General features: G+C 44.3%; 2 protein-coding genes and 1 long non-coding RNA gene across 4 annotated transcripts; all 3 read right to left on the bottom strand.

Annotated features, from left to right (window-relative positions):
• Positions 1-60,286: 60,286 nt before the first annotated feature.
• On the bottom strand, positions 60,287-165,506 carry DISP2 (dispatched RND transporter family member 2). Of its 2 annotated transcripts, XM_082275405.1 has the most exons (8): positions 165,240-165,506; positions 120,498-120,941; positions 112,634-112,663; positions 111,828-111,951; positions 107,442-107,557; positions 91,124-91,248; positions 82,413-82,510; positions 60,287-63,935 (listed from the first exon to the last, which is right to left on the bottom strand). In XM_082275405.1, the coding sequence occupies exons 1-8, from the start codon at positions 165,311-165,313 to the stop codon at positions 60,558-60,560; spliced, it is 4,389 nt and encodes a 1,462-aa protein (XP_082131531.1). In that variant the 5' UTR covers positions 165,314-165,506; the 3' UTR covers positions 60,287-60,557. The 2 variants fall into 2 exon arrangements, with proteins under 2 accessions (XP_082131531.1, XP_082131532.1); XM_082275406.1 differs by lacking the exon at positions 112,634-112,663.
• A 19,955-nt stretch (positions 165,507-185,461) lies between these two features.
• LOC309569192 (uncharacterized protein) lies at positions 185,462-187,506 on the bottom strand (the record flags this gene model as incomplete). Its single annotated transcript, XM_082274950.1, has 3 exons — positions 185,462-186,225; positions 186,572-186,595; positions 187,492-187,506. The coding sequence occupies 3 exons, from the start codon at positions 187,504-187,506 to the stop codon at positions 185,560-185,562; spliced, it is 705 nt and encodes a 234-aa protein (XP_082131076.1). The 3' UTR covers positions 185,462-185,559.
• A 232-nt stretch (positions 187,507-187,738) lies between these two features.
• On the bottom strand, positions 187,739-192,085 carry LOC309569330. Its single transcript, XR_014226060.1, has 3 exons — positions 191,975-192,085; positions 188,112-188,171; positions 187,739-187,911 (listed from the first exon to the last, which is right to left on the bottom strand). It is a non-coding gene; the product is annotated as an uncharacterized lncRNA (long non-coding RNA).
• Between the last annotated feature and the right edge of the window lie 66,193 nt (positions 192,086-258,278).

The following is a 258,278-nucleotide window of genomic DNA, read 5'->3' on the forward strand; positions in this document are numbered from 1 at the left end:
GGGTGGTACAGCCCGACAAATACAACAGCAGGGATCATTTTTGCACAATGCCATTATACAGAGCATTGCAGGCAATATATTTACAACCCCCCTGCTGTATTTACAGCTTAAGGGGAACGGTTACTGGTGCAGTAAAACCAAGTCTTAAATTGTATTTCCACTTTGCAGCCAAATTGGGACAACATCTACTTTATATTTGTTACATTGCATGAAGTAAAAAGTGGGGGTTTTACACTTCAGCATATTTTATGCATCAAAACATTTGTGTACCTGAGGTATTAGGAGACAGCTGCAAAATTTGTGTCTCCTATAGTGACATCCAAGGCCAGCAATTGGAACTGCAGCCCACAACAGGGAACAGAGTAACCTGACACGCCTGGAAGTGTGCTAATTGTTACCACTTGCTGACCCAGTCTGACATTTGTTGCTTACAAGTTAAAATAACATTTTTTTATGCCAGAAAATACTTAGAACCCCCCAAACAGAATGAACACACGCACCATAACAGTAGAATATCAGCAAAAAGTAAAATTTAGTAATTCAATTCAAAAAGTGAAACTCATTTTATATAGACATTACACAGAGTGATATATTTCAAGCATTTCTTTCATTTAAATGTTGAAGATTATGGCTTACAGCTAGTGAAAACCCAAAATGTAATATCTCAGAAAATTAGAATATTACATAGGACCAATTTAAAAAAAAATGGATTTTTGACTTACCGTAAAATCGCTTTCTCTGAAGTTCATTGACAGATGCAACTTCATATCTTAACAATTGGGTTATGCTTCTTCCTTCAGGAATAGGACACTAGGCAGGAAAAAGCTTTAACCATGCCTATGGGGCAATCCCTGCAGGCATAACCCCACACACTCTGCTACAGCCCATATTTTCGTTGCAAGCAGTGTTTAGAAGACAAAAACTCCATTCCACTCATAATTAGAGGGGCGGGTGCTGCGTCTGTCAATGAGCTTCAGAGAAAAAGATTTTAAGGCAAGTCAAAAATCCAGTTCTCTATCGTTCATTGACAGACGCAGCTTCATATCTTAACCTTTGGGACGTTCCAAAGCAGAATTTACATGAGGGGTAGGAAAACAACACAGAGAAAGAACGCAATTCCCCAAAGGCTAAACTCAGCCAACCAGGTAACATGGAGCTCAACCAGGAACAACTGGAGCTCACCTAGAAAAAGCAAACATACACCCTCAAAGAGAAAAAAAAGTTCTCTTTTAACACAGCCAATCCTTTTCGAGCTCCTTCGATAAGGACAAAAAGAGTGATTTCCTGAAAGATTCAGTAGCCGCCAGGTAAACTCGAATTGCCTGAACCACACCCAAAGAATGCAAAGCAAATTCCTTGGGATGCTTGGGCTTAGGACAGAGTGAAGGCAGCACAATGTCTTCATTCAAATGGAAATCAGAAACCAACTTCGGAAGAAACGATTGATTAGGTCGAAGTGCTACCCTTATCCCTGTGGACCACTAGATAAGGCGAACGGCAAAACAACGTCGCCAGTTCAGACACCTTGCAGAAAAAAGTGATAGCCACTAAAAATTCAATGTTCTGAGATAATATAAGTAGGGGAATCTCCCTAATTTTCTCAAAAGGAGGTTTTTGAAGAACCGATAACGGGGATGACCTTGGAGGCACTACACAACGCACTGAATAAAAGTGCGAATGAGGGCATGCGTAGCTAAAGGACATTGGAAGAACACAGACAAAGCCGACACTTGGCCTTTGATAGTGGCCAAAGCCAAACACTGTTCACCCTCTTCTTGAAGGAAAAAGTCAAAACCCTAGGCTATCGAAAACAAGCGAGGGTGAACTTTCAACAAGTCACACCATGAAATTTACGATTTCCACGTACGATGATAGAGCTTCGTGGAGGTAGACTTCCTGGCCTTCAACATTGTAGGAATCACAGAGTCAGAAAGACCTCTATCCTTCAATACCTGGCTTTCAACAGCCACGTCGTTAAAGCCAGCGACTTTAAAGCAGGATGGGAGATTGGACCTTGAAACAACGAATCTTCCCTGAGAGGGAGTCTCCAAGGAGCATCTGCAACCAACCTTACCAGGTCTGCGTGCCAAGACCGGCGAGGCCAGTCTGGGGCCACTAGAATGACCTCTATTCTGCGCAGCAGATTCAGCAGGAGTTTCAGCGGAGGGACTGCATAGACCAGCCGATACAGACCCCAAGGAGCCACCAGAGCGTCTGTGGCATTGGCCAGAGGATTCCTTGACCTGGCCACAAACCTCTGAACCTTCTTGTTAAGTCGAGAAGCAAACAGGTCGACATTGGGTGCCCCTCACCGCACACACAGGAGATGAAACCTCTGGGAGCAGGGACCACTCCCCCCAGATCAAACACCTGATGACTCAGGTAATCCACCTGCCAGTTCTCCACCCATGCCATTTGCACAGCAGAAAGAGCTGGGACAAACTTTTCCACTCAATCCAGAATCTCGGCCACCTCCCAGGCCGCCAAGACACTCTTGGTGCCCCCTTGATTAGGGATGCACCGAAATTTCGGCCACCGAAATTTTCGGACGAAAATGGGCCAATCTCATTTCGACCGAAAATGGGTTAAAATGCCAAAATTAATGGCCGCTTGAGGAAGGAGGAGGGCATAGCGCAGGTTTGAAAAGACGCGCCTCTGGCTGGCCGCCCGCCTCCCTGTGATGTCCCTACTACTGCGATCTCTGCATTAATGAACTAACAGACCGAGCGGGAGGGCGGGGGGAGCGGCCGCTAATAGATATAACTATGTGAGCTTCACTTCACTTCATTTCCCTGTCAGCGGCACGATGTCCATGAATGAACTGACACTCCGGGCGGGAGGGCGGGGGGAGCGGCCGCTTATAACTATAACTATGTGAGCCTTCACTTGAAAAAATGAAGTGAAGCTCACATAGCTATATCTATTAGCGGCCGCTCGCCCGCCCTCCCGCCCGGTATGTCACTTCATTCATGGACAGATCATAGTAGTAGTGACATCACCGGGAGGCGGGCGGCCGGCCAGAGGCGCGTCTTTTGAATAATGGACACCGGAGGAGCTGAGTGAGTAGGAGAGGGACGCTGAGGCTGATGCGGGGGGGGGGGGGGGGGGGTGATAGCTGAGGCAGCTTACCATTGGTATTAGTATTATGCAGCATGAGGGGGTTAATGTATTGTCACTGTTGGTCACTGCTGCATTAGTGACCGACCAGTGGCAGTTAATTAACCCCTTTGTGCTGCATTAGTGCAACCAGTATTAGTGCAACCAGTGTTAATTAACACCAATACTGGTTGCACTAATGCAGCACAAAGGGGTTGATTAACTGCCACTGGTCGGTCACTAATGCAGCAGTGACCAGCAGTGACAATACATTAACCCCCTCATGCTGCATAATACTAATACCATTGGTAATTAAATTAACCTCTTGCCAACCCGTCACAGTACATATACTGTGACAGGGTGGCAGCGACAGGTGTATGTCGCTGCCTGTTTTTGGTGTATGCCCCTGTTCTATCTAATTTTAAATTATTTGGGGGAAAAGGTCATTTTCGGTTTTCGGCCAAGGGCATCCTGCATTTTCGGTTGCGGCCCAAAAGTTTAATTTCGGTGCATCCCTACCCTTGATGATTGATGTACGCCACGGCCGTGGCATTGTCCGATTGAATCCAGATCGGGGACCCTTGCAGACGAGCCGTCCACTGACTCAGGCAAAGCTTTATCGCTCTGAGCTCCAAGATATTCATGGGCAGCTTGAAATCTTCCATCGTCCAGGATCCCTGGGCGCAGAGTTTCCCCAGCACTCCTGGGTGAAATTTTGTCCTGGACTCCATTTACACTAAATTTCAAGAGACGTAGTGTCACTTTAAAAAAGCTGCAAAAACACGGTTGCACCGCTGCATTGGCAGTATAGCAAGTCCCAGCCTAACACAGTCTGTTAGCAGTGTGCGTAAGGAAACCCACAAGAGACCTTAAAAAAACGTTATCAAACCGATCAGGAGGCTTGCAGGAACGATTTGTACAGCAGAAAGAACGATCTGACACAGGAAGTGAAAGCACCTGGGTCATGCCTAGAGTGTCTGCCTATGCTGTCCAGCATCATGGACCACAAGAAAATGGCCACCCCATGCATTCCTATGGGGAAGATTTAGAAAATAGCCGCCCATAAATTACAATGAGGGATTCTGACATTAATGAAGGGCAAATCTACAGCAAAATGGCAGCCCCCGCAGCGCACCATGCGGTCTCCAGGACCCCCGGGGGAGGAGCAAACAAACGGTCTGACTATTCCATGCAGGACCGCCAGAGAATTGGGGGGGGGGGGCGCTTACTCACCATACCATGGAATCAGGTGGGCGCCACTCCAAAGAGACTAGCTTCCACCAGGGATGGGGGTGCTGTTAGCCAAGGGGTATGCTGTGACTCAGGGCGTTCCAGGTCGTTTACTTCCCAGCGAGATGGTCCACTCGCGGGCTCTGTCGTGGCGTGGACTAGTGCTGGACTATAACCTGCTCACACTCGATGGCCAGGCTGGGAGAACTTACGGATCTAGACTATCCAGTCCGAAACCCAGCAGGCTGTTGCTTGTAGTTCTCCAGGAACTCGACTCAGAATAAAATTACAAAAAAAGGTTCCCATAAAATAACGGCTAAGACCGAAGTCGCAGCAGGGAACTAGGTCCTACTCCTAAACTAGGTAGAAACAAACTGAGGGCTGTAACAGAGTGTGTGGGGTTATGCCTGCAGGGACAGACCCATTGGCATGGTGAAAGCTTTTTCCTGCCTAGTGTCCTATTCCTGAAGGGAGGAGCATAACCCAATGGTTAAGAAGATATGAAGCTGCGTCTGTCAATCAACAATAGAGAAAAAAAATGTAATACATAAAATGTTGGCTTACTGAAAAGTATGTCCATGTACAGTATAGTATGCACTCAATAATTTGAGTGAGGTTGGGGCTCCTTTTTGCATGAATTACTGCATCAACGTGGCGTGTCATGGAGGCGATCAGCCTGCGGCACTGCTGAGGTTTTGTCGAAGACAAGGTTGCTCTGATACCAGCCTTCAGCTCATCTGCATTGTTGGGTCTGAAGTCTCATCTTCCTCTTAATACCCCACAGATTCTCTATGGCAGGCATCACTGAATGGCAGACTGCGGGCCAATGGCGGACCGCGTGGTCCCGTCATTTAGGAGCCTTTTCTTCCCCTGCCGTAGCTCTGTAATCCTCACAGAGCCAACAGTGGGAGGCGGGAACGTTCTGGATGGAGGAGAGAGCTGCCTAAGTTTATGAAGCAGGTGACTGGCTGCTACGATGAAGGGCAGTCCTAGCAGCCAAACACTATCTTGCAACACTCGCCTCCATCCAGACAGCACACCATGTCTCCCTCTGATCTGTGTAAGGTAGGACAGTGAGGGGGATAAAGTTAAAGGGCTAAGGACTGAATGTGTGGGGGGGGGGGGGGGGGGGGGTATGCCGAGGATTGCAGTGTTGAGGCTGAGGACATCAAACAGGGGGGAGCTGAGGACTGGAATGTAGAGGGTGGGGAGCTGAGGATTTAAATTTGTGGTGGGAGCTGAGAACTGGAATGTGAGGAAGCTGAAGACTGGAATGTAAAGGTGAGAGCTGAGGACTGAGATCTGGGGGGGGGGGGGGGGGGTAAACTAATGTGGGCGGATGGTGTAAATAGGGGCAGAGGAGATTACGGCTAATGGGGGTTGATGTCAAGGAAGTGAGAACACTACTGTGAAAGGGGTGGAGGGGGATGATGTAAAGGGGGAGCTGTGAACAGGTGCCAAGTCCTACTGGAAAATGAAACCAGCATCTCCATAAAGCTGGTCAGCAGAGGGAAGCATGAAGTGCTCCAAAATTTCCTGCTAGAGGGCTGCGCTGACTTTGGACTTGATAAAACACAGTGGACCAACACCATCAGATGACATGGCTCCCCAAATCTTCACTGACTGTGGAAACATCACACTGGATCTCATGCGACTTGGAATTTGTGCTTCTCCACTCTTCCTCCAGACTCTGGGACCTTAATTTCCAAATAAAATGCAAAATGTTCCACAGTCCCTATACCCCAAACATGTAAACCATCACGTGACAAAGAAAAGGAAAAGTTCACCTTTAAAAAAACAGGTTTCACCCATATTTAGGGTGTACAATGCTCCTATGTAGCAACCTTCCACCGCCAGGGATACCCACTTCGTGAGTATGGTCGCGCGGGGCTCTATCCACATAGCCCCCCATCATTCATTTACAGTTTCCTGTGAATAAATTAGACTACAAGCACCGACAGCCACTTGTAGTTTTAATGAACTGCGAAGGCACTGGTGATCGCTCTCGTAGTTCATTGATCTTCCTGTCATTCAGTAACTGACTGCCCATATCAGAGGTACGGGCAGACAGCTTGCTGAGAGTCTGCAGGATCCTGGAAGTGGCTGCCGTCAAAGCCAGCGACTGTAAAGCAGGATGGAAAAATCGGTCCTTAGGACAGAAGATCCTCCCTGAGAGGAAGATTCCAAGGGACGTCGGCAACCAGCCGCACCAGATTGGCAAACCAAGCCCAGAGAGGCCAGTCCGGAGCTACCAAGATGATCGAAATCCCTTCTGGCTTGATCCTGCAAGTCTGGGCAGAAGCTTAAGAGAAGGGAAGGCGTAAATCAGCCGATACTGACCCCACTGGGCCATCAGTGCACCTATGGAGTCTGCCAGAGGATCCCTGGACCAAGCCACAAACCTCTGCACCTTTCTGTTGAGCCGAGACGCCAACAGATCCACCTTGAGAGTGCCCCACCAAACATGATAAAACACCTGGTGGGGGCTCCTGTTTTTTCGAGGTCCTGCCTCTTCTTCACAGCCTATGAAGAAGAGGCAGAACCTCGAAACACGTCAGACAGTTTGTGGACTTTTTATCCATGATGTGATACTGTGGGCACTACAGCCACTCCAATGTGATATGCCTGTATCAAGCATTTGTTTGGGAGTACTTTTCTTATATAAAATAAAATATATTTTAATCAAGGATAATGCACTAGGCCGATGCGCCGTCTCTCCATTTCTTGTTTCCAGTTGCACGTGTGTCACTTACCTGGGGAAGAGACGGCACCAGGATACAGTATGGAGAAGAAGGCAAGCTGGTGGAGGCAGTGTGATGCTTTGGGCTATGTTCTGCTGGGAAACTTGGATCCCGCCATTTACGTGGATGTTACTGTATTCCCCAATGGCTGTGGCCTCTTTTAGCAGAATAATGTACCCTGTCACACTGCAAAAATGGTCCAGGATTGGCTTTGGGAATACATTAAGTTTGAGGCCTTGACTTAGCCTCCACATTCTCCAGATCTCAATCCAATTGAGCATCTGTGGGATGTGCTCCATGAAACCCCACCTCACAACTTATAGGACTTAAAAAATTTACGAGATTGATGACAGCTTGGTGCCATATACCCAAACATATCTTCAGAAGTCTAGTGGTGTTCATAACTTGATGGGTTTGGTGGCAAAAAGAGGGCCTACCCAAGATTAGGTGGGTGGTCATCAAGTTATTCCCGATCGATGTATATGGGAGCCATCTACCTGCCAAAGGCTGGATTTGGGCACCTCTGCTGTAGTTCACCAACACTTCTAATGCCTCGTACACAAGCAACGATTATCGGCCGACCGATCAGCCGACTTTTGTCCAGTCTTGTTTTGTTGGTTGAAATGTGCTCTAGACTGCACACGAATTTTCTCGGCCAACAAAAACCAACTTCAGAAGTGATGTCATGTGCTGGTTTACTTTCCGTGTGTTTTTTCTTCACTGAGCATGCCCAGTCTTGCTCATTAGATTTTTGTCTGCCGAAATCTGTACTGACTGACGAAAAATCGGCCGTTGTGGTGACGGCCAACAAAAATTTTATAGCATTCACACCAGATTTTATTTGGCCGAAAAGTCGCAGTCGGTTGTCAAAAGCATCATACTAACAAGCTGAAAATCGGCCGATCGGACGTTGGCCGAAAATTCACGGCCAACAATCGTTGCATGTGTACGAGGCATACGTCTCATCTCCACCCCACCCCCTGACTGACATTGAAGGCTAAGCATCACACTGATGATTTAAAAGTGTAAATAAAGACAATTTTTTTTATTTTCAATAGAGGGGAGACGTATTCGAACACCTGTCAGGTTTATATTGCCATCTGTACCCCTTTAGGCAGAGTTTCCTTCTCTATTTCTGCTGTTTACAGCTATCATCGAAAGTAAAAGAAAATCCCAGATTTTGGGTTGTCACCAGAACACCAATAGAGGGGAAATCTTTCAGTGGGGATACTAGTTCTGGTGACACCAGGATTTCCTCACTTTGGGGGCCTTTCCCCTCAATTGCTGTTGTGACTATGGGACAAGAAGTAAGGGGTAATTTCTATTGGACACAGACGACAAAAAAAAAAAAACTGACAGGATATATAACTCTACCTTACACAACCCAGAATACCCCCTACCCCCCCCCAAAAAAAAACCCAACTAAGACAAAACCGTTTTTGTTTTGGGTGGAGTGGAGAGGGATTAGAACCCCTGTCAGTTTTTATTGCGGTCTTTGCCCCCGTTAGGGAGATTAACCCTCTCAAATTGTCCTGTTTACCATTATAATTAAAAGTGAAAGAAAATTCCAAATTTTGGGTTGACCGCAGAAAAGTAATAGAGGGGACATTTTCCAATGGGGACACTAGTTCTGGTGACCTGGAGGTCCCCAAGGAATTGCCTTAAAGTGATTGAAAAGTCTTTTTTTTTTTCTATTTAAATAATAACTATGTAATACTTCCCTGCTGTGTGTGGCGATTTTGCCAAGGGCAGCCAATATCCTCTTCTTGGGTCCCTGGCTGGAACTCCGGGCCCCTCCCTTCTACTGAGTGCCTCCACAGCAAGCAGCTTACTATGGGGGCACCCAAGCTGAGCTGCAGCTCCGTGTATCCATTTAGACATGGAGCCGTGGTTCAGCCCTCCCCCTCTCTCTCCTGATAGGTTGAGTTTGACTGACAGTGGGAGCCAATGGCGTCGCTGTGTCTTAGCCAATCAGGGAGCCTCAGAGTCTTGGACGACCGAGGTACTCGTGGACAGCGCTTGATAAAGAGAGGGCTCAGGTAAGTATTAGGGGGACTGCTGCTGCACACAGAAGGCTTTTTATCTTAATGCATAAAGATGAAAAACCTTCTGACTTTACAACCACTTCAATTTGCAGGGATTTCCAGTGTTCTATCAGAATACCGCTACCTATCAGATTCTGCAACCGGAAGTGACGTTCAGACGAGAAAACTTTCTGCGCTCCAACATGGCCGCTATGCATTCCAATAGCTTTCCTAATGTGACAGTACACGAAGCAGCGGTGGACATTTTCTTACACCCACACAAGTCTTGAATTTTACATTTAGTTTAGTAGTAAACTCACCTTATAGACTGAATAACAGTATTGAATATCTAATATTATTGTATTCTAGTAAATCTAGCGAGAAACCTGCAGGTTGAAGGTGGCGACGGCCATCTTGGTACACCCTGCACTGCTCAGCAACAAACTGATTATAGAATATATATTCACTCGGTCGCAGTGAAATAGTCGATTTCAGTCTATAAGATGAGTTTAGTGCTAAATAAATGTAAAAATTTAAGATTTGCATGAGTATAAGTATATGTACGCCACTGCTTCGTGTTCTGTCACATTATGAAACCTATTGGAACGCATAGCGACCATGTTAGAACGCATGCGCAGTAAGTTGTTCTCGTCAGAGCGTCACTTCCAGTTGAAGAATATGATAGATAGCGCTATTCTGGTCACTTCCTGTTTGGCTATGGGACAGGAAGTGAAATTTCTGCAATGAAACACAGATAGTGAAAAAAAGAAAATCTTACAGGGGTTATAACTAGGGATTGACCGATTATCGGCAAAGCCAATATTGAAGGCCTATCTGCACTTTCCCCGATATATCGGAATCGGCCCCTGAGGTTACCAATATTTCGGGTAAAGCACTGTACCGGTGTAACGTTAGAAAACCATACCCCGTGAAAAATCCATACCCACATCACTTCCTGTCAGGAACAGCTGAGCAGCGTAGCAGTGTGCATGCTCACATCCCCGTCATACGTCATTGAACAGCAGAGGAGCTGACAAGTGTGCATGCTCGGAGGGTATGGATTTATCACGGTAGTGTGTGTAACGTTCCACTTGCGGCGGTTACATTAAAAGAGCTCGGCTGCAACATGGGTCATCTCCGCTCCTATCCCTGTCACTTCCCTGATCTTGGCTAGTAAATGTAAAAGCGGCGGCGGGTGTATGAAATGTAAATGACGGAGATCTCGGCTCCATGATCCGCTTTTACATTTACTAGCCGAGATCAGGGAAGTGAGAGAGATAGGAGCAGAGATGACTCATGTTGCAGCCCAGCTGTTTTAATGTAACCGCCGCAAGTGTAACGTTACACAAACTACCGTGATAAATCCATACCCTCAGTAGGTGCACCGGAAGTGACGAGGGTATGGTTTCTTCACGGGTATGGTTTTTTTTCACGGAACACCGGAGTGATGCCTGCAGCTAGAGGCATCACCCCGGTACCGGCGTCCATAGCCGACGGTCTTGTAATGACAACCGATGCAGCTGAGAAGCCGCTTGGCTGTCATTACAAGGAGCGGGAGGGGACGTTACCCCCACCCCCCTCCCGCCACCTTCCCGGGCAGCCTACCTGCACAGCCGCCGAAGACCTGATCAAAGCCGCATTCAGCTCTGATCGGGTCTCCATGTACCCGGAAGTGACCTTCATGACATCACTTCCAGGTACTGGCGCCAAATTCAAAAAAATGACAGCATTCAAAACAGCCAAACTTGGCGTTTTAAATGCTTTTAAGTGCAGGAGGGGTTAGGGGTCTTTTAGACCCCCAGATACCTCCACAAAAAACATTTTTTTTAAATGTCCGAAAATATCGGGCGATATCGATATGCAATGACCAAAATATTGGTATCGGCAATAAAAAAATGATATCAGTCAATCACTGGTGATAACCCTCCATTGCTCAATCCAAAATGGGAATGGCCTATAGCTCTACTTTAACCTCTCTGACACTCTGCTCTCTCCTTCTCCCAGCATTTAAGTGAATAGCACATAAGGTGACTGTCTACTTGAGCTGCTTCTCCTGGACATTTTTTTTATATCTATGTATGACAAGTGAGCTGTGTGCGGTGACAGAGGGAGACTTCAGGTGCGTCCACCCCAACCTGCATGGTGAAATGCTCCGCTTATCCTTGTCAGTCAGGTCTCTGCAGAACAGTATGGGGAGAATTGTACTTCTGAGCTGTGACATGCAATGTCCCGGGGGAAATGCTGCAAATCTTCAGCCATAAACACTGTGAGGTGAACGGGACAGAGAGGAAACATGAAAGCTGGAAACCTCTAGTCAGTTTCAGAATATACTCCACCTGCACTCCTAGGATATAATGGGACATGTAAAATGACCATAATGTCACCTCAGCCTGGCGCTTACACAAGTACAGTGTAACCCGGAGCCATGGCTGTTTATGAGGACACGTCTCTGTCTGCAATGATACTTGGTAATAATACACATTACCTGAACACACCAGCGGCCACTTCCCTTACTCCGCGGCTGTTTTCAAACCTGCATGACGTCACTTCCGAATGCTAGGGCTGTGTATGAGGGGGCCGCCATTTTCTTGTAGCTTGGACTCCAGGACAATGGCGGCGCACAGGCGCGGAATGCTGATATTAGAGTAGGGGCGGTGCAACATACGTGATGAAGCAGAATGGGAAGCAGGGTTGGAGCGCAATGAAAAAGCACTGTAATTGTATAATATTGTTTACCACAAATACAGTGCTGTCCCTGTATAGGCAGGGAGCAAAGTTGTGGTTGTATGGAGGTAGTAAAAATAAAAAAATAATAAAAGTAGTAAAATAGTAATGCTGTAGGCTATTTTCGCCCTTCTAGAACTGCATGAACAACTTTCACAACTGGTATTCCTTCATCCTGCCCTGCTCCTAGGATGTGTCAGCCATTGATGCTCGCCTTCACCAACACAACTGCGTGTCCTTACTCCAATTCAAAACCCCATCCAGGCACTCTTTCATCCCTGAAACGAAAGAGGGAAAAGAAACCCAAAGGCATACTTGCCAACTGTCCCTTTTTTCCAGGGACAGTCCCTGGAAATAGGAGCCTGTCCCAGGTAATTTATATTGTCCCTGGAAGCGCCGTTAATCGGGCTGCCCATAAATGTTACGCAGAAGTAGTGCAGCTGAATAGGAGAATTATTCCAACTCTGCTACTTTGGCCTTAAATTTGAAATTCCCTTTTTAATTTCCTGTAATTCTCTCTATTTTGAGTAGACTCGATAATGTGATAAGTAGGCGGAGATTAATTATGCACAGTGGGCGGAGCCTCAGGGAAGTAAGTGTGGTAAGTAATTGATAGCTGTGCTGTAAAGTGTCCCTGGAAATTTTTTTTAAATGTTGGCAACTATGCCCAAAGGGGATCTATAGTGGAGGAAGGGAATCAGGCAGACTGCAGTAAACCCATGTAAAACAAATGTTGGTACAGGGAACCAATGCGCTACCAAATTTGTGGCGGTGAAAAAGGGAAGCGGACTAAAGAGTGAATGACCAGATGACCCTAATAGACAGCAGCCATTCCTTATAGTGTCTCCACATATAAATCAATAAGAAAAAAATGATGGATAGGCGCTATCCCAAAGGGGTATGTAGCACTGATATTAGTGGAGAACAAAAGGTGCTAAAAATTATATATAAATATATAGGAATCTTGATATAACAACACAACAAATAAATAAATCACAATGACGTGTCACATCTATAGTAAAGTGCACATACAGTAAACCCGCCTCAATCACGGGGGTTACATCCCGGACCCACCCGCGAAAAGTGAAAATCTGCGAAATAGAAAAACCCTATTAAAATACACTGTAGGCATGTTTTTTTAACTGTCACTGTACATTTAAAAGCATTTTAAGGTCTTTAAACACACTTTTAAAACAATAGAAACTCATTTAAACACATAAAAGATACTGAGAGACAGAGCAAGAGCTATGGAAAACACAAAAATAATTAATTTTCAATGATTTAATTAGTAAAATAACATTACAGAAAAAAACGTAATATACCGGGACCGCAAAAACTGAACCGCGATAGAGAGCGGGGGTTTACTGTAGTATTGTGAAACAATAAATAAAGAGCAAAAGTCCATAAATGTGAATCATGTTGAGTGAATAAAAATTAATATATAACATGCACAGCAAATATGTTTTCCAAAAGGAAAAAAATATAATGATCAAAATAAAATATATATATAAATCAGTGCTAGAAGATACACAGAAAATAACAAATATTCAAATGATATGTGCATAAAATCAGTAAATAATCAGCAAATCCTAATAATATCATTAAGTGTCCATAGTGCACAGAGTGTGTCAATTCCCAAGAAAAATAAAAACATTTCCAGTGAAAGGAACTGCAATAAAAAATATATAAAAAAAGTGACAAGTGGCTATTGTCCAATCCAAAGTGAAAAATATTCAGAGCATGGATGAGTGGGTGTCTGCCATGGGAAAGATGAGGGGAAATCCCAAAGAAACCAACAAAACTGTGAACACCAAATGTGTGCAATGGCCGCTCACCTTAAAGCGGAGTTCCACCCTAAAAAAACTTTTTTGCACCGTCCGCTTGCTTTAAAAAATATGAAAAAATTTCACTTACCTTGTTTTTTATGAAAATATACTTACCTTCCTTCCTCTTCCTCCCTGTGCGGACACTTGGCACGACGTCATTTCCTGCTTGCATTGACTCCTGGGAGATGAGCGTCATCGATCCCAGGAGTCAATGCGCCTGCAGCAGAGTCACTCGTCACTTCCAGTGCAGGCGCATCATTCCCCGCTGAACAGCTTCTGGGCATGCCCAGAAGCTGTTCAGGGATGACGCCCCTGCACCGGAAGTGACGAGTAGGGCCGGTGCACGGCATTCTGGGACTCCGACGTCACTGAAGAGGAGACGAAGAGGGATGCTCTGGCTTCAGCTGCCCACACCTGAGATGGCAGCGCTGGGCAAGACATTTTCAAGGTAAGTATTTCTTCTTACAGGTAAGTGAAACAGGGGACAGTTCGGAGGCTATCGTTGCTTAAATGCACTAGCCCTGACTGTCCTAGGGGTATTTTTAGGTAAAAAACATTTTTTAGGGTGGAACTCCACTTTAATAACAAGGTAATGATCTCAATCTGATAGGGCTTGAGGTTATGTTAGACCTTCCCAGAGATGACCAATAGATCAATCACGGAACAGATAGCTTCAAAGCAGGTGAATGGATCCTCCCCAACAACTCTCCGCTCATGTAATGATAATAAACGGCTGCATAGTGTAGTAGGGTAACATCAAAGGTTTATTAAAAAATAGTAACTCACATTTAAAATCACAGCATTCAGTTCAAACAGGTGACCGCGGGGTAAACAGTAGGGCTGCGCATCTTCACTTACCTCACGATTCAATTTGATTACGATTATTAGGGTCACGATTCTATACGATTCGATTCCGCGATGCATCACGATGCATCACGATTACTGCCCAATGCCCATGCCCAGCCCACTGCCCAATGGTTTTCAAAACTTTATAAAAAACAAACAAACAATCAAGCAGTCACAAATTAAAGAATCATTTTTATTTTCATTTGTTTTTAAAGGACACTTCCCTGGACCCTGGCATGGCCTGCATGCCCTGCATAGTGCACTGCAGACATATAGCAGGTCTCCTCAGGGATGTGATAAATACATGGCGGTGTGTGGAGGTCTCCTCAGGAATATCCAGGATGTGATATATACATGGCGGTATATGGGGGTCTCCTCAGGGATGTGATATATACATGGCGGTGTGGAGGTCTCCTCAGGGATATCCAGGATGTGATATATACATGGCGGTATATGGGGGTCTCCTCAGGGATGTGATATATACATGGCGGTGTATGGGGGTCTCTTCAGGGATGTGATCTATACATGGCGGTGTATGGGGATCTCCTCAGGGATGTGATGTATACATGGCGGTGTGTGGAGGTCTCCTCAGGGATATCCAGGATGTGATATATACATGGCGGTATATGGGGGTCTCCTCAGGGATGTGATATATACATGGCGGTGTATGGGGGTCTCCTCAGGGATGTGATATATACATGGCGGTGTGTGGAGGTCTCCTCAGGGATATCCAGGATGTGATATATACATGGCGGTATATGGGGGTCTCCTCAGGGATGTGATATATACATGGCGGTGTATGGGGGTCTCTTCAGGGATGTGATCTATACATGGCGGTGTATGGGGATCTCCTCAGGGATGTGATATATACATGGTGGTGTTACACTTTTATGTTTCTGTTTCTCAAATAAATGATTTTGTTGCTTTTACCAAACCGGCTAGCTGTCATATTTTATATATATATATATATATATATATATATATATATATATATATTAATCAGCTGTTTGGAATGAGGAAGTTAAGGCCTCTATAATTTGTCCAAAGGAAGTCTATGGATTGCTGCCTCCTGACGCCGTGTGGGCTGGGGAGAGGAGGACAGTCAGATGTGTGCCTCCCGACGCTGTGAGAGCCTGGGAGAAGGATTGCTGCCTCCTGACGCCATGTGGTAGCGGAGGACAATCAGATGGGTGCCCCCTGAAGCTGTGTAAGCATAGGAGGGAAAGACCTCCTGAAGCGATGTGCGCTGAGGAGGGTAAAAAGTGTGAAGACTTCTCAAGGTGAGAAAATGAACTATTTCTATGTGGAAGAAATAAATGAACTGTTTGCTATGTGAAGAGACAAGAAAAGGGACATGTTCAATGTGAAGAGGAAAAGGGACATGTTCAATGTGAAGAGGAAAAGGGACATGTTCAATGTGAAGAGGACTATTGTGTGTCTGCTTTAGGATCAGCAAAGTTTGCCCAACAGTAGGTTGGAGACAGACTCTTTTGGTAGGTTCCTGTATGTGAGAAGGTAGCTGCCCACAGTGGCAAGGATTTATTTTGTGTTTTATTGTTATTTTGATGTTTTTGAGGCTTGCACTTGTGTGAAGTAAATATGCAAGAATAAACCAAACTGCAACCACTTCTCGGCTATCTCCCTGTGTAACAAACCCCCCCAAGGGGTCATCCATACCCGCCACTGAGCTAATCTCCCACATATGGTGGAGGTATGCATTGGGCAGAAGCAGAGATCCCTGCAAAGAAGTGCATATGTTCTATGAACTTTGTCTGGTGCATGAGATTGCACACTCTGTGTGTGCAGGAGAGAAGATCCTGAAAGAGAGGAAAAACTACTTGTTTTAAAGAGACAGTGGTCTCAAAATTTTTGATGGACTTTGTTGTGTCTGGTGCATGAGACTGCACGAACTGTGTCTGCAGGAAAGGAGATCCTGCAAGAGAGAGAAAAGCTACTGGCTTTAAAGAGACAGTGGTCTCAACATTTTTTGCTGGACTGTGGAAAAATTTATTGTGGAGTTATTGAAGATGGGGCGATCAAAGCGCCTGAAAGATGCAAAGCTAGCTGAAATGAGAGACCGGATTCTATGGATGGAGGGGATGTTACCGCCTGAATGAGCCCCATCCATGCCTGGACAGAGTCTGCTAAAGAGAAAGGTTGTTGTCCCTAGCAACACTGCTGCAAATGAAACAGTTATGGAGACGCAGTGTTCTCAGATGAAAAGTAAACCCAAAATGGGGGAGATGCTGAAACAGCGGAGCTTTGTAGCTCAACAAAAGGCTCACCAAGAGAGCATGGCAGGCTGGAAGCAGAGACGCCAACAGCCAATGGAGGCCAACGGTTTGGAGGAAACCGAGTATGTGTGCAGGGCTGAGCTGGATGCCTTGCAATGGAAAATGAAAGAAAAGGAACATGCCCTGGAGTTGCTTAGGATGGAGCATAGAAACTTGCAGGCTCAGGTGTTACAGTGGGAAGAATCCACTGCTCTTCTTTTTTCCGAGTTACAAAAACGTAGAGAGACTATAATGGAGAAAGATACCATCCTTATGGAGAAGGAAATTGAAGTTAAGACTTTGCAGGAGCAAAGTATGGGTGAAATGTTGGAGTTGCGTAATCAGCTGGAAAAAAGTCTTCAGTCTTTGGAAGCTACCAAAATAGACCTGCAGGGGGCGCAGGAACAGAATGTCGCTTTGAAAACGACATTGTCTCTCAGCTACAAGGAGAAAAATGAGAGAGAGGCTAAATTACTGAGTACTGTGTATGAGCTCACCACTTTGAGCAATGTGGTAGATGAATTACGTACTGACTGTGAAAGTTGGAAAGATGAAGCCCAACGTGTCCAGCAGCAGCTAAAGAAGAAAGAAGCCTGTGTGGCAGAATTACAGTCTCATTCCCAGAAACTAGCCAATGAGGTGAAGGCTCTTATGCAGGGAAAAGGAGATTCTGAACACAAGAGAAAAAAAGTAGAGGCACAGCTGCAGGAATCGCAAGTCAAAGTGTCAGAAGGTGACCGATTGTGTGCTAAGCTGTCAGAGAAGGCAAACCGACTTCAGGTTGAGTTGGACAATGTCACAAATCAGCTTTCTCAAGCAGACAGCAAATCTAGAGAAATTGCCAAAGATTTCTCTATCTTGGAATCGCAGCTGCAAGACACGCAGGAACTCTTACAGAAAGAGAGGTGTCAAAGGCTGAGTTTTAGCACAAAACTAAAACAAATGGAAGTTGAGAAAAATGGCTTCCTGGAACAATTAAAAGAGGAGGAGGAAGCAAAGAGAAACCTATCAGAGCAAGTCGCAACACTGCAAGCTCAGATAGCGGATATGAAAAAACGCATGGAAGAAAGCGTTGGTTCATTAGAAAATGTTGAAAATGTGAAAAAGAAGTTTGATCAGATGCTTGGTGAGGAGAAGACTGTGTCTGCAAAATATGCAGAAGAACGTGACCGTGCAGAAACGGAGGCGCGTGATAAAGAGAGCAAAGCCCTGTTCTTGGCTCGCTCCTTGGAGGAAGCTCTAGAGCAGGGATTCCCAAACTACGGCCCTCCAGGTGTTCAGGAACTACAATTCCCATCATGCCTAGCCATGTATGTGAATGTCAGAGTTTTACAATGCCTTATGGGATATGTAGTTCTGCAACAGCTGCAGGGCCGTAGTTTGAGAATCCCTGCTCTAGAGTGTAAGGTTGAACTAGAAAGAGTTAACAAACAGATGTGTACAGAAATGGAAGATTTGGTCAGCTCCAAGGATGATGTTGTGAAAAGCGTTCAGGAGCTAGAAAAGTCTAAGCGAGCCTTAGAACAGCAAGAAGAAGAGATGAAGATTCAGTTGCAGGAACTTGAAGAGGAATTACAGGCAACAGAGGATCTGTCCCAAAGAGGGGATAGTGTGCCTGATGCAGTTTATAAAAGGATCAGTGTTTTGGGGTCTGTCCTGAGTGAGCATCAGAAATTTGATGAAATGTTGTTTGAATCACCCCTATGGAATAAACAGTTCCTTCAAAAACTTCAAGCACTGGAAAATGTATCATTAGAACTTCAGCAAACAAAAGAGCTAGGTAAGGGGGCGTGTCCTGGCCATGGAGGAGTGAGGACGCACGCTGTCTCAGCTCCGCACCCGCCGCAGCCTTTTCATTAGATCCCGCCAGTCTCCTGCCTCCTTACCGGCTCCTGCAATGTCCACCAGACTCCGGACTGCCTCCCAACCGCCGCGACCGGATCGTTCCAAGCCGGGCCGCATACCGGCCTTCTTCCCGGAGGTCTGCGGCCGAGATCCACAGCCGTCCAAGATGGCGGCGGCGCAGGCCTCACCGCGTCCTGCAGCCAGCCCTTCATGGAGTGCGGACACCGGGCTCTCTCCGCAAAGATCAGTGCATACCCTGATCCCTCCTGCCACCCCCTGCCTCTCGGAGTCCCAGAAGGGGGGCCCCGATCTTACAGACACCCTGGGCGATGGAGACCTGAGGAGACACATTTGGGCCCTACCCACCAAGGCAGACCTGGACAGATTTATCTCCAGGGTTGAGACTGCCTTTAAAACCTCAATACCGGCCCATAGTACATATACGTCCTGAGTTTAAAGCTAAATACCGGTGTTATGGCAGCCATAACCCTGGTATTTTTTTAAACTGCAGGCGATGGGCTTTCCGATAAGGGTGGTCCCAGCGGCGGATTCGCTGCGAGATCAACCTCCGGGATGGCGGAAGCGGTGCCCCCCCCCTCCCGCCGCGTCCCGGTCCTTTTCCCCGCTTACCGGACCTGCCGGCAGCGGGGAAAACGATCGGGTCCCGGATCCTCACAGACAGGATGTCGAGTGAGGGCAAGCTTGCCCTCACTCGACTCTATTGTCTTGGAGGGCCGGAGCGACGGCAAACGTCGTTGCCGAGCAACCGGCTTAAAGGTCCTATTTTTTTTTTTTGTCATTTTTTTTTTTTCCTTTCCAACTTTATTAGTGTACTTGTGAGATCTGAGGACTTTTTGACCCCAGATCTCACAAAAAAGAGGTCCTGTCGTGCCTTTTTGTATTACAAGTAATGTTTACATTCCTTGTATTAGAAATAAAAATGATCAATTTTTTTTTTAAAAAAAAACGGTGTAAAAATAAAAAATAATAAATAAAATAAATAGTAAAAAAAAAAAAAAAATTAAAGCGTCCTGTCCCCGTTAGCTCGCGCGCAGAAGCGAACGCACACGGAAACCCTGCCCACATATGTAAACGGTGTTCAAACCACACATGTGAGGTATCGCCGCGATCGTTAGAGCGAGAGCAATAATTTGAGCTCTAGACCTCCTCTGTAACTCTAAGATGGCAACCTGTAGAAATTTTTAAAGTGTCGCCTATGGGGATTTTTAAGTACCAAATTCGTCGCCATTCCGTGAGCGTGCGCAATTTTGAAGCGTGACATGTTGGGTATCTATTTACTCGGCGTAACATTATCTTTCACATTATGGAAAAAAATTGGGCTAACTTTACTGGATTCTTATTTTTTAATTCAAAAAAGTGATTTTTTTCCAAAAAAATTGCGTTTGGAAGACCGCTGCGCAAATACGGTGTGATAAAAAATATTACAATAATCTCCATTTTTTTCTCTAGGGTCTCTGCTAAAAAAATATATATAATGTTTGGGGGTTCTAAGTAGTTTTCTAGCAAAAACAACTGATTTTAGCTTATAAACACCAAATGTCAAAAATAGGCCTAGTAGGCAAGTGGTTAAGGAGGACATTGCTCAGCTAAAGGTGGACACTTCTCACTTAGGATCCCGTGTGGAGTCTGTAGAACAGCGCTTGGATGAAACTCTCCCTGTCATTTCCCAGCTGCAGGCACGCTGTGTGGGACAAGATCAGAAAATTGAGGCCCTGCTCTCCCAACTTGATGACTTTGAAAACCGCAGTCGCCGGGGGAATATCAGGATTCGGGGCCTCCCTGAGGCCATGGCCCCTAGGGATATTGTCCCCACACTGACGAACATATTCAGAGAGATTCTGGGCCTCCCTGCCACTGCCCCTATCGAAATAGACAGGGCACACAGGGCCCTGCGGCCTCCTTCACAAGATGCTGACAACCCACGTGACATCATCTGTAAGCTCCATAAATACACCATCAAGGACAATATTATGCGGAAGATGAGAAATAAGCCTTTTTTTTACTTTGATGGCGCTTGCCTTTACTTTTATCAGGATTTGTAACGCCGCACCCTTATGCAACGCAGGGCTCTTCGTCCTTTGCTCGAGTCACTTCAAGCTGCAGGCCTCACCTACCGCTGGGGCTTCCCCATTTACCTCCAAGCTACTAAAGGCGATATCTCGGCTACCCTACGCACCAAAGACGATCTCCCTGGGTTCCTATCAGCTTTGGGCCTGGGTCCTGTGGACTTTCCGGACTGGAGGACGCTGCCCGAAGTGTCGTCCATCTGGCTACCTCAGCCCTGGCAACCGGCTCCCCGTCAGCAACGCAGACGTAACCGCCCTCGCCATGCGGAGGGACCCGGTGTGGCCTTCTCTCCTCCTGGATCCTAGTTGCCCATGACTCTGGTTCTGCTTATGCCCTGTTGAATGAGTAGTGGGGCTCCTGCTTGGGACTCTGAACTGTGCCGTATGACCTCCCAGTGTTCTTGCCTTTGCCCGGATGTCCGCAGGCTCCTTCCGAGGGGGGGGGGGTGGGGAGGAGGGTTTTTTTTTTCTCCCCTTAGCCCCTTTCTCCCACTGGGGACTAGTTGGACGGGTGCGGGTTGTGTCCCCTGCTTCCTGTTGGTCCCTACCCTGGTTCTGAGAGCGTCTTCCCCTTGGTGGTCGGCCTACGTTCCCCCAGTAGGTTACCCTCCGTGGACTTAGTCCCCTATATGCGAGGCCGCTGCCCAGTGTGCCTCTCCATCTGGGGTGGCAAACTCGGCCCGGCTTTTAGTTCCCTCCCCTATTGGGGTCAAGGTGGTTGCCCGGTCTCTCGGTCAACCTCCATTTTTGGGTTTTCTTTTTGTGTTTTTTTCTTATTTTATTGACTGTGGTATTATTGTCATGCATGCTGTATTTTTTCTCACCCTCTTTTCTTTGTTCTTTTCCTCCTTTGTGCCTGCACATCCGGAAGCCGGTCCTCCTCATCTCTCCACATCGTCCCCGCTGCCTCCTTGCTGGCCCATCGCGACCCTGGTCTCGAGATGTTATCACTTAAGGTAATGTCGTACAATGTGCAGGGCCTGTGTTCCCCGCACAAACGCAACAGATTGTGATGGGAACTGAAGAAGCTCGGGGCGCAGGTGGTTCTCCTACAAGAGACCCACTTCACCCCCCGCTCCCTCCCAAAGCTCCCCACGCACCTCTATAGTCAATGGTATCATAGCCTATCCCCTGTTAGCAAATCCCGAGGTACGGCTATTGCATCCACCGGGCCTGTCCTTTTCAGCCTGTCGACCACGTGGTTGACCCCCAGGGACGCTATGTGTTCCTTAAGGGAACGCTCCAGGGCAAAATGAGTACGTTGGCCTCACTCTACGCTCCCAATACGGGGCAACTCTCCTTTTTAGATGCCACTCTTGCACGTTTAGCGGACTTTAGGGAGGGGTCCCTGGTAGTAGGGGGTGATTTTATCGTCTGCTTTGATCCCCTCCTGGACACTTCCCATGGCAGATCCTCCCACTCCTTCGCTTTCCTCAAACATTACCGCAAGACCCTCCTATCTCTTCGCTTGGTGGATTCCAGGCGGATTCTCCACCCCAACGGACAAGGATTTTAGTTACTATTCCTCCTTACACGATGTCTATACACGTATAGATGTCATTTATGTTGATCAACTTTCCTTGGAGTGCCTGCGGAGATCGTCGATTGGCAACATCACGATCTCTGATCACGCACCGGTCCTGATGGAACTTGCCTTGCCTGCTAGCACCCATAGGTCCTGGACGTGGCGGTTGAATGAAAATCTGTTGGATGACTCGCAGGTTGTCTCTAAAGTTTCGGAGGTCTTGCGGTGCTATTTTGTTGAGAATGGGTCGGATGGTCTGCCTGAGGGGGTGGTGTGGGAGGGCCATAAAGCGGTTGTCCGGGGGGAATTGATTTCCTTGGGCGCCAAACTTAAGAAGGAACGGCGGGCGGACTTTGCTAGAGTCCTGGCCTCCCTTCAACAGGCCGAGCTTTCTCATAAACAAACTGGTGAACCTGATGCCTTGACCCACCTGACGGAGCTACGGGTGCTCTTTTCCCGCCTCTTGGACCGCGGCGTCCGGGCTCGTCTTCGCCCTGTCTCACATAAGTTCTACGAGCATGGCAACAAATGTGGGCGGATGCTGGCCCAGGCGCTGCGTAGACAACAGGCCAGACTTTGCGTGCCTAAAATGCGGACCCCCTCGGGTGGACTGGTATACAAGCCCTCTGACATAGCGGACTGTTTCCGGACTTACTATGCTGACCTCTATGACCTGTCCAGCCGGGACTCCTCTGCCGCTCGCCGCGCTAAGACTGATGCGATCCAGAACTACCTTTCAGATCATGCCTTTCCCTCCTTAACTGCAGAACAGCACTCCGCTCTGGAGGCTCCGATCACTGCGATCGAGCTGGAAAATACTATCCTCTCCCTGCCTAACGGCAAGAGCCCGGGCCCCGATGGCTACACAAAAGCTTACTACAAAACATTTCTCCCGTTACTGCAAGGGCCGATGTGCAAGTATTTTAATTCCCTGGCCACAGGTGGATCGATCCCCTTTGAGGCGTTGTTGGCGCATATTACGGTGCTCCCTAAGGAGGGCAAGGACCCTACCTCCCTGCAGAGCTACCGCCCCATTTCACTACTAAATACCGACGTGAAGATACTCGCTAAAATCCTGGCCAACCGCATGTGTCACGCTGAGCGCTCCGGGTCCTGCAGCGTCCCCGGAGCACTCGAGGCGTGCTGCTGGTAGCGGCACTCCGGTCACCTTCCCCGACCGTGAGCACCGCTCCCCCGCACCTCACATACAGTCGGTCCGTGCGGCGGGACGTTCCCGCCCGCGGACTCCACTCACCTCCCGCTCGACTCCCGCCCTGGCTTCCACCCGGCATGCGCGGCCCCTCTCTCTAGGGCGCGCGTGCGCCGCTGTTCTGAAATTTAAAGGGCCAGTGCACCACTAATTGGTGCCTGACCCAATCAGCCCAAAACATATAAAAACCCACTTCCCCTTCTTGTCCTTGCCGGATCTTGTTGCCTTTTGTGCCTTGAGAAAGCGTTTGGTGTATTTTCCCTGCCTGTGTATCAGACCTTCTGCCGTTGCCCCTGACTACGAACCGTTGCCGCCTGCCTTGACCTTCTGCTTCGTCTGACCCTGCCTTTGCCTTGTCCTTCTGTACCACGTCTGAATCAGCTGTCTGTGAGGTTGAGCCGTTACCGGAGGATACGACCTGGTTGCTAATGCCGCAGCAAGTCCATCCCGCCTTGCGGCGGGCTCTGGTGAAAACCAGTAGTAACTTAGAACCGGTCCTCTAGTACGGTCCACGCCAATCCCTCACTGACACAGAGGATCCACCTCCAGTGCAGTCACCTGCCGCCAGTCCGGACCCTGACAGCATGAAATTTTTAATGCCCCAACTCATCTGGTAGGGAGGGCAGAGATAATGCCATCCGGGCTGTGCATTTGATCCACTGGGTGTCACGGAACCATGAACCAGACGTACAACAACAGATAAGTGAAAATAAGAAAGCTTTATTGAAAAACAAGCTATAAAGCAAAAGTCCAAACGGATGGCGAAACCGATGCAGAGTCTTTGCGAAGCCAGGGGTCAGGAGCCAGCAGGGTAGTCAGACGAAGCCAGGATCAGGAACCAGCAGGGTAGTCAGACGAAGCCAGGATCAGGAACCAGCAGGGTAGTCAGACGAAGCCAGGAACAGGAACCAGAAGTAGCAGCAGTCTTAGTAGCATGTGAACACAGGAGGACCAAGCAGGGAACTGAAGCCACAGACCTCCTATATATATGAGCTAGGTATCCAGCTCCTCCCAGTGGGAAGGAGGAGCCGCAGGGTGGGAGGCTACAAGAAACCCAGAAACCAAGATGGCCGCCAGCACATGTCAAACGAAGGAGAACAGCAAGAAGGTAAGACCATGACAGTACCTCCCCCTCAAGGGCCCCTCCTCCGCGGAGTAAAGAACGGTTTCTGAGGGAAGCGTGCGTGGAAGGCTCGGAGCAAGGCAGGAGCATGGACATCTGCGGAGGGAACCCAGGAACGCTCCTCTGGACCATAACCACGCCAATGAACCAAAAACTGCACCCGACCGCGGACCAGGCGTGAGTCCAGGATATTGCTCACCTCATACTCCTCACGATTGCCCACTCGGACCGGACGAGGCCGAGGAACCGAGGAAGTGAAACGATTACACACCAGAGGCTTCAACAGGGAGACATGAAACACGTTGGAGATCCGCATGCCAGGAGGAAGCGCAAGGGCATAGGCTACCGGGTTTACCCTGCGAAGCACTCGGAAGGGACCAACAAAGCGAGGCGCCAGCTTGGGAGTGGGCACTCGAAGGTTGAGGTTGCGGGTGGACAACCATACACGGTCTCCGGCCTGGTAGGAAGGAGCAGGCGCTCGTCTGCGATCAGCCTGGAGTCTCTGGCGCCGCGCAGAGACCTCAAGGGACTTCTGGATCTGTACCCAAGAAGCACGTAGGACGGAAAGGTGATCCTCCACAGCCGGAATATCCTGGGGAGAGAATACCTCCGGTAACACAGCAGGTTGGAACCCATAGTTGGCCATGAAGGGAGACGTCCCAGAGGAAGAGTTCACCGCCGTGTTCCTGGCAAACTCAGCCCAAGGCAGGAGGTCAACCCAATTGTCTTGGTGATCGGAGACATAGCAACGAAGGAATTGCTCCAAGGCCTGATTGGAACGTTCTGCGGCCCCATTGGACTGAGGGTGGTAGGCCGAGGAGAAGGAGAGATGAATCCCCAACTGGGAGCAAAAGGCGCGCCAGAACCTGGACACAAACTGACTCCCCCGATCCGACACAATCTCCTTGGGCAAACCGTGCAACCGGAAGACCTCCCTGGCAAAAATCGTGGCCAACTCCTGTGCAGAGGGTAACTTCTTGAGAGGAACACAGTGACACATTTTGGAAAACCGATCCACAATCATGAGAATGACCGTATGGCCTCGGGATGCAGGGAGGTCCACAATGAAATCCATCCCCAGGTGTGACCATGGGCGCTCCCCGGTGGCTAAGGGTTGCAGAAGGCCCAACGGAAGGTGCCGAGGGGACTTACTCTGGGCACAAACGGAGCATGCCGCTACATATGCGGCGATGTCGGAACGTAGGGAAGGCCACCAGAACAGACGTGAAACAGCCCAGGACAGCTGATTCTTTCCAGGATGCCCCGCGGTCTTGGAGTTATGGTAGGTTCGCAACAACCGAGTGCGCAACTCCTCAGGCACAAAACATCTGCCGTTGGGTCTCCCAGAGGGAGCACCAGATTGAGCCGCCAAAATCTGCTCACCCAGGGGAGAGGTCAGGCTGGTGCGAATGGCAGCCAGGATCTGATTCGGAGGTATGACCGAAGTCGGAATCGACTCCTCCCTGGACAGGTCGGAGTACTGCCGTGATAAGGCATCAGCCCTGATGTTCTTGGAACCGGGTAGGTAGGAGACCACGTAATTAAAACGTGACAAGAACAGAGCCCATCTGGCCTGACGTGGTGTCAATCTCTTGGCCTCAGAGAGGTAGGTCAGATTCTTGTGATCCGTCAGGATGAGGACCGGAACCACCGAACCCTCGAGCAAGTGCCTCCATTCTTTAAGAGCCTGCACGATGGCCAATAACTCCCTGTCACCAATCTGGTAGTTGCACTCCGCGGAAGACAGTTTCCGGGAGTAAAACCCACAAGGAAGCAGAGGACCCTCTGGTGTTCTACGCTGAGACAGAAGGGCGCCTACTCCCGTCTCAGACGCGTCCACCTCGAGGACAAAGGGCAACCCAGGGTTGGGATGCGACAGAATCGGAGCCGACACAAAGGCGGACTTTAGAGCCTCAAAAGCTCGGATGGCCTCGGGCGGCCAGACCTGGGAATTACTGCCCTTCCTGGTCAGATCCGTGAGAGGCTTGGCTAGCATGGAAAAGTCCCTGATGAACTTCCGATAATAATTGGCGAAGCCCAAAAAGCGCTGCAGGGAGCGAAGACCACTGGGCTGGGGCCACTGTAAGACAGCCGAAACCTTCTCAGGATCCATGGAGAACCCCTCAGCGGAAATGATGTAACCTAAGAAGGTTACCTGGGATCGGTGAAATTCGCATTTCTCAAGCTTACCGAACAGCTTGTTCTCTCGTAACCGTTGCAACACTCGTTTGACATCCAGAATGTGGGTCTCCATGGACTCAGAATATACCAAGATGTCATCCAGGTAGACCACCACACACTGCTGCAACAGGTCACGGAAAACATCGTTGATGAATTCCTGAAAGACTGCGGGCGCATTGCACAGCCCAAAGGGCATAACCAAGGATTCATAATGACCGGTCCTGGTGTTAAACGCGGTCTTCCACTCATCGCCCGCCTTGATCCTTACGAGGTTATATGCCGCCCTCAGGTCGAGTTTGGTAAAGACCGTGGCCCCTTTAAGGCGATCGAACAGCTCGGAAATCAAGGGTATCGGGTAAGCGTTCTTGATCGTGATGCGATTGAGACCCCTGTAATCGATGCAAGGCCTCAACTCACCGCCCTTCTTTTTCACAAAGAAAAATCCAGCCCCTGCCGGGGACGAGGATTTGCGAATGTGTCCACGAGAAAGCGCCTCCCTCACGTACTCCTCCATGGCCTCATTCTCCGCTACCGACAGTGGATAGACTTTGCCACGAGGAGGAACGGCACCAGATTGTAACTCGATGGCACAATCGTATGGGCGGTGCGGAGGTAGGGCAACCGCGCGCACCTTATCGAATACATCCCGGTACTCCTCGTATTCAGGGGGCAACAGAGAGTCCGAGGAAGTACACAGCAACTTGACAGGCCCATGGATGCAACTAGCCCCACACTGCGGTGACCACGAGAGGATCTCGGCCGATCTCCAATCGAAAATCGGATTATGCTCCTGGAGCCAGGGGTACCCCAAGACCACCGAGTAGTGTGGAGACGAAATAACCTGGAAGCAGACCGACTCTCTGTGGACGACACCAATGGCTAACCCCACTGGAAGGGTCTCATGAGTCACGTGTGGCGGCAGAAGGGGTCTGCCGTCTATCGCCTCAAGAGCCAGAGGAGAACCTCGAGCCTGCAGAGGAATGGAATTGGCGGCAGCGAACACACTATCAATGAACAAACCACCAGCACCAGAGTCCACCAACGCCTGGGTCGTCACCGAGCCCCCGACCCAGGAAAGGACAACAGTGATCAGTGGTTTGTCAACACGGGAAACCGGGGACGAGGAGACTCCACCCAAGATCTGCCCCCGACAGGATCTCAGGTGCGAGCGTCTCCCTGGACGGTTCGGACATGCCAACCGAAAATGCCCACCGAGACCACAGTACATGCATCGGCCCTCGCGTCTCCGGAGTACCCTCTCCCCCTCGGACAGGCGAGCAAACCCCAGCTGCATGGGTTCACCCCCAGACAAGTCATCCCCAGGAGGCGTGGGAGGAGAGGGAGGCACGGGTGGGACAACAAAGGTAGGCGCCAATCTGTTAGGAGGCCTCCGCAGACTCTCCTTAAAGGAAGGTCTCTCCCTGAGTCTGGTGTCAATCAAAAACAGGAAAGAAATAAGAGACTCGAGCTCCACTGGTAGGTCCTTAGCTGCAACCTCATCCTTCAAGGCATCCGAGAGACCATGAGAGAAAGCAGCGACCAGAGTCTCATTATTCCAGCCCACCTCTGCTGCCAGGGTACGAAACTCAATGGCGTATTCAGCTACGGATCGTGAACCCTGTCTGATGGACATAAGGAGCTTCGCAGCAGAGGCAGCACGAGCCGGCACATCGAATACCTTCCGAAGAGAAGCAACAAAACCGGAAAACTCGGCAACCACCGGATTGTTGTTCTCCCATAAAGGGCTGGCCCAGGCCAAGGCCTTGTCCGAGAGCAGCGAGATTAAGAAGCCCACCTTTGATCTCTCAGTAGGAAAGGCATGTGGCAGCAACTCGAAATAAATGCCCACCTGGTTAAGGAAACCTCGGCACTGAGTTGGCTCTCCCCCAAAGCGCTGTGGAAGGGGGGCAGAACCGGACATACCCCGAAACACCGCAGGCGCAACAACAGGTGTCGGGGTAGACTCTGGCGCAACAACCGGAGCGGCAGTAGGAGCGGACCCAGGAGCGACAACCGACCCATCGGCAACGGGAGCGAAATGAACCGTGCGTTCAAGCAGGGTTTGCAACGCCACGGCGAACTGACCCAACAGGTGATCCTGCTGATCAAGTCTGGCAACCAGCGTGGGTAGTGAGGATGGCCCTGCACCGTCAGAATTCGTGGCCTGTGGTACCGTGCGTTCAAGCAGAGTTTGCAACACCACGGCGAACCGACCCAACAGGTGATCCTGCTGATCAAGTCTGGCAACCAGCGTGGGTAGCGAGGATGGCCCTGTACCGTCAGAATTCATGGCTTGGTCCTAATGTCACGGAACCATGAACCAGACGTACAACAACAGATAAGTGAAAATAAGAAAGCTTTATTGAAAAACAAGCTATAAAGCAAAAGTCCAAACGGATGGCGAAACCGATGCAGAGTCTTTGCGAAGCCAGGGGTCAGGAGCCAGCAGGGTAGTCAGACGAAGCCAGGATCAGGAACCAGCAGGGTAGTCAGACGAAGCCAGGATCAGGAACCAGCAGGGTAGTCAGACGAAGCCAGGAACAGGAACCAGAAGTAGCAGCAGTCTTAGTAGCATGTGAACACAGGAGGACCAAGCAGGGAACTGAAGCCACAGACCTCCTATATATATGAGCTAGGTATCCAGCTCCTCCCAGTGGGAAGGAGGAGCCGCAGGGTGGGAGGCTACAAGAAACCCAGAAACCAAGATGGCCGCCAGCACATGTCAAACGAAGGAGAACAGCAAGAAGGTAAGACCATGACACTGGGCCAATTCACACCCTGAATCCCCGCCCTACCTGATCCTCTCGACCGACGCCGAAAAGGCGTTCGATCGGGTGGACTGGCATTATATGCAAGTGGTGTTGGGGTCCCTGGGCCTCGGTTTTCATATGATGGCTTGGATTCTGGCGCTTTACGCGGGCCCTAGGGCCAGGGTTCGCGTCGATGGCTGCTTATCAGCGCACTTCCCGATCAGGAACGGTACCAGGCAGGGGTGCCCCCTTTCGCCCCTTCTTTTTGCCCTTGTTCTGGAACCTTTCCTAAGCAAGGTTCAGGTGAATGGCGATATTAGGGGTGTGACGGTAGGCAACATGGAGCACAAGCTCTCGGCCTACGCTGACGATGTGTTATTCCACCTCACTGACCCCTTGCTCTCGCTGCCGGTCCTGATGTGGGAACTGGAACGCTCTGGCGTTGTTTCCAACTTTAAAATAAACCTCACCAAATCGGAGATCCTACCGGTGTCCGTTCCCTCATCCCTCTCCGGGTCCCTTAGGGCTGCCTTTACCTTTACGTGGACCACCACGTCTCTGAAGTACCTTGGCATCCAACTTACCAACAGTTTCGACACGCTCTACGCCCAGAACTACCCCCGACTGCTATCTAACATTAAACAGGACTTCCTTCATTGGACTAAGACGGCTTTTACTTGGCTGGGGAGGGTTAATATTGTTAAAATGACTGTCCTCCCTCGGGTGCTGTTTTACTTGCAAATGCTGACCATCCCCCTGCCCAGCGGTTTCTTCACCCAGCTGGACGGCATGCTTATTGATTTTGTTTGGAACGCGAAGCGTCCCCGCCTAGCACTGACTACCCTGAAACGCCCGAAAAATCTGGGTGGCCTTGGCCTGCCAGATGTGCGTCGCTATTATAGGGCAATTGTTCTTCAACGTATCCTGAACTGGCGCTTCCATACCCACTCCAAGCTTTAGGTTTCCTTAGAAAAGTGTATGGCGGGTAGGAACCTGTCCTATGCTCCCTGGCTGTCCCGGGAGTACAGGGGGCTGTCGGCTTATACGTCTCCTCTGATGACCCAGGTCCTGGATACCGGGGATCGCATCAACAAGCTGTTGGACCTGGCGCCCCCTGTTTCCCTGCTGGCGCCCCTGGGAGGTTTCCTCTGGTTTCCTCCGGGTGAGCAGATGTCGTTCTTTGACCCCTGGGTGGATGATGGGAACGCTAGTTGTGGTAAGCTGTTGGAGGGGGGCAGACTGTTGCCTTACGAGAGGCTGGGGGGCCGTCATGGTGGTTCCCCACTAAATTTCTGGAAATACCGCCAACTGCATCATTTCTTCCGGGTTCACGGCCCCTCGATTCGCCCTCCTGCCTCTCTCAAACCCTTTGAACGTTTGTTCATTCAAGACAAAGCTGCCCCGCGTCTTGTATCAGAAATGTACCAACTACTGGGGGAGGCAACTCCTGCTTCCAGGCCCGGATTTCTCCGGGCGTGGGAGCGGGACTTGGGCCAGGAATTCTCTGAGGCACGGTTGGCTCATCTCTACCAGCTTACACACTCAAGCTCCATAGATTCTAAAATGCAAGAGACGAATTAAAAAATAATGACTCGATGGTACAGGGTCCCTGCCGACCTTCATCGCATTTTTCCATCTGTTCCTGCTACTTGCTGGAGGGGATGTGGTGGCAGCGGTACTCTCCTCCATATTTGGTGGGAGTGCCTGGTCATTGCCCCCTTTTGGCGGGACATCCGAGATCAGATTGAAGCCATCTTGGACGTTGAGGTTCCCTTCGACCCCCTCCACTTCTTGCTGCACGTTCCATGCCTGCCGCTTGGCCGATACCGGCGCAGTATACTGCCCCATCTCCTCAATGCTGCCAGGAGATTGGTCCCTGTGTACTGGAAGAGGCCGCAGGTGGCGGGCGGCTCGGAGTGGAGGCGGGTGGTAGACGGCATCAGAGATGCGGAAGAATGGCTTGCTAAATGCAGGGGGACCGGAGACCGCAATGCTGAGAAGTGGAGACCCTGGCTGGATCATGTTGGTGAACCGGCCCTTGTACCCTCCAGCCTAGATAGAGCCCTATTAGTGCTTGCCGACCCGTCCTTAGCGGACTTGGCTGGCCCCTCGCCCCCGGCCCGGCCCCTGGGTCCAGTCCCCTCCTCCCCTTAGGTTACAGCTGGGCGCTGCTCGCCGCCAGCAGCTGGAGAGCGGTAACTGGGACGTGTGGTGGAGATGGGTGTGCCCTGGATGACAGCAGGTACGTTACTCTCTTCCCCCTTTTTTTTCCCTACTGTCCCCCCTCTTTGTTCTTTCCTATTTCTGTTATTCTTCCCCTCTCGTTTTGTTTCACTCACTGACTGTGTGATGCCGACTGCTTGTGTTGTATGTGCCCTGCGACAAGCATGCTGCCGGTGTCGTGTCCGTTGACCCACTGGGTCGTGGATGCTCTGTCTGATATCAGTACTGGGTACTATGGTGTGCCGTATACCTAACCCCCCCTCCCCGCTGCCCGGCTTGGGTGGTGGGTCGAGCGGTGGGACTGTCCTCTGCTGGGGAGATTCCCCGGAGAGCGGTCTGTTGGAGGCCTTTTTTTTGGCCCCCCTCTCTCTGGGCAAGTCCCGCCGGAGGCCCCCGATGGGGTGCTGTTCCTATTCTTGATTTTTCTCTCCTTATCGCACGCCTGGCAGCCTGAGCGCTCCATTTTTGTGTTCACCACTGACGCCTGGTGGCATGCCTCTCGCCCCTGGGCTATGGTTCACCAGCCCTTGTTGCTTAATGAAGTCTACGGAGCTACTATACCTTTGGATGCTTGGGATTGCTGTTCCCCACATGCAACACTTGTCACCTTGCCTATTGGTTAATTCGCTGTTTTTGCTATGCGTTTTCTTCTTGTAATGTGTGTTTTCGTCATAAGTTGAAAATAAAGATTGTTTAAAAAAAAAAAAAGAGCTAGGTAAGAAATGTGATGATTTCTCAGTTCAGGCTGAAAACCCAGTGGAGAAAACTAAAGCAAGTGATATAAAGCTTGGAGAAAAAAGCAAACACCACCTAGTGGAGAAAACTAAGGCTGTTTGTGAAAACGTGAAGCAAATGAATAAGTGCCTTTCAGGGAATATTTCCAAAATGGAACTGGTGAAAGACAGGTGGCAGAAGTTTGAGCGTGATCTTGAGATACATTCCATGTGGAGTTCAGATAAAGAAAAGGAGCTACAAGGGAAAAGTAATGCAATAGCGGAGAGTGCATTGAAGAAACCTGTAATAGACTGTGTTGTTGCCTTTGACCCATATGTTGGTGGAAGGAAAGTTGATGATGTCGCTGGAAAAATGAACAGGGGTCACTTTGAAGAAATGTGTGACAGCCTGTTGTCGCAAATGGAAGGCCTTCTGCACAGCATCTTAGAGCAAGCCAAGCTCAAGAAGGCATTTCTTGGAACAAAGCCAAGTGAAGCAGAGGTTCTCAAAGTTTTGTGGAAATCATTTATTGATTGCAGAGAGAGGCGGCTCAAGAATGTTAAAGACTTTAAGACTAGCACAATTGAGTTGCCTATGGATCACGGTCCTCCTTGGTGGATAGGACAGACGGTTATGCAGGACAAACTTGAGAAGGAGCGAAATGATGCCAAAAATGCAGTTGAGGAATGTGTATATGAGATGAGGGACAAGGTGTCTGACATTTATGAGAAATCTGTCAATGAAGATGACAGAAACAGTTTCATCCTGAAGCTTGAAGATACTAAGAGGCGTATCAGTGAGAGTCAAGAGAAGTGCCTGACACATGCGTGCCTGGAAAACTGTGTCCCAACCCTAGGGTTGAAACAAGAGGGGGGGGGTATGTGACAGGAAATCAGGTAAATCTGTGGATGTAGTCACAGACAGAAGATACATTTCCACCTGGTTTAGAAAATTCACCAATTACTATAGGGTGTCGGGTGCAAAGGCAGCAGGAAGGTGTAAAGAAGTTGAAAACCATTCAGCTGTTCGGAATGAGGAAGTTAAGGCCTCTATAATTTGTCCAAAGGAAGTCTATGGATTGCTGCCTCCTGACGCCGTGTGGGCTGGGGAGAGGATGACAGTCAGATGTGTGCCTCCCGACGCTGTGAGAGCCTGGGAGAAGGATTGCTGCCTCCTGACGCCGTGTGGGTAGCGGAGGACAATCAGATGGGTGCCCCCTGAAGCTGTGTGAGCATAGGAGGGGAAGACCTCCTGAAGGGATGTGCACTGAGGAGGGTAAAAGGTGTGAAGACTTCTCAAGGTGAGAAAATTAACTATTTCTATGTGGAAAAAATACATGAACTGTTTGCTATGTGAAGAGACAAGAAAAGGGACATGTTCAATATGAAGAGGAAAAGGGACATGTTCAATGGACATTTGTTGTGTGAAGAAAAAACATGGACTATTGAGTGTCTGCTGTAGGGTCAGCAAAGTTTGCCCAACAGTAGGTTGGAGACAGACTCTTTAGGTAGGTTCCTGTATGTGAGAAGGTAGCCGCCCACAGTGGCAAGGATTTATTTTGTATTTTATTTTTATTTTGATGTTTTTGAGGCTTGCACTTGTGTGAAGTAAATATGCAAGAATAAACCAAACTGTTGTTTGCAACCACTTCTCGGCTATCTCCCTGTGTAACAAACCCCCCCGAGGGGTCATCCATACCCGCCAGTGAGCTAATCTCCCACAATATATATATGTTAGTGATTGACCGATATCGGTTTTTCGTTGCCGAAACCGATATTTTGGCCAATGCATATCGGTATTGGCCGATATTTTTGTACATGTAAAGTTTTGCAAAATAAACACAAATTTCGACACAAATCTGTTACTGAACATGTAAAACTTTATTTATTAACAATTTTAACATTAAGGGCTCGTTCTTCACACCTTAACTGCATGAGAACTGATAGGAAAACTTCAATTGCAGGGACATTTAGTTTCACATCATTCTGATTGTGCATGCCATTAATGCATAATAACCTGCTGCAGTAGTGCAATCACTCACTGCAATCATTTTAAATCACTTCTGCAGTGCAGTCAGTGCAAAACTGCTAGAAAAAAAGCTAGGCAACATAACAGCTACAGAGTGGATTGGACTGGAGTCAGTGGACTACCTCTGCAGTATGGCACTCACTGCAACTACTGCAGTCAGTGCTAAACTGCTAGAAAAAAGCTAGGCAACAGCTACACAGTGGACTGGAGTCAGTGGACTACCTCTGCAGTATGGCACTCACTACAACTACTGCAGTCAGTGCAAAACTGCTAGAAAAAAAGCTAGGCAACACAACAGCTACACAGTGGATTGGACTGGAGTCAGTGGACTACCTCTGCAGTATGGCACTCGCTGCAACTACTGCAGTCAGTGCTAAACTGCTAGAAAAAGCTAGGCAACAGCTACACAGTGGATTGGAGTCAGTGGACTACCTTTGCAGTATGGCACTCACTGCAACTACTGCAGTCAGTGTTAAACTGCTAGAAAAAAGCAACAGCTACACAATGGATTGGAGTCAGTGCCAGTGGACTACCTCTGCAGTAGGGCACTCACTGCAACCACTGCAGTCAGTGCAAAACTGCTAGAAAAAAAGCTAGGCAACAGCAGGACAGTGGATTGGAGTTGGACTGGAGTCAGTGGACTACTGCTGCAGTAGTGCACTCACTGCAATGATTTACTGCAGTCAGTGCAAAACTGCTAGAAAAAAAGCTAGGCAACAGCTACACAGTGGATTGGACTGGAGTCAGTGGACTACCTCTGCAGTAGGGCACTCACTGCAACTACTGCAGTCGGTGCAAAACTGCTAGAAAAAAAGCTAGACGACAGTAGGACATTGGATTGGAGTTTGACTGGAGTCAGTGGACTACTGCTGCAGTAGTGCACTCACTGCAATGATTTTCTGCAGTCAGTGCAATACTGCTAGAAAAAAAGCTAGGCAACAGCTACACAGTGGATTTGAGTGGACACTACTCTTTTCAATACTCCCAGTTAAGTAGAACAATATTATACTGCAGGAAGCACAACATTTCAGCATGTCCAATTCCATGGTCACCTGTTAAAGGGCTTCTGTTTTGTTCATAAACATGCTCAGGAGTAGAGGAGGACGGAGGAGCAGAGAGAGGTATCTTCTAGCATGGGACGCAAGTCTCTTGTAGCGTGCCTCATTTTTTTTCCACCACTGAAGAGGATCACTTCTTCTGTCAATTTCTGGTTCCTGCAAATAGAGATGAAGTTCATCATCCAGGCTCATTATTGCAGATTCAGGAGAAATTGAATCCTCAGCACGAGGCCCCAATAAAACCCTGAAAATGTCCTGATTAATTTCACCACGATAAAGAAGATTCTCTTCTGTTCGTTGACATATTTTTGGACATTTTTCTGTTTTTGCTGCATGCTGCTCTTTCATATTGTCAAAATAGTGATCTGGACTTGTCTTTTTGGCAGGAACCTCCTGCACCTCCTGTTGAATATCTTCTGTCAGCCATTGTTTTGCCTTTGCCAATACATCATCAGAAGAGAAAGCATTGTTCTTGTATGGCCACCGAGTTGGAGGGGCTTTTAAACTAGGAGACGGGGGGGAGGGCTCAGAAATAGAATCAGTCAGGAGGGAGCAGAGGACTGAAGGCAGTTGTAGGGTCAATAGCGACAGTAGGTCAACAACATCAATTGGCGGGTCTGTGCGGGAGAACAGCAGACCAAACAGAAATAAACAAAACCGCCAATCACGTTTAACTTCCGTAAAACTAAGAGGGGTATATGCTAATGCCAGGAGCCTAGCTAATAAGATGGATGAGTTGGACATGTTAGTACATGAGGAGGACATAGACCTTGTGGGAATAACGGAGACTTGGTTCGACCCCTCACATGACTGGCTGGCCAATATCCAAGGGTATTCGGTGTACAGGAAGGACAGGGTTGGTAAAAGAGGGGGAGGGGTATGTCTCTATGTCAAGAACAATATAAAGGTGCTAGAAAGGAGTGACATTACGGATGGGATGAGCATGGATTTAGAATCTGTGTGAGTTGAACTCGATAGGGAAGAAGATAAGGGAAAAGTAGTTGTGGGGGTTTGCTATAGGCCACCTAACCAAGGGGAGGAGGTAGAGCTGGAATTTTTAGCACTAATAGGTAAAGCGGCAAAACTAGGATCAGTCATCATATTGGGGGACTTCAATTATCCCGACATTGACTGGGAAGAGGGGACTGCACACTCGCATAAGGCCCGGCTATTCACGGAAACCTTACAGGATAACTACATGTCGCAGTTGGTGGATTCCCCTACTAGAGAGAATGCTATCCTGGATCTATTGATCACTAATGACCCAGACATAATCTCGGAGGTAGGAGTCCAGGACAACCTGGGCTCTAGCGATCACAGGATGATCACATTTAGTATAAATAACAATATAAAAAGGCAAGTGGGGAACATAAGAACCCTAAACTTCAGAAGGGCAGACTTTCCAAAATTGTACTCATTGATGGAAAGGGTAAACTGGGACCAAACCCTGGGATCACTGACCACAGAGGAAAAATGGGAATGCTTTAGAACAATATTAAGCAAAGGCATCTTGCAGTGCATTCCTATGGGGAATAAATTTAGAAGAGACAAAGCCAAACCTGGCTGGCTAAACCGTAGCGTTAAAAAACTTATTAGGGGAAAAAAATTGGCCTTCAAGAAATATAAATCAGAGGGCACCGTATCGGCCTTCCAGCAATACAAGGAGGAAAATAAGAAGTGTAAACACGAAATCAAGATGGCTAAAATCAACTTTGAGAGACAAATAGCGGAGGATAGTAAAAAAAACCCAAAGAAATTCTTTAAATATATCAACAGCAAAAAAACTAGGGCAGAGCATATTGCACACATAATTAGCGATGATGGGAGGATGGTTACAGAGGACACTGAAAAAGCAACCGTGCTGAATTCTTTTTTCTCGTCAGTCTTTACGCAGGAAAAGGAAGGGTACACTGACCATGACTGTATGGTTAGTAGTAATACACAGGACTTGCCACTATGGCTAACAGAGGGGGAAATCAGGGAAAGACTGGATAAACTTAACACAAACAAATCACCAGGCCCGGATGGCGTACATCCGAGAGTACTCAAGGAACTCAGTATGGTTATATCTAGACCACTGTTCCTGATCTTTGCTGACAGTATTAGGACAGGAGATGTACCAGGGGATTGGAGGAAGGCTAACGTGATTCCGATATTCAAAAAGGGCCAGAGACATATCCCGGGAAAATATAGGCCTGTCAGTCTGACATCAATAATATGTAAACTTTTGGAGGGGATGATAAGGGACTATATCGTAGAGTATGCTAAAGACAACAACATCATCAGTAGTAACCAGCACGGGTTTACAAATGGGCGATCTTGTCAAACCAATCTCTTAGCATTCTACGAGGAAGTGAGCTGTGAGCTAGATAGGGGGAGACCAGTGGATGTGGTGTACTTGGATTTCGCTAAGGCGTTTGATACAGTTCCCCACAAGCGCTTAATTTATAAAATAAGGTCTGCAGGTATCGACAGCAGGGTTTGCTCTTGGATACGGAATTGGCTAAAAGGCCGTGTCCAAAGGGTAGTAATAAACAGCGCATACTCAGACTGGTCTGAGGTAGTAAGCGGGGTGCCCCAGGGCTCAGTCCTGGGACCAACCTTGTTCAATTTATTCATAAACAGCATTGAGGACGGGATCAGTAGTTCGTTATCAGTTTTTGCAGATGACACAAAATTGGCCAGGGCAATAACTGCACAGCATGAAGCAGATATCCTACAGAATGACCTGGACAAAATTACGGAGTGGGCAACGGCATGGCAAATGAGGTTTAATGTGGAGAAGTGTAAGGTTTTGCACTTGGGGACCAAAAACATAAAAACACAATACACGTTAGGAGGGGAACCCTTGGGGGAATCAAAAATGGAGAAGGATCTGGGAGTCTTAGTTGATGATAGATTAGGCAACAGCATGCAATGCCAAGCGGCAGCTTCCAAAGCCAACAGAATATTAGCATGCATAAAGAAAGGGATGTATTCCAGAGATAAGACTATAATCCTTCCACTTTATAAAACTCTGGTCCGACCGCATCTGGAGTATTCTGTCCAGTTCTGGTCGCCAGTCCTCAGGAGGGATGTGTTGGAGCTGGAGAAAGTCCAGAGAAGGGCAACTAAACTGATTAGGGGGTTGGAGGACCTTACCTATGAAGAGCGGCTGCAATCGCTCGATTTATTTTCCCTGGAGAAAAGACGTCTGAGAGGGGACATGATAGCAATTTATAAATATCTTAATGGGGATCTCAGCTTAGAAGAAAAGCTGTTCATTCGAAGGAATTGCATGAGGACTCGAGGACATACAATGCGATTAGAGGAGAAGCGTTTTAACCTCAGGCAACGTGGGGGGTTCTTTACTGTTAGGGCTACAAGATTGTGGAATTGTCTACCACAAGAGGTGGTTTCTGCGGGTAGTATGGTGACTTTCAAAAGACTCTTAGACTTACATCTCAAGGATCAGGAGATTGAGGGCTATGTTAGATGATTACAGTCACACACACCTACACAGGTTGAACTGGATGGACTATTGTCTTTATTCAACCTCACCTACTATGTAACTATGTAACTATGTATTGGTGATTCAAATGACTTGCAAGCACAACATTTTTAATCTGTTCATGCTTCTCAAAACATATATCAATCAAAGCTCTTTGGCTTGACAGACCATCATTTGAAAGTTGGAGGGTGTTGTGTGCCATGACACTGAGGTATGACATATCATCAAGCAGCCTCATCATTCCTTTCCACAGGTTTACTCCACTGTCTCGAAGTAGCACAAGCACCACTCTGTCTTTGTTGATTCCCCAATCTTCAAGCATGCCTAGAAACATTTCTGTACTGTTCTCAGTGTGGGATCCTTCCATCACTTTTGTATCCAACACCAATTGCCTTTTTGTCCATCCGCTGTCAATGAAGTGGCATGTAAAAATCATTGGTGACTCTGTTTGTCCTGACCAGCAGTCAGTCGTTAATGAGAGTGAGTTGTCAGCATTCTCTGGTTGCAGCAAAGCCTTTACTTTGTCAACAACCTTTTGGTGAATCTTTCTCAGCATTTCTGTTCGATAACAGTTCTCACTCTTCAGTGTGTACCTTGGCTCAAGTATGGACATCAACTGCTTAAATCCTAAGTCAGACACCATTATAAATGGCTTGTTATCAGTGACAATCATCTCTGTGATTACTGTCCAGGAGTTGGGATCTTCTATCTGAATCTAGACTGTGACACATGTTTTTTTTTCAGAGACATATCTGTTATTATTGCCTGGGATTATGGAGGAGGTTTTTCAAAATCACATTGATATTCATTTTGTTTTTTCTGTGCTGCATGATATAATTCAATATGATGAACTCTTAGATGGGCCCAAAGATTGGACGTATTTTTGTTTTTTGCAGTTACTGATTCCATGCTTATGTTGTTTGTACATGTGTTGCATACTGCTGCTTTTCCTGGAGAAGGTTGAGACGAGAAATAGTCCCAGACCCCACTTTTACTTTTTCTCTCCTCATCCATATCCATTTCAATTTGAAAAACAAAAAAAAAAATTAAAGAAATGGCTTGCTGAAGGACAGGCCCCCTATGCTATGTCCAACCATCTCCTTTGGGATAGGTTAATGAAAACTCATGGATTCAAGTCCCCCCACACCCCCTTGGCTCCGATAGCGGACGATCCTGACTTAACCCCTGGTCTCCAATCCCAAGCCTTTGCCTGTTGGACCAATAAAGGTCTTCTCCACATTGCTGATTGTTGTGATCATGGGGGTATTCTGTCTAGGGCTTACCTACAGGAGAAATATCAGCTTTCTAACTCTAAATTTTACAGCTATGTACAGCTTACACACTATCTACGCTCCCTACAGTCCACCTTTGATCTTACTACATCTACTCGGATGGAATATCTCTGCCGGTCCTATGATAAGCATTCTGGGCACATCTCGCAAATATATGGTATTCTCACCTCCTCTTCCATCAAATTGTCCTATATGCAAAATGGGAACAGGACCTTCACTCCACTTATGAACTCGAAGACTGGTTTCAGATGGCCCAGAATGCCTCTAAATCCTATGTCAACACCTCATTAATTGAGGCTAACTTTAAGGTTATAATGCGCTGGTATATGGTGCAGACGCGGATAGCTGTGTATGCTCAGGGGGCTCCGGTGACATGTTTTCGGGGTTGTGGCCAGAGGGGCGCAGTTCTATACATATGGTGGTCCTGCGCCAAGGTAAAGAGGTTTTGGATCAGGGTGCATAACTTTATTTACTCTCTCACTCAGGTCAACTTGACCAAATCCCCCGAACAGGCTTGCTTGGACATTCTTCGGTGCCGGTGCCTCGTAGGGCCAGGAAATTGGTGGCATTTATCTTTACAGCAGCCAGATTGGCGGTAGCAAGAACATGGAGGTCCCTGACCGTTCCGTTTGATCTTGTTAAACACATGTTAAACTGGATCATGCTTAATGAACACCTTTCGGCCAACCTTTTGGATAGGCGCCCCCAATTTGATAGCACCTGGGAACCCTGGATCCAAAATCTATCGGCTTCTTTGTAAACTTGAGCTTGCACGAGCCCCCTCAGCTTAGTCAGTTTAACCAACTCACCCTGCACTTGCCCACTCTTGGACTGGTACCTCTCCGTCTTCCTCTTACTTCTTTCCTTTGCTTTTTCTCCTTTTCTTTTCTCCCCTGTCTATCCTCTCTTTTCCTTGTTCCTTTTAGTCGTCTTTGTGGTCTAGCTGATGATACGGCTATAATTTTCAGCGACCTTGGTGGTGTCGCCCGCCCTCTTGCCCCACGGGCCTAGGATGTTTGAGGCTGGGTGGGGGGTTTACCATGTACACCTTTCCAGGGCACCCGGACGGCTGCCTTTGTGGGGCTGCCGGGTGCACTGGACTCTCAGGTTGCTACCTGTGATGGGAACAGTTATTCCAATGGTTGGTTGCTTGGCAAACGTAATGTATCCCCATTTTCATATGTCTGCCTCATGTGCTTTCTTTGTTTCACAGACCAAACAGATTTGCCATTTTCACTTTGTACCTGATTTCTTTGGTTCTGATGGTGATTGTTTCACTTGTCATGAAAACTCAATAAAAATGATTGCAAATAATTTTTTGTGGGTTGGTGGCTGATGCCTGGCAGTGTTGGTTGCTTGCTGGCACCCTGTTGTGGGTTGATGGCTGACGCCTGGCAGTGTGGGTTGCTTGCTGGCACCCTGTTGTGGGTTGGTGGCTAACTCCTGGCAGTGTGGGTTGCTTGCTGGCACCCTGTTGTGGGTTGGTGGCTGACGCCTGGCAGTGTGGGTTGCTTGCTGTCACCCTGTTGTGGGTAGGTGGCTGATCCCTGGCAGTGTGGGTTGCTTGCTTATATATATATTATTGTATATATCAGTCACAGGGTATTTTCAGCCAGGTGCACAAAGTTCCACTAAGTGCTTCACAAAGTGATCAGGCAGATAGTGTATTTTTGTGTTTTTTATTTGTTTTGTAGAACTGAGATAAGGATTGGGAAAAGCCTTGGGATACCCAGACCTAACAAACTTGAAGGAGGATACTATCTAGCAAATGGTTAACTGTGGTAGAAAAGGGTCTTTTGTACAGAAAATGGCAAACAGTTCAGCACGTGGGGCTCCCATTATGGCCAGAAGGTCTGAAAGTCCCTCTAGTAAAAAGGGGCACAATGGCAACAGTCTCTTTCCCGTGTCTCCTCTCAGGCCTACTCACTGTGTCTGTGTAACGTTCATGCGTTTTTGTTTGCGGATGGATTTACAGCTGCAGAATTATTACACTCAGTAGCCTTGTAGAGAATGTGTTGAACAACATATCCAACTCTCAGGACTTCATCACCGTGTACAGCCTGTTATATACTATATATATATTAAATAGATGTTTAATGGAGGGATAGAGTATATAAGGATATATAGATGAGAGACAGGCTATTGTATGGTGAGTACTAGAAGTAGTATAGGAGAGTTGCAGGTGATGGTAAGCAGATAGGTTCTGATGTCAAGTATAGTGCAGATGGTAAGAGGACACAGATGGAGTATACTTCAGACAGAGTAACCTAGTGCAAGGATAGTTCAAGGTAGTCCCAAGAGCTAACAGTCTTATGCAGATGATAGTGAATAGATAGATACAGATAGTCTTGGTAATTGCAGTAGATGACAGTAGGAGATTGGTTAGTAAGAATCCCCTGTGGGGTACTTATCACTTAGATAGGTTAGGAAATACAATGTCCAGAGGAGAGGGGTGATCCCGTAGCGGGATACGGATCACCAGCGAGGTTTCCGGCTTAGTTCAGAAAGGAAGGTATGTCAGCAGCTCCGACTTCTCAGGCGTAGGTGCGATGAACATGTGGGTTTGAACGAGCGATGAGTGAGAGCAAACCGGCGATTGAAATAGCCGCTCATAGCGGCGCTCGGCAGTGATGTCATCCGGTCTTAAAGGTGTATGCGTCCTTTGTATATACAAGATGGGACGCAAAGAGAGGAGAAATATAGGAACAAGGGTACCATAGGTACCGGAACATTACAGTACCCCCCCCCCTTAAGGCCGGCTCCGGAAGGCCTCTAGAACTGTTTTTTCCGGATATTTCGAGTGGAAATTGCGAATCAGTCTAGGGGCATGGATATCGGAGGTATCCAGCCAGGTGTCATCTTGGGGCCCATAATTCTTCCATCGTACAAGATACTGGAGTCTTCTTCTATTGAAACGGGAATCCAAAATTTCTTTTATCTCAAATTCTTCTCCACCCTCCACTTGTACAGGAGGTGGAGGTGAGATAGTAGGCCTTATTCCTTGGTTAGGAACATGGGGCTTCAGTAGAGACACATGGAAGACAGGATGTATCTTGAGGTCTACTGGCAATGTGAGTTGTACTGCAGCTTTTCCAATAAGCTTCTCTATTGGAAAAGGTCCTAGAAATAGAGGTCCAAGTTTTTTACTAGGGATCTTTAGTCTTAGATTTTTTGTAGAAAGCCAAACAAGATCCCCAATGGCATATTGGGGAGAGGGTTTCCTACGGAGGTCGTAGTATTTTTTTTGTTGGCTATGAGCATGAGATATTGTATTGTTGAGTAATCCCAGAGAATCCTTTATCTGGGCAAGATAATCAGATGCTACTGGATTACTTGATGGTAAGATACGTGGAGGAAGGAGTGTGGGATGAAACCCATAATTCAGGTAAAACGGACTTTGCTTAGTAGTGCTATGAGTAGCGTTGTTATAGGCGAATTTCGCCAGTGGGAGGAGATCTGCCCAATCGTCCTGTAGATACGAAGTATAGCAATGCAGGTACTGTTCAATGCACTGGTTAACTCTCTCTGTCTGTCCGTTGGTCTGAGGGTGGTAGGCAGAAGTAAGGTTACGCTCTATTCGCAGTATCTGACATAGAGCTAGCCAAAATTTTGAGATGAATTGTGAACCACGGTCAGACAGCAGTGTTTTTGGAATACCATGTAACTTAAAGACATGTTTCACAAGTAATTCTGCTGTTTGTTTGGATGAAGGTAGTTTTCGGATAGGGGTGAAATGTGCCATCTTGGTCAGATGGTCCACTGATACCAAGATGGTGTTGAATCCTTTGGAAGGTGGTAGTTTCACTATGAAATCCAAGGATACCACTTCCCACGGAACCTGGGGTATCGGTAAACTACAAAGTAATCCTGATGGTTTCGTGTTGTCAATTTTAGACCTTGCACAGATATCACAAGATGAAACAAACTTTTTTACGGTTGTCTTCATGTCTGGCCACCAAAATTGCCTAGTGAGTAGATTGAGAGTTTTAGTCATACCCATATGTCCTGCCATAGGTACATCATGCGACAATTCTAAGATCTTGGTTCGCATAGTAGGGGGTATGTATAATTTATCGTTGTAGTAGAGGAAGCCTTCTGCGTCAGTAGTTAGTTGTGGTGGAGGTGAATCCAACCCTATGCTGTGCAAAATCTCCTCCTTCAGTGAGCGAACGACTCCGATAATACGTTCAAGTGGTATTATAGGAACTGAGGGAACCTCAGTGCAATCTTTCTCGGCTAGTCGCGAGAGTGCATCCGCTTTTTTATTTTTGTCTGCGGGCGTGTAAGTTACTAAAAAATTAAATCTCAGAAAGAATAACGACCACCGTACCTGCCGGTGGGAAAGAGTTCTATTAGTCTGAAGGTATTGGAGGTTTTTGTGATCAGTATATATCAGAATTGGCAATTGAGTGCCCTCAAGTAGATGTCTCCAATTCTCTAATGCCAGTTTTATGGCTAATAACTCCTTCTCACCTACTGGGTAGTTCACCTCGGGGCTACTTAATGACTTTGAAAAGAAAGCAACTGGGTGAAGAGGTGAGGTGTTTGTTGGTCGTTGTGAGAGAACTGCTCCTACTGCCATATTAGACGCATCTACCTCCAAGATGTATTGAAGGGATGGGTCTGGATGGCATAGTATGGGGGCAGTAGTAAAGCTTGATTTCAGCAGAGAGAATGCTCCATTTGCTTCCTTTGACCAATTAAATGGTCTCTTCGTGCTTGTAAGTTGTGTGAGAGGTTTCACAATCGCAGAGAAGTTTTTAATGAATTTCCTATAGTAATTAGAGAATCCTAGGAACCTTTGTAATGCTTTGCGAGTGGTTGGCACAGGCCAATCCAGAATGCAGGATATTTTGCTCATGTCCATTTTGATTCCACTTTTAGATATAATATATCCTAGGAATAGTACCTCCCAGGGGCGTAACTACAGGGGTTGCAGGGGTTGCAATCGCTACCGGGCCCCATGCTCCAGGGGGCCCGGTAGCAAACCAGTGGGTGAACTTCCAGCATTGCAAAGGTCACACTTGCGACCGGACCCTGGCATTGCACCACTGTGGGGAGGCCCCAAGATTGCAGGAAGTGGGCCCACAAGATTGCAGGAAGGGGGCCCACTGCAGAACTTGTGAAAGAATCTTGCTGTGGGACCGTAATAAAAGGCCATGCAACGAGTGTAAAGAGCCCCAGGGTTAGTGGGAAGAGCCCCGGGCTTGAAGGTAAGGGCCCCGGCCAGGGGTCTGGGGGGCCCTTCATGGTTTCTTGCATCAGGGCCCTGAAGGTTCTAGTTACGCCTCTGGTACCTCCTCTTTATGAAAGAGACATTTCTTTGATTTAACATATAAGTTATGTGCAAGTAGTCTTGACAACACAAGTCTCACATGTTTTATGTGCTCAGGTAAGGAATGAGAATAGATAAGTATATCGTCCAAATATACTACCACACAAACATCAAGCAAGTCTCGGAATATCTTGTTTATAAAACGTTGGAAGGCTGCGGGGGCATTACATAGCCCAAATGGCATTACAAGGTACTCAAACAGTCCTTATCTGGTTCTGAATGCTGTCTTCCATTCATCCCCTTTACGGATTCAAATTAAATTGTATGCCCCTTTTAGGTCCAATTTTGAAAAGAAAGAAGCCCCACGCACCTGTTCGATAAGTTCAGGAATAAGAGGTAAAGGATAACGATCCTTTATTGTGATGGCATTTAATTGTCTGAAATCAATGATAGGCCTAAGGCTAGAGTCCTTATTGCGGACAAAGAAAAGCCCAGCAGCAGTGGAGGAAGTAGAAGGTCGGATGAATCCTTTTGCCAAGTTTTCATCCGGATACTCTTTAAGGTGAGAGAGTTCATCCTGTGAGAGAGGATATACATGTCCGTAAGGCAACTTGCTATTAGGGAGCAGATCGATACAAAAATCATAGTCCCTGTGAGGAGGTAACATTTGAGCGTTTTTCTCGAGGAAAACCTCCGATAAATCTTGATAACACTTAGGAATAATGTCATCTGGCAGTACAGACAGGATCCTATCATGTGTGGGGAGGTTACACGTCGTCTTGCAATAGTGAGAAGAGAAGGCTAACGTTCTTGTTTTCCAATCGATGATTGGTTGATGTATGTGTAACCAGGGAAGTCCCAAAATGATTGGAAAATGTGGCAAAGTTAATACATCAAAGGTGGTGGTCTCCACATGAGACTCGTCAGCAGTTACAAGAAGTGCCTGTGTCTGACTGGTGATAGGACCAGAGGATAAAGGTGTACCGTTAATAAAACTAACGGAGACAGGTTTGGGTTTTGAAACAATAGGTATTTTATTAAGGGAGACAAAACAAATGTCAATGTAGTTTCCACAAGATCCTGTGTCAATCATAGCCTTGGTGGTGATCCTAGTTTGGTCCCACTGCAATGTTAATTGAACAAAAAGATAAGGATTAGGAAAGGAAGTTGTGAGTCCCCCTAGCAAGACATTTGAACACTCACCCTCTTTTCTGCGGACAAGAGGACAGTCGTTTACCAGATGATTCGGGGATGCGCAGTACATGCAAAGATGTTCGGTTTTCCTCCTGGCACGTTCAGAAAGGGTCAGAGGTGGACGTATCATTCCTACTTCCATAGGAGTAGGGTCAGCAGGCAACATCCGAGAAGGACTGGAAAATGGTGAGCCCATCTTCTCAGCCTTTCTTTCTCATAGTCGTCTGTCAATATTGATACTGGTCTGGATCAGTCCCTCTAGAGTGCCAGGTAAATCCGCTCGGGCGAGCTCGTCTTTAACGGCCTCAGATAGGCCGAGTCTAAACTGCGTTCGCAAAGATGTGTCGTTCCACCCTGAATCAGGGGACCATCTTTTAAAATTAGCCACGAAATCTTCAACAGGTCTCCTTCCTTGTTTTAGGGCCCGTAACTGGGTGTCAGCGGTACTCTGCTTGTTGGGGTCTTCATATAAAGTAGCAAGTTGTGCTAGAAATAAGGGATAAGAATTAAGGAGTGGATCATCCTTTTCAAAGAGAGCATCTGCCCAGGCCCGGGGTTCACCCGTTAAATAGGAGATGATGGTACAAACCTTAATTTGGTCAGTGTTGTAGGTTAGAGGTTTTAACAAAAAAGCAATTGACATGCGTTTTTAAATTCACGGAATTTGCTCCGATCACCAGAAAACACTATAGGAGGGTTTATCTTAGGCTCACGGGGCTGAGCAGCAGGAGGCTGTGTGAGACGGCCAAGCTGCTGTCTCAAGGTTTGATTGTCATTTTTTACCTCTGTAAGTGCATGGATCAATGCATCTACTTGTTGTTTTAATTGTAGTACACGAGTGGATAATTCTGCTGAATCCATATTTTTTTAAAGGCTCGTTCAATCTGTAACGTTCATGCGTTTTTGTTTGCGGATGGATTTAGAGCTGCAGAATTATTACACTCAGTAGCCTTGTAGAGAATGTGTTGAACAACATATCCAACTCTCAGGACTTCATCACCGTGTACAGCCTGTTATATACTATATATATATTAAATAGATGTTTAATGGAGGGATAGAGTATATAAGGATATATAGATGAGAGACAGGCTATTGTATGGTGAGTACTAGAAGTAGTATAGGAGAGTTGCAGGTGATGGTAAGCAGATAGGTTCTGATGTCAAGTATAGTGCAGATGGTAAGAGGACACAGATGGAGTATACTTCAGACAGAGTAACCTAGTGCAAGGATAGTTCAAGGTAGTCCCAAGAGCTAACAGTCTTATGCAGATGATAGTGAATAGATAGATACAGATAGTCTTGGTAATTGCAGTAGATGACAGTAGGAGATTGGTTAGTAAGAATCCCCTGCGGGGTACTTATCACTTAGATAGGTTAGGAAATACAATGTCCAGAGGAGAGGGGTGATCCCGTAGCGGGATACGGATCACCAGCGAGGTTTCCGGCTTAGTTCAGCAAGGAAGGTATGTCAGCAGCTCCGACTTCTCAGGCGTAGGTGCGATGAACATGTGGGTTTGAACGAGCGATGAGTGAGAGCAAACCGGCGATTGAAATAGCCGCTCATAGCGGCGCTCGGCAGTGATGTCATCCGGTCTTAAAGGTGTATGCGTCCTTTGTATATACAAGATGGGACGCAAAGAGAGGAGAAATATAGGAACAAGGGTACCATAGGTACCGGAACATTACAGTCTGGCTCTGAATGCCTGCTTTTAAGCTGACACTGCACCAAGAGCCTCCTGGTAAGATCCTCCTTGAACATTGCCTGGTTGTTCCTTCGACTTAGAGGTGATCCTTCAGCTCCTTGGTGAGCCAGAATCATCCAGGACTTGTTACAGCCTTTTACAGCCTTCACCAGGCAAAGGACCCTGCTGCTCTCTGCTCCTGCTCCTATATACCCCTCTCAGCCCCCTGCTGATCACTCTCCCAACCAGAAATTGTCTGTGGCTGTATACAGGACCAACTCAGACTCTACCCACTCCATCCAAAAGGTTCCAGTGATTTTTGAAAAGACAGGGGGAGAACGGCAAATCTGTAGCTGCAAAGTCCAGAGCAGACCAAAATAATCATTGAGCTCCACTTGCTACAGCAGAGCCCCAAATTTACTAAATTTACCTATGAACAACCTATACTAGCACCTTACTAGGATGGCGCTACATGGTGTATGTGCTTAGACAGTTAGCAATCCATTTGTCTATTTACACATGAAAAGGCAAGTCATCAAGTTTGATAGAGTTGGCAGACTGTTCCTAAGCTAATTCTAGGCAAACTGGTAATGGTAATGACAAAAATGGTAATTGGCCAAATGGGCAATTGTTTACTGTTTTAGGCAGGAAAGGTTGTAAACACCTTAGTGATTTAAGTTTTTTTTTCCAGGATGAGTTTGCATCGTATACACTCCTGTCTGCATATTAACCACTTTAGCCCCAGCCCTATTTCGGACACTTTTTGTTCACAAGTTAAAACCAGTATTTTTTCCTAGAAAACTACTTAGAACCCCCAAACATTATATATATTTTTTTAGCAAAGACTCTGGAGAATAAAATGTCGGTCATTGCAAAATTTTTTGTCACGCGGTATTTGCGCAGCGGTCTTTAAAACGCCATTTTTTTGGAAAAAATTTGAAAAATCACATTTCACTGCATTTAAAAAATACTAAACAGTAAAGTTAGCCCATTTTTTTTGTATATTGTGAAAGATGATGTCACGCCGAGTAAATAGATACCAAACATGTTACGGTTTAAAATTGCGCCCCCCCGTGGGATGGCGACAAACTACGGTCAATAGAGATCTCAATCTGCGACGCTTTAAATTTATTTAACGGTTACCAGTTTAGAGTTAGTGTGTAGCTCTTTTTTTTTAATTATTGCCCACGCTCTGGTGATTGCGGCGATACCTCACATGTGTGGTTTGAACAGCGATTTCATTTGCGGCTCGACTTGCGTATACGGTTTTTTTTGTGCGCGAGCTAACGGTGACGGGGACGGCTAAATTTTTTTTTTTTTTTTTTCCCTATTTATTTTTTCTTTTTTTTTAAACTTTATTACAGGTTTTTAAAAAAAAAAAAAAAATCTGATCACTTTTATTGCTGTCACAAGCAATGTAAACATCCCTGGTGACAGCAATATGTCGTGACAGGTACACTTTATGGAGGGATCGAGGGTCTAAAAGACCCTAGACCCCTCCACTACACTTCCCTGTATGCAAAACGCCGAAAACGGCATTTTTGCATACAGCCGTTTTTCAAATCTGCCGCCTTTTGCAGCACAGTAACCCGGAAGTGACGTCATGGACGCCGCCTCCGGGTTACGTCATCGGAGACCCGATCGATGCCGTTTCCGGCATTCATCGGGACTCCATCCAGCCGGCGGACGTGCCGGCTGGGCGCTCGGGGCTCCCGGTGGGACGGTAGCCCCGAGCAAAGCCGCGGAAGGCGGCGGGAGGGGGGGACGTCCCCTCCCGCCCCCCCGGGTAACGATCGAGCGGCTCCCGAGCCGCATCGATCGTTACCGACGGAAAGCCGACCGTCGGCTTCAAACAACGGTACCGGGATGATGCCTCTAGCTAGAGGCATCATCCCGGTATAACCACTCAAAGTCAGCCGACGTAGAGGTTACGTGACTGGTAGTAAAGTGGTTAACACTAATAATTACAATAATAAACATTATTCATCATCCATATATTTACAACAGTAGGTGGCAACTTAACATATTCACATTAGCTGAATTAAAACAAGATTTCATTACTTTCCCAAGTAAACCATTCCAAATGGAAATACAGGGACTATATTTATCATGGTGTATGGGTACTAGGTGCACATACCTTACAGTTTAGGAAAATGGTTTGAAAGGGTTTCTACAGTAGTGTCTTTCCAGCACCTGGCTGTTCCTTTTCAGGTATGTAACCACTTTACACCAATGCTGGTTCTTTCATTAACCGCTCGCCGACCGCCTCACATATGAGTATAGCGGTAGAGTGGCTCTCCTGTGCCGGATCACGTACCTAGTACATGATTCGGCACTTCCAGGTCGGGGGCCAGCAGGTGCGGCCGTGGCTGTACTGTGACAAGACACAGCACAAGCCAATCAGCAGGTACTGGCCAATGGATGTCTGCTGGCACCCGCTGATCAGCAAGGAGAGACATAGATCAGAGCTCTGCCTGTGTAAACAAGGCAGAGCTCTGTTGTCAGCAGGAAGGTTATGGATTTTTTTCCCTGCAAAACAGAGCAGGGGATAAAATCCACCACACCCTTAGTAAAAACAGCACATAGTAAACACATAAACCCTGGTCAGGCACACATTTAACCCTTTGATCGCCCTAGATGTTTATCCCCTTCCCAGCAAGTGTCATTAGTACAGTGCATATTTTCAAGCGCTAATCATTATATTAGTGTCACTGGTTCCCACAAAGTGTAATTAATGTAAGATTGTCTGCCGCAATATTGCAGTCCCTCTATAAGCCGCTAATCGCCACCATTACTAGTATAAAAAAAAAAATTACAGTATATATAACTTAGTTTGTAGACGCTATAACTTTTGCGCAAACCAATCAATATATACTTATTGGGAATTTGTTTTACCAAAAACCTGTACAATTGTGAAGAAATTTGATTTTTTTAATTTTTTTATTGGATATGTTTTCAAGCAGAAAGTAAAAAATATATTTTTATTTTCAAAACTGTCGGTCTTTTTTTGTTTACATCCCAAAAAATACAAAAGCCCAGTGGTGAGCACAAAAAACCAAAAGAAAGTTCTATTTGTGGGGGGAAAAAGATATACAGTATCATGTACAGTGTTGCATGTCTGCGCAATTGTCAGTTAAAGTAACGCAGTGCCAAAAAGCAAAAAATGGCCTGGTCATGAACGGGGGTACAGTAAATCTTCCTGAGAACAAAGGGTTAATCCAATGACATATTTTTCCTCCAACAAGCTCCATTGATAAGGCATATATTTTTGCTTCCCCTGACGATGATGCCAAGGCCTTCCTCCAATTTATCAATAATTCCAGGGTATTTTTCCCACACACTATACAGCAACCTCAAAACATTCCTCCCCACACAGACCATTGATGTCAGGGCATTTTTCCCTCAATGCCCTTCAATGCCAGGGCCTTTTTTTCTCCCTCTGACCAGCATGGCTTCAAGGGGTTGTAAAGTTCTCTAAAATGACTGAGATGGGATAAACTCATAGCAATCCAAAAACACTTGTTTGGTGTCTCAACAGTTCCTGGTTGTTAGGTTGTTCCCAATGGTTTAAATCAATTCTTCATTAGGTAGACTCCTGCACATTTTGCTGAAAATGTTTTGGTCCAAAAAAGAAGTTAGCGTTGCCAGAGTTGTTACATAGTTACATAGTAGGTGAGGTTGAATAAAGACAATAGTCCATCCAGTTCAACCTGTGTAGGTGTGTGTGGCTGTAATCATCTCACATACCCCTGAATGTTCTGATCCTTGAGATGTAAGTCTAAGAGTCTTTTGAAAGCCACCATACTACCCGCAGAAACCACCTCTTGTGGTAGAGAATTCCACAATCTTGTAGCCCTAACAGTAAAGAACCCCCCACGTTGCCTGAGGTTAAAACGCTTCTCCTCTAATCGCATTGTATGCCCTCGAGTCCTCATGCAATCCCTTCGAATGAACAGCTTTTTTTCTAAGCTGGGATCCCCATTAAGATATTTATAAATTGCTATCATGTCCCCCCTCAGACGTCTCTTCTCCAGGGAGAATAAATCGAGCGATTGTAGACGCTCTTCATAGTCAAGGTCCTCCAATCCCCTAATTAGTTTAGTTGCCCTTCTCTGGACTCTCTCCAGCTCCAACACATCCCTCCTGAGGACTGGCGACCAGAACTGGACAGAATACTCCAGATGCGGTCGGACCAGAGTTTTATAAAGTGGAAGGATTATAGTCTTATCTCTGGAATACATCCCTTTCTTTATGCATGCCAATATTCTGCTGGCTTTGGCAGCTGCCGCTTGACATTGCATGCTGTTGCCTAATCTATCATCAACCAAGACTCCCAGATCCTTCTCCATTTTTGATTCCCCCAAGGGTTCCCCTCCTAACGTGTATTGTGCTTTTATGTTTTTAGTCCCCAAGTGCAAAACCTTACACTTCTCCACGTTAAACCTCATTTGCCATGTCGTTGCCCACTCTGTAATTTTGTCCAGGTCATTCTGTAGGATATCTGCTTCATGCTGTGCAGTTATTGCTCTGGCCAATTTTGTGTCATCTGCAAAAACTGATATCGAACTACTGATCCCGACCTCAATGTTGTTTATGAATAAATTGAACAAGGTTGGTCCCAGGACTGAGCCCTGGGGCACCCCGCTTACTACCTCAGACCAGTCTGAGTATGCGCTGTTTATTACCACTCTTTGGACACGCCCTTTAAGCCAATTCCGTATCCAAGAGCAAACCCTGCTGTCGATACCTGCAGATCTTATTTTATAAATTAAGCGCTTGTGGGGAACTGTATCAAACGCCTTAGCGAAATCCAAGTACACCACATCCACTGGTGATGACTTTGTGACTTTGTAAATACAATGTAAAAATAAAACATGTAGCGCCCGACCCTGTCGGGGCGGCTGTGAATAAACCAGGTCTCTCTTACCTCTTCAGAGGGTGCTAGGCCCAGATACTAGTTTCAAAGCACACTAACAAAAACAGACTTAGTCTAGGGCATGGCTTTTTTTAGTTTTATTGCTGTATTTGAACAGGAGAGAGGGGTGACGGTGCAGGATATTCCAAAACACAAGCAGGTACAGGAGACCAGATTCTCAAGCAAAAATGCTTCAGCAGCAGCCTTAAATATTGTTGGAGGTAGAGTGGACTCTCTAAAAGCAGTCACAGTCCTTGCAGCTACCGTTGGCATCTAACCTCCAAAGCACAGACACACCTGAAGCTCCAGGCAAAGGTCCTACCCACAATTTCCAGAGACAGCTTTCCAACCACCTTCCCTACGACACTTCTCAGTGAAAAGGGTCCTTATCCAGTCCAGCTTCATGAGATAGTGTCCTCCAGCAGATTTTCCTTTAGGCCTTCAGCCAAACACATGCTGAGGCCTAATAGCAACAGATCTTCCAAAGCACAGGCTGCTTCCCAGGGGCAGAGCCCCAAGAGAAGGCTCTCTGAACAGCCCCTACCAAACATTAATCTTCTCAATAGACCACCTTCTGTGCAGCCCCTGAAAGGGATTGGCAGAGGTAAGATAAAAATACATAACCCAGTGGCTGGCCCTCCTATTCTAACTCTGGAAGCTTCTTCCAAAATCAGACAGGAGCAAACAACCACCTGATTTATGGATTGCTCTTTTCAGAAGTGAAAAATTAATTGCTGCTCAACTGAGTAGAGCAGAACCAAAAACAAAATGTATCCAGCCTAGCGCAGGGCACTACAAATATTTTAAATCAACTTGTTAGTGGACTCAAATGCATTTTTTTTAGCCTTTCAAATTAATGAAAGCAATGATGTCAGTGGTTTAGCAATGTTTTCATGCTATTCCTCAGGTTTTTTTTTTTGGATATCTGCATGATGGTTGAAGTAAATTAGTCTGTGACAAAATGAAATCAACTACTTACAGTATCTTTTGGAAAAAAAGGATACTATTTTCTCAACTTAGGATCTATGTATGATCCCGACAGAAAGCGTTGCATATGTGCGGATGGTCACAAGTTCTTACAAGAATAAAACATATGTTGCCCACACTTATCGTATCAGGAGTTCGTGTATTCCACAAATACGTTTTTTTGCAATTTTTAAAACTGCAGTGAAATCTTTGTTTTATATTGAAGCCTCAAGAAAGCAACTAGCCAAAGAACATTGGACAAACTGTAGAGATTTATTGATTTTATGTCTTCTGACAATGTACAGTGCATAGCATACCTCTGTTATATTTGGAAAATAGTGAATACACTGAATTTACCTTTTCAACGTAAGCACACCACACTGCAAATGATAGCGCCTTTGCATTGAAGGAAAAAAAAATGACTGTTTGGAAAAACAGAGGTGATGCCAGTATTTTTAAAAACTCTAGATACTTTGGCCACTTTGGCCTCCAGACTGTCCCCTTAACTTAACACAGAAATTGAACACTGTAGGTGAATAGCTAACCCTTTCTCAAAGCCACAAAATATGTCAAGTTTAAAATATCCTGCAACACTTTCATACTGTTTCTCTGTCTTTGTTATGGTTCGATGTTAGTTTTTTGACAATACCACTTTTTTCAAAAAAACAACTTCACCGATCAGTTCTGAGTAGATATGGTGGTAGTAGGCTTATGTGGTTTCTTGAGTTTAGAGCTCTTTCTTGGCCCAATGGTTCTCCCAATGTTCATAGAGGCTAGAGATGAGCTTGGGTGTCCAATCAATTCATCTCTATCAAAACTTACACTTTTCAGTAAGTCTTAGTCTAATCAGCTGAGGGCTGTGCAATTCCTTGCCCCATAGCAAACATAAACAAAGCGGTGGGATGCTGGTGATGTCAGTGCCCCTATATGGATGTCTTGGATAGAACACATGCCGCTATTTAGTCAATAACATTGAGTAGAAGAGGAAATTCAAAAACAGAAATGAGTTCAAATGACACCCAAGTTCATCCTTAGTAGAGATCTCTGCTGCTCTGCCTTAGTGATAGAGATTTCCAGCACAATTGTGCAGGAATGAGGAAGAATGAGGAAGGTGCATGAGGGCCAAAGCAAACTGCAAGGCAATTGATTGTTTTTAAAGCTACCTAATTTGAAGTTATTTCATGGTCCCCATCTATGAGACTTTTTTCTAATCTGAAGCGGTCTCATAGTTCCCAGCTTTGAGAGCTAAGCTGTGCTATCTTTACCTCTGCTTAATGTGCTGAGCGTTTTGTAGTATCCCATATCCCAATCTCTCTCCTGTGTGCAATTGTTCTGGCAATAAAATACAAAAATTACAACCCCTACACTATTTATTTGGAGCCTGAGTAAATGGACTTGAGTGCTTGAGTGACTGGCGGCATCTGCACTGTTTGGGAAGGAACTAATAAATTAGGTGGTCCCTTGATGTTTGATGTTGAACGTTACATTGATGTTTCAGGAGGGGGTGATGATGTCCTAGTAAAGAGAAATTATTATTGTTATGAAGCAAAAAAGTCTAACCCAGCTGACTAAGCTGTTTTTTTTTAAAGAAAACCTTTTATGAGCAAAACAAGGGACCGCTGCCATAGATTTCCAACTTACTTGTGACAATGCTAGCTGAGTGGCAATTTTGTTGACCCTTTACCTTTTAATACATTGAGCATTTGGAGTTTACTGAAGGTGAGGAGCATGTTCACTTTGCAAAGAATACCCAATTATGTACAAGGAGAAGTTAAAAAACAGACCAGGGATATTAAGGATCTGGATATTTGTTCTGGTCAGTGATTCAAATATTAAAGAAAGAGGTCCAACATTATAGCTAGGCATCTAGCTTTTCCAGAAGGAGACCATATCAGTGACAACCTGCTTTTTTCTCCTTATGGCAGGCTTACTGTAAGTGCACTTTCTATGGTACAGTGACATCATGGACATTGAGATGAATGATATATGGGGGAATTGTTCACGATAATAACATTGGGATATTAGAAGCGAATAAACCAGGCACACAGGTTACACTCGACAGATTATCAACAGATTAGTGATGCCAGACTTAAGTATATCTTTCATTTATCATGGGAAGCACTTTCAATAAATGCATTTAAGCCAAACAACACAAGGTTTTCCTACACTGCATACTGAAATATAATTTATTTCTAGATTGCAATGCACAAAAAAACAAGTGATCTTTTTTTTCTGGTTTAATATTACACAAGTACACAAAATAATTGTTCAATTATGAATAAAGTCATATATACAGAATACACTAGCAATACATTTGGTATGGAAATATTCATCAATTATTTTAGCGAAGATTGCATATCTAGCTCAATACGATATAAATTTGTGCGTAGACTTTTGTTGGTTCACTATAAATGTAGATGGTATTTATCAAAACATTTTTATTTTCTGATTCTAGGCCATGTTGCACTAATGTGTGGCCTTTAAACACTGAGAATACATATGCTTGTAAAAAAACCTAAAAATATCCGGATTACTATGCCTTTTATGGTCGCTGCTGGGTAACGCAGTCTCTGTGTTGAGGAAAGGTTTAGCTCCAAAAAAAGTACCTCTCTCAGCATCCAGTGGCCTCTCCATGTTGGCCTGGGATATCCTGCTATCACTTTAACTTATCTTTAGAATGTGAAGGGTAGGTAATAGGATAGGCCTGTTTTTTCATATGTCATACCTTTTTTATTAGAGTTTTTATGCAGCATTCTGTCAAAGTCTGGCAAAGTACAGCCCTGGGAGTTATGATTTATATTTGACTGACTATTATAAATACAGGAAAATATCTGACATAGCCCGATGCAGCATTTATACTTTATGAATAGGACAGAAAAGATTTGTTTTAAAGTTTGCTCATTTTCACTGAAAGATTTTGATGGGAAAAGATGGAAGATGAGCTGAGACCTAACCTCAATAAAAAATGTTAACATTTAAATAGAAAAATACCCTGTTCTTCTTACTGGCTTCCTACATTGGTAGATCTAGGTTCCCTCTAGGATGCTACTTGTTGGACCTCCTCCATAGTAATCTCATTTTTCCTTCACCTGTTACCTTGATATGATACATGTAATTATGTTTTCTGCTGATAACCAACTTGTCTATAAACAGAATCCTTAACTTCCTATATGTCACAGTTAAACCTTTTTAACATCACATTGCACTGTTGTTTTACTTAAACTTTTGAGAATCTAAAAATCATTAAATACATTGAAGAAGAAAAAAATGTAATACTTTGTACGCAATTAGGTAAATCATTGCTTTCTGTTGAATACATAATAGTTTTTTGTAACACTTACAGATACCTGTAAGCAAAATTTACAAAAAACAAGAAAGCACATTTTCTTATCAAATTTTTTTTTTTTTAGGATGATCATTCATGGCCAAATTAAGGATCGCATCATGTATAATTCTCCTAAGGGATGATATTTAATGCTTATGACCAACATGAAAATGTCTGTTCGATACGGACAATCATTTTTTACATTAAAAAATGAATAGTAGTTCACTTCTAAACATCAACCATTTCATAAGCAAATGCGAATTGTCTTTGTGAAAGCCTCGTTTAGCCTAAAGCCACTTTGTCTCTAAAATTAAAACAAAAAACAAAGATGTACCTGCAATAAATCTGTAATATCTACATAAATAAATACCTACATCTCCTGCTGCCTGTGCTACTGAACACTGCAGTCTCCTCAGTCTTCTGAGTTCAGAAATGTTTCTCTGCAATGTTCAGTGGCACGGGCAGTGAGGGAGGTAAACATGTAATAGGTTCTTTACAGATGCAGCTATTATTAAGTTTTTCAGTTTTTGCAACGTATCCTTTTTTAAGTACACCTGTCAGGAGAGAAATATGTGGGTTGCTACTGCTGGCCTCCCCTTCTGAAAAAGAGGGCAAAGTTTCTTTCTATATTAATCGATTGTGGTCTTCAGTCTCCCTTTGTCTAATAACAGTGATTATCAGTCTCCTGTAGTATATCAATTTGGAGAAGAAATTTTGGGTATAACTGAGGCTACATTTCTAATCCGCACTATAAACAAGAATATATATCTATATATAGATATATATATATATATCTATATATATATCTATATATATATATCTATATATATATATATATATAGATATATATATATATATATATATATACAGTGCTTTAAGTGGGCCGGTATGCACTGGTACTCAGTACCACCACTTCCAAATATGGTTCTCGAGCATACCGCCACCTCTCTGTGCGCCTTAGCATACCAGTACACTCATTTTGGACATCTGCACACTCAATTGTTGCCCCCCCCCCAAGAATATTTCCCACTCCAGAGCCAGGCCAGTCACCACCAGTGAGTCCCCCTGCTCCGGAGTCCCAGGCCAGGGGGGGGGGGTGCTCTGTGGGGACCCTGATGTGGGGTAGGGGGGCGACAAAATTTATAGACTATAATAGAGTACAGGCACCTCTTTTGGGCCACTTAAAGCACTGTATATATAGATATAGATATAGGATATATATATATATATATATATATATACACACACACACACACACAGTATATATAGATGTGGAAATATAGCCTCTGATATTTTAAAGATAAATTCAACCAACACTGATAATGTAGTATTGTGCATGCTGTCCTAATGTGAATTTTCAGTGCTGATGTTCATATTTGGGTAAGAGTGAAATTCTCCCTGAACATTGCGTATCTGATTCAGGAATGTTTGAACTGAACAACTGCAATGTTTGTGGTAAAATGCAACAGGCTACTCCATAATGCTTTGAGCCTCCTCAGCAGCCAATCCACAGCAGGCAGACTTGGCGCCAGGTAGCAGTCATCCCTGGGGGGGTTGCACCAGCTTCAAGGTTCTTCTGCCCCAGAGCTGAACCCTTATTTTTGGGAAGACCCCTCTACGGGCATTCTGCCATGCTCTTGGATCCAAACTAAAAGGGCAAAATAGCTCTTTACATCTTACCACTTGAGAAGGAAGACAAAATGCATCACTATGAGGAGGTTCTTCTAAGGTGCTTGCACAAAGCCTTTCCCTTGGCAGCCTCTGCCACCTGTATCAGCTCTGCTAGCCAATACGAATGAGCAGGCAACAGCAGAACCACCACCTGCACATGACATCTAAGAGTGGCATTGCAAATTTTCTTCAGACAGCAGCAGGCCTGGCCCTATGTAGCCCTCACAGGCATGTCATGTCCAATGTGGTCAAGAAGTATGTTGGCTCCAATACGAATACCAACATCCATCCTCTAAGATGAATCAGTAGCAGGGGCTTGCAGGCCATGCATTAGGGGTGCTGGCCTGCCTTGCTACATGTGTCCTAACAGAAAAGGTGTTCAGCAGAGCTGGAGGGGTGATGACCGACAGATTCATCCACCTGTCCACAAGCAATGGCGAGTACCTGAATTTTATAAAAATTAACCTGGCTTGGATCCCTCTTCCCTTCCAACCCTCTGGTAACTTCCACTGATTAGGTGATGCATGCAGATGTGTGTCTTTGTGTCTATGGCTGAGCATATACTGTGTAGTGATTCTGTATCAGCATGTACAGCATTAAAGGACCCCACAAAAATGTCAATTTAGGATTTGCATCTTTTCCATTTTGTACATTGTGTTTTTTTTTAAAACAGTAGCAAATTCCTCGGACATGTGGTGGGCACTTCATGTCATTATTTTACATTTGGCTGCAGTAGTTTCCCTCCAGAGGCCAGAAATAAACTCTAGAATTTTTCCTAAATGACTTCAATGTGACTCGGATTTGATATCTGCAATATCCCAAACGTTTTGACCTGTTTGGCCAAACTACCCATGAACTGACCAAAGGCATAATCAAGCAACATTAATAATGAAGACAGTGAATAAAGTCTATGATTTTAAATGTCTGCTACTGGCCTCCCTAATTTTGCCACTAAATAGCATTGCAAGAATCAGAATGAGCTGTTTTAACAGTTGTAGAGGACAGATTTTGTAAGCTTTACAGTCAGTGATCTCAACCTCCTATTTTCAGCGTTGATGAGTTACTCTGTAACTTCAATATGAAAGACCTGCCAAACCAGCTAGCAAACACTGTGGAAAAATAAAATCAGGTGGTGCTTTTGTAGACATCACATGGGGTTCCAACATAAACCATAATTCACTATTCAAATTAGACAATAAAAATAAAGAAATGATTTTGCAGTTCTTTTGTTAAATAAAGACATTTCAGCTGATATAGCCAGAGCTGTGTTCACTCGATCTCTTAATCCAAATGTCTGGCATGTCTGGTTTGCTGTTTGGGAGTACAACAGGGTGATCATCATCTTGATTTGACTGTATTTTCCATAACATATTGGTCTGCTTGCTAGATGTAGGTGGATCAAAAACTGTTTCCCTTAAAGCCAGTCTTAGAGTTTCTCTTTTCCCATTTAAATTCCCCCTCCCATCATGATAGGGGGAATCAGGAACATCCAGAAAATCTGGTGAGCATCTTGCTGACTCCAACTTAGTGTTCTGATCAATATCACTTAGACACGTTTCATTTGAGTCAAGAGCATCAAATGAGCTACCTATAGAGCAGAGGCATCTAGAATATTCATACATACGGATTTTTTTTTCCGGGGAATAATGGATTGGACTGTCATCTTTAGGGCTTTGCAAGCTGTTGGATTGAGCCTGTGTGTTGTGTACATGAACATGGTCCACCACAGATCCATTCCACGTCTTACTGTTCATTCTCTGACAAATGCATTGTCTACAGGATTCTTCTGGCTTCTCCTTCTCATTTTCAAAATTTCTGTAGGGAGACGACGTCTGCAGAGCGGAGCAATGGCTAAAAACTTTGTGGCTGGTAGTGTTATCATGGATTTCTTGAGCTTCTGCTTGAATATGATGTGCTCCTGTTCTAGCACACTTGTTGTCTGATAACTGCATATCCTCAGACAAAATAGAAGGCCGTTTAGAAAGCCTACTAGTAGTAGTGCTGTTGTCAAAACTGTCACTAAGGTGTCTGGCTAAAGGCTGTAGCTCATATTGTTCATTTTCTGTGTTGGTTTCTGGAACTTTTCTTAGCCTGTTCTGTTTTTCATTTCCACTGCATGTAAATGTGCCATTTGGCTTTGGGTTATCTGGATATTCTTTTATTATGTTGGCGCAAGGCCATAATATCTGTCCACAGTTTTTCTCAGGGCCAAAAAAACAGCATATAGACTGGAAAAAGAAGCTGGCAAAGCCACAGCTGATGCATTTAATCATCATGATAAATATACCAAGTTTTCTGTATGCCAATACAGTTGCTGGCAACATTATTACTCCTGCAGAAAACATAGTAGAGGCTCCCATTGCAGTGGCACAACTCATTTGTTTGAGGGAAAATGCCACGCGGCTAAGACGGTCAGAATGCGGGCACAGGTGATATGAAATGCAGTAGTTTACTGTGAAGTCAACAGACAGGCCCACTGCAGCTGACACAAATAAAGATTCTACAACATTTAACTGCCATTCCAATAGAACCAAGAGACCAACTGTAACCAAAACTGAGCCTCCAATAGAGGCAACTGAAAATAAGCTGAGTAAGACATTCCAAGTCGTTAGCAGCAAAACTACAAATGAAATGGCAATGGAGAAGCCAGTTATCATCATGATCTCAGTACTTAGCGTATGCTGGAGGTTAAAAAGAGAAAGTTTGCTAGTAAACCAACCATTTTGAAGACCTGGTGGTGCATTCTTTATTTCATTGGTTAGCCATTTGTTCAAAGTATTATAAAAAGTCTTAGTCTTGCTGTAATTGAAGCTATAGTGATATGTAGTTTGAAATTCTAAAACCAAGGCAGTCAAGTTTCCATCGGCATTAAATCTGGGTCCAATATCATAAGACTCAGGTCCATCTCCTCCTTGTTCTCTAACCATCATTTTAATGCAGTGGAGAAGCAAATCGCTTGCATAAGGAAATGAGAATTGATTACAGCATAGATTGTGGTTTTGGTCACTCTGTGAACATTGCCGACTTTCCATCCAACGGTGAAAATCTTCCATGAAGCAAATGTTTGGCTTTTTCTCCTGATCAGAGTAATAAAAACTTTGGTTTCTCACTTTATTACAAAGTTCAAGAAGCCATCGCTGGTCATCAGCATTGCGGATAGTAAAAGTAGCATCTGCTACAAGTGTTCCATTTACTTTAGGATTGAGGTGGTCTCCATTATCCACAGGTTTAATGCCCCATATAAGTCTGATTGGCATATGTTGTCCTTCTCCATATTCCTGATGTTCAAACATGAACTGGTGGCAGTATTCAGCATCATATCTTTCAAAGGGATGACTCAACCGAAATAACTGAACTGATGAAAGATCTGAAGATGGCAGTCTTAGTTTGGGGCTTATACAGGCAATATAAACACCACCTCCTGCAAGAGCAGCAAACCAACAGATCCAGATGTAACGGAATTTTATCACCCCGCAAGGTAGGAGCTTCTCAAAGAGGAGCTTTGATGTTTCAGACAAAGTACTTTGTAAACCCCCTAACTTTTGGTAAAAAGACAGAAATAACTTTTTATGGCCATTGCTGTTCCAGTAATCGTCTGATTTATAGGTACAATTGACCTTAATATACCTCTCATATAGTACCATGGTAGCAGGCAGCCAGGTTATCATAAATGCCATGTTGACTAATACTGAGGTTCCCATGTATATAGAAAAGCATCGAACAGAGGTAATGCTGCTCAAGTAGCTGCCAAAGAAAGCAGCTCCAGTAGTCAAAGAAGATACTAACATAAGATAACCAAAATGATGCATAGTTTGCTTCACCCACTGCAGCGTGCCAGCTGCAGAGTGTTGTATTTTGCTGAGGTTCCATAGGTCAAAGAACACAAAGGTATGGTTGGCACAGATACTGCTGAGGATGATAACTGCTATCAAGTTAACAAAAGGAAAGAAAGTTATTCTAAAGACCAGCTTGTACAAAAAGAATGAAATCATCAGTGAACCAATAACAGACATCATAACCATAAAAGTAATAAAAAAAGAACGTAGATAAAAACACATACTTAGAAAAATACCTAATATGCCTAGGACTGGATACACAGTATCCAAAACAAGATAGTGGTGAAACAGTTTTTGCTTTAACCCCAAGTCCATTCCAGTGATAGCTGTGTAATTATCAAAAAGCTCATACGACTCCAAATTGTCCACATAAATATTCATCATTTCTGGCCCTTTCTTAGCTGGTAAAAACAGCAAGCTGTACTTCAGAGATGGGACTTGATAGTCTGTGGTCTGGGGGCTCAAAAAGTCTCTATCAACTAGAAAATGAAGCAGCTGATATACCGCAGTAGATCGTGTACACTTTTCAGGCACTTTGGCACATTGGGAATGCTTCTCCCTCTCCGATCTTGATCCTATGCACATCGGAGTAAGAGCACCTCGGTGGTAGTCTGGAGCACAGGAACGAAGAAGAACTAGTGTGTGGAAGATGTCACTCTGCGTGATTTCCATGCAAGAAGATCGATTGTACAGAACTGATATGTAGTTCCCAAGTGACCAACTGGGACAACATTCCTTATTGTTATTACGTTCACATAGCTCCGAGAAACTAGGGTGTGAGCGAATCTGCAAAAGAAAACAAGGAATTAGAAACATGTCTTAATGAATATCCACTATCTAACTCTATTCTGGTTTCTACATTATATTTTTCACATAATTATATACAATTATATATAGTATTGGGTGGCCATACAAAGCCTGATGTGTGATAGCATCAACCAGTTTTACCCGCCCTATACCACAGGCTTTATCACAGGGTGGGTGAAACGTGTTGACATGTGACATCATCATGTCCGGGCTCAGTTTATTTCAATCATGCTGCCAGACCGCCTCCACTGTAGCAGGGAATGACACACCAGAAATCGGAGGCTGATCACTAGCTGCAGTGAAGCCAGGTAATAGGGCTTATATACTTGGACTCCTCACCTGACAAGTACTTCAGGTGGTGCGGTGAGAGTATCCCTCTAAAACCCCTCTGGAAAGGGGATGTTGTTTGCAAGTGGCTGAGAGTCTGGATAGCTTGATTTTTATGACCACTTTGTCCTGTTTTAATGGGTGAGCAGTGGTATTTTTTTTAGTAATTTTTTGTACTATTATTAAATGTATTAAGTGACAGTACAACAGCATAACTGGGAGACAGGGACAAAACATTTTCACTGTATACAGGGAAGCACAGTACCTCAACAAGCACACTGATGGCAGGACAAGCAGGTATTTTTTTTTAATGACCGTTGAAAACTATTTTTAAAATTATATTAACTTACTGCATATGACATTTTAGTAATTAAGTTTACATATATTATAAGTGAAAATATGGCTATGTATAGTAGATCTACCTTAAAGGGCAAGGAAAAGCACCTCCATTTTTCGTAAGCGCACAGATTAAAATGCTTTTGAATAGACACTGTTACTCTAAAGCTGGATACGCACTATACAATTTTCCATAGACTTTTTTCTTTAGATTTACCAAAACCATATAATATGAGGTCAAACCTAAACACTTTAAATTTGAATGCAATCAGGCAGGCCTTTCTACTACATAGTTGAAGGTAAATCTAAAGGAAATCAAACAACAAAAGTTGTATAGTGTGTATCGAGCTCCATTCTTGAACTTTTTAAACCAATTGAGTTCAACATCACTTCAGTTCAATTTATACTAGTAAACTGAGCACTGATTAGGAACTGACTGATTAGCACCACAAAACCCCTTTCATATATAATATGACTTAAAAAAAAAATCGGATTCTTAGCCCTTGGTGTTGCACTTCTGCTCTCCTAAAACTCTTTTGTCGCTTTTCCACTGCATGGAACCAAACGGTTCGGCTCGCTTTTGTGCTTTTCCACTGCTGGTACCGCATGGTATGGTGTAGGAACGGTTCGGTACGGTACGGCGGTGCTTTTCCACTGCATGGAACCGAACGGTACAGCTCTCAAAAACAGTAGCACCTCGATTGTGGTTCCAAGAGGTACCATACCCGGTACCATATCCCACAATCCTTTGCATGCAGTCACTACTAGCCACTGATTGGTCAGAGAATCGTTGTTATCCCACCCACATCCCACCCACTTAACTTTAGTACTACTTTAGTGGAAAAGTAAACCATACCGTACCGTACCGAACCGTTCCAACACCGTACCGTGCGGTACCAGCAGTGGAAAAGCAAACCGGGCCAAGCAGGGCCAAGCAGGGCCGAGCCGGTACTTGCAGTGGAAAAGTGCCATTTGATTTTGTCCAATGTACCTCTCAGAGATCCACTGCAAAAGTAAACCCACTTTAGATCCAGCACTTCCATCACTGTCTGGATACAATGACATTACTCCTCTTTTCCCAACTGACTATTTTTTATTGGTTCAGAATATCCATTTGAAGAAAACAAAAAATCATTTCAGTCAATTGGGTAATAGGGATGAAGAAACGGAAAGAAAAAGTAGGTAAAGTGGATTTTACAGAGATTCATATTTGCTATCTAGGCATTGCTAGAGAGCTGCTACATGAGGAAGGGAGCAAAATGAAGCTTACAACAGCCTCTAAGCACCGGCACATTGTTTGATAGGATAGAAAGAGGAATCCAGCTGATAAATGAGTATGAGGGGCACTAAAACACTAAAACAGTAGGAGTCAATCGGTGTGCTGCATGCAAATGTGCTGACAAGGAACAGTGACTGGAGAGAGCAGTGTAAGCAGCGAGAAGACCTTTTTACTGGGTGGATGCCTAAATCAGCAGTGGAATAGAGTTGTCAAGGCTGTACTGCTTAACTGCAGTAGTAAAAAGCCTGGTCACCAGCCTGGCAGTGATGTTTGGCAGAGCTGTATAAATATCAAGGCTGGGTGGAAAGAAATTGAAGTTCTTTGCCAAGTAAACAGCTGCTTTATGTGTTATATACTTGTGTTTAGACATTTGCCTGGAATTCAGCAAATTACATTTTGTTTGTGATCTGTGCAAGTTTAAATCTGATGAATTGTACAATACAATATTCATTAGATATACCAACAACATGTAGTACAAGGACCTGCCTAATTGGATACAAATTGATTCAATAGCTTAGGTAGGTCCTCATATTACAAAGTTTTGGTAAATTTGATCTTACAAAGATTGTATGGTCAGATTGTAATGTATGATGACCATATGCACTAGTGGGAACAAAATCAAAGTAAATACTGTATATAGTACTTCAACACTTTAGTATCCAAATCCTACATTTTTTTAAATGATAGCTTTGAGGTAATTAGCAGAACTAAATACACCAATTGAATTGCTTCCCAAAAGAAAGCCCATGTTAGAAATTCCTTAAAGTAGAAGTGTGAGCGAAAACTAACTAAGCTTAAAATGGCTCCCACCTCCTTGTAACACCTATACTAACAAGACTCTAGAAGGAAGATGCTTATACTTACCTATTTTCAGAGCGCTCTGATCTGGTCATGTGATTGACTCCCAGCGGTCAGCTTCAGGGGAGAGGAGGGGCAGCCAACAATGATTGCCCTATAGTAAGCATTTGAGTGATGTTACTACCCAGGCATTCCATCCATTATCGATGTTCTTTCCTCTTCCCTGAAGCCGTTCCCTGGAGGGATTACATGACCAGAATGGAGCAGCCTGAGAATAGGTAAGTTAATGCATCTTCCTTTTACAGGGTAGTTATTATAGGAGTTAGAAGGTGGGAACATAGTTCTAGCCCAGACTTCTACATTATTCACACATACCAATGTGGTTTTCTGCAGTTTTCTCATTTACATTTTGACAACTGGTGCATGAACAGTGTAAGCTAATTTCAAGGAATGACACTTTGTTGGTTGTGGGGAGGTGCACCGTGGTGCTGCGGCAGTAAACACTCAGAACTGTATTGTAATTGAAGTTAAAACCAGCACAACTACTCAGCAGGAAGTGAACCCGACCAGGGGCACATACAGAATGTTGCACTGGAAAGAGTAGCAGCAGATTTGGGATGCACTGACAGCGTCTGTCGTGAAGGATAGAATGCGGTCTGGCCGGTCTGTGCCCAAGCACGAAGGCTTCCAGGAAGGATAACTGTCTCTGCTCTTTCCCTACTTCTTTCCTACCTCTCTCTACCACTAATACTGTCTCTGACAGACAAGTGACCTGTCCCTATACTACCCCACACATGAAATGCACGCCAAGCCTGGGAGCCAAAGTTTTAAAAAGACTCTGCATGACCCAAAATGGTCGCCAGAGTCACATGGGGCAGCAGCATCCAATCAGAATGCTCTGCAATGCCGCTGTGGTTGAGCTCCACCTTCAGTGGAGAAAGTAGACAGAAAGTAAACTTTGACAGATGCTGTCCTCAGCATCGCAACACAGTAAAGAACAACATGAGAACTGCAATGAATATAGTTAAGGCACAACAGGAAAAAGTTCAAACAACATAATCAGGGTACTTTGAATGGAGCTGCCCACAGTTAGACTGCAAGGAGAGGTGATCAGCAGTGTCGTAAGTAATTATCTTTTAGTTGTGACTCAGGGAGGACAGGTGAATGGGGGTCGACCGGGCCCTCCATACCCATTTCACCTGGGCCCAAGACTGATTCCTCAGACATGTCTGAGCAGTCTGTTGTGCTCCCAAGAGTTTTTGGACTGTCTGTAGTCACTATACTAGAGCTTTCTACTTCTGAGTCCGTAGGGGACAAAGGTTCAAGCAAGAGAGGAGGCAGGTACCATTCAACAGGAACCTCCTGCACTGGTGGGACAATCACAGGTTCAAGTACTTCTCTATCTCCATGTGGTTTGGTTGAACAGTCTCTTCTTACACACACAGGATCTCAGCATGTTGGAGTGGAGACGTCTGTTGATGGGACTGGGTCCCTCTGAGACTACATCATATACTGGAGTTGGAGGTAAGGGCTGGTGGTAGATGGTGGTATGCAGTTTCCAAATTTCACTGAGGTAACATAGCTCAGACTTATTCACTGACTCAAAGTTTGGGTGCTGGTCCCAGAGTATATGTTACAAAAACAATTTAGCCATGGTTTAAAAAGTTCATGGACACCAGCTCATAGGGCTCCGAGGTGGTGATGGTCATGGTTGTGGTCCTTTCAGGAGGGGCTATAGGCACAGAGCACTCCCGGCAAGCCAATCTGTCAGCCGCAGGTAGAAGTACCTCCTTACCAAGGACTTGGTTCTGTTAGTTACGAAGTGGCCACTAGCAGTATGTAGCACTTGGCTGAGCCTCCGACATACAGTGACGAGGCACTACGTACAGGTCTGCTAGGGTGGCATTGTTGGGGAATGAAATTGGGGTTGTCCCCAGGTAAATGAGCTGCACCAGGACCTTACCCCTGTGGACTTTGGATAAATTGCGAGCAACTAGCCACTCTCCTGGTGCCACTGAGTCCTTGTGGGTTCCACCATTGCAGTGAACCCCTGAAGCATCCTGTGAGCCCCGATTGGAAGAGACCAGACTACCTCTTGGCGCGTGCCAGGAGTAATACTTGTTTGGGAGGCTTGTGGACAACCCCTTGCTATCATCTCAAACCAATCTGCCCATTCTCCTCCGGCCTCTGACGTCAACAAGGCATTTTTGCCCACACAACTGCAGCTCACTGGATATTTTCTCTTTTTGGACCATTCTCTGTAAACCCTAGAGATGGTTGCGCCTGAAAATCCCAGTAGATCAGCAGTGTTTGAAATATTCAGACCAGCCCATCTGGCACCAACAACCATGCCACGTTCAAAGTTACCAAAATCCCCTTTCCTCCTCATCTCGGTTTGAACTTCAGCAAGCCATCTTCGCCATGTCTAGATGCCTAAAGGCATTGAGTTGCTGCCATGCGATTAGTTGATTAGCAATTTGTGTTTCCAAGCAATTGAACAAGTGTACCTAATAAAGTGGATAGTGAGTGTATTTTTGCTGCAATATTGAGCTTCAATTAAGAGATTTCTCCCACAGTCCTTTTTCTGCTGCTAGATATCCTCAAAACTACTTCTTCTGTGAGCAGGTTGTCCTGGGTCTGTCCCAGTCTGTTACTGGACAGTGAAAGGAGAAGCAGCACAGTGATAAGGTCATATCTTTGTCACTCAACTTTCTCCTCCTATCAGCATGCTCTTGTTAGCACATGAACTGATTGGCTCCTTGTCAGTGACATACCAACGGGGAGGGCAGGGGGGCAGTGCGCCCCGAGTGCCACACATTGGGAGGGAGATCTGGCATGTCTGTCCCAGGCACCTTCATTCCGGGACAATGCAGTGTCCCGGAATGCAACTGGCCCTATCAGCTATATTGCCTGATTCCCTAACTGGTTGCTTGCCACCTGCTGCCAGGCGTCTAGCAACCAGTGACGTCAGGCACACAGACAGACATAGAGCGAGGCCGAGACCTCAGCATTCACAGCGGAGGAGGATTTAACTTCCTCCTCCGCGCCGAATGTTTAGGTCCACCCACCTCCTCCTTTTCTCTGGTCCAGTGGCATGCTCTCAGGGAGGGAGTGCTGAAGCTGCAGGTAATTGGGTTGTGTGACCATCTTCTTCTGCTGAAGGTGTTGAGATTGCTGCCCGTGCCCAACTTCTCCTCCCCGCCCGAGTCCTGACTAAGAGACCTGAGAGTGAGAGAGGACATGATCGTCCTCATCACAGGGTGGGGGGGTGGGGCGTCGTCACATGCCTACCTCCTCTCCACATTTAATGCAGGTTAATAGCTTGTTTTGTGTCAGTGATTTAGAGTAGTTTAAGCATTGAGCTTACCATGACAGCCAGGCTACTAGCACTTTCAAAAGAAGGTCAGCGTTGACAGGCTTGGTATTTCAATGGTGCGTGGTCAATAGGCAGGTGTCTCTTCATGTACTCCAGATTGTAAGCTCTTGTGGTCATGTCCCTGTTCGCCCCTTTACATAGGCCAGATATGTCCATGCAAAATCTCTCTGCAGATCCCCACTGAGCAGACGGATGACAGGTCCGGGTCCGCTCTGTATAGCTGAGTGAATACGGACCTGTTATCTCCCTGCTCAGCGGGGGATCAGCGACTCGCTCTCCTCTATGGGGCGGTTGTCAGATTGTCATCCAACCAGAAAGACAGAATGGCAAACGTAATGCCATCCATCTGTATTCAGAAAATTTTGTTGGATGAGATGTCCGGCGGGTGTCAGTAGACTGGACACATGTTCGCTGACATCCACCGCCTCATAGAGGACAATGGGTGACCCGATCAGCACCGCCTTAAAACAGACAGGCAGACCGATCGGGTCCGCTGGTGTGAAAGGGGCCTTCTTCTTCATTGTTTATTATATTGTTAACTCTTGTTTTTCTATTCCAGACTTTTTCAACCAGGGAGCCCAGGCACCCTGGGGTGCCTTGAGGTTTCTTCAGAGGTGCCTTTGCAAAATGCCCAAAAATTAGGCTGCCTTTTTTTTTTTAACAGAAAAATTAGGCTGCCTTTTAGTTACACTTAGTCACAGGTTTTCATTGTGCACCATTACAACCTTCATGCTGTCAGCACCTAATGACACACGGCATCTGGTGGCAGGCGATGGTGGCAAGTGACAAGCTGCATCTGGTGGCAGGCAATGGTGGCACACTGCATCTGTTGGCAGGCGATGGTGGCACGCTCCTTCTGGTGGCAGGCGACAGGGGCACGCTGCATCTGGTGCGGGCGACAGGGGCACGCTGCATCTGGTGGCAGGCGACAGGGGCATGCTGCATCTGGTGGCAAGTGACAAGCTTAGGGTTCCCACTGATTCTGCATTATGGGGAGTTAAATTATTTCATGATATATTACAATGTAGTAATAGAAATAATGTTATGATTTGATCCTCCTGACACCAAATCAAGCATGGTGTCGAGATAATTAGAGTGCTAACACCAGCCAATAGCCCAACAAATCACCTGCCGCTAAATTCCACGCCTACAGGGGGGTTACCAGATATAGGATTTGCCCCAGGTGTCAAATGCTCTAGGTACGCCTCTGCTTCTTGTACTTCTGTCTCTCATTCCAGCCCTACTGTACAGCAGGGCCGGACTGAGAATACAATTCAGCCCTGGAAATAATTTCATACCAGCCCCATAGCATTATTATACCAGCCCAACAGCATAACGCCATTATTTTCTTGTTCATAATAGGGAAAACCATGCATTTTAAAGCACATTTGAAGAGTGTATTATGTATAGATAAGACAGACATGAAAGCACATAGGGCTTTATAAATATAAGAGCAAACTTCTTTCCAGGCTCTCTCTCAGAGACTGCAGACACGATAAAAGACAAGAGATGGTCAGAATCTACAGACATGTTACAGGAGCTCGTTAGAGGCTGCGGACATGGTACAGGAGCTTGTCAGAGGCTACAGACATGTTACAGGAGCTGAACAGTGGCTGCGGACACAGTACAGGAGATGTAAGAGACCACGGACAGGATACAGGAGATGGTCAGAGGTTGCAGACATGGTACAGGAGATGATCAGAGGTTGTGGACATGGTACAGGAGATGATCAGAGGTTGCAGACATGGTACAGGAGATGTCATGGGCTGCGGACATGGTACAGGAGAGGTCATGGGCTGCTGACATGTAACAGGAGATGTCATGGGCTGCAGACATGGTACAGGAGATGTCATGGGCTGCTGACATGTAACAGGAGATGATCAGAGGTTGCAGACATGGTACAGGAGATGTCATGGGCTGCTGACATGTAACAGGATATGATCAGAGGTTGCAGACATGGTACAGGAGATGTCATGGGCTGCGGACATGTAACAGGAGATGTCATGGGCTGCGGACACAGTACAGGAGATGTAAGAGACCACGGACAGGATACAAGAGATGGTCAGAGGTTGCAGACATGATACAGGAGATGTCATGGGCTGCGGACATGGTACAGGAGAGGTCATGGGCTGCTGACATGTAACAGGAGATGGCATGGACTGCAGACATGGTACAGGAGATGTCATGGGCTGCTGACATGTAACAGGAGATGATCAGAGGTTGCAGACATGGTACAGGAGATGTCATGGGCTGCTGACATGTAACAGGATATGATCAGAGGTTGCAGACATGGTACAGGAGATGTCATGGGCTGCGGACATGTAACAGGAGATGTCATGGGCTGCGGACACAGTACAGGAGATGTAAGAGACCACGGACAGGATACAAGAGATGGTCAGAGGTTGCAGACATGATACAGGAGATGTCATGGGCTGCGGACATGGTACAGGAGAGGTCATGGGCTGCTGACATGTAACAGGAGATGTTATGGACTGCAGACATGGTACAGGAGATGTCATGGGCTGCTTACATGTAACAGGATATGATCAGAGGTTGCAGACATGGTACAGGAGATGTCATGGGCTGCGGACATGTAACAGGAGATGTCATGGGCTGCGGACATGTAACAGGAGATGTCATGGGCTGCGGACATGTAACAGGAGATGCAGGGGCTGCGGACATGTAAAAGGAGATGCAGGGGCTGTGGACATGTAACAGGAGATGCAGTGGCTGTGGACATGTAACAGGAGATGCAGGGGCTGCGGACATGGTACAGGAGATGCAGGGGCTGCGGACATGGTACAGGAGATGCAGGGGCTGCAGACATGGTACAGGAGATGCAGGGGCTGCGGACAGGGTACAGGAGATGCAGGGGCTGTGGACATGTAACAGGAGATGCAGGGGCTTTGGACATGTAACAGGAGATGCAGGGGCTGCGGGCATGTAACAGGAGATGCAGGGGCTGCGGACATGGTACAGGAGATGCAGGGGCTGCAGACATGGTACAGAAGATGCAGGGGCTGCGGATATGGTACAGGAGATGCAGGGGCTGCGGACATGTTACAGGAGATGCAGGGGCTGCGGACATGGTACAGGAGATGCAGGGGCTGCGGACATGTTACAGGAGATGCAGGGGCTGCGGACATGGTACAGGAGATGCAGGGGCTGCGGACATGGTACAGAAGATGCAGGGGCTGTGGACATGTAACAGGAGATGCAGGGGCTTTGGACATGTAACAGGAGATGCAGGGGCTGCGGACATGGTACAGGAGATGCAGGGGCTGCGGACATGTTACAGGAGATGCAGGGGCTGCGGGCATGATACAGGAGGTGATCAGAGGTTGCGGACATGGTACAGGTGCCTGAGGAGGAGAGGGGGGCAACTAGAAGATGTTACACCCTGAATATTGGGGGAGCTACACTCAGATTGAAATTCAGCTGTTCCCTGCTGAACTAGAGAAATCTCAATGTATGAGTAGCCAGCTTTACCTTATTCCTTGCTCTTGTAGGCTTCCTCCAGTGCTGTAACTTGTCCCCTTCAGCTTCTATGTAGAGTACTGGCTGTGGTTACACTCCAGCCTCCCAATCATCCTATACAGCAGGGGTCTTCAAACGATGGCCCTCCAGTTGTGTAGGAACTACAATTTCCATCATGCCTTGTCATGTCTGTGAATGTCAGAGTTTTGCAATGCCTCATGGGATGTGCAGTTCCGCAACAGCTGGAGGGCCGTAGTTTGAGGATCCCTGCTATACAGGGTTAATGTCCCTGTATTATATGTGATGATGTCAGGACTCTGTGTGGAGGAAGAGAGCACTGGAGCTGGCAGCAACATGGAATGAGGTAAAAGAGGCTTTTCTCCCCCTCCCCCTCCCCACACCTACACTGCAAGGGTGCACTTTTTTTTATACTTTCCTATAGTTGGCTCTGTTATGCAATTACATTCAGTGCTGTTTATACTTCGATTTTTCTAATAGGTTAGGAATATGCTTATACTTCTGAGGTGATACATAGATGTATTCCATATACATACTATAACTTATTATATAAGATGTGTGTGGAATACACCTCAGATGTCCCAGTATATGCCTAATCTGTTCAAGAAAGTCTCTCTCTCTCTCTCTGTCTGTCTCAGTAAACCTGCAATGTAAGGTGCAGGGCAGGTTTACATACAGCATAGTAGAGGGTGGAAGGCAGAGAAGGTCAGGACTCACAGGGAGAAGATGAAGGCTGCCATCCATCTGTCTTCTCAGATCTTCACTCAGGGAGAGAGAGATATGTGCTGGGCAGGAAGCAATGATCGCGACTGCTGTCTGTGTAACTTCTTCTAGCTCCGCCCACCTGTACTGGAGCTCCGTGAAAGCCCCGACTCAGCCAGCTGACAAAAAGAGGCGTGGCTGCACTGCAAAAGCATATCATTACACCAGACAGCAGTTCTAATGAAGTGGGCGGCACCCGGCCGGCGGCCGCTGCTCTTGTGAGAAGAAAAAAAAAACATCCCACAGCAGCTCCGGCCCTGCTGTACAGAGACTGCAAGAGGCTGATACCAGGTTCAATTTTAGGCACTTTCACTGCTTTCCTTTTAAAAATACATTTAACGATGTCCAGTATTTATTATTACAGGGCTGCATTCATTTGTATCTTTCATATCTGCATAGAGTTCAGTTTTAAAATACTCTGTACACTTATTGGAAAGGCAATTCCTGCTCTCACACTCCAGTGCTCTGTGCTGGTTTAGGTGAGTACCAGCCACACCCTTATTACAAGCATTATCATATAGAATGCATGCGGAAAGTATTCACAGCGCTTCACTTTTTCCACATTTTGTTATGTTACAGACTTTTTCCAAAATGGATTAAATTCATTACTTTACTTTCCTCAAAATTCTATAAACAATTCCCTATATTAACAACGTGAAAGAAGTTTGCTAAAATCTTTGCAAATTTATTAAAAATAAAAAATGAAAGAAATCCCATGTACATAAGTATTTACAGCTTTCGCCATGATACTCAAAATTGAGCTCAGGTGCATCCTGTTTCCACTGATCATCCTTGAGATGTTTATACAACTTGACTGAAGTCCACCTGTGGTAAATTTAGTTGATTGGACATGGTTTGGAAAGGCACACACCTGTCCATATAAGGTGCCACAGTTAACAGTGCATGTCAGAGCACAAACCAAGCAATGAAGTCCAAGGAACTGTCTGTAGACCTCTGAGACAGGATTATATTGAGGCACAGATCTGGGGAAGGGTACAGAGAAATGCCTACAGCATTGAAGGTCCCAATGAGCAAAGTGGCCTCCATCACCCATAAATGGAGGAAGTTTGGAACCACCGGGACTCTTCCTAGAGCAGCCGCCCTGCCAAACTGAGCGATCTGGGGAGAAGGACCTTAGTTAGGGAGGTGACCAAAAACCTGATGGTCACTCTGACTGAGCTCCAGTGTTTCTCTGTAGAGAGAGGAAAACCTTTCAGAAGGACAACTATCTCTGCAGCACTCCACTAATCAGGCCTGTATAGTAGAGTGACCAGACGGAAGCCACTTAGTAAAAGGTACATGACAGCCGTCTGAAGTTTGCCAAAAGGCATCTGAAGGCAAAAGGCACACCATTCTCTGGTCTGATGAAACAAAGATTGAACTCTTTGGCCAGAATGGCAAGCATCATGTCTGGAGTAAACCAGGCACGCTAATCACCTGGTCAATACCATCCCTACAGTGAAGCATGATGGTGGCAGCATCATGGTGTGGTGATTTTTTTCAGCGGCAGGAACTGGGAGACTAGTCAGGACTGAGGAAAAAGTGAATGCAACACTGTACAGGGACATCCTTGATGAAAACCTGCTCCAGAGCGCTCTGGACCTCAGACTGGGGTGAAGGTTTGTCTTCCAACAGGACAACAACCCTAAGCACACAGCCAAGGTAACAAAGGAGGAAAAAGGAAAAAGCCACGTGGAGTATCTAGAGAGCTGCCAACATCCCAATAGCAACCAGATACATGCAACCGAAACCCCCCTGGGACCTTACAGACAGTGTAATAAAGTTTAAAAAGCTAACGCCAAATTGTATTTGTATACAATAATAAAAATAGACAACAGTCCATAAAACAAATACATACATAAATATGAATGCCAATATTTCATGTGAGGAGTACCCTAGACTGGAAAATACGACCTACAATAGCTGCCCATATTTAGTAGACTAACTAAGGGGATCTAACAGTCCAACCCGACATGTTTCAGAGTGATTCCTTCTTCTGGGGATTTTGGAGTACAGAGAAATCTATGCGGTAATACATGACAATTAGCATAAGTCATCTGTAATGTACAGTGTGATATATTTGGTGTGTAAAGCATCATAATACATACTGCTTGCATTTGCATATAATCAAAAAGACATGCCTTCAAATTGAGCTGGAGTGACACATATTCCAGTTTGCCGGAAGGATTACAGGTGCCCATGTCAAAAATATGCTACCGCACGGATCAACCCAAGGAGTCAAAGCCAAGTTGCCAGAGGCAACCACAAAATCAGGAGGGAGAGGTGAAGGGCTTGAAAATAGTGGAGTCTTCAGATAAAAATGTCAAAAACAGATGTAAAAAAATAACGAAGTTATGAGTTTATAATGTGCTATAGAAGAGGTAAGCAGTGTAGTTCTAGTGGTCACATAAAAATAGAGTACAAAAAGAGTACAAAGCGGTAAAAAAATAATAAATAATAAAGTATGTAGAACTAACTACTGAAGTAATGAAAAACGTCCTCACTGAATCCATGTCCACTCCAGTCCCAAATGGAAGAGATCACCAAATGGGGCTGGGTTGTATATATTGGTAAAAAAGGGATCAAATCATTATCACCTCTGATGTGGTGCAGGTGAAAATGAAAGCACCCGCCTCCCGATAATGTGGGCTTAGGACCCATGTAGAAGCCCCGGCTCAATTAGCCCACAGATGCGGGCGAGCATGGGCTTGGGTGGGTCCCCCCGACCCATTGACACGTGGCGACACCCCACCCAACTGCGGAATGACGTCACACTGCGCTGCGCCGCCAACATGTTGCCAGGCAACGCTCTCGGCTGGGAAGCTGTGGGTGTGTGCGGGGAGTGACAACGCATGCGCAACAACCCTGCTGCCTGGAATAAGGCACCGTCCAGAACAGGACAGCCCTTACATGTCGGGCGGAGCACATACTGGGCGGGCACCAGGCAAAACCCCCAGCGGTCAGGAAAGTGCACTGCAGCTCCAGCTGTTACAAAGGATAGGCATGTAAACAACAATATACGGTAGATTACATTGATGATAGATATACATAGTATAATGCAAATGGATGGACATTTCCAAATTAAATACGCAGACTAGGCCACATAATAATCTGTCTCCCAATGAAGTGAAGGCTTTGCAGTCTCTGTCAAACAACCAGACCATCACTATCAAGTCCTCTGACAAAAGGAGGCAGTGTGGTGGTTATGGACAACAAATTCTACATCAATATGTGCTAAAAAATTTTATCAAACACCGAATGGTATCGAGTGATACCCAAGTTTTTTGCAGACTCCTTCATCCAGAATCTGTACCTACTATCAGATCAAGCGTACTACAATAACATCATACCCAAAGATAAATGGGAAAATAGTCGAACACCCTTTCCCCGCATTGCCACCTTCTATGCAATTCCAAAAATTCACAAAGACTCCACACACCCCCCGAGTAGACCTACTGTTTCTGGTAGGGGCAGCCTGACTGAAAATCTCAGTCAAATGGTCGATAACCATCTTAGACCATTTGTAGCTGGTCTACCCTCCTATGTGAGGGATACTATAAAGCTATTGCAGATTCTGGAGGGAACCCATGTTGATGGCAACACCTTTTTGGTCACCATCGATGTGGAGGCCCTCTATAGCTCTATACCCAGTGACCAAGGCCTGGCAGCTGTCCGTCACATTCTGTCACAAAGGGGCCTACACGAACAACCTCTTAATGAATTCATAGTGACATCCCTGGATTTTATTCTTAAACATAACGCATTTTCTTTCCAAGGCTCCCATTACAAGGGGTGGCTATGGGGACCCGTTGTACCCCCTCCTATGCCAACCTGTACCTGGGGGAATGGAAGCGCACTTTACTTATGGATGAAAACTTGGCCCATTTCACCGATTGCATCCTAGGATGGCATAATTACATTGATGACATCTTCGTTTTGTGGCAGGGCCCCTTTTAGACCCTGTCAGAATTTATTACCAGCATCAATGCCAAGTAAGGGCTGTCCCAATCTGGATGGCTCCTTATTCCAGGCAGCAGGGGTTGTTGCGCGTGCGCTTGTCACTCCCCACACACACCAATGGTTTCCCAGCCGAGGGCGTTGTCTGGCAACATGTCGGCAGCGCTGCGTGACGCCATTCTGCCATTGGGCGGGGTGCCGTCATGCGTCATCGAGTAGGAGGGCCCACCCAAGTCCGTGCTCGCCCGCATCTGTGGGCTAATTGAGCCGCGTGTTTACATGAGTCCTAAGCCCACATTATCAGGAGCCGGGTGCTTTTATTTTCACCTGTACCACATCAGAGGTGATAATGATTTGATCCCCTTTTTACCAATATATACAACCCAGCCCTATTTGGTGATCTCTTCCATTTGGGACTGGACATGGATTCAGTGAGGACGTTTTTCATGACTTCAGTAGTGCACAGGTCAGTTCTACAAACTTTAACCTCCCTGGCGGTAATCTCGAGTGTGGCTCAGGGTTAATTTTCAGTACCAAAAGCGGTAACCCCAAGCCACACTCGGGATTACCCTGTAGTGAAACTTACCTTGTCCCTATGATCCCCCGATGTCCTCCGGCAGATGCCGGTGTTCTATCATTCCAACATGGGCACTATGCGCTCCAATAGTTTTCATAATGTAACAGAACACAAAGCAGCAGCAAATATGTTCTTACAACCAAGCAACTCTTAAATTTCAGTCTTATTTATGCAGTAAACTCACCTTTTATACTGAAATAGACTATTTTACTACGACCAAGTGAAATAGTCTATTTCACTATAAAATCAGTTTTTCGCTGAGCAGTGTGGGCTGTACCAAGATGGATGTCGCCACCTTCTACCCGCAGGTTACTTGCTATATTTACTATATCACAATAATAATAGAAATGTAATACTGTTATTCAGTCTATAAGGTCAGTTTACTGGTAAAATAAATCTAAAATTCAAGACTTGCTGGGTGTAAGAAGATGTCCGCAGCTGCTTCGTGTTCTGTCACATTAGGAAAGCTATTGGAACGCATAGCGGCCATGTTGGAACGCATGGCGCATGCGCAGTAAGTTTTTCTTTCCGAACGCCACTTCCGGTTTCAGAATCTGATAGGTACCGGTATTTTGATAGAACGCTGGCATCTGTCTTCCGGGTTCCCTTCCCTGCGAGCGCCGTGACGAAGGGGGGCAGAACTGGGCGGAAAATTTAAAAAAAGTACACAAAACATGAGATGATACATTGTATCAAACCATTTCACCTCAGTTTTGTCCCTAGTGCTTTGTCCAGTGCCCTGTCTGCACTTTTCCTGTTTTATTCCTTTTATTTGTATTAATAATTTTTTATTAATACTGTAATTTATTAATTTCATTTATTAATCATGTTTATTCACTTTCACTGTTTTGTTCCTAAGAATTACAGAAGAACAGATTTCCATGCAAAACAATGTACCACTTTGACATTCAAAAATACTGACATAATCAGACCGCCAGGGAGGTTAAATGACTTTATTTATTGATGGGTTTACCTTTTTGCAAAATCCCCCAGTATTTTAAACCGCTTTGTACTCTTTTTTTTTTTTTACTCTATTTTATCTGACCACTAGATCTACACTCCTCACCTCTTCTATAGCACATTATAACCTCATAAGTTTTTGATTTTTTTAACATCTGTTTTTGACATTTTTATCTGAAGAATCTCCTATTTTGAAGCCCTTCACCTCTCCCTCCTGATTTTGTGGTTGCCTCTGGCAACTTGGCCTTGACCCCTTGACAGATGACTTAAGGCCCGTACACACGTACCGATCGTCGGCATACAAACGTCGGTGGACGAAGGATCTGCCGATTGTACGCGTGTTAGTATGGTGCCTCCGACAGATGTCTGCGCACAATCCGCGGACAAAAGTCTTTCGTGCAAACATGAAAATATTTGTATGCCGACACCAGAACGGACGATTGTTCGCCTGTCAGTACACAATTCGGCCGACAGACCGCAGATTTGCAAGACTGGGCATGCTCAGAAAATAGAAAACACAGGGAAAGTTAACCATTACATGACATCACTTCTGCAGTCGGCGGACAAAATTCTTGTGCTGTCCTTGTGCTGTCTTTGCACTTTTCAGCAGACACCGACATACCGGGGAGAAAAGAGGAACATTTGTATGCCGACCATCGGTACGTGTGTACGGGGCTTTATGCTAATTGTCATGTATTACCTCATAGATTTCTCTGTACCCCAAAATCCTCAGAAGAAGGAATCACTCCGAAATATGTCGGGTAGGACTGCAAGATCCCCTTAGATAGTTTACTAAATATGGGCAGCTATGCTTCAACAAAGTATTGAGCAAAGGCTGTGAATACTTATGTACATGGGATTTTTTCCCTTTTTATTTTGAATAAATTTGCAAATATTTCATGTTGTCATTATAGGGTATTGTTTGTAGAATTTTGAGGAAAATAATGAATTTAATCCATTTTGGAATAAAGCTATAGCATAACAAAATGTGGAAAAAGTGAAGCGCTGTGAATACTTTCCATATGCACTGTAGATCTGTAACGTCAATGTGAGGATGCAGTACAGAGGAGGTGCATCTAACCAGCAGTGGTGGTGAGGGGGGTGGGATCAGTGGCAGCGGTGGGGAATGGTGGGATCAGTGGCAGTGGTGGTGAGGGGGTGGGATTAATGGCAGCAGTGATGGTGGTGAGGAGGGTGGGGTCAGTGGCAGCAGTGGTGTTGGTGTGGAGGATGGGATCAGTGGCAGCAGTGGTGGTGAAGGGGGTGGGATCAGTGGCAGCAGTTGTGATGAAGGGGGTGGGATCAGTGGCAGCCATGGTGGTGATGAAGGGGGGTGAGATCAGTGGCAGCGGTGGTGGTGAAGAGGGTGCGATCAGTGGCAGCGGTGGTGAGGGGGGTGGGATAAGGGGCAGCAGTGATGAGGGAAGGGAGGTGGGATTAGTGGCAGTGGTGGTGGTGAAGGGGGGGCTGGGATTAGTGACAGCAGTGGTTGAGAGGGGGGTGGGATTAGTGACAGCGGAGGTGGTGAGGGGCAACGGTGGTGGTGAGGGGGGTGGGATAAGTGGCAGCGGTGGTGGTAAGGGGGGTGGGATTAGTGGCAGTAATGATGGTGAGGGGGTGGTGATCAGTAGCAGTAATGGTGGTGAGGGGGGTGGGGATCAGTGGTAGTGGGGGGTGGGATTAGTGGCAGCAGTGGTGGTGAGGGGGTGGGATTAGTGGCAGTGGTGATGGTGGGGGGGTGGGATTAGTGGCAGCGGTGGTGGTGGGAGGGTAGGATTAGTGGAAGCGGTGGTGGTTAAGGGGGGTGGGATCAGTGGCAGTGGTGGTGGTGAGAGGGGGTGGGATCAGTGTCAGCCGTGATGGTGAGGGGGGTGGGGATCAATGGTGGTGGTGAGGGGGGTTGGAATTAGTGACATCGGTGGTGGTGAGGGGGGTGGGATCAATGGCAGTGGTGGTGTCATCCTCCCACCCACCCTCACTACCACAGATGTCATTCCTATCTGTTGTAGATGTGATAGGGGGAATAGGGATGAGATATGTGGTGGTGGGTGGGATCCGTTGGAGGCAGAGGTGGTGGAGGTTGGGATCAGTTGCACTAGCAATTTGTCACTTACTTTGTCAGTCAGTCGATTCCCCCTCAGCATTCACGACACGTGTCTCCAGGGATGCCTCTGTATCATGGGGTCTCCTTGCAGAGGGAAGAGCTCCTCCCCCTTAACACTATTGGTGTCAACTGGTCAGCTGACATTTTTTTTTCTGTGTCCACCTCCCTACACGGCTTCTCTCTCTCTGTGCAGAGGAAAGGCAGGGCTCCAGATCCTGGAGGCTCCAGTGCTCAACTCAGCCTCCCCTCAATGGCCAACCGCACCCCCACGCAGCCCCTCACAGTAGCACAGCCAGAAAGGACGGGCCCCCTCACAGTGGAAGAACTCCAGGGCCCAGTTGCAATGGCGACTACTGCGACCCTGGTAGTTCCGCCACTGGGAAAGACTATGAAAAAGGGGGCTATTAGTACAATGTCTTTCTATCCGAATATCTGCTTCTGTGACTACATTTGGGCTTTGAATGTCAAGATTATGTTGTACTGACCTTTTCTTTCTCTATGCGGCACATAGATTGAATTGCTTGCAGGTTCCACAAGCTGCCTGCTGTTTTTGACATGAATACAAGTTGTGAGTAGGACTTTGCTAGAAAATAGATAATAAGTTTGTGAGTAAGGCAGAAGTAGAGTACACATTTACCATCAGGGAAAAACATATGGAGAAATATAGCATATAGGAAATGGTAAGACGGTAGCTTCATAAAAAACATTTACTTCTAGATGACAGTAGAATTCCACATAATGTTTTATCAGCTGATTGCTGCTGTAGCATAGACTGAGCATCTGTGCACTTTGTATATTTGTATGACAGGATGCTGTCAAGTTTAGAAAACCTATGATCAAAGATGCAGCTGCCTAGCAACATAAAATAGGCATGTATTATTTGACCTGTACAAATAATTATTTCTAGCTTTGAGAAGTAGCAGCTAGGTGCAAAATGTGGGCAATGGAGGTTATTAGGACAGTTAGTGAGGAAAAATGTGCCTGATGAGGACACAGACAGCAATAAAAACACATACAAACAAACAAAGACATAGATTCACACCTTTTTAGGCTTTTGGCAGGATTTAAGATTTAATGCAATGTTTTCTGGCATGCATGTACTGTAAAGTATACTCAATATGTATACAGAGTATGCTTAGATCAGCTGGTGACCAAAGGAAAATTCAAAACGACAGATTGCAAAAAGATAGTAGGACAAACCCCAACAAATTCTTCAAATATATTAATAGTAAAAAGGTCTGAGCATGTAGGCCCTTTACAAAATAATCAGGAGTGGGTGACTGGGGACAAAGAGAAGGCAAATTTATGAAATACTTTCTTCAGCTCTGTGTATACAAAGGAGCATGGGGGAGCTCATGACCATGAGGACGGTATTGACACAGCCCCAAATGATCCACAATGGCTCAAAAGTGATATGGTCCAGAAATATTTAGACAGAATAAGGGTGGATAAAGCGCCTGGACCAGATGGCATCCACCCACGCATCCTAAAAGTATTGAGCGCTGTAATTTCAAAGCATTTGTTTCTAATTTTTAGGGACTCGTTAACCACTTAAGCCCCGGAAGATTTTACCCCCTTCCTGACCAGGGCCTATTTTGCGATTCGGCACTGCGTGACTTTAACGGACAATTGCGCGGTCGTGCGACGCTCTACCTAAACAAATTTGGCGTCCTTTTTTCCCACAAACAGAGCTTTCTTTTGGTGGTATTTGATCACCTGTGCGATTTTTTTGATCATGCGCTATAAACAAAAAAAGAGCGTCAATTTTGCAAAAATAACAATATTTTTCAAATTTTTTTATATGAAATTCCCCCCAAAAAAAAGTAAAAATCAAAATTTTTTAACATTTTCAGCCAATTTGTTTTATGCTACAAATGTTTGGTAAAAAAAAAAAAATCGCAAAAAGCGTATTTTGATTGGTTTGCGCAAAAGTTATCGCATTTACTAACAAAGGGAAAGATTTTTGTCATTTTTGTTGTTTTTTTTTTATAACGCGTAATGGCGGCGATCTGCGATTTTTTTTGCGGTACTGCGACATTGCGGCGGACAGATCGGACCCTTGACTGACATTTTTGACACTTTTGGGGTTACCAGTGACATTTCTACAGTAATCAGTGCTATACATATGCACTGTTACTGTAAAATTACACTGGCAGTGAAGGGGTTAACTTTTTTTTAGAGGGAGGGCTTATGTGTGTCCCTAGGGGCGTGATTCTAACTGTGATTGGCTGTGGCTTGAGGTGTAGGAACAGTGATCAACGGTCCTACATAGTAGAACCGTATGATCACTATTCCTACACAAGGGAGAATGACAGGCGGCTTGTTTACATCAGCCGCCTGCCTTTCTCCCTCTGCACCGACGATCGCCGAGTGACCAGGTCCGCCGGTCACACGCGCAGGGGGGTCCGTGACCGTGCGGGAGCGCGCCTCCGGGGGCGCGCGCTCGCTCCCTAGACTCTCACAGGCTAGCGACGTAGTACTACGTCGCTCTGCCTGTGAGGGGCTGACTGCCGACGTAAATAGTCGTGTGGCAGTCGGCAAGTGGTTAAGGACTGGAATAGTACCACTGGATTGGTGTAGGGCCAATGTGGTGCCTATATTTAAAAAGGGATCAAAGTCTTTGCCAAGTAACTATAGACCTGTTAGTTTAATCGGGAAGATACTGGAGAGTTTAATAAAAGACCACATAGATGATTTCTTGCTGGAAAAAAAAAACATTTTAAGCAACAGACAGCATGGATTAATGAAAGACAGAAGTTGTCAAACAAACCTGATTTCTTTTTATGAGGAGATAAGTAAAACCTTGGACAGAGGGGTGGCTGTGGACGTGGTATACTTGGATTTTGCAAAAGCATTTGACACAGTTCACCACACATGGCTAATGTGTAAGGTAAAGTCTAGAGACTTGGAAAGATCCATTTGTAAATGGATAGAAAACTGGTTAAAATATAACATTCAGAGAGTAGTGGTTAATGATTCTTACTCTGAATGGTCTAAGGTTATTAGAGGTGTACCCCAAGGTTCAGTGTTGGGACCCTTACTTTTTAATATCTTTATAAATTATATAGGGTCTGGGATTAAAAGTAACATTTCAGTCTTTGCAGATGACACCAAGCTTTAGAGTGGAATAACTTCTTTACACAATGTCTCCAATTTACAAGCCAACCTCAATGCACTGTTTAATTGGGAAACTATGTGGCAAATGAGGTTTAATGTTGATAAATGTAAAGTTATGCACTTGGGAGCTAAGAATATGCATGCATCATACATGCTGGGGGGTAGAACTGGGGGAAACCATAGTGGAGAAGGATTTGGTGGTTTTGGTAGATCATACAGGGAGTGCAGAATTATTAGGCAAATGAGTATTTTGACCACATCATCCTCTTTATGCATGTTGTCTTACTCCAAGCTGTATAGGCTCGAAAGCCTACTACCAATTAAGCATATTAGGTGATGTGCATCTCTGTAATGAGAAGGGGTGTGGTCTAATGACATCAACACCCTATATCAGGTGTGCATAATTATTAGGCAACTTCCTTTCCTTGGGCAAAATGGGTCAAAAGAAGGACTTTACAGGCTCAGAAAAGTCAAAAATAGTGAGATATCTTGCAGAGGGATGCAGCACTCTTAAAATTGCAAAGCTTCTGAAGCGTGATCATCGAACAATCAAGCATTTCATTCAAAATAGTCAACAGGGTTGCAAGAAGCGTGTGGAAAAACCAAGGCGCAAAATAACAGCCCATGAACTGAGAAAAGTCAAGCGTGCAGCTGCCAAGATGCCACTTGCCACCAGTTTGGCCATATTTCAGAGCTGCAACATCACTGGAATGCCCAAAAGCACAAGGTGTGCAATACTCAGAGACATGGCCAAGGTAAGAAAGGCTGAAAGACGACCACCACTGAACAAGACACACAAGCTGAAACGTCAAGACTGGGCCAAGAAATATCTCAAGACTGATTTTTCAAAGGTTTTATGGACTGATGAAATGAGAGTGAGTCTTGATGGGCCAGATGGATGGGCCCGTGGCTGGATTGGTAAGGGGCAGAGAGCTCCAGTCCGACTCAGACGCCAGCAAGGTGGAGGTGGAGTACTGGTTTGGGCTGGTATCATCAAAGATGAGCTTGTGGGGCCTTTTCGGGTTGAGGATGGAGTCAAGCTCAACTCCCAGTCCTACTGCCAGTTTCTGGAAGACACCTTCTTCAAGCAATGGTACAGGAAGAAGTCTGCATCCTTCAAGAAAAACATGATTTTCATGCAGGACAATGCTCCATCACACGCGTCCAAATACTCCACAGCGTGGCTGGCAAGAAAGGGTATAAAAGAAGAAAAGCTAATGACATGGCCTCCTTGTTCACCTGATCTGAACCCCATTGAGAACCTGTGGTCCATCATCAAATGTGAGATTTACAAGAAGGGAAAACAGTACACCTCTCTGAACAGTGTCTGGGAGGCTGTGGTTGCTGCTGCACGCAATGTTGATGGTGAACAGATCAAAACACTGACAGAATCCATGGATGGCAGGCTTTTGAGTGTCCTTGCAAAGAAAGGTGGCTATATTGGTCACTGATTTGTTTTTGTTTTGTTTTTGAATGTCAGAAATGTATATTTGTGAATGTTGAGATGTTACATAGTTACATAGTAGGTGAGGTTGAATAAAGACAATAGTCCATCCAGTTCAACCTGTGTAGGTGTGTGTGGCTGTACTCATCTCACATACCCCTAAATGTTCTGATCCTTGAGATGTAAGTCTAAGAGTCTTTTGAAAGCCACCATACTACCCGCAGAAACCACCTCTTGTGGTAGAGAATTCCACAATCTTGTAGCCCTAACAGTAAAGAACCCCCCACGTTGCCTGTGGTTAAAACGCTTCTCCTCTAATCGCATTGTATGCCCTCGAGTCCTCATGCAATCCCTTCGAATGAACAGCTTTTTTTCTAAGCTGGGATCCCCATTAAGATATTTATAAATTGCTATCATGTCCCCCCTCAGACGTCTCTTCTCCAGGGAGAATAAATCGAGCGATTGTAGACGCTCTTCATAGTCAAGGTCCTCCAATCCCCCAATTAGTTTAGTTGCCCTTCTCTGGACTCTCTCCAGCTCCAACACATCCCTCCTGAGGACTGGCGACCAGAACTGGACAGAATACTCCAGATGCGGTCGGACCAGAGTTTTATAAAGTGGAAGGATTATAGTCTTATCTCTGGAATACATCCCTTTCTTTATGCATGCTAATATTCTGCTGGCTTTGGCAGCTGCCGCTTGACATTGCATGCTGTTGCCTAATCTATCATGTTATATATATGTTATATATGTTATATTGGTTTCACTGGTAAAAAAAATAATTGAAATGGGTATACTGTATCTTTGATTTTTGTTAAGTTGCCTAATAATTATGCACAGTAATAGTCACCTGCACACACAGATATCCCCCTAAAATAGCTAAAACTAAAAACAAACTAAAAACTACTTCCAAAAATAGTCAGCTTTGATATTAATGAGTTTTTTGGGTTCATTGAGAACATGGTTGTTGTTCAATAATAAAATTAATCCTCAAAAATACTCATTTGCCTAATAATTCTGCACTCCCTGTAAGCTTAACCACTTCTGAACTGGAAGATTTTCCCCCTTAAAGACCAGCCTGGAACACTGGGCTAGTTTGCATGGCTAAAATCCACATTTACCTTGCTAAGAATTTTCAAACTTTTGTTTACACTTGTCAGTATTGAGTTACACTCACTTTTCATGGTGCCTTGACCAAGATCAAATACCCAGCCCTTTCTTGCTATCGCCATACTTCTTTGCAATCTGTTTAGGGCAGAAAACCTCCACTTTCACTATGTGTCTGTTTTATTAGGGCTTAATGGAATAATTGTTTACCCCCTCCTACCCCCATCCCAGTATAAATTCAGTTAAACTCTTAGGCCTCAATGCCACTGGACGTTATATAAAAAGCCAGTAGCATTGGCTGTAGAAAGCTGTAGGTGTAGAGTGAGTTTTTCGGAGTTTTTGCAGTAGCGTTTATTAGCTTTAGCATTTTTAAGCTTTTTTTTTAGCAAAACTCCCATAAAAGCTTATGGCGTTTATAAGCTTTTATCAGAGTTAGAGCATTTTTACAGCTGAAAAACTCCTCTCAAAACCCACTAGTTCTATTTTTTTTTCTAGCCAGAAAACTCCCTTGCCAGAAACTGCTGATAACAGCCTATGTGTGCACACATAAGATAACATGCTGGGGAGTTTACTGGCTGTAGAAACGCCTGACGCCAAAAACAGCCGCTGTAAAAACCTCCCGTGTGCATGAGGCCTTAGGATGGCTTTTAAAGATTAGGCTTGCCACTGCTTGGGCAAAGTGCCAAAGTGCCATTTGCTGTGTCTGGCACTTTCAACACAGCAGTTTAACTAAGGCACTTCTACAAAAGCAAGTACAAGCATCAGGGGAGTACCTAGAGCATTTGGCACCCGGGGCGGATCCTATATCTGGCACCCCCCCAACTTTAAAATGTAAAAACACCCACAAATATTGCCCTCTGCCCAAATAATGAGCGACTGCGTGGTCTCTGTAATTTAATTTACTTTAACCAGTTTACGACCGCCCGCCGTAGAGGTACTGCAGATGTACTACGGCAGGCAGCCGCTCCCGGGCAAATCACCGTAACTGTACGGCGCTAGCTCTCGGGAGTCTAGGGGGCGAGCGTGCGCCGCCAGCAGCGCCCTACTGCCCCCGCTTATCAGCGGGGAAGCCGATGCGTGTGTCAGGCGGCTCTGATTGCAGCTTGACTGCTATTGTAGGTATACGTCGGTCACGCGCCTGCAGCTAGGGGGTGAGCGCGCGGCAGTGGCGGCGCACTCCCGCCCCCACTCGGCACCCTGCCACCCACAATCGTTCCCCTCTAAGAGAGAAGGACGGTCAGCTGTTGTAGGTATACGTCGGTCACGCGCCTGCAGCTAGGGGGCGAGCGTGCGGCGGTTGCGGCGCACTCCCGCCCCCACTCGGCAGCTCCAATTGCGGCCTGACCTGTTGTAAACACAGCTGACCGTCCTTCTCCCTGGGATGATCATTGAGCACCTGTGATCCTTCTATATAGGATCACATATCTCTATGGTCATTTCAGAAGCCACACCCCCCCCCCACAGTTAGAAACACGCCCCTAGGCTCACATTTAACCCCTTGATCACCCACAGGGTTAACCCCTTCCCTGTCGATGGCATTATTACAGTAACAGTGCATATTTTTAGCACTGATTACTGTAGTAATGTCAGTGGTACCCCCAAAAGTGTCAAAAATGTCAGTTAGGGGTCCGATCTGTCCGCCGCAATGTCGCAGTCCCGCAAAAAATCGCAGATCGCTGCCATTACTAGTAAAAAACAAAAAAAAAACAATAAAAATGACATAAATTGTAGTTAGTAGACGCAATAACTTTTGCGCAAACCAAAATACGCTTATTGCGATTTTTTTTACCAAAAATATGTAGCAGAAAACAAATTGACCTAAAATGTTAAAAAAATTTGATTTTTAATTTTTTTTTTTGGGAATGTCATATAGCAGAATGTGAAAAATATTGTTTTCAAAATTGTCGCTCTTTTTTTGTTTATAGCGCAAAAAAAATAAAAAATTGCACAGGTGATCAAATACCACCAGAAGAAAGCCCTATTTGTGGGAAAAAAGGACATAAATTTAGTTTGGGTACAGCATCGCACGACCGCGCAATTGTCCGTTAAAGTAACGCAGTGTCGAATCGCAAAATATGGCCTGGTCAGGAAGGGGGAAAAATCTTCGGGGGCTGAAGTGGTTAAGGCAAACAGAGAGGATCCTTCTGTGCACTGTTTGCCCTTAAGTAAATCCAGGCCCATGCAGGCGGGGCACCGCACATCGATATGCTGACGTTGACGTCAAGTAACATCATGTGTAGTGCATTCGCGCACTGAATCATCCTCCTTCTACTCCCCCGGGTGGCCAGGCCCCTCCTCCTCCTCTGCATAAACGGCACCTCCTGACCTTTGGATTTTCATCGGGCAGCAGGCACCAGACCTAAATACATGTAACTGTCAGCGGCACACATACTATTTGCCACTGCCAGATGCCAGCCCAGACATCACCAGTGAATAAGGGGCGCTGGCTTGACACTCCACTGTGACCCCTGCATTCCTCTGCATCCCCAATATCTCTTTGTCACTACTGTGTACCCCCTCTCCACAGTTGCACTCCTGATGTACCCCTCTGCTATCAATCCCAGCACCTCAGTAACATGATACTGCCGCAATTACTGTTGTGTCCACAGTGCTGAGTTCTTCCTGCAGCCACAACGCCGTCCTGTGAAGCAAATTGCAGCAGACAATATAAACCAGGCAAAGCACGCTGTACCGCTGATGGAAGGGCGGGGTCGGGGCGGGCTCTGGGCATGGTTTTGTGCCCCCTCCCTGCAAGGATTGGAGTCTGGCTGCAGGCCCACCCACCATCTCCTCAACAAATGAAGGCAATGCCGTGGCTTCATTTGGCACTATGGTGACAAAAATATCTTACACTGTATTCTGACAGCGGGGACTCAGGGTGCTGTCAGAATACACTGATCAGTGCTAAAACTCATTTATGCAGGGAAGCCTACCCCACCTTCACCTAAGAACTGTACTTAAGTCACAGCCATCAGATCATTCCTGCAGCTATTATCTTTTGCACCACCTCCCCCTCCCTTTAGATTGTAGGCTCCATGAGCAGGGTCCTCCTATTCCTTCTGTATTGAACTATATTGTAATTTTTCTGTCCCCCTTTTTGTTGTAAAACACTGCATAAACTGTTGGTGCTATATAAATCCTGTATAATAATAATAATTCTGTTTAGTGTGAAAATCCGGCTGTGAATTCTTGCAGCGTCACACCTGACTTCCCACTGCACATGTGCAAGCCGCACTGTGCTTTGTGAGTGGTCCCGCGGCCTCCTGGGACCTGTGACGTGCCCAAGAAGACTGCAGGCAAAGAAGGGAGGCTAAACGTCCGCTCTGATCGCTTAGGCAATCTGAGCAGAGGTAGGAGCAGATACCTATAAAAACTAGGTAACTGCCCCCCCCCCCTAAAAAATAAAATAAAAAATAATGTACCAAATGTGCTGGTGGGGGGGGGGGGGACATAAAGCAGAACTTCCCCTTTTAGGTGAAGTTCTGTTTTATTCGATTTTCCATTTATTTTCACACAAATCATACTAACCTGGTGGTCCACAGAAAAAGCCATCTACCCCGTCTTTTTGTTCCACCATCCTGCGATATCTTGTTTCTTTTCTGGATATTTGAAAAAGCTTTTCCTTTCTTCTGCTGAAATCCAGGTCATTAAAACTGGCAAATAGAAATTACACTTGTAATTTTTTTGTAATGACTATATGATTTCATTTTCAATGTAAAAAAATATCTCCAATATAGAGAATTTCTGGCATGCTTGAACACCATACACAATGTATTTTTATCATTTTAGAATCCTTTTTCACATTTCTAAGTTTAGTTTAAAAATAATATAGAAGAAGCACAAGGTATATTACATTCCTTCAGTGAGATGTGTCCCTTGTGCTACTGTGTTCTCGTTAGGAAAGAAAACTTCCTCCTCCAATACTGATCCTATCTCCTTCACTGTAATATTCCGGTGTGGTGCTCAACCGCAGCAGCAATGCAGGTGGAGGACGAAGTCGAGAGGAACCTTGTTCCTCTATGGTTTCCTTGGTCAGAGAGATGCAGCATCCAACTGCATGCTGGCATTCCATGTGACTTTGGTGGCCATCGTGAGTCAGGCAGAATCTATATAAGACTCTGGCTCCCGGGCTTAGCGCGTGTGGCTAGAGCAGGAACAGGTCACCCATCTGACAGGGTCAGTGCTTAGCGTCAAAGAGAGGTTCCAGACAAGTAGGGAAAATTCAGGGATATGCCATCCTTCTGGAAGCCTCCCCATTTGGGTTCAGACTGGCCATGCTGCAGTTCTACCCTTGAGACAGATACTGCTATCGGCACACCTGAAACCTTCCTCTCCTACTTATCGCTGTTATCCTGTGAGTGTTCCTGGTCGGATGCCTTCCCGCCGGGCTTGTTGTCATTGGTCGACCATCAGTTATAATACAGTTCCATTTCTGCAACTGGGCTCCGAATGTTTTCTTCAGAAACACTGTTACACTGTACTACAACTTCTATTAATGAAATGTCACCTATGAATAGAAAATGGGTGGATGATGTTTCATTCGTAGAAGTTGTAGTACAGATTCTTTGAAAGGGTAGACTTAAAGCGGAGTTCCGGGCACAAAATCAATATTTTTTTTTTGTGCCCGTCCGCTAGTTCCCCTTCACCTGAAAAGGAATTGGATAGTTAGGTTTTTTTTTTTATTTACTCACCTTGTAATTGAAGATCGAATAAACTCACCTAGTCTTCACTTCCTCCCTCTGTGCGGCGGCTCCGCCGTCACTTCCAGGCTTGCACTGATTCCTGGGAGCTGAACGTCGTCGCTCCCAGGAATCAATGCGACGGCACCAGCCCCGCTCGTCACTTCCGGGCGACGCCGCATTCCCCTGCTAAACAGCTTCTGGGCATGCCCAGAAGCTGTGGAGGAATGCGGCGCAGCACCGGAAGTGACGAGAGGGGGCGGTGCATTCTGGGAGAAGAAGACGCGGAAGAAGACGCCGAAGAGGACCGCGCCGGCTTCAGCTGCCCACAAGAGAGATGGAAACGCTGTGGAAGAAATTTTGTAAGTGAGTATTTCTTCTAAAAGGTAAGTGCAAACCGGGACAGATCAGAGGCTAGCCATTGTGGAATGTACTAGCCCTTACTGTCCCGGGGGTATGTTTGTTGATAAATGATTTCTGTGCCCGGAACTCCGCTTTAAGCCTCGTACACACGCATCGATAGTTGGCCGTGAATTTTCGGCCAACGTCCGATCGGCCGATTTTCGGCTTGTTAGTATGATGCTTTCGACAACCGACTCCGACTTTTCGGCCGAACAAAATCTGGTGTGCAGGCTATAAAATTTTTGTTGGTCGTCAACAGAACGGCCGATTTTCCGTCAGTCAGTACAGATTTCGGCAGACAAAAATCTGATGAGCAAGACTGGGCATGCTCAGAGAAGAAAAAACACACGGAAAGTAAACCAGCACATGACATCACTTCTGAAGTTGTTTTTGTTGGCCGAGAAAATTCGTGGGCAGTCTAGAGCACATTTCAACCAACACAACAACACTGGACAAAAGACGGCCGATCGGTCGGCCAATAATCGTTGCGTGTGTACGAGGCATAAGTCAACCACTCTTGATAAGTGCCTGTCACAGCTTCCTTAGTTCTATTAACCCCTCTGCTGCACCAGAGAATTATGGCGGTGGGGAGGCATTGGAGGAGGAAGATTTCTGCTACAAAAGGACATAGCAGCACAGTGGATATGCCCAAATGCTGATGGCTTCTCTATTCCTTGAAATCTTCATTCATCTTCCTCCCAGATATCCCTGCAGCTGTGATCTTCTGGTGTTGCAAGGGTTATTACAAGCAGCTCCATCTGTCATAGACACTAGCCAATTGAAAAGACAAGAACTCACTGCTCAAGGTGGTGTGATTGCCTGATGACTCACACCAGTGCATGTCCCGGCTCGCCTCCGTGAAAACTTGATAAAGAGAAAGAAATTGGCAGCACTCCAGGTTGAGTCAAAATCCAGATTTATTGACTGGACATCCAAAATCCAAAAAAAACAAAAGAAAAGACTGGGATGTCCAGTCAATAAATCTGGATTTTGACTCAACCTGGAGTGCTGCCAATTTCTTTCTCTTTATCATAGACACTAGTCAACTAGTGCAGACTATACCCCCCCCCTTTCCATTTACAGAATCTGTACTATCACTTCTAACTATAGGTGTGCACAGCTTATAGCAGTGATGGCAAACCTTGGCACCCCAGAACTACATTTGCCATGATGCTCATGCACTTTGCACTGTGTGGTTGAGCATCATGGGAAATGTAGTTCCATAACATCTGAGGTGCCAAGGTTCGCTATCACTAGCCTATATCATTAGGGTGTGCAACCCAAAGCTCAATCACACATGAGTGTATATACAGTAAATGTATTAAAACATAGACTGTGTCAGTAGAGCAGTGGACAGTGTCAGTAGAACAGTGGATGGTGTCAGTCAGTAGAGTAGTGAATGGTGTCAGTAGGGCAGTGGATGGTGTCAGTAGTTTTTTACAATTTTGTAAAACTATTTTTTACTTTTTTTGTTGTTTACAATTTTTTATTTTTATTTTTTAGGAGCCCTATTGGGTGTTTTGGTGAAATATCAGGCGTCTAAACAGAGAAAGGGACTGAGAATAGGGATTCCCCATTCCTTTTTCTGCAGCCTTACCTGCAATGGTCAGTGAATGAATTGGAAGTGCTGTGTGCTAAGCAACTTCCTGTTTATTCACAAACTGAAGCATAGTAAACACAATTTAATCTGTGCTAATTTTTTATTGCGATCATTCAGAAAAGGAAGGGGGCTGGTAAATGACATATTTACTGGCTTCTTCCCCTGCTCTCCATCCTGAAACATCCCCCACAGCAGCCGACAAGAAGGTACTGAGGGACCTGGGCAACAGAGGGAATCTGTGCCGCATGGGGTTATTAGGGTGTGCCCAGGCACTCCCTGTGCGCATGCCTATGCTTTAAACAATAACAAGTGCTCTGTGAATGGAGGACGTGGACCTTTCATTCATCCGCCTATCCTCAATTCATAGATCGCTTTCCATTATGGGAAGTGATTGTACAACTTCTATAAATGGAGGCAGGGCAGAAAGTGCAGCATGGACAGTAATTTTGAGGAGTACTTGTGATGGGCGGAGCCACTCATATTAACCCCTGCAACACAAGAAGATCACAGCTGCGGGAATATTTCACAGAACAGAGCAACACCAGAAAACCCTTGTCGTTCATGTCAATATCGCCCCTGGTGCTGAATTAAATCACTAACCTTTAGCTTTGATTAAAGTGGTAGTAAACTCTGTTATACTTTTCCACATTTTGTTATGTTACAGCCTTATTCCAAAATGGATTAAATTCATTATTTTCCTTCTACAAACAATACCCCGTAATGACAATGTGAAAGAAGTTTGTTTGAAATCTTTGCAAATTTATTACAAATAAAAAACAAAAAAATCACATGTAAATAAGTATTCACATCCTTTGCGAAATACTTTGTTGAAGCACCTTTGGCACCAATTACAACCTTAAGTATTTTTGAGTATAATGCTACAAGCTTGGCACACCTATTTTTGGACAATTTCTCAAATTCTTCTATGCAGGACCTCTTTAGCTCCATCAGGTTGGATGGGGAGCTTTGGTGCACAGTCATTTTCAGATCTCTCCAGAGATGTTAAATTGGGTTCAAGTCCAGGCCACTCAAGGACATTCACAGACTTGTCCTGTAGCTACTCCTTTGTTATCTTGGCTGTGTGCTTAGGGTCATTGTTCTGCTAGAAGACGAACCTTTGCCCCAGTCTGAGGTCCAGAGCATTCTGGAGCAGGTTTTATTCAAGGATGTCTCTGTACATTGCTGCATTTATATTTCCTTCAACTCTGACAAGTCTCCCAGTTCCTGCTGTTGAAAAACATCTCCACAGTATAATGCTGCCACCACCATGCTTCACTGAAGGCATGGTATTAGCCAGATGATAGGTGGTGCCTGGTTTCTTCTAGACATGACGCTCAATATTCAGGCCAAAAGTTCATGCATACTAGCACATTATGACATTGCCTTGCAATAATTGCCGTTTACTATCGCTTTAACACAGGTTTTCCCTTCCCCAGCCTATGACTGGACAGTGCAAGGACACGATGAATTCATTTCTCTGTCACTCTGCTGTCTTCTCATATTGGTAAACTTCTTGCACTGCAGCACAACTGATTGGCTCTTTACCCCGTTCACATTGGAGCAACAGGTCAAATTGCATGACAAGTCGCATCCTATTGCCAACAATCGTACTGTTTAAATTGGTGCGACTCTGGCTTTGCGGTGCTGCATCAATTTAATAAAGTAGTACATGCACTTTATTTTGGCTATTTCAGGTGTGACTTTAATAGACGTCTGTGCATTATGCCACACAGATGTCTTCAAAGTCACACCCGAAAACACACTGACATGCTGCTTTGAAATCATGCAATTTCAGATAAAATTGCACAATTTCAAAGCAAGGTGGAGGAACTTGACTGCCCTGCACAGTAATGAGTCCTGACCTCATTACAATAGAACACCTTTGGGATGAATTAAAGCGGACACTGCGAGCCAGAACTTCTCGTCCAATATCATTGCCTGACCCCACAAATGCGTTTCTGACACACTCCTAAACCTTCCCAGAAGAGTTGAAGCTGTTATAGCTTCAAAGGGTGGGTCAACTCAATACTGAACCCTGCGGACTAAGATTGGGATGCCATTAACTACTTCTGGACCGGAAGGATTTGCCCCTTTAATGACCAGGCCAAATTTTGCGATTCGGTACTGCGTTACTTTAACGGACAATTGCGCGGTCGTGCGAGGCTGTACCCAAATAAAATGAATGTCCTTTTTTTCCCAGCTTTCTTTTGGTGGTGTTTGATCACCTCTGCGATTTTTATTTTTTTGCGCTATAAACAAAAAAAGAGCGACAATTCTGAAAAAAAAAAAAAAAAACAATATTTTTCACATTCTGCTATATAGCATTCCCAAAAAAAAAAAAATAAAAATAAAAATTTTTAACATTTTAGGCCAATTTGTTTTCTGCTCCATATTTTTGGTTACAAAAAGGGCAATAAGCATATTTTAAATGGTTTGTGCAAAAGTTATCGCGTCTACAAACTAAGGGAAAGATTTATGTCATTTTTATTGTTGTTTTTTTTTTTTTTTACTATTAATGGCGACTAGGGTTGAGCGAACACCTAGATGTCCGTGTTCGACGGGTTCGGCCGAACTTTAAAAAAAAGTCCGGGTCCGTGTCCCGGACTTTTACCGAACTTTTCCCGGACACCGAACCCCATTGAAGTCAATGGGGACCCGAACTTTAAGGCACTAAAATGGCTCTAAAACACCAAAGGAAAGGGCTAGAGTGCTGCAAATGGCAGCAAAACGTAATTAAGAGCATGGCAAGTGCTCTGCAAACAAATGTGGATAGGGAAATAACTTAAAACAACAAAAAAAAACAGAAAAATAAAACAATGTTCTTCTTCATCTCTGAAGGACGAGGCCCATATGGAGTAGGAGGGAGGTTAAGGTGGTGGTGGATGTGGCGGTGACATAGGCGTGCGCACAGGGTGTGCTGGGTGTGCCTGGGCACACCCTAATCACCTAGGGCACATAGCATTGCCAGTGAGGAGATGGGAAAGATCTCCCTGGGACCTGCTCTGCTCTATTTCTCCTTGCCTACAGGTACATGGCCCCGATACATTACTCTCCCTGCTGGCAAACACATGCATGTGTATTTCAACTTTGGGGTGCACACCTTAATGCAATAGGCTGCGCACACCTATGGGCGGTGTAGGTGGAAGCGGCGGTGGAGGAGGACCAGGGCCGGATTAACAGCATCATGGGCTTGGTGCTGAGGATTTTGAAGGGCCTTAGGGCCGTGCCTTGCCATGCACCCAGAGGAGGAAGGGTGCAGCCATGCATGCCTAATTCAACATGGGATGCTGTCTCTGAAGCCCATAAACACATCCATGCATCGCCAACTGTCCCTCCTTGTCCGGCCTTCACGCTGTGTGGGGAGGTTCTGAGGGTGCTGCCTGGGGAAGCGAGCATAGAAGCCAGACTTCTGTGTTTACAAGTGACAGAAGAGCGGTAACAGTGAATATGGCCAACCCGGGGCCTATATAAAAGGTAGGGGCCTGGAGCTGCAGCTCCAATAGCCCCTACATTAATCTGGCCCTGAGGAGGAGGACGAGGTAGCCAACACTGCTTCTTTTCACAAATTTTAAATGAGGGTACACCCCAAAAGAGTGAGAAAGAGCAAAAATGGAACAATGGGTGGGTAAGGTCGGTATCCATTGCTATTCTGCATAAGGTACGGAAAAGTCCCGTGGGATCCATGCCTGGTTCATTTTAATGAACGTGAGCTTGTCCACATTGTCTCTGGACAGGCGGCTGCGCTTGTCTGTTATAACGCCCCCAGCCGTGCTAAATACCCGTTCAGATAATACACTGGCTGCAGGGCACGCCAGCACCTCCAAGGCGTAAAGGGCAAGCTCAGGCCATGTGCCCAATTTGGAGACCCAGAAGTTGAAGGGGGCAGACCCGTCATTCACTACATGTAGGCGTGTGCACACATACTGCTCCACCATGTTGGTAAAATGCTGCCTCCTGCTAAGACGTTCCATCTGAGCTGCTGGTGCTGCTGTTTGTTGTGGCGTGCTGACAAAGCTTTTCCACATTTCGGCCATGCTAACCCTGCCTTCTGAGGTGCTGGCGGTGCCCTGGTTGCGTTGGCGACCTCCTCCTCCTCCTCCTCTGCCTTGTGCTTCCACTGTGGCCCCGCTGTCAGATGGGAATGCCAGCAGCATGGCGTCTACCAGCGTGCGCTTGTACTCGCGCATCTTGCGATCGCGCTCCAGTGAGTGAATTAAGGACGGTACGTTGTCCTTGTAACGGGGATCCAGCAGCGTGGCCACCCAGTAATCAGCACAAGTTAGAATGTGGGCAACTCGGCGGTCGTTGTGGAGACACTGCAGCATGTAATCGCTCATGTGTGCCAGGCTGCCCAGAGGCAACGAAAGGCTGTCCTCTGTGGGAGGTGTATGGTCCGTGTCCTCTGTATCCCCCCAGCCACGCACCAGTGATGGCCATGAGCTGGCCTGGGTGCCACCCTGCTGTGAACATGGTTCCATCTCCTCCTCCAGCTCCTCCTCCTCCTCATCCTCCTCATCCTCCAGAACTGTGCCCCTGCTGGACAATTGCGTCCCTGGCGTTTGCGTGTGCAGGAACCCACCCTCGGAGCCCCTTGCGAATGACTGCCCTGAAAGCCTTGGAAATGTTACCTCTTCATCCTCCTCCTCCTCCTCATCCTGTGCCACATCCTCTTCCATCATCGCCCGAATTGTTTTTTCAAGGAGGCATAGAAGTGGGATAGTTAAGCTGAGAACGGCGTCATTGCCACTGGCCATGTTGGTGGAGTACTCAAAACAGCGCAACAAGGCACACAGGTCTCGCATGGAGGCCCAGTTAAATTAAATAGCGGAATAGAAAATATGATCCAAAAAAAGTGTATGTATATCACACGTACACAACCACACTAGGCCCCAATTACTATTGTTTGTACCCCTAAAAGGCTAGATGAGGAGTAGGGGGAGTATGGAACAGGCAGCACCCTCAAACCTTCAGAAGTATGAGATGAACCCCAACAACTTGGAAAGGTGGATCTCTCTCACACGTACCGACACAGACTATCCCGCAATTCAATTGATCCTCAAAGGTTTTTATTGAATAGCGGAATAGGAAATATGATCAAAAAAAGTGTATGTATCTCGCACGTACACAACCACACTAGGCCCCAATTACTATTGTTTGTACCCCTAAAAGGCTAGATGAGGAGTAGGGGGGGTATGGAACAGGCAGCACCCTCAAACCTTCAGAAGTATGAGATGAACCCCAACAACTTGGAAAGGTGGATCTCTCTCACACGTACCGACACAGACTATCCCGCAATTCAATTGATCCTCAAAGGTTTTTATTGAATAGCGGAATAGGAAATATGATCAAAAAAAGTGTATGTATCTCGCACGTACACAACCACACTAGGCCCCAATTACTATTGTTTGTACCCCTAAAAGGCTAGATGAGGAGTAGGGGGGGTATGGAACAGGCAGCACCCTCAAACCTTCAGAAGTATGAGATGAACCCCAACAACTTGGAAAGGTGGATCTCTCTCACACGTACCGACACAGACTATCCCGCAATTCAATTGATCCTCAAAGGTTTTTATTGAATAGCGGAATAGGAAATATGATCAAAAAAAGTGTATGTATCTCGCACGTACACAACCACACTAGGCCCCAATTACTATTGTTTGTACCCCTAAAAGGCTAGATGAGGAGTAGGGGGGGTATGGAACAGGCAGCACCCTCAAACCTTCAGAAGTATGAGATGAACCCCAACAACTTGGAAAGGTGGATCTCTCTCACACGTACCGACACAGACTATCCCGCAATTCAATTGATCCTCAAAGGTTTTTATTGAATAGCGGAATAGGAAATATGATCAAAAAAAGTGTATGTATCTCGCACGTACACAACCACACTAGGCCCCAATTACTATTGTTTGTACCCCTAAAAGGCTAGATGAGGAGTAGGGGGGGTATGGAACAGGCAGCACCCTCAAACCTTCAGAAGTATGAGATGAACCCCAACAACTTGGAAAGGTGGATCTCTCTCACACGTACCAACACAGACTATCCCCCAATTTAACTGATCCCCAGAGGTTTTTGATTAAATAGCGGAATAGAAAATATGATCCCAAAAAAGTGTATGTATATCACACGTACACAACCACACTAGGCCCCAATTACTATTGTTTGTACCCCTAAAAGGCTAGGAGTAGGGGGAGTATGGAACAGGCAGCACCCTCAAACCTTCAGAAGTATGAGATGAACCCCAACAACTTGGAAAGGTGGATCTCTCTCACACGCACCAACACAGACTATCCCCCAATTTAACTGATCCCCAAAGGTTTTTGATTAAATAGCGGAATAGAAAATATGATCCCAAAAAAGTGTATGTATATCACACGTACACAACCACACTAGGCCCCAATTACTATTGTTTGTACCCCTAAAAGGCTAGGAGTAGGGGGAGTATGGAACAGGCAGCACCCTCAAACCTTCAGAAGTATGAGATGAACCCCAACAACTTGGAAAGGTGGATCTCTCTCACACGTACCAACACAGACTATCCCCCAATTTAACTGATCCCCAGAGGTTTTTGATTAAATAGCGGAATAGAAAATATGATCCCAAAAAAGTGTATGTATATCACACGTACACAACCACACTAGGCCCCAATTACTATTGTTTGTACCCCTAAAAGGCTAGGAGTAGGGGGAGTATGGAACAGGCAGCACCCTCAAACCTTCAGAAGTATGAGATGAACCCCAACAACTTGGAAAGGTGGATCTCTCTCACACGTACCAACACAGACTATCCCCCAATTTAACTGATCCCCAAAGGTTTTTGATTAAATAGCGGAATAGAAAATATGATCCCAAAAAAGTGTATGTATATCACACGTACACAACCACACTAGGCCCCAATTACTATTGTTTGTACCCCTAAAAGGCTAGGAGTAGGGGGAGTATGGAACAGGCAGCACCCTCAAACCTTCAGAAGTATGAGATGAACCCCAACAACTTGGAAAGGTGGATCTCTCTCACACGTACCAACACAGACTATCCCCCAATTTAACTGATCCCCAAAGGTTTTTGATTAAATAGCGGAATAGAAAATATGATCCCAAAAAAGTGTATGTATATCACACGTACACAACCACACTAGGCCCCAATTACTATTGTTTGTACCCCTAAAAGGCTAGGAGTAGGGGGAGTATGGAACAGGCAGCACCCTCAAACCTTCAGAAGTATGAGATGAACCCCAACAACTTGGAAAGGTGGATCTCTCTCACACGTACCAACACAGACTATCCCCCAATTTAACTGATCCCCAAAGGTTTTTGATTAAATAGCGGAATAGAAAATATGATCCCAAAAAAGTGTATGTATATCACACGTACACAACCACACTAGGCCCCAATTACTATTGTTTGTACCCCTAAAAGGCTAGGAGTAGGGGGAGTATGGAACAGGCAGCACCCTCAAACCTTCAGAAGTATGAGATGAACCCCAACAACTTGGAAAGGTGGATCTCTCTCACACGTACCAACACAGACTATCCCCCAATTTAACTGATCCCCAGAGGTTTTTGATTAAATAGCGGAATAGAAAATATGATCCCAAAAAAGTGTATGTATATCACACGTACACAACCACACTAGGCCCCAATTACTATTGTTTGTACCCCTAAAAGGCTAGGAGTAGGGGGAGTATGGAACAGGCAGCACCCTCAAACCTTCAGAAGTATGAGATGAACCCCAACAACTTGGAAAGGTGGATCTCTCTCACACGTACCAACACAGACTATCCCCCAATTTAACTGATCCCCAGAGGTTTTTGATTAAATAGCGGAATAGAAAATATGATCCCAAAAAAGTGTATGTATATCACACGTACACAACCACACTAGGCCCCAATTACTATTGTTTGTACCCCTAAAAGGCTAGGAGTAGGGGGAGTATGGAACAGGCAGCACCCTCAAACCTTCAGAAGTATGAGATGAACCCCAACAACTTGGAAAGGTGGATCTCTCTCACACGTACCAACACAGACTATCCCCCAATTTAACTGATCCCCAAAGGTTTTTGATTAAATAGCGGAATAGAAAATATGATCCCAAAAAAGTGTATGTATATCACACGTACACAACCACACTAGGCCCCAATTACTATTGTTTGTACCCCTAAAAGGCTAGGAGTAGGGGGAGTATGGAACAGGCAGCACCCTCAAACCTTCAGAAGTATGAGATGAACCCCAACAACTTGGAAAGGTGGATCTCTCTCACACGTACCAACACAGACTATCCCCCAATTTAACTGATCCCCAAAGGTTTTTGATTAAATAGCGGAATAGAAAATATGATCCCAAAAAATGTATGTATATCACACGTACACAACCACACTAGGCCCCAATTACTATTGTTTGTACCCCTAAAAGGCTAGGAGTAGGGGGAGTATGGAACAGGCAGCACCCTCAAACCTTCAGAAGTATGAGATGAACCCCAACAACTTGGAAAGGTGGATCTCTCTCACACGTACCAACACAGACTATCCCCCAATTTAACTGATCCCCAAAGGTTTTTGATTAAATAGCGGAATAGAAAATATGATCCCAAAAAAGTGTATGTATATCACACGTACACAACCACACTAGGCCCCAATTACTATTGTTTGTACCCCTAAAAGGCTAGGAGTAGGGGGAGTATGGAACAGGCAGCACCCTCAAACCTTCAGAAGTATGAGATGAACCCCAACAACTTGGAAAGGTGGATCTCTCTCACACGTACCAACACAGACTATCCCCCAATTTAACTGATCCCCAAAGGTTTTTGATTAAATAGCGGAATAGAAAATATGATCCCAAAAAAGTGTATGTATATCACACGTACACAACCACACTAGGCCCCAATTACTATTGTTTGTACCCCTAAAAGGCTAGGAGTAGGGGGAGTATGGAACAGGCAGCACCCTCAAACCTTCAGAAGTATGAGATGAACCCCAACAACTTGGAAAGGTGGATCTCTCTCACACGTACCAACACAGACTATCCCCCAATTTAACTGATCCCCAAAGGTTTTTGATTAAATAGCGGAATAGAAAATATGATCCCAAAAAAGTGTATGTATATCACACGTACACAACCACACTAGGCCCCAATTACTATTGTTTGTACCCCTAAAAGGCTAGGAGTAGGGGGAGTATGGAACAGGCAGCACCCTCAAACCTTCAGAAGTATGAGATGAACCCCAACAACTTGGAAAGGTGGATCTCTCTCACACGTACCAACACAGACTATCCCCCAATTTAACTGATCCCCAGAGGTTTTTGATTAAATAGCGGAATAGAAAATATGATCCCAAAAAAGTGTATGTATATCACACGTACACAACCACACTAGGCCCCAATTACTATTGTTTGTACCCCTAAAAGGCTAGGAGTAGGGGGAGTATGGAACAGGCAGCACCCTCAAACCTTCAGAAGTATGAGATGAACCCCAACAACTTGGAAAGGTGGATCTCTCTCACACGTACCAACACAGACTATCCCCCAATTTAACTGATCCCCAGAGGTTTTTGATTAAATAGCGGAATAGAAAATATGATCCCAAAAAAGTGTATGTATATCACACGTACACAACCACACTAGGCCCCAATTACTATTGTTTGTACCCCTAAAAGGCTAGGAGTAGGGGGAGTATGGAACAGGCAGCACCCTCAAACCTTCAGAAGTATGAGATGAACCCCAACAACTTGGAAAGGTGGATCTCTCTCACACGTACCAACACAGACTATCCCCCAATTTAACTGATCCCCAAAGGTTTTTGATTAAATAGCGGAATAGAAAATATGATCCCAAAAAAGTGTATGTATATCACACGTACACAACCACACTAGGCCCCAATTACTATTGTTTGTACCCCTAAAAGGCTAGATGAGGAGTAGGGGGGAGTATGGAACAGGCAGCACCCTCAAACCTTCAGTATGAGATTGTGTTCACTGTACCCCACAAAGATTGAGTTCACTGCACCCCACAATGATTGTGTTCACTGCACCCCACAAAGATTGTGTTCACTGCACCTCACAAAGATTGTGTTCACTGTACCCCCCAAAGATTGTGTTCACTGCACCCCACAAAGATTCTGTTCACTGTACCCCACAAAGATTGTGTTCACTGCACCCCAAAAAGATTGTGTTCACTGCACCCCAAAAAGGATGTTGTTCACTGCACCCCAAAAAGGATGTTGTTCACTCCACCCCAAAAAGATTGTGTTCACTGCACCCCACAAAGATTGTGTTCACTGCACCCCAAAAAGATTGTGTTCACTGCACCCCAAAAATGATTTTGTTCACTGCACCCCAAAAAGGATTTTGTTCACTGCACCCCAAAAAGGATGTTGTTCACTCCACCCCAAAAAGATTGTGTTCACTGCACCCCAAAAAGATTGTGTTCACTGCACCCCACAAAGGATTTTGTTCACTGCACCCCAAAAAGATTGTGTTCACTGCACCCCAAAAAGGATGTTGTTCACTGCACCCCAAAAAGGATTTTGTTCACTGCACCCCAAAAAGATTGTGTTCACTGCACCCCACAAAGGATTTTGTTCACTGCACCCCACAAAGATTGTGTTCACTGCACACCAAAAAGGATTGTGTTCACTGCACCCCAAAAAGATTTTGTTCACTGCACCCCAAAAAGATTGTGTTCACTGCAGCCCAAAAAGATTGTGTTCACTGCAGCCCAAAAAGATTGTGTTCACTGCAGCCCAAAAAGATTGTGTTCACTGCAGCCCAAAAAGATTGTGTTCACTGCAGCCCAAAAAGATTGTGTTCACTGCAGCTCACACACAGAAAAATGGATGTGGATCACTGACACCTGCCTATCTCCAATCCCACACCACACAGCAATATCGATTGTAGTTTGTAGAACACAGTTTCCCTAAAATTCAGCAGACTCTGTCCCTAACAGGATTGAGAAGAGATCGTAGATCAGGATTGAGTGCAGACCCCACCCCCCACACAGCAATATCGATTGTAGTTTGTAGAAGACACTGACCCTATATAATTCAGCAGACTCTATCCCTAAAATGCCTACAACTCGCCCTGCCTAAACACTCCGACCTGTCCCTCAATTCTATCCGGACACAAATGGTTTTTTCCTGCCTATCTTTCCCTAATCAGCAGCCAGCACGTTGATGTGTGCTCTGTCCCTGAATCTAAGCAGCATAATGACGCCGCTGCGGCTGCCTCGAACTTATAAAGACTTGGTCACATGCTTCAGACGGCCAATCACAGCTACTGAGACATTTGCAGGCATGGCTGGGATGGCTTAAGGCACACCAGTTAAACGATTGTTGATTGGCTGTTGAAAGCCCGCCATGAAAAGAGCGCCAAAGCATGCAAAACCCGGAAATAAAACGACCGAACACGGATTTTTACCCGAACATACAGTAAAGTGTCCGTGTCCGTGTTCGGGTACAAAAAATCCAATTATTCGGTACGAACACGAATAATACAGTCCGTGTTCGCTCAACACTAATGGCGACGATCTGCCTTTTTTAGCGGGACTGCGGCGGGCAGATCGGACCCATAACTGACACTTTTTACACTTTTGGGGGGACCAGTGACATCACTACAGTAATCAGTGCTAAAAATATGCACTGTTACTGTAATAATGACACTGGCAGGGAAGGGGTTAACACTGTGGGTGATCAAGGGGTTAAATGTGAGCCTAGGGGAGTGATTCTAACTGTTAGAGGGAGGGGCTTGTGAAATGACCATAGAGACCTGTGATCCTATATAGAAGGATCACAGGAGCTCTGTAATCATTCCAGAGAGAAGAACGGTCAGCTGTGTTTACAACAGCTGCCGTCCTTTTCTCTTAGCAGGGAACGATTGCGGGTGGGAGGCCGCAATTGGTGCTGCCGAGTGGGGGGGGGGAGTGCGCCGCAACCGCCGCACGCTCGCCCCCTAGCTGCAGGTGCGTGACCGACGTATACCTACAACAGCTGACCGTCCTTCTCTCTTAGAGGGGAACGATTGTGGGTGGCAGGGTGCCGAGTGGGGGTGGGAGTGCGCCGTCACTGACGCGCGCTCACCCCCTAGCTGCAGGCGCGTGACCGACGTATACCTACAATAGCAGACCGACCTTCTCTCTTAGAGGGGAACGATTGTGGGTGGCAGGGTGCCGAGTGGGGGTGGGAGTACGCAGCCACTGCCGCGCGCTCGCCCCCTAGCTGCAGGCGCGTGACCGACGTATACCTACATCAGTTCGCGCAGGAGGGGCTGCCTGCTGCAGTATCGGTTAAAGTTCATGTGCATGTAAAGGCAGATGACCAATACTTTTGACAACATAGCGATGATGAGAATGGGAAAAAAAAGAGCAACAGACTTCCTGGGAACATCAACGCTAAAAGTTTATATTGTTAGGTAGGAAAGTAAAGCCAAGTACACACTATTCGTTTTTTTACTGTTGGCTCCGATCAGAGCCACTGTACTAACGATCCAACGTTAGTACAGCGATCTCCCTCACTGAACTATTGTGTTCTGACAGGAGGGACAGGAGGACGGCCCCCCGCCAGAACGCTGATTGGGAGCCAGTTGGCTGCTGGTTTTCCAGCATGCTTGTCCAACAGATGCCAGTTTCTGTTAGACACGGTGCCATACACAGGGGCCAAATTTCGGCCCTTTTTTTTACCAGCCCGATGCCCGTGTGTATGGAGCTTTAGTTGCTAAGGTTTGTAAATACCAACCAAGTATCACCTACCTAGTGCTGACATCTTCAGGGAAATGTATTGGTGTCATGACAGTTACCGGTAGCCCGTAATGTTTTCTTTCATACTGACACAGTAGAGATCACTGTAAACAGCATGGCCGCAAGCAAATTTAGATAATTTCCCCCTGAGTAAAATAGATTCTCCAAAAACTGTTTTTATGAGGATAATAAAACAAGGTAGGCTATATTTTTACAAACTCACTACCCTGCTTTAAAACATTGTATGATCTAACATGGTGAAAGATGTAATTACATTTTAATGGTCCAAACTGGAATAGCTTTCTTCTCATCTACCAGCATTCTGTTTAGTTGCAGCACCGTCACAGTTTATTTACCTAGGCTGTAAATTGCAGATCGTATTCTGTGTGAAATGTTTGGCAGGCAGATGGCATAGAAGTGATTCAACAATAAAACTGTCATTATACCTGTTCTTCTCATTGTGTGGATAGACAGGCAATGCCCTTCTGTATGCTGTACTGCTCTGCATATTTTTCCAGGTCATTAACTTCCTCCCAATTTCTGTATCTCTTGGCTCAAATCCCTATGACAGGGAAAGAACAGAAAGTCATCAAGTCTCATAGCAGAAATACACATCGTTAGCATAACTGAATATATTCAATTGACTGCCAAATGCCCTACATTTGGTTTATATTTCTGCAATGCTCTAGATGTTTTATTCCAGATATTTTGTTGCATTTGAAATGTGTTAAATATATCAGGCATCTTCATAGATATCCCTTTAACCACTTAAGCCCCGAAAGATTTTACCCCCTTCCTGACCAGGGCCTATTTTGCGATTCGGCACTGTGCGATTTTAACGGACAATTGCGCGGTCGTGCGACGCTGTACCTAAATGAATTTGGCATCCTTTTTTTCTCACAAACAGAGCTTTCTTTTGGTAAAAGAAAATAACAATATTTTTCACATTTTTTTATATGAAATTCCCCAAAAGAAAAAAAATGTAAAAATCAAAATTTTTTAGCATTTTAGGCCAATTTTTTTTTACCATATGTTTGGTAAAAAAAATCGCAAAAAGCGTATGTGTGGTTTGCACAAAAATTATTGCGTTTACTAACAAAGGGAAAGATTTTTGTAATTTTTGTTGTTTTTTTTTTAACGCGTAATGGCGGCGATCTGCGATTTTTTTGCGGGACTGCGACATTGGGGCAAACAGATCGGACCCTTGAGTGACATTTTTGACACTTTTGGGGTTACCAGTGACATTACTGCAGTAATCAGTGCTATACATATGCACTGTTACTGTAAAAATGACAGTGGCAGTGAAGGAGTTAACTGTATTGGAGAGGGAGGGGTTAAGTGTGTCCTAGGGGCGTGATTCTAACTGTGATTGGCTGTGGCTTGATGTGTAAGAACAGTGATCAACATAGTAGAACCGTTTGATCACCATTCATACACAGGGGAGACTGACAGGCGGCTTTGTTTACACTAGCCGCCTGCCTTTCTCCCGCTATCACGGACGATCGCGAGTGCCCGGCGGACATCGGGTCCGCCGGACACACGCGCGGGGGGGGGGGGTCCGTGACCGCGCGGGAGCGCGCATCCGGCGACGTGCGCTCCCTCCCAAAACCCTTAGAGGCTAGCGACGTAGCCCTACGTCACTTTGCCTGTGAGGGGCTGACTGCCGACGTAAATAGTCGTGCGGCAGTCGGCAAGTGGTTAAACAATAGTCAGATGATAAAGCATGAAACAAATGAGAGTTTTTGGATGTAAATTTGAAGGTACACTTAATTAAATTAGTGTTAAACTATCATAGTTTTTTCTTTGTTTAAACATATTGAACACAATACAATAAATATTCTCCAGTAAATTATCTTTCAAGATTGCAGGCTTCTACTCTATGTCCCCTTTTACACAGGCTTTCCGATCAGGTCCACCTAATATTTTTTTTTTCAGGAGGACCTGATCGGATGATCCATGTATCTCTATGGAGCAGCGGATGCCAGCGGTGAAATCTTGGCTGACACCTGCTGCTCTCCGATCCGATCTTGTCCGTGAAATCCAGAAGGATGGAAACCCTATTTTCCATCCTTCTGTAGGAACGGATCGGATGAAAACGGACAGGCGATCCATTTCATCCGATCTCCCATAGAGGGGAGCGAGGATCTGACAGTTCTGTCTCTGCAAAGTAAGCGGAGATGGAGCTGTCATCCGCCTGCTCAGCGAAACGGAGCAAAACGGAGTCCGGCGGGTGAAAAGCCTGTGTGAAAGGACCCTAACTGGGCTGCTTCCTTGAATGCCAGTTCACACCATTCACATATCTTCTGGGTGCAGTACGATTTCAGCCCATTAATTTGAATGAGCTGAAATCCTGCCAGACCACACCAAAAGTAGTGCATGCGCTACTTTAGATAACGCACAACAACCAGATCACATAGTACTACTGTACCATTCGATCTGGTGCAGGCACACGCACGGCGTTTGCAACCTGAATTCGGGGTGTCATTAAGATAGCAATTACACCCACTGCAGATTGGAACTGCAGTGCATTTTTAACGTGGTTCAGAAAATGCACAAGAAATGCATTTTCCCCCACCGTATTCTGATGTGAATATGTCCTTAACATCCAGTCCTAAAAGGATAGAAGTAATCTGGAGAAAGATCTGGGAGTCTTAGTAGAAGATAGACTAAGCAATAGCATGCAATGTCAAGCGGCAGCTGTCAAAGCTGGCAGAATATTAGCATGCATAAGGAAAGGGATGTATTCCAGAGATAAGACTATAATCCTTCCACTTTATAAAACTCTGGTCCGACCACATCTGGAGTATTCTGTCCAGTTCTGGTCGCTGGTCCTCAGGAAGGATGTGCTGGAACTGGAGAGAGTCCAGAGAAGGGCAACTAAATTAATTAGAGGATTTGAGGACCTTAATTATGAGGAGCGATTACAAGCACTTGATTTATTCTCCCTGGAGAAGAGATGCCTGAGAGGGGGCATGATAGCGATTTACAAATACCTCAATGGTGATCTCAGCATAGGAAAAAAACTATGCAGTCGCAAGGAATGTAAGAGGACATGAGGCCACACAATGCGATTAGAGGAGAAGCGATTTAACCCTTAGGCTACGCAAAGGGTTATTTTACAGTAAGGGCAATAAGATTGTGGAACTCTCTTCCACAAATGGTGGTAACTGCAGGGAGTATGGCTACTTTTAAAATACTCTTGGACGTACATCTCAAAGATCAGAACATTCAGGTGTATGGCAAATGAATACATCCACACACACCTACACAGGTTGAACTGGATGGACTATTGTCTTTATTCAACCTCAACTACTATGTAACTATATGTAATAGTGGACAGTGAAGCCCTGAGTCAGGCTGTCAGCTTGAAGAAGGTAGGGGTGAGGGGCAGGGAGAAGCAGAGGAGAGCCTTGCCATCCTAGGTTATTGAGCTGTGTGTTTCTATTGATGAACACAATGTAGGAAGACACAACTCTAGTCCTGGCATGCAAGCGAGGCTGCATAGGATCCTGCAAGAGAAAGGAGCCACCCTGAAAGAGGAAACCCAGAGCAGTGATCATGCCACTTAGGCTGGAATAAGGACAAGGATTAAAAGTTAAAGAAGCTGCAAACTCAGTAAGTGAATAAATCAGCTTCTGAACATGCTTAAAAAAGGCATTGTTGTATAAGACATGAGGCATAGCTGTAGTGCATTAAACTATCCCATCAAAGAAAAAAGGTGAAAGCATGTTCAGAAACCCACCATAATGTTTGTCCTAGTGATCCAGGTAAGCAAGCCCAACCAATTCAACCTATGGCATTTCAGTGTTGGTGCTAACCTGGTGTTCTAGCTTTTCTTGGGCTATGTGGCCATTCGAGCCAAGTGTTTATAACCTGACCTATTTAGTCACTTTGTTGTTTGTTGGAGATTAGAGGAGAAGCGTTTTAACCTCAGGCAATGTGGGGGGTTCTTTACTGTTAGGGCTACAAGATTGTGGAATTCTCTACCACAAGAGGTGGTTTCTGCGGGAAGTATGGTGGCTTTCAAAAGACTCTTATGCCTTGTACACACGCAACGATTATCGGCCGACCGATCGGTCGACTTTTGTCCAGTGTTGTTGTGTTGGTTGAAATGTGCTCTAGACTGCACACAAATTTTCTTGGCCAACAAAAACCAACTTCAGAAGTGATGTCATGTGCTGGTTTACTTTCCGTGTGTTTTTTCTTCTTTGAGCATGCCCAGTCTTGCTCATCAGATTTTTGTCTGCCGAAATCTGTACTGACTGACGGAAAATCGGCCGTTATGTTGAAGGCCAACAAAAATTTTATAGCATGCACACCAGATTTTGTTCGGCCGAAAAGTCACAGTCGGTTGTCGCAAGCATCATACTAACAAGCCGAAAATCGTTGCGTGTGTACGAGGCATTAGACGTACATCTCAAGGATCAGAACATTCAGGGCTATGTGAGATGATTCCAGCCACACACACCTACACAGGTTGAACTGGATGGACTATTGTCTTTATTCAACCTCACCTACTATGTAACTATGTAACTATGAGATAGATACTTCACTCCTGACCAGCATGTTACATCACAGTATTATAGATAGGCTGCAAAAATATACTGTATATACAGTACATTAAATATAGGCTGATTGGATGTTCAGATTTTAATACAGCTCCAAGGTTTTTTAGACATCAAATGCAGTTTTAATAGTTGTCTGGAGTTAACCTTTAAGTGGAGATCATACTGTTCTGTTTTATCTTGACAATAATGATAATCTAAGTTCTGTCACTTTGAAGATATTATTTTTCTGAGTTGACAATATAATTTGAATTAGAGAAGGCTCACCATCAAAGGCTCTGAAAAGTCTGGCATTTGTCCAACCAGTAGTCCTGCCAGAGTGCACACCAGCATAAGAATCAAACAAACGGCCAAGATAGGTAGAGGCCAGTCAGTTATCATCTGAGAGTAACTGTAAGCAAATCACAGTAAGAGAATATGGTCAGTGTTCATGTTAGCATACCAACTATAAGCACAAGTGCAGACTATGCCATACATAATATATGGGGCTAAATCTGATTGATCCTGTCATCTGGCAACTTCCAGGTCACATGGAAAACCCATCAAAAAACTTCTCATATGGTCAGATTGCTATCATTAAGTCTGGATACAAGTGTTAATCAAGTGTTAATCAAGTTTAATTACAGGGGTGGAGACATCAGGGAGGAGTCACAAGACACTCATAAAACACCCGTTGGGGTTTATTTACTATAACTGGTGCAAAGTCTCCAGTTTTAGTAAATCAACCCTATCGTCCCCTGTTTCTCTAAAGGTTCCTAATTAAGGGGCCTTTGCAGTACAGTACTTAGAGAATGCATTAAATCAGAGCCACTTTAGATTTTTTTTGTAGCAGTAATCATACATTTGAGGACACACAAGGTAAAGCTTGTACAAAAAAAAGAATAACCAGCTATATGTGCCAAGGGCAACTAGAAATCTAAATACAACTCTGAGAATCATTCTGACTGCTTGTCATTTTTGGACTTTTATTGCCACCGTTTATATTTTTCAACTGTTGCTGTTCTAACTTTGAGATATGTAGGTCATTGTCTAATTGCATATCTACAGATGAAGGACTGACATTCCGTACATACCTTTTAGGCATCCTAAATGCTTTATCGTGTCTTGCAAAATAAATAAACAGAAATTAATATGGGTCATGCCTGATATCAGCGAGTAGATAGAAAGAATTGAAAGAGCTAAGCAAGAGACAATTATGCATATTACCAAGAGAAGACATCAGAGCACATATCATAAACATTACAACTGATAAACATTTAAAACAGAAAAATAATCTTATATTTACAAACCCAATTCCAAAAAAAGTTGGGACACTGTACAAATTGTGAGTAAAAAAGGAATGGACTAATTTACAAAGCTCATAAACTTATATTTTATTCACAATATAATATAGATAACATATCAAATGTTGAAAGTGAGACATTTTGAAATGTCATGCCAAATATTGGCTCATTTTGGATTTCATGAGAGCTACACATTCCAAAAAAGTTGGCACAGGTAGCAATAAGAGGCCAGAAAATTTAAATGTACATATAAGAAACAGCTGGAGGACAAATTTGCAACTTATTAGGTCAATTGGCAACATGATTGGGTATAAAAAGAGCCTCTCAGAGTGGCAGTGTCTCTCAGAAGTCAAGATGGGCAGAGGATCACCAATTCCCCCAATGCTGTGGCGAAAAATAGTGGAGCAATATCAGAAATGATTTTCTCAGAGAAAAATTGCAAAGAGTTTGAAGTTATCATCTACAGTGCATAATATCATCCAAAGATTCAGAGAATCTGGAACAATCTCTGTGCGTAAGGGTCAAGGCCGGAAAACCATACTGGATGCCCGTGATCTTCGGGGCCCTTAAGACGGCACTGCATCACATACAGGAATGCTACTGTAATGGAAATCACAACATGGGCTCAGGAATACTTCCAGAAAACATTGTCGATGAACACAATCCACCGTGCCATTCGCCGTTGCCGGCTAAAACTCTATAGGCCAAAAAAGAAGCCATATCTAAACATGATCCAGAAGCGCAGGCATTTTCTCTGGGCCAAGGCTCATTTAAAATGGACTGTGGCAAAGTGGAAAACTGTTCTGTGGAGGGCAAATCAAAATTTGAAGTTCTTTTTGGAAAACTGGGACACCATGTCATTCGGACTAAAGAGGACAAGGACAACCCAAGTTGTTATCAGCGCTCAGTTCAAAAGCCTGCATCTCTGATGGTATGGGGTTGCATGAGTGCGTGTGGCATGGGCAGCTTACACATCTGGAAAGGCACCATCAATGCTGAAAGGTATATCCAAGTTCTAGAACAACATATGCTCCCATCCAGACGTCGTCTCTTTCAGGGAAGACCTTGCCTTTTCCAACATGACAATGCCAGACCACATACGGCATCAATCACAACATCATGGCTGCGTAGAAGGATCCGGGTACTGAAATGGCCAGCCTGCAGTCCAGATCTTTCACCCATAGAAAACATTTGGTGCATCATAAAGAGGAAGATGTGACAAAGAAGACCTAAGGCAGTTGAGGAACTAGAAGCCTGTATTAGACAAGAATGGGACAACATTCCTATTCCTAAACTTGAGCAACTTGTCTTCTCAGTCTCCAGGCTGTTACAAAAAGAAGAGGGGATGCCACACAGTGGTAAACATGGCCTTGTCCCAACTTTTTTGAGATGTGTTGATACCATGAAGTTTAAAATCAACTTATTTTTCCCTTAAAATTATACATTTTCTCAGTTTAAACATTTGATATGTCATCTATGTTGTATTCTGAAAAAATATTGAAATTTGAAAATTCCACATCATTGCATTCTGTTTTTATTCACAATTTGTACAGTGTCCCAACTTTTTTGGAATGGGGTTTGTACATTTTCCTCATTTTATCCATCAGCATACATAATACATAAAGAAGCAATTGCACAAGTAGATGCTTGAGGCTTTCTCTCTATACATATTTCACATGGGTAATTGTGAATCAAAACCTGTACTGCTTAGCTCACGCTATTTTCTGACCATACTGTATCTCACAAAAGTGAGTACACCCCTCACATTTTTGTAAATATTTTATTATACCTTTTCATGTGACAACACTGAAGAAATGACACTTTGCTACAATGTAAAGTAGTGAGTGTACAGCTTGTATAACAGTGTCAATTTGCTGCCCCCTCAAAATAACTCAACACACAGCCTTTAATGTCTAAACCGCTGGCAACAAAAGTAAGTACAACCCTAAGTCAAAATGTCCAAATTGGGCCCAAAGTGTCAAAATTTTGTGTGGCCACTATTATTTTACAGCACTGCCTCAACCCTCTTGGGCATGGAGTTCACCAGGCTTCATAGGTTGCCACTGGAGTCATCTTCCACTCCTCCATGGCGACATCATGGAGCTGGTGGATGTTAGAGACCTTGCGCTCCTCCACCTTCCGTTTGTGTATGCCCCACAGATGCTCAAAAGGGTTTAGGTCTGGGGACATGCTTGGCCAGTCCATCACCTTTACTCTCAGCATCTTTAGCAAGGCAGTGATCATCTTGGAGGTGTGTTTGGGGTTGTTATCATGTTGGAATACTCCGAAGGCAGGGGATCATGCTCTGCTTCAGTATGTCACAGTAAATGTTGGCATTCATGGTTCCCGCAATTAATTATAGCTCCCCAGTGCCGGCAGCACTCATGCAGCCCCAGACCATGACACTCCTACCACCATGCTTAACTGTAAGCAAGGCACACTTGTCTTTGTACTCCTCACCTGGTTGCGGCCACACACGCTTGACTCCATCTGAACCCAATAAGTTTATCTTGGTCTCATCATACCAGAGGACATGGTTCCAGTAATCCACGTCCTTAGTCTGCTTGTCTTCAGCAAACTGTTTGCGGGCTTTCTTGTGCATCATCTTTAGAAGAGGCTTCTTTCTTGGACGACAGCAATGCAGACCAATTTGATGCAGTGTGTGGTGCATTGTCTGAGCACTGACAGGATGACCCCCCCACCCCTTCAACCTCTGCAGCAATGCTGGCAGCACTCATACGTCTATTTCCCAAAGACAACCTCTGGATATGACCCTTATTATGTGCACTCAACTACTTTGGTCGACCATGGCGAGGCCTATTCTGAGTGGAACCTGTCCTGTTAAACCGCTGTATGGTCTTGGCCACCATGCTGCAGCTCAGTTTTGGGGTCTTGGCAAACTTCTTATAGCCTAGGCCATCTTTAAGTAGAGCAACAATTATTTTTTATAGATATTTAGAGAGTTATTTGACATGATTGTGCCATGTTGAACTTCCAGTGACCAGTTTGAGAGAATGAGAGCAATAACACCAAATTTAACACACTTGCTCACCATCCACATCTGAGACCTTGTAACACTAACGAGTTACATGACACCGGGGAGGGAAAATGGCTAATTGGGCCCAATTCGAATTTTAGACATTGACTGTGTGTTGAGTTATTTTGAGGGGACAGCAATTTTACCCTGTTATACAAGCTGTACACTCACTACTTTACATTGTAGCAAAGTGTCATTTCTTCAGTGTTGTCAAATAAAAAGATATAATAAAATATTTACAAAAATGTGAGGGGTGTACTCACTTTTGTGAGATACTGTAGCTATGCCCTGTGTTGCAGTCAATACATTCAAAAAACACAGTATTAATATTAAAACTCATGAACATCCCAAGAAACATTTGGAGGATCTCATGACATTTATAACATCTTCAAATGAATATTCTGTGTGCAAGTTCCCTGTGTTGGCAGAGCAGTAGCTATGGATACTATACAAGAGATCAGGAACTGCTCTCTGCATGATTGCAGGTTACATGATCACCACAATTAGCCAATCATGATAGCTCTAAAACAGAGTTTTCAATCACACTTCACACTCTATGTACAGTATGCCACTGTCTGTGGTACCAGGCATTTTTGACCATGCGATGACCATGATTAGCCAATGGTGATTAAAAGGAAAATATATTATTAGTTACAGTAATAAAGGTTCCCTCTGCAGCACTGATTCATCTTCCCTCTCCATGGCAGAGAAGATTAGCATGAAGGACAAAATTGTGATGAAATGATATATTTGTGACAGGAATACTCTGTATTCCAATTAGAGTGGCTGTAGCCTGTGAACACGTAGATATCTCAAAATGAATGCACAGTAATGTCTAATTTACTCATAAAGTAAGTGGCATTTCCTTTGCAATACTGAAGATATATACGGCTTTGCACAGCCAATGCCTGTTCTGTAACAAAAAGTGAACAGCCCAGTACACACATAAAATGCGGAATGCATTTGTGTTGGTTTGCTTGCCATACACTCTAATTCCATTCAGTGATAGTGCACTGAAAAGCATGCCAAGCACACCCCGGACCCTTGCAATGCATTTGGGGAGGTTTTAATGAAGATTCCTCCAAAAAGAACTGTTTAACAATGCATTGTGAAAGTTTTAGACAGTGCTTTACAAATGTCTCCTAAATATGTGCAAAATGGGCCAAAAACACATTTCAATGTCATTTACAAGTGTATACACGTGTCTTTGTAATGCTCATGTGAACTCACCCTAGGACAGTGGTGGTGAACCTTGGCACCCCAGATGTTTTGGAACTGCATTTCCCATGATGCTCAACTACACTGCAGAGGGCATGAGCATCATGGGAAATGTGGTTTCAAAACACCTGGGATGCCAAGGTTGGCCATCACTGCCATAGGACATCTACTTATCTTCCATTAGCTTGCATGTTACTGAGACCCATCATGTTCTTTCTCTCGGTTAAACTTTCGGTTAAATATGGTGCACTCAGTGTCACACTGTTATCTTTATTCTCATCTTTTCAGTAAAAATGGTAAAATATATATATTTTTTGTATCATCTCAAATGAATCTTGGAAGAAACAAAAGTAGAAGTACCACTATTGCACAGTACCTGCCGGGTTCACATATGTGCGGGTGTGGGTTTGTGCCTGGGGTCCAGGGTGTGTCTGTTTACCGGTTCAAGTGTGATTCAGGTTCACATTTTTGCCTGAATTTGCACCTGAACTGGAACCAAACACACACAGGACCCTTTTGCAATCCGTTCCGCAGCTGCCCTGGACCTGTGTGAACCAGCCTTATTGATAGCCAGTCACACTCACATGTCACACGGATTGGAACCACTTGTTGCATCAAAGTTGGACCAAAGTAGTGCAGGTAAAGGAAGGAAAAAGGAGCTGGCGCTCTGGGCTGCTATAGTGAGGTCGGTAGTGGCCAGTATATGAGGGACCAAACAATAATTATACATGCAGGTAGTGTGATAAGAACAATACATTTATATGCATGACATACCATAAGGAATATTCAAGTCCATCATAATAATAATGGGGCAGAATGTGCCAATGTGACCGGAATGTAAGTCCGCAACAAAGGGCTAGCTCCACAGCACAGGGAAGTCAGCTATGTGAAAAAGGCAAAGACAAACAAATGGAGCGCCTTAAAGTGCAGTAAGTTTTTATTCCAGTAAGCACACAAGATATATAAACTCACATGAAGTTTAAGGTAGTAGGCTCAATCTGGTGCCGGTGGTCCGTGGAGATGGTAGTGGGGTCCAGTGTCCGGGAAATAAGGAGATGACTGAAGCCGGTATAGGAAGACAGAGAAGCCGGCTGTAGTCTTCCAGAATCAGCTGATTTCCGCCTGCCAAGCTGGAACGCAGCGTGTGCCGTGTGACATCACCGAGACCAGGGGAATGACACAACGCGTTTCAGAGCATGCGCGCTCTTTTTTCAAGTGTTGATCAGCCGATTCCGGAAGACTACAGCCGGCTTCTCTGTCTTCCTATACCGGCTTCAGTCATCTCCTTATTTCCCGGACACTGGAGCCCACTACCATCTCCGCGGACCACCGGCACCAGATTGAGCCTACTACCTTTCACTTCATGTGAGTTTATATATCTTGTGTGCTTACTGGAAAAAAAACTTACTGCACTTAGAGGCGTTCCGTTTGTTTGTCAAAGTAGTGCAGGGACACAGATATAAATGATACTCATTAAAAATCATGGGGTATGACTTGCCATGCGACTTTGCAGTCCCAAGTCACAGAACAAGTGTGAAAGGGGCCTTAAGGTCTACTTTTCTCAACCGTGTCATAGTATCATTTTTTTTAGGGGGTAATTTTCATTACAAAGACAACATGTAGCCAAACAACTAACCACTGAATGCTGCAGCCTGAAAGCCCAAATACATGTACTAGGCTCAATGAGATGTAGAAAAAGCAGGTATACTATCTACATGGGGCGATCAATTAAAAAAGTCTATCTTTCTAGTAACGTAAAATGGATACCAATTTTGCAATACACCACTTGCAAAATATTTAATGACATCTACTTTTCTAGATACAATGATTTTACTAGAATGTTGAATCCATATCAAGTTAAAGCCATTTCACTTAGAACATGGTAAGAGAGAAAGTTTAACACCTTGAAAGCCTAAAAGATAACACCATTTCTTTTAAACGCTATACTACCATTATCATATATTTGATGTCATTGTAATCAGAACAAATCGAAGAAAATATTGCATGTAAATTATTTGAAATATTATTAATATAACATTTTGAAATGGTATGCATTTAAAAAGATAACACTGTTATTTTTAAAAACTATTTGCATGCTTGTAATAAAAATACATTCAGAGAATTTATTAAAACAATCAATAAAACAAAGTCTAATATGTACTAAACAGTAGTATGAATATTAATGTGGTAAGCTAAGCAGGAGGTCCAGATCAGGAAGGTTTTTAATCACCCCTGGATATGAAGGGATTAAAGTGGGATTAATTCCAAAACCAAAAATGTAATATATTACATTAGATGTGATGGCTGCATTAGTTTTCTTTCTCTCACACTGTTTTCACCTGGTGATCTAGCCAGTAACACACCTTCTGTAATAGAGTGCCTCTACTCTGGATAAATTAGTACACAGGCAACAGCAGTCTGCAGTATTGTAATTTTTGGGGGGGGGGGAGGGGAGTACTAGATATACTAGATATGCAGATTTAAATACACTAACAAACAGGGGAGGACTGGGCGAGGGGGCAGGGGGGAAATTGCCCCCGGGGCCGCTTTGATGTCCTGTAAAAATGCTGGCCTGCTTCTGCCATAGGCATGCCTAAAGGATTCCTGGTGAAGAGAAGTAAAACGTCCCCACTGCTGACCTACAGAGTGTAGGATGAAGACAAGGACAGAGTGCAGGCCTCCCCCTCCCCCCCCAGCTTGGATGGTGTAAACTGTGTCTGAGCAGAGGCCAGTTCCATGCCCTACTTGAGACTCTCCTCCTCTGGCCAGCCTCAACTGAGCTATCCCAGCTCCCCCCAACTGCCCCCTGCTTGCCAGGTCGGGAACACAGATTCAGCTAGTGAGTAGAGAGTACCTGAAGCAGAGCTTCAGCCTGGAATGGGGGTCAGGAGGAGGCCAGGAAGAGGAAGAGTGGGAGGAGGGCCGAGTCACCATGGGCCTCTGATTTGTACGAAAATTGCCAGTCAGCCCCTGCTAACAAATTGAAGCCAAATTCCAGCTCACACTGCAGTTACACAAGCAGCTACAGCAACAGTTTTTTTTCTGTTCGGATAAAGGTATTACATGAATAGATAAAAGCTGATCATCATTGTAAGCACCCCTGTCAGTGCTAAATGGTTTGTCTCAACACTCTTAACTGATACATTTTGCAGGAGAGCTTGTTCTTCTGAAAAACAACAGACTTACTGACCAGTTCACCAGAGGAAAATAGAAGAAAGAAAGCCTAAAAAAAACGAATGCAGCCATCACATCTAAGAATTGGTAAGCTGCAATAAAATATATGTTTGCTTTTGGGTTTAATACCGCTTTAGATAGCATTCGCAATATATAAATTGAGGATGATAATGCATGGACATGAATTAGACTGGAAGTGCAATTACAATTTTAAATTACAATTACCTTACAGTCACTACATGATGCTGCAATGGATGCCCCATCATCTGGTTACTAGACCACTGCTTCCATATACATCCTGCAGTATCATGTGAGGTGCTGGTAGGAGCGTTCACACTGGAGTGATGGGAGCACAATTTTCGTCTTTCTTCATGACTAGACAGTTCTGGTACTGCTGTGTAACTTAACTTGCGCTCTTGGTGATTGCAGTGACAACATTTTGAATGTTGATGTGCATCGCTTACATGAGGAGTCAACTGTCCATTGGACCTGCTCACTGCTGGTGGCTGACTGCATGTAGATGTAGACAGACGGTCTCGCACGCAGTTTGGTGACTTCTTTAGGAAACAATGGTGTACCTCCTGGAAAGATCCTTCATTGGTAGATCCATGCCCTTGCCTTGTATTCTCATTTTCAATATCTTGACTTTGTTCCCCATCTGCGTGATTCCTGGAAATATATTATATATTATAATTAAGCAATATTTCTTGTATTACCATGATATAAAAATTGACCTTTCTTTTCTTCATTCAAACTACGTTAGACTTTGTTTAGCTAAAACCTTTCACTACAAATAGATATTTTCATTTCATATCTGCAAATTCAACAGAAAAGAACTATAACTAGGCGTTCTTACTAATACTCAGAATTTCATCAGACATCCCTAGGAGAAAAATGCTATTAATCAGTTAGTATTATTGAAGACATTTATTGAAATGAAGTACAAAACTGCCATATACTGAAAAAGCCACATTTGTAAGGTTACGTAACTCCAAAGATCACTGTGCCATGTATACAATGCCAAAGAGAAATTTTACATGTCAAAGACTAAACATATCCTAATCCCCTATGTTCTTTATGTCAATGTTGGAAAGGTGAGAAAATGGGGGGGGGGGTTCAGTAAGGTGAAAACCTTCTTTGCTGCAGTGCCCCCCAGACCCCCCCCTTTTTCTTACCTGAGCCCATTCGTTTCAGTGCCGTGCACAAGCCCAGCAGCTCCAGCTCCAGCAGGACTCAGAAATGCGCCCGCACACATGCTCCCAGGGAAAGTGGCTTTCCGTGGGGGCACCTGATGACATGGAGGAGCCAGGAGTGCCCTAGGGGTAGCCTAGAAGAGGAGGACCAGGGCTGCTCTGTGCAAAACTCTTGCACAGAGCAGGTTAGTATAACATGTTTAATTATTTATTTTATTTTTAAAAAATCTGAACCTTTACAACCTCTTTAACTCTAGAATATTCTGATTAGGAATGAGCTTCGGGTTCACCACCACAATGGGTTCAAGGCAAATCAAACCAGTTTCAGATTTGCAAATCTGATGGACTTTTGTGCAGATTCGCCTGGGAGAACCCAAACCTCACCCCTACTGTAGATAATGACAGCATGAATTGCTTGGCTTTTGTTTCAGTGGCGGAATTTTGGTGTTTTTAATCCTATTGGGTTTTTTATATTTTCATTTTAAGTTGATGGGGTATTTCTTCTTGGAGTTGCTTTTTGCTTGCAGCGTGGCACTGCATCATTTGAATGTAAAAAAAAGAGCAAGATCAGGGTGCAACTAAACTACCCCACAAAATATCACTCACATTCACTATCCCCCAATCCCTACAGATAAAGTATAAGTCAGGCATACACCAGTTAGGCCTATTATCCCTAATTAAAACTGTCTTGCTACTGGCCAATTATACACTACCGTATCCTCAGCAGTATCTTACATAGTTACATAGTTAGTCAGGTTAAAAAAGTCCATCAAGCTCAACCAATAATTCTTAACCCTTGTAGTATAGCTCCAGGCTTTTCTCTTTGTATCTGGTAAATTTAGGTCTAGACTTTCATTTAAAATGGACCTGCTGCTGGCCAGTTTCATGTTACTGTATCATCTGTGGTCTCCTAATTCCTGTAGTAAAAACACCTACTAATGTGTTACCTGGTCAAGTGATAACCCTCATTATCCAATCATTGTGGTTTCATTGAAAGTTTATTGTTAAAGGAAAATATTCCCATTGTACCCTGCTGTGTACCTCCTCTTTCCTCACAATATACACAGCCAAGAAGAGAGAGGCAGACCCCTCACATTATATAAATCTGTGGAGACAGAAGAATACTCCCAATATTATATAAAGCTGCGAATTCAGAAGAAGACCCCCTATTATATATGTATAGCTGTGTATACAGCCCCCATATTATATACAATGGTGAATACAGAAGTACACCTCTAACACTTATATACAGCTGTGAGTGGAGATGTAGGCCTCCGCAACATTATATACAAATGTGGGGAAAGAAGTTAAACAGTTAAACAAATAATTAAAAAGTATTAAAGTTACTGCTGGTCCTGATCCTGATTGCCTATGAAAATATAAGGCTATATTTTAGTTTGATTAATTATTTTAATTGCTAACGCTGTGGACTAATGATAACTTTGCTGAGCAATTTTTCTTTTTTAATTAGGTTAATTGATTATTGTTAATATATGCGGAGCATGAAAAAAAAATAATTATACGTATTAAAATATATAATGTATCAAAATGATTTTCCACCAGGTTTATTTAACATAATAAATGATGTTTAAAAGTATACACCAAAAAATAATTATTGTATCCCAAAAATTTAACTGAAAATCATTTGGGTGGAAAATAGAATGTATTGTAGGATAATCTGATGCATACCAATTTGCATTATCTGATGCAGTTACAAAAGTTTTATTTACACATGAACAATAAGAGTTTAAATAATGTGATTAAGCACACAGTCAGTGTGTGAAACGCGTCTACCTTGTCACGATTGTCATATTTGGATGTCCAGTCAATAAACCTGGATTTTGACTCAACCTGGAGTGCTGCCAATTCCTTTTCTTTTATCAAGTTTTCACGGAGGCGAGCCGGGGCATGCACCTGTGTGAGTCATCAGGCAATTACACCACCTTGAGCAGTGACTCTTTGTCTGTTAAATAATGTGATGTTTTGGATTTTAAATTAAAGCTGATGGTTAGCTCAAATGTGTATAATATAGCAATAACCAACCAATGTGGGTCTACGGAACTAAACACAGTAAACAGAAATCAAATAAATAAGTGGGACAGTGAGGTTGGGGAGGTAAGAACTAGATCAGGCATGTCCAACCTGCGGCCCGGTACCGCAGGCAATGCGGCCCACTGCCCCCTGACAATTTTTTTTTTGCTGGGGAGGAAGAAAGTCAGATCGGGGGCACGGCCACAGCAGCTTCCAACTAACGGTAGGAAGAGGCTGCCTCAGAGGGGAGGGGAGCATGTGCAGTGTTTCTGACTCCTACCACCATGACCACTTCAAATCACTGAAGTGATCATGGTGGTTAGAGTGTTCCTTTATTATCTCTCAGAAGAAGTAAAACTCTGTATACTGATTCCACTTCATTTGATCATCCTCTAGTTTTGTTAAATTAGTGCGGGGGGGCGGCGGCATTTTATTACTTTATATGCGGCCTGAGAAAATTTCTCTACACTCAATGTGGCCCAGAGAAGCCAAAAGGTTGGACACCCATGAACTAGATGATGCAGGATGCCCTCCAGCCAGGGATTGAGGTGGGCTCTGTCTGATTTGCTTCATTCTGCAGAACCCTTATGCAAATTACTGAATATAAATTTTAAATACATGCTGTATATGGGAATTGTATCCCCACTAAAAGAGTTGTATTTCCACCTATCCAGTTTTGAGCTTTACACAACCCTGTCAAACAACACAGCTAATTTGGAGACCTGACCTTTTTGTGCTTCTGTAAAGGAATACAATGTAGTCAACTCCCTGTGACTGGACAGGGAAGAAGCAGCAAATCACCATACTGCTCACTCCTCATAGATATCAGCATCTTAGCGCATGTGCTTACAGCACACCTGATTGGCTCATAGTACTGTCCTTTCCACTGTCAGTTTGAGTGCCACCGTACAGGGGATTGCCACCTTTGGTTCACACTATTGTAGCCTTGTGGGCCTGTTTTCACCTATTTCATGGAGGAAAAACTTTCCTGCACCATTTTGAAAATGCAGTAGCCTAGAAATTGAGTGGTGCTATTGAACGATGTTCCCACACCTGCAAATGTGCTGGGTTTTTATGTTTGAATTTTTTTATGAAGAGTTTTAAAGCATTACAGGTAATCAAAAAAATTAAAAAAACATACATGTATTCTGTTCCAACAATATAGCAAAACACCCATATACCTAGAGCGAAACACAGCATGACGTTAAAGTATAACTACAGGTAAAACTTTTTTTTCGTTTTGCATAGTGTGGAGAGGGATTAGAACACTTAACGGTTATCTATTGCTGTCTGTGCCCCCGTTAAGGAGATTCACCCTGTTTGTCCTGTTTACCATCATCATTGAAAGCGAAAGTAAAAGAAAACTCCAAATTTTGGGTTGTCATAGAGGGGAACTCTTCCAATGGAAACACTAGTTTTGGTGACCTAGGGTCCCAGAGGAATTCCCTTAGCTTGCAGGGATTTCCTCTCACTTCCTGTTTGGCTATGGGACAGGAAGTGAAGGTAAATCTCCACAATGGGACAGAGATGGTGAAAAAAAATCTGACAGGTTATACCTTGGTCAATCCAAAATGAAAAAAAGTTTTGCTTATAGTTATACTTTAAGGTAAGAGTGGTAATTGCTTAGAAGCTATACGGGTAAAGTGCATTATCTAAATAAGCAATACATGCAATACTCTCTAGCTAAGTACAGCAGAAGAAACATTAGAAAATTTAAGAAATTCAGTAGGCAGAAGATCTAATAGAAATATCCATAGTATGTAAGGACACAATTGCATTAACATAGTTGGAAGCAAGTCGTTCTAGTACCTGATATAAAATAACATGGAGAGAATAAAAAAAAGCATATCAAAGAGAACAGGAAAAGAGAAAGAGAGAAAATGGAAAACAAAAAAAGAGTAAAAAAAAGATGGAAAGGAAAAGGATGGCTAGTACACATGGAAAGCACCCAAAACGACTAGATTCTCAAGTTGTCGCAATAACAAAGGAGTCAAAAGCAGGAGTATTTCTAAAATGGGACCAAACCGTCCACATGAGGTTGTAGGATTCAGACCTGTCATCATCCCATGCAATCATATGTTCCACTTAGTCTATCTGATTCACTTCCCAGGCCCATTCAACCAACAATGAGGATTCAGCAAGACGCCAGTGCCTAGCGATCACATAACGGGCTGCTGTAATAAAGTGTCTAATTAAGCCCTTTTATTTTGTTTATAAGAGCCTGGCAGCATGGATAACACTGTAATCTGGGGTTAATTTGGGAATTTATCCCCAACGAGTTTCTCATACAAGTGTAAGATTTTATCCGAAAATGGGAGAATTATCTGGCAAGTACCCCAAATATGTGTCATATTGGCAGGAAACCGTAAACAGTGCCAGTAAGTGTCTGGGATAGTGGGATCGTTTCTGTGCAGAAGCATGGGGCAGCGATGCCACCTAGATAAGATACGGTAATTAAGCTCTTGTGAGATAGACATCTTGTATGCAATTGCCAGTGTTTTGTCCCATTTCATATCATCTGACAAGACATGCAATTCCCGTTTCCATTTTGAAACAAATAGAGGTGGGTCCGGGCACGATTCCCTCAGCAAAATCTGATATATCAGAAATAATAAATGTTCAGGCTTAGAAGACTGAGATAATAGAGATTCAAAATCAGTGAAAGGCCGCGTCAGGGAGTCTATGAAGGACTGTGTTCCCAAATAGTGTTTCAGATGTGTGTATTCCAGCCATGCGCCAGGACTGGGACATGACGATAGTATCCCCGAAAGAGGAGGGAGAGTCCAGTGAGTATGAATGTTTTTTTTTTTTTTAAATTCCTGAACTTCTCTCTTAACATTTTTGGATCTGTCTGAAGCTTTTAAAGTCGGAGCTGGTGGCAAAATTTACATGTTTTGTAGAGGGGGCTCTCTCTTTAACCACTTAAGCCCCGGAGGATTTGGCTGCTAAAAGACCAGGGGGTACTTTGCGATTCGGCACTGCGTGACTTTAACGGACAATTGCGCGGTCGTGCGACGCTGTACCTAAACGAATTTGACGTCCTTTTTTTCCCACAAACAGAGCTTTCTTTTGGTGGTATTTGATCACCTGTGCGATTTTTTGATCACGCGCTATAAACAAAAAAAGAGCGTAAATTTTGCAAAAATAACAATATTTTTTACATTTTTTTATATAAAATTCCCAAAAAAAAAAGTAAAAATCAAAATTTTTTAACATTTTCGGCCAATTTGTTTTATGCTACATATGTTTGGTAAAAAAAATCACAAAAAGCGTATTTTGATTGGTTTGCGAAAAAGTTATCGCGTTTACTAACAAAGGGAAAGATTTTTGTCATTTTTGTTGTTTTTTTTTTAACGCGTAATGGCAGCGATCTGCGATTTTTTTTGCGGTACTGCGACATTGCGGCGGACAGATCGGACCCTTGACTGACATTTTTGACACTTTTGGGGTTACCAGTGACATTTCTACAGTAATCAGTGCTATATATATGCACTGTTACTGTAAAAATACACTGGCAGTGAAGGGGTTAACTTTATTTGAGAGGGAGGGGCTGTGTGTGTCCCTAGGGGCGTGATTCTAACTGTGATTGGCTGTGGCTTGAGGTGTAGTTACACTGATCAACGGTTCTACATAGTAGAACAGTATGATCAGTGTCTCTACACAGGGAGAACTGACAGGCAGCTTGTTTACACAAGCTGCCTGCCTTTTTCCCTCTCCCCCGACGATCGCAGAGTGACCGGCGGTCACACGCGCGGGGGGGTGCATGACCGCGCGGGAGCGGGAGCGCGCCGCCGGCAGCGCGCGCTCGCTCCCCAGACCCTCCCAGGCTACTGACGTACCGATACGTCACTCTGCCTGTGAGGGGCTGACCGCCGCAGTATATGTTCGTGCGGCGGTCGGCAAGCGGTTAAGGGGGGATATGATCAGCATGTATAAATACATAAGGAGTCCATATAGTGTTAAGTTGTTCACTTTATGGTCAACACAGAGGACAAGGGGGCACTCTTTACGTCTAGAGGAAAACAGATTTTGTCTACAAATACAGAAAGGTTTCTTCACCATAAGAGCTGTGAAAATGTGAAATAGACTCCCTCCAGAGGTGGTTCTGGTTAGCTCACTAGATTGCTTTAAAAAAGGTCTGGATTGTTTCCTGGGTGTATTTAATATACAGTAAGTGGGTACTAAAATTTTTTTTTTAGGTAAAGTTGATCCAGGGAATATCCGATTGCCTCTCGGGGGATCAGGAAGGATTTTTTTCCCCTGCTGTAGCAAATTGGATCATGCTTTGCTGGGTTTTTTGGCCTTCCTCTGGATCAACTGCGGGTATAGGATTGTGTATATGGGATTGTATGGTTGGGTTTTCAATACTGGTGTTTTTTTTTTTTGTTTGTTTTTTTTTGTTGGTTGAACCAGATGGACTTGTGTCTTTTTTCAACCTGACTAACTATGTAACTATGTATGTAACAAACTTTGTTGCAGATTCCTACCTTTTGTTATTCTGAAGAAATCATTTTGTTCCTCTGTGCTGAGTGAGACCCCGTTCACACTGGGGCGACCTGTCAGGCGACCAGGTCGCCGTAGGTCGCCTGGCATAGAGAAGCTGTGGACCGGTTCTAATAGGAGCGACACAAGTCGCTCCGACTTAGAAAAAGGGTCCGGAGCTTCTTTGGGGCGACCTGGAGCGACCTGCATTGACTTCAATGTTATGAAGTCCGTGCCGGCCGCTCCGAGGTCACGGTGCGAGCTGCGCGCCACGACCTGTGAGGTCGCCCCGGGAAGTCGGATCGCCCAAGTGTGAACGGGGCCTGAGTCTAGTGAGAGTGATTTCATAAATATCTATCAGCTGTGGCACCTGCAGGGCTCTAATCAGGAAAGCTGCGGGGCCTGCATCCCTTTAGACGTGTTCCTATTGGGAGTATCTCACCAAAAATGACATTTTTGTTGCAGGGGATGCCTAAAATCTGACTTGTATCTTATGCAGACTTCTGAAAAATTGGTGAGCCAATCACACAAGCAGGAAATTATGTATCTGGGCTGTGGTCAGTACACATTCTGTGTACAGACCAGCTCCTGGTAGCCATATTGCATTGCATTTCCAGAAAAATACAACAGCAGCAGATTGAAAAGTAAAGGTAATTTTTTAATAACATTCAATTACAATATGATTTGTGTCACAATTGTATGCACTATATTGTTTTTTTTTCTTTATTAGCTATTTTTTATCTGAAGTTTTCCCAGACAGTGAATACAAGAAAACCCATGTATAGCACACATACTTCTACATTATTTACACATACTTTTGTGGCAAATTTCCAAACCCTACCCGGTTATACTGTAATATGAGTTTCTCTCAGCAGTTTGCAATTAGAACTTGCCAAAACTGATACAAATAATCCAGTGACTGATTCCTTGGAACAAGTAATTTCATGTTTGAGTTCTGCACTAATTAGCAATAATAATAATTGAACTTGAATTTCACTGCTCACTTTAATTAAAATGTTCCTGTCTTTTGCCATAGGGAAAAGAAGCAAGGCTCTTATAGCATGCCACGTTGGTTCAATTTGCTAATCTGCAAGCTCTCTGGAAGGTTGTGATGAGATAGCTTAGTGCTTGGGGTCTGCATGTGCCCAATAATGAACTGAGTAAATGGATTTCCAGGGAACTAGACAAACCCAGAAGAAAATGTAATCTTGTCCTTGTGTTCTATCCTTGATCACAACAGCTCACTTTAATAAAAGAAGTAAAATCTTAGATTTATTGGTTTCAATCCTTTAAGAAACATATTGCAACATCTGTTTCTCTCCAGAGAAAGTACATTGTTTAACTCAATAGGTGAATATTAATCCTACGGTACAAACTATTGTTTTATAGTGGTGCATATTCTTGTAATTGTAACTGTATGAACGGGACGAGGATCATTTGATAAAGGCAAAAAATACATTTGCATTTCTAAGTTGTAATTTGTCACACTAATGCGATGCAATTTTCATGCAATTTCCAGTGTGACTATATAGTGCGACTTGCTTGTGACTTTGATCCAACTTTGTTATTAATTTACTCACAGAAGTCGCATCAGCATTAGATAAGAAGCAATTCCTTTGAGACTTTGATAAGAACAGTGGTTTTCTTTTTATCCCTCACCTCTCCTCCCAGGTCAACCTTGCTGCCTAAAAACTTGTTTTTTTGCACACATGAAGAGAATGGAATGTGCTTGGAGATTTCTGTGAGTTAACAAAGAAGTCTATAGGGCTAAAATGGTACTGGAGTTGCACAACAGTAGTACAGCCACTTTTTCCAAAATTGCACGGTGCTGAGTTGCAATAATTTGGATTGGTGCCATTAAAAACAATGTGATTTCCTTTGTCATGCAATTCTCTGTGGAGCAAGCCGCATGAACAGGGGTTTCTCCCTCCAGGTCACTGCAAGCAATCAGAGGAGATGAACCAGTTAAATTGGTTCTACAGGCAGACGCGCCTGCCCCGGAAGTGACGAGCGGGGCCGGTGCAGGGCATTCTGGGAGCGAAGAGGACACGGAAGAGGACACCGAAGAGGACGCTCCGGCTTCAGCTGCCCACACCTGAGATGGCAGCGCTGGACAAGACATTTTCAAGGTAAGTATTTCTTCTAAAAGGTAAGTGCAATCTGGGACAGTTCAGAGGCTATCCATTATGAAATGCACTAGCCCTGACGGTACCGGGGGTATTTTTATTGAAAAAACGTTTCCGAGGCCGGAACTCCGCTTTAAAGGCAGTTGAATGGCCACTTGGCCAGCTATATTGCATTCAGAACAGCATCATGATATATTTCCTTGTCATAGGAAGAGTTCTGGGATCAGTGGACTGATTTGAGCAATGTCTAGACGAAATGATATTTAAAACAGAGACACACCTACCTTCTTTTGATTAAAACTGGTTTGTTGGCTATTTTTCACATGTCTCACCTAATCTCCACTTAGGGCCAGAAAGAAGGACTAACATCGGCACGATTATATTAGTGCTTTGAAAATAATCTTGTACTTCATGGAAAGCATGATAAAAGCATATACAGTAGCTAGTATAATTCTTTTCACAGTTGTATTATGCAATGCTATATATATGCAGGTTTTTCTTATTTTTTTATTAATTCTTCAGTTTCCTTACATAATAAAAGGAACAAGGCATCTGCAGCTAAAGGGCAGAATAAAAACTTCTCTAATATTTGTCACTCTAGAGCAGTCTGGGTTGCTCCTCCTGAATGTCTTTGAAAGATAGGCTCTCAAGTGACAGTTCCTAGGCTTACAGATGCTGAAGCAACAGGCAATGTGCTGTAGGATGTGGCTGAAAGGCTTTTTTTTTTGGACCATCAGCCACTACAATGGAATGAGAGATACCACAAGGAAAGAAATGGGTAAGCAGCCTATGCTCTTTGTATGTTGGCAAAGCTGATAGTATACATGTTTAAGTTTTCAGACAGCTTCTCTTTAACCACTAGTCTACCGCGCAAATTTTACTTTAAAAAATAAATAAAAATTTGCATTTACTAGAAATTGATAGAAATGACTGTAAACCCAACAAAAAAATTTTTTTGATGTCGCACAATATGACGATACAAGCTCTTATGTGATATGAGCAGGTGATAGGTACTCTTTATGGACCCCCAATGTCTCCCAGCTCTCCAATGCAGCTATTCCAGCACAGATTGGCTATACTAGATGTTCCCCTGTTTGCACACACTGGGGAAGTAATTTCCTGCACACGCTTCATTAGCCCCCATAACAGGGTAGAAAAGATCGCTTTTAGGGTCCTTTCCCACGGGCTTTCTGCCCGACAGACTCTGTTTTGCTCAGCGGGGATCGAGCCATCAATCCCCGCTGAGCAGATGGATGACAGGTCTGTCTCCGCTTACTTTGTGGAGACAGACCTGTCCAATCCCCGCTCTCCTCAATGGGAGATCGGATGAAAACGGACCGCCTGTCTGTTTTCATCCGATCCTATCCGATACTCCAGACAGATGGAAAATAGGGTTTCAATCCATCTGAATTTCATGAACAGGATTGGATCGGATAGCAGCAGGTGTAAGCGGACATGTCACTGCTGCATGGAGTATCCGATCAGGTCCATCTGAAAAACTGACAAGCGGACCTGATCGGAAAGCTCGTGTGAAAGGGGCCTTATCAGAAATTCCTTGTGTGAGTGAGAGATATAGAATTGTTTTTGCCTAAAAATAGCAGCTGGTCTACATTGGCCCATATGAGCAAGACAAATACTTTTTCCGTTTAATCTCCATAAGTCATTTTCAAGAGTTGGAAAAGGTTGTGCGTGTAAGGTACTCACAAGATGCTGAGGGCTCAATGCTTCAGGGGCCCTTTGGGGAAGCAACAGTCTACAGATGGTTATTTACTGATTGAAAATTTGCCAAATTTTGATCAGCACGTGGCAGTCTACACTCAACAGTTTGATCAACTTTTGTTGAAAGGAAATGTTGGAAAACTTTTCTTGATCAGTGAATGCAACTAATCCACTGCAGATGCAGCTTTCAGAATACAATTTTCTGGTGAGGCAAAATCCTTCATCTACCTTATATGGCCTCCTTCCACAGTGTATGGCCAGCTTCAGCCTCAATTCCTCAGAGTTTAGACCTAGATCAGAGCTCTTTAGGAGTCCAGGGGGACCTTATAGTATGTTTATTGGGGTCAACTATACCACATGATGTGAGATAGATAATTTATCTGGGGAAAGAGGTCATGTGAGTAGAAGGATGTAGCAGGTAGTGGGGGCAATGTTCTGAAATGTTGCCCCTCAAAATGTTCTAGGCATTAAAATACATTAGCTGGGTAACATACTTCCAAGTGTATGGACACGTGTGGGAAACATTTATTTTATTTGTGCTACCCAATATTATCTACACAGGAACCCTATAAAGTCAATTTCCACCAACGGCTGCTGAAAGGTAACAGATTTGACTACCGGATGGAACAGAAAAGCCTATAAGCCTGTTTAAAATGCCTGGCCACAGATCATTTCCTTGGCTCATTAGGCCAGATATGCTTGAATATTGTAATTAGAATCCTTCCTCTGTGCACAGATAAAAATAACTCACATGAACAGGGAGATGTTATGCACTGATTTGGATGTTTAATTACCAGTCTGATTCATTACAGGGATCTGCTGTTCATTGTATGCGAAAGAACATAGAAACCGATTATTTTACAAATACAAATCCTTTTCTATTTTCCTTTTCCATTTGATTGAAACTCTTGAGCCTCGGTTCACATTACTGCGGCTGCGGCGTTCGCATGTAATGTCGGAGCGCACTGCTCCTTCATTACATGCGATCGGCTGTGCGGTGCGAGTTTAGCCATACACTTTGTATGGCTAAATTCGCACCGCACCCGCAGCAAACACGCACAGGACCCTTTTTGGCAGCCGCATCAGGATCGGATCGCACAGCGGTTCACACTTGTGCGATCCGATCCTGTGCGAACTGCACGATCGCACTGCGATATGCGATCAAACTGGGGGTGTCGTTAAGATTACATTGACACCCCCAGCGTATCGCATATGGCAGTGTGAACTGCCGGGGGTGCGTTTGCTATGCGGGAACAGGCTGCGGATTCGCAGCCTTCCCGCATCGCATAAGTTTGAAGCGGGGCTGAAGCTCTCACTTTCTTTTTTTGTTGATATCCATGAATATCTATGGATATTCTTGTAGAAGGGAATATTTGATGTAAATATTCGTGTGTGTGCTAATGTCTTTTGAATATACGTTAAGTGACATATATGCACAATGCCAACATCCCTAAGGCCCCTATCACACACGGTAGTCCATCGGGGGACTCAATTTTTCTGAGCGGGGGATCGATCCGCTGTGTGCGGAGACAGAGCTGTCAGGTCCCCATTCTTCTCTATGGGGGAATCGGATGAGAACAGACCGTCTGTCCGTTCTCATCCGATCCGCCAGACAGATGCAAAATACTGTTTCCATCCGTCCGAATTTGACGGATCGGATGTCAGCGGACATGTCTCCGCTGATATCCGATGCCCCATAGAGATGCATGGGGCATCCGTTCAGATCCACCTGAAAAACAGACAGGCGGATCTGAATGGTCCGCTTGTGTGAAAGGGGCCTTAGGAAGATAAAATAGTTACATTTGAAAAATAGGACTTTTTAAGCATGCCAGTTCAAACACAACTTTTTAGTTAAAAAATCCACATAATTTTTATTTTTTACATTGCAACGTGCTTGTGAAAAAAATGACTGGCTGAAATATCTCTGTGTCTTCCTCCCTAATTTTCTCTTTGTTTATAAAGCCAATGTCTGCCCTTGTTAGAACTCATCCCTAGATTAACGGTATCACAGGCACATAAAATAGGTCTGTTTGCAGATGATGTGATTCTTACCCTCTCCGACCCGCAGTCCTCTCTAAAAGCAATAGATTCTGTTTTGGATAAATTCAGCAGTGTCTTATTATAAACTCAATGTCTCTAAATCATCTGCTCTCCTGATAGGTATAACTGAGAGAGCTTTGCGAGAACTGAAATGATCCTTTCAATATCAATGGGTGACAAATAAACTCTTGTACTTAGGTACCTAAGAAGGTAATTGTAAAAGATTTCTCCCACATAGGGAAATTCATACTCTCTTGGATAGGGAGAGTAGCAGCGTTTAAAATGCTAGCCCTACCCAAACTGTTGTATTGTTTTCGCACAGTACCTATACAAGCTCCCAGAAGCTCTTTCTGTGCCATGGATACAGCCATTCGGCGCTTTATATGGCAAGGAAAAAAGACTCGCAGAGTGTACTCTATTGCACAAATCCAGAGGTGGAGTAAAACTTCCAATGCTCCACAATTACTATTATTCCGCCCTGCTAGTTAGATCAAATCAAAGCCTAGTTTCAGCCTTCAGATAAACACTGGGTGAATATAGAACGAGTTATGACCTACAATCATTATTTCTGGCAGGAGCTATTTCCACACCTAGCACTAACATCCCACTCCCCTCTATTTTAGCCTCTGTGGAGGTGTGGGAGTTTATTTTAAATCACACTAACCCTAAACACCCACGTGTAACCTTAGATATTCACTTAAGAGCTTACGAGCATCTCTTACCCTTATTAAACGTCTCATCGTGGCTGAGAAAGGGACTTACCACCTACAAAGATCTTATGGAGCAAACAGTAGGTACCCTTGCCTAGTCCTACCTATAACTCCGCAATTTTCATCATATACACCCTTCCTCAAGCACTGACATAGACTCCAAAATCCGGAAATACTTAAATGAGTAGAATCCTAGCAGAGAAGGCATCTCCTAGTTCTACGACTACCTCCAACAGTCAGAACCTTTCACAAACTTTCCACAGATGCTTAGCTGGGAAAGGGATTTTTCCAGATCCTTCTCATTAAAGGAATGGCAATATGCATTAGCTAATAACATAATTGTATTCCATTGCATAAATCATTGGGATAATGCTCTAAAAATCCTTTATAGAAGCTATCTCACGCCATATAAATGGCATTCTTATTAGAGTTGGGTGAAAAGTACAGCCTAAGCATGAGTTTGGGCCGAACATTGGCTGTTCGCCCATTCGACGTAATCCTGAATTATCAGGGCGTTCGACCGATTGTTCGGCCCGCCGAATGACCACAATGCACTGCACCGTCGCACAGTGCATTGGAAGCAGTATATATCAGTCCATTACTGTACGTTTAATGCAGTATATATCCGTGCGTTACCGCATGTTTAACACACTATACATCAGTGTGTTACTGTACGTTTAATGCAGTATATATCCAGGCGTTACTGCATGTTTAAGCAGTAAATAGCAGTGCATTACAGCACGTATAAGGCAATATATATTAACGTTTGCTACTACATGTTTAACGCAGTATACATCCCTGCCTTACTGTATGTTTAACGTAGTATATATCCGTGTGTTACTGCATGTTTAACGCAGTATATTTCAGTGTCTTACTGTGCCTTTATCGCTCTATATTTGAGTGTGTTACTGCACGTTTAACGTAGCATATTTCAGTGGGTTAGTGCACGTTTACCATAGTATATTGCAGTGCGTCAGTGCAGTTTTACTGCAGTATATTGTAGTGTGTCAGTGGAGTGTGTCTGTGTAGTACTCAAGGTAAAGTGCACCAAACACCACTTTTCTACTGATTAAAGTGCATGAAGGTATGAGTACTTTATATATGAAGACACTGTATCAGTGCGTTACTGCACGCTTAATACAGTATATATCCGTGCATTACTGGATATTTAATGCAGTATATATTAGTGCATCACTGCACGTTTAAGGTGGAAAAATCAGTGCATTACTGCATGTTTATTGCAATATAAATTTCCGTCTGCTACTGGACATTTACCGCAGTATATATTTGTGCATAACTGCATGTTTAACGCAGTATATTTGAGTGCGTTACTGCATATTTAACACAGCATATTTCAGTGCATTAGTGCATGTTTACCACAGTATATTGCAGTGCGTCAGTGTAGTTTTACTGCAGTATATTGTAGTGTATCAGTGGAGTGTGTCTGTGTAGTTCTCAAGGTAAAGTGCTTCAAACACCACTTTTCATTAAATAAAGTGCATCCACGCACACATTTCAACATCTTTATTACATTTTGTTAAACAGTCCCCCCCCCCCCCCCATCATTTCTGGGAGGCTGTAAAATATAGAATAAATCTAATATTTTAGTATCTTTAGGCGTTTCTGGACAATTAGCATTGATAGCCAGACTGACTTAAAAACAAAGTGTGAATTTATTCAATCACACAAAATGGCATCAACAATACAATGTAAAAGGTATAACAGTTCAGTTCAGTGTAGGTAAAAATATAAGAAATAAAAATAATACTTCTGAAAAATGTGTCCAGCTTGAAATCATGGCTGTATAGACATGTGTGTGTTCCTCTAAGTCCTTCAGTGTAATTTTCAAGTACAGGCAGAAGCAGGAAATGACGTCTCTAGGATTTCAGAGAACAAACACCTGATTAAGTTGTCAAAAAGTCTATGTATAGTTTTGTGGAGAGGAAGTGATGTGTGTGTGATCTTCCCTAGTCTGTGTATCTGTGTGTCCTCCTCAAATCTCAATCTCGTGGCAATTTATCTTACATGTAGACGTCATATTCTCAACACTCCAAACCTTGTATGGCATACATAATTTCTGCTAACTTCAGTTATTCTATACAAGAGGAGGTACTAAACTCATAAAGTCATATATGGACTTTGATTGACAAGCCCACATGTAACACTCTATTCTTGTAACGTCTAATGTGGCTGATGTCATGTTACACCATCTAACCATCATTTATCTTACACAAAAGTAACACATATAACCAACTTATACAACTTGTATAACATTAAGTAAATACATACAAATATGATTAATTATGACTGGGATTACACTAATCCTAACTAACATTATTTAAACTAATATATGTATTATTCCTAGTATTACATGGATCATGCCTATTCTTGGCTTCCATGATATTCTATACCAGATACCTTATATGTCATCTCCCAACTAGCTACAGTGCCTTGCGAAAGTATTCGGCCCCCTTGAACTTTTCGACCTTTTGCCACATTTCAGGCTTCAAACATAAAGATATAAAACTGTATTTTTTTGTGAAGAATCAACAAGTGGGACACAATCATGAAGTGGAACGAAATTTATTGGATATTTCAAACTTTTTTAAGTAGTATACCCGTCTGGACCAGGACTTTTCCCAGTCTGAGAATTTTTTAGGGCTTCACTTATGTCCTTTTGGGAAATTGGCGTCTCTAATGCTGATAATTTGTTAGCTGCTACTTTGAGCAATTCTGATTCCTTTATATATTTTTGTATCTGTTGTTTCTATGTTGTTCTACTTCATGTGTTTCCTTTTGACGTACGGTGAATAAAGTATTATAATAATTTTGAAATTTTGAAATGCTTTAGCTCTTTCTGTAGTTGAGTGAACCATCTCTCCATTATTGTGTTTTATTTTTTCTAGTAGCTGTTTGATTTTTTACTCTTTAATAATCTTGCTAAATATTTTCCTGGTTTTGTTTCCCCATTTATATCTTTCCCTATTGAAGCTTCGTCTCTTCTAGTCTCTTCCTCCAAAAACTCCCTCAGTTTATCTTTTTTTAATACTAATGCTTTTTGTATCTCGCCCTCCATGTTCTTTTTATGCTTCTCTTCTAGCTCATGTATCTCTATTATTAATCTATTTATACATGTAGTTCTTTCCTTTTTTTTCCTGGAGCCTATTGATATAAACATTCCTCTGATGTATACCTTATGAGCCTCCCATACCGTGGGTGTGGAGATATCTGTGGTTTTCTCAAAAGGAAATATTGGTCCAATTCTTTTTCTACCCTTCTTCCCGGAGGGTAGGGATGATATATTTAGTTCACAGCACACTGGGTACCTCTGCTAGAACTCGGAAGGATGCAGGACAGGGCTCAGTGCTGCATCTTGTTGTGCCGCCACATCTCCCTACAGCTAGTGGTGATGACGTGGGATTTGTCAGCTCCACCCCCTCCTCCTCCTCCTTCATGTCCTTCTCTGCTGAATTGTCCCTTGAACTACAAGTACCCCCTACGCGATCACCCTTAGTCAGGGAAAATTGACACATGTGCCATGCCTGGCACATGTCCTCAATTTGGTGGTAGAGAGTTTTTAACCAGGTACCCAGGGTTGGAAGATCTGCGGAAGCAGGCCAGAAGAGTCTGTAGCCATTTCAGGAGGTCATACACAACCAGTGCTCGGCTGGATGAAATTCAGTAAGAATTCCACCTGCCCATAAAGCGCCTGATTTGTGACATGCCCACCAGGTGGAACTTGACTTTGGCAATGCTGCAGCGGCTGCAGATGCAGCAGAGGACCATCAACGAGTACCTGTGTGAGTATGGCACATCGACAGGCTCAGGCCAACTTAGCTTTTTTCCCCTAGCCAATGGCTGTTAATAAAGGTTGCATGCACAGTACTGTTATCATTTAAGGATGGTGAGCGGTGACAATGCGTGTATCAGTGACACAATCCCTGTTGTGTTCCTGCTGGAGCAGACTTTGCGTGACATTATGGACGAGGCACTCGAGGCAGAGCAGCGGGAGGAAGAGGAGGACTTCCTTTCCTCTCAAGGCCCACTTTATGCAGACACCATTTTTCCTACGCCACAGAACACACAAGAGGAGAGGGAGGAGGAGGTCTCTGTCTGCTTTGAAGGCATTGAAGCAGAGCAAGACATATGTCAACCCCTAACAGGTGGTTTGATATCCCCAGAACCCTTGGCAGTAGTACGTGGTTGGGAGGAGGCAGTTCTAGAAACTGTAATCCTCAGTGACCCCGGAGGGTCTGCTTCTCATGCCTCCGAAAAACTGTAGTGCATGGGCTTCCTCATTCTTCAAAGCCTGCGAAAGGACCCACACTCTTGGTGGGCAACACTCCTTTACCCCAGTTACAAGGGGAAAGTCTTGGAACTCCTCCCGTCCCCTGTCAGGGTGCCAGAAAACCAGACCACACGAAGATGCAAGCAAAATAAAGCAGTTTATTAGAGCAACAACAATAAATGCACAGCAAGAGAGACGAGTGAAATCAGGAACAGCCAGGATCGAGTCCGGAAGTGGGTAGTCATCCGACCCGGGGTCGAGTTCAGACGCAGGTAGTCAGCCGATGCAGGGTCGTCTGCTGATGCGGGGCCGTAAGCCGATGCCAGATGGAGAGCCAGAAAAGTTGTCAGCCAAGCCAGGTCATGCATGGAGGAACATGGAGAACAAAAGTCTGCTAGCAGTGATGTACCGTGGAGCACAAACACAAGGGCAAGGACCGCAAGTCATCAGGTAATATAAATAGTCAGGTGTGCAACATCATCACTGAGCAATGCCTAGGCAGCAGGCAAGTGATGATGCAGAGTTTATAGGAGACAGCAGTCTGCACATGTCCAAGATGGCTGCCAACAGGAAGGCAAGGTACGACCTTGACATCCACACAGAGGGAGCAAAAGATGAAAAGAGGAGTTTATGTAACACCTTTCCCAACTCTGGTAGGTTACAGTCTATTGGAAAACGTTGTTTTGAGGCTTCTGTTGGTCAAGAGAGAAGCGGAGGAGAAGTGGGCAGCCTCAGTAATGTCTTTTGGCACCCAGGGTTGTCAGCTTTCAAATTCCATCAGCAGCATCTTCATCATATGATGGGAGATTATCTAGCGGCGAAAACAGATATGGAGAGCTTTCCAGTTGACGATCCACTGAGTTACTGGGTGATGAGAATAGACCACTGGCCAGAATTTGCCCAGTATGCAATAGAGCTGCTGGGCTGCCCTGCATCCAGCCTGCTTTCCAAATGGGCATTCAGTGCTCCTGGAGGTTTTGTGGCAAATAAGAGAGCGCGTCTCTCCATAGACTACGTGGGCTGGCTGCCATTTATCACAATGAATCAGTCCTGGATTAGCAGCAAATATCAAGCCGCTGATGCCGATGTTGCTGATTAAATGCTTTTTGGATCTGGAATCTCTTAAAGCGGAGTTCCGGGCACAAAAACGATATTTTTTTTTTGTGCCCCTCCGCTAGGTATGCCTCACCTGAAAAGGAATTGGATAGTTATTTTTTTTTTTTTTTGTTTACTTACCTTGCAATTGAAGATCGAAGATACTCACCTCAGAGTACTTCCTCCCTCGGAGCCGCGGCTCACCCCGTCACTTCCTGTCTCGCTATGATTCCTGGGAGCTGAACGTCACAGCTCCCAGGAATCAATGTGACGGCACCGGCCCCGCTCGTCATTTCCGGGCGACGCCGCATTCCCCTGCTAAACAGCTTCTGGGCATGGATCGAAGAGGGGCCGGTGCAGGCGCATTCTGGGACAAGAAGACGCAGAAGAAGACACAGAAGAGGACCACGCCGGCTTCAGCTGCCCACAAGAGAGATGGAAACGCTGTGGAAGGAATTTTATAAGTAAGTATTTCTTCTAAAAGGTAAGTGCGAACCGGGACAGATCAAAGGCTAGCCATTGTGGAATGTGCTAGCCCTGACTGTCCCGGGGGTATGTTTAGTAAAAAATTACTCCTGTGCCCGGAACTCCGCTTTAACCACTTAACGACCGCCCACCGCAGATATACTGCGGCAGGCAGTCGCTGCTGGGCAAAGTAATGTAGGGGTACGTCACTCGCTCAGCCGCCTGTAGGGGGCGAGCACACGCCGCCGGAGGCGTGCTCCTGCCCCCACTCGTTCATTGAGTTACCCGCGCGAGTCCCTGACCGGATGTAAACACAGCCGTCTGTCATTCTCCCTGATGTAAGTGCAGAGACTATACGATCCTGCTATGTAGGATCGTATGTCTCTGTGGTTACATCACAAGCCACGCCCCCTCCACAGTTAGAATCACGCTCCTAGGGATACATTTAACCCACTGATCACCAATAAAGTTAACCCCTTCCCTGCCAGTGTCATTTTTACAGTAACAGTGCATATTTATAGCACTGATTACTGTAGTAATGTCACTGGTACTCCCAAAAGTGTCAAAAATGTCAGTCAGGGGTCCGATCTGTCTGTTTGATTTTAACATTTTTTTGAGAATTTCATATAAAAAAATGTAAAAAAAATATTGTTATTTTTTAAAAATTGTCGCTCTTATTTTGTTTATATTCAAAGAATAAAAATTGCACAGGTGATCAAATACCACCAAAAGAAAGCTCTGTTTGTGGGAAAAAAAGGGCATCAATTTTGTTTGGGTACAGCGTCGCACAACCGCGCAATTGTCCATTAAAGTCACGCAGTGCCGAATCGCAAAATAGGGCCTGGTCTTTGAGCAGCCAAATCTTCCGGGGCTTAAGTGGTTAAAGACTGTCTAGGATGCCTAGCTTTGTGGGTGTTGATTTAATCTAGAAGAGATATTTTGGTGTAGGTTTCATGGGCACAGTTAACACCCAATGGCCAATTTTTCCGCACCTATTTGACAGGTGCATATCATTGCAATTTTTAACAGGAAGGCCAATTCTTGCTTTTATCAATAATACCTGTATAGGGTTACGGTGTTCAGGCACCACCAACACCCAAAGACCAATTTTATCACATCTGTTTGACAGGTGCATATCACTGCAGTTTTTGATAGCAAGGCCAATTCTTGCTTTCATCAAGAATACCTGTATAGGGTTACGGTGTGAAGGTACCACCGACACCCAAAGACCAATTTTTCCTCACCTGTTTGACAGGTACATAGCATTGCAATTTTTGACAGTAAGGCCAATTCTTGCTTTCATTAAGAGTACCTGTACAGGGTTACGGTGTGAAGGCACCACCGACACCCAAAGATAAATTTTTCCGCACCTTTTTGACAAGTGCATATTATTGCAATTTTTGACAGCAAGGCCAATTCTTGCTTTAATCAAGAGTACCTGTATAGGGTTACGGTGTGAAGGCACCACCGAAAGCCAAAGACAAATTTTTTCGCACCTGTTACTTCCATCCAAAGTCTGCAAAAGAGACATCAGAATGTATCCCAAAGATCTCTAATCTTGTTCTGAGTGCACTAAATTGTGGCCTCATCATACAGACTGGCTCCCTGTAAAGTCATTGTTTATAAAATAAAGAAAGCTTGAATGGAAAATGTAATTTTTTTTGGCTTTATAAATGCCGCAGCCTGTTCTATACATGGTATAGATGTGCCACTTTACAGGCAGACTAAGGGGACCCCCCTGGAACTATATTTAACCACTTACTGCCCGCCCACTGTCAAATGACGGCGGAGTGGTGCAGCTCTCATTCTGGAATGCCGTCATATGACGGCGCACCAGAACGGTCACTCTCGCATGCCCGCGGGGCCACGCAGTGCGGCCATCGTGGCCGCGTCGCGTTGCTAGGACACCGCACAACCCCGATCTTGGCTGTGTCCAATCACAGTCAGTCAAATATAAATGAGAAAGTGCTCTCCTCACCTCCCACTGTCAGAGTGTGTGGCGAGGAGAGCCGATCAGCGGCTCCTCCTCAAAGGGGAGACTAGGATAGGTAATCAGGGCACTGATCATCAGTGCCCTGATTACAGAAAAGTGAAAAAACAGTGCCAATCAGTGCCCACCATCAGTGCCCACAGTGCCCACCATCAGTGCCTGCTCATCTGTGCTGCCCATTAGTGCCTGCTCATCTGTGCTGCCCATCAGTGTCCATCAGTGCCACCCGTCAGTCCCCATCAGTGCAGCTTGGACTTCAATAGGGTTCATTATTTGGTTTCAACCTTTTCGATGTTCTAAAGTTCTGCCGCAAACCGAACAGGGGGTCGTTCAGGCCCATCTCTAATTCTGATGCGTCCCCTCTGTGTTGGCGTCAGTGTGGCAGTGTTGGAAACGTATTGTATTTACTGTGGACATGTAAATCCCTTAAGAGTTTCTGGAACGCTGTCTTTTCCCTTATTTCACAAGTACCGGCATACTGACCACCCCGTCGCCACATTTAGCCTTGTTGGTTTTACAATAGATTCCTTCCCTATGCAGTACAAAACTATAGTGTCCCATATTCTTATTGCAGCAAGGCTGACTATCACCTGCATCATCTGCATGGAATATATCGGAAGTAATCAGAAGGGTTAATTCCCACTACGGCTATGAAAATGAATCGCAATTAATAACCAAGGTTTGAAACCTTTCTAAACTAAGTGGAGCTATTGGGACTCTTTTTTAAAATTATCAGAATTATAAAACTAAGTAGTTTACTGGTTATAGAGTTATTGGATTATGGGGTTTATTACAAAAAAAATGGTGCATGTAGTTTTAGTTGTTTTACTCTTAGTTATTATTTGTTTCTTTTAGTTTATACTTTAACCTCCTAAACTATATATATATATATATATATATATATATATATATATATATATATATATATTGTGAGGGATTAGCTCGGTGGTAGGCGTATGGGTGACCCCTTTGGGGGTGCGTTTTCACAGAGATAGCCGATTAGAGGTTGAAAAACAAGACTGATTTATTCATGCAATTTACTTAACACAATTGCAAGCATCAAAACAGCCAAAATAAAATAAAAGACAAAATAAATCCTTGCCTCTGTGGGCGGCTACCTTCTCACAGCTGGAACCTACCTAAGAAGTCTTTCCAACCTACTGTTGGGCCGACACTGCTGATCCTACAGCAGACACTCAAATGTCCATTTGTTTGCTTTTCACTCAGCACAAACATTGTCCATTGAACATGTCCCTTTGTTTTCTTTCACACAGCACATGTTCATTTATAACAGGATCCTTTACTCTTCAGATTCTTCATATTGAACACAGTTCATTTAACAGGTCCCTTTACTCTTCACACTCTTCACATGGAACACTTTGTCTTCTCACCTTTGAGACGTCTTCACTCGTGGTTACCCTCCTTAGCTTCACATCGCTTTAGGGGGTCTTCTCCCATGCTCACCAGCTTGTCGGGAGGCACACATCCGACTGTCCCCCTCTCCCAGCCCACACGGCGACAGGCGGCAGCAGTCCTTCTCCCATGCCCACACGGCGTCGGGAGGTACACGTATGTCTGTCCTCCTCTCCCAGCCTACACGGCGACAGGAGGCAGCACTCAATAGATTTTCTCTGGACAAATTATAGAGTCCTTGATCTCCTCATTCTGAACAGCTGAATGGTTTTCAACTTCCTGCTGGCTCTCTCTGCAGCCAACACCCTATAGTATCAGTGAACTTTCAAAGCAGGTGGGAATGTGTCTCCTCTCAGTGACTACATTCCCAGATTTACCTGACTTCCTGTCACATACCCCCCCCTCTTGTTTCAACCCTAGGGTTGGGACACATATTTCCAGGCACGCATGTGTCAGGCACTGCTGACTCACTGATAAGCCTCCTATTATCCTCAAGCTTCCGGATGAAACTGTTTTGTCATCTTCATTGACAGATTTCTCATAACTGCCACACAGTTTGTCTCTCATCTCATATACACATTCTTCAACTGCATTTTTGGCATCATTTTGCTCCTTCTCGTTTCTGTCATCTTCATTGACAGCTTTCTCATAAATGTCAGACAGCTTGTCCCTCATAACCGTCTGTCCAATCCACCATGGAGGACCGTGATCCATAGGCAACTCAATTGGGCTAGTCTTAATGTCTTCAACATTCTTAAGACGCCTCTCTCTGCAATCCATAAATGTTTTCCACAAAACTTTGAGAACCTTTGCTTCACTAAGCTTTGTTCCAAGTAGGGACTCTTGACATCCCTCTGTGACTTGAGTTGCCTCTCCATACATCTGTACACAATCATTGACTTTTTGTTGTAAAAGGGAATGATCTTCCTTCTTGAGCTTTGCTTGCTCTAAGATGCTGTGCAGAGGATTTTCCAATTGAGACAACAGGCTGTCACACATTTCTTCAAAGTGACCCCTGTTCCTTTTCCCAGAGATATCAATATCATTCACCAAACATTTCATATTCATAGGCAGATCGGAAGCATTTGCACTCATCAACTTCTTAAACTTTTCGCCCTCCTGAGCGAGTCGCAGTAAAGGCCTACTATTTGATTTGATATTCAGTTTATATTTCTTGCCAAACTCTTCACAGAAGTAGTCAACCAGAACATCATCAACTTTCCTTACACCAACATAGGGGTTAAAGGCAACAACACAGTTGAACCCAGCGATCTGGGTGGTATCCATTATAGACCTCCTCTCTGCATCAGTGAAGAAGCATGGAACTGCAACACATTCTTTTACAGGTTTCTTCAATGCACTTTCTGCTGAACTATTTGACCGCTCAAGGTCACCTAGTTCTTTTTCTCTATCTGAATTCCACATGGAATGCATCTCAAGATCACGATCAAACTTCTGCCACCCGTCTTTCACCAGTTCCATTTTGGAAACACTCCCTGAAAGGCACTTATTCATTTGCTTCACGTTTTCACCAACAGCCTTAGTTTTCCCCACTAGGTTTTCAGCCTGAACTGAGAAATCATCACATTTCTTACTCAGCTCCTTTGTTTGCTGAAGCTCTAATGATACATTTTCCAATGCTTGAAGTTTTTGAAGGAACGGTTTATTCCAAAGGGGTGATTCAAGCCACATGTCATCACATTTCTGAGGCTCACTCAGGACAGACCCCAAAACACTGATCCTTTTAAAAACTGCATCAGGCACACTATCCCCTCTTTGGGACAGATCCTCTGTTGCCTGGAATTCCTCTTCCAGTTCCTGCAACGGAATCTTCATCTCTTCTACTTGCTGTTCTAAGGCTCGCTTAGACTTTTCTAGCTCCTGAACTCTTTTCACAACATCATCCTTGGAGCTGACCAATTCTTCCATTTCTGTACGCAGCTGTTTGTTAACACTTTCTAGTTCAGCCTTACACTCTAGAGCTTCCTCCAAAGAGCGAGCCAAGAACAGGGCTTTGCTCTCGTTATCACGCACCTCCGTTTCTGCACGGGCGCGTTCTTCTGCATATTTTGCAGACACAGTCTTCTCTTCACCAAGCATCTGATCAAACTTCTTTTTCACATCTTCAACACACTGTAATGAACCAACGCTTTCTTCCATGCGTTTTTTCATATCCGCTATCTGAGCTTGCAATGTTGCGACTTGCTCTGATAGGTTTTTCTTTTCTTCCGCCTCCTTTTTTAATTGTTCCAGGAAGCCATTTTTCTCATCTTCCATTTGTTTGAGCTTTGTGCTAAAACTCAGCCTTTGACACCTCTCTTCCTGTAAGAGTTCCTGCGTGTTTTGCAGCTGCGATTCCAAGATAGAAAAATCTTCCGCAATTTCTCTAGATTTGCTGTCTGCTTGAGAAAGCTGATTTGTAACATTGTCCAACTCAACCTGCAGTCGGTTTGCCTTCTCTGACAGCTTAGCACACAATCGGTCACCTTCTGACACCTTGACTTGCGATTCCAGAAGCTGTGCCTCTACTTTTTCCCTCTTATGTTCACAATCTTCTTTTCCCTGCATAAGAGCCTTCACCTCATTGGCTAGCATCTGGGAATAAGAATGTAATTCTGCCACACAGGCTTCTTTCTCCTTTAACTGCTGCTGGACACGTTGGGCTTCCCCTTTCCAACTTTCACAGTCCGCACGCCATTCATTTACCACATTGCTCAAAGTAGTGAGCTCATACACAGTACTCAGTAATTTAGCCTCTCTTTCACTTTTCTCGTTGTCGCTGAGAGACAATGTCGTTTTCAGAGCGACATTCTGTTCCTGCGACTCCTGCAGGTCTATTTTTGTAGCTCCCAAAGACTGAAGACTTTTTTCCAGCTGATTACGCAACTCCAACATATCAGCCATACTTTGCTTCTGCAAAGTCTGAATTTCACTTTCCTTTTCCATGAGGATGGTATCTTTCTCCATTATAGTCTCTCTGCGTTTTTGCAACTCGACCAAAAGAAGAGCAGTGGATTCTTCCCACTGTAACACATGAGACTTGAGTAGTTCATTCATTTCCTGCAAGTTTCTATGCTCCATTTTAAGCAATTCCAAGGCTTGTTCCTTTTCTTCCATTTTCCGTTGCAAGGCATCCAATTCAGCCCTGCACACATACTCGGTTTCTTCCAAACCGATGGCCTCCATTGGCTGCTGGCGTCTCTGTTTCCAGCCTGCCATGCTCTCTTGGTGAGCCTTTTGCTGAGCTGCAAAGCTCCGCTGAAAATCCGCATTTGCCTGCTGTTGAGCTGCATTTGCTTGCTGTTGAGCTGCATTTGATATAATCAGATGTTTCAACATCTCCTCCATTTTGAGTTTACTTTTCATCTGAGCACACTGCGTCTCCATAGCAGTTTCATCAGTGTTGCTAGGGACAACAACCTTCCTCTTTAGTAGACTCTCTTTAGGCATGGATGGGGCTGGTTCAGACGGCAACATCCCCTCCATCCAAAGAATCCGGTCTCTCATTTCATCTATCTTTGCATTTTTCAGGCGTTTGGACCGCCCCATCTTCAATAACTCCACAAACAAATTTTTCACAGTCCAGCAAACAATTTTCAGACCACTGTCTCTTCAACACATGTAGTTTTTCTCTCTCTTGCAGGATCTCTTTTCCTGCGCACACAGTTTGTGCAGTCACTTGCACCAGACACAACAAAGTTCATCAAAAAATTTTGAGACCCCTGTCTCTTTAAAACACTTTTTTTTTTTTTTTTTTTTCTGTCAGGATCTTCTCTCCTGCACACATAGATTGTGCAATCTCATGCACCAGACAAAGTTCATCAAACATTTGCACTTCCTTGCAGGGATCTTGCTGCTTCTGCCCACTGCATACCTCCACCATATGTGAGGGATTAGCTCGGTGGTAGGCGTATGGGTGACCCCTTTGGGGGTGCGTTTTCACAGAGATAGCCGATTAGAGGTTGAAAAACAAGACTGATTTATTCATGCAATTTACTTAACACAATTGCAAGCATCAAAACAGCCAAAATAAAATAAAAGACAAAATAAATCCTTGCCTCTGTGGGCGGCTACCTTCTCACAGCTGGAACCTACCTAAGAAGTCTTTCCAACCTACTGTTGGGCCGACACTGCTGATCCTACAGCAGACACTCAAATGTCCATTTGTTTGCTTTTCACTCAGCACAAACATTGTCCATTGAACATGTCCCTTTGTTTTCTTTCACACAGCACATGTTCATTTATAACAGGATCCTTTACTCTTCAGATTCTTCATATTGAACACAGTTCATTTAACAGGTCCCTTTACTCTTCACACTCTTCACATGGAACACTTTGTCTTCTCACCTTTGAGACGTCTTCACTCGTGGTTACCCTCCTTAGCTTCACATCGCTTTAGGGGGTCTTCTCCCATGCTCACCAGCTTGTCGGGAGGCACACATCCGACTGTCCCCCTCTCCCAGCCCACACGGCGACAGGCGGCAGCAGTCCTTCTCCCATGCCCACACGGCGTCGGGAGGTACACGTATGTCTGTCCTCCTCTCCCAGCCTACACGGCGACAGGAGGCAGCACTCAATAGATTTTCTCTGGACAAATTATAGAGTCCTTGATCTCCTCATTCTGAACAGCTGAATGGTTTTCAACTTCCTGCTGGCTCTCTCTGCAGCCAACACCCTATAGTATCAGTGAACTTTCAAAGCAGGTGGGAATGTGTCTCCTCTCAGTGACTACATTCCCAGATTTACCTGACTTCCTGTCACAATATATATATATATATATGGCATTGGCCATTAACTGGCCCTTTCCTCTTGATAATTTGACATGTAAGGAAGGATAGAGATGTTCACTGTCCAGTGATGGATAGGGCATAGTAAATATGCAACATCTGTAAAGTTCATATATATTTTCTCTTTTCTTTTTTTTTATGTCTCTCTATGTTGATTTAGAGGTCCCTCTGTGTTCCTCTTATAAATATGATGACCGACATTGTGTACCTGCAATTTGTCTGAACTTTAATAAAAATGAATTGAAAGAAATATCTCTGTGTCTTGTCAAAATTTACTATTATACCCTCATATTCCTATAACATGAAATAAGATCACCATAACATAGCATAAGCTTTCTACATTCTTGAACGGAAATAGACCAACGCGTTTCAAAATATATTCGTCCTCAGGGGCTAGATATAAATTCTGACAAATCCTCATTTACTAAATTAATTTTAGTGCACACAAACACAATGGCAATGACAGCTCTGAAACTGGAAGTGATGAAATCATAGTTGCTTCCTGCTTTATATGTCACAAAGGAGATTGGGGAACAGATGTTCCTCTATTTCCTCTGTATCTGGCTGTCCCGGCCATTTACCGAAGTCCCGGGTTCCTGGGAGGAACGGAAAAATAGAGCCACCCAGATCCCTTTTACTGAACAGCTAATTGCCAGTTGTAAAAAAAAAAAAAATATAACCAGCTGATGGCTGCAGCTACAGACTAAATTGCAGCTGAGTAAAACAGCTCAGTACTTACTCCAGCCTGTAAACAGATGACCATGGAGCAGAGGCACAATGATGAGATCTACAGCACCATCTGTTCTTCTTCTCAATCTGCTAGAGCGCCCTGCAACTAGAAGTCCCTGAAACGAAAATACTGATTTTGAGAAGCAAAGCTGACACCTGGCCTCACTCTCTCTCCCTCCTCCTGCCTAACTACTGGTTACTCATCCCACCCATCTTGTCTAAGGACTGATAGTTAGGCACAGCATGGGGCATGCCAGATTTCCAGCATCAGTATTCGCATATTCGCATATTGGGTCACTTTGCATTTTTTCAGCATTCAGCCAGCTGTCTCTCGTTTGGACTTCACGTTTGAGCATCTATTATCACTGTCACCCCTAAAGGAGTAAAAAAGGACTTTTAAAGGCATAGGAGCTGTATTACTTGCTTAAAAGCGCTGCTAATGCGGACATTATTTCTATGTAGATGATGTAGGCATGCTAATATAATTCGGATTTATTATAGCAGCAGCTAATTTTGCTAACAAATTTACTTTTATGTTATATTTATTTTGTGATAAGAATTGATATTGTAACTATTTTGGTTTTGACATTGCTACTCCAGAGGCGCTGGGAGAAAGGGACAAGTGGTTTTCAACAGGGCCGATCACTTTTGTTTTTTCAGATAGAAAAAACTAGCAAATAAAAACAAATGTTCACACAAGCATAGAGAAGAAAGGATTACTAAAAAAAAAAACAATAAAAAGATACAGATTGGTACGGCCACCAAGCTATTTACAAATTAGTTCAGGAAACAAACTCAATCAGGCAACAGATCTGTGAACTACACAAAGATGTGACAACCCAGTTAAGATCATGTCACCACTTAAAGTAAAGGTAAATCCTAACTGGGGGACATTAAAACCCAATTCCAGACACACCAAAAATCCCTTGCAGCGGGGTCCACTTGCACTGCAAGTGTTAAAGTGTTACTAAACTCAGGATCCTGCATTCACTATTTCCCACAGTACACAGAACATGAAAATACAATAGTTTTAGTAAATATAAGCTGCTAAATACCTTTTTTTATCAGCAGTTAGAGCAGTCTTGTGACTTCTATCACTGTCTGGTTAAAGCTTGTATGAGGAGTTTTCATTTTACCCTGATTGTCCTATCAGGCTGCAGGACCCCTGACCCTCTGTTTGGACAGTGCTTATTGGCCCTGTGCTGATCACATGCACTCTTCCAAGAAAAAAAACTCTCTAGCAATACACACCAAACTGAGCATGTGTAGACTGTCCCCTAATGCTCTGTTCTATCAGGAAATGGTCTGTAGTCAGTGGAAGAAGAGGAGGATCAGAGAGACAGGATCACACAAACTTTATACACAATGCAGAGGATTAACCCCTTAGGTTCCACAGTGGTTATAACAAGCATGCTTTACTGCATATACAGACTGATTTTACTGTTGTGGGTTTTATTACCACTTTAAATGCTTAAGTCTAGAGGGTTGTAAAAGAGGCTGTTTTACTTCCCTGACTCCCCACTCCAGCTGACTATGGTGTTCGCTCCTCTCCCCGAAGCTCAAGTCTATGTGCGGAGACTTGGTGTCATCATGTACAATATATTGTATGTGGTGGGGTGAGCATGTGACCGTGACCAAGAGCGGGTTACAGAGGAGGCTGGTCACATGGATTATCGAAGCCTGCTAGAGCAGGGGGTCAGGTAAGTAATACAGGCTATTCTGCAACCCCCTCCCTAGCGAGCAATAACCACTACAAGTCAATTTTTTGTTGTGCCTAGATTTGGGCTTTAAAGCGGGTGGTAGCTTGGTTCTGCCTGGATTACTTGCTGCATAAACTTCTATCACTCATTTCCTCCTGGCAAGGGGCATGTGCTAACTGCTAAACTATGGAGGCTATTTAAATATAACTAACTCGTGTGGGATGCTACTGGACCCCCCCAATATCTTTTGTATGTGCACCAATCCAACACAGGGGACCCAAATATACCACCTATGTGTTGTCCATTGTTTGCTTTCCCATGGGCTGGTAGGGGTATTCACACCAGGAGATGACATTCTTTTCTTTTTCTTTCATTATGGATATTGTTTGTAGTAAATATTATTCAACACTGCAGATATATCTAGTCAGAGCTTTATATTATATTCAATTTACATGGTCCTGAAGAAGTGGTGGCTTCTGCGAAACATGTAGACCAGTTTACTATGCAACTTTTGATCAACTGAACTCAAGCTCTGTATTAGTATTACATTTTAACTGTGCTCTGTATAGTATGCAAAAGTATGCCTTTTTAAATATGTAGCTCAAACATTTTTTGACAAATCTAGTGTCAATTTAGTTCTCATGGGCATATTTAAAGTAATTTCCTTGCTTGGTTCTGTCTATACTGGTAGCTTGGTTCCCCCATCTTTTTTCCATTTAAAGACCCTACAAGTAGAGAAAATACCAGTGCATTTGTCACAAATGCACTCAACTTTTAAAGTGGTATTAAACCCAAAAGCAAAGATATATTATACTGCAGCTTGCCAGTCCTTACATGTGGCAGCTGTATTCATTTTCCTTTTTGTAGGATTTTTCCTTTATTTTCTCCTGGTGACCCAGCCAGTATCACATTTCTTAGGGTATCTCCATTCCAATGGAGGAGTAATTGAGACACCTTGAACAGTGGTCAGTATTGTCAGTCTCGGGAGAGGGTAATGTTAGATAAACTAGAAGATTTAGATGGACTTCTCTAACAAATTAAAGCCAAATTTCAGCTAAAATCAGAAAATGTTGTGTATTTCACTGCGCTTAGGATTCCAAAAATCACCTATAGTGTTAAATATTTCAGTGCTGCTGCTTAAATAATAAATCCCCCAAATTTTGTGACATTAATATTAGTGTACCAACCAATAACCAATTCCGCAGTAGCGCATCCACTGCTACTATGCAGTGGACAATCAAATATCTCAAAGTCTTATAATCAAACGCAAAAATAATACAAAGTATTAAAAAATTTAAAAATCATACAAAAAAGTTCATATGACTGTCAAAATATTTGTGTATAAATCAAAAATAAATCTTCAAAGGGATTCAACTTCAGCTAACATTTGTTATGTTATGACAACAGTGATTTTTTATCTTTGGGATAACGGAAAATTTCCTATCAGATACTTACCATAATTTTCCTTTCCTGATGGACTCCACAGCAGCCTACGTATAGATTAACCCCGCCTCCTCTCCAAGGTTATAGGACCCCCCTCCCATAAATTTCAGCCCATGGATCAAGACCATGTTCCATATCTTAGCCGAATCCAAGACCAGAGGGTGGGAACTCCGGCTGCCATGGAGTCCATCAGGAAAGGAAAATTACGGTAAGTATCTGATAGGAAATTTTCCGTTTTCCTGACAGACTCCATGGCAGCCTAGTTGTGGGAAATAACTAGCTAATCCCACACGGGTGGGAATGCTTAAACAAAGAAAATTTAATTCACATTGTCAGACCAAAATTAACGGAGGACATTGAGGCTGGCTCCACGCAGTAGTGGGTCATAAAGGTGTTGACGGATGACCAAGAGGCCCCTCTACAGATCACCTCCAGAGCCGCATGATGCGAGGCCGCCCAGGGTGTCGAGGTGCTTCTTGTCGAATGGGCTGTCACCGCCTCCAGGGGCGCCAAGCCCTTTGCCCTATAGGCCTGTTGGATGGCCAACACAATCCAGGCCGCTTTGGTTCTAGACGAGGAACGCTTCCCTCTATTTTTGCCTGAAAAGAGGATGAAGAGGTTTCCTGACCTTCTGAAGGAGGCTGTAACCTGAAGATAGTCTCTTAGAGTTTTACCCACATCCAGTGGATGGGGTTTGGTTTCTCCAGAGGCCTGGAAAGTAGGGAGGACAATCTCCTGGCTTTCGTAGAAGACTGACGTGACTTTTGGGTTCAAGTTGAGAATGGGTATAAGGACTACCAGATCCGGAAAGAAAGTAAGAAACAGTTCCTTGTGTCCCAGGGCCCCAATCTCTGTGACTCTTTTGGCAGAAGTGATGTCCACCAAGAAGGCCGTCTTGATGGTGAGATCCTTGACGGAGGTGGAGATGACTGAACCAGAATCTGAAAAGGCATTAAGGACGAGAGGGAGGTCCCATTTCAGAAATCTCGGTTTCCTCTGCGGTCTAAGTCTAGCTGCCCCCTTGAAGAATTGCTGAATAAGTGGATGCTTGACCCAGGAGACCCCAGTGAAAGCAGACAAGGCCGACACCTGAACTCTGAGAGAGCCATGTCCAGACCTGACTGAAGAAGCTTTAAGACCTCCTGGATCCCGGGGTTTGAAAATGACCTGCCCCCTGAGTACGTGAACTCCGTGAATCTGGCCCAGACTCTGCTGTAAACTGTGTTTGTACTCGCTCTTCTGGAGCTCATCAAGGTGGGGATGACCCCCGGGGGGCACCCAAGGGCTTCCAACCTCTCCCTCTCAAAAACCAGACCGTCAACCGGAGCAGAGCCGGGCAAGGGTGCAACAACACTCCCTGTGAAAGAAGGTCTGGCCTGAGGGGAAGAGGGACCGGATTCCTATAGCTGAGCTGCAGGAGGAGCAGGAACCATGGCCTGTTTGACCAGTACGGAGACACCAAAACTACGTCCACGGCCTCTGCTTGGAGTCTCTGTAGGTATCTGAGAATGATCGGAATTGGAGGAAAGGTATATGCTCTGTCGAATTCCCACCGGTCGGTCAGGGCAGCTGTCCCGCAGGCTTGGTGACACTTGCCCTGCGTGTAGTATATTTCCAGCTTGTGATTGCAGGGAGAGGCGAACAGTTCGACTTCAGGAAAAATCCCCAGGGACAGGATCCACCTGAATGTCTCCGCATGGAGGGACCACTCGTTGCGGTTCAGCTGCACCCTGGAGAGGAAATCCGCTTCGATGTTCTGAGTCCCAGGAATATAGACGGCTAATATGTCGGTCAGATGAGTTTGAGCCCATGTCATGATAGGATCCAGTTACCGCAAGAGGGGAAGACTCAGAGTCCCGCCTTGCCTCTTTACGTAGAACACCGCTGTGGTATTGTCCATCTTGAGCAGCACAGACTTTCCCTGTTAAATGGTGGAAGGCTCGGAGAGCCAGAAAGGCCGCCCGGAGTGCCGGGATATTCGAGACAGGGGTGTGGGATTGTGGAGCCCACCTTCCTTGGGCCACTTCGGACATACAGTGAGCTCCCTAACTAGAACTGGTGGCGTCTGTTGTGATGATGATCCATGAGATGGGGACTATGGAGTGGCAGTTGAGTAGGTTTTTGCGCTGGAGCCACCAGAGGAGACTGGCCCTCATGCTGGGGGAATAAAGATGCGCTGATTGTGTTCCCCTTGATGGGCGCATCCTCCAGAGAGCCAATTTGACCATGGGAACCATGGAGACCATTGTGCCGATGATCTTGAGACACTGGGGAGCTTTCAGGAATGAGGAGGAGAGAGCTGGAAGGATCCTCTCCCGCACAACCGGGATCTTCTCCAGGGGTAGGGAGATCATACCCTGGATTGTATCGAACTGAGCCCCTAGGTAGATCAGGCATTGAGTAGGCTCCAGGTGGCTCTTTTGCTAGCTTAGCAACCAACCGAACTCCAGGAGAGTCGCGATGACCTTATCCTTGTGGGCTAGCAGTTGGCTCCTGTCTTGAGATACAAGGAGGAGATCGTCGAGGTAGTGGTGTAAGCGTATCCCCCTAGTTCTGATGAGAGCTACCACTGCCAGGAGGACTTTTGAGAACACCCTCAGGGATGTTGACAGGCCAAAAGGAAGGCAGGTGAACTGGAAGTGCCGCTGTCCGACTGCAAACCTTTCTGCCACAGGCACATGGAAATATGCGTCCTTGAGGTCTATTGAGGCCAACCAATCGCCCGGCAGTACCGCTTTCTGAATTTATGGACAGAGTCTCCATCTTGAACCTCTCGTCTTTTTATAAACCTGTTCAGGTAGGTGAGGCCTATGACGGGCTTCCAGGAGCCATTCTTCTTCTTCTTCTAAGAAGGGGGGTGAGTATATACCTTGAAACCTCTCCTGATTCGGCACCAGAACCACTGCGCCTTGGGCCACCAAAGTGTCTACGTAGGCGAACAAGACTTGTTTCTTGTTTTCTAAATGAGGCAAAAGAGAAGGAATGAATTTGGGAAGAGAGTCTGTAAGGAAGGACCCCGCATGACCCATGGAGACTGTTTTGACAGTCCAAAAGTCTGAGATTGAGACTGCCCAGACATGTCGAAAGTGGAGCAGGCACGCCCCTACCTGACATGCCTGAGCGGGCCCAATCTCAAAAAGATGTTGTGGCTTCCTGCCCAGTGGGAGCTGGGTTCCTAGCAGATCTTCGGGAGGACGACTGGCCTCCTCTCCAATTCCACTGAAAGTCCCGCCCAGGCTTGTAGAAGCGGGCCTCTCTTGCCCGATCCGGGTACTGCTTTCCTGGTTGGGATTTTTTCTGGCCGAACAAGCAAGCTTGGGGAAGGAAGCCCGAATTTCCCCCTGTGGCTCGTGCTATAGCGCTTTCCAGCTTGTTTCCGAATAAGGACCTCCCCTCAAAGGGAATTTTACACCAGGCTTGTTTAGAAGCTGGATCGGCAAGCCAGGGGCACAGCCACAGGGCTCATTTAGCCGTTACAGATGAAAGCATGGTTCTGGACAGGAGGCAAAGGACGTCAATGGAGGCTTTCCCCAAGAACACTGATGCCAGCTTTAGTTCTTGAATGGGAGAATTTTCTGCTACCTCATCTGAGATACCCCCAAGCTTGGACTCCATGTCGGACACCCAAGCCTCCATGGCCTTGGACATAGCCGCCAGTGCCAAGGCAGGGCTTACAGGCTGCGCCCACCCTGACATAAATCCTTTTAAGATCCAGATCTATTTTTCTGTCCAAGCAGTCTTTGAAAGAGACAGCATCATCCAGGGGAAGGGTGACATGTTTTGCCAATCTCGATACCGCGGCATCCACTAAGGGGGCCAATTCTAAGTGTCTCACGTCCTCTGACTTAAACGGATAAGCCTTGCTAGCTTAGAGGATAGGGAGGATTTGCTGTCCCCTTTACTCCACTCATCAGTAATGATGTCTTTTAGTTCCGTGAGAAACGGGAAGTTAGGACGTTCCTTTCCCAGGTGTTTGAAAAATTTGCGTTGCTTCACCTGGGGCATCACGAGGTCTTCCCTCTTCAGGGCCTCCTTGATAGATTTGATCAGAGGTGGAACTAAAGCGAAATCGAAGCCTCCTACGGCTCCATCCCCTTCGGAGTCACTCTCTGATGACCTCCAGGAGGTGCAGCTCAGCTGAGAGGGGCCCTGATCCTCGTGGGCTTTAGTAGTGGGAGAGCCGACCGTAGACTGGCCTTGAGTGGTGGTAGTACCCCATTCCTTCAGGGACTGCTGTACCACTCATTTTACCAGGGACTCCAACCTCTGGTAATCGGCTTCCCTCTCACTGGCTGCACGAGCAAAGCATGACTCGCAAAGGGACTTGTCCTCCGGGACATGGGTCCCGCATTCCCAACAGGCTCTCTGTGCCATGTGGCTACCGTGGTGGTGAGTGCGATGTCTGGAGGAGGAACTGGGGTGTCTCCTCTGAAGCCTGCTCCCCGATGGAGACTCATGGCGTCTGGCTCTAGATGAAGAATCTCTTTGCGGCCTGGCAGGGTTCCTATCCCGATGCGTACTGGACCTAGAAGAGAAAGAACGGGGAAAGTAAAACTTTTTGCGGCGTACAAGGAGCCAGCCACCCACCCCAGTCCTAACCAGCATGCACCTGTCATGAGAGAGCTGGCCGCAGGAGGGCGGTGACGCAAGATCCATTACAAAACAATAGTAGTGGACTGGGGAAGGAAAGGGCAACAGAGGATCAGACCACGGTTAGCCCCCCCCCCCCATGCCACCCTTCCACATACCTGGGGAGAGAAACAGCAAACTTGAGGAAATTGCCGTAACCGCGCATGTGCGAAACCAAGCCTCGGCCCCATCCGCGGACTCGTGCATACGCCCCGGCAACTCCAGCTGGCGGAGTAGGAGGAAGTGGCTGCCTGGAACGCAAGAAGCATTCCAGACACAATGAGATGCCGAAATCCACTAAAGCCAGGGAAAAGGGAAAAACAACACAGACATAACAAAGAGGGCTGCCATGGAGATTTTTAGGCAAAACTTCAGACCCTGCCAGGGCTTATGCCGGACTGCGTCCTGCACACCACACAGAGCCAGGGGATGCCATAGCCACTCACCTGCCCATAGCTGGGTCCCCAGGCAGCACAGACACCAAATTTCTGGAGCAAGCAGGACACCGATCTTCATACAGGTAATCCACAGGGTCCTTGGAGGCGGACAAAAAAGGAACGCGGTCTCGATCCATGGGCTGAAATTTATGGAAGGGGGGTCCTATAACCTTGGAGAGGAGGTGGGGTTAACCCACACGTAGGCTGACATGGAGTCTGTCAGGAAAAAGGTTTTACCTAACTAAATAATAGCTGATTATTGTAAATGGTTTGACCCAACCCCCTAAATGTCACTTTGTTGGGCAACTTGGCCTGGTAAAGGATGCTGAAAAATAACAGACTGACTGGCCGGATCATCAGGAGAAAATAAAGGAAAAAAGCCCTAAACATTAAAATAATGCAGCCATATCATCCAAGAACAGGTAAGCAACAAAATATTACATTTTTTGGGGTTAATACCACTTTAAGTCCTATTGTGTGCTTACAGCATCCATAATTTTGTGTACTAAGTGGTGTCAGGCCTGCCTAGTTGTCTTGTGCTAAACAACTTAATTCTATCTACCCCTCCTACTCTTGAAGTTAAAGAGCTTAGAAGGATAATTAGAATCCTTTAAATAACATAGGACTCACAACAGCTCCAAAAAAAATGATACCTGCAATTACATTTACTAGGTAAGATAGCCATAGACAAAAGGAAAGAGTGGACATGGCTGAATAACTTTTTGTAACCTGTGCCACTGTGAACATACTAGCCAGTAAGGCTGACCACTAAGATCACTGTACATATCACAATTACTAAGTGTATCCAGGTGGATTATACTTTGTTTTGTTTTTTTATTTAAGGACAAATTGGACTTTCATTTGGTGATAAAAGATAATAGATATCTCATTTTTTTTATTACCAGAGGAAAAATGGCCCAAAATAGTAAAAAAAAACCCCAAAAAACTTTAAATTTACCACCAAAGAAAAACACAAACTAAATTCCCCTTCTCCTGACGATTGCAGCAATACTACATATGTGAATGTCATTCGTTCAAAAGCTACTCTCCTGTTGTCAGATGGTGAACTGAGAGGTGAAGTGTATAGGATTTTTTCCTCAGCGCCGGGTATTTGTACCTGTAGCAGGGCCTTGAAAGAATTGTGCTCATTTTGCTTTTTATTATCCTACGTAAAAACACAGACACTAACTGACACTGATACTAATTTTAAAAAAGGCTTTTTAAAAAAAACAAAAAACAGTTCTGTTATTTTTTGGTCTTTCTCCTTGGTTCTCTTTTCCTTTTGCATAAATTGTAGTTTTCACTGCCACATATGTTAAGACCTTATTCATTTTTTTGGGGGATCTTTATTCCTGTTGAATTGTATTATTCTGCAGTTAATTTTCAGCCATTTCACTACCTATTTCAAACAATTATTTAAATGTTCTTATCTACAATTATATTATATATGATACATGATGTCTTTTTGTTGTGGCTTTTCTTTTGATATGATGATATTACATGCTTGTGTGGCTGAGGAATTGGTGTAGGAAGGAGGGGTTCAGGTTCCTGGAGAACTGGGCTGACTTCTCAGTTGGCTACCGATTCTTTAGTAAGGACGGGCTGCACATTAATGGGGGCGGTACAGCTCTATTGGGGAGAAAGATGGTCACAAAGTTGGAGGGGCTTTTAAACTAGGAGATGGGGGGAACAGAAATAAAAGTAAGCACTATTCACTGTCAACTTCCACAAAACTAAGACAGGCACACACAAATGCCAGGAGCCTAGCTAATAAAATGGATGAGCTGGAACTGTTAGTACATGAGGAGGACATAGACCTTGTGGGAATAACAGAAATGTGGTTTGACCCCTCACACGAATGGCTGGCCAATATCGAAGGTTATACTGTGTATCGTAAGGACAGGGAAGGAAAAAGAGGGGGAGGGGTATTTCTCTATGTCAAGAATAGTGTAAAGGTGGTAGAGAGGAGTGATATTATGGAAGGGATAAGTACGGAGTTAGAAACCGTGTGGGTAGAACTCCATAGGGAAGAAGTAAAGGGGAAAGTTATTGTGGGGGTTTGTTATAAACCACCCAACCAAAGGGAGGAGGTAGAGCTGGAATTTTTATCAATGGTGGGTAACGTGGCAAAGCTGGGATCAGTCATCACTTCAGAAGGGCAAACTTTCCCAAACTGTGCTCAATGATAGAGAAAATAAACTGGGACCAAACCCTGGGATCACTGACCACAGAGGAAAAATTGGAATGCTTTAGGAACATATTGAACAATAGCATGGCACAGTGCATTCCTATGGGAAATAAATTTAGAAGAGCCAAAGCCAAACCTGGCTGGCTTAACCGTAATGTAAAAAAATGTAATATTGAAAAAAAAGGCCTTCAAGAAATATAAATCGGAGGGCACATCGGCTTTCCAGCGATACAAGGAATCAAATAAGAAATGTAAATACGAATTCAAAATGGCTAAAGTCAACTTCGAGATATAAATAGCAGAGGAAAGTAAAAAGAACCCTAAACAATTCTTTAAATATATCAACAGCAAAAAAACAAGGTCAGAGCATGTTGCACACATAATTAGCGATGATGGGAGGATGGTTACAGAGGACACAGAAAAGGCAACCGTGCTTAATGCTTTCTTCTCCTCAGTCTTTACACAAGAAAAGGAGAGATATACTGAACATGACTGTATGGTTAGTAGTAATACACAGGACTTGCCACTATGGCTACCAGAGGTTGAAATCAGGGAAAGGTTGGATAAAATTAACACAAGTAAATCACCAGGCCTGGATGGCGTACATCCGAGAGTACTCAAATAACTCAATAAGGTTATATCTAGACCACTGTTCTTGATCTTTGCAGATAGTATCTTGACAGGAAATTTACCAGGTGACTGGAGGAAAGCTAACGTGATACCAATATTCAAAAAAGGGCAGAGGCATGTAGCAGGAAATTATAGGCCGGTTAGCCTGACGCCAATAGTATGTAAACTCCTGGAGGGGATGATAAGGAACTATATCCAAGAGTTTGCTAAAGTGAGCAACATCATCAGTAGTAATCGGCATGGGTTTACAAAAGGGCGTTCTTGTCAAGCCAGTCTGTTAACATTCTACGAGGAGGTGAGCTGTGAGCTAGATAGGGGCAGACCAGTAGATGTGGTGTACTTGGATTTCGCTAAGGCGTTTGATATAGTTCCCCACAAACGCTTAATTTATAAAATTAGGTCTGCAGGCATCGACCACAAGGTTTGCTCTTGGATACAAAACTGGTTAAAGGGGTGTGTCCAAAGGGTGGTAATAAATAACGCGTACTCAGACTGGTCTGGGGTGGTAAGTTGGGTCCCCCAAGGCTCAGTCCTGGGACCAATTTTGTTCAATTTATTCATAAATAGCATTGAGGACGGGATCATTAGCTCGATATCAGTTTTTGCAGTTGACACAAAATTAAGCAGAGCAATAACTTCACATAGTGAGGCAGAAATCTTACAGAATGACCTGAACAAAATAACAGAGTGGGCACCGACATGGCAAATGAGGTTTAATGTGGAGAAGTGTAAGGTATTGCACTTGGGGACTAAAAACATAAACACCAAATACGCTTTGGGGGGGGGGGGGCCCTGGGGGATTAAAAAATGGAGAAAGATCTATGAGTCTTAGTGGAAGATAGACTTAGTAATAGCATGCAATGTCAAGCTGCAGCTGCCAAAGCCGGCAGAATATTAGCTTGCATAAGGAAGGGGATATATTCCAGAGATAAATCTATAATCCTACCACTTTATAAATCACAGGTCCAACCACATCTGGAGTATTCTGTCCAGTTCTGGTTGCCGGTACTCAGAAGGGATGTGTTGGATCTGGAGAGAGTCCAGAGGAGAGCAACTAAACTGATTAGGGGATTGGAGGATCTTAATTATGAAGAGCGCTTACAAGTGCTTGATTTATTCTCCCTGGAAATGAGATGCCCGAGAGGGGACATGATAGCGATATACAAGTACCTCAACGGTGATCTCAGCATAGAAAAAAAAAATGTTCAGTCGCAACGAATGCATGAAGACACGTGGCCATACAATGCGATTAGAGGAGAGTAAGGGCTACAAGAGATTACAGTAAGGGCTACAAGATTGTGGAATTCTCTACCACAAATGGCAGTATGGCTATTTTTAAAAGACTCTTGGACGTACATCTCAAGGATCATAACATTCAGGGGTATGTGAGATGATTGCGTTCATACACACACACCTACACAGGTTGAACTGGATGGACTATTGTCTTTATTCAACCTCAACTACTATGTAACTTTGTAATCTAGTAATTGGTAAACTAAAATATATTACATATATTACCGGTACGTTTTTGGACTTCAAGCGGTTATACCAGGATTATGCCAGCAGCTGCGTTTTTTTTTAGAGCCGACAGTCAGCTCTCTTGTACAACCAATCCTAAAAACTATTTTACAAGCAGTGGGCTGATCATAGAGGCAAACAAAGACTGGATCTGCTTTGTAAGTTTCTATAATATAGGGAAATGATGGCCTTTTATCACTTCCGCTTTACCCAGATGTAAATGGCGCCATTTTTAAATATGAAAAGCATTTGATCACACAATCATGGTGTGATCAATAGGGGAGATGAGGGATCTGGGGTCTTATAGAACCCAGATCTCTCCATAAAGAGTACCTGTCACATACCTATTGCTGTCATAAGGGATGTTTACATTCCTTGTGACAGCAATAAAAGTGGTTAAAAAAAAACTTTTAAAGCGACAGTGTACATATAAAAATAATTAAGGAAATAAATAATTTAAAGAATGTTTTAAGCGCCCCCGTCCGCCCCGTGCAAATGCATGCACATGCACACACAAAGATCCTCCCACACACGTGAGGTATCACCACGAACATCAGATCATGGGCAGTACGTCTAGCACCAGACCACTGTGTAACTATAAAGTGGTAACCTGTAAAGGCTTTTAAAGTGTTGCCTATGGATAGCAAAATGTATATTGTTTGTCGCCGTTGCACGGGCAAACGCATTTTTAAAGTGTGACATGTTCAGCATAATTTTTTATATTTTTATTTATATTTTACCAAAAATTTTGTTATCTACCGTATTTATCGGCGTATAACACGCACCGGCGTATAACACGCACCTCAAATTTAGGAGGGAAGTTTTAGGAAAAAAGCTTAAATTTTGAAATAAATAGCTTGAACTCAGAACTTTTTTTTTTTAGTCAAATGCAGACTTACCAGTGCCCCTGAATGCAGCTTTATCAGCACAGTATTTTATATGGTATATATATATATGACTTTACAATCACTGCAAAGGAACAAGCTGAAGTAAGATGATATACATAGCTGCACCAGATTTTGCAGGCTCTGGAAAATCAACCCACCACATATGAAAGATCTCCTATTTACTGACGGTGCTTATCACCAGTTTATGACTTCAATTGCTCTATATACACAGGTCAGGTCACACTCATAGACTATAAAATAAAAGCTATTAAGAATTTAGCCATGTACCGTACTTGCAGCGATATACCAGTATTTTAAAAACAGTCCAGGCAGCGCTGGGAAGCAGAGGAGGGGGGCGGGCCAGACCGAGGGGAAGAGAGGACGAGTGGTGTACTGCCGATTTATTCAACTTGCCGAATAATTCAACCTAAGACGTCACTTCCGCCGCGAGTACGAGTGGCTAGGAGACTTCCAATGGAACTTGCAATGCAATGCCTGGCCGCGAGAGTTGATGCCCGTGCACAGCGGCGAACACTGTGCACGAGAGCTGGATTTCTCGGCAAGAAGTTTAAACTCAACTGTACACCGGCCGCTGTCTTTAGAAGTCCCGGCGTCTACCTATGATAGACGTCACACATCCCGCGTCCCTTCATTGGACCACTGTGCTGTCTATCATAGGAGGCGGGACTTCCTATGACAGACACCGCTCGTCCTTCCTTATACTCAGCCCAGCCCGCCCCCCTCCTCTGCCTCTCAGCGCTGCCCGGACTGTTTTTTTTTTTTACTAGATCGGCGTATAACACGCACTGGTGTTTTATCCTCCATTTTTAGGAGGAAAAAGTGCGTGTTATACGCCGATAAATACGGTATTTTTTTTTTTGCATTAAAATTTTAAAAGTGTATTTTTTCCAATTTTTTTGCGTTTGAAAACTGCTGCGCAAATACCGTGTGACATAAAAAATTGCAACACCCACCAATTTATTCTGTAGGGCAGCTTTTTTCAACCAGTGTGCCCAGGCACCCTGGGGTGCCTTGAGGTTTCTTCAGGGGTGCCTTGGAAAAATGCCTAAAATGTGATAAAAAACTGTATACAAACCAGCAGGGGGATCAAGTGCTAATTACACAAAGCCACAGGTTTTCATTATGCACCATTACGACTTTCTAGACACTGGCATCCTAACAACCAATGATGTCATCAGTTGATAAGGATGATGCCTGTTGCCTCCACGGCATCCTTGTTTGACCCTCCTCTGCCCCTCTCCTTCAGCACTGGGGTCAAATTAGCTGGGAGAATTAAAGGAGAAGAGAAACATAGGAATACTAGTCAGTACCAGTGTGCAAAAGTGTATTTGCTTTGAAAGAATAAATCACAGCTAACGTTGGGCGTCCTACGTGTGGATGTTGCTGGATTATTAGAATCGTTTTTTACATTTTTTGAATGGGGTGCCTCAAGACTGTCCATAATTTGAAGGGGTGCCTTGAAAGTTTGTATAATTTTAAAGGGTGCCTTGACTGAATAAAAGGTTGAGAAACACTGCTCTAGGGCCTCTGCTTTAAAATAAATTTATATATATATATCTATCTATCTATCTATCTATATATATGGGAGTTCTAAGAAATGTTCTAGCAAAAAATACTGTTTGATACATGTAAACAAAAAGTGCCAGAAAAGGCCTGGGGGGTCAAGTAGTTAATATCACTTTAAGAATTGGTAACCTGCAATATGTTAAAATGTTTGTTTTTGGGTTTACTGCTTCAAATAATATATATATATATATATATATATATATATATATATATATATATATATATATATATATATATATATATATATATATATAATATCATTTAAAAAATGACAACTAAATGACATTAGGTTGAGGGAGGATAACCTCCATTCCTATATATAGCAATTTCATGTGCAGCCAAATATCCGATCTTTTTATACCAAATATAAAATCCGTCACTGTAAATGGAGATTACGTGAAATATTGGCTGTCTATTACTGCATTGTGCAGGACCTACTATACATAGAATGATCAATTATAAATTGTGTAAATCAATTATAATGCTAGTTATAGTAAACCAAAAAATAAAAATAAATACTATACACTAAAAAAGACATAATTTAGCACTATTTTAGGTGCGCAGGCAAGAATGGACACCTTAGAAAGCCATTGATGTATGAACTCAGATATATATCTATATATATATAGGATACATTGTAATAGAAGGGATGTGGAGAGGTGAGTGTGATGTAGGTGATGGCACAGCACAGAGTAGATGATCGGAACACACAAACATCAGGGAAGTGATATTGATGGAAGAGAGTTTTTATTGATGACAGATAGAGAACTGATGGATGACAGTCCAGCCATGGAGGGGAAAAGTAGGACAGACAGAGTGACAGATGACAGGGATCAGATCTGCAGATGGTGATCATGCAGGATTTTAGGTAATCTGCTACCTGGGTTCCTCCCTTTGGCTGTCTCCAGCACAGCTGCCACCAGCGTGTTCTTCCAGGCTATGGCGTCCCTCCATGTCACTGCACAGCTGCTTCACGATCCGAGATGTCTATGAGGACAGAGCCGACAGAGGGACGATGAGAGTCCCGGACATTGGGGACCGCTGACCCCGAGGTGATGGTGATGGAGCTGTCCAGGCGGAGTGGTGCTGATCGGGCTCTGCCTGGAACGGAGCGCTGACTGTGATCATCCAGGGCGGACATGCGTACTGTGCTGATCAGCCTCCCCTATACTGAGCCAAGTATGGAGGAGGAGGGAGGACAGCTAGAGAGAGCAGTGCCATCCACAGAGACAGGCCTGAGCCTATCACACAGCAAGGTCACTCCACCAATAGGAGAACACTACACAGACCTCCTAATAAAGGAGACAAATAAGGGTTTGGTATATATATATATATATATATATATATATATATATATATATATATATATTGGGTATTTCTCTGTACATCATAAATGCAACATATAGTAGAGTTTAAAAACACCAACAAACCATTTTATAATATACATAAAGCTCAATTCACAAAGTTTTAATTGACCAATTCACCTTTATAGAAATAATTTAAAGATATACTAACAGCAGACACCCTTCTCCAGCCCCCATCCCCAAGGTACTTACCTCTGGGGACAATGTGCTGTCAGCACAGCTTGAAGCTATTCCCACCCTTATCTCTCTTCTCCATGCAGCGATTCCATGGGCAGATCAGAGCAAGTCACTGTGAGGCTTTGGCCAATCAGAATTGCTCTGATCCATCCCTCCATCCTGGAATCATTGCATGGAAAAGAGGGAGAAGAATGAGTATGTCAAATACCTGGACCAATGGGAAGGTTTCGGGGGGCCGCTGACAGTTTAGCAACCCTGGAGGTAAGTACTGTGGTTGCTAAACTGTAGCTGTACTACAGCTTCTATAAATTAAAAGAGATCTAAGAATGGAGGGATTGAACCTTTCATTCATCAGCCTGTCCTCCATTCATAGATTGTTTTTCATTGCTTGAAGCTATAATATGGCTTCTATGAATGGATATGGAGACGGAAATGGTGGCACAGTCAACACTCTTGAGGAGGGGAAATAGTTAGGAAAACCTCCTCTGGGATTGGGACTTTAAGGGCAATAATCAATTAATTGATTAACATGATTTATATAAAAAATATATTCATTTATTAATTCGTTATTTAAAAAGTAATACATATACATATGTAGCACTACTCCCATGGGAGCTGCCTAAAACCACGGTCCTCATACTCATCAGGAGGAGAGACAGCCATCAGCCTCCTCCTGGGACTCTGCTTCACCCCCAAAGACGCCCTGTCACATGTCCCTGCCAGCTTTTATGGGCAATCCCAGGATGCATTGCAAGAATGCCCTCCCACTGGGACTCCCACAAAAGCCAATGTGTCACTGGCTGGGTTTCCTCCACTGTTCAACAAGTTCATTGGATACAGTGGGGACACTCCCTCAGACCCAGTGAATCACACCTGGAGACATGCAACAGGCAACCTAATAAATCAGGCTCCCCTGATTAGCAGAAGGAGCAATAGATGCATTTACCTAGCACCTACCTACCTAGGAGGGTGCTACACATACATCATAATTTATTGAGTGATATTATAAAAATAGTTATAAATACTCAGATAGTTGTATGGATTCTACCCCAACCAAAACTGGACATGGAAAAAGGGGGTCATTTTGGACCAGATGATCCACAGAAGGAGGGGATGTCCAACGCGTTCTAAATTGTAATATTCACTATTCTTCCTCAGGGACAAAATCCCAACATCACTGTTTCCATATTTCCCAGATTTCTGCATAGGTGCCCCAGCATCCCCTCCATATAGCCAACCCACATTCTCTGTAGGACTGCTGGGAAAGTATTATATATTCCAAAAAAGGGGAAAGGATCTACAAGTCCATAAATATTGGGACATCAACACAATTCTAATCTTTTTGGCTCTATACACCAACACAATGGATTTGAAATGAAACAAACAAGATGTGTTTTTAACTGCAGACTTTCAGCTTTAATTTGAGGGTATTTAAATCCAAATCAGGTGAAATGTGTAGGAATTACAACAGTTTGTGTATGTGCCTCCCACTTTTTAAGGGACCAAAAGTAATGGGACAATTGGCTGCTCAGGTGTTTCATGGCCAGGTGTGTGTTATTCCCTCATTATTCCATTTACAAGGAGCAGATAAAAGGTCCAGAGTTCATTTCAAGTGTGCTATTTGCATTTGGAATCTGTTGCTGCCAACTTTCAATATGAGATTCAAAGCGCTGTCACTATCAGTGAAGCAAGCCATCATTATACTGAAAAAAAAAAACAAACCCATCAGAGATATAGCAAAAACATTAGGTGTGGCCAAAATCAACTGTTTGGAACATCCTTAAAAAGAAAGAACGCACCGGTGAGCTCAGCAACACCAAAAGACCCGAAAGACCACGGAAAAGAACTGTGGTGGATGACCAAAGAATTCTTTCCCTGGTGAAGAAAACACCCTTCACAACAGTTCGCCAGATCAAGAACACTCTCCAGGAGGTAGGTGTATGTGTGTCAAAGTCAACAATCAAGAGAAGACTTCACCAGAGTGAATACAGAGGGTTCACCACAAGATGTAAACCATTGGTGAGCCGCAAAAACAGGAAGGCCAAATTAGAGTTTGCCAAACAACATTTAAAAAAGCCTTCACAGTTCTGGAACAACATCCTATGGACAAATGAGACCAAGATCAACTTGTACCAGAGTGATGGGAAGAGAAGAGTATGGAGAAGGAAAGTAACTGCTCATGATCCAAAGCATACCACCTCATCAGTGAAGCATGGTGGTGGTAGTGCCATGGCATGGGAATGTATGGCTGCCAATAGAACTGGTTCTCTTGTATTTCTTGATGATGTGACTGCTGACAAAAGCAGCAGGATGAATTCTGAAGGCAATATTATCTGCTCATTTTCAGCCAAATGCTTCAGAACTCATTGGACGGCGCTTCACAGTGCATGGCTCTGTTTTTGTTTTGTTTTTGTCTCTCTTTTAGACCCCGTTCAGACAGGGGTGACACGACTTGATGGGGCAACCTGTGAAGTCAATGCAAGTCGCCTCCAGGTCACCCCAAAGTAGTACAGGACCCTTTTTCTAAGTCGGAGCGACTTGTGTCGCTCCTATTAGAATGGGTCCTGTGCTAATCAATAGCGAGCGACCCACCGCGACTTGTCAGGCGACCAAGTCGCTTGACAAGTCGTGCTAGTGTGAATGGGGACTTAGTCTCTTATTGTTGTTTTCAGGCTTCATGTTTATCCTGTGTGAATTTCCAATCCTCTACTGATGCACCTCTCCTCTACTACTGTAGTACGAGCAGTGCTATTATTACGAGTTGTATGCTGTGCTCCATCCATACTACAATTCTCATGGTTCTCTGAGCCATATTAAGTCACAGTGCATGTGCCGAAAAAAAAAAAGACAAATGCTGGCTCCTTCCACACTACTCCTCCATCTAGAACAGGTCGGAGGCAGTAGGAGAAAGAGAGAAAGAGCTGTAGATATTATAAAGAAAGAGTAAGTAAGGCGAGGTATAGAGATTGACAAAGAGAGATAGAAATATTTCTGAAAAGGTTTAGAACCTGTCTGATATGCAGGGGGAAGTTTTTTAAAATACTGCAGACTGGGAGTAGGGATGAGCTTTGAGTTCGGGTCGATGCTAAGTTTGACTCAAACATTGGATATTCGCCCGTTCGTCGAATGACAAACAAATGGGCTTCTTCGCTGGAAATTCGAGCGCCTGCATTCATAACGCACTGCGCGTGCGCGGCGCGTGCAGTTCGTTATGTGATTGGCCAAAGCATGCACCCTGACCTCCATGCTTTGGCTAATGAAATCATCTCTGCCACGATTGGACAAAGGCAGGCTACCTTTATCCAGTCATGGCTCAGGGGCTAAGTACATGCCCAACACTATATAAAGGCTGCTTGCACAGCAGCCACGTGTAGTGTGACTGTGTGGGTGAGACAGCAAGTGATTAAGACGGGGAGAGGAACATGTTTGAGGCAGGGAGAGAGAGTCATTTGCAGTTTATCAGACAGTGCAGTTTAGTAGTCCAATTGGAGACACTGCTAGCAGTGAGTTAGGCAGGGAGAGGATCGTGTTTTTCAGGCAGGGAGAGTAAAGTGATTTGGAGTTTATCAGACAGTGCAATGTAGTCTAATTAGAGACATTGCTAGTAGTGATTGAGACAGGGAGAGCATTGTGTTTTTCAGGCAGGGAGAGGAGAGGGATTTGCAGTTTATCAGACACTGCAGTGTGGTCTAATTGGAAGACATTGCTTGCAGTGAGTTAGGCAGGGAGAGAGATTTGTGCTTTTTACAAGTTAAGAGATCAGATAGTGAAGTATATTCAGTAGTGCAGTATATACCATAGACCATATACCATATATTGATCTCTATCTCTATATAGGACAATTGATTCAATATCAGTCCATCCACTATATATCGATCAGTTCAGTATACCCTATATTGATTTCTATATAGGACAATTGATTAGATATCAGGCCATTCAGTATCTATCGGTCATTTCAGTATACCCTATATTGATCTCTATCTCTATATAGGACAATTGATTAGATATCCGGCCATTCAATATATATCGGTCAGTTCAGTATACCCTATATTGATCTCTATCTCTATATAGGACAATCAATTAGATATCAGGCCATTCAGTATCTGTCAGTCAGTTCAGTATACCCTATATTGATCTCTATCTCTATATAGGACAATTGATTAGATATCAGGCCATTCCGTATCTATCGGTCAGTTCAGTATACCCTATATTGATCTCTATCTCTATATAGGGCAATTTATTAGATATCAGCCCATTCAATATATATCGGTCAGTTCAGTACATATCAGCAGTGCATTATTTATAGATTACATATTGATCAACCAGTAATAAACAATCCAAATTATGTCAGAAAGGCCAACAAGGAGAAGCAGATGCTCACAGGCCATGAACAGAGGGAAAGCAGCCTCTGTGTCCACAGTGAAAAGTGGTGGTCACAGACATGGTGCATCCTCTGCAGGTAGGGCATGCCCATCCTTTTTGTCCTGGACATGTTATTCAGCCACAACATCTAGAAGAGTTGGTGGAGTGGATCAATAAGCAGTCCTCATCCTCCTTGTCCTCTGACACCCACACTAGTTTGCCTTCCACCGCAGCTGCGAAAGTGGCCCGTTCCACAGGCTCCTTCTCCACAGCTACTCCTTCTGTCGCCCCACCATCATGCACGGTTGGGGCGACACCTGAACTGTTCAATCATAGTGTCAGTGACATGCTGCTGGAGGATGCGCAGCAATTTGAAAGCTGTGATGTTGGTTCGCAGTTTGATGAAGGGAATAACTTGAGCCTAGAGAGAGGGGGTGACAAACTAGCAGTTGCCACAGCTGCAGCATACTGCCAAGTTTGCTCCAGTGACGAGGAGGGAGGAGATGATGAGGTCACTGACTGTACTTGGGTGCCTGACAGGATAGAGGAGGAAAGTGAGGGGGGAGGAGGAGAAGGCACAGAGGCAGGATGTGCTCCAGGGGCTGCCATAGCAGTAGCCAACCGATTGCATCACAGCACAGAGCTCCACAGGTGCAGGGTGCTGCAAAATCCCTGCGGACTTCCAAAAGTTCATTAGTGTGGGCTTTTTTCTGCACATGTGCTGTAGATCGCAGCATTGCTGTTTGCAATATCTGTCTGAAGCGGATCAAGCATGGCCAGAACACCAGCCACTTGGGCGCCACATGCTTGACAAGGCATATGACGACCTGCCATGTAGTCCATTGGCAACAGCACCTGAAAGAGCCACAAGATCAAAACAAGCATACTGCACCTTGCTTCTCATCTGGGATCTGTAACCCTATACCTCATGTCTTCACAAATACCTGCATTGAGAGGGATGATGGTATAGCAATGAGTGCCACAAAGACTTGCCCCCAATCTGCTAGCAGTACACCACCGCTTGATTTGAGCAGCAGGCAAATTTCACCACCACAGTTGCTGAACCGTAGAAAGAAATACTGTCCCAGCCATCCACAAGCTCAGCGTCTTAATGCTAACTTGGCCAAATTGCTAGCATTACAATTGCTGCCTTTTCATCTGGTAGACTCTGCTCCCTTTCGCAAATTTTTGGAATGTGCTGTACCACAGTGGCAGGTACAAAAAAGGCATTTCTTTTCGCATAAGGCCATTCCAGCTCTCTACCGTCAAGTGGAAGGTAGTGTTTTGGCCTTGTTGGACAGAGCAGTCAGCAGGAAGGTTCACATTACTGCTGACTCTTGGTCCAGCAGTCATGGACAGGGACATTACATTTCTTTCACGGCGCACTGGGTAACTCTGCTGGCAGCTGGGAAGGATGCAGGATAGGGTTCAGTGTTGCAGCTTGTTTTGCCACCACACCTCCAAAAAGCTGGTGCTGGTTCTGCCACATCTGGCTACTCCGCCACCTCCATCTCCCCCTCTTCTTCTTCCTCCATGTCCTCTTCTGCTCAATTGTCTTCTGAAGCAGCAGTGCTCCCTAAGTGTCCAAGGGCCTACGCAAGCAGTCAGGCTAAAATATGCCACGCCGTGCTTCAGTTGATTTGTCTAGGGAATAGGAGTCACACCGGGTCAGAGATTCTGTTAGCTCTGCAGGGGCAGGCTCAGGGATGGTTGTCACCACAACAGTTTGAGCCAGGAATGGTTGTAAGCGACAATGGCACCAACCTTCTCTCCGCCCGGGATACTTAAATCACATGTTCCATGCTTGGCACATGTCCTGAATCTGGTGGTGCAGCGTTTCTTGAGCAGATACCTGGGCTTACAAGATCTCCTGAGGCAGGCCAGAAAAGTCTGTGGACATTTCCGGCGTTCATACAATGCCAGTGCTCGCTTATCTGACATTCAACGGGAATTCAACCTCCCCACCAACCGCCTCATTTGTGACATGGAAATCAACATTGGCAATGCTGCAGCGGCTGCACACACAGCAGAGGTCCATCAATGAGTACCTGTGTGAGTATTGCACAAGGACAGGATCGGGGGAGCTTGGCTTTTTTTCGCCACGCCAGTGGCTTTTGATAAAGGATGCATTTTTCGTCCTGTCACCATTTGAGAAGGCCACAAGGATGTTGAGCCGGAATGATGCATGCATCAGTGACACTATCCCTCTAGTCTACCTGCTGGAGCACACGCTTTGTGAAATAATGGACAGGGCACTTGAGGCAGAACAGCGGGAGGAAGAGGAGGACTTCCTTTCCTCACAAGGCCCCCTTTATGCAGATATCATGCCGGCAGGGACACAAAACACACAGGAGGAAGAGGAGGGGGAGGATTGCGGCAGCATTGATGTAGAGGATAGCATACAGCAGTCTTCAAAGTATGGTTTTGATTCCCCAGAAACCCCAGGAGTTGTACTTGGTTGGGGAGAGGTTGCTCCTGACAATGTCATCGGTAGTGACCCAGAGGACTTAGAAGCTCATGCCTCCTCCAACTTATGTTGCATGGGCTCCCTGATTCTGCAAAGCCTGCGAAAGGACTGTAATTCCTCCTGCTGCAATACCAGTATGATAAGAAAGTGGCTACGGAACCCTTGGGTGTCACGGAACCATGAACCAGACGTACAACAACAGATAAGTGAAAATAAGAAGGCTTTATTGAAAATCAAGCTGTAAAGCAGAAGTCCAAACGGATGGCGAAACCGAGGCAGAGTCCTTGCGAAGCCAGAGGTCAGGAACCAGGAGGGTAGTCAGACGAAGCCGGAATCAGGAACCAGCAGGGTAGTCAGACAAAGCCAGGATCAGGAACCAGCAGGGTAGTCAGACGAAGCCAGGATCAGGAACCAGCAGGGTAGTCAGACGAAGCCAGGATCAGGGACCAGAAGCAGCAGCAGTCTTAGAAGCATGTGAACACAGGAGGACCAAGCAAGGAACTGAAGCCACAGACCTCCTATATATATGAGCTAGGCATCCAGCTCCTCCCAGTGGGAAGGAGGAGCCGCAGGGTGGGAGGCTACAAGAAACCCAGAAACCAAGATGGCCGCCAGCACATGTCAAACGAAGGAGAACAGCAAGAAGGTAAGACCATGACAGTACCTCCCCCTCAAGGGCCCCTCCTCCGCGGAGTAAAGAACGGTTTCTGAGGGAAGCGTGCGTGGAAGGCTCGGAGCAAGGCAGGAGCATGGACATCTGCGGAGGGAACCCAGGAACGCTCCTCTGGACCATAACCACGCCAATGAACCAAAAACTGCACCCGACCGCGGACCAGGCGTGAGTCCAGGATATTGCTCACCTCATACTCCTCACGATTGCCCACTTGGATCGGACGGGGCAGAGGAACCGAGGAAGTGAAACGATTACACACCAGTGGCTTCAACAGGGAGACATGAAACACGTTGGAGATCCGCATGCCAGGAGGAAGCGCAAGGGCATAGGCTACCGGGTTTACCCTGCGAAGCACTCGGAAGGGACCAACAAAGCGAGGCGCCAGCTTGGGAGTGGGCACTCGAAGGTTGAGGTTGCGGGTGGACAACCATACACGGTCTCCGGCCTGGTAGGAAGGAGCAGGCGCTCGTCTGCGATCAGCCTGAAGTCTCTGGCGCTGCGCAGAGACCTCAAGGGACTTCTGGATCTGTACCCAAGAAGCACGTAGGACGGAAAGGTGATCCTCCACAGCCGGAATATCCTGGGGAGAGAATACCTCCGTTAACACGGCAGGTTGGAACCCATAATTGGCCATGAAGGGAGACGTCCCAGAGGAAGAGTTCACCGCCGTGTTCCTGGCAAACTCAGCCCAAGGAAGGAGGTCAACCCAATTGTCTTGGTGATCGGAGACATAGCAACGAAGGAATTGCTCCAAGGCCTGATTGGATTGTTCTGCGGCCCCATTGGACTGAGGGTGGTAGGCCGAGGAGAAGGAGAGATGAATCCCCAACTGGGAGCAAAAGGTGCGCCAGAACCTGGACACAAACTGACTCCCCCGATCCGACACAATCTCCTTGGGCAGACCGTGCAACCGGAAGACCTCCCTGGCAAAAATCGTGGCCAACTCCTGTGCAGAGGGTAACTTCTTGAGAGGAACACAGTGGCACATTTTGGAAAATCGATCCACAATCATGAGAATGACCTAATGGCCTCGGGATGCAGGGAGGTCCACAATGAAATCCATCCCCAGGTGTGACCATGGGCGCTCCCCGGTGGCTATGGGTTGCAGAAGGCCCAACGGAAGGTGCCGAGGGGACTTACTCTGGGCACAAACGGAGCATGCCGCTACATATGCGGCGATGTCGGAACGTAGGGAAGGCCACCAGAACAGACGTGAAACAGCCCAGGACAGCTGATTCTTTCCAGGATGCCCCGCGGTCTTGGAGTTATGGTAGGTTCGCAACAACCGAGTGCGCAACTCCTCAGGCACAAAACATCTGCCGTTGTGTCTCCCAGAGGGAGCACCAGATTGAGCCGCCAAAATCTGCTCACCCAGGGGAGAGGTCAGGCTGGTGCGAATGGCGGCCAGGATCTGATTCGGAGGTATGACCGAAGTCGGAATCGACTCCTCCCTGGACAGGTCGGAGTACTGCCGTGATAAGGCATCCGCCCTGATGTTCTTGGAACCGGGTAGGTAGGAGACCACGTAATTAAAACGTGACAAGAACAGAGCCCATCTGGCCTGACGTGGTGTCAATCTCTTGGCCTCAGAAAGGTAGGTCAGATTCTTGTGGTCCGTCAGGATGAGGACCGGAACCACCGAACCCTCGAGCAAGTGCCTCCATTCTTTAAGGGCCTACACGATGGCCAATAACTCCCTGTCACCAATCTGATAGTTGCACTCCGCGGAAGACAGTTTCCGGGAGTAAAACCCACAAGGAAGCAGAGGAACCTCTGGTGTTCTACGCTGAGACAGAAGGGCGCCTACTCCCGTCTCAGACGCGTCCACCTCGAGGACAAAGGGCAACCCAGGGTTGGGATGCGACAGAATCGGAGCCGACACAAAGGCGGACTTTAGAGCCTCAAAAGCTCGGATGGCCTCGAGCGGCCAGACCTGGGAATTACTGCCCTTCCTGGTCAGATCCGTGAGAGGCTTGGCTAGCATGGAAAAGTCCCTGATGAACTTCCGATAATAATTGGCGAAGCCCAAAAAGCGCTGCAGGGAGCGAAGACCACTGGGCTGGGGCCACTGTAAGACAGCCGAAACCTTCTCAGGATCCATGGAGAACCCCTCAGCGGAAATGATGTAACCTAAGAAGGTTACCTGAGATCGGTGAAATTCGCATTTCTCAAGCTTACCGAACAGCTTGTTCTCTCGTAACCGTTGCAACACTCGTCTGACATCCAGAATGTGGGTCTCCATGGATTCAGAATATACCAAGATGTCATCCAAATAGACCACCACACACTGCTGCAACAGGTCACGGAAAACATCGTTAATGAATTCCTGAAAGACTGCGGGCGCATTGCACAACCCAAAGGGCATAACCAAGGATTCATAATGACCGGTCCTGGTGTTAAACGCGGTCTTCCACTCATCGCCCGCCTTGATCCTTACAAGGTTATATGCTGCCCTCAGGTCGAGTTTGGTAAAGACCGTGGCCCCTTTAAGGCGATCGAACAGCTCGGAAATCAAGGGAATCGGGTAAGCGTTCTTGATCGTGATGCGATTGAGACCCCTGTAATCGATGCAAGGCCTCAACTCACCGCCCTTCTTTTTCACAAAGAAAAATCCAGCCCCTGCCGGGGACGAGGATTTGCGAATGTGTCCGCGTGAAAGCGCCTCCTTCACGTACTCCTCCATGGCCTCATTCTCCGCTACCGACAGTGGATAGACCTTGCCACGAGGAGGAACGGCACCAGGTTGTAACTCGATGGCACAATCGTATGGGCGGTGCGGAGGTAGGGCAACCGCGCGCACCTTATCGAATACATCCCGGTACTCCTCGTATTCAGGAGGCAACAGAGAGTCCGAGGAAGTACACAGCAACTTGACAGGCCCATGGATGCAACTAGCCCCACACTGCGGTGACCACGAGAGGATCTCGGCCGATCTCCAATCGAAAGTCGGATTATGCTTCTGGAGCCAGGGGTACCCCAAGACCACCGAGTAGTGTGGAGACGAAATAACCTGGAAGCAGACCGACTCTCTGTGAACGGCACCAATGGCTATCCCCACTGGAAGGGTCTCATGAGTCACGTGTGGCGGCAGAAGGGGTCTGCCGTCTATCGCCTCAAGAGCCAGTGGAGAACCTCGGGCCTGCAGAGGAATGGAATTGGCGGCAGCGAACACACTATCAATGAACAAACCACCAGCACCAGAGTCCACCAACGCCTGGGTCGTCACTGAGCCCCCGACCCAGGAGAGGACAACAGTGATCAGTGGTTTGTCAACACGGGAAACCGGGGATGAGGAGACTCCACCCAAGATCTGCCCCCGACAGGATCTCAGGTGCGAGCGTTTCCCGGACGGTTCGGACATGCCAACCGAAAATGCCCACCGAGACCACAGTACATGCATCGACCCTCACGTCTTCGGAGTACCCTCTCCCCCCTCGGACAGGCGAGCAAAGCCCAGCTGCATGGGTTCACCCCCAGCCAAGTCATCCCCAGGAGGCGTGGGAGGAGAGGGAGGCACGGGTGGGACAGCAAAGGTAGGCGCCAATCTGTTAGGAGGCCTCCGCAGACTCTCCTTAAAGGAAGGTCTCTCCCTGAGTCTGGTGTCAATCAAAATTAAGAAAGAAATAAGAGACTCGAGCTCCACTGGTAGGTCCTTAGCTGCAACCTCATCCTTCAAGGCATCCGAGAGACCATGAGAGAAAGCAGCGACCAGAGCCTCATTATTCCAGCCCACCTCTGCTGCCAGGGTACGAAACTCAATGGCGTATTCAGCTACGGATCGTGAACCCTGTCTGATGGACATAAGGAGCTTCGCAGCAGAGGCAGCACGAGCCGGCACATCGAATACCCTCCGAAGAGAAGTAACAAAACCGGAAAACTCGGAAACCACCGGATTGTTGTTCTCCCATAAAGGGCTGGCCCAGGCCAAGGCCTTGTCCGAGAGCAGCGAAATTAAGAAGCCCACCTTTGATCTCTCAGTAGGAAAGGCATGTGGCAGCAACTCGAAATAAATGCCCACCTGGTTAAGGAAACCTCGGCACTGAGTTGGCTCTCCCCCAAAGCGCTGTGGAAGGGGGGCAGAACCGGTCATACCCCGAAACACCGCAGGCGCAACAACAGGTGTCGGGGTAGACTCTGGCGCAACAACCGGAGTGGCAGTAGGAGCGGGCCCAGGAGCGACAACCGACCCATCGGCAACGGGAGCGAAATGAGCCGTGCGTTCAAGCAGGGTTTGCAACGCCACGGCGAACCGACCCAACAGGTGATCCTGCTGATCAAGTCTGGCAACCAGAGTGGGTAGCGAGGATGGCCCTGTACCGTCAGAATTCATGGCTTGGTCCTAATGTCACGGAACCATGAACCAGACGTACAACAACAGATAAGTGAAAATAAGAAGGCTTTATTGAAAATCAAGCTGTAAAGCAGAAGTCCAAACGGATGGCGAAACCGAGGCAGAGTCCTTGCGAAGCCAGAGGTCAGGAACCAGGAGGGTAGTCAGACGAAGCCGGAATCAGGAACCAGCAGGGTAGTCAGACGAAGCCAGGATCAGGAACCAGCAGGGTAGTCAGACGAAGCCAGGATCAGGAACCAGCAGGGTAGTCAGACGAAGCCAGGATCAGGGACCAGAAGCAGCAGCAGTCTTAGAAGCATGTGAACACAGGAGGACCAAGCAAGGAACTGAAGCCACAGACCTCCTATATATATGAGCTAGGCATCCAGCTCCTCCCAGTGGGAAGGAGGAGCCGCAGGGTGGGAGGCTACAAGAAACCCAGAAACCAAGATGGCAGCCAGCACATGTCAAACGAAGGAGAACAGCAAGAAGGTAAGACCATGACATTGGGTAACCTTAATGATTGTCCCCATGGGCATAAAGAAGAGAGATCTCCATTTTGAGGTACCTTCCAAACTTCTTTATTGTTAAAAACAAGATTACACTTACAAGAAAGCAGAAACAATAAACTCCTTAATGATTTCCTGCAGGTGGACGCCGCTTCAGCGTTCTGCGCTCCAGCCACCAGATCTGACGTCGTACGTGCGGGCAGCTTTTGAAAATGATCCGATTGGAGGATCGAAACGCGTCAAGCCGTTGCCCGCACGTACGACGTCAGATCCAGTGGTTGGAGCGCAGAATGCGGAAGCGGCGTCCACCTCCAGGAATTCAGAATTTTTTTTCTGCACTTGTATGACAGGTGCATACAATTTAAATTTTGTATGTAATTTTTAACAGCAGGCTCTGTCCCTGTGCCTGTGTGAGGGGTTATGGTGTTCAGGCATCACCAAAGGCCCAATTTTTGGAACCTGTATGACAAGTACATTCGATTTGAAATTTGTATGGAATTCTTACCAGCAGGTCTCATTCCTGCGCCCAGCAAGAGTACTGTGAGGGGTTGGTTAACGTGTTCAGGCACCCCCAACAGCAAAGGCCCAATTTTTGGAACCTGTATGACAAGTACATGCGATTTCAAATTTGTATAGAATTCTTACCAGCAGGTCCCATTCCTGCGCCCAGCAAGAGTAACTGTGAGGGGTTGGTTACGGTGTTCAGGCACCACCAACAGCAAAGGCCCAATTTTTAGCACCTGTATGACAAGTACATGCGATTTCAATCATGTATGGAATTCTTACTGGCAGGTCCCATTCCTGCTCCCAGCAAGAGTAACTGTGAGGGGTTGGTTATGGTGTTCAGGCACCACCAACAGCAAAGGCCCAATTTTTGGCACCTGTATGTCAAGTACATGCGATTTCAAATCTGTATGGAATTCTTGCCAGCATGCCCCTTTCCTGCACCCAGCAAGAGTAACTGAGAGGGGTTGGTTACGGTGTTCAGGCACCACCAACAGCAAAGGCCCAATTTTTGGCACCTGTATGACAAGTACATGCGATTTCAAATTTGTATAGAATTCTTACGAGCAGGTCCCATTCCTGCGCCCAGCGAGAGTAACTGTGAGGGGTTGGTTACGGTGTTCAGGCACCACCACCAGCAAAGGCCCAATTTTTTGCATCTGTATGACAAGTACATGTGAATTCAAATTTGTATGGAATTCTTACCAGCAGGTCCCATTCCTGCACCCGGCAAGAGTAACTGTGAGGGGTTACGGTGTTCAGGCACCACCAATACCAAAGGCCTAATTTTTTGCACCTGTATGACAAGTACATGTGATTTCAAATTTGTATGGAATTCTTACCAGCAGGTCCCATTCCTGCGCCCAGCAAGAGTAACTGTGAGGGGTTACGGTGTTCAGTCACCACCAACACCAAAGGCCCAATTTCAGTTTCAATTCCTGCCAATACTAACCTTCCAGGTCCGCATCACTCCAGCCGGTTTCCATAGCCGCCACCCAACCTTGGCCAGGTCAGATGACAGCACATCGCCCCAACTAGATCACTGGTAAGAACAGATACAACACTTGATCTATGCCAATTTCAAATTGGTATGGAATTTTTATCAGCAGGGCCCGTTCCTGCGCCCAGCAAGAGTAACTGCGAGGGGTTGCGGTGTTCAGGCACCACCAACACCCAAGGCCCAATTTTTCTGCACCTCTATGACAGCTGAAAAGTACATGCGATTTCAAATTTGTACTGAATTCTTACCAGCAGGTCCCGTTTCGGCACCCAGCAAGAGTAACTGTGAGGGGTTACGGTGTTCAGGCACCACCAACACCAAAAGCACAATATTTCTGCACCTGTATGACAAGTACATGCGATTTCAAAATTTGTATGAATATTTGTATATGACATTTTTTCCTTTAGAAATGTCAGTATTGCTGCAGCAGGCTACATACATCGTAGAGATGAACTACTTTACCAGCACACTCAGGGCCCCCAGGCACGACGTTTAAAGGAATTTTTAATTTTTTAGTTTCACTTTAAGCCTCATTAAAATTAGTAAATCAGTGCTCCTTTAAAAACAATCGTTTTTAAAAACTTTTTTTGCATTGCTACATGTTCCCCAGGTCAGTACCCGGACCCCCCATACACTTTTTTTGGGCAATAACTTGCATTTAAGCCTTTAAAATTAGGCCATTTGATTTGTGACGTTCGAGTCCCATAGACTTCAATGGAGTTTGTTTGTTCTAACAAACTTTTCCTCTGTTTGCTGTGTTCTGGTGCGAACTGAATCGGGGGGTGTTTGGCTCATCACTAATTCAGACATCACTTTGCAGGAAAAAGCATTTTGCAATTTTAAAATCATGATTTACGTGTGTTTCTGTGTGTTACTCATAGGGCAGCCCAATAACTTCAATGTGTTGCGTACTTGTTGCCCAAAAAAAGCTCCTGCTACTTTTTGGCCGACAAGCTTAGTGCGATTTTTAAACAAGCATTTTGCAGCAATTACCAATTCTTTCGAGTGACAATAGCAGCAGAGTCGCACTGCATTTGGGGTGCCCCTAAGAATAATGCTGCAACGATTCCGCCCGCAATTTCAAATCACCTAATGTAACCGGGGAATAAGCTGTGGAAAGACTACACAGCAGCAGATTGTAGAAGACTTTTTATTTAAGTATATTTGTAACAACTTTCTCAAGGTCTTGAACCCACCATAATTAATAGGAGGACTGATTTTATTTGTTCCTTTGGTGGTGAAAATTCACATTAGACGCACAGGGTCTTCAGGGCTTTTATTACTTGCACTAGTATTACACTAGTATTGGGTGGGAGTAACATGTGTTTGAATTTTTACACTGAACAAGTCTATATAATTAAGAATACCAAAAAGAAGACTCCTGCTCCCTGAAGAATCTTTCATTTGGTAAATTTTGCTATAAAAAAACATTGACGCGAACCTTACCTAAAAGGCGAAGTTCTGCTCTTACACCTCCCCCCCCCCCCCCTTCTCCTTCACAATTGGCACATCTTTTTTTTTTTTTTGGAGGGGGGGAGCGGGTACCTGGTTTTGACTGGTATAGTGCAGCGTGGTTTGAGCATACACAGTAAGCATTCGGCTGGGAAGCCACAAGCAGTCACAACCAGCTGCCAAAGGTACTATGGCAGTGGCGGGGCCCGAAGCACAGTGATGAGACCAGTCAGGTGAGGACAGTGCTGGATCCTGGGACAGGTAAGGGCATGTTTATTGAAATTCAGCAGCTACAGTTTTTGTAGCTGCTGATTTTAAATTTTTTTAATGGACTGAAGAACTGCTTTAAACTGTTTAAAGGAAAGGATTTTGCCTTGTTTTCAGAAAAAAAGCATATAAGAATGTGGAGTAATGTTTGCTAAAGTTGCTTGCTATTTACAACATATGAGTTATGCCTTGTAGATGGGTTATTTGTTACTTAAACACATCTGGGCTTTGTTGTTATTGAGAAAATATGATAAAATAAGACAAACACCCTTGTATGGTTTGACTTTGCAATGATACTAGGTTAACATTTTTGGGCTTTTCTGATCCAGACTATGCTGATAAAGCCAGCAGTTGCTGTATTTACATTGTAAAATGTTGCTACAAGGCAGCATTTCTGTTCTAGGCAGCTGTAAGTGTCAACTTGTCAAAGGAATGAGGAGAATTGTGGCTTCTGGTTTGAATATGACAATACAGATAAATATAGTTTTGCGTTGCTTCATTTTTTTTTTTTCCCAAAATACTTTATTGGCTGCTTCATTTTTCTATCTGTATTAACACTTTAGTAGAAAACACGAAATCCTTGAACACTGCAAAGTTCCTCTAATGAAAATGGAGTGTAATATTTAGTTCATTTTGTAATACGTTTGGGACCAGGCCCTGGACTGGGACAAAAAAAAGGCCCGGATGTTTTAGACTGAGCAGCCCATACCAGGGGCAGGCTGACAACTCATGGAACCCCTGGGCAGTGGGAGATCATGGGACCCCCTGTGTCCCCACCAACACTCAAGCCACACCCACACAAAGCTAAACCTACAAATTGCAGCTAAGCTGCATAGAGGGTACAATTAAATATCAACTGCAGCATAGCTTGCGGGAAGTTCCCGGCTTATTTCTGTAGAAGCTGCTGGGCACTTCCAGGTTTAAAGATGGCTGCTACATGGCAGCAATCTTTTTGACACAACCAGGTGAGTTTTATGAAAGAAGTGAGCTTGTGTACAAGATCATAAGTTAGGCTTTAAAGGTAGAGAAAGAATGCAAGGCGGCAAATGTTTGGCATGTTTTTTTGGGGGCTGTAGGTAGCGCCTCCTGGCTACATAGTACAGTATAGATGCCTGATGATTGAGGGGTTGCTTTGTGTGACCCTTCGGGTCCAACTCAGATTCTTCCTGACAGGGTTGCCAACTCTCCAACTTTTTTTTTTTTTTTACACTTATAAAACATGGAAAATCTACTGACAGAATGCATTTTTTCCTAAGAGATATGTCAAAAACTCCTATTAGAAACGAACAGTGAAGAGGGAGTGGAGAGATAAAGGCAGAAGGAATAAGAAGGTGAGGGAGAGATAGAAAAAAGGATGGAGAGAGATGGGGATATAGGGAAGTAGGAGAGAGATGAGGGAGGGGGGTGACAGAGAGAGGAAATGACAGAGAGAGTGGAAGAACATTTATTCTAAAAGTAGGAACACTTTCCTACATTTGCATGTAGAATCCAGACAAAGTAGCAGCAACACCTGTAGCTGACCCAACTGTAAGTATTCCTACTTTTAGAGTAAATGGTTTTTATACGGTATACACTATGTGAGCTTTTTGTTTCATTGAGCTTATGTGGAAGACATCCTGGTTGTAATTCCAAGAGGATATCCATTGACACTTACACACGGTTGATGAGAGGTGTTTGAGGATCACTGAAAGCATTCCAGCATCAGAGACACTGTGACAACCATTCATGTCTATATGCGTGAGTGAACCAAAGAGTGTAAGCTCTATTGGGTCCTATTTTTCTAGTAAGCCCCCCTCCTGTTCTTACACATCGGTGGAGGTCATATACACCAGTGTTAACACTAAAGACATCACATCTGAGGAGATTCTGCACTTTGTACTTTGGTGATTTTTGTATAGCCTCAGAGATCGTCTTATCAACTTTCTTTGGACTGGATGCACTTTATTTGTTTTTAATTTTATTTATTTACAGTATCTCACAAAAGTGAGCACACCCCTCACATTTTTGTAAATATTTTATTATATCTTTTCATGTGACAACACTGAAGAAATTACACTTTGTTATAATGTAAAGTGGTGAGTGTATAGCTTGTATAACAGTGTAAATTCCCTGTCCCCTCAAAATAACTTAACACACAGCCATTAATGTCTAAACCGCTGGCAATAAAAGTGATTACACCCTTAAGTGACAATGCCCAAATTGGGCCCTATTAGCCATTTTCCCTCCCCAATGTCATGTGACTCGTTAGTGTTACAAGGTCTCAGGTGTAAATGGGGAGCAGGTGTGTTAAATTTAGTGTTATCGCTCTCACTCCCTTGTACTGGTCACTGGAAGTTCAACATGGCCCCTTATGGCCAAGAACTCTCTGAGGGTCTGAAAAAAAGAATTGTTGCTCTACATAAAGATGGCCTTGGCTATAAGAAGATTGCCAAGACCCTTAAACTGAGCTGCAACACAGTGGCCAAGACCATACAGCGATTTAACAAGACAGGTTCCACTCAGAACAGGCCTCACCATGGCTGAGTGCATGTGCTCAGCATCATATCCAGTGGTTGTCTTTGGGAAATAGACATAGGAGTCCTGCCAGCATTGCTGCAAAGGTTGAAGGGGCGGGGTCAGCCTTTCAGTGCTCAAACCATTCACATGCACACTGCATCAAATTGGTATGCATGGCTGTTGTCCCAGAAGTAAGCCTCTTCTAAAGATGATGCACAAGAAAGCCTGAAAACGGTTTGCTGAAGACAAGCAGACTAAGGACATGGATTACTGGAACCAAGTCCTGTGGTCTGATGAGACCAAGATAAACTTACTCGGTTCAGATGGTGTCAAGTGTGTGTGGCGGCAACCAGGTGAGGAGTACAAAGACAAGTGTGTCCTGCCTACAGTCAAGCATGGTGGTGGGAGTGTCATGGTCTGGGGCTGCATGAGTGCTGCCGGCACTGGGGAGCTACAGTTCATTAAGGGAACCATGAATGCCAACATGTATTGTGACATACTGAAGCAGAGGATGATCCCCTCCCTTCAGAGACTGGGCTGCAGGGCAGTATTCCAACATAACGACCCCAAACACACTTTCAAGACGACCACTGCCTTGCTAAAAAAGCTGAGGGTAAAGGTGATGGACTGGCCAAGCATGTCTCCAGACCTAAACCCTATTGAGCATCTGTGGGGCATCTTCAAACAGAAGGTGGAGGAGTGGAAGGTCTCTAACATCCACCAGCTCCGTGATGTCGTCCTAGAGAAGTGGAAGAGGACTCCAGGGCGACATCAGCAACCTGTGAAGCTCTGGTGAACTTCATGCCCAAGAGGGTTAAGACAGTGCTGCAAAATATTGGTGGCCACACAAAATATTGACACTTTGGGACCAATTTGGACATTTTAACTTAGGGGTGTACTCACTTTTGTTGCCAGCGGTTTAGACATTAATGGCTGTGTGTTGAGTTATTTTGAGGGGACAGCAAATGTACACTGTTATACAAGATGTACACTCACTACTTTACATTGTAGCAAAGTGTCATTTCATTAGTGTAGTCACATCATTCCAACAGGTAAATTAGGCAAATTAATTTGCCTGCAAACTGTATTTTTATATGTATCTTTTGTCAGATTTTGAAATTTTAGATCTATTGTAATCTTTATTAATCATTCCAGATGTAGCCATGGTCATATACAGTGCCTTGCGAAAGTATTCGGCCCCCTTGAACTTTGCGACCTTTTGCCACATTTTGTACTGTATATCAGTTTAAAGTGGGGTTTCTTCATTTTAATTGAAATTCAGCATCTAGGGAGATTTTAAAGGATCATTGCGGTTGTTTTTCCAGCTAACTTTTTTTTGTCTTTTTGTTCGAATTTAGCATATACGTAATTGGTAGGGTTTGGAAGAAGTCTTCAATTACAAATAATATATTGGGATAAGTAAATCTATTTGATTATTATAGAAAGAAACACACATTGAAAACAGTGTAGCTGCTGAGATAATATGATTTATTTTTTATGATTTTATGATTTGCTACTGAATTTACTAATTCAAGAAGATATACAGGAAGAAGAAAAACTATCATTAGATTAATACAGAGATTTCATTATTGAGCAGATTTAGTACTGCTTATCTTTTCCTTGCCTAAAGTAATAAGAAGATGACTGGTCCTGACTTTGCCCCCCCTGTTGACTTCCACTATTGCCCTGAGTCTGCTGACCTCCAGCCTGGCCCTGTCGGTTGCTGCTGCTGCTGCTACTGCTACCGGTGCTGCAGGTGCTTTGCCATCCCCTTCCTTGTTGAGATCCACCAGTTTGCTGGTCACTGCCCTGAGTTTGATTATCGACCTGGGTCTGTTGGCCACTGGCTTGGCTCTGCTGACCAGAGGTTTGAGTTTGATCACTAGTCTGGCTCTGCTGGCCACTGGCTTGGGTTTGATCACTAGTCTGGCTCTGCTGGCCACTGGTTTGGGTTGACCCACTGGTCTGGTCCTGCTGACCACCGGTTTGGGTTGTCCCACAGGTCTGGTTTTGCTGACCACTGGTTTGGGTATTGCGCTGCTGATCACTGGTTTGGGTTGGACCACTGGTCTGGCTACTGCTCTGCTGACCACTGGTTTGGTTATTGCGCCGCTGATCACTGGTTTGGGTTTGACCGCTGGTCTGGCTACTGCTCTGCTGATTGCTGGCTTGAGTTTGATCGCTGGCACTGCTCTGCTGACCGCTGGCCTGGCTTTGTTGATTTCTGCTCAGACTCTGGTCTTGACTTGCATCACTCCATACTGCCTGTAAAGCACATACAAAACAATCTCAGAAAGCAAACAGACAAAAAGCATTTATATACTGTACATCTAAAGTTTTTTTTTGTTTGTGACTGTAACTGCAGATAGTGTCAAATTATCCGCATGACTTAACTGCTTCAGTGAAATACTGTAACATAGATTATTGTGAAAAAATAAGAAAAAAGCAAAGGAGGCATTAAAGAGTCCACCTCTACCCACTACTTTCTGTATGAAATATATATTGCACACAATGACCACAATACAGTTCAAAAACACAACTTTCCATTGAAATTATTTTTTTTTTGCTCATATATGACTGTAAGTAATAATTCATAATTTCATTAACTTACTCCAGTCTGCTTGTTGCTAGAGCTCTGTTAACAAAAACAAGATTAATGTTAAAATGCATAAATTGCTTTGGCACATTTAGTCAATGTTATAATACACGTCATATGCAATGCTTTATGTATTGTATATGTCATAATTGTGTTAAAGAGACACTGAACACCGGAAAAACGTATTTCCTGGTTAATACTATGAATATTAGTAAATATTTTCTCATGAAACAGCTCAAAAGCCATAGCCATATAACACCATCTCTACTTTGCAATTGCAATTGCATTTTAGTTGCAGTTTTAGTTGTAGTGCATCCTGTGTCTTGTATCTTTGTTAAAAGATGTAAAAGTTGCTAAGGTTTTTTTTTTTTTTTATGATCCCCTGGATCTTTATGCCTTTTCACAAATCAGTGCAGTCTACTGCCCCAGAGTATGTGTTTGAGTTAATATTTTACTAATGATTTACAAGCATTAGATTGCATTTTCAGTTAAAGGCAGGGATAGATATGATTGTTACAGTGTACAACTAAAGCTGGATGCACACTATCCAACTTTTGCTGTTTGATGTCCTTAGGATTTACCTTTAACTATGTATTGCAAGGGCCTGCCTGATTGTATACAAATTTAAAGTGTTTAGGTTTGACCTCATATTATAAGGTTTTGGTAAATCTAAAGGAAAAAAATCTATAGATAATTGTATAGCTGTGTATCCAGCTTTACTGCTTTGCTACGTGTGCCATTGTTATTAGAAATGGATCTATAGAGCATATATAAACCAAAGATCAAAAAAAAAAAAGATATTATACTACAGCTCCCCAGTCTTTAAGTGTGGTGGCTGCATTATTATTCCATTATTTCCACTTGGTGATCCTGCCAGTAACATACTCCTTGTCCTAGCATTGTCACCTTACGCTTTTGAATTGGACTACAAATACCTCCCCTCTCATCATCTCTATAGCATAGGAAGGAGGTGTTTTGCAGTTTACAGAAGATAGCAGGAAGGGCTGAAACCATGGTTTGAGGTTTTTGTTTACTGTACAGGAAGTTACTAGGACAACAGATGCTGGTAGGATCAACAAGTAATGATCTGTTCTTTTTGAAAATGTGCTTAGCCTGAAAAAAAAAAGCTAACAAATGCAGCCACCAATTTAAGGACTGGTTAGCCTGGAATATATTAATTGTTTGCTCTTGGTGCTTTAACCTTTTCTTGCGCTTTCATATCTCCATTGTCTTTACATGAATTCTGAACTAAGGCTTTTACACAAACTGTCATATACCCTAAAATGCACCCATGTTATGTTAAAAATGTTAATTAAATGATTATAATGTTCTTACCTTCTTGCTTGGGTTTGGTGCTAGAAGTAAAAACAAAAATAAATTAATGTGTGAAATTAAAATACTGGTCTTTATATATAAAATGTGTTGTAATGTATTTTAATTTGTTTGGAAAAAAAAATACAATTATAAACTGACTGACTGCTAAGAGCCACAAGAACACTTTTCCTGTAAGAGAAATCATGCACATGGCCTAAAGTTGCTAATTCAGTGTTCTTACCTCCTTCCATTGTGGTGGATAAGGTTTTTGGATTCCTTCTAAGGATTGGCAAAGTAAAACCTGTGGATAAATCAGAATAATGTTACTAAAGTTAAAATACAGCATGGTGCGCACATTCAACAAATGATAAAAAAAATCTTTTAGCTGTAGGCGCATGCATTTTTTTACTTCACATTTCCTTTGTTATTTTTTTTTTTTCTTTCAAAAGCAGCATAGAGAACACTAATGGCTCGTTTCCACTGAGCGGTACGGTTCGGTTCGGTATGGTACGCTATTTTGGCCGTTTCCATTGTGAATGGTACCCTAATTCCGAACCGTACTGTACCACTTTTTTGGGACCCTTTCGTTGGGGTACTAAGCACATTAGTACCGTACCAACAGGGTGGAGCTACACTCTGCAGAACTTTGATTGGTTGACAGAGAATCGTCTATCACAGCTTTCCTGCTACACCACGCCTATCATGAAAGGGTACTATTGGCAGTGGAAACGCAAGATGTACCATTCCGAACCGTACCGTACTGAACCGAACCGTACTGTACTGAACCGAACCGTACCGTACCACTCAGTGGAAACGAGGCATTATTGTTCTCTACATATATACTTATCAACATCTCATATTGAGAGATAGATACCCAGTGATAACAGACCGAAGAATTGTCATTGAAATGTAGGGTGAGCGGTTGAGTCTCCTGTTTCCATTCAGCCTGATGTTACGGAAGGACTAGGATTTGTCTTTGCTTATAAAACCGTTGAGTTTTATGTAGAAATTGAAATTTCTAGTGCATTATTGAGCAAAAGAGCGACCACCAATTTGCCAAAATCCTTGCTAGGAAAATGCATTAGAACTGGATGCAATGCTTAGCAAGCATTCCTACATTTATAGGCTTGAAATGAAGACATTGCTGCATTTAATCATGAGAGGAGAGGATAGAAGCTCCTTCAGGTTTTAGGAAGTATGGTGAAGGAGTTAGAGCCTCTTGCAGGTTTCATTGCTGAAAGGTGGTCACCAAGACAGGAAGCGAGGGAAAATTCCTCCATTCAAAACACAGGGAGCCCTAAACAATTATTTACTGGCTGGAGACGAGCCATAGCCTTTGTTAGGTCACAATTGCTGTATTCTCTGGGAAGATTCCCTTCATATTTTGTCCTAATGCAGAAGGCTACCAGGAAAGGAAGAGAAGGAAAGTCTCCCCAACAGGGAAACAATAAGAAAATTAAGCCTGGCAGAAACTGTAGTTTAACTTTGTATACTGCAATCAGTAAGGCATAACATAAACAACAAAAACTATTAACAAATATATATTATATACTAAATAAAAATATTAACACAAAAAGCATAATAATATTTCAAACTTTAGCACACTGCAGAACAATACCCCTTTTATTTAGGGGTAATTCCCTGATATTAAGAATAATTTTACCCATCACTATTTTTAGGGTGTGAAAAAGAGACATCAGTGTTGATTTACAATAATTACACTGAAATCTGAACTGGAAAAGTGAGTTGGAGAATATAAGTTTGAATCTGCTTGGTTGTGGTACACACAAACAGTTCTTATCTTAAAGCAGGGGTCTCCAAACTACGGCCATCCAGTTGTTCAAGAACCACAATTCCCATCATGCCTAGTCATGTCCGTGATTGTCAGAGTATTACAATGCTTCATTGGACTTGTAGTTTCACAACAGCTGGAGGGCCGTAGTTTAGAGACCCCTGTCTTAAAGACTTGATGAAAAAGGATACTCTGAATTAGTGGAGAGCCGAGGAATTAGGAATCTGGCTCCTATATTCCACTTGAATCAGTTGACATTTAAAAGCAGTAAACAGAATACTAAGAGCCCATTCAGACTAGCGTGACACGACTTTGGGGGGCGACCTGTGAAGTCGCGTGCACCGCTGTGCACCGTGACTTTGGGGTGAGTTGCAGAGACTTCACATAATGGAAGTCTAAGCAAGTCGCTCCGAGGTCGCCCCAAAGTAGTACAGGACCCTTTTTCTAAGTCGGAGCGACTTGTGTCGCTCCTATTAGAACGGATCCTGTGCTAATCAATGGACTGCAACATACCGCGACTTGTCAGGCTGACAAGTCGCCTGACAAGTCGCGCTAATGTGAATGGACTCTAATAATAACTGGAGATTTTCTATGACAAACAAATGTTCATCTATTGTGTAAGCATGGAGTTAGATTAAAGAACTAGCAAACCCAAAAACAACAATGTAATATATTGCAGCTTACCAATTTTTACAATGGTGGCTGCATTCATTTTTCTATTTTAGGCTTTTTTGCCTATATTTTCATCTATTGACCCTGCCAGTAAGTTCATTAATTTTAACCTGCCACCAGACATAAACACTGAAAGTGGTGCTTACAATGAACAGCTTTTATTTTTTCTACTTATGTAAAGCTTTTATCCAATAGGAAAAAAAAACTATTGCTGTATCTGTCTAAAATGTGTTAGCTGGAGTTTGCCTTTAATTAGTTAGGAAAGTTAATCTAAATCTGCTAGTGCCTCTAAAGGATTCCAATTTGGACTTTGATCAGGTTGTATAGTCAGGCAATATTTCTGTAAAATTGCATGAAAGGCTTAAAAGCACAGCAAAAAATTAAAAACATAAAACATATGGGGGATCAACCAATGTTAGCATTATATGACAGGACCACCATATGACAGGTCTACCATATGATTGATACTATTCAAATGACAGGGCCACCAAGGACTTCACTTTCTTAGCACATGTTACTAAATAGTCTTGAAACTATTATGCAATACAGCCTGAAATAGCTTAAAAAAAAAAATCTTCTAGTACAAAAACACTTGTCTGCCAGATCATGTGTTGTCAAATCACATTTAGGCCTACATATCAAGACAAAGAGTATAAAAATAAAAATAAAATCAGTTTTATAACCTAGTCACAATAATGAAAGAATACCTGTTAGTTGCTATGAATTATATCATTAAAGAAAAGAAAAAATCAGCTTTCTAGCTTGCCACTGTTCTATACAGACTTGGAGATTACTCATCTGAATGGAACATTTTCATGTATTGGCTGGCTTGCTTTTCTTCTGCAGTCTGGGAATCTGGGTTCTGATGCATTCATATGCGTTTTAGAATTGCTTGACTAATTATGCTTTCAAATTTAAAATGAGAAAGCCATCAACTGCAAACAGGTTAAAAAAAATCCTTATGCTTTAACTGGCATTTGCAAGCTAGTTCTTTCTAGTTTATTGGCTGATGTTGTGTTTTTTTAAGTGCTAGGATTAGTCTTCTTGTTAAATAGTTTACACCCCTCATGAAATCATTACTGTCAACACTGACTGTAAAACAGATATGGGCTAGGATGCGTTTTTTTTTTTGTATTGTTTCTTTTAATTTTTTTGGCCTTGTAATTTGATTTGGTGTTTCTTTTTTACACCTCAAGCAATAAAATAAAACAGAAAGCTTATGTAGCTAATGTAATAATACATCCAGTATATAGCCTACATACTGTAAATACAAACATGTATTAAAAAAAAATATATAAATATATATATATATATATATATATATATATATATATATATAGTGTGTGTGTGTGTATGTATATATATATATATATATATATATATATATATATATATATATATATACACACACAAAATAAATACATGCACAAAACAATAAAAAAATGCATTAATGTATTGTACATTAACAAAATAAAATTTTTAGTTCTACGTGTATATTGTTGCATGCAAAATCAAGTTTGTAAAAATAGCTATTTCTCAATAAACTAGCAATCCCTTTTCAGCATGGGTATGAATAAAATGCATTTGTTTGGTTGAGCATCATCTGAAAAGTTGAGGAGTTCCTAGAAAAGGCCACTTACCCTGTGTAGGTATCAATCGACTCTGAACTTCAGGTGTCTGTAGCCATCTATTTATACTGCTAAAATAGGTGGTGTACAAAGTGCCTAAACACTATGGAATCCAACCCAGCAAAGGCGTGTTCTGTGAAATTATACTGACATAAATATTACGTAGCGATGTACAGAACTCATAAAGAATAATTGCTCAGCAAACATTGAACAGTTGAAGGTACCTGCAGATTAATAATAGTCACTTCACTTGTCAGATAATGGCTATGATTATGTCAATTTTGTGGGAGGATTTTTGTAATAACAGACATATGAGTGACATGAAATTCTAATAATGTAACTAGCAAACTACTGGAAGTCATGTTTAATAAAAAGTAATGACAATAAATATAAGTATGTAAACCAAAACATAAACCTGTCAACGCATACATAAATTAATATTGAAAATATTCAATACGTGTTTCATGTGATGTAGACTGATCCTTTTTTAAATTTTTAGACAAAAAAAAAATGCACACATAATCATAAAGCAGCATATAGACACATAGCCATAAACAGTACACATGTGTGTGTTTATATTTTTCTATCTACACCCAAAGTGATACATCTAGTGCAGCTACAGTGATGGTTGTATAATACCAGATAATGCTATCTATAATATTACCAGTGAGGGTTATATAGATTCTTTATATTTCTGTGCCCTTTGCCTTAAAGTGTAAGTCAACCCTAAAACTGAAATCCCTGCATCTATAGACATCCATGATCTAACACATGGGTGTCTAACCTTTTGGCTTCTCCGGGCCACATTGAGTGAAGAGAAATTTTCTCGGGCCGCATATAAAATATATACTATAGTTAAGGTATACAAGCACTAAAATGCCGATGTGCCCTTCCCGCGCCCCCCGCACTAATTCAACACAACTAGAAGATGATCAAATTAAATGGAATCAGTATATAGAGGTTTACTTCTTCTGAGAGACAATAAAGGAACACTCTAACCACCATGGCCACTTCAGTGATTTGAAGTGGTCATGGTGGTAGGAGTCAAACACTGCACATGCTGTGGCCGTGCCCCCGACCCGACTTCCTTCCTCCCCAGCAAAAAAAAAAAATTGTCAGGGGGCAGTGGGCCGCATTGCCTGCAGTTTCGGGCCTCGGGCCGCAGTTTGGACATGCCTGATCTAACACTAACCTATCTAGCCCTGTAAAGAAGAACTAAGTATACATAGCTTTTTTGAAGCCTATCTGACCCTGTCTCCAGCAGCGGAAGCTCTGCAGAGGACACAGCCAACAACGGCTGTAAAATGAATGGGGGAGTGATAGACTTACTATGGGGCTTCTATTGTCGGTTGTGTCCTCTGCACCCGCCTCCACAGCTCATAGTGAGTTTGGGTTGGATCAGCTTCTAAAAAGGAATTGTCGTTTAATCTTTCTATATACTTTCTATGTATACTGATTTCGTCTTTATAGGGCTAGATAGGTTAGTGTTAGATCATGAATGTCTATAGATGCAGGGATTTTAGTGTTAAGATGGACTTCTACCTTAAGTAAATGGGACTAAGAAAAAAGTAAAATCCCCGATATTATGCTTAGCCCTCTAATTCCTACATTCCACCTAGTGCCTATGTAAAGTGAAGCTAAACTCTGGTTTAAACTGAAAACATTCTATTCAAGTATGTATTCTTAAAGTGGTTGTAAAACTCAGATATGAAATATGAACAAAGCATATCCCTCTATAGTGTGTGCTTGTCTCAATTAAGAGCACTAGGGCTGGCCATAGATGGTCCTGCTGACGCTGCCAAAAATAAAACCACTTGTGAGTGGGCTGAATACCAAGTTAATTGATTAATCAACTTGGGTAGAGCCAGCCTGCCTTATTCAGTTTGTGATTATAGCTGACGGCTGCTATAGCGGCTAGCAATAATCACTGTCAGCAGACAATGGTTCAGTGGGAAGGATTCCCCCGTCAGCACTGTCTGTGTTAATGAGGAATCATGCTAATTTCTTTCCAAAAACCCGTGGTTGCAGGAAAGAAATTTGCACCGTCTATTGCCTGCCCAAGTGTCACTTTTGTCTGCTGCTTCCTTTCTCTCCTATCAGCCTGAATCACTTCTGATAAGTTTTCCTGACACCAACAGAAAAATGGTGACGAGGAGGGATCTCCAGCTGATTGACAGCCGCATTGCTTTTGGGTTTATTACCGCTTTACCAGAGGGCATTATCACAGTGAATAATGTAACAGGAAGTCAGCTAAATCTGGGAATGTAGTCACAGGAAGGAGATACATTTCTACCTGATTTAGAAAGTCCATTAATTAATTTAGGGTGTTGGCTACAGAGCTAGCCAGCAGGAAGTTGAAAGGCCTTCACCTGTTCAGAATGAGGGAGTTAAGGCTCTATAATTTGTTCAGAGAAATTCCTATTGTTTGCTGCCTCCAGAAGCTGCATCCTGAAGCCATGTGGGCTGGGAGCAGGAGGACAGTCAGCGTGTGCCTCCCGACAGGATGTGTGGGCCTGGGAGAAGACCCCCCGGAGTGATGTGTGCCCGGGACGGTAACCAAGGGTGAATACGTCTCAAAGGTGAGAAGACGAACTGTTGATGTGAAAGAAACAAAGGACTGTGTTGCCCTGTGAAGCTATTATAAAAGGACTATTGAGTGTCCGCTGTAGGACAAGGAAGTCTGCCCGACGGTAGGTTGGAGACAGACACTTAGGCAGGTTCCAGTTGTGAGAAGGTAGCCGCCCACAGAGGCAAGGATTTATTTTCTGTTTTATTTTATTTTGGATGTTTTGCTGCAAACAGCCTGGTGAAGAAAACACCATTTAATAAACCACACTGTTTGTTTGCAAGCACTTGTCGGCTACCTCTCTGGGAAAACGCACCCCCCAAAGGGGTCACCCATACGCCTACCACCGAGCTAATCCCTCACATATGGTGGAGGTATGCAGTGGGCAGAAGCAGCAAGATCCCTGCAAGGAAGTGCAAATGTTTGATGAACTTTATCTGGTGCATGAGATTGCACAATCTATGTGTGCAGGAGAGAAGATCCTGACAGAAAAAAAAAAAGTGTTTTAAAGAGACAGCGGTCTCAAAATTATTTGATGAACTTTGTTGTGTCTGGTGCAAGTGACTGCACAAACTGTGTGTGCAGGAAAAGAGATCTTGCAAGAGAGAGAGAAAAACTACATGTGTTAAAGAGACAGTGGTCTGAAAATTTTTTTGCTGGACTGTGAAAAATTTGTTTGTGGAGTTATTGAAGATGGGGCGTTCAAAACGCCTGAAGAATGCAAAGATAGATGAAATGAGAGACCGGATTCTATGGATGGAGGGGATGTTGCCGTCTGAACCAGCCCCATCCATGCCTAAAGAGAGTCTACTAAAGAGGAAGGTTGTTGTCCCTAGCAACACTGATGAAACTGCTATGGAGACGCAGTGTGCTCAGATGAAAAGTAAACTCAAAATGGAGGAGATGTTGAAACATCTGATTATATCAAATGCAGCTCAACAGCAAGCAAATGCAGCTCAACAGCAGGCAAATGCGGATTTTCAGCAGAGCTTTGCAGCTCAACAAAAGGCTCATCAAGAGAGCATGGCAGGCTGGAAACAGAGACGCCAGCAGCCAATGGAGGCCATCGGTTTGGAGGAAACCGAGTATGTGTGCAGGGCTGAGTTGGATGCCTTGCAACGGAAAATGGAAGAAAAGGAACAAGCCTTGGAATTGCTTAAAATGGAGCATAGAAACTTGCAGGAAATGAATGAACTACTCAAGTCTCATGTGTTACAGTGGGAAGAATCCACTGCTCTTCTTTTGGTCGAGTTGCAAAAACGCAGAGAGACTATAATGGAGAAAGATACCATCCTCGTGGAAAAGGAAAGTGAAATTCAGACTTTGCAGAAGCAAAGTATGGCTGATATGTTGGAGTTGCGTAATCAGCTGGAAAAAAGTCTTCAGTCTTTGGGAGCTACAAAAATAGACCTGCAGGAGTCGCAGGAACAGAATGTTGCTCTGAAAGCGACATTGTCTCTCAGCGACAAAGAGAAAAGTGAAAGAGAGGCTAAATTACTGAGTACTGTGTATGAGCTCACTACTTTGAGCAATGTGGTAGATGAATGGCGTGCGGACTGTGAAAGTTGGAAAGGGGAAGCCCAACGTCTCCAGCAGCAGTTAAAGGAGAAAGAAGCCTGTGTGGCAGAATTACATTCTTATTCCCAGATGCTAGCCAGTGAGGTGAAAGCTCTTATGCAGGGAAAAGGAGAGTCTGAACACAAGAGAAAAAAAGTAGAGGCACAGCTTCTGGAATCGCAAGTCAAGGTGTCAGAAGGTGACCGATTGTGTGCTAAGCTGTCAGAGAAGGCAAACCGACTGCAGGTTGAGTTGGACAATGTTACAAATCAGCTTTCTCAAGCAGACAGCAAATCTAGAGAAATTGCGGAAGATTTTTATATCTTGGAATCGCAGCTGCAAGACACGCAGGAACTCTTACAGGAAGAGAGGTGTCAAAGGCTGAGTTTTAGCACAAAGCTCAAACAAATGGAAGATGAGAAAAATGGCTTCCTGGAACAATTAAAAGAGGAGGCGGAAGCAAAGAAAAACCTATCAGAGCAAGTCGCAACATTGCAAGCTCAGATAGCGGATATGAAAAAACGCATGGAAGAAAGCGTTGGTTCATTACAGTGTGTTGAAGATGTGAAAAAGAAGTTTGATCAGATGCTTGGTGAAGAGAAGACTGTGTCTGCAAAATATGCAGAAGAACGCGCACGTGCAGAAACGGAGGTGCGTGATAACGAGAGCAAAGCCCTGTTCTTGGCTCGCTCTTTGGAGGAAGCTCTAGAGTGTAAGGCTGAACTAGAAAGTGTTAACAAACAGCTGCGTACAGAAATGGAAGAATTGGTCAGCTCCAAGGATGATGTTGTGAAAAGCGTTCAGGAGTTAGAAAAGTCTAAGCGAGCCTTAGAACAGCAAGTAGAAGAGATGAAGATTCCGTTGCAGGAACTGGAAGAGGAATTCCAGGCAACAGAGGATCTGTCCCAAAGAGGGGATAGTGTGCCTGATGCAGTTTTTAAAAGGATCAGTGTTTTGGGGTCTGTCCTGAGTGAGCCTCAGAAATGTGATGACATGTGGCTTGAATCACCCCTTTGGAATAAACCGTTCCTTCAAAAACTTCAAGCATTGGAAAATGTATCATTAGAACTTCAGCAAACAAAGGAGCTGAGTAAGAAATGTGGTGATTTCTCAGTTCAGGCTGAAAACCTAGTGGAGAAAACTAAGGCTGTTGGTGAAAACGTGAAGCAAATGAATAAGTGCCTTTCAGGGAGTGTTTCCAAAATGGAACTGGTGAAAGACGGGTGGCAGAAGTTTGATCGTGATCTTGAGATGCATTCCATGTGGAATTCAGATAGAGAAAAAGAACTAGGTGACCTTGAGCGGTCAAATAGTTCAGCAGAAAGTGCATTGAAGAAACCTGTAAAAGAATGTGTTGCAGTTCCATGCTTCTTCACTGATGCAGAGAGCTGGTCTATAATGGATACCACCCAGATCGCTGGGTTCAACTGTGTTGTTGCCTTTGACCCCTATGTTGGTGGAAGGAAAGTTGATGATGTTCTGGTTGGCTTCTTCTGTGAAGAGTTTGGCAAGAAATATAAACTGGATATCAAATCAAATAGTAGGCCTTTACTGCGACTCGCTCAGGAGGGCGAAAAGTTTAAGAAGTTGATGAGTGCAAATGCTTCAGATCTGCCTATGAATATGAAATGTTTGAATGATATTGATATCTCTGGGAAAAGGAACAGGGGTCACTTTGAAGAAATGTGTGACAGCCTGTTGTCTCAATTGGAAAATCCTCTGCACAGCATCTTAGAGCAAGCAAAGCTCAAGAAGGAAGATCATTCCCTTTTACAACAAAAAGTCAATGATTGTGTACAGCTGTATGGAGAGGCAACTCAAGTCACAGAGGGATGTCAAGAGTCCCTACTTGGAACAAAGCTTAGTGAAGCAAAGGTTCTCAAAGTTTTGTGGAAAACATTTATGGATTGCAGAGAGAGGCGTCTTAAGAATGTTGAAGACATTAAGACTAGCCCAATTGAGTTGCCTATGGATCACGGTCCTCCATGGTGGATTGGACAGACGGTTATGAGGGACAAGCTGTCTGACATTTATGAGAAAGCTGTCAATGAAGATGACAGAAACGAGAAGGAGCGAAATGATGCCAAAAATGCAGTTGAAGAATGTGTATATGAGATGAGAGACAAACTGTGTGGCATTTATGAGAAATCCGTCAATGAAGATGACAAAACAGTTTCATCCGGAAGCTTGAGGATAATAGGAGGCTTATCAGTGAGTCAGCAGTGCTTGACACATGCGTGCCTGGAAATCTGTGTCCCAACCCTAGGGTTGAAACAAGAGGGGGGGGTATGTAACAGGAAGTCAGCTAAATCTGGGAATGTAGTCACAGGAAGGAGATACATTTCTACCTGATTTAGAAAGTCCATTAATTAATTTAGGGTGTTGGCTACAGAGCTAGCCAGCAGGAAGTTGAAAGGCCTTCACCTGTTCAGAATGAGGGAGTTAAGGCTCTATAATTTGTTCAGAGAAATTCCTATTGTTTGCTGCCTCCAGAAGCTGCATCCTGAAGCCATGTGGGCTGGGAGCAGGAGGACAGTCAGCGTGTGCCTCCCGACAGGATGTGTGGGCCTGGGAGAAGACCCCCCGGAGTGATGTGTGCCCGGGACGGTAACCAAGGGTGAATACGTCTCAAAGGTGAGAAGACGAACTGTTGATGTGAAAGAAACAAAGGACTGTGTTGCCCTGTGAAGCTATTATAAAAGGACTATTGAGTGTCCGCTGTAGGACAAGGAAGTCTGCCCGACGGTAGGTTGGAGACAGACACTTAGGCAGGTTCCAGTTGTGAGAAGGTAGCCGCCCACAGAGGCAAGGATTTATTTTCTGTTTTATTTTATTTTGGATGTTTTGCTGCAAACAGCCTGGTGAAGAAAACACCATTTAATAAACCACACTGTTTGTTTGCAAGCACTTGTCGGCTACCTCTCTGGGAAAACGCACCCCCCAAAGGGGTCACCCATACGCCTACCACCGAGCTAATCCCTCACAATAATTACTCTTGGTAAGGCAATTCTGTTAGAGAAGCTTAGGTATTAAGGTGGTTAGGAGTTAATGTGTGTTATTCTATTCATTTTGGTCAGTTAAAAAAAAAAAAATTAAAGTGTTTTGTTAAATATGTTCGATAAGTGCAAAAACTACTTGTTAATCCTGCCAGGAATATTTTCAGCTGAAAACCTAATTTGCTCTTTATCTGTGATGATATCTTAGCAGTTCCCAGTGTTCCCAGTTATCTCTAAGGACTAGAGAACATCTCCACCCTATGTTATGGAGAAGAAGAGAGGGGGGTGCTCTGTAAACCTGTCCTTCTTTCCAGGGGTTGGATCCTGCATCTATTTTGTGGTGGCCAGATGGTTTGTGAATACCTATGATATCTAGATTTGCTTGTGCAGTGCAAAGAAAGAATTCCAGGGACAGGGTAAATATCAGAGGAGAGAAAGGGTTGTCTTGGAGTGTATGAGAGCTGCAAATATTGCATCCTCATTTTATTCTGACTGCTGGTTAGAGTGCAAAGCTCATATCCAGGACATCTTGTGTTGCCTGAAATCTTTGTGTCATAGCGTTATTTAGGAAGTGCCAGTCAGGAAAGAGCTTTTACCTTCTGTATAGCTAAAATTGGATAGACATTCTCCAGGGGTTTTGTTTTGCTTACCTCTTGGCCAAAACTATTGGATACCATGGGACAGAGAATAATAAAACTGACAGCTGGCCAGTGCCATCTTAATAGCATCAAGGGCCCCTGGGCAAAGTAATGCACTGAGGCCCCCACCAGGGAGATGGTTTCCGGCTGCACACGGAGCGTAAGGAAACAAAAAAGAGGGTTTGGCTAAATTATGCTACTTATTGGAGATAGCTTTTTAGTCTGATTAGAAACAATGAATAAACACAACTAGGGATTTATCCCAAAATAAATTAATAAATTCAACCCCTGTACACACTGTACTGCCCTCTCTACATCCTTATATACACTGACCCCCTTTATACTGACCTTCTTTTTGCCTGTTCACACTGTTCCCCACTCCTTTTTTACACTATCCCCCATCTGTACAAACTATCCCCCTGTCATGAATGCTTCTCCCAGACTATCAGTGTCCTATATATATGTATGTTGGTACACAGTACAGAGTTGGCAGGAGGATACATTACAGGGGGACAGGAGGACACAGTAAAGGGCAGGCAGGAGGGCACAGTACAGGGGGGCAGGAGACACAGCACTCGGTGAACAGAAGGACACAGTACAGGTAGGGTCACATGGGCACAGTGCTGGGGGTTAAAGGACACAGTACAGTGGGGCAAGAGGGCACAGTACAGGGTGGGCAGGAAGGCACAGTAAAGGGGTGCAGGAAGGCACAGCACAGGACGCGCAGGAGGGCATAGTACAGGGGGGCAGGAGACACAGCACTGGATGGACAGGAGGACACAGTGTAGGGGGCACAGTATAGGATGGGCGGAAGAGCAGAGAACATAGCAGGCAGGTGGGCACAGTGCAGGAGGGCACAGTACAAGGGGGTATCAGGAGTGCACAGTACAGGAGGTCACTACTCGCCGTGCATTAGGCAGAGCTCTCCCATCCATACATGGTAAAAAGCCTCAGCACAAGCACTAAGATTCCCACACAGCACACACTGGAGCTGAAATCAGATTCCCTTTCACACAGACGCAGTGCACAGTGTATAGCTGGCTACTGTGTTACAGGCCTGTGAAATTCCCTGGTCGGAACAGCAGCTCAGGTGCAGTAGCCAGCTATAAACTGTGAAGATTGTAGCTGTGTGTAAGGGAATCGGATGGGGTGGAGGAGCTCTCAGTGCCTATGCTTAAGCTTTGTACTCTGCAGGGATGGGAGACTGCTGGCACAGTGTTAGGCCTACTCGCTGTAACCCACGGTTTGTTTAGTGTGCTGCTTAGGCTTAATCACTATGGGGAGTAGTGTGGGTGATGCCACGTCTACTGCAAGAGTTCCAGCAAGAGATGGAGCTCATTCCAGCTCCTGTAGCCACTGTAAGGAAGAGAGGATAGCTTTTGAATGCCACACATCCACAGAGTCCTATGTTGGTATGAGAGAGAAATCTTCAGCCTGGGCTTCCACCAGGCCATGCTCCCAATGTGTTTTGCTCCGCCCCCAGAGCTTAGTCATGGAGATCCCCAGGACTATACACTCTGGGGGGGGGGGCGGAGCAAAATGCTATGGTGGCATGGCCTGGTGGGACTTTAGGCTTAGGTTGTCTCTCTCATACCACCATAGGACTTCATAGATGTGCAGCACCAGGGATCTTTTCTCTCAAACCTTATAGCGTCAGGCATTGTGGAGGGCTTTTGGAGGTGTAAATTACATCTGGGGGGCTCAGGCCTAACCCAGCAGTCCAACCCAGCAGCCCCCTAGACCTGACCATGATCTTACCATTGCTGCTTGTGTGGGGGGTATATGTGTTCTGCTCTGATCCCCGCCGGCCCTGCTCTCCTATTCATTCCTTGTGATCAGAGCAGTAACCAGATGCTGCACATACAAGCAGCAGTAATAAGATGCTCCGCTTTGGGGGGTTCTTCACTAACCCCTGAAACGTGTAAGAGAAGTGTCGGAGGCTGCAGGGGAAAGGGGGGCTGCAAGGCCAACCCCATGCAGGCCCCTGGAAAATGCCCAGGTTGGCCCATGTGTTAGGATGGCCCTGCAGCTGACCAAACTGGCCATAGAATGTGTATTTGTATGCTTGCATATGATTATTGCTATTATACAGAATGTTTATAAAACCAACAGTTTGCACAGTGCTTTACAGAGTAAAGGGGGACAGTACTGTTACGATTCAATGCAAGAGAATTAACAGGATGTGATTAGCATCCATTAACCCTTGGATGCCATTTCCTATGTGGCTAAGATCTCAATTTACTACATGTCCTACCCACTCCTGTTCTGATCTACGACACCCTCCTCGTTAGTTATATTTGGCGTTATTGCGTTATTTTCCTCTACAGCACTATACAGGTATGTGAAATATCTAATATGTTCTACCCCATCAGGTTTTAATTGTACCTGCATTTTTGGCTACTGCATGGCCAAGCTTATGCATATATACAAGGTTCTACTGTGTGGACCCCCACATATGACCTTATTTAGGCCCCTCTTGCTTCCTGGCCCATTGCTCCCCTTATGTCCCGGCATAATCACATGAAAGATTTCTGCATTTATGGGATATCTAAACTGTGTAAAAAATTTCTTGATCGCAACTTCATTATGTAAAGATTGATGAATCTGTATTGAATGTATATTATGCTGTTTTCTTAATTATTTATTTTTATTACACAGAATACCTTATTATAACACTCCAGAAGAAGCTAATTGTAGCGAAACATGTCGAGCAATGTTGAATATTAATAATGTGAATAATTGAATACAGCATCATTCGATCTTGTTGGACGGCAGTCTCATCTTCTGTCACCCTTCATCAGATCCCCTTAATGTGATGTATCTATCTGTATTTTATTACTAAGTGTTTTCGTTTGTATATAGTTGGTTATTCTGTATCAAACATCTATTAACTCCACTGTTACAGCAAATCAGTGTGTGCCTTATTCAAGGCTAATGTTTATATTTTATTGTACAAAGAAACCCCTTCTTGCTTTTATAAGAATCTATCAATAAAAATTTACTTTTTAATACTTTCGTGCCATTAAAGTCCTTGCCTCCCCAATCTTTCCACTCTCATACTGGTTACTGGAAGTTCAACATGGCCCCTCATGGCAAGACACAAGACACACTTGTCTTTGTACTCCTCACATGGTTGTTGCGACACACACTTAACACCATCTGAACCAAACAAGTTTATCTTGGTCTCGTCAGACCACAGGACATGGTTCCAGTAATCCATGTCCTTAGTCTGCTTGTCTTCAGCAAACTGTTTGCGGGCTTTCTTGTGCATCATCTTTAGAAGAGGCTTCCTTCTGGAACGACAGCCATGCAGACCAATTTGATCCAGTGTGCGGCGTATGGTCTGAGCACTGACAGGCTGACCCCCCCCAATCCCTTCAACCTTTGCAGCAATGCTGGCAGCACTCATTTGTCTGTTTCCCAAAGACATCCTCTGGATATGATGCTGAGCACATGCACTCAACTTCTTTGGTCGACCATGGCGAGGCCTGTTCTGAGTGGAACCTGTCCTGTTAAACCGCTGTATGATCTTGGCCAACATGCTGCAGCTCAGTTTCAGGGTCTTGGCAATCTTCTTATAGCCTAGGCCATCTTTATGTAGAGCAACAATTCTTTTTTTCAGATCCTCAGAGGGCTCTTTGCCATGAGGTGCCATGTTGAACTTCCAGTGACCAGTATGAGAGAGTGAGAGCGATAACACCAAATTTAACTCACCTGCTCCCCATTCATACCTGAAACTTTGTAACACTAATGAGTCACATGACACCAGGGAGGGAAAATGGGTAATTGGGCCAAATTTGGACATTTTCACTTAGGGGTGTACTCACTTTTGTTTCCAGTGGTTTAGACATTAATGGCTGTATGTTGAGTAATTTTGAGGGGACAGCAAATTTACACTGGTATACAAGCTGTACACTCACTACTTTACATTGTAGCAAAGTGTCATTTCTTCAATGTTGTCACATGAAAAGATATTGTAACGCCGAGTGCTCCGGGTCCCTTGGCTTCCCCGGAGCACTCGAGGCGTTCCGCAGGCTGCAGCGCTCCGGTCATCATCCCCGACCGTGAGCGCTGTGCCCCCGCAGCTGAGTTACCTACCCGCCGGGTCCCGCCATCTCTGCCTCCCGGCGCACGCCGGGTTCCGTCCTTCTCCCGGCGCGCGCGGCCCCGCTCCCTAGGGCGCGCACGCGCTGCTGCACTGAAGTTTAAAGGGCCAGTGCACCACTAATTGGTGCCTGGTCCAATCAGTCCAAACCCTATAAAAACCCACTTCCCCTTCCTGTCCTTGCCGGATCTTGTTGACTTTGGTGCCTTGAGAAAGCTTTTGGTGTATCTTTCCCTGCCTGTGTTTCTGACCTTCTGCTGTTGCCCCTGACTACGAACCTTGCCGCCTGCCTTGACCTTTTGCTCCGTCTGACCTTGCCGCCTGCCTTGTCCTTCTGTACAACGCCTGAATCAGCTGTCTTTGAGGTTGAGCCGTTACCGGAGTATACGACCTGGTTGCTACCGCCGCAGCAAGTCCATCCCGCCTTGCGGCGGGCTCTGGTGAAAACCGGTAGTAACTTAGAACCGGTCCCCTGGTACGGTCCACGCCAATCCCTCACTGACACAGAGGATCCACCTCCAGTGCAGTCACCTGCCGCCAGTCCGGACCCTGACAGATATAATAAAATATTTGCAAAAAATGTGAGGGGCGTACTCACTTTTGTGAGATACTGTATAATCATTGCAAAGAAAACATTTCCAATTCTAGTGGGTACTGATACTAGTATAAATTTCAATGTTTTTAATTATAGAGCACGTAAATATAGAAGCAGGGCAGGATAAACAGGTAAGCCAAAGCCTGGATAATGATTAGTGACAATGGATTTTGGGATTGCTTTAATTATATTCAAACAATAATTATCTTACTTTTGGAGGCAAATTAAAATTTGGACTGAAAATAAACCAGGTGGGGTGATGCTGCGTGTTATAAAGCTACAGATTACCTAAATTAATCTCAAGACTATGCTTTTAAACAATTCACAGCTAAAATGTGGAACATGAAAGACAAAAAGTAGTAGTTATAAAAAAAAAATCTCTTTCACAGCATTCTAGTTTATTCATGTCTGTTCAACATATAGACAGAAAACATCTAAAAATAGACACACACAATGGGGTTGATTTACTTTTGATGTTAATAAAACAAAGTGAATCTTCACGTCACTGAGCTTAGTAAAAAAGATGAGGATGGGTTTTGATCAGCCAATCATGGACAAGAATAAACATCTTTTTTTCCTCCCACAATTTTGGGTATTCAAAATGAACCAAGGTTTGCCTTATTTACTATCATTCAATTGCAAAATTAACTTATAGTTTTCTAAGTAAATATTTCCTTTGTTAAGTTAGCCTCTAATCCTAATATCCACAATGGACCTTAAATACCAAATTTGTTTTCCTAGGAACCTATTAGCCAATAGAATATTTTTGTCCAGTTGTCATGTTCTTTTGTAGATTGTAAACTCACTGAGACCAAAGAGAATTCTTACAAAACACATTTTGATAGTTAAGGCCCAATGTTGCAGCCTGTACAGATGTCAATAAACTTGAATTTAATACCAACAGAGGTATTTATGAGGAGATAAGAAGAATATTCGAAAGTTAAGCAAACTTGTCAGTCATTTTTAATGTGTAAGCTCCATTCAGACAAGTCCTGAATACAAAAGGTCATCGAATGCCCATGTTTCAGACGGTGCTCCACCAGCTGACAAATCATTCTCCTGGTAGGGGAGCCACAGAATGTGAAACACATAGTTAGCTGTGGTCCAAAAGTTGTTTGGGCAGCCATGCCACATCGCCTCCTGCCTTCGCACACGAGGACTCCTGCCCAATCATTTAGGACCTATTCACACAGTAGCAGAGAGCTGAATTTTTCTGTATAAGAAAAATGCAGATTTCTTGCAAGGACACAGAAAAAACAATGGTTTTCTGTGTGCCCAGGGAAGCTGTCACCTGCAGTGCAGAAAACTGCAACAGGTGAACTGTGAAAACATGCACAGAAAGCTCCCGCAGTAGGAGGAATCTGAATGACAGCCAGGGATAATCGGTGAGATGGGGGGGAATTACAAGAACTGATTTACCTCTATGGCACTCTGCGCAGTAACTGAAAGCCAGCCTCTCCTCTTCTCCTTCCCATGGCTTTCAGCTGCTTCATTGAGAACCATACAGGGAGATGTGTTCTTGTAATTACCCGCTGCCTCCCCCCCCACCGTCGCACCGATAACCCCCAACCATCCATCGGATTCCCCCTGCTGCCCCCTGAAGCGCTACCTGCTTCCCTCCTCTGGTCTCATGCAGGGTCCTGCAGGGAATGCTTTTAGGATGGAGAGTGGGGGAAGGGGCGGGTAAATATGTAAATTAAATGAACACAGTGAATGATTGGTATCAATCACTCCTGTGTCTATTCATAACTGAAGCATTGTGAAAAAAAAAATAATAATAATAATTGCAACAATTGAAAAAAGTAAAAATAATGAAAAATGTACAAAAAGATAATATAAAAAAATGAGGGCCTCATTCACATGGGTTCTTTTGCATATATGGTGCGAATGAGCGTTTTGTTTGTGCGGAGCCACCTGTTACTCTATGGGGATGCAGCAGCACACAGCTACAGCCACAGGTTCTAATTTGACTGGTGTGAAGGTAGGGGTGAGTGGACCTAAATGCACACTGTCCCTGTGTTTGGGGCTTACATGTGCATCCACACGCCTGTCAAATTAGGATCTGCGACTGTGTTCATACATTCCTGCAAACAGCTCCAGCCACTAAAAGAAAAAAAAAAACACATTGTACAGGTCACAGCACCCATGTGACTGAGCCCCTAAAACCTCATTTAAACAGAGAGTTTTATTTATTACCTCAGTACAATTTTATCTTTTAGATTTAGCAGGAAATTTGTACATTATGTTGTGTTTGTGTCCACTAATAATGATTTTATTGTAACCAAAAAAAATGTGCAGCGCAACCAAACAATTCATATCTTACCTATAATCATGATATTACGGTGCTCACGAGATCCCACCACCTATCATCCACTGCCGCTCACCTTATCTTTGAGACCCTACAGGGTCAATCAGCATGTCACATCCAAAGGGTTTGTTAATACACCATCACTCCTCTCCTATTTAGCACATGTATGAACCTCCAATCCTCAAAGATAACTGGATTCCTCAAGCAGATCTTCAGACCAGTATATCCGTGGTGTATGCATCAGTACTATACTTTATTGAATAACAATTACACTCACGTTGTGTAGGTAAAATTCACGCATTAATGCAGAGCTTTACAAGCGAGCATGCATCATAACAGCCAGACCGGGAGAAGTTCAAAGATGGCCGCGGGTCACATGACGTCCCCCGTGACCCGTGGCCATCTTTGAACTCCTCCCGGTCTGGCTGTTATGATGCACGCTCGCTTGTAAAGCTCTGCATTAATGCGTGAATTTTACCTAAAAACGTGAGTCTAATTGTTATTCAATAAAGTATAGTACTGATCAGGGCCGCTGATAGGCCAGTACAACTGGCCCTTTTGTACCGGGCCCGGAGTCCTCAGCTCTGCAGGGGGGCCCGGGCAATCTAAAATCTAAAACACAGTGCGGAATAATAAAAAAAAAAAGCCTTTTGAATTCACAGCATCCCCTCTCCTACTTACTAAACTGGTGTTTTTCCTTTTTCTGGGCCCCTCTGTAATAATGTGCTGGTAGGTGTGGGAGGGACTACTTCTTCTGTTTCGGGCGCATGTCAGTTCAGTGCCCGCTCTGCATAGAATTCCTGCCTGCAGCCTGTGTAATGCCTTCCCCTGCCCTGGCGGAGTGATCTCTCTTCCCCTGCTTATGGCTCAGCTCTGTCTGCTCACCACTCGTTCTGGAAGCTGTGTCTGTGAGGAGGCAGAGAGGAAACCTCTCAGCCACAGGCAGCCGACATTTCTCTCCAGAAAGCAGGTAACAGCACTGCAGGAAGGAACTGAGGAGAAGAAGAGGTAAGTTAGTGAGGAGAAGAAGAGATTCATGATCGGGAGGCTGACAGACTGTCACAGTGCAGTGCCTAACACAGCAGAACATTCAGGTGTGTCTGAACACTGAAGACACATTTTATTTCCCACAAAGTCAGGCAGGGCTAAAGATTGAAGGAAAGCCCAGAAAATCCACATTGTTTCTTTATGGATTTGACTTTGTAAACATTTACAGGATTGATGTAGCTAAATGTGCTTGCCTCACTGGTATTATTTCCCAAGTCAGCCTAAAGACTTCTATAGTACAAAAAAAAAGGTATACTTTCAAATTTGTGCTTTTTAATCAAGCTGAGAACAGAAAAGCTTTTTTTCAGGTTGGAAATAAAATGATCAATAACCATAGCAGTGTCATTGAAGGCATCCTGTCACTTCTGTCACAAGGGAAAGTTACAGGAGTTCAATATGTAAGGAAGAGAGGATTCTCTCTGCCAGAGGTGGGAAGCATTGTGACACTGCCCTACAAATCTCTGCTTTCACTTTATCTAAAAACTCCAATCCCAGACAGAGAGAAAGAGAGAGAGAGAGAGAGAGATTGGGAGAGACAGACTGAGAGGAGAAGAGAGAGATATTTATATAGATGGGGAGAGAGATGGAGAGACAGAGAAAGAAATAGAGAGAGAGACTGAGAGGAGAAGAGACAGATATATAGATGGGAGAGAGAGAGACTGAGAGGAGAAGAGACAGATATATAGATGGGAGAGAGAGAGACTGAGAGGAGAAGAGACAGATATATAGATGGGAGAGAGAGAGAGAGACTGAGAGGAGAAGAGACAGATATATAAATGGGAGAGAGACTGAGAGGAGAAGAGACAGATATATAGATGGGAGAGAGAGAGACTGAGAGGAGAAGAGAGAGATATATAGATGGGAGAGAGAGAGAGAGACTGAGAGGAGAAGAGACAGATATATAAATGGGAGAGAGACTGAGAGGAGAAGAGACAGATATATAGATGGGAGAGAGAGAGACTGAGAGGAGAAGAGAGAGATATATAGATGGGAGAGAGAGAGAGAGACTGAGAGGAGAAGAGACAGATATATAAATGGGAGAGAGACTGAGAGGAGAAGAGAGAGATATATAGATGGGAGAGAGAGAGACTGAGAGGAGAAGAGACAGATATATAGATGGGAGAGAGAGAGAGACTGAGAGGAGAAGAGACAGATATATAGATGGGAGAGAGACTGAGAGGAGAAGAGAGAGATATATAGATGGGAGAGAGAGAGACTGAGAGGAGAAGAGACAGATATATAGATGGGAGAGAGAGAGACTGAGAGGAGAAGAGACAGATATATAGATGGGAGAGAGAGAGACTGAGAGGAGAAGAGAGAGATATATAGATGGGAGAGAGAGACTGAGAGGAGAAGAGAGAGATATATAGATGGGAGAGAGAGAGACTGAGAGGAGAAGAGAGAGATATATAGATGGGAGAGAGAGACTGAGAGGAGAAGAGACAGATATATAGATGGGAGAGAGAGACTGAGAGGAGAAGAGACAGATATATAGATGGGAGAGAGACTGAGAGGAGAAGAGACAGATATATAGATGGGAGAGAGAGACTGAGAGGAGAAGAGACAGATATATAGATGGGAGAGAGAGAGAGACTGAGAGGAGAAAAGAGAGAGATATATAAATGGGAGAGAGAGAGAGACTGAGAGGAGAAAAGAGATGGAGAGAGAGACAGAAAGAGAAAGAGAGGGAGAGAAAAAGAGAGATGAAAGGGGAAAGAGACTGAAAGAGATGGAGAAAACAAGATATAGAGAGAATTAGAGATGGAGGGGCAGACAGAAAGAGAGAGACCGAGAGAAAGAGACAGATAAATATAATAGAGAGAGCGGTGGACAGAGAGAGAGAGATGGAGAAAGAGAGGGAGATGGAGAGAGCAATAGAGAAAGAGGGGGATAAAGAGAGAGAGAGATTAAAGGGGAAAGAGACTGAAAGAGAGAGATAGAGAAAACGAGATATAGAGAGAATTACAGATGGAGGGGCAGACAGAAAGAGACAGATTGATAAATATTATATAATATAAGATAAAGATGGAGAGAGATAGAGGGAGAGAGAAAAAGAGAAATGGAGAAAGACGCAGAGAGGTAGGCAGAAAGAGAGAGGGGCGGAGAGAGTGAGAAATAAAGAGAGAGAGAGAGAGAAAGAGAGAGATAGAGAAAGAAAGAGACAGAGAGTTAAAGATTATATATCACAAAATAAAGATAGATAGAGAGGTTAGAGAGACTGAAATGATAGAGATACATCTCCAGGAGAGCTTGTTCTTTTGAAAGACAAAAGACTTACTAGCTATATCACCATATAAAAATTAAGGAAAGAGAGTCTAAAAAAGAAAACTAATGCAATACAATATACTAAATGTCTGCTTTTGGGTTTAGGACTGCTTTAAATATACAGAATCTCACAGAAGTGAGTACACCCCTCACATTTTTGTAAATATTTTATTATATCTTTTCATGTGACAACACTGAAGAAATGACACTTTCGCTACAATGTAAAGCAGTGAGTGTACAGCTTGTATAACAGTGTGAATTTGCTGTCCCCTCAAAATACCTCAACACACAGCCATTAATGTCTAAACCGCTGGCAACAAAAGTGAGTACACCCTTAAGTGAAAATGCCCAAATTGGGCCCAATTAGCCATTTTCCCTCCCCGGTGTCATGTGACTCGTTAGTGTTACAAGGTCTCAGGTGTGAATGGGGAACAAGACTTTACAATCACTTTAAAGTCCCTTCTATTGCACTTAGCCTACTCCAAATCTCAAACTTTCTTCTGCAGTGCTCCGTCTTCCTGATACAGGGAAAGTGGAAAGGAGAGCTTCTGGAGCTCACAGAGGACATTACAAGGAGGCAGAAAACCACAATTTCAGGAAAAATAGATTATAGGGCCAGTAAGCAGTGGATATGTATGATTTTTATTTTTGAGCAACCATGAGTGTTTTTGAGCTGATAGTATCTTAAGACACTGGGCTCCATCCCTGAAACCTATCTACCGCTTTAAGAGCACTTTTAAAAAAGCTCATAGCATTTTTCAAAAAATGTTTTGCCATTCAGCAAAAAATGCTTGTAAACTATGGCCTGCGTTATTCCATTGAAATATGCGGTATTTATTTCATAGAGCTATCCTGAGATAAAAGAGGTCTGTTCCCCTCTGAAATCAGTATTCCTTTTGGATAATCAAACCTATAACTGGCTGGAGGAAGATAAATATCACTTAAAGACAAAACTGCACTTTGTTTCAAGGCGGGGTCTAGGGAGGGGCCAGGGGCGGGGTCTGGGGAGGGGCCAGGGGTGGGGCTTAAGGGGCCCCATCAGGTAGGCTGTACGGGGCCCCATGATTTCTATCAGCAGCCCTGGTACTGATGCATACAGAGAGCATTAGATCGTCTATTCTTTTTGCATACACCACGGATATACTGGTCTGAAGATCTGCTTGAGGAATCCAGTTATCTTTGAGGATTGGAGGTTCATACATGTGCTAAATAGGAGAGGAGTGATGGTGTATTAACAAACCCTTTAAAAATGTACTCACAGTAGAGTGCACTCTCCAATCCAGTGCACTGAATACAACAGATATGTTTGACAATATTCAGAAATCTCCTTTTACATGGAAACATCCATCTAGTGCAGAGAAAAGAATGGCCACTTGCTTCCTATCGGGATTACTGGAGTCATGTGGCTCTATCTGTTGTATTCAGTGCACTGGATTGGAGAGTGCACTGTCCTTGTGAGTACATTTTAACTGTGGTTTAAATAAAGTATTCACTTATTTTGATATACTACACCATGATGGTTTTATTGGTTCTATCCCTGGCTGAGCTCTGGAGGCTGTGAGGGTGAGAAGTGAGACGTAACCTGGAGAGCTTCTGCAGTGATTACACCCAATGACATGGGAAGGCTTTAGCTGACCGAACCTTTAAGGGGGTCTCCAGATAAAGTAAGAGGCAGCTCGAACAGGTGGTGGAACACAAAGGTGATCACTATTGGGCACTTCATTCTAAGAGAGCATGTGTGTGTGGTTATAGAACACGATGAAACAGAAGAGTGTCAGAAGAGTATCAGGAGTGGACTGTGATTTGGCATAGCACCATGCGTGTGTTAAATAGAGTGCTCGGAGGTGGACTGTCATATACAGAATGCACTCTTTTTATATGGACATTTTTTTTGCACTTGTATGCACTTATTAATTGTAATATTTATTTGTGTATGTGTTGACATATAGATTTGCACATTACTGATTAATGGTACGATAATAATTGTTTGGTTGCACTGCACATTTTTTTTTTTTTGGTTTTAATATTTTTGATGTGGGAACACATGCACACTTAACTCTTCAGGGCCCAACCGCACAAAGGAAAACTGTTTGTGAAAATAAAAAAATGATGATATTCACAATTGCTGTTTATTGGAGGTTGGTTTAAAATATTTTCTGCGGCATTCAGCAGGCTGTTAAGTCACAATAGAAGACTATAAACCTGCTTGATACATGCAATAGAAGCATTTATCTAGTTGATAGAGAGTTGTCAGAGCACAGGTGAAAAGCAAGGTAGTAGATGTCATGAATGTTATGATGGAGGGAAGTTTTCCACCACTATCAGTGGAAAGAGATGGGTTTTTATGTCAGTGCAGGGAAGTATAGTAAAAAGAAAACCCAGTATGGCTGATTTTGTTACAAGAAAATAAACTGATGTATGAGTGGGACAGCAAATAAAATCGGGAAAAGAACTGAATATGAAGTAGTAGTATCCTCTCCCTAGAAGCACCAAAGCACAAGGCACAGTGGTCTCTTAAGGAATGGTGCCATCCACGTTCTGTACTCAATATCCATTTGTGCTGTACTAGAAGGGCATAGCAAAAGCTAGTGTCTGGTGGGCTTTAATAAATACTCATTGAACCTAGAGTGAATGTACAGTGCTGCACATAAATTAGTACACCCCCCCAAAAGATTAGACCTGCACTTTCCTTTAAGAATCAACATTTTCTATGGGACCCTCTACTATAAAATACTCCAACAAATGTGGGCCATCGATTGCAACCAAGATTTGTTAATTTGCCCTCACATTTTTCCTAACAAATTAAGTTAAGATCATGTTGCAAAAATAAATACACCCTAATAAAAGTCTTAGGAACAAAGCTAAATTTTAGACAGCAAAATCCTAATTAACAAGACTTCAACTACAGGTGAGTTTAATTATGCATTAAACAGGTATCCAGCAGACAGTTGATTACAATAGGGCAGTACTTAGCAAAGAAAACCCCTTCCCATTTCATGCTGTCAGCAATGGCAACACATGGAAGAGAAATGTCACAAGGGCTGAGAATGAAAAACATTTCTTTACACAAGAAAGGTGAAGGCTACAAGAAGAAGAAGATCAGACATGCTTTTTCTTATCATTCAGAATAGTGTAGCAAAAGTGATACAAAAATGTAACAAAGATGGAACTGCAACCATCTCACAGAGACGTCCAGGCCGTCCACAGCAGTTAACAGCTTGACAGGAGCGCCTTCTGTAGAGAAGAGTTGAAGAAAATCGCCATGCAAGTTCACAGCAGCTAGGTAAAGAAGTAGAGAGCCAAACTGGGGTGATTGTTTCCCGTGACACAACATGGTGTACACTGCAGAGGAATGGCATGCATGGGTATCATCCACAAAGGAAGCCTCCCCTAAAGCCCATGCACAAAAAAAGCCCACCTAGATTTTGCCCGGGCCCATGCTTAAAAAGAAGAAGACTACTGGGACTCTTTACTCTTGAGTGATGAGACCAATAATGTTTTTTTGGAAATGTTTTTGGAACTGATGACTTTAAAACTGTATGACATCGCAAAGGTGAGGAGTACAAAGAAAAATGCATGGTGCCTACAGTGAAACATGGAGGTGGCAGTGTCCTTCTGAAAGGGCTGCATGAGTGCTGCTGGTGTCGGGGAGCTGCATTTCATTGATGAAATAATGAATTCACAGATGTACTGCTCTATATTGAAAGAGAAGATGCTACCATCCCTATATGCCCTGGTCGTTGTGCACTTTTCCAACATGACAATGATCCAAAACACACATCTAAGGCCACTGTTGCATTTCTGAAGAAGAACAAGATGAAAGTGATTATATGGGCAAGTATGTCTCCTGATCTGAACCCAAACGAACACCTATGGAGAATTCTGAAGAGAAAAGTTGGGCATCACTCTCCATCCAGCATCCAGGCTCTAAAAGAGGTTGTTCTTGAAGAATGGAAAAAGATAGATGTTGAAATATGTCACCAACTTGTTCATTCCATGCCTAGAAGACTTGGTGCTGTCCTTGTGCAAATCATTGAGGTCATACAAAATACTAGATGTAATCGTTTTTGTTGTGGGGTGTATTCATTTTTGCATCAACTAATTTGAGTAAAACTGAAGATTTTGTAATCTAAATTATTTTAATAACCTTACTTTCATGTAATAAGCTAAACAAGTGTTCTATAAAACTCATTTTTTTTTTAACATTTTGGAAATTGTTCTTGTTTTCATTGAGATATTGAAAAAAATCTTACTTTTCAAAAGGGGTGTACTCATTTATGCTGAACACTGTACATACCTCCCAACTTTCTGAGATGGGAATGAGGGACACCTATTGGCAAAAGTATGTAGGCATAGGACACACCGCTGCCTCTTCGCCCTTAAAAGAGAATCGTACAAAAAAATAATTGATTAAACCCACAAGTGCTTTTTTACCACTACTATTCCTTTATATTGGCTTTTGGAAATGACAAATACAACAATTTAGAAACTGGATAAAAATGTTTAGCACTGTAAAACACGTTTTGATAGGTAAGAAGTGCATTTTATATGCAAGTATATAGATCAAACCAAAATGAGGGACAAATGAGGAGGAAAGAGGTACAGGGACTTTGATGCGAATGAGGAACAGTCCCCCAATATCAGGGACAGTTGGGAGGTATGAATGTATGACAATTGCATATTACACATCTACTAAACACTGTCCCTGCATGTTCATATTTGAGTTCATAGAAGACCTTTGTAAATTTGGATCAAACCATTGTTTTTGGATATCTATTTATAAAAATAAAAAAAAAGTGCAATATATGCTTATTTAACATATTTGTGTATTTACAATGTGATTTCTAACATCTGACTAAAGAAGCAGAGTTCATAAAATGCATTACAGTATCTAGACGTCCCATGCCTAATTTAATGCTGGGTTAAATGTATGACAAATGATCCTCATTGTGAAGCAATTCTCAATCTTGGTATTGTTTTGAGAAAAAAAAACACTGCCGCTGCTGGGAGTGTGTGCAAATCTGGCAAGATGGCTGTTGGCTGTCCAATAGAAGCTATCCAGCCGCTGTGCATGCGCTGGATCACTTTCACACACCCCGTTAATGGTCAGTACATCCCCCGCGCCACAACCCTACCATGTTTCCAAGGCTCTGCGTGCCCATCAGTGGATGCGGGACCAGCACGGTGGGTACCGCCCGGTAGAAGGAATGAAGATCAGCAAATGTCCGTTCACTGATCTCCCCCATTCTGTGGAAGTGATGTGTAAAACATCAAAACATCACTTCTGGGTCCTGGTGTCACTATCCCCAGCCAGTATGGCTGAGGAAGAAATTAATGGAACACAATCTGCATTCCATTACTTTCAACTTTTTGGACCCTTGATGAACTTACACGCAGAACAGGCTATTTGGGTTGAGCAATGTGTTTTCCTTGGATGCATCAAGGGCGCCTATGCATGAAAACATCAATTGCAATACACGTTACATATTGCTGCACACACTACAGTGGGAGCAATACTTCTAGGCCCATTATTCATGGCTACCGCTAAACTGATGATCCTTGTGACGGTACTCACCGTCACTGGAAGTGAAAAAAAAAGATACTTATTGGTTTGAATTGCTTCAGATGGGACATTAATATTTGTCAGCAATATCTCTCAGGAAATATATAAAGATAAACGGCATGACTGTTCAGATTGTTATAATATTGCAGGAGTGTCTCCTAGACCCTTGCTAGTGGGGTGGGGTTTGTTATTGTTAAGTACCTGCATTCTTTTGTTCTATTGTTGTTCTGTCTGCCTGTTGTTCTGTCTGCCTTAAAATACATTTTTAATGGGATGTATATGTGTATGTGAATTGGCTGCTAAGGGGTAGGGGGGATTGTCCCACAGTGTATATCTCTTTGTGCATGTGTTTGAATAAACAATTGGAGTTCTAATTTACCCTCAATCTAGAGTCCTGTCTCTTATTGGGGGGAACCTGCTACAAGGGATTGCTATGCTCCTTATACTCCCTTGGACAATCACTAAGCTCTTGTAAGAGCTTGTTCCTGCTTCTCTCTCTGTGGAAAGAGAGGGTCACCCACGGGAACCTGGAGCCTTGTCGTAGGTCCAGGGTGGGTAGGATACGGCGAGACCCCAACCAAGCTGCGGCGGTTTGTGGGGCTTGACATGGTTATGGTGTCTGGTGGAGTGCTTGGAGTCCTCGGGAAGTACTAGGAGCATCCGTCAACAGGGATACCTGTAACGCTCCTGCGTTTTTATTATAGGCTGGATTTGCAGCTGCAAAATCTCCACTCGGTAGTCATGTAGAGATGTGTTGAATACCAGATCCAACTCTCCAGGACTCATCACCGTGGGCCTGTCAACTTCAACATACAGATATATACACACTCAATGAGATGTTCCTGGAGTGATAGGATGTATATGATAGTATGAAGGTGATGTGCTGAAGGGACAGGTGTGAACAGTGACAAGGATGGTAATCACTTGATAGGTTTTGTATAGGAGAGTTCAAGATGGTATTAGGAATGCAGATAGGTTAGTATCGAGTATGCTAACAGGTGGTGAGGACAGCAGATGACAAATACAGGATAGACTAACCCAGTGCAAGGATAGATAGTAGTAGACAGGAGATCTAGCAATCTATGCAGCAGTGCAGATGATAGATGGTAGTAGGCTGAAGAGCTAGCAATCTATGTAACAGTGCAGATGATAGGATAGTATAGATAGGTAGTAACAGTCCTTAATGTGCATAGGTAGATAGTGCAATAAGGTTATGGAGGGTTCCCCTGCAGGGTACTTATCACTTGTAATGTTAGTAGTTTAGAGAGGTCCAGTAGATGAGGAATGATCCGGTAGCGAGATACAGGGATCAGTAGCGAGGTTCCGGTCTGCTCCAGGTAAAGGGAATGGCTGGAGGTTCCGATCGAGAGACAGGCTTGAAAGCATGTGGGTAACAAGGCAGGTTGAATGAACAATGTGAGTGAGACCGCCGGCGGTCGAAATAGCCGCTCTGCGGCGCTCAGCAGTGACATCATCGTTCTTAAAGGTATATGCGTACCACCTGAAGAGAAAGGTGGGACGCATTACAGAGGAAAGTGGTGATTAAGGGTACCGGAGGTACCAGAATCTTACAATACCATGTCGGGGTGACGGTTGATCCGTTACAATCCTTATGGGGTTTTTTATGTATTGCCTATTGAAAATATAGGGTACTGAAGTTTGTCCCTGTTTCACAGGTGTACGCAATTTTAAAATTTGTTAAGTCGGGTATCTGGTAACTTAGTGCAACCTCATCTTGTATATTTCACCATAAGTTGGGTAATTTATGTGTTTAAGGGCCTTAAAATTACCTTTAGTGTATTTTTCACCGAAAATTTGTGTTTCATAAATCATTGTGCTATTATTGCTTGACAATTTTGGAAAATTAGACAATTACAACTACCACTGTTTTGTTCTCTAGGGTAAAAACTTCAGGGGAGGGGTAAGGACGGAGATGGCACCTGGATACAGTGTGGAGCTGGCAGCCAGCTAGGTGTCTGTGAGGCTTATGTGGAGAAAACACAGATGATAAAACATGGCATCCCAGTCTTAGTCCGTAGGGTTCTATATTGAGTTTTGTGCCTGTTATAGTCTGGTGCTCTGGAAGCACCAGGGAAATGTGAGTACCCCATACATTTGTGAATTTAATAAAAAGGTATAAGTACTAGCACATCTTTCCTTTACATACACACTCTGGATGTTTCTGGCTGTCTATGAGGAGACAGCCGCAAGTAAGCTTGAAGTGCGCTGTTTGTAGCCCGGGAGCGGGTAAAAAGCTTACATTGACATTACCTAATTGTATAGGTCACATTACACCAGGTGAGAATATTCCTGGAGGGGGTAGCACCTTGTGGTGACACATTGTCTGCTATTCGAGCACCAGTGAGGAGTGTACGGAGTGAGAAGCACCTCTTGTGGATTGTGACTGGTTTTAACCACTTGCCGACCAGTCACGTTGACTATACTGTGGCGAAGTGGTTTGTTATCGTTTGGCGACATAGACCTACGTCACCAGACATTCCCCTCTCTCGGAGGTGCGCGCGCCGCCGGAAGCTCGCTCCCACTGTATTCAGTTACAGCGGGAGTCAGGCCAGGGGAGGAGCAGCGGTGATCACCGCTGCTCTTCCCCGATCGTCTGGGAATCGAGTGTAGAGATCCGCCCACTTGTGTAAACACAGGCGGGCGGACCTCCTAAGTGACAGACAGGGTCAGATTGCAGGGTTCAGCATAGCTGAACCTGCGATCTGTCCCTGTGTCACTCACTCACCTCCCCCCACACACGTCAGTAAGCACCAGGCATACATTACCCCTCCCTCTCCAATAAAAATGAACCCCTTCCCTGCCAGTGTCATATTTATAGCACTGATTACTGTAGTAATGTCACTGGTACCCCCAAAAGTGTCAAAAATGTCAGTCAAGGGTCCGATCTGTCCGCCGCAATGTCGCAGTCCCGCAAAAAAAATCGCAGATCGCCGCCATTACTCGTTAAAAAAAAACACCAAAAATGACAGAAATCTTTCCCTTAGTTAGTAAATGCAATAACTTTTGTGCAAACCAATCAAAATACGCTTATTGCAATTTTTTTTACCAAAAATATGTAGCAGAAAACAAATTGGCCTAAAGTGATAAAAAATTTTGATTTTTTCATTTTTTTTTGGGGGGAATTTCATATAAAAAAATTTGAAAAAAATTGTTATTTTTTCAAAATTGTCGCTCTTTTTTTGTTTATAGCGCAAAAAGTAAAAATCTCACAGGTGATCAAATACCACCAAAAGAAAGCTCTGTTTGTGGGGAAAAAAGGACGTAAATTTAGTTTGAGTACGGTGTTGCATAACCGCGCAATTGTCAGTTAAATTTCCACAGTGCCGAATCGCAAAAAGTGGCCTGGACGTAAGACAGCAAAATCCTCCGGTGGTAAAGTGGTTAAGGGGCTGTATCACAGCTTGCATGGACTTTATTTTGGACTGCACTAATTTGATTAACCATTTTTGCACTGGAATTGCATGCAACAGGAATGCATATGTGATTACACTTTGTTTATGTATTATTTGGGTTACAGTCACATTTTAAATATTGTATTAAAATATTTTACGTTTACCACTACCCCTTTTGGATCTGTTGACACTATTTGTATTAAATAGTATATACAGTAGAGCACGACAGCGCAACATTTTTTCAAAAAATATATAATGAATGGGGGTTTATGGAACCATCAGGTCTATAGTGATTTTTTTAAACATGTGTGCAAAAAATGAAAAAAATGGCTCATGCAGCAAAAGGGGTTAATGTACAGGTGCATCTCATAATTAGAATATCATCTAAAAGTTAATTTATTTCAGTAATTCAATTCAAAAAGTGAAACTCATATTTTCTATAGATGTGTTACACACAGAGTGACATATTTCAAGCATTTCTTTCTTTTAATTTTGATGATTATGGCTTAAGGCTAGTGAAAAGCCAAAATGTGGTATCTCAGAAAATTAGAATATTAGATAAGAGCAATAAAAGAAGGATTTTTAAGACAGAAATGTTGACTTTCTGAAAAGGATGTCCATATACAGTATAGTATACACTCAGTATTTGGTCAGGGCTCCTTTTGCATGAATTACTGCATCAATGCAGCGCATGCCATGGAGGCGATCAGCCTGTGCCACTGCTAAGGTGTCATGGAAGCCCAGGTTTCTTTGATAGTGGCTTTCAGCTCATCTGCATTGTTGGGTCTGGTATTTCATCTTCCTCTTGACCATACCCAACAGATTCTCTATGGGGTTTAGGTCAGGCGATTTGCTGGCCAATTAAGCACAATGATACCATGATCATTAAACCAGGTATTGGTACTTTTGGCAGTGTGGGCAGGTACCAAGTCCTGCTGGAAATGAAATCAGCATCTCCATAAAGCTGGTCAGCGGAGGGAAGCATGAAGTGCTCTAAAATTTCCTGGTAGAGGGCTGCGCTGATTTTGGACTTGATAAAACACAGTGGACCAACACCAGCAGATGTCATGGCTCCCCAAATCATCATGGGCTGTGGAAAGTTTGCACTTCATTTGGAAATCAAGGTTCCAGAGTATGAAGAAAGAGTGGAGAGGCACAGAATTCAAGTTGCATTAAGGTCCACTGTGAAGTTTCCACAGTCTGTGATGATTTGAATATAACATCTTTGAGTTTCAATTTTTGAAAATAAATTACTGAAATAAATTAACTTTTTAAATTGTATGAGATGCACCCGTATACCCCTGTTAATTTTTATGTCACATTTCTGTGAACACAGATGAATAAGTTAAATTGTTTTATTCGGTTTTTAAAGCGATGTTAAAGGTCCGTTTTTTTTTTTTTTCTCAATGGATTATCTTAATTTGGCAGGAATTACCCCTCCCTTACTCTATCCAAAATGAAAAAAAAAACAATTTGCCTTTCGTTCTACTTTACACAACTTCTTATTTGGCTATCTAGACATAGTTATCTGTTAAAAGATAACTTCATTTCAAAATAAAAATGTTATGGTTTTGTTCAACAAATCCATCATACATGAGTCATATTGCAAAGTAATCCTTAAAAAAAGCATCACAATTAAATCAGGGCTTCTGTAATTTCTCTAATGAATAAAGGAACTCTCTGACTCCTGTGTTGGAAGGTAAACTTGGGTGTGGTAATTAGGTTATGATATCAGACCTCAAGTACAAGAAGAACAATCTTGTACAGCAAGGTTTTGAATATTTCCTTTGTGTCTATGGATGAACGCCATACTTAATGTAGAATTACAGAACCAGAAACAGCTTTCTATTAGTAAAATGTTGTTTATTGCAGCATGCCTTCTTCTTGAACAGAAGCATTGTATACACTATATTGTCAAAAGTATTGGGACACCTGCCTTTACCCACACATTAACTTTAATGGCATCCCAGTCTTAGTCTCTAGGGTTCTATATTGAGTTGGCCCACCCTTTGCAGCTACTGTTTAACAGCTTCAACTCTTCTGGGAACGCTGTCCACAAGGTTTAGGATTGTGTATGGAAATGTTTGACCATTCTTCCAGAAGAGCATTTGTCAGGTCAGGCACTGATGTTGGACAAGAAGACCTGGCTTGCAGTGTCCGTTCTAATTCATCAGGTCATGACTCTGTGCAAGCCAGTCAAGTGCCTCATCCACATCTTTATAGAACTTGCTTTGTGCACTGGTCCAAATCATTTGGTGGAGGGGGGGGGGGGAATTATGGTGTGGGGTTGTCTTTCAGGGGTTGGGCCTGGCCCCTAATTTCCAGTGAAGAGAAATATTAAGGCATCAGCATACCAAGACATTTTGGACAATTTCATGCTCCCAACTTTGTGGGAACAGTTTGGGGATGGCATGTTCCAACATCACTGCACACCAGTGCACAAAGCAAGGTCCATAAAGACACGGATGAGCGAGTTTGGGGTGGAGAAACTTGACTGGCCTGCACAGAGTCCTGACCTCAACCAGATAGAACATCTTTGGGATGAATTTGAGTGAAGACTGCGAGCCAGGCCTTCTCGGCCAACATCAGTGCCTGACCTCACAAATGTGCTTTTGGAAGAATGGTCAAACATTCCCATAGACACACTCCTAAACCTTGTGGACAGCCTTCCCAGAAGAGTTGAAGCTGTTATAGCTGCAAAGGGTGGGCCAACATAATTTTAAATCCTAAAGCCTAAGACTGGGATGCCTTTAAAGTTCATGTGCATGTAAAGGCAGGTGTCCCAAAACTTTTGAGGAACATTCTTAGGCCTCATGTACACTGCTGCTGATAAACGGACATTTAGGAGCAGTTGGGTGTTTTTTTCAGCAGCCCCCGAAACCTTCCGCTATGTTATCTTATCTGTCCATGTACACTGAGTCGTTTACAGTCATTTAGAGGCAGTTGAGTTTAGTGTAGTTTTTTTGGAAAGCAATTATTTGCGTTCAGGATGTTCAGAACGTGTGTTTACTGGTGTTTCAAAGGCAAAATGCAACCGAACGCGATCAAACGCGACAGAACGCGGTCACCCGCGTTTAGCACTTGCATTTTTACTGTTTAAAGGGGTAATGATTTTTTGACCTCTAAAAAATGGATCTGAGTGCAAACGTCGCTAAACGCCGCTAAACGCGGCATGCAAGCGCGACTCAACTGACTTTTTAGACCCGGTTCACACTACTGCGTGTGCCGGGTTCGCATGTCATGTCGGAGCGCACTGCTCCGACATGACATGCGATCAGCTGTGCGGTGCGAGTTTAGCCATACAGTTTGTATGGCTAAATTCGCACCGCACCCGCAGCAAAGACGCACAGGAGGCATTTTTGCTGCCGCATCAGGATCGGATCGCACAGCGGTTCACACTTGTGCGATCCGATCCTGTGCGAACTGCACGATCGCACTGCGATATGCGATCAAACTGGGGGTGTCGTTAAGATTACATTGACACCCCCAGCGGATCGCATATGGCAGTGTGAACTGCCGGGGGTGCGTGTGCGATGCGGGAACAGGCTGCGAATTCGCAGCCTTCCCGCATCGCAATAGTGTGAACCGAGCCTTAAACATCGTTCCAGCATTCAAAGGAGTTTTACAAATGTCCTGTGTACATTTAGCCTTATAGTACACTTGTTGGAGCCGTGAAAGGTATATTAAAGTTATATTATTGTTAAATGTTTTTATTGTTAAATATTTAGAGTTCTAAACAAAAACACTGCACATCTTTGTTACCAAAGACATTTCACTATCCTTTCTTCTTGCTTTTTCCTTTTTTTTTTGTACGTCCACCCTATGCACTTTTACTTTTCTTCTCAGGCATTCCACAGCAATTAGTCAATATACGGCACTTTAGTATGAATATACATATTTAGTTGTATATGTACACCACAGTTCTACTTTAGCTTATATATACATACATATACATTATAGTCAACTATATAATAGTATAACCACCACTGCTCGCAGAGTTTCTGCGGTATGTCAGTAGTCTCATTCACCACCCCACTATTTAAAACTTTTATTTTTTTTTGCAGTCTTCATCCCTATGTCCTGCGTTTATTGGGTCACTCCCTCAGTTCCCAGTGGAGATGCTTCCAGTTAGTCCCTAGTATTATGTGTCAAGACTGTAAGCTGAACTGAGAGTTCTATGTCTAAAAGGCACCATTGTGGTTAACCTTACAAGCGGATCTGAACAAAATAATGGGGTGGGCAACTACATGGCAGATGAGGTTTAATGTAGAAAAATGTAAAGTAATGTACTTGGGCGTCAGAAACACAAAAGCAAGCTACTCACTAGGTGGGGGGGAAACTTCTGGGTGAATCTAAGATGGAAAAGGACCTGGGGGTCCTAGTAGACAACAGGCTTGGCAGTGGCATGCAATGCCAAGCCGCTGCAAGCAAAGCCAACAAAATAATGGCATGTATAAAAAAGGGGATTCACTCCAGAAATAGAGCTTATTCTCCCACTCTACAAGACTCTGGTCCGGCCACATCTGGAGTATGCTGTCCAGTTCTGGGCACCGGTCCTCAGGAAGGATGTGCTGGAACTGGAAAGAGTCCAGAGAAGGGCAACAAAAATAATTAGGGGAATGGAGGACATCAGCTATGAGGAAAGACTTCAAGCACTGAACCTATTCTCTCTGGAGAAGAGACGCTTGAGGGATGATTTGATTTCAGAGAAAGGGAATACAATAAGACACGTGGCCACTCACTAAAACTAGAGGAAAAATGGTTTAACCTTAAAATACGTAAGGGGTTCTTTACTGTCAGAGCAGTAAGGATGTGGAATTCTCTTCCACAAGCAGTGGTATCAGCAGGGAGCATCGATAGCTTAAAAAAACGATTAGATGGGCACCTTAAAGACCACAACATACAGGGGTATACAATGTACGGTTAACATCAAAAACACACACACATCATAGGTTGAACTGGATGGACTGATGTCTTTTTTCAACCTCACAAACTATGTAACTATGTAATAGTTGAAAAAAGTTTTTTAGAGAGAGTGCTTAAAAGACATTGAATGATAAGAGTCATGACCCCTAACCATAACACCACACCTAATAGGGTACAGTGATTGACTAGCATGTACCCTTGTGAGGACAGAAAAATCAGGTGGAATGAATGGATGATAACAAATAACAAAAATGTTATCAAGTATGGTATCAAGTATTGGTAAACAATATTGTGAATCTCTAGGCCCTTGTTGAGCCCATTAAGAGACAATAAATCCAATTTATTTATCCAAAAGGTCTCTCCTTTACATAAAAGGTAGAACCTTTCAATGTCAGTAAGTGAACATGTCACGTACCTGGTGGAAGAGCCTGATACGATGAAAAAGGCCTCTCTTATACCTCTGACTCTGGGCCCCTCATAGAACAGACAGGTGGTACAGGAGTGCAGAGTGGCATGAGTGCCTAATGGTCTTGCTAGCAGCTGGGCTGGACAGACTCTCAGGATCAAGCAGAGGAAGACCACGTTGAGGGCAAGCGGCCTGGTATGATTCAGGAGGAGGGGGCGCTCGCTTGTCCCCTCCCTTTCCTGGCCTGCCAGGCTAAATACTCAAATAAGGGTCTGGACTTTGGGGGTTACCCCACACTGTTTTTTTTATTTTAAATTTAGCATGGAGTTCTCCTTTAAATCTATACCAGACCCAAAGGGTCCCCCAAGCTATTTTTACCCCAATTTTTTTTATTTACATTTTTTTTCAATTATTTTTTTAAATTCATCTCTCAGCAGGGAAGCCTTAACAACCTGTTGACTGTGTGATTGGCAGGAGAACATCCCGCTAAGTGCCGAAAAAAGTTCAGGTGTTAGGAGAGTACCTGAATGGACAATGTTTAGGCAAAACCTAAGCTCGACTCAAACTTTTCACTGATCCCAATTGGTGCCTCAACACTGTAACCCCTCACAGTTACTCTTGCTGGGTGCAGGAATGTGCCCTGTTGTTAAAAAGTAGAAAAAAAAAGTGAAATTACATGAACCTGTCAAACACGTGCAGAAAAATTGGGACTTGGGTGTTGGTGGTGCCTGAACGCTGTATCCCCTCACAGTTACTCTTGCTGGGCGCAGGAACTGGCCCTGCTGTATAAAATTAGGAAAAAAAAATTAAATGTCATGCACCTGTAAAACAGGTGCAGAACATTGGGCCCTGGGTGTTGGTGGTGCCTGAACACTGTAACCCCTCACAGTTACTCTTGATGCACGCAGGAATGGGCCCTGCTGTAAAAAATTAGAAAAAAAAATTGAAATTACATGCACCTGTAAAACAGCTGCAGATAAATTGGGCCTTGGGGGTTGGTGGTGCCCTAAACCAAAACATTGCTGGAAGCTAGCATAATCAAGATTCAGGAATAGGATAGGCAAGGGATCCCAAATCCCTAGCAAATTTGATCAGTTACATCAGCATCAGGGGCTTGATAGCTGCCGTTGATCCAGGACTGATTCATTTTTGTCAGCCGGTCAACACAGTCTGTGGAGAGATGCACTTTTGTTATCCATCACAAAACCTCCAGCAGCACTGAAGGTCCGTTCGGAAAGCACTCTGGGAGTAGGACAGACCAGTAGCTCGATTGCATATTGAGCAAGTTCTGGCCAGTGGTTCATCCTCAAGACCCAGTAACCCAGTGGATGCTCATTTGGAAAGGTCTCAAAGTCTGCTCTTGCCCCTAGATAATCCTACCCCATATGTTGCAGACGCTGCTGAGTGTTGCTAAACTTAACAGCCCTGGGCGCTGAGGACTAAAGAATTGTTTAAAGGCATCGGTCAGCCGACCGCATTCTCCACCACTCCTCCTTTGACCGAACAAGCCTCAGAAACACGTTGTCCAGGAAATAGTAACCTCCCAGTGTCTGGAAAGGTGTTACACAAATTGTTCTTCAAGATGTTTTATCCTCTGCTCCCATTGCGAAGGCAGGATGAGCTCTGCAACTTTACCCTTGTAACGTGGATCAAGAAGGGTTGCCAACCAGTAATGATCTCTCTTCTTGATACCACGAGTCCTTGGGTCCTTTTGCAGGCTTTGCAGAATCAGGGAGCCCATGCAGCATAAGTTTGAAGAGGCATGAGATTCTGAGTCCTCTGGGTCACTAAGGATGACATTGTCGGGGGCAACTTCTCCCCAGCCACGTACAACTCCTGGGGTTTCTGGGGAATGAAAACCATCCCTTGAAGACTGCTGTATGTTATCCTCTACATCCATGCTGCCACAATCCTCCTCCTCCTCCCCCTCTTCCTCCTGTGTGTTTTGAACATAGGAATGGTATCTGCATAAAGGGGGCCTTGTGAGGACAGGAAGTCCTCCTCTTCCTCCCGCTGTTCTGCCTCAAGTGCCCTGTCCATGATTCCATGAAGCGTGTGCTCCAGCAGTAAGACTAGAGGGATAGTGTCACTGATGCATGCATTGTCGCGGCTCCCCATTCTTGTGTCCTCCTCAAATGGTGACAGGATAGTGCATGCATCCTTTATCAGCAGTCACTGGCGGGGCAAAAAGAAGCCAAGCTCCCCTGAGCCTGTCCTTGTGCCATACTCACACATGTACTCATTGATGGCCCTCTGCTGCGTGTGCAAGTGCTGCAGAATTGCCAATGTTGAGTTCCACCTGGTGGGAATGGCACAAATGAGGCGGTTGGTGGGCAGCTTGAATTCCCGTTGAATGTCAGCCAGTTGAGCACTGGCATTGTATGACCGCCGGAAATGGCCAAAGACTTTTCTGGCCTTCCATCAGAAGTTCTTGTTGTCAAGGTCTTACCTTGTCCTCCTGTTAGCAGACATCTTGGACATGTGCATACTGCTGCCTCTTATAGACTCTGATTGCATCATCACTTGCCTACTGCCTGGGTGTCACATAGTGATGATGCTGCACACCTGCATATATCTATCACCTGATGGGTTTAAGTTCTTGCCCTTGTGTTTTTGCTCCAAGGTGCATCTCTGCTAGCAGTCTTCTGTTCTCCGTGCATGACCTGGGTTGGCTGACGATTCTCATGGCCCTCGACCCCGCATAGGCAGACGACCCAGCATCTGCAGATGACCTGGCCTCAGCAAACGACCTGGCATCAGCAGACTACCCGCTTCTGGACTTGACCCTGGCTTGGATGACTACCCGCTTCTGGACTTGACCCTGGCTTGATTCTGCTCCCACTTCCTCCCTCTTGCTGTGCGTTTGTTGTTGTTTGGTCCAATAAACTGCTTTATTTTACCTACATCCCTGTGGGGTCTGGTTTCCTGACACCCTGCAGTACACAAGGGGCATGAATCCTGATGAATCAGGTGCTCCGTAGCTCCCCATGCTGGTTATTAGGCTCGATCAACAAGATCACCTTTTGGGCCAGTTCGCCTTGAAAGAGGGAGGAGCATGGATTACTGGAACCATGTCCTTTGGTCTGATGAGACCAAGATAAACTTATTTGGCTCAGATCGTGTCAAGTGTGTGTGGGGGCAACCAGGTGAGGAGTACAAAGACAAGTATGTTTTGCCTACAGTCAAGCATGGTGATGGAAGTGTCATGGTCTGGGGCTGCATGAGTGCTGCTAGCACTGGAGAGCTACAGTTCATTGAGGGAACCATGAATGCCAACATGTACTGTGACATACTGAAGCAGAACCTGAACCCCTCCTTTCGGAGACTGGGCCGCAGGGCAGTATTCCAACATAACGACCCCAAACACACCTCTAAGACGACTACTGCCTTGCTAAAGAAGCTGAGGGTAAAGGTGATGGACTGGCCAAGCACAAGCATGTCTCCAGACCTAAACCCTTTTGAGCATCTGTGGGGCATCCTCAAACGGAAGGTGGGGGAGCACGAGGTCTCTAACATCCACAAGCTCCGTGAAGTCATAATGGAGGGGTGGAAGAGGGAGCCAGTGGCAACCTGTGAAGCTCTGGTGAACTCCATGCCCAAGAGGGTTAAGGCAGTGCTGGAAAATAATGGTGGCCACACAAAGTATTGACACTTTGGGCACAATTTTGACATTTTCAGGCCGGGGTATACTCACTTTTGTTGCCAGCGGTTTAGACATTAATGGCTTTGTGTTGAGTTATTTTGAGGGGACAGAAAATTTACACTTATTTTACAAGCTGTACATTCACTACTTTACATTGTAGCAAAGTGTAATTTCTTTAGTGTTGTCACATGAAAAGATATAATAAAATATTTACAAAAATATGAGGGGTGTACTCGGTTTTGGGGGATACTGTATGTATGTATATGTACAGTATATATATATACAGTATCTCTCAAAAGTGAGTACACCCCCCACATTTTGGAAATATTTTATTATATCTTTTCATGTGATAACACTGAAGAAATGACACTTTGCTACAATGTAAAGTAGTGAGTGTACAGCTTGTATTACGGTGTAAATTTGCTATCCCCTCAAAATAACTCAACACACAGCCATTAATGTTTTAACCGCTGGCAACAAAAGTGAGTACACCCTGTAGCAGAGCGTCCCAGAGAGAGCCGGGAAAAGTCCTGTTTGGGGTATATACATCCCCCAGGCTCCTCTCATACACGTTTAGGGATCTCTGATCCATGATCCAGTTCAGATCTCGGTCCTCTCCCCCAGGCCAATTTAAACTCATCTGAGACAGACAGCCAGCCAGTGCTCTCACCCTGGGAAATTGGACAGCTTTTGTCTGGGAGAGCAGAAGGTTGGTAAAAAACTAAAAAGTTGTGTATGTGGAAGCTGACAAGCTGTAGGCTTGCTCAGCCTGTTAGCGAGGGCCTGCATTTTGTATAGTTAGTGCCGGGACATGGCTAGGTTTTGTTTTGTTATTACGGTATTTCTCCTGCTTGTTTTTCCTCAAACACTGTACAATACTTGTATATAGACTTATATATAGCACCAATAAACACTGCACTGTTTGTCACTACCTCACTGGATTTGGTATCTATGCCTGAAAGACTGCTCATCCCAGGGAGCTTTGTACCTGCTACGTGTTCCCCAGCTTACAACTCCTAAGTTAAAATGTTCAAATTGGGCCCAATTAGCCATTTTCCCTCCCCATTGTCATGTGACTTGTTAGTGTTACAAGGTCTCAGGTGTGAATGGGGAGCATGTGTGTTACATTTGATGTTATCGCTCTCACTCTTTCATACTGGTCACTGGAAGTTCAACATGGCACCTCATGGCAAAGAACTCTGAGGATCTGAAAAAAGAATTGTTGCTCTACATAAAGATGAACTAGGATATAAGAAGATTGCCAAGATCCTGAAACTGACCTTCAGCACTGTGGCCAAGACTATTCAGCAGTTTAACAGGACAGGTTCCATTCAGAAAAGGCCTCGCCATGGTTGACCAAAGAAGTTGAGTGCACATGCTCAGGGTCCTATCCGGAGGCTTTCTTTGAGAAATAGACATATGAGTGCTGTCAGCATTGCTGTAGAGGTTGAAGGGGTGGGGGGGTCAGCCTATCAGTGCTTAGACCATACGCCGCACACTGCATCAAATTGGCCTGCATGGCTGTTGTCCTAGAAGGAAGCTTCTTCTAAAGATGATGCACAATAAGGGTCACAGACAGTTTGCTGAAGACAAGTAGACTAAGGACATGGATTATTGGCACCATGTCTTTTGGTCTGATAAGACCAAGATAAACCTATTTGGTTCAGATGGTGTCAAGCATGTGTGGCAGCAACCAGGTGAGGAGTACAAAGACAAGTGTGTCTTGCCTACAGTCAAGCATGGTAGTGGGAGTGTCATGGTCTGGGGTTGCATGAGTACTGCTGGAAAATAATGGTGGCCACACAAAATATTGACACTTTGAGCACAATTTGGACATTTTCACTTAGGTATGTACTCACTTTTGTTGCCAGCGGTTTAGACATTAATGGCTGTGAGTTATTTTGAGGGGACAGAAAATTTACACTGCTATTCAAGCTGTACAGTCACTACTTTACATTGTAGCAAAGTGTCATTTCTTAAGTGTTGCCACATGAAAAGATATAATAAAATATTTACAAAAATGTGAGGGGATACTGTATATATATATATATATATATATATATATATATATATATATAAAATGTATATATTAAACTGAATGGGTTGTTTTACAAGTCATGGGTTCACATATACTGTACTTCACATATACTGAAAAAACCTTTTACTAGTTGTTGCCGCCACTCCCTTCCCCAAATACCTACCTGAGTCTTGTATTGATCCAGTGCTGTGCCCGTCTGCAGCAGCAATAGTGCTCTCTCTTTCCCCTGTCATAGGCTCAGAGGCTCAGAGACAGCAGCAGGAACCTTTGGCTCCTGCTGCTGTCAATCAAATGTTGCGGGGAGGAATGGGGGGCGGGCATGAGCTATGCTGTGTGTGTCTATATACACAAACAGCCCAGACAAGGAGCAAGCCCACAGTTGCATCTTCCTATGGGGGCACACAGAGAAGAGGAGAAGCCGAGAGCACCAGCAGGGGGCCCCAGAAAAGAAGGTTCAGGGCCACTCTGTGTGATACCATTAAGTACAACATGTTAAGTAAGTATAACATGTTTGTTATTTAAAAAAAATATAGCCTTTACAGCTGCTTTAACTGCTCATTTATGTCACCTGATGTCACAAGGGACGGAGTCTCTGGGTAACGTCCCCACATGATCATGCCCCACCAGAGGATGATAACATTACCAGTGGGAGAAGATATTAGCAGAGGGAGAAGACCGTAGGAATAGGACACCCACCCCACGTCGTGTTTTTTTTTTTTGCATGGGGTTTCCCCTTAAAACCATACCAGACCGAAGGGTCTTACAGGAATTATTTTGATGGGTCAAAGCACAAGTCGCAATCATATCAAAGTCAGATCCCATTCACTGAAGTTGCATGGAAGTCGGACATGTAGTAGCAAGGCAAAGTCGGATTGGAGTTATGCGACTTCCATGTCGGATCAGTGTGAACATAGCCTTATGCTTATAAATATTGATTTCACATTAAATGCAGATTAAATAATGATGAGAATGACAAGTATGTCCAGCTACCACTAAATGGCTGAGAGGGGGTCCCAGGACTGGTGCAGCTCTGCACAGAAACCAATCAGCTAACAGCTTTTAACGTTTAATTGAACAAGCTGAAGTTAGAACCTGATTGGCTTCCATGCACATTCTTAGTGCTACAGTTTTAGTAAATCTCCCCCACACAGTGTCCATAAGAGAGAGAAACAATGTTCGGAAAATAGGTGTGCGCACAGGGTGTGCGAGGTGTGCCAGGGCACACCCTAATCACCCCATGTACATTAACATTATCACTTTTTGTGCTGGTAGGAAGATGGGAAAAATCTCTCTCTTACTGGCTCTTCCATAAGAGAAGTTAGCCAACTAATGGCTCAGTAAAGAGATTCGCACCCAGGGCAGCCATAGGAAAAAATCCAGTCCAGAAGTCAAAGCAATAATCACAAATCTGGCACTCCTGGGGTGCCTTTAGGGTGGAGGGATAGAAGTAAGCCTGTGAGGCTCCCCAGTGGTTTTTCTGCTGCTAGCCAACAAGCATAGGAAGGGTGCTGATATGGACAAAAGTACATGAGGAAGGCAGTGCATGAACCACAACGGGATGCAATGGATAAGGAAGTCAGGTGAACATCCAGTATAGGAAGGGTTAACAGTTTATTGGTATTGATAACCGAAAAACAAAGTACTGTATATAAAATGCTTACACCCCCCTGGGCTGGAGAAGACAAGGGCACCTGGCAGCAAGCAACACGAGTGCGAGGAGATCAGTCTCCCAGGACTGCTGAGCAGTGTGTGCACAAACTCGTGTTGCTTGCTGCCAGGTGCCCTTGTCTTCTCCAGCCCAGGGGGGTGTAAGCATTTTATATACAGTACTTTGTTTTTCGGTTATCAATACCAATAAACTGTTAACCCTTCCTATACTGGATGTTCACCTGACTTCCTTATCCATTGCATCCCGGTGTGGTTCATGCGCTGCCTTCCTCATGTACTTTTGTTCATATATATGTAGACACACACAAACACGTGTGTTTGAGCTTTAGGGTGCACACCCTAATTGAATAGGCTGCGCACGCCTATGGTTAGGAAAATAGAAAGTGTGGATATTTCATTAATTTTGAAACCTGTATTAATGGACTTTGCACTTTTTAGATATTGATATATACTTTATGAATCACTAGAGCACAGTATTATTATTATTTGCTTATATAGCACTGTCAATTTACATATATATTGAACATTCACATCAGTCCCTACCCTCAGGGAGCTTACAATCTAACGCCCCGGCCCTAGCTCACATTCATATATACACATACTAGGGCCAATTTAGACAGGAGCCAATTAACCTCTCAGCATGTCTTTGAAGTGTGGGAGGAAATCATACCGGCACAGGGAGAACATGCAGACTCTGGGCAGGTAGTGCCGTGGTTGGGATTTGAACTGACATCCCTAGCACGTGCCAGTTGGAAGTGCGACCCACTTAGCCACTGTGCATTATTCAAGGTTTGGGTCAGTAGTTTTTTAGGTCAGTAGGGATTTTTAAAACGTATGTATTTATTTTTGTGATTTTTATTATCATTTATATTCAATATCTATTTGATAATCATACATACAGCTGGATGGGGTTTAATTAGCACTTTAATTTAGCATGGAATTTTGGGGGAGCTTCACTACTGTATTTCTATTTTCACAAGTTTAGTTCAATCAAGACTTTTTGGTTTGCCATTTACAGTAACCCACACTTACTATATTTTCACCTGACTGAAGAGACTGCAACAAATCATTCTTAGCATTGTTGTAGACTGATCAAGTGTGCAAAGCAAAACTCTCATGTCACTTTAACCACCTTCCCACTGTCCACTGTAGTTAAACAGCTGATCAGGTGTTTGTTTTTTAACCACTTGCCGACCGCCTGCTGTATATTTACTACATTTTGTACAATAGCAACTGGGTGGCGCTTGCGCCCCGCCAGAGGCACGATCGCGCACTGATTGGACACAGGGGATGCCGATATTCATCGGCCACCCGCGATCATTCTCCAGAGAGGCAGAACACTGATCTTTGTCTTCATCCAGTCAGACCATCCCCCACACAGTTAGCAAGCACCAGCTAGGCACACATTTAATCCTTTGATCGCCCCTGATGTTAACCCTTTCCCTGCCAGTGTTATTACTGTAGTACAGTAACAGTGCATATTTTTAGCACTGATCACTGTAATAATGTCACTGGTTACCAAAAAAGTGTCAAAAGTGTCAGTTAGGTGTCTGATCTGTCCGTCACAATGTCGCAGTCCCACTAAACATCGCTGATCGCCGCTATTGCTAGTAAACAGAAAAAAATGCCATAAAAATATCCCATAGTTTGTAGACGCAATAACTTTTGCGCAAACCAATCAATTTATGTAGCTGGATACATATTGGCCTGAACTGATAAAGAAATTAGATTTTTTACATTTTCTTTTTAGGCCTCTTTCACACGGTCCGCCTCCGTAGGCGGATCCGTGTTGCTCAGCGGGGATCCATCCGCGATCCCCGCTGAGCCGGCGGATGATAGCTCCGTCTCCGCTTGCAGAGCGGAGAGGGAGGTGTCTCAGCCCCCGCTGCCCTCTATGGGGGATCGGATGAGAGCGGACCACCTGTCTGCTCTCATCCTTTCCGATCCGATCCGATCACTGAACGGATGGAAAAATAGGGTTTCCATCCGTCCAGATTTCATGGACAGGATCAGACACGGATGGCAGCGGGTGTCAGCTGAGGTGTCTCCGCTGACACCCGCTGCCCCATAGAGCTGCATGGAGGATCCGATCAGATCCGCCTGAAAAACTGACAGGCGGATCTGATCGGATCGCCCGTGTGAAAGGGCCCTAAATGGATATGTTTTATAGCAGAATGTAAAAAATATATACAGTATATATTTTTTTCAAAACGTACGCTCTTTTTTTGTTTATAGCGTAAAAAAAAATAAAATAAAAACTGCCGTGTGCTTATATTAACTTACATTTAGTTTTTAGATATAATACATTTTTTACCTTTTTTTTTTTTTTTTTTTTAGCATATTTATATCTCAATGTCGTTGGTTTCCTCCTCCCACTTTCTGCTAATTCCTATCTATATATACAAGTGCACCAGTAGCCGCTACACATTATTTTGTGGTGGTGATTCCTTTTTGGCTTTGTGATGTTAACAATGGCAGAATAGTCCCTTGCAATATACGCTAATGCAACCACTTGTATTCTCCATTGGGAGCATTTATGAAAAGCAGACACTAGAGGAGAGCAATCAGATAATTGTCACATCATAACAGTAGGTGCCAGAACAAGGATCTTTATAGCAGGATACTCAGGTATTATTTTAATGAAAACTGCGGAGTTAAAAAAAATGAAAACTCTTTGAAAAATCTTTCTCACTCTGAACATGTAAAGAGATTTTAATTCTTCCCTAATAAAATCTCTTTGTGTAGCAGTTTCAATTAGTTTGCTAGGAAAAATTCAAAATAATCAAGGTAATCTTTTTTTTTCCCCAAGACCCCTTTTTACTACTATATATATATAGAGCTATACGTTTTAGATAATTAGTAGTCTGAAGACCATTTTAAAATACTAACACGTTTGAAAGTGGATAAAAGCAGTAGTCATAAAGAAATCAACTTAAATACATTTATCATATTCCCTATTAAAAGTCAAGCTGCCCAATCCTATGAGCCATTGTACAAAAGTAAACATAATCAATGTTACATCAACACATACTCCTGTGGTATATATTTGTTTGTTTGGCAGTGACTTTAATTACTACTCTGTATATCCAAGGCAATGATAAATATATCGCTCACAATCTGAGTCATCTAGATGGATATCTCTTAATGGGATTTCTTTCATGATTTGAAAAAATAGCTCTTAAAAAAGACTTAATACCAAACAAAACATGTCTTTATCAAGGCTGTTTTAGTTAGTAAATATGTCATTTTTATGATGATGCAATAAAATAAAAAAAGATTTTTTAATCCTGGTAATCCTTTAATTATCGTATATGGGCCGTAAGCAGATCTAGTGTAAAAGCACAAGTAACTAGTAAAATGTTTTATCCAGATACAGAGCTGTAAGATGCCTAAAAAATGTTAGAGCAGTGAAAAACTCACCTAATATGTTTATAACAATGTCTAGAAAATATGCATATCACATAACTACTGTAACTGTAGGGTTCTGATGTTCTGGGCCACTAAAAGATGGGGGGCACTCGTCCTCTTGTTGGCCCCAGCACACAGGGAGGCCCACACTGGTAGAGGGATTAGTGACAGACGACAATTGTGTCTCTCTTCTTCCAGCGGAGAAAGGCTGCTCTATCCCCCTCTCCCTGATGCCAGCTTTCAGCAGCTAAAGGAGGAGAGACACAATTGTCACCTGTCAGTAATCCCTATCCCTGTTTACTGTTACACAGGTTCCATAGCTTTTTAAATAAAATCGCAAACTGCAACTATAGCAGCAATTCCTCAAAAATATAATGGTGCTCTGATGTAATTATACTCTCAATGAATATAACAATGCAGGTAATAATACACGTATAAAATTATTGTGATTAAATCATTCCAAAATAAATATATCTAAAACAGTTGGTACAGAAGTTGATATGGTGTGTGATTCAATTAATCAATGAATTGATTCATAAAAAAAATTATTGACAAGTGCTTACAATATAAAATGCTGAAGTGCAAATGATAGTAGAAAATAAATAATAAAAAAGTCCTGGAAAAATATTCACAAATAGTCCAGAGACAATCCCATGTGCAAAGTGCCAATAAGGATTTCATCCGTGTGGTATAACTTCTTAATCGTGCAAGTAATGATGGTGGCACCCTCCAAACACCGCCAAACAATGGGAGAAATACAAACACACCAGAAGTAGTTGATCTCTGGTGGCATATGTCAACAAAAGATCAGAAAGCGCTTAATGGATTTCCGTGGTGTGGATACATGGACCCTTGTGGAGGAAGTTCCTGTAAATGGTCTAAGGGGACATAAACCAGATAAAGAGACGGACTCCTCATAGTGTAGTAATCAGGATAATTCAAGTTTATTAAAAGTCACTAAAATGTCATTAAAACATTCAGAGATATCAAGCCAAAGTACCTGCTTGTCTCCCGTGGAACGTGGGGCCCCCTTGCGGTCACCCACACTACATGCAGGGAGCCGTGCCGCTTCAGGAAGTATTTCCAACCGGTTTGCATTCCAGGGCGTGTCCAGAATGAGGCAGCATGTGTGTCAGCTTACCACGCTCCATGGGAGACAAGCGGGTCCGTTGGCTTGCACACTTGTATTCAGGCTGCATAGTATAGCTGTTCCTCTCATAGATGTAAGCTATTGTGTAATTTATATACCCCCTCTCCCCTTGACCATTCACAGAGCGCTGTGTATTCTGTGAAGTAAAAATGATAAATTAATGGACTGACATGTTGCAAAATTAAAGTGGAACTCCAGGCAAAATGAAAATCACTCTGTGACTATTGGTATTGTTCTCAATACCATTATTATAATCCTCCAAAATCCTTTGCTATTACACAGCAAGTACATGTTAGTCCTGCTAGTTTCTTGTTAAGCATGTGACTTCTGGTATCAAGCCGACAACGCCATGCATCCAACATTCAAATCATTGCATTAGCGTTGCTGGCACCTAAAAGCTTCCCATACATCATTCTGAAGAAAGCTCCAAAAGTACTACGTTTAAATTGTTCAAATAAAGTTCAACCCTGCTTCCCTGTTTTTTGGGAGCAGTCAGGCAGCTTGTCACGTACCTGTATGAGGAGCTTGAGATGATGGGGTGTTCTCTTGCACAATTTTCTTCTGCGGACTCCTGGAAGTGCAGGCAGGAACTGTTAGGCTGCTAGGGAAGTGGAAGGAAGCTGGAACTTGGAACTTGGAAGTAATGATGTCAGGTAAGCAGAGGCACAACGATGAGGGCACCCCGACCTCTCCCAGATCAGTAGACAGTGGCAGCTGGTGCATTGGGGGCGCAGGGGCGCAGCCTCTCCTATCCATGTGTCCGGCCCTCTAATCTACATGCGGGACGCCAGACGCATGGACTTCAATGGGGCTTTTTTTTTTTAGTCATGTGATTAGAGCCAGAGGCTCTAATAGGCTAAAAAAAAGGTGGGCTCAGGGCGCAGAGCAATGCGCCCCGAGCCCACTCAGTTGTGTGACAATAGCAAATGAAAATTGTGTCCTGTCCCCTGTCCTGCTGTGGTCCTGGGGGATGGGGGTATGTTGCGCGGCCTGGTGTGGTCCGGGGGGGTATGGTGCGGTCCGCCTGCCGCCCCCCCGGCCCATGGAGCACCAGCTGCCACTGCAAGTAGAGAGCAGAGTTGGAACAAAGTCAAGTTCAGTAACAGAGAGAAGCTGAGTTGAGTAACAGTTGAGCCGGAAGGCACTAAATCTTGAGCTGGATCAAAGTCAGAAGCGAGCAGAGGTTTGCAACATGCAGGCAATGAGATACAGAATTGATAGGCAAAGTCGTGCCCAAAAGTCCAGGCCGAGGTTATTAACACAGGTAGGAAGCTGGCACAAACAGGCAGGGGTAATCTGAAGGCAGTTCAGATGGAAGTTTGGTCAATAACAGATTCAAGCAGGATTCAGAATCAAGGATAACAGAGATACAAGCTGAAAGACCATCCAGCAATGATCCCATGCAGGGCCCAGGTTTAAATAGTCCACTAACACCAATATCTGTGGTAGAAGTGCCCGTGCGTCCACTTGCACACCGTTGTGTGCATGTTCCTATGTGTGTGTGCACTGTTGCATGCTGGGAATCATGCTTTTTCAATGTGCATGAGCCTTATGGCTGGCAGGATCTCTCTGACGGCTAACATGTTGATCCTGACACAGCTCTCATAGAATGCAGTAAGGTAAAAAACACCTTCTGCCTTTAAAACCACTTGAAAAATGCAGCTCTCGCTGCAATACAAACTTCCTCTCTAGCACTGTCCCCCTCAGGCTCACCACTCTGAGGTCCAGTACCATTGCTTTTCTGAGCCAACTAAGCCAACTTCATTCAACCTACTTCCTGTGTGCTCAGATTTCAAGGACACCCCCTCTAGGGATGCCTTACCACGTCTACCCGGGCTCATAACATAATATTGCAGTTTTAACCACTTAAACCCCGGAAGATTTTACCCCCTTCCTGACCAGGGCCTATTTTGCGATTCGGCACTGCGTGACTTTAACGGACAATTGCGCGGTCGTGCGACACTGTACCTAAACGAATTTGACGTCCTTTTTTCCCCACAAACAGAGCTTTCTTTTGGTGGTATTTGATCATCTGTGCGATTTTTTGATCATGCGCTATAAACAAAAAAAGAGCGTCAATTTTGCAAAAATAACAATATTTTTCAAATTTTTTATATGAAATCCCCCCCCCCCCCCCCAAAAAAAAAGGAAAAATCAAAATTTTTTAACATTTTCGGCCAATTTGTTTTATGCTACATATGTTTGGTAAAAAAAATCGCAAAAAGCGTATTTTGATTGGTTTGCGCAAAAGTTATTGCGTTTACTAACAAAGGGAAAGATTTTTGTCATTTTTGTTGGTTTTTTTTAAACGCGTAATGGCGGCGATCTGCGATTTTTTTTGAGGTACTGCGACATTGCGGCGGACAGATCGGACCCTTGACTGACATTTTTGACACTTTTGGGGTTACCAGTGACATTACTACAGTAATCAGTGCTATACATATGCACTGTTACTGTAAAATTATACTGGCAGTGAAGGGGTTAACTTTTTTTTAGAGGGAGGGGTTATGTGTGTCCCTAGGGGCGTTATTCTAACTGTGATTGGCTGTGGCTTGAGGTGTAGGAACAGTGATCAACGGTCCTACATAGTAGAACCGTATGATCACTATTCCTACACAGGGGAGAATGACAGGCGGCTTGTTTACATTAGCCACCTGCCTTTCTCCCTCTCCACCGACGATCGCGAGTGACTGGCGGACGATCGGGTCCACCGGTCACACGCGCGGGGGGGGGGGGTCCGTGACTGCGCGGGAGCGCGCCTCCGGCGGCGCACGCTCGCTCCTGAGACCCTCACAGGCTAGCGACGTAGTACTATGTCGCTTTGCCTGTGAGGGGATGACCGCCGCAGTAAAGAAGAAGGCTCTGGGACATTATGTGACCAGCCACACAACTGCTCAATTTAAACTTTAGTTAGAAAATGAAGTCCTGATAGATCACTTCAGGCTGGCCCCTTTTCCAGGTATAGCAATGCAAAACATGAAAAATAAGTGCCTATACTGTTTAAAATTCAGTAATACACTTTCTCATCCTGCTCTGTTATGAAGTCCGTGCCGGCCGGGAAGTCGGATCGCCCCAGTGTGAACGGGGCCTTAATCTCTCAATTAACCATAAATTATTATTATGAAGCACTCAGGCTAAAGGGGAACCCCAGGCTGGCCTATACCACCTATATCTTAATGAGAGATAGGGTAGTCAAGATACCAGTAACATGTCCCCTTTAAGAGCAACAGTATAATAATGTCCCACTTGCAAGGCCTGGCTAACGTCTTCACCGGCAGTTGGAGCTCATATAATAGACAGTTTCCAGTATGACCTAATGTATAGCAAGAAATGCAGGATAGCTGATTAGAATCCTAAGAGATTTGGTAGCTGATTCAGTTGCAAAGTGTCAGTGTTCAATGTAATAGAGAACTGTGATAAATATGGTCTGAACTCTGTGCAGATGCCCTCTCACCAAATCCTGATGTCCATCAATGAGGGTCCTGGGGAGACAGGCGATACAATCCTCCACGCAGTGACCTTGAGATGTCTGCACTCTGCTTTCACAGGGTGTCCCGCCGACTCCACCCCGATCAGCGATGCTGCAAGGATGCCTGCAACGCTGCTATGAACATCCGCTCCGCTAGGGCTGAGTCTGCAGGAGGATGGGGTGGTGTGCAGCAGGTCGCTGTCTGCACGACAGACTGATGCGCACACGATAGGTTCCATGAAGCAAGAGGCTCCAAGCCTATTTAGCCAATACCTTTATAGCCTTTCCCAAGATGCTCCACTGTTCCAGAGCTTGCTGGAAAGATAGTTCTTAAACAATCCAGCCACATAGTCATCACTTTACAGAAGACTACAGTTCCCACAATGCCGTTCTCTCAGTCTCTGCGATATGACGATTTAATCCTGAAACCAATACTAGAGGGATGCAAAGACAATCCAAAGGAACAGAAGGTGAGTCTGCACTTTCAGAATATGGTAGTCTGGTCCCAGCTACATATGTTTGAGGGTCATTTTTGAAAAAAATGTAGGCGGTGGGGGTAGGGAAGAGGTTGGGGAGAACATTTTTTTTTTGTTTAAACTGGAGATCCCGTCTCAAATATTTTATGATAGTCAAAACTTTACTTCTGTTATCTTTATTTTATCTTTTCATGTTTCCCTAAGTAATCTTTCTAACAAAGTAGGTTAAAGGCACAGATCTGGCCTTTTGCCCAAAGTATGAAATTCAAATGATGCAAATAGTCAAGCAATAGCTTCTAGGTCAACTATATTTAATTGTACAGATACAGATCCTGAGTCTTTTTTCTTATTTACTTTTATTTAAATCTTGACCTAAATAATTCTAAATCGGAAGTGTTAAAGAAGTATCTTCACTTTTCCGGGCCTATTCTGTAGACTGTGTGTGTGTTCTGAAATGATGGATTACCCTCAGTTATTTGTATGGGTTATAATAGTGCTAAATCCTTTATAAAAAAGGTATAGTTCTGACTTGGCACAGCACTGTTTATCCGTATATAACATTTAGTGTTATAGTGTGTAAGCCCAACTTCATCCAAGACGTTTAATTTGGACATCAGGAGGAAGGTTTAGAACCTCTCTCTGGTTTTTACAGATGAGACCTTCTACCTTGGGACATTTACAGGAAGTGAAGGGAATTCTCCCCAATGGGTACACAGACAGCAGTAAAATCTTTTAACTCTAACTCATTGTATACAGTAATTTGGACATAAATATATTTGAACACGTATTATAACACATATATAAATAGATTTTAAGTTGCTGTACCTGTATTTACTTAGCAATAATTTATAGATCACCCAAAACCTAAGTTTTGGGGAGAAAGTGAATTATAGCATTAGAAAATATCTGTTGCTATGGTTTGCTGAATGCCCAATAAAACAGACCAGTGAGAACTTGTTTAGAAGTATAGGGTGACAAGTCATCATTGGGTGTATGAGTAAATAAAGGTGATTTCATTACACACGCAACCCAAATCCAGTAACTAATTACAATGTAGCATATTAACCAATTCATGACTGAAGGTAAAACAAATCTTAAGGCTCACACACACAGGATCTTTTTACAGCTGCTGTTAGGAGGCCTCTAAACGCCTCTTCATGTTAGCCTATGTGTTCATGCACACATAAACTTTCCGAGGCGTTTGGAGGCATAAGCGTTTAGGGGCAGTTGCAAAAAAACAGTAGCATTTTTGGCATTTTGCGTTTTTACAGCTCAACAGTTTCTGCTCCTGGACGCACAGCCTGTTGAGCTGTAAGAATAAAAAATGCCAAAAATGCTATTAAACACAGCTAAGTGCTATTAAACACTGCTAAACGCTGTAACAAGCTTTTGGTCCCGTTTAGCCGCTTTTGCAGTTTTTAGTCGTTTTTTCAAATTATAGGGAGTGTTTTTACTGTAAAAACGTCCAAAAATGCTGAGGCCAAAACATGCGCATAAACGTCCATAACGCCAAAACGTGGCTAAAAAGCATGTTTTTACAACTGCTTTTTCCTGGCATGAGCCCTTAGAGCCTGAACACCATTTTGCAACTTTGACATTTGTTAGTAGGACTGTAGATATCATAGCAACTATGTAATGTATGCGGGTGAATTATACCTTGTTTTTTTTCTGAACAAATTGTTCCTTCATTTGGTGATAAATAGTAATAAATATCTCCTGATTAAGCGCCGGTTCACATTGCAGTGACGCTACTTCGCACCGCGACCTCCGAGGTCGCGGTGCGAGCAGCGCGCCGCGACCTCGGAGCGGCCGCCACGGACTTCATAACATTGAAGTCTATGGCGGTCGCCTCCGGGTCGCCCCAAAGAAGCTCCGGACCCTTTTTCTAGGTCGGAGCGACTTGTGTCGCTCCTATTAGAACGGGTCCGCAGCTTCCCTATGGGAGGCGACCTGCGGCGACCTGTGAGGCGACCAGGTCGCCTCACAGGTCGCCCTAGTGTGAACTGGCACTTATAATATCCAAAATAGTAAAAAATAAATATTTTTTAAAAATGTAGCTAAAAATGTCTTCGCATTACCAGGACTCACCTCCAAAATAAAAAGTTTGAAATAAATTCTCTTACTCCTGAATTGCGTTTGTGGTGATACTACATATGTGTGTTATTTGTTGTTTGTACCCGTTACAGGGTCAAGAAATAATAGGGCGCATTTTCCTTTTTTTTATCCACACTTACACTAAAGTAAAAAAAACTTTTGAAAACACACTGTTTGTGACGTTTGACGCTATTTGTGACCTTTGGCTTTTATCCTTACACTAACCTAGATCAAGCCCTGAGCTAGGCATTTTGTCTTAAAAATAAAGAAAAGCAGCTCCCATGCAGTGTATATTTGACACACTGCACTTAGCACCCCAATTTACACAGAACCATATACCCCAATACATACAGCACCGTGCACTCCAATATACACCACATGTCACATTACACACTGCCTCATGTACACTATATTACCAAAAGTATTGGGATGCCTAGCTTTACACACATGAGTCCTGACCTCAACCCGATAGAGCACCTTTGGGATGAATTAGAGTGGAGACTTTGAGCCAGGCCTTCTTGTCCAACATCAGTGCCTGACCTCACAAATGCGCTTCTGGAAGAATGGTCAAACATTCCCATACACACTCCTAAACCTTGTGGACAGCCTTCCCAGAGAAGTTAAAGCTGTTATAGCTGCAAAGGGTGGGCCAACTCAATAATAAACCCTATGGACTATGACTGGGATGCTATTAAAGCTCATGTGCGTGTAAAGGCAGGCGTCCCAATACTTTTGGTAATATAATGTATGTTGAAATTAACACTTTAGTCTCCATCAAAAGCGCATGGCAGGGTGACAATTCAGCAGCATAATGGAGAGATAGGGACAGTGCTGTCACCCTTTAATAGAAATTGCAATGAAATTCATTCTTTACAGATTTTAAAGCATTGAAAAAGATCTTGAGTTTCCAATAACAAGTTAAAGCTTATATAAGATTGTAGTGTTTTGATTTACACTTTATTGATTATATTTGGTAACACTTACAATGGAACTAAAGTCCTTAACAAAAAATCACGCAGAGATTTTGTTCAGCAGAAGAGACATGCATAAAACCAGGCTAAAGGGTTCCTAACCCACACAACACTACCTTAATTCCAAGTGTGTTTACTGTTTCCAGTTACAGTAAGTTTAAGTCTGTCAGTCTCCTGTAGACAGCACATGTGCCAGAGCTCATCTATTGCTGTAGTTCACCATCTGTCTCCAGAGGCGTAACTAGAACCTTCAGGGCCCCGGTGCAAGAAACCATGAAGGGCCCCCCGGACACTTCCCTTTAAGCCTGGGGATCTTCCCACTGATCCTGGGGCACTTTCTCCCGTTGCGGGGCCCTTTATTATGGTCCCGCAGTGGGACCCTTTCACAAGTTCTGCAGTGGGCACCCTTCCTGCCATCTTGGGGCCATCACGGTGGTCAGTGGTGGCCGGCCGATAAGATTAAAAAATTGGTGCCTATGGGGGGTGGGGTTTTCCACCCGCAGAGGCGACGATTGGTGGCCTTCTGTGGCGTAACTGTAGCGCAGAGCACTGCGCTACACCACCCCCTTTTGTGATGTCTTGGATCATGATTGGTCCAGACTCCAGCCTGGACCAATCATGATTCAGGACATCCATGCTGACCTCGTTGGGGGCGGTGCCGGTGCGTGCATCAGTCACTCACCGTCACCGCCCGGTCACCTTCCCGCCACCACAGAAGAGGAGTCGCGAGGAGGGGAGATGCCGCCGCCGGGAGCCGAGCAGAAGAGGACGGACGTCGGAGTCGCGAGGAGGGGAGAAGCCGCCGCCGGGAGCCGAGCCGTCGCCAGGTAAGTGTCTCAGTTATGGCCAGCAAGACCCCTTCGCTCCTACCCTGTACCTGAGATCCTCCGGAGTCAGTGCAGAGGCTGATCGCAGCAGAGCTGGCAGAGACTGGAGGCAGCATGGGCTGTAATTGTAGAGTATTGGCCCACAGAGGGAGGCGCTACAGACTGCCTGCTACTGCAAGGCTACTGACCCCTTTCTCCCTGGGCACAGCCTGGCAGGAGATGTGACACTAACACTCATCAGCCAAGGGATGGGCTATTCATAGCTGCTTTACTGGTGTCTCCTGGCACTGGGGATGCTGTGATGACAATACAGTGCAGCTGCTGCAGAACATCTTACTTAACTAGCTACAGTGTTTCCAATGTGATCCCTGCTCCTGTAGATCTGCCTTTTCACATGGAGGGACCCATGAAATAACTTTAGGTTCCATGGAGCCTCTGATAATAATTATATCTTCAGCTCATAATAAGTAGCATAAAAAAAACATAAAAAGAAAATAGAAAGTGGCTTGCTTAGCATGCTGGTCATCATGATAAATATCAATCTGTATGGAAAAAAACTATAGTATTTGACCAGAAAAGGAATGCAGATGGTAAAAAATATATTGTTCTCCTGGTTTTCAGTGGAAAAATGTCCCCTTAGGCCACATTGGGACTGGAAAGTCATATCCCATGATTTCCAATGAGTACTTTTCATATTTGTGTGATTTCAAGTTGCAGCGACTTCAGTGTAGTCCCTGCACTACTTTGGTCCAACTATGATGTGACTTGTGGTCCATAGACCTCAAGATTACGCACGGATTGTGTCAAAGTTGCGCGATTTTCAGGTCGCACAAGTGTGAAAGGGGCCTTACATTGTTGGTCAGTGGAAAAATGTCCCTTTACGTTGGTGGTCAGTGAAAAAATGTCCCCTTACATTGGTGGTCAGGGGAAAAATGTCCCTTTACATTGGTGGTCAGTGGAAAAATGTCCCCTTACATTGATGGTGGTCAGTGGAAAAGTGTCCCCTTACTTTGATGGTCAGGGGAAAAATGTCTCTTATATACTGTAGGTGGTGGTCAGTGGAAAAACATCCCCTTACATTGGGGGTCAGTGGAAAAGTATCTTCTTACATTGGTGGTCAGTGGAAAAATGTCCTCTTACGTTGGTGGTCAGTGGTAAGAATGCTTCTTACATCGGTGGTCAGTGGGAAAATGTCTTCTTACATTATTAGTCTGTGAAGAAGTCTGGTCTCTGCATTGAAAGGGGGCACGTACACTGGTCTCTGCATTGAAAGGGGGCATGTACGCTGGTCTCTGCATTGAAAGGGGGCATGTATGCTGGTCACTGCATTGAAAGGGGGCATGTACGCTGGTCTCTGCATTAAAAGGGGGCATATACCATCTCCTGTACCATGACCTGTGACATGCCTATACCATATCTGTGCCATGCCTATACCATCTCCTGTACCATCACCTGTGCCATGCCTATACCATCACCTGTGCCATGCCTGTACCATGACTTCAAAGTCACGTAATTTTTTACTGCGTTTTTTGACGCGAAGCAATACCTATTACATTTTTCTTTTTGCGCCCCCCCAAAAATTTTGAGCACCAGCCGCCACTGACGGTGGTGGAATACCAGGGCCTGGTCTCAAGACTGACCTTTGCGATCCTGGAAATTCACCCACTGGTATCAGTAGTTTTTATTTTTTGGTATTTTAATTGTATTATTTTTTATCATTTTATTCTATTTTTTTACAATGTCATTGACTATGACTCTGTCCATTCAGAAAAGGAAGGAGCTGGTAAATTACATATTTACCGACCCCTTCCTGGTTCTCTATTGTGACACATCCCCTGCAGCAGCTGGCAAGAGAGGGTAAGGGAGCACAGTGGGGGGGGGGGGGGGAGGGGCAGTACAGTAGGGGAGGGACCAGGGGAGCACACAGGGGCCCAGAGACAGCAGAACACAAGTGAACTGGATGGGAGGAGTGGTGGGAGCAGCATACAGATGAACCAATCTCCTCCATTTTCCTCCTGCAGCTACAGGAGGAAAAAGGAGGACAGTGATTTCTCTAATTAAAAACCCCTGCAACCCCTGTAGCTACGCCCCTGACTGTCTCTACAAATATTACCTGCTGAATATCTGATTTAACCCTTGCCCTGTTAGGCAGAACTCTGCACTTACTCCAATTCAAGCTCAAGCCATCCAAAGACGGAATTAGCTGCTTAAGATCAGTTTCTTCATTTACAGGGACATACATATGACTAATTCTTCCCCCTTTCCTTTTCTGTTAAAGTAACTTCTTCCTACCATCTAATATTGTTAACCAGTTCTGGACTGGAAGGATTTGCCGGCTTAATGAGCAGTCCATTTTCTACGATTCAGCACTGCATTACTTTAATGGAAAATTGCACGGTCGTGTGACACTGTACCGAATTAAAATTGATGTCCTTTTTTCCCCCCACAAATAGAGCTTTCTTTTGGTTGTATTCGATCACCTGTGCAATTTTTATTTTTTGCGCTATACACAAAAAAAGAGCGACAATTCTGAAATATATATATATATATATATATATATATTTATCACATTCTGCTATACATTATAACATTCCCAGAAAAAAAAAAAAATTAAAAATTTAAATTTTTATCCATTTAGGCCAGTTTGTATTTAGCTACATATTTTGTTAAAAAAATTGCAATAAATGTATTTTGATTGGTTTACGCAAAAGTTATTGCGTCTACAAACTAGGGGAAAGATTTATGTCATCTTTATTTATTTATTTATTTTTTAACTAGTAATGGCAGCGATCTGCGATTTTTAGCGGGACTGTGACATTGCGGTGGACAGATCGGACTCCTAACTGACATTTTTGACACTTTTGGGGGTACCAGTGACATTACTACAGTAATCAGTGCTATAAATATGCACTGTTACTGTAATAATGACATTGGCAGGAAACGGGTCAAACTAGGGGTGATCAAAGCTTTAAGTGTAAGCCTAGGGGAGTGTTTACTAACTGTGGTGGGATGGGCTTGTGAAATTATCATAGAGATCTGTATTCCTATATAGAAGGATCACAGGCGCTCTGTGATCATTTCAGAGAGTCAGCTGTGTTTACAATAGCTGACCGTCCTTCTCTCTCAGCGGGAAGCAATCGTGGGTGCATCAATGTATGGGCCCTAGCTTGATTATCCCCCAAACCTATTGTTTCATTAGAGATTCTCTATTCATCATCTCCTGTTCTCTATATCCAGGCCCTTCTTGAGCCCGTTGATCAACTTAAGGACTGTCTTCTTTCTAAGTGGAATCCCCCCTTCTTTTGATTTAGCTGGCGCTAAGGTGACATCACTTGCTACCAAATCATGTAAGGAGTCTGTCGTTTGATTTTATTGATGGATACGATGATATTTTGAAAATCTGTCTGATATGTATACAATGTTTGGATCCTGAAAAAGCTATTTCAGCGAAATGCGTTAATCCACAAGCAGATCATGTGATGCATTTTAAACATATATTGTTACATTTATATGACTATAGGAATAATGTTTATATTTTATTGTTTGTAATCTTCAATAAATATGAAATATCTTTTCTTTTTTGGTCTTTGTTGCTGATGTATAGGCACATTTAAATCCCCATATCCAGTGTTTGGTAGATTTATTCCCACATTTTTCTTATTCCCCTCCCTCTCCTTTCCCCCACCCTTATCAGTCGCCTACCAACCTGGTTACACAACTATTTCATACCTTACCTCAGGGGACGGTGCCAGTTGATTTACAGACAGACAATTTCTCTCCATACAATCTTCATTAGTTCCCATACTAATTACCCAGAGCAAGATCTGTATATGATACTAATATTATATATGAATATGTAGAAAGATAAAGATTAGGTGATCTCTACCTATATAAACCTTTAGATGTGTGAAAAGAGTACATGCCAGTATAAAATAGCAAGTTAGTATATCATTCTAAATGTATATATTGGAAGGTGCAACATGTCAATAAAGAAAACACAGACACATAACAAGGTAAAATAAAAGTGATATAGGCAGCCAGGGACTCTTGAAATCTTGCTTTTCAGGAACATTCCTAACAAATTTGGTCAAGCCACTGTTCTGAAATGCAGAACTGTAAAACCCCTTCCCCAAATGTAACAATCTCATGACATCAGCTACCCGTGGAGCTTTCCTTTCAAGCTGTTATTCGATTACCACGATGCCCACTAATAAACAGCTTCTCTGTCGGAACGCTGGAACTGCCTAAAACAATGGTTCTGGATATTCCTGCAGAGCTATGTTCTTATATACTGGCTTCAGCCCAGCAGCAACGTACACCTCAGCCAAGTCAATGTACGCCAAGCCAAAAGACTCAATGCACCCGCTCCTAGAAATCTCAAGCATTCCAACTCCTTCACTCTCAGGCTTTCCAAAGTTAGGTAGATGATTGATCCTAGCCTCTATGGCTGTTAAAGGGGAACTGGTGCCCCTGGCATTCTATCTCCTTCTCGCTTCCACGGGCGACCAGAGGGCTCTGTTGCACCAGGTGCATCACCACACTGGAACTCTGGGAGAACTCCCTCGATAGTTCACTATGTCAACCCGGTTGGATCCTTGACAAAACCAGCTGAAACTGGAACTTTCTATGCTCTTGTTGCACTAGCTCTTATGGGGAAGCTCTTTTATGTTTACTGTTTTCTCTATTTTTATTTTTTTTGTTATACAGTATGTAGTTATATTTCATATCTGGCCATTCATAGGTGTGAAATATTTTTGAACTATTTTCACAAGATTTGGGACCTGTCCACAGCCTTCTGGTGTGGGGCGGGGGGAGGGAGGGAACACAGTTAGGTATCTGCCCAACAGGTAGCTTCTGCTGCCCCCCCCCCCCCCTGTCACCCCTTCTATACTGTTGTATTGATTACCACTGGATACTGACATTGTTCTGGCTACCATCATGTCTTGCTTTGTTAAGTAATGTTAATGGCTTTAATATGTTGGGGGCTGCCCGACAGCCCAACATTCCGATATCTGCAGCCTAGGTCCACCCCTTACCCACCTTTTTTAAACTAACCAGTCCCACTCTACCATTTGCTCCTCCCTCCTTGGGAAGGTCTGGCTGCTTGTTGAAAGACCATATTGTGAGGCAGTTAAAGATGGTACCTAATCTGTTATAGTCTAAAATGTCTACAGGACACATACTATGCAACTAGGCACTCTTTGGATTTTCTTGGTATTCTCTTGTCTCATAGAGCCTTCTTCAAGTAATATCACACTAACTCTCATCTTGATGATAAAAAATGTCTTAATCTTGGGTTTCCTATACTACTTTACACTTCTTTGGGGGTTGTCTTTATCCCATGCCTCCTCCTTTTTATTGGACTAAAGGTTTGTTAATTGGCCTGGCCCTTTCTGGTACTAATACTAGGTGATAACGCTAGTGCTGTTGTGCAACAGAACCATTACAGTTTCTCAGTCAACTTTTGACGTTTGTTACATACGATTGTAATCTTTCCTTACCCTCTTTAGCTGTTCCTTTGTTTTCTCTTTCTTTTTTCTGCCCTCTCCCGCTCCAGAGGGCTCAAAATAACTACACCATGACACTGAGTTATAGACTCCTTTATTGTGTCCATAGCTCTTAACTGGCTGTCTCTGAATGTCCAGGGCCTTAATTCACCCCAAGAAAGGACCAGGCTCTCACAAAATGAACATCTCTTATCTTCCAGAGATGTACTTTGCCTCTCAATCTGTTCCTCAGTACTTTGAGGCAAAATATCAACAGGTATATCATGTTTTCGTCTCAAGTAAAAAACGTAGAGTCTCAGTTGCTTCTCATAATAGAGTTCCTTTCACTTGCCATGAGTCAATTTCTGATCCTCAGGGCTGCTTTTTACTACTCTAGGGTTCCCTGATGGATACAGAGAGTGTGGGATTTGTAGTGTGCATAGACCAAGCCTCATTCCAAACAAATGTATGTAAAGGGAAAAAAGGAGAGGTTCAGGAGCTCACACTTGACATTACAAGGAGGCAGAAAACACAGTATTTTCATGAAAAATAGATTACAGGGCCATTAAGTAAAGGATGTGCATGGATTTTGGGGTAAAAAAATATATTCTTTAGCGTCACTTTAATTGCTCATTCAGTTAGAGCTATGTTGGTCAAAGGACACAAGAAATATGAGCATGCGCTGGTAGAGATAGAGTCGATATCTGTATGCGGTAATTATCTTCCCATTTCAAGACATTTTGTGGAAGCAGGCACAAGCATCACAACTACACTTTACAATCATGACCAGTGGCGGCCCGTGCATAGCGGGCGCCAGGGCGCCGCCCCCCTACCCCTAAAAAAAAGAAAAAAATAAAATGACAAAGCGAACAAATAAAGTTTTACAAAAAAAAAAATTGGGTTCGCCGGCCTTTGTAATGGAAGTGGTGGCTAGGGGGGGGGGGGTGGGGTTACGTCCCAGAAGAGGCGCCGATCGGCAGCCTTCTGGGGGCGTAACCCGATCGCAAGTCCTTGCGATTGGACACCCCCACTTTCGGATATCCTGGCTGTGATTGGTCCAGTCTCCAGCCTGGACCAATCATCATCCAGGACATCCGATCCCTGACGTCACAATGGGGGCGGTGCCGGTGCGTGAGTCAGTCACTCACCGTCACCGCCGCTCGGAGGACGAGGGAGAAGCCGCTCTCCTTCCCGCCGCCGCCGCCGCAGAGAGGACGGACTGGATCGAGGAGGGAAGAACCCGCCGCCGCCGCCGCCAGGTAAGTGCATTAAATTGAAGGGAGCACGCACGCTGCACTCTGCATTGATTGGGGGACAATGCTGTGGGCACTCTGCATTTATTGGGGTACATTGCTGTGGCACTCTGCATTTATTGGGCTACATTGCTGTGGCACTCTGCATTTATTGGGGTACAATGCTGTGGGCACTCTGCATTGATTGGGGGACAATGCTGTGGGCACTCTGCATTTATTGGGGGACAATGCTGTGGGCACTCTGCATTTATTGGGGTACAATGCTGTGGGCACTCTGCATTGATTGGGGGACAATGCTGTGGGCACTCTGCATTTATTGGGGGACAATGCTGTGGGCACTCTGCATTTATTGGGGTACAATGCTGTGGGCACTCTGCATTTATTGGGGTACAATGCTGTGGCACTCTGCATTTATTGGGATACAATGCTGTGGCACTCTGCAATCATTGGGGTACAATGCTGTGGGCACTCTGCATTTATTGGGGTACAATGCTGTGGCGCTCTGCAATCATTGGGGTACAATGCTGTGGCGCTCTGCAATCATTGGGGTACAATTCTGTGGCACTCTGCAATCATTGGGGTACAATTCTGTGGCACTCTGCAATCATTGGGGTACAATTCTGTGGCACTCTGCAATCATTGGGGTACAATTCTGTGGCACTCTGCAATCATTGGGGTACAATTCTGTGGCGCTCTGCATTTATTGGGGTAAAATGCTGAGGGGCTCTGTATTTATTGGGGTACAATGCTGTGGCGCTCTGCATTTATTGGGGTACAATGCTGTGGGCACTCTGCATTTATTGGGGTACAATGCTGTGGGCACTCTGCAATCATTGGGGTACAATGCTGTGGGCACTCTGCAATCATTGGGGTACAATGCTGTGGGCACTCTGCATTTATTGGGGTACAATGCTGTGGGCACTCTGCAATCATTGGGGTACAATTCTGTGGCACTCTGTAATCATTGGGGTACAATTCTGTGGCACTCTGCAATCATTGGGGTACAATGCTGTGGCACTCTGCAATCATTGGGGTACAATTCTGTGGCACTCTGTAATCATTGGGGTACAATTCTGTGGCACTCTGCAATCATTGGGGTACAATGCTGTGGGCACTCTGCAATCATTGGGGTACAATGCTGTGGGCACTCTGCATTTATTGGGGTACAATGCTGTGGGCACTCTGCAATCATTGGGGTACAATTCTGTGGCACTCTGCAATCATTGGGGTACAATGCTGTGGGCACTCTGCAATCATTGGGGTACAATGCTGTGGGCACTCTGCATTTATTGGGGTACAATGCTGTGGGCACTCTGCAATCATTGGGGTACAATTCTGTGGCACTCTGCAATCATTGGGGTACAATTCTGTGGCACTCTGCAATCATTGGGGTACAATTCTGTGGCGCTCTGCATTTATTGGGGTAAAATGCTGAGGGGCTCTGTATTTATTGGGGTACAATGCTGTGGCGCTCTGCATTTATTGGGGTACAATGCTGTGGGCACTCTGCATTTATTGGGGTACAATGCTGTGGGCACTCTGCAATCATTGGGGTACAATGCTGTGGGCACTCTGCAATCATTGGGGTACAATGCTGTGGGCACTCTGCATTTATTGGGGTACAATGCTGTGGGCACTCTGCAATCATTGGGGTACAATGCTGTGGCACTCTGCAATCATTGGGGTACAATTCTGTGGCACTCTGCAATCATTGGGGTACAATTCTGTGGCACTCTGCAATCATTGGGGTACAATTCTGTGGCACTCTGTAATCATTGGGGTACAATTCTGTGGCACTCTGCAATCATTGGGGTACAATGCTGTGGCACTCTGCAATCATTGGGGTACAATTCTGTGGCACTCTGTAATCATTGGGGTACAATTCTGTGGCACTCTGCAATCATTGGGGTACAATGCTGTGGGCACTCTGCAATCATTGGGGTACAATGCTGTGGGCACTCTGCATTTATTGGGGTACAATGCTGTGGGCACTCTGCAATCATTGGGGTACAATTCTGTGGCACTCTGCAATCATTGGGGTACAATGCTGTGGGCACTCTGCAATCATTGGGGGACAATGCTGTGGGCACTCTGCAATCATTGGGGACAATGCTGTGGCGCTCTGAATTGAAAGGGGCATGCACGCTGAACTCTGCATTGTGGGGGCACAGCACAGTGTTCATTGCATTGAAGGGGCACAGCACAGTGTTCATTGCATTGAAGGTGGCACAGCACAGTGTTCATTGCATTGAAGGGGGCACAGCACAGTGTTCATTGCATTGAAGGTGGCACAGCACAGTGTTCATTGCATTGAAGGGGGCACAGCTTCAAAGTCACGCAATTTTTTTACTGCGTTTTTTGGCGCGAAGCAATACCTATTACATTTTTCTTTTTGCGCCCCCCCAAAAAATTTTGAGCACCAGCCGCCACTGATCATGACACCTAGACAAGGAAGGGAATCCTCTGAGAGGTTTTACAGAGAGAATAATTTTGGATGTACAGAGAACTAAAGCAATAGTAAAAAAAAAAAAAAAAAATATCTTATTATAAGCTTACCTGTAGGTGTAAATTTAAAATATCTATCTGTCAATTTGGGGTCTGTTATATTTCAATAGATTCCTTCACAATATCTATTTGCTCTCATGTTTAAACTTTTTGTATCATGTGCTGTATATTATGTGCAACACATGTTTACCATTAGCTTTTTATAATCAATTTTTTTTGCTCTGTTTGGCGCCGGGTTGTTTTATCCCATCCCCAGATGTCGCTGCCACCTCATGCATATCTGGACTTTCCTGTGAAGACAATGAGTTATTTCACATGAGCTTTCCCCCTGGCGAACTCCGTTTTGCTCAGCGGGGATCGATCCGCTGATCCCCACTGAGCAGGCGGATGACAGGTCCTTCTCCACTTACTTTGCAGAGACAGACCTGTCAGATCCCTGCTCTCCTCTATGGGAGATCGGATGAAAACAGGCCGCCCGTTCGTTTTTATCTAATCCTATACGATCCTCCAGACGGATGGAAAATAGGGTTTCCATCCGTCTGGATTTCATGGACCACATCGCATGGGATAGCAGCGGGTGTCAACGGACATGTCATCGCTGACACCCGCTGCTCCATTGAGGTGCATGGAGCATCCGATCAGTGCGGCCTGGAAAAATGACTGGCGGATCTGATCAGAAAGCCCGTGTGTAAGGGGCCTTACACTTCTATTTAACTTTTGGCACTGGACATGACTCCTGTCATACAGAAAGTTTGATCTGCTCGGACATAATTTCAGCATCCCGTCACCCCCACAAAGACTGGCCTGCAGTATTATGTAAGGGGAAGGAATTATGATTTTGCAGGTCCTCCTAGAAAAATGGGTGTGTGAGCACCCTACAATATTGAGTTTCTGGACCTCTTTTCCCACCTGACTGTTAAGCTGGCCATACATTAGTAGATTTTCTAACAAATGTTCCTACAAATATTTGATCAATAATTATTTGTACATTTCTCTACCGATATGCCCTTGAAGAAGATAGAATCACCTCTCTAAGATTTGAAATGCGTTGGGCTTCACCAACCTCGAACCTATAGGGGTTGGACTTTATTTGGGTATTTGTGATTACTGTACTGTATGTGCTTTTATTGCCACAACCATTTTGTTTTTAATCTGTATTTCTACTACATGTACTACCATTATTTTGTATAATAAAATTGTTCATTTATATAAATTGACATATGGATTATTATAATAGAGCCCCTTAAACCTTTGAGGACCATAAGATTACCGTCATCAATATGAAAATAATTATATTTTTTTCCCTTTAAGAATGTGTTTGAACAATAAATAAAGCCATTTCCACACTTGTGTCATTTTTGGGGGGAGGAATTCTGACACGGGAAAATGTGTCCCTATGGTCCTCAAGGGAGACAAGGTTGCAAGCATTGTCTGTTTCTGGAATTTTATATTTATTTTACAATGAATTCTAAAGAAGGTCATAATAAATTGTGTCAAATTCTGCTACTCTAAGACCCCGTTCAGACAGGGGCGACACGACTTGGTGGGGCGACCTGTGAAGTCGCGGTGCACAGCGTGCACCGCAACCTCGGCGCGACTTGCACGGACTTCATATCATTGAAGTCAATGCAAGTCGCCTCCAGGTCGCCCCAAAGTAGTACAGGACCCTTTTTCTACGTCGGAGCGACTTGTTTCGCTCCTATTAGAACGGGTCCTGTACTATTCAATGGCAAGCGACCCACCGTGACTTGTCAGGCGACCAAGTCGCCTGACAAGTCGCGCTAGTGTGAATGGAGTCTTAAAGTCCCACACAGGGTTATCTCCCTTTTTTCTCTTTAATAATTATTTGTACATTTTACAACTGGATAGATTTTATTCAAAAGTACTGGACTGATTGTAATTTCCTGAACAAAAAACATATACCTGTATATTGTTAGAAATTCGTTCAGAGAAAAAAATTCCATCCTGCTCAAAATCTTCAAATTTTTTTGTTGCTTTGATGCCAGGTATGACTGAAATAAAACAAATCTAACAAACCTTCTTAAAACGAACATTTTTTAAACAAAATTCTACTAGTGAATGACCAGCTTTAGGGCTTGTACATATGGGCTAAATATTGCTTGTTATTAGGCTTTTTAACAGAAACCGGCCAACATTCGGCACGTGTGTACAGCAGCCTGTCTTATGCCTCGTACACACGTAACGATTATCGGCCGACCGATCGTCCGACTTTTGTCCAGAGTTGTGTTTTGTTGGTTGGAATGTGCCTAGACTGCACACGAATTTTCTCGGCCAACCAAAATCTACTTCAGAAGTGATGTCATGTGCTGGTTTACTTTCCGTGTGTTTTTTCTTCTCTGAGCATGCCCAGACTTGCTCATCAGATTTTGTCTGCCGAAATCTGTACTGACTGACGGAAAATCGGCCGTTGTGTTGACGGCCAACAAAAATTTTATAGCCTACACACCAGATTGTATTCGGCCGAAAAGTCAGAGTCGGTTGTCGAAAGCATCATACTAACAAGCCGAAAATCGGCCGATTGGACATTGGCCGAAGATTCACGGCCAATAATCAATGCGTGTGTACGAGGCATAAGGACCAGCTTTTATTGAACGGGCATATTGGAAAACCAGCATCCGATCAGCACTTGCAGGGTGCGAGCACTGATCACTGTGATCTGGGGGGTGTGCAGTCTGAACACAATAGCTCAGCAGGGAAAATCGCTGTACTAACATCGTTTGTGTAGGTTCTGAAATCTGTCAGTTTATTTTTTTTTGTTCCGCCCCCCTGCCTTGAACAAAAAAAAAAAAATCCCTGTGTGTACTTTGCATTTTTATATGTACATGTGTACTTATATGTTGAAGCTCTGTTGTATATTGGGCCACATTGTTACGTACCGCACCTGTAATATGATATACTGTAAATAAATCTGTGTCCGGAATGTTTCTTTGACTTTGATATAAATTTGCATTACTTAATTTATGGGTGTGCTTGTTCTTTATTATAATTAGCCTAAAGGCCATGTCATACTGGAATTCTTGGCAGCAACGATAATGTAAATTATCAGTTTACATTATCCTTTGGAAACAGCCTCTTATTGCCTCACCAATGGCATGCCTCTCCTTAGCTGCTTTCTCACTAGCAATTAACCATTAGCAGCATTTAAAGCAGCAAGAGTGTCATCCAATTGGGGCCATTAAAGTTAAATGCCTGTATTTTTGCCATGAGCATAGTTTAGCCACGTGACCTGGTCCATAGGATTAATAATACTGGGGTAAATATTCTTTATTGTTTTTTTCCCCCAGACTGGAGCTCCTCCTGTTCTTTTTTCCCCCTTTAATTTCAAATAACATTGAACAGCTGTAATCAAGCATATGGGCAAACAAAAGCTAAATCTGTTGTGAAAATATTCCAGTATTCATCAGTCCCTGATTTTTTAGGCCCCTTTCACACAGGTGGACCGTTCAGATCCGCCTGTCCGTTTTTTTGGCGAAGCTCAACGGTCCCCCCATGCATCCCTATGGGGCATCGGATGGCAGCGGAGACATGTCCGCTGACATCCGACCCGATCCAATCCGTCAAATCTGGACGGATGGAAACCCTATTTTCCATCCGTCCAGCGGATCGGATGGGAACGGACCGACGGATCCGATTTCCCCCATAGAGATGCATGGGGAACTAACAGCTGTGTCTCCGCAAACAGCGCGGAGACACAGCTGTCATCCTGCTGCTCAGCGGGGGATCGGCGGCTCGATCCCCCACTGAGAAAAATGGAATCCGTCCGACAGACGGATAGTGTGAAAGGGGCCTTAGGCTGCATTAACATTTAATGCACCTGTGAGAACTAGCATCAGCTGTAGAGCTTTTACCACTCCAGCGCTCTCACCTGTTCACCCCCTAAGCCTAGTACACACTATTCTTTTTTTTTCTGAACAAAAAAAAAAAAAAAAGGTCAGCTCTGGTTGGAGACACTATACTAACTATACGAAGTTAGTAAAGCGACCTGCCCCGCTGAGCTATTGTGTTCTGATAGGGGGGTCGCCCCCCCCCCCCCCCCCCGCCAGAACACTCTGATCAGCATTCAGCACTCTATGCCATTGGCTGAAAGCACTGATCAGGAGTCGGTCGGCTGCTGGATTTCATACACATGGGTCGAATGTCGGACGTTTTTTTTTGGACCGACAAGCCTTATGCTAGCCATACACGCACAGAATTTCGGCCGAAAATGGTCGATTTAGGAAAGATCGTTCGAATATCGGGCCGTTAGTGAACACAAGTTTACCAACGATTACGATACCACACCCGGCTAATCTCGATGGATCCACAGCGAAAATTTTTATCGATTCAACGAAAGTGTATACGTCTATGGTAAAATTGAAACGAAAATAATATACTGAATCGTACTGCGCATGTATTTGACATATCAGTGAACCGGAAGAAGAATCTATAAACGAAAGAATGTTCATTCGTTTAACATGTTTGTTTCTACACACTGTTCTAAAATGCATGTCTCAAAACAAGCAAATTATTCTATTGCTGTTTATATGTGTATGTATAAAATGTATGTATATTTCTCTCTCTCTCTCTCTCTATATATATATATATATATATATATATATATATATATATATATATTAAAATGAATCACATATTATATCAACACGTGTATATAAGTTAGTACAAAACATGAAATATGTGGTAGTATGTATTTACACCAGTGTACCAACACCAGAGGACAAGGCTCCTGACTGTGACCCCACCATTCTCCCTAAATATTTCCAAATGAAATTTACATATGTGCTAATGGAATGTAACATGTTCCGCAGTCAGTGATGATGTGGGGAGCTGTGTCATTGGTTGGTGTTTGTCCACTGTTCTCAAATACAAAGTCTGTGCAGCCCTCTAGCAGGAAATTCTGCAGCACCTCATGCTTTCTGCTGCTG

The sequence above is a fragment of the Pelophylax lessonae genome, assembly GCF_965119305.1.
Source record: "Pelophylax lessonae genome assembly, chromosome: 13".
In the NCBI taxonomy this organism is placed as follows: domain Eukaryota; kingdom Metazoa; phylum Chordata; class Amphibia; order Anura; family Ranidae; genus Pelophylax; species Pelophylax lessonae.

Coding starts and splice junctions, on each gene's coding strand:
- DISP2 (XM_082275405.1), bottom strand. CDS start 165,313: ATGGAGGGACGCCATAGCCTGGAAGAACACGCTGGTGGCAGCTGTGCT. Junction 107,558..111,827: donor ACTTTTCAGAGCCTTTGATG/GTGAGCCTTCTC, acceptor TCCCTGTCATAG/GGATTTGAGCCAAGAGATAC. Junction 91,249..107,441: donor CCACACAATGAGAAGAACAG/GTATAATGACAG, acceptor TCTATTTGCCAG/TTTTAATGACCTGGATTTCA.